Source organism: Magallana gigas, chromosome 6 (assembly GCF_963853765.1).
Source record: "Magallana gigas chromosome 6, xbMagGiga1.1, whole genome shotgun sequence".
NCBI lineage: Eukaryota > Metazoa > Mollusca > Bivalvia > Ostreida > Ostreidae > Magallana > Magallana gigas.
The window spans coordinates 5,889,778-6,178,135 of record NC_088858.1 but is presented as its reverse complement, the minus strand read 5'-3'; the positions used below and the strand labels follow the sequence as shown (position 1 = coordinate 6,178,135).

Genomic DNA, 288,358 nt, shown 5'->3' with positions numbered 1-288,358 from the left:
AAACAACAATAACAAAAAAAAACCCACAAAAAACATTGTATTAAAAACAGAACTATATTCATGATTTAATGATGATTCGATTTTTGGTCCCGTAGATTCGTTATGCAACGTTCGATAGTTTTTTTTTCGTATCAGAGTTGATATATGCTCACTCATTTGTCTCATATATAACAACTTTATTATATGATGCCATAATCATAACAGTTCTTTCATATTTTAGGATGTTTTTCGAAACGGAAGCCATGGCTTTAGACATTTTTCTTGACAACCAATGGTCTTGAATAGGTATATACATGTATTTGAATTAAACAATTAAACATAATGTTTATTCTCACTCTGTTTAAATGCTTTGTGGAAGAAAATTGCCTTAATAATAATTATAATAAGCTATTTTAAGATAGGTATACAGAGGACATCGTTGTTTTGCTTTTGCAACATGTAAGGAAAAAACTTTAATTTATTTTCAGTTTGAACAAACAGTAGATTACTGTTCATATTTTTCATGTGCTCATCTCCTGATACCTTGGTATAGCCGATATCTGTTGATGCATAGTGTCATTGTGCTATTTCTATCTAACCGCTAAATGAAGTTTCAAATTTCCACTGAAGTTGAAATGTTCTCGTAGAAATTTTTATGTGTATGGGTTTTATGAAGAAATTCTTTAATAATGAAATCAAAATGGAGGAAAAAGTTCAAGGTCATAGAGAAGGTCAAAAGATAGAACATGGTAACTTTTTATTACATGTTGTAATTATGCAGTTTGATGTAAATGTAATATCGTTTCTTTGAAACAAAGGTGAACGAAGTATCTTGGAGTCAATCAAAGCCTAGGTGTGAAAATTATGACCTTCATCTCCTGTTTCAGTATATGAAGATAAGTGAAACCATCAACAGTTTCTGTACAATAAAAGAAAAATGGGGTCAAGGTCAGATCATCGTCCAAGAATTCATAATCTTGATTGAATTCCTAATATTCAACTTATATTTTAGTATGAAGTTTTAAAGAAGTGTCTGAAAAATGTTTCTGGAACTAACACAAAGTGACAGACGGACAGACAGAAGGACAAAGAGACGCTAGAAAGACACGACAGTCACGTGACAGGGCAAAAGGCAGCAATTGATCATTTCCATAAAATATTGCTTCTCAATTACTTGGTTCTTTTAAGATTAAGTGAATTTTGTTTAAAGTTAACTAAATTACAAAGTAAAATCAATAAGGGCAATTTCGGAGAACAGGTGCAGTTCCCTTATAAATATATATTAATTGAATTAGATTTCACAAATTCTATAACCAAATTTGTTTTTTTTTTTCAATAATAAAATCCATTCCTTGAACTGTATGATCCTTTCTGACTTCGTTATCTGCATTCCAAGCCGCATCCCCGGGTTCATGACAAATTGCACGACATGCTACACTGCTTCTCAGAGCTGCATGGTTCTCTGTGGGACTTTTATGATATATTCCTTGTCCTGCTGTTAATCACGTCTTTTTATAAAGCAACCATTATTTGGGCGTTTTAATGTCCGCGGAAAAGGTTTCTCAGTTCCCCGCCATTGTGAGTCGATCCAGGCGATTTTTATCTTCCACCGCTACATACTGGGCGGCCATTTCTTGGTGCTTTTTGAAGAATATTTTTATAACTTGGAGTAAACAGGACATTTCTGAACGAAACTTGACACCGTGAAAATAGAAACATTCAATAAATAAATTAAACCTGATACAAGATAAATACATTTCGTTTAAGATGAAGGACAGGTTCAGAACCCCTACTTATCACCATACTTATAGTTGTCATAATATAGTTAAATAGGGAAGGCGGTCAGAGTTACAGTATTTCAGATTGTTCGATCAATATTTTATGAACCCTCTTCTCAACAGATATAAAACTTGATACATATTACCCCCCCCCCCTCCTACACACACATAAAGTAGACAAATTTAGTCGGTTATAATGTCACAGGGTCTAAGGTCAAGGTCAAACAACCTTTCACATTGACCGGTAGACTATGTGTTGTCCGCTCAATATGATAAAAACCTTTTGCTGGACATACACAAAACTTCTCAGGATCATGAGGATAAGATGAGAATACTGTTATCGATTTTGAGGATATGAGAAGGTCAAGGTAATCCCGACATGAATAAGTGGTAGTGCAACCTTGAATACCTTTAATTTACAGACATTAAACTTTGTACACCGGTTCTCCTTAGGAAGTAAATGACCCTTATTTCTGGAATTTTGTAAAATTGTCAATTAATAAATTTGAGGTCACAAGGTCAAAGGTCTAGTTATCTGGATGTAAGAAAATATTGACCGCTCTACACATTGCGAGCCCTTTGTTTGACAGACATCAAACGCTGTACTCTGGAATCACCGGATGTGTAAACGATTCCTCCTGGAGGTTTTAAATTTTTAGATCACAGTATCAAAGGCCATACAATTCCTGACTTTGTTATAGTAGATAACGTACACTATACAGTTTGTATACCTAAAAAACCCAATACTTTAATTGACAGACTAGCACCCTTTCGAGACCTTGATTTTGATTTCAATCAATAAGTCCGCTCAATATAGTTCAGTGTACCCTTTTCAACAATGTCACAGGAGGGGGGAGGGGACATACAACTTTGTTCCTAAACCATTTCTTATTTTCATTTTATATTTGAAATCTTAAAGGGGCATCGTCACGGTTTTGGTCAAGTTTTATTTTTATGTTTTTATTATTTACAATGCTTTAGAAATGCATTTCTAATGATCAAATTAAATTTGAGTCATTCGTAGAGTTATAAGCAAGATACAGGGCTCACAATTCTTTAAGGGGGCTGGGGGGGTGGCTGCCATTTTAGACAATATTGATCTCCTTTAAAAGAAGAGCTCCATATAAAAATAATGGAAAATTATAAAATTTCATATTAAAAAAAAATGAAATTTTTCTTTATCAAATAGTAGTTGATAGCTTCAGAAATCGCATATAAAATTTTCAAATAATTCTGATGGTTTTATATTATATTATATTTTGACCCCCCAGCCTCCTTAACATGTAAACAAGGCTCGTTCCCTGTTTTTGTTTACATAGGTTCAATAAACCAGTAAAAAAAATTCCAGCTTATTTGTCTATCTTTTTTATTTATTTTAAGCATAGATAAACAGTTCCTAACGTTTAACACATTCGTTTTAGGTTTAAAACTGAATTTTTTACTTCAACGTTCAAAATGTAAACAAACGCTTTGTTTATATAGCGAAGAATTTCAAGCTCTGTAACTCGCTTATAACTCAACAAATGACACTCAAATTTCAGTTGCCTGTTAAAAATGCCTTTCTGAAGCATTGTAAATATTAAAATCGGAAAAATAATTTTGACCAAAATCGTGACCATGCCCTTTTAAACGCTTTATCTACAAAGACTAAAAGAAGAAATGACAAAATATTAAAATTCAGAAATATGTAAATGCCAAAACCCCATATTCCCATGAAAGGAATAAGGTTACTCTCTACATCAAGACAAGGTAAATTGAGAAGACACCTTATAATGGCAATAACATCCTTTCACACTTTAAAATATTAGCAACAAAAATTGGCTATAGAAACGTCTCGCCCACATCAAATTTTCGTCAATATCTTTGAATGCGGTTAACCCAATTTGCCAACAAATATAAATGCATGAATTTATGTTGATCACTTGGCGAGTCAGTTCCGAAAAAAATTCCTGCAGACATTCAGCTATATAAGCATCCATCAAGGCTGCCGTTGTTAAGAACAGTCGATGAAAGAGAGACAAATCGTGTCTGTCCAATCTGATTTATTCCTCTCAAGTACAAGCGGCTCAACACCATCTTAGGAGAAAATTACGCGGATATGACGTTACAAACATCCCTTTCAAAAATAATAAGCTCTCGTTTCTATTGCGCTTTGAGGGACAGTCTATGTAGCATCAGACCTCGATGACCACCATGTTTATTGTTTAAAGGAAACAACAGGACACTGGTTGATATTAAGGAAAAAACTTTTATTTCATAAATGATTTCAACTTAAAATAAAACGATTTCATTATTCAAAATTTAACCAGATTGTTAACTGTTCATTGATAAGGACAATTAAAAAAAAATTAACAACAAAATCGTCATTCATGACCAAACATTGTTTTTAAAAAATCCTAAAATCCCACATAACTTTATTTCAAAAGCTTTAAGTAAAAAAAATACATAACATAATAAAAATGACCAAAATGCAAGTTGATTTTTAGAAGATACTCTGTAATTCAGAGGAAACTGGCTGTGACAGATTAAGGTCAGACGACATTTTCCTCAACTTTAGATAACTTTTCCCAGGAATTTGTTAATGGTTTACTACTACTTTGACAGGCTTTCTTGCAAAAAATTAGGGTACCTTACCAGGCATTTCTGCAAAATACTAGAGTATGCAATTTCCTAAGTAATCTTCTTGAAAATACACTTGCATTGCTGATATAAAAATAAACTCTACAGCACAGCGAAATTCACTAAATTAGAAATATATCTCCGCCGGGGCGGGGCTTTGAACTCACGACCTCTAGAACCTATACGCTTCTGTCAGTGAGCGGCCACGGTTCTAACCACTTGACCATGTACACATATGACCAAATTCAAGTAAATTTTAATCATTTTTAAAGTAATTATAAAATTAATATTTTTTTATTGGAACTCTTTAATACGAGGAGATACAAAAAAGATTCTCAAGGAACGTGTCGTCTGACCTTAAGAAAACAACAGACAAACCAGGGACAGGACCTTGATCTAAATAACAATATAGAGACCAAGCTTCACTGTAGAATAAAGTACAATCCAGGATAATAGAAGGATGCTACTATACCATCTTAATAAACTATAGATTATAATTGTAAGAGTACCAGTATACTTTTTATAAAACATAATTCTTAACATTTAAAAAGGTATAAAACATATACATTTTTTTTCTGTATGAGTGTTGCTTTAAAACATTATTTTGCCAACTTGTCACAACCTCAAAAGATTTTCTATCTGTATCATAAAATTCCCCTTATGACATTCCATTGTTCACAAACATTTCAATTGAACATTTTAACTCTGTATTTTTAAGAAGCTGAGATGTCTAAAACACATCCAATAACTGAACGTTTTTTCAGTTCTTCAAATACAAACATCAGAACTAACTGGTGTCAACAGTATGTGGCAAACAATAGAAAAATTCCAGAAATTGATGCACCATAACTGTTGAACATGTTGGTTTTTTTTTTCTTTTCAAACATTTAATGTTATTAACATTCCTTTAAAATTTATATTTTATGGGAAGAAAACATACCAACAAGCAAATTGGTAAACTCCAGACACAAAAAGACATTTTAAGATTGATTTTTTGTACAAGAAGAAATGTAGAAACCACAAAAAACTTAGTTAATGCTGCACTACAAGTACCAAAAGAAATAAACACACAATGACTGAAATGTTATAAGCTCTGTAACAAAGATACAAGAGTATATTACTGCTATATAGAGGGTAACTTCAAATGCAATTATAGTGCATTTAATACATGTACCAACCAATTCTTTAAATTTCTGACAAACCATCAAATATACAAAACATGTATTTATATTTCTAAATATTGAAAAAGATTGATGCTCCATTCACAAAGAATACTAATATTTTATAGGTTATGTTCAGGTTCTCAAACACTGCATATAACAGAACACAAAAAAGAAATAATTCATGAATAGAACTATGATCAGTTATACTAAATAGTCTATATGGTAAACATTCCTCTCTACAGAGATAATTACACAAGTTGATAAATTGCTATGATGGAACAAGTTGATAAAGACTTGTTTACAACCAGAGAATGCAAAGCAAAATAACATTGTTTAAAATGTAGACTTCATTTTTTTTTTCATTTCAAAATTAACCACCCCAAGAAAATGCTATAAGGATCAGGTACAGGTAAATCTAATTATGCTCAGATTTTGCAGTACATAAAACAGAGATACTGCATCACCAAGATAAAAAAGAATCACCAAGCTACTATCTGTAGCTCTGTCCTTCCTGGGACAAAGGTGACCTTGACCATTTCATTAATCTAAATTTCGAACATATTGAACTTGATTTAAATCTATAAATTTGTGTCATGTTTATACAACAGAGCCCAGAATAAATCTAAAGACAATCCAATAATACATATAAAATTACATCTTTCTTCTATCTGGAAGCAGAGAAATCATTTTCAAAAACTTAGAGCCTCGAAGATTTTTTTCATCCAATTTACACTTCACTATTTTTTTTATTTACCATGTCAGCTCTTCGTCATGTATTTGGAACTAATTTTCCTTTAAAATGGTCTATCTTTTATTTAAATGTTGCTTTCATAAATCAAACAAGCAAGAGTGAAAGTTTTTAAACATCTCTCAATTTTGATGTCATAACAGATGTTTGAATAATCTTCTTTATATTCATAATATAATAAGGGTTAGCATTTAAAGCTTACAGCCTGAATTAAACATTGTATAAGGTTTTTTTTTAAAATTATATAATGCCTTAAACATTTTTTTTCTACATACTTATATAAATACCGAATACTTAATATATAATTACAGTAGTGATAATTTTTGTTCAGATGCTATACTTATATAAATACCGAATACTTAATATATCATTACAGGTGTGATAATTTTTGTTCAGATGCTTGATGTGTACCTGTAGAGCCTGCATGAAACACTGTTCTGTTTAGATTTGTTAACTATGGAATACATACACAAGACATCAGACTACCAAAACAACTAATATGACTTTACATTCAGATTCCAAGGATTCTTAATGATTAAGATTTTTCTCAGGGTTCAAACATTTGTGACAGCAAATGTATCTGTAAGTTGTATCTCATGAAACTTCACTTAAAATACCAAACTTTGCCACCAAGGGTCAATTTAACTAATACTTTTAACAGTTCATTTAAAACTTGACCAAAACATTAAGAATCTGGATAATCATCAACAAATACTTGTAAAACAATGCATAAAATATTCCATTTTTTGTTTCCTTTTGTAAATAGAATCATTAATTATGAGGATTTTCTCCCATTGGTATGCCCTAGACGTTTTGTCAAACTAAGTTTCGAGAAGTCAAATGAGGATTTTCTTGTATCATTTACTGCAAGATGTCTTGAATAATCACTTCTGTCACATAGCCCTGAAAAAGAATTTAAGCAAAAAAAATCACATTACCTATGGCAGTTATTATAAACTTATTCAGCCATTTTGTCCTTCGTTTTTTTGTTGTTGCTTTTTTTGCAAAATTTTTTAAAATGAAATATATGTAGCTTTATTATTATCCTACATCATTATAATGATGGAAATCATTCGAACTAGAAGAGGGAGAATGGCAGCAGAAAAAAGTCAAGAGAATTGAGTCAACAACTGAAATTTTTAACTGGTTCCTTATATTACAAGAGTAAGTTGTGTATGCTTTGTAACTTACACTTTCGTCTGCACCATACTTGCAGACTGCAGCAGTCACTAGAGTGTTTTCCTGGATTTCAACTTTTGAGTCTCCTGTTTAAAGAGAGGTAATTAAGCTTCTTGCTTTCAAATACAAAAGCTTAACCATGATACATATATGACATAATAAATTAAAGAGTTACGTTCTAGGTTTTATCATCTGAACACCAATATGTACTTGTAGAAATTAATAAAATGTGGATACCCTCAAATAACAAGGTATCAGAATTTGCGTTGGGGTTTTTTTGGCTCCCTCTCAAAAAGTTTCTACAATATTTCTACCAATACATTCTGATGATTAAGGCAATATAATATTTCCATCAAAATTTATCCATTGGCATAGAACAGAACACAATTCAGCTGGAACTGAACTGGAATCCATTCCAGAAAGAAGATAGTAAAAGTAAATATAAATGCCTGACCTGACACAGCGAATGGCTGTAGGATGGGCTTGGTCTCCCAGATATAGGGCGTGGTCAGACTGGTCTGTCTCCTGTCCATGGTCGCTGTGTTCCCATAATCCACAAAGAAGACATTCACTGACCGGTGATCCGACTTCTCTCCCACAATCCAACCTCTGTGACAGGACAACAAAACATTTAAAACATAAGATTTCTGTGATTTGCTTTCAACAGAGATCGTTTTCTTAGTTTAGGCAAGAGAAGAGTTGCAGTTCTGGGCTGCATTTTACAAAAGAACAATCAAGTCATAGATATTTACAGTCTCATAATATGATTTTTAAAGAACAAAATTGACATAAAACCATTTTTTTTAACAAATATTTCAATTCCCGTAATTATAATTTCCAGCCAAAAGAATAAATCATTGATTAGTTGGTGTTTAATTAGCATTCATTAATTTGGTTGTAAGTTCTTTTGTAAAACGCAGCCCTGCATTATATATATATGAAAATTAATGATATCTATTTCAATAAATTGTTCTTGAACCCTAAATATACATTCTAATGCAAGTCACTGCAATGCATATGTAAATCAATGGATAAAATGAACATGTTACACGTACATGTTATGGTCATGTGTTCTTTGTGAATAACACTCATTCTTGAAACCACTTATTTTAGCCCCCCTCCCCAATATTTATTGGTATTTATTGGTACAGTGTCAATGTGAAAATTTTCAGTTGACCAGTAGAAATTTAACATAAAAGCCCATGTGACCATTGAAAAAGAATCCCCGGTAATCCAAGTGCTTCAGCTGTATCTTACCTATACCACTCCTTCTTGTACAGAGCGGCACATCGACCTAGACCCTTGGTCGGTCCAATTCTATTCTCTGAACTCTGCAGACCTGCCATAACATCTGACAAGGCATTCAAACTGCTCTCCTGAAAAAATTCGAAAAAAACAATTGCTACATTCTTTTTTATTCAATGAAAAAACTATTTTTCTATCAAATAAAACATGACACCAAGGACAGGCCTAGGTTTATGATTGTATAAAAATGCCATGTTTTCACTTACATCTTCAACAATCTGCCCCCAGAAGCACTTCTGGTCAAACACCGAGGTGACATAGATGACGATTTCTTTGGTCTGTGGCCGCTTCATGTGGGGTTTGATGTGAAGCGTGTTCATTATGATTTTGTAGGTCTGGACCAGGGAATGCCAGGTTTTGATTGGAGGTTCACCTTGTGACGAGGCGATGGAAGAATTACTGGAGTGATGCTCCAAGTTTTTACGCCCATCACCACCTACATTGATTAAAAAAATTCTGATTTTAAAGTGGGCATTTCTTATTGTTCTGATTTTTTCTTCTTCTAATGTGTTTTGATGGCAAATTACAAATGTTTGTGAACTATTTCTCAAAAAGCAGGTCTTAATCTTATTTACAATATAAAATGAAAAATAAATCAAATTAAACATATTACTCAACCGATCATAAAAACTTCAAGCAATACCGAAACAGCTTATACATAAATGATATCAAGGGTAAATCTTCACAATATCTAAATTATTCAGGTGTTTAATTAAAGATTCCCTGTTATTTTAGTTTTACTCTTAGATTTTTAATGATTTTCTCCAGATCCTTCGGTGTAGTTCTGAGGACATGTTCAGGTGAGACACTTACCTGGGCCAGTCCTACCTGGACTGGTTATACCTGGTCCGGTCTCCTGGGACTTCTCAACCATGGTAGTTCTTCCAGCTACAATACAACAACCATCACATTAACTTGGGGAAAAGTTTAACATCAACAAAGTATATGCATGAATCATTATTTGATGTGAATACATAATAAACTACATAGGCATATAAAGTAATGATTTTTGTGATTGAAATTCTTTCTTAATAATGGTGATTAAAAAAAAAGTTAATATATTATCTATCTACGGTATTTCTTTTTCCAAATCACTGACCAGTGATATTCTTGGAAAATGATATATGAGCAATTATTAAACAAGAGCCTATGTTTGAAAAAAAATTAGTCAAAGGCTTATTAACAGCATGCAGATTAACTATTGGTTTATGAGGTTAAGAAAAACTAATTAACTTGAGTTGAATAAATTGCTCTATAACATGTAACAAAAACAACTAATCAAGAATAAAAAGAAATTTGAAACAAGAAAAGTTTTCAGATAAACCAAATTACACCATACCAATTTCTTTGGCTAAACCTTAGAACATACATGTAGAACACATCATTGGCTACATAATACAATATTTGGGTTGTAAATCTTATGGATATACACTGCCAATGAAGTTATGAAAGAAAAGTGCATTACTTGTAGCCTTGATAAATCCCAAACGGGGTGACTTAGACGGGTGCATTACCCAATGAAGTATGGAGACAGTTATAGTATTAATAAGATAGAAGAATCACCAGGTGAATTTTATTAAGAGTTCAATGGAGGAAGAGTTGTTTACCTCTGGATGAAACAGTGCACTTGATATTGTCCATAGGATGATAAGACGACAGGAAGTTGACGGTCGTGTTGCCGAGGAATTTGTTGATGTTCACAAGGAGTCGTCTCCCTTTGTAGATCATTTGATTACACTCGAGCACTGCCCTTTCTGCTTCCTCGAAATTGGCAACATAAATCATGGCACGGGTGCTGCAGTTATTAAAAAATCAAATTTGTACAAGAAGGACTTACATGTACATCTCAAAGGAATCTTCCTTGGATAAATGCCATGATAATTCAACCTTACTTTAAATCAGGTACACGCATGACACCATTCAATTTGCATTTCATCACCATCAACAATAAAGCAATTATCATTTATTAACAAATGGCGCTCCTTGTCATGTGCAAACAGTGTACTAATTCTTTTGATTATTTAAGGAATGGGTTAGTTGCTGTTTTTAACGATCAATATGAATGATTTAGCTATCCTAGGAGTACAATAGTCACCTCGCCTTCAGCTCAGTGAATATTGTACTTCTCTTGTGACTAAATAATCATATCAACCTCAAAAACAGCAGTTCTTGTATAATGCAGAATGAATGGTCAGATAGACAGGACTCCTGTGTATCCTTTAACTCAATGTTTGTACTGTGTCTATTATGTGCATTCTCAATACAAATCACAACGTTGCAATGAAGCTGGTAATAAATTACAATCCACTACAATCCATACCATCCACAGCAATGCAATGCGGTGGAAGTATATTACCACATACCTTACTTTGGGATCATTTCTGTTCATCATCTGAATGTCATAGGCTCCATATTGTGCAAAGAAATCAATCAACTCTTCCTACAAAAAAATGATGTTAACAGATAATTTTCAATAAAAAGAACAATGATCTCATATGTCTTATTAAAGTTTTTAACACTTTGAACTGCTTACATCAAATTCCCCATATGGGAAGTTGGAGACAAAGAGTTGCGGCTGCTGTTCTGCCTGCTGTAGGGGTGGGGGGAACATCCCTGTCCCCACAGGTTCCAGACTGGGCATGTCATCCAGACCTTCCTCCAGATATGGATAACCCCCGGGATTCCGCTTTGTATTTGGCAGTTGTTGTGGATTAGTTCCTCGTAACACAGAGGTCTGAGTATTCTGTTGACCCCCTCCTCCTCTCTGACTAAGTGAGCTGATCACTGAGGCTGCAGGGCTGGGCCTTGGGCTGTGTTTCTGTCTCTTTCCCCCCTGACTTCTCTGGCTGTGAACAGAGCCGACCGGGCTACTGATCTCATTCCCGATCCTATAATTGGAGTTGCTGTGAAAGTTTGTATCAACGTGGAGCTCTTCCATGGCTCGTACTGGGGGACTGTGATGCCCTGTGGTTTGTTCACTCATTGTGTCTCCGTTAGTAGGTGGATCAAAGGATTCCTCAGGCTCATTTGACACAATTGTAGAATTTTCTTCAAATCTTGATCCATCTGTATCAGTCATTAATACATCAATATATGCTGTTTTAATATCATACATGTACATGTGAATTTTTGATTAATGCTTTCAAAAAAAGACAGAATACTTTGAGATCTAAATGACCGATGAAATACTTATACAGATCATACTATCCTTGTATTTGTATAAACTACTTTTAAGACTACATATTATATACACATTGTTAATATGTTTTGACATACTAATGTACATTTGCCCGGCTATTACAAGTTCATGTATGTGTATAGACATTTTTTTTATATGTAGAATCTCTCTTTTAGGCATTTCTATCTAATATCTGTAATCTTGTATGCCCTCTGGGCCCAAAATTGGAAATAAACATACTTTTTTTTTGTACTCATTATCACAAGAGGGATTAAATTATATTTAGTTTGCATTTTTTACATTGATTTAAAAACAATAGCAATGAAAATATCAGATTTTATCTATGTATTCACACATAGCAGTACAGGCCCCCTTCTTTAGGTTACCTACCTTGTTTGCCGTCTCTTTGGGGTGGTTCTGGTTTAGAAAGTCTCACGTTCAGTTTTCTGCCCTCATACATATATCCATCATATTTTGCAATAAAGGCATCAGCTTTAGATTGTTCATGGTCATAGAACTTAGCAAAGGCAAATCTGTAATACAGTAAGATTAGTGTGTTGTAATTGTTGTGTAATTGTGTTGTTATTGTAGAGAAACTGTTTTAATTGTAGTGAAACTGTTTTAATTGTAGTGTAACTGTGTTTTAATTGTAGTGTACAGTCTTCACAACAAATTTTTTTCAGCACATGCCCTTCGGGCATGTAGACCCATCATTCTAACCCAGCCCATTAAAATTTTTACATGCCCAACTCAAAATTCTTGTATTTACCGGTACGTGTACATCTTGTAATTTAGCAAACCTGTATACAATAGGTTTAACTAAACACTTCAATGATTATGATTGACGCTTATTTGACAAGTCGTACCGAGAATGTAGACTTCACAAAGCAAGTTACGCGAATAACTTTGGTACGATGGAAGAAATGGCAAGTAAACATATTGTACGTTGACAGAAAATTTACCTTATTTTACCTTAATAAGACAATGAGATCTAATAGAGAAATGAATAATTCTAAACTTGGATATGTTTATTTATAAATTATTGGTTTTTTAACTTTTTTGGCAACAAAGAAATCATTTGAGAAATTTTTTTCAATTAATTGTAAAATTATTGAAAAAATTACATCTAAAAAAGAGCAATTTCTTGCCAATGTCAAAATTCAACAGGGGTAACTATTCTAGTTTCAAATCACAAACTGGCAAGAAAATAATTTATAAACATTTCTTAATCAATGATCACTTCCATAATCACTCCAGGGTAAATAAATAATTTTTGTCCACCTCTTGTTATGTATTTCACAAAATTTTAAATGTTTGAAGTACATGATACTTATATACTGTAAATTCTTTTTTACACGAGTACTTAATTCTGCAATTCAACTATTTTCCATCAAATCACGAGAACAAAAAATTGCAAATGCCGAATTTTGATCATAGTTTCTTGTAATTAACATATATCCGAAAAATTAAAGCGAGATTTTAAAATCTGCAAGATGTGCTTCTCACAATTTTACGCGGATATTACATGTAATTCCTCACGTTTAATTAGGAATCTACAGCATTAAAAATTTCTTGATATTTTCATTATAACTATTGAAGTTTGTTTCACAGTTGTGCATCCATACTATTCAAAGTAGAAAGCAAAGTTTCAGTCAAAATACAATCCAAGCAAAATTGATCAAACTTACATCTTTTTGTTATTTCCTTTGGCTGTCTTTATTCGAACATCATGGGCACCTTGTGAGCAAATTTCTTCCTTAAACAGATCCTATAAAACACAACCAAGACAATCAACACATAAAAAACACTGATTCAAGGCTTCAGATTTCAGATATCAGTCTTTTCAAAAGAATCAGAATTGTCTGACATAGAAAGATGTTGTTTGATGATAATGGCCAATTGGTAAAGAGAGAGAATTTTTTCGCTGGTGTCACTTTATTTAACATTTTACCTGATCACATCCAAATGCAATGTTTCCAATAAAAACTTCAAAAACTTCAGAAGAGGAGTTTGGTAAGCCATTACCTGAATTCAAAAAGAAACAAATTCATTCAACATTTCATTCTAAAATGTTTCCAATAGTTTCATACACAGATAAAAGTAAATAAATGTTAAACTTCAGTTTCACAACTCGTGTGATTGCCTACATTGATAAGACAGCAATGGCTAACTAACATATACCCATTTTATGGACTATTGCTTCTACTGTTGACTTTTCCTCCACTTTATCTACGTTCTGGTAGCTACGATTTCTGGTTTTTTCAGCTGCAGGTCGAAGCTCCAATTCCATTTCATATTTATCAAGAGCAGCTTGGGCTGAGTCAATGTTCGAAAAACGGAGAAAGAAAAGTCTGCATAAAACATATTTCATATTATACATTCAGTTAATAATTCACATGTAAATGTACTAAATATATGGTCAATAACGTTGTCAAGAATTTACATCTTTTTTTCATCATTCAACTGAAATAAAACACTTACCCTGGAATTTTGTGAATTTCTGCTAAGTTTCCAAATTCCCCAAACTTTTCTTGCAAATCCTGGAACAAATGATGATCAAAACGAATTGAATAAGTATTTCCTGGATAATGGTGTCAGGAGAAGTGAATCTGGACCTGATATACAATGGCCACTAACCAATGTACAACCATCAAAACAGAACTTATCTAAGAGAGTTAACAGTGTGGAATTAAATTTGTGAGTTCTGTCGATATACCGGTATTTTCTCCCTTGATTAAATTTTTTTTAAAAAAATAAACACTGAATAAATGCTTTCAAGACATTTTATGCAAACTTATTCCATGAAATATACATGTAAATGATGCCACATTATACTGATTTACATTTTAAACACACATCATATTTTAATTTTAAACAGTTTAAAAAAACTGTATTTAATCTATATACATGTATTTGTAAAGGCATGAAGTGTGCTGTCCTACTTGTTCATCGAATGACTTGGGCTCCTTGTTTCTAGGGTAACACAGAGTGAACAGCCCTTTAGTATTTGGTAGAAGCTCAGGGTTGGTGTCATTTCTGGCTGAGCTTGGGGCCTTCCTGCCATTTGATGTGTTGTCTGTTCAAACAAATAATATGCTAGTTATGTAGCTCTTGTACTTTTGTTTAAAATTTAAAATGTTACTTTTCTATGTTAAACATTTAGTAACATAATCCATGTAGCAAAATTGACGGTGCTTAGTTTTATGAATTACTCATCATAATTTACACAAGTAAAGTTATTTTGATCCCGCAATTATTCTCTCTTCAAGAAAAATTTCAATAATCTAAAACTTAAATTTCTAAATATCAATGAAACAGAATACTTACTTTGTTTAGATTTCTCGGCTCTTTTCTGACTAAGAGACATGTATGTTGATTTATCGCCGACACCATATAGTTTATGTGCCATGATTCCATCATCATATTCCAATCTGATTTTAAAATAAAAAACAAACATCAAGCAGTAAACAACACTTTTCAGAAATAAGCTATCATAAACTGCCATTGCTCTGCAGTTTTTTGTATTACTTATCTAACACATATATATACACAATATTTCTAATCAGTAAAATGAAGTATTCTTTGGATTAAATATTGGGAAGGCAGTCTTCGAAATAACCCGGGAGTCCGATGCCCGGGGCCTGGTAAATTTGCAGGCGGGCATGTAAAAATTGCCAAATTACATGCCCGGAGGGCATGTGTAAATTTTCTGTCAACGTACAATATGTTTACTTGCCATTTCTTCCATCGTACCCAAGTTATTCGCGTAACTTGCTTTGTGCAGTCTACATTCTTGGTACGACTTGTCAAATAAGGGTCAATCGTAATCATTGAAGTGTTTAGTTAAACCTATTGTATATATGAGGCAAATGCAGAGACAGATTTAGAGGAAAGTGAAACAGAAAGTGAAGAAAGCGAAATGGAGATGACAGAGCTTGAAATTGAGAGGGAGCTGGAAAGAATTTGAAACATTGTCCCTAATACAATAAAATTTATATAAAACCTTTATTTATTTTGGTTGCACCATACATGTACTGGTAAATATACCGTAAGTATTTTGAGTTGGGCATGTAAAAATTTGAATAGGCAGGGTTAAAATAATGGGTCCACATGCCCGAAGGGCATGTGCTGAAAAAAAATTGTCGTGAAGACTGGGTAGGTCGAAAAAAGAAGAAGAAAAAAAACCCTTTGAAACATGATACCTGGGTTCTTTCACTTTCAAAAACTTCTGACACCGCTTGCCCCACAGTATGTGAGGGACAACATTGTTTCAAGGTCTTAAACGACAGTTTAATGTCATTTTTGCAATTGACAGATATGTGAAAGTATGCCATTTAAATGATAAAACACAAAACACCGTTAGACAACATGGCACGTGTGTGATAGAGAAGTCCGTATTCCAAACCCGATCAATTTTAAAACTGAAAGTGAAAAAGTTAAGGTATTTTTTTCGTGAATGAAACCAATTTATGTGGTTTTTATTGATATTTTTCACCAGTCATTTTATTTTATTTTTTGTACCGTATTTCTTTTAATTTATGTCGGTCAGTAAAAAAAATTTGGAAAAGTGCATTTTATTTTTTTTCTAAAAGTCAAAAAAATTTGGTCGGCGGATCCGTAATCCAACTAATAAAAAAACGTTTGCCTTAGCTTGGTTTCGATATGCTTGAATTGTTTATTTGTTGCAAGGATATTGGAAACTTGAGAAAATGTACTAAATAAAGAAAAAAACTACAGTTAATTGCAGGTAATACACGGAAGCGATGTCACATGACTAGAAACATCGTATATAGTATGCCTATGAAAATGATTGACTGTGTATATACGTTAATGGGGAAGGGGACTGGTGTCAAGATATCACAGAAACTTTCACATAAAACCCCAATTTAAACAAGAAATATTAACTGTCCAGATTAAGTTGAATCAAGTTTGCTGTAATTGTATGGACTTGTTCTGCCTATTTCTTGTTCACCTCCCCCCTAAAAAAATCTCTAGATAATATGAAGGAAAAATGAGACAGAAGCTGGTGTTGAACTGCCTTGTGAATCTATATTTCTTGTGAAAACTTGTGAAAGCCAGTCTCTTGAAAAAATTGATTTTGAAAAAAATGCTATTAGTTTTGCAAGAAAAAAAACCCCCAAAAATTATAGATATTAAAATATGATTATGAATTAAAATAATACTTGTTGATGTAGATTTCATGAAAATGCATCAATTATAGAACATATCATGTAGAGCATTTCATCAAATGGTTATATTATTATTACGTGCAGTGATTTCGCGCTGGCTTGGGCGCTTTTATGCCGCACCGCGCACCTACTCTGACAAACTTCCCCCCATGCATCAAAAATTGTCTGATAAAAGTTTATAGCGTAACAAATCATTTTAAAAACTTTAGGGTACATGTAATGGTTAATTCTGTTGACCAACCAGCCTCCTTTATTGAGTACTTGTACAAAAGGATGCATGTAAATTTTCAACTTTGAACTGATCTAAAAACCATTCATGAAACAATCACCCTTGAAAATGCTACTCTCTCAGGGCACTATGCAGTTAGAGTTCTGAAAGTGCTGAGGCTATGTATAACTGTTTATATATGACCAAAACAGCTACTTCTTAAATGAAATAGCAAAGAAGAACAGTTCTGGTAAACATGATGCCTGATCGGTAATAGTTCAGCACAATGTGAAGCAACATCACACTTATCCATGCTTGCTGCATACAAGGTGGTATACAATAAATCAAACAATGGAAATTCTAGTTTTGCTTAAAATTGCTAAAGTAAAATGCAGTAATGTTTGTCTATTTTAGCTTTGGGTTGCTATTTTAAAACTACACAGTACACACATAAGTTGACAGTTCCTTGTGAGTTTGTTTACATTAAAAACAAAATTGCATAAAAGTAGCTAAATAAACCTACGTCAGGTAGGTAAATAAAGCTATGTAGGTAATTCAAGCTACGTAGCTTATTCGATCTAGTGATTGCACTGGGTCTGCTTGATAGAAACTAACTCACCTGCAAACATCAGGCATTGCATCAACAAACTCTTTAATGGTGGAGAAACCATGGTCTTTGAACCTAAGAGGTTCTTTCAGGAGACTTTTGTAATCTTTGACTAGATCGCTAACCAGAACGCCGCCAACTTTGGACAGTAGAACGGCCCTAACATTTCTTTTCACGTTGTCTGGAACTTGCATGACTGAAAGAGGAAGATGGAAAACTAATCAGACATGCAAAAATAAGCAGTAGTTTGGAAGAAACAAGCGCATTCTATAATTGACAATACCTCAATACTTCAATTAAAACCCTCAAAAAGTCGCTCTAAAATGCATGGATTCTACTAGTAAACATTTAATGACAGAAAACGCGGGATATTTTCCACATGTGGGCGCCGCACTCGGAATAGTATTACTTGGATGTCTGGTGCACTGGACATAACGTAGTCAACCGAGGACTGTCGAATGTTCACGGCACCGGAAATCGAGATGCAGTCGTACAACGTTTGTGATTTATTCACCTATGTCTATGCATGTTGGTCCTAGATAATAGATACACATGCATCTAACTTCTGGATCAAGTGGAATGGTCAGTCAAAATAAGATATCAGTGTTTCTTTACGGTGCGTCAATCCATCCAAATTGAACATAAAAGGACCGAAAAGAACCCCAAATGGAAACAAATCAGCTATAGTGGACATGGTGGATCCAAGAAATCAAAGTACTGAGAGTACTGAAAGACGGGGTCTTGAAAGTTTGAATTTGTAATTGTCCATTGTCCTGGATTTCCTCGAATATGCTTCCAAATTTATGAGTTTGAATTAGTTGTTACAATCTATGTTAATTCGGCTTTTTTGCAATTGTCTGATACTTTGTCTAAATTTTACTCAATCCCTGCCTTCATAATTGTAGAAAATTGACACAACGGTATATTATGTAAAATAAGACCCCAAGGAAAAATTTTAAAAATTACTACTAACCGGGAAAATCAAACAACTATATCAATGTAGATAATTTTAATCATTAGATTTATTCAATTTTGTGATCCAAGGGAAAATCCACAAGTCGGACGGTATCCTTAATAAAAGTTTTATGAAAACCCCGAAAACTCTAAAACTGCTGAATTAACAAACAAAGTGAACATTTGTATACCGATAACAAACACAGGCACCTGACGTTAGAAATATTTTTTTTTACAATAAGATTCCAAGAACTTTGACAATAAAAAGGATTTGTCACGGTCGCCATTTTGATTTTTAAGACCGACTTATCTAACACGATTTTCTTCATTTGCGAGTCGTGCAAAATTAATAGGTAAAAATAAATCCGTTCGCCACTTACTACTTTTTTGTGTAAACTCGTGCATCACCCACACGAATTACGATACAACCGTTCCTTTCATTAAAAATCATACTCCGAAAATCATAGACATAAATAACAGAGATTGTCAACTCCGCCATTAGCGTGTAAATGTTACGGGACCAACCTTACTTTGAGAACTACAAGTGCAACAGCAATCTTGTATAAGTCATTAAATTTGAACCTGATAGTGAACATGAACATAAACCTGTAAATATTTTAAGCATGTTTTATTTATGAAATATTTACAAAACCTCTTTAGTTAGTTTTAAATTACTTTTAAGATAGCGGCTCATGTGGTACAGTGACGTCACATGCGACCTTCTTCGAACAGCTGATTGTAAACAAATTGTAGGATAAGCATTATCTTCTTTAAATTTTGACATTTATTCACCATGTACGTTGGGTTTTTTTTATGCTGACTAAATCAAAAGAATCTTATTATTCAGTCGTACATGTTTGAACCACCAGTACAGATAAAAAACGATGATATTACCGAAGAAGCGACGATGAAGTCGGCAATAACGATCAAATTGATCGACGTGTAAACATTGTAAACACAACTAAGTATAAAGGGTTATAGCTCAAATAAATCGGTTAAAGGTGTTTATTTATTTAAATCTATAAGAGTCTTGTTTTTTGGCGTTCCTAACGACTCAGAATGTTCATTATTGTAAAACTGTGGTACACAAGAAGTTTGTTTCTTCGGCCGTTACTGGTCACAACTTTCAAAGGTTGTTTACTCCATTTTACACTGGATTACAAAAGCAGGCAAGAACGTTTTCCTTAATTATTGTTTTTTCTGTAAGATTGCATCTCCGTATTGTTTATAGCTTTTTGGCACAAAGCACCACTAGGTGAAGGGGATTCAAGTTTGTTCAAATGAAGGGCCACACCCTCTTTAAAGGGGAGATAATTGAGAATTAGTGAAAATGTGTTGGTATTTTTAAAAAATCTTCTTCTCAAAAACTATTAGGCCTGAAAAGCTTAAACTTGTGTGGAGGCATCCTCGGGTAGTGTAGATTCAAGTTTGTTCAAATCATGGTCCCCAGGGGTAGGGAGGGGCCACAAGAGGGGGATCACATTTTACCTAGGAATATAAAGAGAAAATCTTTAAAAATCTTCTTCTCAAAAACTATCAGGCCAGAAAAGCTCAAATTAAAATGGGAGCATCATTTACAGATAGTGTAGATTCAAGTTTGTTCAAAACATGGTCCCCGGGGGGTAGGGAGGGGCCACAATTGGGGGATCGAGTTTTACATAGGAATATATAGAGAAAATCTTTAAAAATTCTCTTCTCAAAAACTATCAGGCCAGAAAAGCTCAAATTAAAATGGAAGCATCCTCAGGTAGTGTAGATTCAAGTTTGTTCAAATCATGGTCCCCGGGGGTAGGGTGGGGCCACAATTGGAAGATCAAGTTTTACATACAATGAAGGATTATATAGAGAACATCTTTAAAAATCTTCGGCTCAAAAACTATTAGAACAGGAAAGCTCAAATTAAAATGGAAGCATTCTCGGGTAGAGTGGATTTAATTTTGTTCAAATCATGGATCCTGTGGGTAGGGTGGGGCCACAATTGGGGGATCAAATTTTACATAGGAATATATAGAGAAAATCTTTAAAAATTCTCTTCTCAAAAACAATCAGGCCAGAAAAGCTCAAATTAAAATGGAAGCATCCTCAGGTAGTGTAGATTCAAGTTTGTTCAAATCATGGTCCCCGGGGGTAGGGTGGGGCCACAATTGGAAGATCAATATTTACATACAATGAAGGATTATATAGAGAAAATCTTTAAAAATCTTCTTCTCAAAAACTATTAGGCCAGGAAAGCTCAAATTAAAATGGAAGCATTCTCGGGTAGAGTGGATTTAATTTTGTTCAAATCATGGATCCTGTGGGTAGGGTGGGGCAACAATAGGGGGATCAAATTTTTACATAGGAATATATAGAGAAAATCTTTTAAAATCTTCTTCTCAAATACTATTAGGCCAGGAAAGCGCAAATTAAAATGGAAGCATCCTCAGGTAGTGTAGATTCAAGTTTGTTCAAATCATGGTCCCTGGGGGTATGGCGGGGCTACGATGGGGGATACATTTTTATATAGAGAGAAAATCTTTAAAAATCTTTTTCTCGAAATTATTAGACCAGGAAAGCCAAAATTTGAGTGGAAACACCCCCAGATCGTATAGATTCAAGTTTGTTTAAATAATAGTCAAGGAGTAGGGTGAGGCCACAATGGGGGATGAATTTTTACTTAGGAATATATAGAGAAAATCTTTTAAAATCTTCTTTTAAAGACTATTTGGCCAGAAAAGCTTAAACTTGTGAAGAGGCATCCTTTGGTAGTGTAAATTCAAGTTTGCAAAATCACAGTCCCTAGTGGTAGGGCGGGGCCATGATGGCGGTTTGAATTTTTACATAGGAATATACAATGTATAGAGAAAATCTTCAAAAATATTATGGGAAAGTTTTCGGTCCTTAACTCATTACTTGTGAAAGCACCAGTTATGCAGATTTAAGTTTGATGAAACAATGATTCCGTAGAGAAAAGTGGGGCCACGAAATGGTGGGGGGGGGGGGGTTATAGGAATAGAGAAAAATCTTCTTACAGGTACAACAACAAAAGGGCTTGGTATTTACACAAAAAAATAAAGAGGCGGATAAAAATTGGCAGATTTTCAATTTTTTGTTAGCAAAATCTACTGTACTTAGTTGTCAAGATATTTTGATACTGTAATGCTAACTTGATCAGAATTAATGCAATTGTTGCTCAGGTGAGCGATGTGGCCCCTGGGCCTCTTGTTTTATATATTTACGTATAGATGTATATCAACAAACTTTGTCTACTTCTCGCGTAAACATTCAATATCGTCAACTCGATCCTTGACTTCTCCCACAAAAAAATAAAACTCACAGAAATCTCACCTATACCGTACTTAGATTATGATTTCTGCAGAGGTGAGCTATGAATGAAGAAATCATTTATACAAAACCGACGCATACATGAACGTATAGTTTAACAATAACAATTAGAAAACGGCTAATGAAGCGAGGTGGTATCCAAAATGGCGTCCCCTCTTGTTATTTTTCTCCGATGAACTTGCGTTTTGTATACAGGCCCATGTGCAAAAACTTCTTTTTTTTCTCATTGAAAAAATAAATACGATTTATTCATGAAACTATAATTACAAACATATACCACATAATTAATAATATATGTATTGAATGTTTATTTATAAATCCTCTCGTCAACAGATAGACCCTTATTTGTCGCAAGATTTCCGCATACTTTCGTAAGGAAACTTAAAAAAACAACAGTCCAAATCCCCATTTTTGACGGCTAGAACACCCGCAGGAGGCACAAAACACCATCATGTCCCGTTATCGGCAATTGAATAGGTGATAATTAGTTTAATTGTCGTTTAAATCTAATCCAATTACAAAGATGGCTAATAACACCTTCTCGCTCGGGGTCGCATATGACGTCACACATCATGGCGGGTAGATCGAGAGAGAGAAAAACATGCATATCGCGACATTTGAATTTCATCGCTTTCAATCTCACGAATTAGGCAGAATATTTTATGAAAACGATAATAAACTTCATTTATAATGAGTATAGAATGATTTTATTTTAAAATGAATTCCGAAAATTGAAAAAAAAACATGCGATATGTCCTTTAAGTAATGGTAATGGTAATTTAATGCCCTAATTCATGAAGTAATGGTAATGTAATGCATTATTTTACAATGTAATTCACCCCAAGCCTGATTCCAACTAAGCTGAAAAACATGAACATTAACATTTAACTTGGTTCTTCAATCGATAAGATTGTATATATTATATGATGTATAAGTCTTCCAAAATGAACTATAAAAGAATAAATAATCCTAAGGCACAAGTAGAAGTTCATAAACTCATGGAGACTCTTGACTTAATTGATATTTTTAGAGAAAATACTCCCACATTAAGAAGATACACCTGGAGAAAGAGAAACCCAATTAAACAGGGAAGACTTGATTTTTTTTTGATCTCACAATCTTTTTTATCTCTGGCTCCACAAATAAAGTTTGAAAATAGTTATCGATCAGACCATTCACCAGTAGTATTAATTTTTAAAACAAATGAATTTAAGAGGGGTAAAGGTTTTTGGAAATTTAATAATTCACTACTAACAGACAAGGATTATGTTAAACTAATTAAGGAAAAGATTTGCGAGGTTAAGCTACAATATGCCTGTTTAGTCTATAATAGAGAATTAATCCCAGAGATAGACAATGACATAATATCTTTTACAATAAATGACCAAATATTTCTAGACATCTTGTTAATGGAAATAAGAGGAAAAACAATCTCATACTCTACTTTTAAGAAGAAAAATGCAAGTAAGCGAGAATCACAATTAGAAAAAGAAATACTAATTCTGGAACAAAACTTAGGAGAACAATCCTTGCCTGATATTACCAGTAAACAAAATGAACTTGAGAATATTAGAAAAGAAAGGCTTAAAGGACAGTGTTTACGGTCAAGAAGCAAATGGATAGAGGAAGGTGAAAAGCCTTCTAAGTACTTTACTTCTTTAGAATCTAAAAACTTTATCAATAAGCAAATACCAAAACTAGTGCAAGAAGACGAAACAATAATATATGATCAAGATGAAATTTTAAATGAAACAAAAAACTTCTATGAGAAGCTGTATAGTAAAAAAACACAGGAAGCTGGAGAAAATTTTGTTAAAGAAAAAATAAATCAGTTTGACTTTCCAAAATTAGATACTAAGGAATTGCAATGCATTGAAGGCCCATTAATTAAAACAGAAGTATTAAACTTTCTTAAAAAAATAAAGAATGATAAAAGTCCTGGACCGGATGGTTTCTCTAGCGAGTTTTTAAATTTTTTTTGGAAAGACTTGGGTTCCTTTATAACACGGGCAATAAATAACTCATATGAATTGTTAAACTTTTCAGAAACTAATAAATTAGGAATTATTACCTGTATTCCCAAAGAAGGAAAACCTAAGCAATATTTAAAAAATTGGCGCCCAATAAGTCTATTAAATGTTGTCTATAAATTAGCCTCTGGATGTATAGCTGAACGATTAAAAAAAGTCTTAGACAAACTAATCAGTAGTGACCAAACAGGATTTTTAAAGGGGAGATTCATAGGAGAAAATATTAGACTAGTGTATGATTTAATGAACTATACTGAACAAAACCAAATACCAGGATTATTAATGTTGATAGACTTTGAAAAAGCATTTGATTCCATATCTTGGAGATTTATTTACCAGACCCTTGATCTATTTAATTTTGGTGATTCAATTAAAGATTGTGTAAAAACTTTCTATAGTGGAATCAAGTCATGTGTTATTCAAAATGGGATAGAGCTAGCGTCAGATTATTTTTACCCTCAAAGGGGCTGTAGACAGGGTGACCCAATTTCACCATATCTTTTTCTTTTATGTGCAGAAGTTTTAGGGATTCTTATAAGAAATAACAAAGATATTAAAGGTATAATTATAGAAGGAGAAGAATATAAACTTTCACAGTATGCAGATGATACTACTCTGTTTTCAGATGGATCCCCAGAATCATTAGATGGAATTCTAAGAGAACTAGATTTTTTTGCTGACTTATCAGGACTAAAAATAAATTTTTCTAAAACAAAACTTGTTTGGATTGGGAGCAAAAAATTTTCTAAAGAGGTTTTTCATCATTCAAGATGGAAGTTAGAATGGGGAAATAACACTTTTGACTTGTTAGGAATTAAATTCTCCATAAATCTTACTGAAATGATTGATTTAAATTACAACCCAATATTTCAAAAAATTCAAAGTACTTTGAAACAATGGAAACGCAGAAAACTAACACCTTTTGGACGATTAGTGGTTTTGAAAAATTTAATTATTCCAAAATTTAACCACCTTATTCTTACCTTACCAAATCCCAACAATGAAATGTTAAAGGAAATTGATAAAGAACTATATTATTTCCTATGGGGTGGCAAAGTCCACAAAATAAAAAAAAATATTGTCATCCAAGATTATAGACTGGGGGGATTGAAAATGATTGATTACTCTGATTTTACACTTGCTTTGAAATCAAGTTGGATTCGTAGACTCCTCACATCAAAATCCAAGTGGGTTAATTTATTAGAAGCTCAAATGAAAATAAAAATAAATAACTTATGGATAAAGGGCTCGGATTATGTACTTAAACACAGTAAAAGTATAGGTAACAAATTTTGGTCAGAGGTGTTCCTAAGTTACATAAAAATAAGTGAGACAATCTCCCAAAACACCAATCCACTTTTTGAACACATATGGTATAACCCAAGGGTAAAGATAAACAAGGAAAGTATATTTTTGAGAAGTTTTTTTAATGCTGGTTTTGTTTGCATCATTGACCTTTTTGATATAGATGGTGACTTTAGAAGTTTTGAATCTTTAATTGAACTTGGTATTAAGACTAACTTTGTTGAATATAATGGTCTAAAAAAGAGTATATTAAAACGAATAGGTGAATGCAATATAAAAGAAATTAAACCAACAGTTGGACCATATATCCCAAACACATTATCCATATTCTACAAAAATAGAAAAGGATGTAAAGATATGTATAATATATTGATAAGGGAAAAGAGGGTCCAAAATAAAGCAATACTAAAATGGGAAGAGAATGACACAATATTTAATGAGAATGATTGGTATAAAATATTTGAACTTCCTTTTAAGACAACCCAAGAATCTAAATTCCATTGGTTACAATTCCAAATTTTACACAGGATATTACCAACAAATTATTACTTGCATAAGCTTAAACTTATTGAATCCCCTAAATGTTCTTTTTGTAAACAAGATTCTGAAACAATCGGCCATCTTTTTGTGGAATGCCCATTTGTAAAAGAACTATGGAGTGACATTGAAGATCGAGTTATTTTTAAGAAACTACAGGGTGTCCCTAATGTTTGATAAGCAAAGTATACTTTTTGGTAAATATAAAAACTACCATATGTATAGAATACAAAACCTTTTAAGTTATATTGTAAAACAGTATATTTTCACTTGTAGACTTAAAACTTACCCAACTTTAAATGTGTTGGAACTCAAAAGGAAAATTGAAAACAGGCTTCTTGTGGAAAAATATTTACTTTTAAAGAACTGTGAATTTGAAAAATTTGAGAGACACTTGGAGAATATTATTGAAAGAATTTAGCAAGTCTTTACTATATCCCCAACTATTTGTTAAAAGAATGTATGATGCTTTTTTAAAATATCTAAATAAATCTTTTTGATAAGCAAACCCTGATAGACAGCTATGCTGCAAAGCAACCATTGCCCCGTCAGCTTTTTTCTCTCCGCCTTCTTTTCTCTCATAAATAAATATATGTACATGTACGTGCTAAATATTATGTTCATGCTGGTGTTTGTGTATATTATAATCACATATTGGAAAATCCTTAAATTTAGAGCTGTCAATTTATAAGTTGGTGTGCATGTTATATTTTTTATTTGCTTTTCTTCTTTTGTTTCTTTTGTTTGTGTTTATATGCATATTATTTCACTCAATGTTTTCTGTCCTTTATCACCCCCACTAAAAACATAAAAAACAAACTTTCACACCATTGTGAACTATTATATATCTATTCTTGCATGTATATTGTATGTAAAAAAATGTTGAGATTCCAAAAGAAATGTATTATGTAAGAAAGCTGTGAAAGTCATGAATAAAAAACATAAATTAAAAAAAAAAAAAAAAAAAAAAAAAAAAGTCTTCCAAAATGTTTAATCTATTATAGATTTTGCTTACAATGCATTGTTTAAAATTTAAATTTAGTTTAATCAACTAAAGAGTCAACGTAAAAGAAGGCAAATTCAGACATGTTTTTATTTTCTTTGTACAATATTCCTTTCGAGACGAACAGCAGTCATACCGCAAGTAGACTGGAAGCCAATGAAACACCTATTTAATATGTAAAACATCTGTGTATAACCCGTCCCGATTTTAACTTTGGCTTGCGCATGAAGTTTGGTAGTATTAAGGTGAAAGATTGTCAAAATAAAATTCACAACTTTTCAAAAATAGCACATTGCGTTTGGGAACTTTAATTTCGATTCCACCATCAACCTCTTCTATTGATTAATAAGCTCGTACACCAACTGAATCGTGAACGGCGCTGTGCATTCAGTTACGTAACCCATTCCACATTTAAACATGAGCAAGAATATTTTGATCAATAAAACTATTTGTTTATTTTCTAAATAGAATTTTGTTTATACACAGAGGGCTTGAAAAGATTTAATGCGTGTTTTTATAATACATATTTACTGAAATAAATAAAAACTTTCTGCACTATTTCCTTACGCGTAGACTCAATTCATGTGTTCTACGCGTGCCTTCCGGTTTGAGACTTCGTCTCACAGTAAACCAATAGACGGGGTCACGTGACCCCGTCTAAAAATGAAAATAAATACTTCTGATGAAGATTTTATTTTTTAATCAGTTTTTATGAGTTTCTTTTTTTTAGATGAATGATCAATAAAAAAAAATTACTGTACTGTTTTTGACGCGCAATGAGGATCATCAGAAGATAAAAAAAAATCTTCGTATTATGAAGAATGTACATCTTGATAAAATGAAATGTCGTCAGTGACTATTTATCACGGTACGTCTAAAGACAGTGGGCAAAAGAATTTTTTTCTACAAACAGCACTGATTTCAAATTGACTGGATTTTAACGGTATTTGACGTGCATTTGCATCAACAGAAAACAGTTGCTACTAAACAGATTTTTAAAAATAATTTTTTTTTACAAAAGTTAGATTTAGTTTTAATGAATCGAATGATGATTGTGATGTGATCGGTTTGTTCCCGTGATGCATTTGAAACTTTTGAAATGTTGGGAAAGAGAAAATGTGAGCAAAACGGGAATGTGTCCAGGAATGATAATTACATACAATATAATTGTTTTTGTCTGTATCGTATTTATGCATAGATTATGGTTTATACTTTCTAAACAAAAAACACGGGATAAATTTGATAAAAATGCCATATAAGTTGTTTTCATTTCTTAAGTGTTCATTTTTTACTTGATTTAACATGCATTTCGAAAGGTAATTGTTTGTACATTGTACAATATATTCCCGTTATTTCCTGTACATTGCATCTTTTGTGCACACATGAGCCACATGGCTTTTGGAGGCATTAAAGAAAAAGAGTTCATCGTTTAAAACATGGATGACATGTGTTGCATGATATATATCTACCAATATAAAGTAAGTATAACATTAAAGTCCCGGGGTCTAGAAACTTAGGGTAGGGTGGGGTGGTTTGGTCCTGTCCTCGAGCACCTGTGCACTATTAAGGAATCATAACATCGCATATTTTACTATGGGGGTAATAATAACTTTGAATATGATAATAATTTTAAAACTGCCCCAAACCATTTTATATCGTATAAAACAAATAAATATTGAATGAAAAAACATATGGTGTATCGTATAGTGGTTTAACGAGGCCGAGTACAGAACGAGTACGCACGCTTTCGCGCAGCGTTTCATTTGGATTGTGACGTCATCTTTTTGCTTGGTTCACGCCATGGCGTGATAGTTTCAACTGAAGATATTCAGCGAAGTTTGTTGAAAATAGCTCGTTTGATGCGTAAAATTAATGTTATATTGTGGAATAAACATAAATGTCTCGAAGTATAAGTATGTTTGGGCTCGGGTCGAAAATGTGAAGAGGATTCAGCAAGCCTAGCCCTCTGTCACGTTTTCTTAACCCGCGTAAATATAGCTTAATTCATATATTTCAAGACAGTAACCATGTATTTTATATTACTGACCCTTAAAACTAATAAAAATTGAATTCATTCCTTATAATTTAATTTTTTTGCTATCAATTCTTGATAAAAACAGTCATTTGATCTATAAAATGACATCAAAGTGTACAAAATTCAAACGTAACGTCAGGCGGACTGATATGTTTTTGACGTTAGTCTTACTATGACGTAGGCAACATTCTTTATACGATATGAAATAAATTTTTTAACCAATCAGAAAGCGCGTTACAACCAGAATTAAATTATTCTCCAATATACCACGGACGTCATCAGTAAATTATCAGATCAGAAATAACTTGTCTTGCACTGATCCTGAAAGTACAACTTCAAACCGTAAAAAGTTTTTAAACCATGTCAATTTCACCTATTAGTTCCAGTTAAAACGATGTGGATTGCCTCTTTAGTTTATTTTAAAGAGATCAATGCGGCTGTTCCTAGGACCTCCCTAGCACATTTTCACTGCGTGTTTTTATATAAAATATATAACGTGTAGTAATTATCGTATTAAATTTCCCTTAAAATATTAGGAATACAACTCAAAGATATTTTATAAATAAGTGAAGAGTATTAAAAATCCAAAGAAAAATTCTGTCGTCTGCATGTGATTCCTTTGATCGATACACATGTAAATATTACTAACAAAACCGTTGGGGTTACACGGAACAGCCGTCAAAATGACATAGATCGTCTCTCTATAGGAGAAACGAACTGTAGAAATACTGGGCTGTTAGTAGAATAGAAATAAAGTTATTGTTTCCGTGAATATTGCAGGATAACCTCCTCGGTCTCGAAATGTTGTTTGAAATATAAAAGCCTCGGCTAACGCCTCGGCTTTTATATTTCAAACAACATTTCTTAACCTCGGAGGTTATTCTGCAACATTCACGATAACTCGTACTTTATTTCCTAAATATACCCGGTATATGTAAAACCACAAAGTCTCGTTAAAAGCACAATTTATTGTACAGACAAAACAGAAAACACATATATAACTTAACAAAGAAAAACCTATACAGTGTATAATAGTATTATGAATTAGATATATATTTTAAAATGAGAAATGTAATAGTTGATCTACATGTAGAGAGTGTTCCTTACTCATCATTTTCATCTTCAAACGAGTATTGTACATCTGTGAAAACAAAATTGTATACAAGTATAATTCACACATGTTCATATAAATTCGTCATATTTTGCCGCTTTAATTTTCAATATTTACATTCTACTGTGTTTTTCCATTAAATTCCGTGATGTTTAAATGCCTCTAAATGCAACACCTATTCACTGCGTATGAATTTACATGTAATTTACATAAGTAGTTCTCAAACAGTGATTTCTATGTAATCGGTTAAAAATTGTATTTCATAAATGTTGTCAAAACACCATGTTTTATAATTATTCAACAAAACAGTTTACTTTATTGTTAAAAGCAACATTTCAATAGTTATTTTTCATGGATTATATTTTCATGCTCGTCGATCTCATCTCAACGGTCTCTGTGAAAACCAGTTTAAACCGGTATTACAAATCAGCTGTTCTTGCTGTTACTAATTTACTCCCTCCGTGGTCTTCACTTTATATCGATTTATTTCAGTAAACAATTGATTTCTTCAGTAAGGGAATGTAAATATAAACATTAAATGATTTATTTTTGACGTCGTCGTGTCAATAACTGCCGTCAGGTGAGCAGACAAATAATCATAACGCGCTAACGCGCGTTATTCAATTTGTCTGCTCACCTGACGGCAGTTATTGACACGACGACGTCAAAAATAAATCATTCAATGCTATAATAACGGTTAATATTTAAAAAAGAGCAATTACTCACGTGCACAATGGCATATTCCTGCATGACCTTCGTGATGGATTTCACAGGTTATAATCCCATCCTGACCGTGACATGTAGTCGGTGAGCAATCAGTATCATTGTAACATTTGTCGTTTCTGACTGCGGGGTGGGGATGTGGTGTGTGGTGGTGGTGGTGCTCGCAATGGCAGACGCCGGTGTCTCCGTGGTGAATGGCACAGACGACATTTCCCTGCTGGTCATGGCAGGTGTCGTTAGAACAATCAGCAGCTGTGGTGCAAGTTTCAGCTCGGATGGCGGGGTGAGGATGTGGTGTATGGTGGTGATGCTCACAATGGCACACGCCGGTATCTCCGTGGTGAATGGCGCAGATTACATTTCCTGGGTGATCTTTGCAAGTGTCGTTAGCGCAATCGGCTGCTGTGGTGCAAGTTTCAGCTCGGATGGCGGGGTGGGGATGTGGTGTGTGGTGGTGATGCTCACAATGGCACACGCCGGTATCTCCGTGGTGAATGGCGCAGATTACATTTCCTGGGTGATCTTTGCAGGTGTCGTTAGCGCAATCGGCTGCTGTGGTGCAAGTTTCAGCTCGGATAGCGGGGTGGGGATGTGGTGTATGGTGGTGATGCTCACAATGGCACACGCCGGTATCTCCGTGGTGAATGGCGCAGATTACATTTCCTGGGTGATCTTTGCAAGTGTCGTTAGCGCAATCGGCTGCTGTGGTGCAAGTTTCAGCTCGGATGGCGGGGTGAGGATGTGGTGTGTGGTGGTGATGCTCACAATGGCACACGCCGGTATCTCCGTGGTGAATGGCGCAGATTACATTTCCTGGGTGATCTTTGCAGGTGTCGTTAGCGCAATCGGCTGCTGTGGTGCAAGTTTCAGCTCGGATGGCGGGGTGGGGATGTGGTGTGTGGTGGTGATGCTCACAATGGCAGACGCCGGTATCTCCGTGGTGAATGGCGCAGATTACATTTCCTGGGTGATCTTTGCAGGTGTCGTTAGCGCAATCGGCTGCTGTGGTGCAAGTTTCAGCTCGGATGGCGGGGTGAGGATGTGGTGTGTGGTGGTGATGCTCACAATGGCACACGCCGGTATCTCCGTGGTGAATGGCGCAGATTACATTTCCTGGGTGATCTTTGCAAGTGTCGTTAGCGCAATCGGCTGCTGTGGTGCAAGTTTCAGCTCGGATGGCGGGGTGGGGATGTGGTGTGTGGTGGTGATGCTCACAATGGCACACGCCGGTATCTCCGTGGTGAATGGCGCAGATTACATTTCCTGGGTGATCTTTGCAAGTGTCATTAGCGCAATCGGCTGCTGTGGTGCAAGTTTCAGCTCGGATGGCGGGGTGGGGATGTGGTGTGTGGTGGTGATGCTCACAATGGCACACGCCGGTATCTCCGTGGTGAATGGCGCAGACGACATTTCCTGGGTGATCTTTGCAAGTGTCATTAGCGCAATCGGCTGCTGTGGTGCAAGTTTCAGCTCGGATGGCGGGATGGGGATGTGGTGTGTGGTGGTGGTGATGCTCACAATGGCAGACTCCGGTATCTCCGTGGTGAATGGCGCAGACGACATTTCCCTGCTGGTCATGGCAGGTGTCGTTAGCACAATCGGCGGCTGTTGTGCATGATTCGGCTCTTTCTTGAAGATTTGGAAAGGCAGAAACAGTTACTGTTGAAGAAAGACGCTCAAATATGTTAGGCTACCTCAAACAAGATATGTTTCCATAACATTGGAATTTTTCAGCAAAGAAAATTGGACTTCCGTATCATTTTAAGCTAAATTGGTTAAGTATGCTATTAATTTTGAGATGTTTGTTTCTGAAGATTTGTCTTAAAAACAAAGATTAAAAAGGTTCTATGAACCCATATCTTCGAATATGAATAACCCCAATTTTTGTGATTTTATTTCATAGCTCGATAGGCGATTGTAAATAGGTGTAATCAATGTATTAAAAAAATTTTGAAACTATCATTTTTTAAGCTAATATACTTTTTGTGTTTCACCTTAATTGTACAAGATAATGAAGGTGTCATCGACAGCAAAGAAGCATAATGTTTCGATTAAATGATTGTTATATTGTACTTGAGAAAGATCTGTAACTTTTTTTACAAACCGATAATTACTATAATCATCCATATACTTACCAACAAAAAGAGCAATTCCGCATAAAGTCCGTAACATTGTGTTGGTCTTGAGCCTACTCGCCAAAATATACGATATTTGGCCTCCATCGTGCCTTTTATATTCTTCAACCTTATCATATTTCCATTGAAGACAAGGTTACGGAATTAGATAACTCAGATTTCATGACACCGGCGCTGAAAAATCTTCATAATTGTGTCATGAATACTATTAAGTAATTGGTTCAAGTCAATCATCTGCCAATTATCCATTTCAACTGGAAATAATTATTTTTTGTACGAATATATGAAGTAAATGCACTGGTTAATAAAAATTTGTTTTAAATCAAAGAACAAGGGACGTTATTAGCCGTATTTGGCCTCAAAATTTATCATATTTTTTACGTCTTAGTTTTGTTTTTTGATGTGGTGCATTGTACTAAGTTCGATGCTGGCTAAATTCTACAGGCACCAAAATGACGTCATTTTTCACTATGACGTCACTAGTGTACGCTAAACATGGAATGATCTCCAAAAATTGTTCTAATATATAGAAATATGAATAGTCTTTGCTGAAATTAAAACCTTTCACATGCATTAACCACTTTTATATTCAACATACTTATTTTCTGTATCATAACAAATTCATATACTGAAAATGGTGACGGTTAATAACTGTGAACAATGTGAATTTTAGCAAAAAGGATTAGAAAATTGCACATTTTAACAACGTAATTCAAACAACGCGATCCGACACGGACAGTTACTCGGCGTAACACGCGGTTTTTACCGGCAAAAGAGGTTTATCTTGTAAAAATCTAAAATAATTTTTTGTATACGTAAGAGAAGCCAAAAGGAAAAAAGAAATAGAAATTGCAACCGAAATAAATTGATAAATAAATAAATAGAAAATTAAAACACACACACTATTTAGATGTAAACGATTATATAAAATTTTTACAGTGGATTTTTGTTGAAATCATAACATAAAATAATCGCCGACATATTGAAAGGATTGATTAAAGCACTAATAATTTCCTCTTTAAGTAAACAGTTTATGTTTAAGTCCATGTGTATGCGTTATATGTGATTAAAGTGGTTAAATCAATCGTAAAACCAGAACAGACGTTAGACATATTGTCGTATTGTCTTCGTCTTCCGTGATCTTTTCTTACTTTCGACTATTACCGATGGTCGGCCGATTAGATAGACAAGTTCGCAATTGCTGAATATTCACCTGTAACTTCGTGGGCATTGCTTCAATTTATCGAGGAAAATGGTTCCGCGCCTGACCGCCGCTTATATATTAACCGATAGCCGGTAAATGTTAAACCTAATCCGTATACGGTTGATAGTCAATGCATCAGCCGATTTGTCAAAATCGCCCCAAAGACCAGTTGACCCTCGATCGTCAGTCGGCCGACATTTAAGAAAATCCAAATGCCAAAATGTCGATCGACCGAGCGACGACAGACATAAGAACTGTCTTCCGAAGGTCGGAAGATGGTCGAGAATTGTTCGATGGACTACTTGTATTAAACGACTGGTTTAACTGAAGAAATCGGCCACCGACGCAGAAAAAAAATGTAACTTGGCCCGATGGACACAAAATTGGTCGGCCGACGAAAAATGAATACGACATCGTCCAAGACAACGGCTGATGAACTGCCGACTGTCACCCGATTAATCCCATTTTTACCCCCCCCCCCCCCCCCCCCAAAAAAAGTCCGCCGTTGCTCGTTTTTGGGAATGTGTCTCTGGTTTTACTCTATTCAGCGATAACAAATCTAAAATATTAATGAAAACAATTATACCTTTTCGATAAGAACAATATATGCAGTTAAATTCAACTTATATTTTCTTTCGATAAAACATTTTTATATTTACAAGTATCTATTTTTTTCTTCTATAAAACATGCACATGTCTCATACACCGATATATTTAATTAAAGGAATACGGAATCATTCTTTGAGTATTATGAGGTGATAATTTAGGTCGGGGCGTGATCAAATCCAATAAAGCCCGACGGGCTTTATGATAGATTTGATCACGCCCTGACCGAAATTGTCACCTCATTATATTCAAAGAATGATATCTTATTACTTATATTCATATAATTTTCAGCAATTGTACGATTAATTATTTGAATAAAAATAAACAAACCCCACTTGCGCCCCAATTATACGTCATTTGAATTTATTGGACTGTACAGTACAAAATCGATACAGGCAAAGACACTGAAAAATGTAAATATTCATTTCTTTTTGCGCGCAGAATTAGTGAATCAGTAGATAAATGGTCTTTCGTGATCTTGTCTAAAATTTTAGACTTCATCTTTATTAAACCACTTAAAAACCTTTTGTTTATAGACTACATCACTTGTTCCAAGAAACGATAAAATAATGCACAATAGCATACTACATGTAGTATTATGATGAAATTCAACCAAGCAGTTTCAGAGTGCACGTGTTATATATATACTCAGCCCGTTTGCTGCATCACATGCTCCTTCCGCGAGTCGACAACAAAAACGTATCGTTCCTTTGTTTTTCAAGTCCGAAGATAATAGAAGTATGATCAGCAATAACTTAGTCTTACATTGTTTGTTATGTTTGATATGATTCTTACACTGCGAGCGTGAAGTTTAATTTGTATATTCTATACTAAAGTCTTATTTGAATAAATTTTATTTATTCTAGACTCACGGTTTAAACAACGATCTCCACACAATGACTAAAAGTTTGTAGACGATCTATGACCAGGTTTATAGGTTTTATCTATACAAAGCACACGTAATTAGATTGAAAAGAAAGTGCATTGACATGTGCTCGTTCTTAATACTCGCTAGAAGTGAAATTATATTATTCATCTCTTTAATTAATCAGTTTTCTTGTATATTATTGTACCGGTTGGTAAATGATTTTCTTTGTGAAATTCCTGCATTTATAAAATTGCTAAATTGTTCTATCCACGCGCGTCGATTGTCTTAAATTACATAGAGTTGTTTGTGTATTAGAAAAAATCAAGAAAATAACAAAGTATAAGTAAGATATTAAACAATGAAATGCTTTCTATGGTGATTCATGCGGTAAATGAAGGTGGCGAGATTGCAGAAAAAATTACATTACCCTTCTTTTTCTCTGCATTGATCGCTAATTTATTGTTTATATTTACATCTTCTTATCAACAAATTAATAAATTGGTTGAAAAAAGTCAGAAAAGTTAACAAAATTATTGTTACGTACATCAGTACGTTAAGTATAAGAAACAGCCAAATCGTCTCCTATTGGAATTTGATTCTGACATCACCATGATTATTTCGTGTAGTCCGGGATTTTCTTAGGTTGCTGAAGGTTATGACCGATCGATACACTAGTAAGAACTGGATCGATCGTTTATATTTCTGTTCTGTCAATTTCAACAGAGCTATGAATGTACAATCCATTTTCCTAATAAAATAGAGGGAATCATACTTGGTGGATGTGAATAATATATTCATTTACCTCTACTGGCTTTCGAGTATTTCTCTGCAGTACGGATTCCCTAACTATGTCGGGTTAGTTAATACGAAATTCTCATTCTAAACAAAGGGAATGGAAAGTTTGGAAATAAATACTAACACCCCAAAACAATTTAGAAAAAATAAGAGAAATATTTGGTTGTGTTAAAATCCAGTTAAGCCTGTCCGTCATGTTTATGACGCCGCGTTAAAGGCTTCGTAAAATGTCGACGTTTCGTTTTAAAAAGGCGCCGTGTTTAACGTAAAATGTATCATACTTACATTAAAGTTATATGAATAAATCATATACCATTGAGTTTTGTTTATTCTTGGCTTTTTAAAATGGTAGGTATCATTAGATTTTAAAACACGGCATTTTTTGGCCAATAACGTCCCTTGTTCTTTGGTTTGATTTTTTTTTTAAAAAGAAGCTGTGAGTTTGAATCGTGGGGTAGATGATAATTTTAATTTTAGCATTATTTCAAACGGATTTTAAAGAGGAAAATTTCATCAAATGAATTTTATAAAAGGTTTTTTTTAAGTTGATTTCATAGCTGAATGACCGATTTAACTATTCGTTATTATATATGTTTGTTTTACCCGAGGGAAATGGACAAATTGTTATCATGGAAACTTGCATGGATACTTTTTTAGAAATGCGTAAAATCAAAATTTTCGTGCAAATAAATCAAAACAAGCGGAACGTCTGCTCTAGACGAAATGTATGATCTGCCTACCGACACCCCCCCCCCATACACACACACACACACACACACAATTGTGCTTAACAGTTTGCACCTCCATCCTTCATCGTTTAAAATTAATGCAAGGGACCCAGGACCTGCTGGGTATATAATTGATAACGAACATTTATGTACGTAAAATTAGGAATTATAAAAAAAAACCACACACAAAACAAAGCTATCATCAGTAAGTTTAGTGTGCTCATCTTGTGCTTTTGCTGTATGGATACAATGAGCAGAAATTATGGCGGCGTTGGGTACTTTGTGAGCGGTATAAACCGAACCCCTTCCATATCAACCATCTGCAATTCACTGATGTTGTTCATCATTAAATATTGAGTTTTAGGAGAATATTTACATTCTTCCAGGGTCTTTGTGATAGAACTACAAATGATCAAATTTCGTTGTTCCATCATTCGGCGAGTTCAGCAGCATCACGTGGTTGCTTTGCGCCGTATTGTACGTGATCGAATCTATCATAAGCCCTTTGGTCTTTATTGAATTTGATCACGTGCTCGACTACAATGATCTTGGAATGGTTCCTCACTCATTAATTAAATTTGTAAGCTCTTCTGTTCAAATCAATGAATCTTGATCTGAATCTATTCTTCAATAGATGTGACTTGGAATCCACAATCCACCCCCCCCCCCCCTTTTTAAACTCGCCCCGTTGGTGCAGGTCTTAATTTATAAATCAAAACTTAATTTGAGGGGCTGGGGGCTGGGTCGTTCAGTTGCAGTATTCAAACCAGGGCGATTATTGTTGTGTAAAGTACATATATCGTCAAAAGACATGACAGTAAAATAAGAATGAAAAGGTCTCCAGAATTGTTCTCACATGGGAAGTTGCACTAAGTTAGCAGGTGCCCACGACAAACAAAGGATACTATTCTCATTATTGTCGGTCATTATCGTGGCTTGTGTAATTTGTGAGCACCTTACATATACAATGCTACACAACATTGGACAGAGTGTAGAACGGTCATGTTTGTCTATTTTTGTCCTTCACACAGCATGCTTAGAACATTCACGCATTATATATACGTACCAAAGCCTGGAAATTTACGGAAACCTTAAGACCGATTTATAGTTGCCTTTAACCCAAACAAAGTCTTATACTTTACCTATCTCGTACATTATAAATACGACATTTTCATTTGTAACCTTAGGGAGGTATGGGAAACCTCCATAATGCGACCTATACGTATTTCCTTCCGATATGAGAAAAAAAACGATAACCTTATACACTTTTTCTCACACGATCTTGATACCAAACTACAAAAGTCGCTTCTGCTCATTTTCGTAGCTATAAAAACGAGAAAATGCCGATATAACGCACAACTTTTGCAAAGAAAAAAAAAACAAACCAAAAAACAAACAAACGAGAATCTTTCGCGATAAAAAGCAAAACTCTCCACAATAGACGCGAAACTCTTTTACAGTTGTATCGACGGAGATCAGCACATGCACCAAAAATCAGGATATGTGCTTGGGGTCCTCCTTTGTGGTGCATGCTAAATATTGGAGAGTGGTGCATGTGACGGTGCCTGTGTGAAAGCAGTGCTACATGTATATCATATATTCCAGCATTTCCGACATGATCCAACTAATTTCCGTTCACTTACTTCTGATGGTTTCTTCCATGATCCAGTCAATGCAAAATGCGAAAATAGGAGAGAGAGCAGACATCCTTGTCCCACTCCTGTCCTCTATTTTAACTCATCTCTTAGGTTTGTTCCACAAATGAGTTTATCTGAGACTGGTCACAAAATGCATTACACTTTTTCAAGGGTGTCTCAGTTTAGTATAGATATCCGGAAGACAACCGGACAGAAGGAGAGTCGTGCATCACCAAAGATGTTGTACGGCTATTGTCTTTCATAATTTATTGTGGGGCCTCTGTTTGACTAGCTGATTGCAAAGTAAAAGAAACAAGAATATAGTTTTGTCGAGTTTCCATGACATTGCATTTGGATCAACAACGTAGCATAATAACACAAGAGGCCAATGGGCCGCATCGCTCACCTGAGCATCAATAGCCATAATAAAACCAGCGTATAGAGTCATATACAAAATATAACCTAAATTAACAAAAAAAAATTCAAATATTTCTCCAGATATTCATTTGTGAACACACAATAAGCCCCTTTGCAACAGGAGACTTTGATAGTCGTATCACATATTGCGCATTGTAGTTCTCAACAAGATCTCACACAACTGTTTTTATCTATGTAAATCTACATCAAACTTTGAACCTCTTGTGTGGCCTAATGATTGTCTAGGGCATAGGTCTAGAGAATTATGGATTAACAACATGTAAAACTGTTTGAATAAAAGTACAATTTTGAGAATACCTGTTAATTAAACAAGAGGCCAGGGTCACATCGCTCACATTAGCAGCAGTAGCCACAACCCTGATCACCATTAAATTATCAAAATCAAAATATCTTGACAATTAAGTACAGTAGATCTTGCAAGCCCATTTTTTTGGTTTTAGTAATTATGACAATACTTTTTCTATTCCTGTTTTACTCTCCAAGGTATCAAATGTTGCCAAAAAAAAAAAGAAAGATAAAATAATAATTAAAAAAAATACACAACTCGCTAAAAGCGAATATACAGTACCTGACGATGATTTCATGCAAGTTTCAGCAATTCTGGCCAATTGGGTTTTCAGAAAAAAAATATTTTTCTCTACCTATTCCTGTGTAACCCCCCTTCCCCCCCCCCCCCCCCCACTTAAAAGTGGCATAGGATGCTGCTGGTCACAGATGCAAAATCAAAGGTCTGATTCCTGAATCATCAACTCGTGTCAGTACTTTGATTCAACACGTTCTGTTGACATTTCAATGATAGACTGACAATGCCTGCCAGACTGGCAATGCATAAGATTGTTTAACCATTTCAAATTGGCAATCACGCAAACAAAAGAGGTTAATGCATGCATTATTTTCATTAGCGCATGAATAATGTAGTGCAAAATTTTCGCAGAAACGGCTATGATAACAATGACTCGCTCGATTCGCAAGCCGACTCAAAAAAGATCACATAAATCCATAACCTTCATAACATTTATTATTATTCTTCACATTATAAAATTCATGCAATAACAATAGAAACAATAACAGAGAAGCACTACCTCTCCAATGACCTTGAAATATTGCTTTGACCTTGACCTTTCAAAAGGTGGAAGTATCTATGCAGTAACATGTGTGATCAAATCAAATATATTTAATGAAAGATAATTTTCTGTCAACAGTACCAGGTTATGTGATTCTTAACACAATGTTATGTCTCTTTGTGATAAATCATTGCACCAGGTCAGTCTGACTGCTATTTCCTTGAACACTAATGTAATTTTCTTCATCTAAGTCCTTTTCTAGCAGCTTGTAATATATGGTTATCTAGTTTATCTGCCAAAAAAAACATACCCCAAACTGTCAGCACATGTTAAACATACAATTAAAGATTTAAATAAAGAAACAAGTTTTAATGCCATATTAATAGTTTTAATTCACTCTAATGTATGCGACGTTATCTTTATTGCTCTTCCATTCTAAGACATCAATTTACACATACAGATTGTTTGTACATACATGTAAACTCTCATATTTTGTAAGTAAATTTATAAGTATAAATACATACTGTAGATATTGATGTTATCATATATAATTTGAGTTGAATGTTAATTTAAAAAGTGCTTCTGTCATTTCATTATAAACTTAAAAATATTTTAAATATTAATATTGTATTCAACATAAAAAGGAGAGAAAAGAAAATAGAGTAACTCACAAATCTTGTGTTTTCCCTTGATGGGAAATTTCACAACCAGTTCTTGGGGGTTTTCACAAATAAACACAAAAGGAGACGCTGATTCACCCTCTGGAAACTACAATGAGAATGAAAGTCAAAATTATTACTTCTTTTAAAAAAATCTTCTGTCAATCAAAAACTTGCACATACATATTCCAAATAAAAGGAAAAAAGTGACATGTAAACAAAAAAAACTATGATAAAAATCTTGTGTTCAGGATTTCATATTCTTGCGATTTGACGCATAGCTGGAATAATATAACATAGCCGTTTAATCCCAGAAATCAGTACTCGCGAAAAATAAGGAATCTGCTGTAATTGGTAGTTACATCCAAAAAATTATCTATAGAAGCCTAAGCTGACATATTAAAACTGTCCATGCACACACTGCTGTCATGTGTTTTGAAGTTGTACCTTTTCTCTGTATTCATCCTGAGGGAGACAGTCAGTCAAGTCCACACAGCCTAACAGACAGCCAACTGGGTAGTGAGTGGGGCCCTGCAGGTGGGGGTCTGAAGCAAGGAGAACATACAGTCAAAGCATTTGGTGAATATTATGAACAATATACATGTATAAATAGTGTCTGTTTGGGAGGGTAACAGTTGAAATTGACACCACGAGAAAACCATTGTCAACCGAATTCAATTCAATAGGAATGACTTGAATTACGCGCATGTAACAATTCGTTATGTTACCCATTGCCAAGTGTGTTGCTAACGCTGAGGGTAATAGAACGGATTATCAACTGCGTCTAAACCAATCAGATTTCAGTATTTAACATGAAAGTATGATAAAACCAAAGAGTATAACATGTCAACTGACGAGTATTGTGCATTTTAGATACTGTAGATTTCACGAGGAATTATCATTCCAATAAAATTACAAAGAGTTCTCTTCGGGAATTTTAAAATCTTGGCCATAATTTTTCTATCAGTTGTGAACCAAATAAAATTATAATAATGTTTGGCACTTTCAATCGTATATCTCACAATTTGATACGGGGAATATTTGACTTGTGTAATAAAAGGAAACTAAGGTATTTCATAGTAAGGTGTACAAAGATTAGTCCATTGTGACAAAGGATAAGTTTTCTAGAGACTTCAAATATTTCTCTTTCTTGAACTAAATAATTTTACAGTAACTACACTTCATCCAGGTAACAAAGACAGGTTACACAAGCTATACAAGTAGGCTATACAAGATTTAGAGGTAGAAGCCCACCTTTGTACAGGTATCTGTAGAACTGCTCCACCTCTGCTACCTCCTCTGGGGCCGGTGGTTTGGCCGTGGCTGCTATCCAAAGTCTCCCACGGTGGGCAGTGTACCAGGTCCTACCCTCATGACTGAAATAATCAAAAGCATTTACCTTTATGGCCACTTCAAAGAATTATATTGCAATAAACATTTTTTTAATTTCTGAATACATGTATTAATCATACTAATATCTCTTACTTCATAGTCAACATGAACAATGCATGCACTTTCTATTTTTATTTTTTCTATTTCTATTATTTCTATTTTTTCTATTATGGAGTAAATATTAATAGATTTTTTTTTTATATTGGTATAGTTGTGAACACATATGAAGATGATTACCATTTGATGCCTTTGATAAGCAATGAGGCCCACGGTTGATGCATGCTCAAACACATGCCTTCATCAGACATTTCCTGTAATTCTCTGTCTTGAAGTCGTAGACCTTCCCTTCTTATCTCCCCCTCCTTTTTATGGGGTCTACCTACAGCAGGTGTCTCCATAGCACTTGCTACAAACTATTCAAACAAAAAAATTAAAATAAATACCAAACAGTAATTCCCATTAAATGTGTATATAGGAGGCTGGATAATCAACATATTGTCCATCAGATCTTCCTTAATATCTAGACATAAATTAATATCATTAATACAGAAATATTTCACAAATTTTTGATTTAAAATTAAAATATCCTATATCCTTATACAAAGCAGTTTATTTTTTAAAATAAATATGACAATATTTAAAATGGTTTTGACCCCCTTCTACTCCTCTCCCCCTACCTTTGGGCCTGGTACATTGATGCTGGGGTTGACTAAATCAGTGTGATTTCCTGGCTGTGTGGGAGGAGCTTTTGATTTTGCTCCATAGTGAATTTCCTGGATGACATCATCATTGACATCATACATGTTCATTCCTGCTGTATTGCTTTCTTCTATCACTTGGCGGCCCGCAAAGTCCAGCGTAATTTTCCTGTCTTTTCTTGATGCGTGACGCTGGGCTCGTAACTCTTCCTCTCGTTTCTTTAACTTTGCTTTCTCTGTTTTACTTAACCAGCGGTTGTCTGTTGAGAAGTAGTCTGATTCGTCATCTATAACCTGTGTTCTTCTGACACTGTAAGAAATATACAAAAACTTCAGATGAATCTTGGTAAAACCAAACATGTATCCTTCACAAAAATGTCACTCTTGGAAAAGTATCTGTCAATCAATACTTAATTAGATATACATTCACCACAGTCTAGGTACAATTAAAGCCTCTTAACAATTTTGGATATTTTCAAGCATTACAAAGACTACACAATCTGACCTGGTTTTGTCAAACTCCAACAGTTTGTTTTTGTGCTGTACGGCTTTCTCGTAGTCATCCTGTCCCCGATCCTTCATCAGTCGCTGTCGTAACTGCTCACTCTTCCGAGATCCACGATCAAGCACTTCCTGTTCCTCCTTGGTACACACCTGGTTAGTAAACAATAATATGACAAAAACCTGGTAAGTATACAATGTGTATGGTACAAACTTTGTTATTCAACAATGTATATACAAGAAGTATATATAGTAAACAATATTATGGTACAAATGTATGTATATAGTACAAACCTGGTTTTGATACTTAACAACGTTTATTGTACAAACCTGGTATACTGCAGATTGAACAAATAATATTTGAATAAAATTGCAAGAAGCAACCCTCAAGGTTTTAAAATCTCACTTTTATTTTTCAGACAGCTTTGAACTATATGAAATTATGACCAAAAATACCCGACTTGATACAAAATTTGCAGAATGAAATACTCAGAATTTACAGTTTCAACAAATGATAGCAAATGTCCATGAAATACGATCAATAACTGACTACGGTAGATTAAAATTTAACAGCCTCCATTATGCGGGAAAAAGCTAGGAAAAATTTCAATCTGAACAAGTTTTATCAAGTTACTGCAAAGAAATTTGCATGCCTTTCATTTTCTGATGTCAAATATCTTGACTGTAAAAATGAATGAAAATGATGTATGCTGTTTATTTTTAATCTTTTCAATTAATTTTCAGCTGCCCTATCACATGTTACAAGGCCAAGTAATAACTTTTGCATTAAAGCTATTTCACTGTCTGAGAGACAAGCTTGCGTTGCTCACCAGATTGCCACAGAAGAGGCACAGCCCTGACCCCTCCTGCTCACACACTATCCGCCCGCACCTCACACAATTGGAAATCAGCTTGTGTTTGGTGGCTTGACATTCACAAGAATGTCTGCCTGTTGGAAAAAAAAATATTTACATGTATGTATAATAAATCACATCTTCTTCACATAAAAATATGTGAAATATATTAATGAATAAACTGATTAATCTTTTAAAAATATGTTTTATTTTCTCCATTAGTTTATTATCATTGAAATCCAGTCACCATTTCCTTACCTGTTAATTTTATCACAGATTTAGCTTGTCCTTCCTGACTAAACAGTGGTATAAATTTCTTTTTCCTTGATTCTTGATTTGACTAAATGTAAAAAAAAAAAAAATTCTTGTATTTTATCTAAAATGTCTATTATTTATAATATAATAATAATGGAAAATGTTGTGAGCTATCAAACCAATTGATAATATCATATTCTATTTTCAAAGCATAATTGTGTCAATATCCAAAGTTCTTCAAAATTTCAAATCTGCACATTTGCAAACATTTATTAGATATACCTGATCTGCCTGTATTGTTTCAGTTTGACTGACAAGTGGTTGAGAAGCATTGTTGTTCTTTGAAGGCTTTGCTGATTTTTTACCACTGATGTACTCCCTGTCCTGATCAGATTTGCGGTAAACCTAAAATTTACATGCAAAGTTATACAGGTTATTCTAGATTACAGGTAATGATACCATAAAAAATATTTCATAAAAATAATCTCTTTCTTGTAAGTGCATTATTAGCTTACATATAATGAACTTTAATAATCTACATGTGTTGGTGGTACAATTAATCTATATTTTCATGCAGTTATTACACTGTAACACACAGGGTACTGAAAGATTAAATGATGAGATTTACTACAACGTCCCAAACCTTCAACGACGTGAATTTGCAACATCACAAGTGAAAATCAAAGCTCACAATTGTGGCTCTTACAATGACTTTTTCATGCATTTTATCTTACACTTATGATAATACAGTAATTTTGAGGCATAAATCACATTTGCAAACAGGACAAGAAGTTACACAAAATATAAATATAATTTTTTTTACATCATCTCCTTCAGTAATATTACACACAGATTATCATACCGCACTAATGCGCCATATTCAATTTGTCTGCAGGCCTGTTGTGTTATAAGACCAAAAATAAGCATTTAATGCTTAAATGACCCAATAAAATGAACTTACAGTGATATTATCAGGAGGTTTTTCTTGTGGTCTCCATTTCTGTATCAGCTGACTGATGAATGTTCTAACTCTAGGATCAGATCCATCTAACAGCTCCAACATATATTCCTGGATCTCTCCTGCATTTCCAATGCTTAAAATGTACCTGCATGAGATACAATTCAAAAATGATAATTATTGCAATTCATTAGTGTCTAATTTGACCATATCATTTGAATTTTCTTCAAAAATTAATTATCAAGAAAATAATTTTCAAAACAAAAGATTGAATAAAAGACATTCTAAAAGAAGGCACACAATTCTTGGTATCAATAAATTTTGATAGACTTTAGAAATATATTTGATAATTTTTCCTTCGATTGACGTTTCAATGGAAAATTTGGCCGGAAAACTTCATCAATATGCATAACGCATTGATGAAAAAGTTTTCTGGTCAATTTTTCCATTGATATGTCGATCAAAAGAAAAATTATTAAATTCATTTCTTATCATTTAAATAAAATATTTTCAAATCATAACACCTGAAGTGTCATTGATAAAAAATGTAAATAATGTAACTGAAGGACCATATAAATACACAACAATAACAGCAACAATATCAAAAATTAATATGCGCCTTCAGTTGATGCAGAGCTATTGACCTGAATTTAATAGATTAAACACATATAGAAAGTAGAAATCTAAACCAGCTGAATTAAAAACAAGAGGAAAATACGTGGAATGGCTTGTGATATTATTCATTGTGCAGCAAGATTCGTTAAAACTGGCTTTAATGTGAGTTAGATATCTGGAATATGCAACTGGGCATAACCATGCAAGGAGACGTGATTGTGGACGAAAAAAGTTGATACGTCAACAAAAATAGTATGTAATACAGTGAGTATGTATGACTTTGTAAATGCTGTGGTAACCAGAGAGGATTTTTCTCGGTATATCTTGAAGCACTACTCATAGCTTTGCTTCACGACGCTTTATTCTGAATATGTTTGTAATAATTATTCCAGGAACAGCCAGTCTCGCCATAAATGTTGATCGTCGCCTTAGGCAGACAAAGTTGTGATAATACACTTATTAATAATTTTCTATTTCGTAAATTAATTCATGTGTATTGTTGTATTGTTTACTTTCAAGGTTAACCTTTAATTTTTTACATTCAGAAAACTTTATTTTGTATGCTTACAATTAAACAGACACAACTTCACAGTTTGTTGACATATTCCTGTTCTATTTAAAATTGTTAAGCAGAAGAGTAGGACCAGCAAAAATCTTATTGATACAGGTATAAAAGAAATTTTTTGACCAAAGTGCCAATATCCGTCAAACTAATAAATAATACCCTAAACGGTTGGAAAAGTTATAAAGTGAAAACAGTGACTGAATCAAATTGACCCAGGGCTGACCCCAAGTGTATATATAGGCTCAGTACTGCTGCGGTCCTCTAGCACTAGCTAGTGGGTTAACCCTTTAGTACAGTTGGTAGAGCGTTAGTTTTTAAACTGAAGGGTCTCGAGTTCGAGCCTGGTGAAGCTAATTCCTCCTCTTCTATTACTTTGGTGCCCAACTAAATAACCCACATAGAATGGTTATGAGAGTATCGTGTTAGATTTCTAAGGGATAAAAATCTAAAAAGAAAAGGAAGAAGAGTGTAATAGTATGTATCAAAATGCTCAGTACTGCCGCACTCCTACTAGCATTAGCTAGCGGGTTATATAGAATATCACACTTTTGTTTTGATCTCGGCCCTGGTATCAGCCCAAGCGGTTGGTATCGGCCCAAGCCCGAAGGGCGCGGGCCGATACCATCCGTGGGCTGATACCAGGGACGAGATCAAAACAAAAGTGTGATGTTGTTTATATCATATATCTAAAATCAAAGACTTTAATTCAAATTTAAATTCCAAATTAGGAATATGATTTATCATGAAGAAGCTAAAGATTTTTTTCGGATTTGCAAAACTTGTTCGTTTTTATTTCTTTTTATATGTGTTAAAACTGTAAGAGTTGTCGGACTTTGTTGACAAACCATCGTCATTTGAAATACAGTAGAAGGGAGTCTGTCGTCTGAAATGAAGCACTATCTTCTAGAATTCAAAATTATCGAGAGAGAAACTTCCCTCCTACGCAGCTTCGTTATGAGTCAAATTCTTTCACTGGGATTTCGTAAGTTTCCAGTCAGATTCCATTCATAAAGATCCATACTGTTAGATTCTATAGCAACTAGAAAGTTGTTTGAGAACGTTCATAAGCGCGTCCATTACTTTAACACCTTAATTTTTACAGTCTAATCTCTGGTTTTCTAAGAATAAGTCTCGTTCCATCCTTCTCTATATCCTCCATAATTTAAACGTTGATTGATATTAAATAAAGCGTGCTATTGTTCTAAATACACAAGCGTTGTGTAGGTTACCTCCCCTTACTTGGATACACATCACTCTTTGGCGCTATTTTTGAATTATTATTTTTCAATTTTCGGTAATAAATAAAAATATTCAGACGTGTAAGGTGATAATTTGTATTATATATTCGTAATTCTATCGTTATTTTACAAACTAGTTTTAATTTAAAGCGGAGATATATGGAAATTATCGATTTCAAATTTGAGGGCAATACACCCCCTTGATGACGGGCTGAGACAGAGAAATATCAGCCCCAAGGGCGATACAGCCCAAGCTTCCGGTTGCTGTCTCACCTAGTCCAAAACATGTGTATCAAGGCTGATACACTACTAGGTATATGATATAACCCTTTAGCTCAGTTAGTAGAACGTTGGTTTTTGAATTGAAGGGTCCAGGTTTGCGCCTGCTGTAGCTCATTCCTCCTTTTCTATTACAGAAACATATAAACAATAAATTAAAGAAAAGGAAAGAAACGTTTGTCATAATACTAGTAGTTGTAATGCTATCTTTTCTAAATTTGGGCAACAGAAGGTCGAAATGGTTCATCATTAGTCCGAAAAATCGATTGAACTAAAAATAATGACTATAGATTGTCTTTTGTCTTTAGACACAAAACAAAAATATGGCACTCTATACAAAGGAACAAAATTTTACTACTGCAAAACCAATAAATAAACATTACATGTTACCACTTTAATACAATGTAAGCAACTTTAACTGACTATGTAAGATGCTGACTAAGCTCAATGAAAACAGCTGTGGGCCGTGAAGTATTGCACAACAGGACAGCAGGAAAAACGCTTAATACCCATTTTGATATTTTTGCGACACTTGATTACAATAAAGAACGTTCTTGCGTAATGAAATTAGATGACCATAAGTTTTCTCATACAACTTACTTTGCATTATCCTCTGAAGCCGGCAAACCGAGCTTCGAAAGCTCGTCACACATCCATCTCTCTACCGAAGTCGCCATGTTGTTCCTCCTAAATTTAAAACCAAATCCGCATTTAAGTCCGGATAATTAATGTAGACGTATGAACTGAATAACTGAACAGTTCGGCACCAACATTCAATGTAACTATTGTATGTTTCTCATTATTAAACACTGCTAAAATCCAAGTAATATTCACAAAGCACCGTACATTGATTTTTGAATTCGTTTTATTAAGATATTGAAAGTGAAACAAGCAATATACTTGGAATTTGCTGTTGAATAAATATTTAAACTTATTATAATATATCACCTTAGTACAAGACCACTTTTAACTTGCCTAAACAATGTTTCGACGTACTGACGAAAAAGTAGTCGATTTTATTAACTGTCTGATTTATTGTCTGTAGAACAATCGACCCACGCACCACATCGCTCACCTGGGTCCACCAGTAGGTTATAAATGAATTTTAACGGCTTGGGGTAAAATGCTGACGATGGACCTTCCACTTTGGAGGGTCCAATGTGGAAGGGGTGGAGCTTGGTGTGTCAATCTAAATTCAGAGTCCGTTTGATCTGTCATTCCAATTTCATCATGCACCTTATAGCTAAAACATATGGGTTGTTTATTAGAAATTAAAAAAGAGGGGGGGGGGGGAGGGGGGGGGTTGGGTCCTTACATTTAATGATTTTGGCAACTTTAAATGAACTTTATCAGGATACATAAATTAATCTATGTTTGTGTAACAATTATTCTGAGTCCAGTGAAACTGGGAACAGGAAGTTAACTCACCTCAATGTTGAGAGATTTATTTTTTTTCCCTGAGTAACAAATGTTAATAAATTAATAGATCTAAAAGTTTTCAAAGGAAAAACACAGCAACCATGATACAATAGATCTAAAAGAACATTATCCATTGACTGTCATTATTAATTTCAACAATTACACAGATATAAAATCTATTTTTTTTTCATGATATTCATTGTATATAATGAGCAAATTTGAATTGGGGGAGGGGAGTTTTATGTGCCTGTGTTTAAAAGTCATATAAATAAAACAATGTTGTGGCCATTCTGTTTCTGATAACATAATTGGAATGACAGATCAAACGGACTCTTAATTAAGATTGACACACCAAGCTCCACCCCCTCCACTATGGACCCTCCAAATGGAGGGTCCATCGTCAGCATTTTACCCCAAGCCAATTTTAACGCAACGAGAGTAAACACTTTAATTTTTGATAAAATTATAGGGCCTAAATCATATTTGTAAATAGAATGTTTTCATATTTGCTTATCAAAATTTCGTAACATAGCATATTCTGGGGAGATTTTTAAAGAGTTTTCTATGTAGTCAAAAATAAAAATCAAATTCGTCCATATAGTGATCGCGGTTTATTCTTTTCGTAGATTTATGATCGCGTATTACAATGCTGAATCTGGTCATTAGAGAAGGCTTGCATAAATGGTCCAACCAAGATCTTCTGCCCCTCCCACCGACCTGTTCACGTCGATTACAAGGAATATTCCCTTACACCTTCAGACTGTGGGTTGTTTGGGTTTTTTGTTTGTTATTTGTTTCTTTTTGGTTTGTTATTTGTTTATTTTTGGGTTTTTTTTTATTGTTGTTGTTGTTGATTTTTGTCGGTATATATCAATCACCACCACCACCCCTTAAATATAGTCATTGTACCATGTTTTTGTATATTCATTAAAATTCACTTTCATTATAAGAATTAATAACCAGGCTGAAGATAGCAGCCACTAACAGCAGCCACATAGACCGTAGAGGCTAGCAGCCAATAAGAAAATTCATCAAAGTACTGAGACGTACTCGAACAAAAAATTATATTTTACTTAATTATCGACATATTTTAATTAATATCAAAATGATTAATGCTCAATAATTTGTACGAGCATTGACGACTACCGAAGCAGTAAAGCTCGCCTGGATAAGAGTTATAAATGCGTCTTTGTTGGATAGAAATGAAATACGTTTATACGGGTCATAAGTTATAAAAATAATGTTATCCTAAAGGTAGTCTTATTGATACAAATAGAAAAACTATTTACATCTTATAAAGTGATATGCAAACGTATTATGATATAAAAGACATTATAAATTAAAGTAAATTAAAAGGCATAAAATGATACAAAAACCCAAAGCCAATCCAGTGTGGCAAGATAATTTGTTTACTTCAAAGTTTAACATGTGCGTGTTTAAAAATTTATTCTCGGGCCTTTTCACTCCCCGGAAACAACATTAATCGAAAATTAAAAAGACACCGTATTATTACGAATATGAGACAATAGTACACCCAGCATTGTGATTTTCTTCTCATAAAAAATCATCATGTCGCAGTCAAAAACAGCGAAAATCATCAGGTGAAATTGGGATTATTTTGTCTCAGTCATGTTTTGATCATTTTGATATTAATTAAAATATGTCAATAATTAAGTAAAATATAATTTTCTGTTCGAGTACTCTCAGCACTTTGATGAATTTCCTTATTGGCTGCTAGCTTCTACGGGCTTAGCGGCTGCTGTTAGTGGCTGCTAGCTTCAGCCTGGTGAATTAATACTTTAAAAGTAAAATCATAGGTATTGTACTTACTTTGCTACTTACGACTTGGCTTTTGAGCTAAGACTTCACAGTCGGTGCGCATTTCACTTGAAACCAACGTAATTTTTAACTTGTTTTGATAAAGAAATTGATAGGTACGTCCTACCGAAAGTTCAAAGTCTTGTTTAAATGGTTCTAACACACCATCTCAATCTGGTGTAAAGGATCAAACATTGTAAAGAAGTATCTTTTTTAAAAGTGGCAACTCCACAAAAAACTACAGCTTGAAATATTAGTAATTTTTATTTTTATTAAGTTAATGTAACAAATAACAAAACACAAGACAGAAAATAAAACAATGTTTTAGTAAAAAAAATATTTAGAATATGTCAGGCATATCAACAACATTATAAACGGAGAGAGATCCCGTGGCTTGTCCGATGACGTAGACGAATGGGGTACCAGATGGGCTGTCTCCCGCCCCGACAAAACTAGAAAAGTGAAAGGTAGACATCAAGTGATACCAAAAACCCTAGGGCTGGGACGATACTGTACTGAGCCGATTCAGTACATATCACGATACATGAGATGCGATACGATACATAGCACGATACATTGCAATTAAATGAAAACATGAATAAAAGTTTAAAATTTATTCAACCTGCCGATGTATTACCGCATGTCCAAAGTTATTTTGTTATATTCATAATGAGCGCTGCACAATTTACAAATTACTTTAGTCTCGTGTACACTAGTTTTTCATAAACAAGTACTCCAAAAGTTTTCCACACTCCATATTTAGTTTCCTAACAGTTTTGACAACTTTCCGAGGTTTTCCGCCATCTTTGTACTTTCATATTAGGCGCGCGGACTAAAAATAGCCGATATATGAAGCTCGGATATTTTTGAAAAATAAAAAAAGTTTGGTAAGGTATCGTTGTATTAATGGTAAATGTATCGATCCAAATATCGTCAAAATAAATACCGCGATGCACCGGTGCATCCATTGATCGTCCCATCCCAAAAAAACTCCGATATTTGGTCTCATAAAAAGTACCTACAGCTTGTTACAAGTTATGAATATTTTAGCTCGTAGCCTGTTGTGAAGGTTTAAAGTCGTAACAGTTATCAATGTTTAAATTTGTAACCAGTTATGAATAATTAAGTCGTAGCCAGTTATGAATGTTTTAAGTCGTAGCCAGTTATGAATATTTTTTCTTGTAACCAGTTATTAATGTTTTTTAGCTTGACGTAACAAGTTATTGATTTTTAATAGGTTATTATCCATCAATATTGTAGCTTGTATCTAGTTAATAAGAATAGCTCCAACAACATGCTGTTATATGATAATTCTTTTACCCTATGTCGGAGATCATCTGGTCGCCGGCAGCGTCGTTAGCGTACAGGTTGTTCCAGATATCGTTCGTAGAGCCCTCACGGTGGACGCTTTCAAAGTTGGCGCTGACCCCCCTCATGTTAAAGACGTAAATGAGGCCGTTTCTGGAGCCCACAATCAGAACGGGCGTGGTGCCCACAGTGCCCGTAGCCAAAGCCTGAGGCTCAGGACCCTGCATGTTAAGATGATGACAGAAACGTATGCCAGATTCTGATACATGTATTACCACACGTATCTGTTTGGGTCTCACTTTTTTATATGTATTCTTTTAAACAAATTATAACTTAAATGAAAATACTCATATAGGTTTAGAATTTCAACAAAGCCAGATCGTACCATATCATCGGACCTCTCGTCAACTTGCTGTGTTGGAGATTGGTTGCCGTTTGAACAATCTCCATTGAACGTGTTTGGATAGAATTGAGAGGCTCTTCTCTCTAAATCATCACCACTGTCAAACACGTGAGCCATTGTGGTGGAATCCCACAGAGAAATGCCACGCCCACCAAAGAGGAAAACGTCACCGATTCTGTTGAAAATGTTATAACCATCTACTCGGCTCATGTGTACTCTTCCTAGAAAATCAAAGTACTGTGAGTATTTAAAGAAGCGGACTCTTTTGGTGATGTAATCATGACATTTTTTGTTGAAGTTAAATTGATAAATATTTTTATTTTAGTTTTTTTTCGTTAATATCCTTTTATCTATTATTGAACCCAACGCACAAAGCGTAGCGATATCGTAAGAGAAATTTCCACTATTAAGAAATACGCTATTCTACATGAAAAGGTTAAGGCAATCTTCCTACTGACCCAGCTGTTGGTTATCTTGTATTTGAGACAGAAGAGTGGGGTCCATTGTAGTAATATCAAGTTCACCATCTACAATATGTATACAGAGGAATGAAACAGCGCGCATACAAGAAAATGTTAATAGCAATGCCCATGATTTCCAAATGCATACCATTATACGCAACTCTCGCCCTGGTGTTGTCAGAGAAAGCATAGCCATGTTGTGCCGTTGTCAGGGTCTTTGATTTTCCAGTATCGGCGGAAACAAGGTAACCTTTACCATCGACGACTCCATAAGCAAGTTTGCCAGGCTGGTAGAACGAGTAGACGGTGTGGAAACGCAGATTGGCAGCTACAGGAAATATTCATAAAAAGTAGAACTAGTATAATCAAAGGTATTAAAACTGTGGTTAACTCTAAACATATGACATGTGTTTTGTTATGGAATGTAATTTCCTTTTCTGACTAAAGTCAAACTGAGGAAGAGTAACAGAAGTAATGCAGTACACCGTACCGTCGTTCTGGTCGCTAGCATCAAGGTTATAACTTGTCCAGTTCTTGGCTCCCAAAGCGTAAAGCTCGATGATCCTTTGATTGAACAGGTCAATTTTCAAAACAGCATTGTTTTCCTGTGATAAAAGAATTTTCTAAAAATAATTCGATGTTACAATGTATTATAGGGCTTATCACTTATCACTTGTGATTGTGAAGAAAGGAGGGCAAGTGAAATTCTTGTACCTGACAAGAGACGAAAGCGAATCTGTCATCGTTACTGATGGTCACTGACTCGGGCTCGAGATCCTGTGAAAATGTGTTGACTATTCCAACGCCGTGGTCTCCACGGAAAACATACCGAACACCATTAGTTATGTAATCAACAACTCTGTAAGGCGAAATGTTATGAAGACAATTTTAATATCTTAACTTTAGCTTAATATTTACAAAAATTGTTTTATTTACATTGATTGGCTTTTTAAAAACTTTTACTTCATCTACATAAAGTATAGATACAAGCAGGGGTAAAAAGTACAGTTTTATGCCGAAAAAAAGATTAATTTCAGTGGCAAACAACATTTTACTTCAGGTTATCTAGTAGACAAGCTATGTTAAATAATTTTACATCCTCACAATGTCAGGGCCCCACGGCCATGAGTGGACTCAGGACCCCTGACATTGTGAGGATGATAATTTTAGTGCTCTCTAATTTGATAACATTTAGGATTATTATACTTTCATGTTAAATACTGAAATCTGATTGGTTTAGACGCAGTTTATAATCCGTTTTATTACCCTCAGCGTTAGCAACACACTTAGCAACGGGTAACACAACGAATTGTTATATGCGCGTAAATTATGCGCGTACGGTTTGCTGTGGAATTCACTTCATTTCTATATAAAGGTAGTAAAAAAAATCACTAAAATTAAGACATTCAGTATAATAAAATAAATAGTGCCTGTTTGGGAGGATAACAGTTAAAATTGACACCCCTCGAAAACCATTATCAACCTCCCCTTCGCGTCGGTTGACAATGGTTTCCTCGGGGTGTCAATTTCAACAGTTACCCTCCCAAACAGGCACTATTTATTTTATTATACTGAATGTCTTAATTTGATGGTAAGGTAAATGGTAAAGAGCAGGAATTAACATTTCTGAAACAGGTAATTTTGCAAGAACTACAAAATCATTAAAACATAGACTTAGGCAAGTCTACATGTCAAAGCCAATTTTAAGCATCCACGAACCTGTCGTTAAGCTGTTGGAAGCCCATGTTGATTTCTACTGGGAAGCCCTGATCGTTCCTAACTATGATCGTGACTGAGCCCTCGGGATCACTGAGGGTACCTGACACCGGGTTGATAGCAACTGGACCCTCATTAGCAACAACCAATCTCGTACAGTCGCTAGTAGCAGCCATATCCTTTGGGTGAACTCCCACTGAAAAACAGTGATAACTTCAAATATGTTCTGCAGCACATACATAAATTTTCATATCATGCGTAATGTTTAGGCTTACCAGCTATTCTTCCGACTCTGGTAAATACCCGGTCAGCCCTGTTGTACGGTGTGAAGAGCTCGATATGACCTTCAGCTACTGGATCAGCAGCGGTCAAGGTCACGGCGATGGTGTCTGTGCACGCCTTGACGGAGGTGATCATTCCGTCAACGGCGTTATCGAACACGTGCGTCATCAAGATGGAGGGACTAGCGGGATTGTTCATGTCGATAATGTGGAGGTATTTCTCTGTTGATCGCGCCGCTATATTTAATAGAAAGATACATACATTGCAAAAAAGAAATTTAACATAAAACTCGTTAGCGTTGCAGAACATTTGCAACTGAAAACAACTTACAAGCGACGTAAAGAATTTTATCTACGGTGTGGAAGGCTGCTTTGTGGGCGGCATTCTGGAAAAGACCGTACCGCGGGTTAGTCGGGTCCCCGTTGGTAAACTGGTAGGGTAATTTCATGTAGGACTGCCTGGAGAGCTGTAGTCTGGCCTCAGAGTGGGCCAGGAGGATCGCAAAAAGAACGAAGAGTGACCTCATTGTGGATTCTAAAAAAATATATAAATACTTTTAACATAACCTTTAACATACTATAATTTTGTTAAAAAGTTAAGAATTGTACATAAAACATTATCCAGTTACATCACTACTAGAGGATACTTCATTATTTGGCTACGAAGATTTGCAACATTTGAACTTCTTATAAACGCTTGACGAAAGAACATGCGATGCTTATTAAGGAGGCCGAATGGTCAACAAATTAACCATCAAATTTTAAAATTTTCATAAGATATGATTATTTTAGCTATAAGTTATTATTTAGTAAAGAAAAATATAACATAATTATATTTCACCGTTAGGTTTTGGTATTTTCTTACATTTTTATATATTTACATCACCCGAGTATGATTCCCTCTATTACTTACCGAAACTTATCGTTAATTTATTGCTCTATCCTGGCTATAGAAACAAACAGGACTGAAATCTACATACCCCTTTTATTGATTGGTCAAAACTTACAGCGGTTGCAAATGACAAGGAACTGACAGGACTAAAATCTAGACGCCCCTTTTAAAAACACGGACTGCACGAAATTATCATGATGATGTCAGATTCAAATTCCCATTGGAGAAGATTGTTACCTAACAGCTTGGCGCGATGAGTTAAAGCGTTAACTACGAATCTGTAAGTCGTGAGTTCAAATCCCTCTGGTGCTCATATAATTTTTACCTTTCCAAACATTTTTAAAAAAGATATTTTTTGGTCGAATATTATAAAATTTGACAATTCTAGACCAGTGAAAATGTTTTGATTAAAATGAACTTTTATCCACAAAAATATCGACGGATATTTCATACAACCTTAATTATCGACGTAAAAAATATCCCGAATTAACTCTTAATTTTCTTAACGTAAATACAATAGGGTGTTATTGACCTATATAAATGACCAAAGCATTATTTAGACATAATATGCATTGACTGAAATATTGATAACGTTGTTTCAATAAGTCAAAAAATGTCTTGTTTGTTGGCAACACTGTAAAATACGACTGATTCGGCATGGAATACTATACATTTATATTTGCATATGCATTGTTCTTTCCTACTGTAAGTCCATACGGAGGAACTGCAATTATTTTTCTATAATTGCAATTGCTCTGTCTGTATATTATGACGTCATAAAGGTGTGACGTCATATACTTTTCCATGACGTTATAGATGTAAACCACTATACGATACATCATGTGTTTTTCTCCAACTCCATAAGATTGATGTATTTTTAAAATATTAAAACATGTCTTATAATAACATTTTAAAGGAATTACTTTATAACATATCATTGATTCTGTTAACAAATCTATGTGAATTAAAAAGATACATTACAGTCTGAATGTTTCTTTTTGATGCAATAGCTAAAGTCTGTCCCAAGTTATTGCTTCCATCAATTTTTGATGATTTTTAAAAAAAATACACATACCTGTGAAAGAAATACAATTGAAGACGATGAAATAGAAAATATTCAAGATGTCTTCATTGAACAATTATCCCTTTTCACTCATAAAATTTCACAGGAACGAAAACAATTTTCTTACGGAGATTTGAAATGGGAAATGTTTACATCTTTTCTCCATTCGGAATACACTCGGAATACATCGCTCAATTTTTTAACATTATCATCCGGGCTTTTTAATGGCTGATCCAATGCAAATTCTCCGTAGACTTTCAATTTTTGGATGTGTTTTGAAACCTGAAGCGGTAGAGGGGGCGTTTCAAAACAGATAATACATTTTTCATATTTAAGTATTGAATCCTTATTTTTTTAAAGATATAGTCTCATAACTGCAACGGTGTGTGCATACAAATTGAATAATAGTTAGCGCGTTATGAAAATTTGTTTGCACACACCGTTGCAGTTATGAGATTATATCTTTCAAAAAATAAGGATTTAATGCTTATATTTAAATTTTTTTTTACCTTCTTGCCTTGTACAGAAATGCGAATTATACCTCAAAATTACTGTATTATCCTATGGGTAAGTTTAAATTAATGGAAGAGCCACTGTAACAGCCACAAGCGTGATCTTTGATTTTCGCTTGTGACGTTGTATTTATTAGCGTTCATCGTTTGTGACGTCACAATTAAAACTCGTCATTTAACCTTTGAGTACCCTGTCTGTGTTATGGTGCTATATCTCCAGTAGCTTTACATGCAAAATATTCGTGAAATGTAAATATTAGTGGATGAACGTAGTTTGAGCACAAAGGTATTACAATTATTGAAATATCAAGCAAAAAGTGGTGGAAGCAAAAACCCGGGACAGATTATAAATGTCAAGGTCTAGGCTAATACAGGGTATTTGCAAGTGGTAAAATGCAAATATAAGTAATAAACAACGATTATTTAGTGAACATGGCGTTATGAAAAGCAATTGCTCTGCTGGCATATTTTCCATGATGCGCTAGCGCGCATCATGGAATATGCCAACAGAGCAATTGCTATTCATAACGCCATGTTCACTAAATAACGTTGTTTATTTCTTAAATAGCCTTTTGATGAGGTCAATGCATGGTTTTATAGACCTGATGCGAGTATACTGACCGAGGACGAAGTCCGAGGTTGATATAATCTCATCAGGTCTAAAAAACCATAATACATGTACATGGTTTTATAGACCTGATGCGAGTATATTGACCGAGGACGAAGTCCGAGGTTGATATACTCTCATCAGGTCTATAAAACCATGTATTGACCTATTTCAAAAGGCTGTAATTTTTTTTAAAATAATATCAGTACGATATACTGTAAATACAAATAAAACAAAAAGTTAAATGAAAACTGGCATTCAAAATACTCAAAACAAAGCATAATATGAATTATTACAAAAATAAGCCTTCCAATCTTAATGGCCGAAGCAATTTTTAAACTAAATTAACCTCCTCGAGTAGAACAGTGCTGTATTACGATAAAAAAATCAAGTTTAAATATTTAAGTATAGCTTATAGACAAAAAAATCATATTCAAAATGTCAACAAAGATAAGATGTTCATTGGGCAATTTGTTGACCATCCAGTCTTCTTAAAGATATCTGAGAAAATTAAATACATGTTTATAATACTTTCATGTTAAATACTGAAATCTGATTGGTTTAGACGCAGTTGATAATCCGTTCTATTACCCTCAGCGTTAGCAACACACTTAGCAACGGGTAACACAACGAATTGTTACATGCGCGTAAACTATGCGCGTACGGTTCACCAAAGAATTCACGTCATTCATATATAAAAGCAGTAAAGTTTTCTTTAAAATTAAGACATTCAGTATCACCCCTGCGAATGTTATTGTCATTTAAATTTTAGACCACCTGATTTTATTTGACCCTTTCAGTTTCGCAGTAAAAATCATGCCTCTTGTTTATAGTCTATTTCATAGAATCTAGGTACATGTACTTGTAAGCAAATATAAAATCTAGAGGTTTATTCATTTAAAACTTTATCTTCATTATGTTGGATAAAATGTGTTCTAGAAATAAATGCGACAATACAAAAAAAAAGTTTTTGTCTGATGTTGCAACAATTAACATGCTTGTAGAGATCCCCCCTGAGGATTAATTTTCGATCCGCGCCTGATCTAGTAATAGCATCAATAGTGAAACAGACTATACTATTTTATGCAGAATGTCCCTTGAAAATGGCTCGATATACTAAGTTTTTATGCAAAACAGACACCCATTATTTTTCTAAAAACATGGTATTGCACACCATAAGCATCAAACATGGCTATGATTTTTTAAGCAACCCAATGTTTATATTGTCAACCACTTTACATGTGGCTGAACACGAACGATAACTCTGTTCTGAATGTTATCGTTTAATGTTAATAAGCGCTTGATGGTGAAATAAGATATACATCTTAAAAGGTTTTCACGTTTTGACATAAATCCATGTAGGATATGATATAAAAACGACCAGTACTTACGTATTTTGAGAATATTATCCGAACACTTATACTTCCGCTCAAAATTTCACAGGAACTGAACAAATCTCGGTGAAGTCTCTTGAACTTTTATTCGAGCACCTCTGGATTTATTACATACTTAGCAACGATAAAGAAAACATTCCGAACACATTCGCAGGGGTGATCTTGCTCGTTTTGAATAAATGAGTACTATGAATATATATTTCCTGGGAAACTAATTCAAATCAGATGTATAACGAACACAACGTGTTAAAAAATCACATATATTCATAAAGTTATGAAAATGAATGATTACAACATGTGCGGGTGTGCTGTATCAATGGGTTTTTGGAAGCTGTTATTGCATTTTCATCCATTGGAATGACATAATTAGATGAAAACTCATCTTTGGTTTCTAAGAATGGCTAGCTCTTTTATCTTTTATTCATTTTTAAACATATCTCATATATCTAACAAAGATCCTAACAAATCCCAGTTTTTATCTGAATGTAAAAAAACTGATGTTGCGTCAAAGTATAACCATTGACTTCGATATGAGTGGTAACAGTGCTATGTTACCCTTTCTAGAGCATCTAGCTGCATTTTTTTCAAACTTGTTAAATACGTGTACGACTTCAAATGGGGTTGTGGCTTTTGTTTATTATCTTAATTCATCGATGGTTTACTTTAATTAAAAAAAAATTTTTTTTATTGTTTTTATGTGATTGATGAATTGTTTGTTTGATCTGAACAGAAGCCAGAATGACCATTCTGTGAAGTCTATCATTTAGTGCGTTGCTAGTCCATGCTTCGTTTTAGATCTTGGGAGGCATTGTCACATATGGTCAATCCCACGGCCACCACGCAATCACGATTAAACTGGCCGACGTTATCACTAGATAGCTCCCTTATGGAATCCAAGACGAATCTCAGCTAGATAATGCATATGTAATGTATGAATTACATCGCAAGCTAAACCTCATATCAGTAACTTAACCTATATGCAATTCGATATCCATTTCAACTCGAGCATCTATTACAAATTAAATATAAATGCCTAAAAAAACAGTCACATGAAATACATAAATATATGCATAAAGTCAGACAGCATTGGTAGTACTTACTGTTCTTTGTGTTGGAAAAAAATCAAATAAAAGTAAATAAATCTAAATACAAAATAAAGACAAAGGTCAGCTCACCTTAGCTGTGTGTCCACTATTTATTGTATGCTCGACTTGGTTCAAGACGTGAGTATTTAAGCGCCGGGGTCAGGGGGTCAGCTGTACAGCTGTGTACTTTCAGGGGAGGTAACCGTGTCAGTAAGGTACACTATGGCGGTCAGTTTCGTAAGACTTGTGTAACAAAAGAGCATGAACTTTTGTACCATGAAGAATACAGCTAAAGAAATTGAAAAACTATTCACGCGCACGTTTTGTCATCTGTCTGGTTATTTAGTACTTTATTGCGACCAGAGGTGTTTATATGTCGTGGACAAGTTGTGTCCATTTTAATAGCCAAAGCACCGGAGGTGACCAACGAAACCTTTTCTGATTTAGATCGGATTTTCTTGATATAAGGTGAAAAAAACAATATTATACACAAATTTAATTATTTCTTTAAAGCTTATATAACGTATAACGGAAAGAAAAAAAACCTTTTGAATTTTTTTTCCAATTTAGATATTTTTAAATTTTTCAAAGATATTGAGTTTTGAAAACTTATTTCCTTTTAAGAGGTATGTGCGGCCATCATAAAAATTTAGACATTTCTTGAACTGGCTTATTTCTGTTAAAAAATGACTGAACTGTTGTCAAAAGATAAAAAAGCAGTTAATATGAAGTCCTACATGCCATTTTGTTTGAAAAGTATGCATACAAGAACATTACAATGCCTTTTTAATGACTCAGCACAGCTGTCGAACTGCTCGAAAATTCAAACTTTTTCTCAACAAATGGTTGTAGAGAGGACAACAATGAACCTCCTTCATATTTTTTCAGATTTTTAAATCTTCAAATTAAGTCTGTAGCTGCGCAGTTCGACAGCTGTTCTGAGTCATTAAAAAAGCATTGTCCTGTTTTTGTATGCATACTTTTCAAACAAAATGACATGTAGGACTTCATATTTATTGCTTTTATATCTTTTGGCAACATTTTTGGCCAGTTTAGGGCAGAAACAAGCCAGTTCAAGAAATGTTTACATTCTTATCCTCAAATGTACCAGATGGCCGCACATCCCCCTTAAAGGGGATGTAAAAAACATTGTTTTGTTTCTGTCCAAAACTTACTAGAACTGTTGTCAAAAGATGAAAAAGCAATAAATATGAGGCTTCGTGTTGTTTTAAAATTACGCATAAAAGAGCAAAACAATGCCTTTTTTAATCACTTAGAACTGCTCAGCTACAGACTTAAATTCAAAATTTAAAAACTGAAAAATGGTAAAGGAGTTCATTAGTGTCCAGTCTACAATCATTTGTTGAGAAAAAGGTCAAAGCTTGCTTATTTGAGGTTGTAACTCAAAAGAGAGTACCCTATTCTTTATATGTGTCTCAAAACCAATCGATTCACACGAGATCTTTTTGTCTGTGTCTATGGGGGTACATTGAAGCTATATTTTCCTTGAAAAATATATGCATATTTTTTATTTAAGAAAATCATCTTTTAAAAACCCCTACCCTTATTCTAAAAAGAATTAAGTTTCATTAATACTGGTATAAATTTTTTGGAACTGATATAGAGGTGTCTGTCATATTCAACACAGATTGTCTTAAAAAGGCTTTGTTTTGTTATTGTATGCGTAATTTGCATACAAAACAATATTGCTTTTTCAATTTTGAAAACAGTTTTGGGCAGAAACAAGAGAGTTCAAGAAATGTTTACATTATCATTATTATCAAATGTACAAGATGGGCGCACATCCCCTTAATTAAGGTGCGGTCACACAATGCAATTTTTCATCCGATTTTCAATCGACTTGCACAGGTATGCCGATTGGAGTCGATTGTTGAGGTAGTCACATAATACGATTTATACTTGATTTTCGATTTTTTTCTGTTTTTCGATTTTGTGATCTTTAAATGCCTCTAAATGCAACAACTAATCACTGCGTATGAATTTACATGTAATTTACAAAAGTAGTTCTCAAACAGTGATTTCTATGTTATAGGTTAAAAATATATTTCATACATGTTGTCAAAACACCTTGTTCTACAATTATTCAACAAAATGTTGACTTTATTGTTAAAAGCAAAATTTCATGAGTTATTTTTCATGGATAATATTTTCATGCTCAGCGATCTCAACTCAACAGTCTATGTGACAACCAGTTTAAACCGGTTTTATAAATCAGCTATCATTGTCGTTTTTAATTTACTCCCTCCATGATCTGCAATTTATATCAATTCATTTAAAGTTCGTTCCTCTGTTTTTGGGTAGCCATTTTGGATCACCTCTATTCTAGAAATTATGCATCATATATTGATACTATTCATAAATTCAAATTTTATAATGCCAATTTAACTATCTGGAATAAAATAGTAAAAGAAAAATTACATATTTACAGAGTTTTGTATGGGACTATATTTTGTGGCGGAAGGTTTTAAGAAGAAAATGTACATTTTTGTTTAGAGTACCGTCACTTTAGCTTCCTTATTTTCAGTGAAAACACAAAATTTCCAGATAGTTTGTGCATTAGGATATATTTATTTTGTTACGAAAAATATAATTTCACAATTTTTGAATATTTCTATCGACAAATTGGCAAATTTAACTTATACTTCATAAAAGTCAAGAAAAAATGAATCCCAATTTTTGCCTAAAATCAGCTTATAAATAGACCCATACTTTTTACATTGATTAAAGAAAAATGTGCGTCTTTATTTGAAACAAATCTATCTTGAATTAATACTGACTGTTGTTTAAGGAGACAGTACGGCACATCTTATAAAAAAACGACTTGAAAAAATTTCCGATTGGGTTCGGTATTTTTGTACTACTCATGAATGTATAAACTTTCAGAAAATTACAAAGTTCTTCATGAAATAAATCTAATTATTCATTCAAATTAATAATTACGTATAACCCATACATATTTACATCGCAACGTGTTACGGGCTTCAGCCGTCTATACTATTACGCATGCGTATTCACCGTTAACAAAACACATGCAGGGCACTCGGCACACCTCGATCGATTCGTATCTCAGGTTACAGAATCGGCCGAGGGTTGCCGAATGATATGCAGGGCTCGCGAAGATTCTCGTGGACATGTTTATTGATAAAAATATGTCTTTTCTACTTCTCCCAGGATAATAATTGTTCAAGGTTTTTAAAATAACCAAAATTATTATTTTAAGTATGTATTTTGCGTGTTTCATGGGAGTTGCTATAACCTATATATTCATTTTTGTAAGTGAGGCCCCCTGAGGGGTTATTAGACATATTTATGTCTGTTCATTTTAAAATGAAACGAAATTGGCAAACCATTAATAAATTATCGAGAAAATGATGATGTGTTCCGTTTAGAGAGCCCCTTTAACCTCGTTTACCATGAAAACCGTAGTCGGACGAAGATCTTGTAGTTTTCAGCACGTGCCAATTACTGTCAAAGTCCACGTGGTACAAATGAACGATTTAAGATTATTCCGGTTTGTACGACCCCTAAATTTTCGGATGCTTATAATTACGTTAATTAGGTATGTGAAAGGGATTTTTATGTATTTCAACTATTACAATCAACGTTATTTCTTATTTCTTAACGATACAATAGGTAAATCTGAAGTTATTCACACATGTGTTTTTACCTGTACTGTCTCTTTAAAGTCAGAACAACAAATACCTAATCCACTTTCTATCAGAATTGTACATACACGTATGTAGAAATTGATTTTGTTCACGTTAATGTTTTCATTTGTTGGTAATAGCTTTTCCTCTAGTATCAAGGTATCAAGAGATATAGAACAAAAGTTAATGGGTGAAAAAAGAATATATTTAGAATATGTCAGGTACATCAACAACATTATAAACGGAGAGAGATCCCGTGGCTTGTCCGATGACGTAGACGAATGGCGTACCGGATGGACTGTTTCCCGCCCCGACAAAACTGAAACAGAATGAAGATTCTAAATAAATGTGAGTCAAATTTAATCCTCTTCAATATTCAGTTAACGACCCCGATTCTTTATCTCGCATACACAAAGTTGTTTTCAAAATTATTTCATATTTCAAACTCGGGGTAGACATTTTTTCTGATATTTATATAAAACAATAATAGTCAGGGTTTGATACATACTGCAATCGCCTCCTGACTACTATTAGGGCATAGTACATGCACAACGCAACACTCTTTTTTATAAATAAGGCACTAGGGTGTCATCTTCGTCGGAATCCACGGGTTTTATCCGTTACACTGCTTTCAACAGTGTAATGGATAGAAAACCCGTGTGTTCTGACGACGGGGTATCATATATGTAACAGTTTAATTCTTATTATAATAGCAAACATAAAACAAAACGTTGTTCAGCAAACGTTTAAAAAAATTGTACAATTTTCATCATGATTATCTAGGTTATGGAACTCCCCAACCGTAGGAGACTGTTCGCAACCGTAAAACTCGGACAGTCTTTATGGTTAAACAAGTCTAAACTTTAATTTTTGGGAGTTGATTTAATCAACTCTCCTATGCAGTTACTCGGGCAAACCGAAAGTGAAACAGTTTTTGGACCTAATCACAAATCAACACACCGCTGACAACATATAGTTCTAATCGATAAATTCGATTTAATGAGTTCTTCGAAGAAACTTATTTATAGATACCCTCTAAAAAGTCAGATTTTATATAGTACGGATAATTTAGATATTTTTGAAGTCGTACGTTTTATGCACTCCTACGCCAGAGTTCAATATAGTCTCGGTCAGCCAGACGCTCGGTTGTCTCCGTAAATCCTTGTCGGAGATTAACGGAGACAGCCGAGAGTCTGGTTGAACGAGACTAGAGTTCAATTTTGCTTGGGTCCATACAATTTTTCATAACTATTTCGATTACTGATACGTAGTTTGATTGAATAATTCTTTGAATATTACACAACATGATTCATATTGGGTTTTCATGAAATTCCTGTGGGAGAATTCATATCATAAAAAATGTGCGCAATTCAAATACATATAGGAAACTACTTGGCATGCAAATAATATATCGTTGATTTTAAAATAAATAATAATCGATAAAATCAACCCCTTCAGTACTTTGATTAACCACAACATTCCAAATGACAATACAGATGGGGCAGTTCAAGGAAGAAATCAAGGTAATATTTTTTTCATCATAATAGTAAGAAGTATTATATTGCACGCACAGAGGTGCATGGATTTATAATAATAGGAATATCAACAGACTGTGATGCAAGAAATGTGGGGGACAAAATATTGCAGTACATTGTCTTTGCAAAAAGAGTCCAAAGTTCCATACACATACCCCATATCAGAGATGATTTGATCTCCAGCGGCATCGTTAGTATACAGATTGTTCCAAATGTCATTGGTGGACCCTTCGCGGTGGGCGCTCTCAAAATTGGCGCTAACACCCCTCATATTGAAGACATAGATTACTCCATTCCTGGCGCCCACGATGAGGACAGGAGTAGTTCCCACCACGCCCGAGGCCAGGGCGCCGGGCTCAGGGCCCTGCAGTGTTAGAAACATTTTTGTACGTTCTGAAGTCGCTACTTTGATAAAAGGTTAAGGGATTACTGACAAAAAGAGAGTTACAGATTTCCCTTTACGTGTGACAAAATGATGTCCTTAGTTAGTCTGAAATCTTAAAAAGTGAGAGGTTTTGTTATATTGGTATAGTTTACTGCAGTTAGCCAGGTCTTACCATATAAGGGGACCTCTCGTCAACTTGCTGTGTTGGAGATTGGTTGCCGTTTGAACAATCTCCATTGAACGTGTTTGGATAGAGCTGAGAGGATCTTCTCTCTAAATCATCCCCACTGTCAAACACGTGGGCCATTGTGGTGGAATCCCACAGAGAAATGCCACGTCCACCAAAGAGGAAAACGTCACCGATTTTGTTGAAAATGTTAAATCCATCTACTCGGCTCATGTATACTCTTCCTATGAAATGATGAAAAAATCAAAGCATTTCGGAAGTAAAATAAACCCCAATTTATTTTATCTTTTATGTTAGAACTCCGCCCCATTCCTAACTGTTGATATATTGACACAAATAATATAAGTAACCAAAAGAGCTCGGAAATCTCACCCCAATGATACATGTATAATTACATATATTGAACTCAAAGATCACAATCATTCTCCTTTAAATTGACGCACAGTGATTAAAAAAAGCTCGGATGAGCTATAAAGGAAATTTATATCTTCAAATGATATTACGAAGAATTAATGTCAAAGGTGATAACCATTATTCTCGTAACCTCCTACGTAATTTCAATGTCATACGGTTGGGGTCACTTACCTAGCTGCTGGTTGTCCTGGATTTGAGTGAGAAGCGTGGGGTTCATGGTGGTAGTATCTAGTTCACCGTCTACAAATTAGTGTTTACATTATATCATTTATTTTGATCGTTATAAACTGATAAATCAAACTCATTTTACCTAATATCTATAATAAGACACTGATACATGAAGAATCTCTCTCTCTCTCTCTCTCTCTCTCTCTCTCTCTCTCTCTCTCTCTCTCTCTCTCTACTGCTTTATATTACCGATGATAAAGTAAAGAAATGTGCAATTCTTGATCTATATCCTTCATTTTTCGGTTACATTGTAATCCCTAACACTTTTGATGGATATTTGGATATATGTAATATAAAAAAATATAGATATCCCACAGACAATTTTTATGAGCTTTATTTCTTTTTTTAAAGGTTTATCCTTAAATATATTTAATTCTCTTCATATACGCCATAGCAAGGGCTCTCTGCCATAACATGAATTCAATCAATAAATTAATTTATGTAAAATCCGTTGAATGATTTACCACTCCAGGCAACCCGAGCTCTCACGCCGTCGTTGAACGCATAGCCATGTTGCGCCTGCGTGTATGTCGTCATTTTACCGGTGTCGACGGAAACGACGTAACCTTTGCCGTCAATGACGCTGTAGGCGAGCTGTGCAGGCTGGTAGAAGGAATAGACCGTGTGATAGCGCAGGTTGGCAGCTGTAACATCGTAATGTTCTAGGCTTAAATTTTTAAAATAATCACATAATTCGAAAAAAAGCTGGGTAAAAACTAAAGGCAGAATGTTAAGTCGGTGCCGTGGATGCACATTTATGAAATTTAAGCAGATCTAAACTTTCACTGAAATATAACGTCAGCGTTTTAATTAGCGCCATTATTACGAATAAACGGCGCCAATGAAAAGCATGCACAATGACTGGGTCTATTGTTACCGTCATTCATGTCACTGGTGTCTATATTGAAGCTTGTCCAGTTCTTGGCCCCCAGGGAGTAGAGCTCTATGATCCTCTGGTTAAACATGTCGATCTTCAGAATGGCGTTGTTTCTCTACAAGTAGTATCTCAACAGTTGATTAAAATCAATCTTGAATTAACTGTATTTACTAACATTTGAAAGTAAAGAATAAGGGATACAGTCAGTTTACCTGACAAGAGACGAAAGCAAATCTATCATCGTTACTGATGGTCACTGACTCGGGCTCGAGATCCTGTGAGAATGTGTTGACAATTCCAGCGCCGTGGTCTCCACGGAAAACATATCGAACACCATTAGTTATGTAATCAACAACTCTGTAAAGCAAAGTTTTGTACAGAAAAATCAGCTACTTTGCTGACGTGTGTAGAGCTTTCAACATTACTTACTCCAAAGGTGCATAAAATTGAGTAGCTGCAGGTCTGTAGCTCCCGGTCTGAAAAAATTCGGATTGACGACCTGGGAGCTACAGTTCCTCCAATAGTAAAAACCTGCAATTTACGGCGCACAAAAAATTGCGCTATATTTGGACTGATTAACCTTATTTGCACACAAATTCTGTGAAAACAGTTAGTACCATTCATTTTTTCAGGAAATTTACTACTGATACCATCACTTTACTTGCCTCAGACTTTCTATTAAACATGCTAACCGACCTCGGAAAACGAAGTCGAGATCAAGAGTCGCCATTTTCACGTGTAAACAAACTGCTCCACTTCACTTTACGGGACTGGTGATGGTGTTTAAAAGAATATCAGAGGCAAGTGAAGTGACGATATCTGTAGTAAAATGTCCGAGGAATTTTTTGGAATCAAATATTTGTACAGAATGTGTTTGGAAATAAGGTTAATCAGTCCAAAGCTAGCGCACTTTTTTGTGCCCCGTAAATTGCAGATTTTTATTATGGGAGGCACAGTAGCTCCCAGGTCGTCCATCCGAATATTTTCAGACCGGGAGCTACAGACCTGCAGCTAAAAAATGAGATGCAAGAAAATTATAGTTTTTTTCTATATCAGAAGCATAGTTGACGATTGATTGTCGCGCATTTCTGTGAACCTTAAAAGGGACAAGAAAAGGAATAATCACGAGAATATTTCTCGATTTTGCGAACCATTTTTCTAAGGTTCTTCATAGTTCGTTAAATATCAAATAATAGGTGGTGTCTCGTAAATAAAACATCACTAATTAGTTTTTTTAAATTGTAAAAAAAAAAGTAAAGCGGTTATAGTGCCTGACAATGTTTGTGTTCACGTATATTTGAAAGGAATACTAAAGATGTAAGGTATATTGCCAGTAGTTTAGTATACAGTGTATATATAGAACATTGAATCAACTCTATATACATGTACATGTATGTAACATCAGGAAAATGTATTGTTTTACATGTCCTGTTACGTATCATTATAGGAGAGGAAGTTTAGTGTGCTTAATCTTATGTTCCAATATCCTGTCCAAGGATTTATTATTCACTAGAATGCCTTGGGAATAAAGTTTTGTAAGACGGTTGAATACGCATAACTTACCTGTCATTCAGCTGAGTAAAATCCATGTTGATTTCGATGGGAAATCCCTGGTCGTTTCTGATGATAATGGTCACCGATCCTTCAGGGTCAGTAAAAGTGTTAGATGAGGGGTTCAGAGTAGCAGCCCCGGAGTTAGCGACGACTAGTCTAGTGCAGTCTGAGGTGTGAGCTACGTCCTTTGGATTCACACCAACTGTGGGTGAAAAAAAAACCCAATATGATAGTAAAGCTCTACATAAATAACACATTTGAAGGGGTAGGGATACAATTGCTCTAGTTAATATATTTAGCAAAAGTTTTTAAAAGTTATGCTTTTTTATATAACACCAAGAATACACCGTTCTTCATTTTAGATCACTTTTGTTCTGTGAAGTTTTTGGTTTGGTTAATCTATTTTATTGTACAAAATAAATAAAAACCATTTTAAAAAACAACTGGGCTGCGTTCAAGATCGTCGCCGCTACGTAGGGCTTCGTAGTTGAACGGTAAGCTAGCCTAGCCGCTACATAGATATTCGTAGCCTAAATATTTCATGCTAAGCATCAAATTCAAGATGGACACCTTATTTACCACTTTATAACAAACATGAAATCTATATATTAAGTGATATTTTGTTCATCCTTTAAGTTATAATGAAATTTAACATGTATATTTCCGCTTGAAATTAACAAATTTTGTCGTTGTAATAAGCCTTTAGTTCAATATGTCCAACTTCAAATCTGAGACCTAGCGGTCCGTTTAATAGACCTAGATATCTACGACCTAGCGGCAAGGCTAGCTGCTACGATCTTGAACGTAGCCCCGGATATCTATGGCTAACTTCTACGATCTTGAACGCAGCCCTAATATACTTGGCGATTGAGTTTGATTTTTACCTGTGATTCTGTGCGTACGGGTAAATACTCGATCCGCTCTGTTGTACGGGGTGTAGAGTTCGATGTGACCCTCCCCAACGGGGTCCGCGGCGGAGAGAGCCACGGCGATGGTGTCTGAGCATGCGTCCAACGCTGTAATATGTCCATCAACCGTGTTTTCGAACACGTGTGTCATCAAGATGGTGGGGGCGGCGGGGTTGTTCATGTCAATGATGTGGAGGTATTTCTGTGCTGATCGCGCAGCTATACATGTATTTAGAATAAATACATGTCCATTGCAATATTAAATTCATCATATAAAAATCGCAATTTGCAAATGAAAACAACTTACAAGCGACGTAAAGAATTTTATCTACGGTGTGGAAGGCTGCTTTGTGGGCGGCATTCTGGAATAGACCGTATCGCGGGCTGGTCGGGTCCCCGTTGGTATACTGGTAGGGGAATTTCATGTACGACTGTCTGGAGAGCTGTAGTCGGGCATTGCAACACGTGAAGAGGATCGAAAGGAGGACAATGGCTAGCTTCATCGTCGATTCTATCAATGAAAAAGGAATCCAATAGGAACTTGATACATGAAGTTGTAATGTTATCATGTTGTTTTTGAAAATTTGGATTGATGTACCATTCAAATTAATTAACTTTTCTATCGTGCATAAGATTTTTTTTTCACAAAAATAAGCCTATTTTAAAATGATATAGCAAAATATTCAAACTCATTCATCGTCAAATCGGTATATAAAACCCATCTTAACCCCCACGCTTATAATCAATTATATCACAGTTCAGTATTTTCTATATTTAGAAATGCTCATTTTTAAAAACAAAGCACCTCCGGCGAAAATAAAAAAGACTGAAAAGTGAATTGGCGCCAAAGTTGTTTAAAAGGGTTAGTTGTTATTAAGACCAATCATAAAGCAAAACCAATTCATTTTAAAAGCCTTAGCCAATTGAATAAAGAAAACTTTTATCTTACCCATCCTATTTTCTAACTTATTTGTACTTGTTTTTGTTGGGTTTTTTTTATTTTATGTCGGTGCTTCAAATACTTTCTACTACTTCTAGTCGAAACATGTTGTTCACTAGTCAATAAAGTGCGCAAAGGTATACATATGTGACAGTTTGTTTACCGTGAGTTTTGAAATTAAGCATAGAAATTTATCATAATGTTGGCGTCATATTGCAAGACCAAAAATGAAACGAAAGTTTTGATCCTAGGATTAGAAATAGATTTGTTCTGAATTAAAGACAACTAATGACTACTTTGTTTCAGAGCCAAAAAACCCTTACAAATAACACATTCTTACATAGCTAGTTCATGAAATTGGGGAAATATAGATAATGACAATTTTAAAAAAAATCCGTTTTTATCAAATTTCCCTCTTAAAGTGTGGGAAATAAAATGATCGAATTGAAAATTTCAAAAAATTATTTCTTACCGTCCACAGATGAAAAATCTTTATAATATATCAATATTGACTTGTTGCGTACTTACTGTTCTTTATAATGAGGAATAATATATCACCGCCAGCTGCTATCTGCTGTTTTTACATCTAAGCGATAGTATTTAACCAAGGAGGTCATAGGTCACACAGTTGCGCACTTCTCAGTACATTTAAACTCAAATTGTGATTCGTGTGTTTTATGTTATGCAATCTGAATATTATTGTCGAATATAGCATCTCTTTGTGAGAGTTGAAATGTTTTTCTGCTTCTTTAGTTTTAACATATAGTTCAAATTTATTGATAAGTTCAATTGTAATCTACCAAAATATATATTTTAGTAACAACGGGGTCAATCAGTTTGCAGTACTGTACGTACCTGTATTTCATTCTATTTCTGAAAGTTTGTCAACGATGGTCTTATTTTTTCATTGTTATTTTAATTTTAAAAATTTTTGAATGCAGATGTCAAGACTCACTTAATCGACATACAAGAAGTTGTTTGCCAAGGTTGACTAACCACTTCAGTAGAGAGAAGATGGGTGGATCAGTGAATATGTGGAAGCGAGGTCTCAGTTCAGAATGTTTCTTATACAATATAACATCCAAACCAACCAAAGAACACACAAGTACTCTTACTAAATAGTAATGTTTTTTCGTTGATTGCTTGCAATTTTTATTAATGAGAAATGTTTAACGTACAATAAAATTAATCAGAAAAATATGACGCACAAAAGAAACATGGAAAGACAACCACATGAACCAGTAAATGGCTGCATGTTTTAAACTGTCTTAAATCTAGGTCGCCAATTTTCAAAGTCCAAAGCAGGCTTCATTTTGTGGTAATTTTGTACTTCTATTAAAATTTGTTTGGTATACATCCCTGCGAGACATTTACGAAAATGACTTTATACATAGCCAATTTATCATTCGCTTACAAAAATCTGTAAGCAAGAGTAGCCCTGGGTTTCCGATGGCCTTAATTGCCTCTTGTTTCTCTTTTCAAGACAACTTATTGAAATACAGATGAATATATATGCATGTATATAGACAAAATATGTGAATAGACAAAACAGTACTCCAGAGAGAGCACTTGATAACATGTAGTCATTAATACAGAAGTATGATCAAGTACAAAAGATAAGAAGAACAGGACTTATGTCTGGCACGTGTGTGGTCTCTAGAATGTCTTGTGAGAACCAATCAAAGCAATGAGCTGTACATTTCATTTTTATGTGAAAAATTTGTTCAATTAGTACTTTGTATGAATTTTTTATATTGGTATATACATTATAATATTACAATAAATCTATATATTATATGAAAAGAAAGATATGTTATGGTAGATATATTGTTAAAGCCAATGCAACATCGTAATAAAAGCCTTAAGACCAGAAAACAGTTACTGTATTCATATTAGACTTTATTATCAGGTAAGATGTTTTGTAATAATCATAGATTGTTATATCAGGATGACCACATTGATAAAATCGTGTAAAACTGATGTGTACAGTGTGACAAATAGTTCCTTATCTAATTTACAGGCATTACTTAAGAATACAGTCGAGTTGACACCAAAACTGATCATTCAACAAAAGTCAAATGTAACCATGGCATTGAACCTCAATGACTCTTGTATAACATCATTATACAAGCCACGATTTTAATAATTAGGTTAAACATGAATAAAACACAAACGAATTCTGATTTCACACACGACAAATTTCACATTCAATAGATTCCACAACGAAACATTGATATACAAGTATATTAAAATATATAGTGAGATTTTCTTAATATTTCCTCAAAAAGGGTGATAAGTAAGGTATGTGCATGTAGATTACACGAACTGTGTCAGTAAGAGAAAGAGTAGAAGTAAGTTACTGGGCCAGACAGTTTGATCATAGATCAATTCCTTACACAGTATTGTGTAATACAGATACCACCATCAGAATTACAATCAACTGTTCTTTTTCTTCGTTGACTCCCTGCTTCTTATTCAATCCTTTTCCATAAATATTGCCAGACATGAGTACGTTGTCAACAATGAACACGATGATTGGTGGTGGTTAAATGTGTTTTCATATCCGCACATGAAAGGTACTATGGGAAAAAACACAGTATTACTGTCTTGTAGGAGGAATAAATACATGTAACGTTATTTATAGGTTATGCTTACGTCATGAAATCCGGGGACCTGGAGATGACGTGTTCGAATTCGATGTAGGAGAGCTTTCCGTCATCATCAAGGTCCGTTTCTTCTAACACCTAACAGTGAAAAAGCAATGGTTGGTATTAAAACATTGACTGTATGCAGAAAAATATTCGCCACCGTTTTATTTCGCCCCTTTCGCCCTCGTTATCAGCGGGAGAATTAAAAACTGAGCGAATTCCAATGTCTCAAATTATCCCTCTTTAAGCACATCTTAGTCTGGGCGAATTTAAGACAGGGCGAAACCGTTTATACTGGTGAAAAAAGGCGAAAATAACAAGGGGCGAAAAAAGCCCTGTGTTCAATATGTAGACAAACCAGTAACATAGTGACAGTTACTTTTTCAACGACGAACTCCACTTCCTCCTCCGATAGCTCGTTCCTTGTCAGACAGCGCAGGGTGGAGCGCAGGTCTTCCTTCCCCAAATAGTTATCCCCGTCAAAATCTATCCAAGGGATAAATCAATAACAAAAAGTTTTTAAAACACATGTTGTAATTAAGCCCTTAACTGGATATTAATTTGACGACAAAAACTAGTCAACCTAAGGACCAATGAAATCTGTTTTAAAAAATAATACATGTTCGCAACCTAAAAGGGTTTCAGAGAGATGAAGTGGATTAAATGTCTTTGAAAGTAAAAATGGTTAAAATTCGGTCTTACTTAATTTCTCATTCCTATAACTATAGTCAAAATCAATTTTTGCAGAAAATATCAGCAGAAAAATATAAGAAACAATTTTATTTTAAAAATACAAAATTTACTTGCCATATATTTTAAAGGCGTAAACTGTCTTCAGTTCTCTTGGTGCTATCTCGCTTAGCACGGAGAACAAGTCCAGGAAATCCTCAAAAGACAGGGCGCCAGTGCCGTCCTCCGAGAAAACTTGGCAGATACGCTCACAGAACGGGTTCTCCTGATCAAAGGAAGTATTAGAAAATAAAAAAATATCACAAAGCTTTCTTAATTTATAAAAAGACTTCAACGTACATAGAATTGATTGGTAACTTAAAAAAAAACTCGTAGAAAAAAGTCTCTTTTAAACTAAAGCATTTTGTTATTGTTTTGAGTGTAGTATTCCAACCTGTTATATTGATAAGCGTTTTTGATTGAAAAGAATCTCTTATAACTAAGATAGTGAAAATGAATTTAAAAACCAACATTATTTGTTAATAGAACTACCTCCAAATTCTTATTCAAAAATTATATGTACATTGTACATATGGTTATAGGATGACAACATTAGACAGTCGCCTTCCATATTGTATTAATTCTCATAAAAATAACCACATGATTACATGTGTACATGGAGCAAAAACAAAAAAGGGTGATCATAGGTAACACGTTACAGTTAGCTGCAGGTCTGTAGCTCCCGATCTGAAAAATAAAATCGGATGGACGACCAGATCGTCCAGACCTGAAGCTAAGGTACCGAGTCTTTAATACCGAAGATCTCATACTTTGAGTTCCGTCATTGCCTTGACCTGCTGGTATGGTAACCGAATCCTGTTGGTATCCACACTGGACATCACTTTGGGGATAGCGTTTGGAGCAAGTTCTCTGAACCGTCTGAATATTCTATGGAAACAGATTGGACATCCACTTCTCATTAGTTCGTGAGTTTAATAACAAATATGTAACATGAATTCACATCATATGATATAATAGGAACTGTTGAACATGAGCTCAATTCCTTTATAAATACCTTAGTATTTCTTTCTTTGTGAAGAACGTACAGTCCTGTGAAGTAAAATTTATACAATATACTTAAAACTGTAACACCCCCATCCCACCCCCTTTGATAAAGAAAATGCGTTTTGATAAACGAATGTTTATATTATTGCACCCTTTTTCAAATACAGACCTATAATAAATTCCACTGTTCGGGTATAGTATTACTGGATTTTCCTTTTTCATTTTGTGTTGATGTATCAGTATAGTCTAACGTTATGGAGTGTTATTCAAGATTTTTTTTGTTTATTCAGATTTTGCCCTTACCTGGAAAGCTTCTATCTGTTCATCAGTAAACACTCCAACTTTGTTTCCCATGTTGGACACCTTGCAATTGTGATGTTTATTGGACTCTAGACCCTTTATCAAGAGTAAACATCTCTTCTGCTACTTTCGTTATTTATTTATTTATTATCGAGCCCGACATAAATTGTGATAATATCGTATTGTCAAAGCAGACAATAAAATATGCATGTGTTGTGAATAGTTTTTGTGACATATTTTTGCCATAACAAATTGTGGATGATTATTGAGGCTGCTACCAACTCATAGATCAGGGAAATCAATCTTCAGGCACTGGGGCATCTTATCCGTTCTGCTCTCTATGACATGTATTATTATCTTGCTGAAATTTTGACCTAAGTCGCTACACTATTATTTATAATTGTATATGTCATAGAGAGCAGAGCGGATAAGATGCCCCCGTGCTTCAGAACTGCTGCCTTAACATTACCAAACTTTATTTATTAAACTTTATTTAACAACGCCCAATGCTGTATGTTGTGATAAAAAAGATTTAGACCCAAGAAAAGCAGACTTTTGCATGGGCCATGGGAAGATAATTCATTGTACCCCCACTCCGAAGGACAGTATACAGTATAATGTTTACCCTTGTGTGTCTCTCTGACTTTGTGTGCATCGGTCTTTCGCATTTTTTCAGCAGCTAAAGTCTGTCCCAAGATATTTTTGCCGCATATTTTCTGAAATTATTCGATATTTATAAATACCTTTTGATTCAGACGATGTTCATTCAATAGTATGAAAAAAAATCCCATGATTTCCCTTTTGAAACGCTCCCTCTAGCTTGTTAGGTTTCAATATATATGGCTAAAATTAAAAAGTCTATGGGGATTTTGCATTGCATCAGCTATATAAGGCCCGGATGATAACGTTAAAAAATTGTGCGAGGTATTCCGAGTGACTTCCGAATGGAGAAAAATGTCAACATAACCCATTATGAATCTCCGTGGGAAATCTGTTTTCGTTCCTGTAAATTTTTCCGAAGGAAAAATGATAATGTGTGAATGAAGTTTTCTTGGAAATTTTCTCTTTCATTGATTTCAACTGTTCTTCTTTCACAGGTATGTGTATTTTTATTAAAAAATCGTCCAAATGTGTAGCATAAACATCTTGGGACAGACTATAGTGAAAGTTTTGTCATAAATGATATTCGACTGAGGTGTTTGAAATAGTTGAAAGTTCATTGACAGAAACAAATCTAACGAACGGCAACTTTTACTTAAATAAAGCAGACACTCCCCATCTTACCGTCAAAAGCCCATCTTAAAAACAACGTACACTTTTTATTTTACTATTAATTATTTTGTAGTAAAGAAGGTTACATTTGTCTTTAAAATTGAGATGAAGAGCTTCTAAATATGATACAGAGCTTATCATAAGCACTACTATTCAAAGAGAAAGGGAGAATGATAAAACATCATTATATACCTGTAGGATCCAGGCGGCTGAAGTTTGGTTGTGTTTCAAAGAAATGGACTTGACAGTTTTGTTATTTGACAAATTCAGTAGAGCTTTGCAGATCACAAAAGAAATGCATGATGGTTTCCAATATTTGTGCTACATGAACAAAATAAGACTGAATTATATAATAAATTAACAACAGGTATACGACAAGGATGCCTTTTATCACCCTTTATGTTCGTTGTGGGTCTGAATGAAAAAGGTGACTCCATATAAGAGGAGGGAAATTGGTCATTTCCTTAAACTGCACTGTCCAGATAGCATAACACTATTAATTTTGTATCCTGTTTCTGAAAAACGAAACATTTAGAACTATAAGGGTATAAGAAATGAACAGTTCTTCTGTCACTCCACATTTGTTCGTTTCAGGAGCAACATAACGAGCACACTTCGAGGGAATATTACATATGATCCGAACAAAAAAAATTAATAGTAATTGAAAGAGAGGACCAGAATAACAGATGTTAGTGGAGACGTATACAGTATAAAAATAGAATTTACTGAAAGGGTGATATATTGTTTATATCAGGAACGTTTGCTAATGATTGATCAAAGATAGACAAGGCTTGGACAACTTTTGATATTAGTCTCTTTTTTCCGCAATATACGTGTACAGGTATGTCATTTGTAAAACTAAGGGACCAAAAGTGTTTTGGGAGAGAAGAAGAGAAAACCTAAAGAAAGTAAAGGATTGTGGATGAGTACTTTATCGAGTCAAAAGAAGGGAAACGATTATAAGAGCAATGATAGGAGTGAGGGGGACATTAAAGCTGTGTTTTGTTTTGTTTGTTTGGAGCTGAAAACTCAAGTGAGATTTTCTGATCACTTTTTGTCGGGCGTCTGTCCGTCCGTCCGTCCGTCTGTCTGTAAACTTTTTACATTTTTTACTTCCTCTCCAGAACCACTGGGCCAATTTCAACCAAACCTGGTACAAAGCATCATTGGGTAAAGGGGATTCAAATTTCTTAAAATAAAGGGCAGCACTCTCTTTCAAGGGGAGATAAATACGATTTATTGAAAATTTGTTAATATTTCTAAAAAGTCTTTTCAAGAACCGTTAAGCCAGAGAAGCTGAAACTTGTGTAGAAGCATCCTCAGATAAAGTTGAATCAAGTTTCTTCAAATCATGGTTCCTGGGGGTGAAGTGGGCCACAGTGGGGGTCAATTTTTTTTACAAAAGAATATATAGAGTTAATCTTTAAAAATCTTCTACTAAAAAACCATTTGGCAGAAAGGCTGAAACTTGTGTGGAAGCTTCCTCAGATAGTGTAGAATCAAGTTTGTTCAAATCATGGTCCTCAGGGGTAAGGTGGGCCACACTGGGGGAAAAAATTATGGGGCACATTGGGGTGTCCAGTTTTAAAAAGAAAAACATTCATAAAAACTCAAATGTTATAATATATGGTTTTACTTATATGCAAGCATTTTGACATATTGTTGATTCCTTAACTTTGTTTAGACTTTGGCCCCTAGACAATTCTTGTGCTTCACAAGTTTGATGTAGGTTCCCATTTGATTTACATCTTCTTGAGAACTGTAATGCTCAATAAGTGAAATGACTATAGAATCATCCTATGATTAAATTGGCTCAATGATAAACATAATATCTAAGGAAAAAAATTGAGCTCAGGTGAGCAATGTGCCCATGGGCCTCTTGTTTTGGTGTACCGATCCACAGCATTAGTCAACTATATATTTCTTTCCTTCTTTATAACCCGATTGATCTACATGTACATGTATTTGTGACCCAAATATTAGCTTAATGAGTATTGTATATCAAGTTGTTTCGCGCAAAATGGTCCATGCTTGAACAAAATCTAGGTTATTTGAGAATATTCCATTCAAAGTTTATTTTTCTTTGCAGACTCCACAACGTTTTCAAAGTATCATTTAAATCAGGATTGGTTTTAAGTGAGATTTCAAACAGATTATCAGTAATGTTTCTTGAATTATTTTTATAAATTCCATTTCATTTAAAAAATATGATTCCGCAATCTCTCTTACGGTGGAATGAACGAATGAATTAAAGCTAATTTTTTTCTAAGACTTTAGAGCAAACAGTATTACGATAACATTGGTTCCTTGATTTAATCTATTTGATTTGATTTTTTTTTTTTTGGTTAAAAAACTATTTCATTATCTCAATTGTCAAATCACGCATTAATGTTTTTTTAGATCCATCCATAAAACGAATGTCGCCTCGAAGTACACTGAATAAAGTACTTACAATAATACGATCTTATTAGTTCATGGCGATGATTTTAGGAAACAGAACTAGGAGCTATAGCAAAAGGTGGAGTGATGTAGATAGTTTTGTTTCTTGGTTATCGTCTCATTAGTTTTGTGGTCATTCCCCAACTTGATAAGATTTCCTTGAACCGTAGTAATGATCTAGGGGTATATGTCCGTGGCAATTGCTGCCTCGTTCTATTTGAGGCATGTTGACTTCTCGCTCTTGCAGGCGGAACTTAATACTGAACTTATTTGTACAGGTAGAGGCAGTAAATAAGAGCGGGAAAATTCCCTGAATATCACATTTGACTCAAATGGTCCGTTAACAGGGCCATGACACACTGTAAGCTCATGAACATCCTTTGATACAACCATGAAGCAATGTTTTCATGACCAAAAAACGTGAATAAAACAGATAGGGTTTGTCCATCTCGAACAAAAACAACAGATAAATTCTGATGTCATATATCTATAACGATACTTTATTAACATTACTCACACAATAGTCCATTCAAACAATTCCAATTAAAACAGGTTCTCATAACAATTCAATTTCCACTTAATTTCTTCAACAAAAATTAAAATATGATAAAAAATACACTACATAACATGAAATTTAAAAAAAAAACCTGCAAAATTTACAAACAGTTCAGAAAAAATTTTTCTACATTATATTCTCATAGAGATTCTTATTGTGGAAAATTAAAATTCATAATTCTTTGTACATTTCATTGACCCTGAACAAATAAAATGGTTTCGTATCTAGTCAGTAATATGTGCAACACATATAAATACTTTTCATAACATGAATTCCTATCTATTAAAACAAACTATCATGGTGACAGAGATGCAAGCATATCACAGAAACACATTCTTTTTTTCAACCTTTGATAAAATATTATGACAAACAAAAATGGAATCATGCAGTATTAAGCTAGAATGAATGCTGGATCTAACTGATGAATCAAAGCCCCAAACAAGCAGTGAAATCTGTTGAATTCTGTTATTAAATTAAGCAAGACTTAGTTCCAGTAACCATTAAAAAACAACACAATTCACACACAATTCAACTTTTGAAAAAATTCTAGTTTCATTATGTGGTTAAAAATTTGATCAAACTTATTTTCGTCATGAGAATAAAAAGCCAACTGCCAGACTGCTCCTATTCTGACCAGCAGATATAAAGGAAGAAGGGTAGGTCAGGGACATCAATTAATGCAGGAGTAATGAAAATTTGCATATTTGGTCATCTCTTATATGGCGTAATATGGAAGTACAATTACATAAAGCTTGCTATCTAGCCAAAAAAAGGAGAGAGAAATGAGAAAACTTTTATCCCAGTTTCTAAAATGACAAGTGTTTTCAAAAGTATTATCTTTCAATGTTCATTGTATTCACAACAAGAGCTATACTGATAACTGTGGGCTTAAAGTTGTTGGTGAATTGTATATACCACACTTGTAAGTTTATTTGGTTCTAAGCTTTCCTCTGATGAGGTCAATGTAAGCATGGAGGTTACATGTTTCTTTGGTTAACATGGATCTTAACTAATCTTTAGTAATGAAATGTACATTCAATATGGTACATCAATCCAGCAGGTTCTAAACTTGAGCTCTCTCTAACAGCTGCCCACAGACTAAACTACAAAATCTGACCGATACCATGTATCCATAATAAAATCATAAATAAGAACTGATTATCTACATTGTCATGACTATGCAAATTAAATTTAAATGTGAATATATACAATATATATCTTTAATAACTGTATAGCAACACACATATTTATCAGATTTATTTGATTCACATACTGTATATAGTATATCAGAGTGCCAACAATTCAAGGTTTTGAAGAACAAGTACTTATTGTGAAGGTTTGTTTATACTAGTATATACCTACAGTGCAGATTGGTCTGGCAAGAGAAAAGATTAACGTGAGACATGAAAAAGTACACCACTGGTATTCCATCTCATATACATATACCATCTATATCATGTACGTCTAGGTCTAACAAGCACCAAAAATAAACAGGTCAAATTTTAAAAAGAATGGAAACAGGAGAAACAGATAATCTCATAAAGAAATACAGATACTCCAAGACTGTCAGATTCTACAAAAATAGTAACCATGTAAAAATGCCCTGAGTACTCTGAACAGAGTCTGTGTGGTACTCTGTTTCTTGACCGTACATCTCCCTGTGTTACACACAGACAGTGTGAAAGGCATTTATTAGTTTACAGAAATAGCAGCAAGCTAACAGTTGAACTACTTAGTACATACTAACAAGTCCCTTAGCTGTGGGGAGTTATCTGATGTCCCCACCCCCACAAGTCTGTCCCCCAGTCCTTCAATGAGGGAGATCTACCACAACCTCCACATAGTTCACAGGGAAGAATCCGGTCCGTCCGTTTAGCGAGCCCTCGTACCAGTTCTCATCGATCTGGGAGATGAGCTTGATCATATCTCCCTCATTGAAGCCAAGCTCTCCTTCATTCTCTGGCTCAAAATCATACAATGCCTTCGCACATGCCTCTTTCTTTGCTGGAAAAAAATTAAATTGAAAAATTAAAAACCAGTAGCTGTTAACAAATATTCTGGTTTTAATTCGTTTAAAGAAAAGATGACAAGAGGTTGACATTTTTAATTAAAAGCATTACGGTAACTAAATAATTGATGATGAAAATATTTTTTTCACAGAGCAATATTTATTAGGCATTTAATTCACCTGTTTTTGAAAAACCAAATAAAGAGAAAAACAGAAGAAATTATGGATCAAATTTTGTATTATTAGCTATGTAAATTAATAATGCAAAAACTGCAAACAAGTCCCTAAATATGAGTTTACCATCTGCATTATGCAACTTCCTTCCTAAAACGGACCAAATTCAATGCGACATGTTTTTAACATGTCAGAATCTAGCATATTTTTATAATAAGCATTACCGTAATATGTGTCACTATTACAGCTACAAGACACTTAGGAAGTATTCTGCATATCATGCTTAGTCTCCATACACACACACACACACACACACCAAAATCAGGAAGTTTCCATGTTCCATACTTAATCTTTGATTGTAGTTACAAGTACATGCATATTTGACACGTACTGGATAGTCTGTGTTGATGATTGCATAGTCCTCCTACTTACTGGTTGGTGGAGAATTGTTAAAGTTGTAGCTGTCAGCAGTGTCGTACATGTGATTGGAAGTGGCTGAAACTCGACTTGTAGATCTGGGTATGAACTCTTTCCGTGGCCTAGATACTGCTTCATTGCGCCTGGAGTAGACAGTGTCATTAAATACATTATTATACCTCAATATGATAATCCTATGTAAAGCGTCATCTAATTGGCCTAGAAAGTCAGGTGACATTGCGAACAAAATGCTGTGTCTCCTGGGGAATGAATATCATATTCCATCTCTTTTGAAACCTCAATATTTTTCATTCCATTTGTATGAAAAAGTGAGGATAAGCATTTGGCTTATCTAAAACTATATTAAATCTAAAATATTAAAAATTTTAAAGCCTTCTTATATCAGTTGAATCATGAACATAAAAAAACTGCATATCAAAGCAGCTTTTATTGTTCATAGCCCCTAAAATTTTCAACACTACTGCTTTTTTCATTGAACACCCAGGAAAGAAACTCGAAATGTTATATCAATTTGTTTTGCAAAATTTTATCCCAACTATTTCAGCTCTATTACTTTTAAATTAATGAATATGCTCTTAACCTGATATGGTATCCAGTCATGATTACATTATTTTGGGTATGGAATTTCTTCAGTAAATTGTTTCAACTAAAATATTGTAGGGTGTATTGGTTACCTACAATATCCCTTAAATAATAATGTGAAATACAGCCCAATGTAAACAGACAAAACTTTTTTTCCTCAGATATTCTGTTGAAATTACAGTACAAACACATTAAAACGAAAACTTAATGAAGAAATACAGCAAAGCCTCTTCTTTAATTATTACTTAAAAATCGACACTCAATGTCTCTTGTGAAATCTATCATTGTTGAACCTACTTTCGGTCGATGTTATCGAGCAGGTCATCCAAGAGGGAGGCGGCCTGCTGGTGGTATTCCTTCTGGGCCTCGATGAACGACTGAAGCTGGGCAATCTGCTCCACCTGAAATACAGTACAACTAACTGTAGAATAGAATGTTTAGGAAGCTCTGAATTATTGCCTTTTTTACCAGTATTGTAGCTTGAATAATCGTTCTAAGATCAATTCAATCTGATTAAAATCAGATCCTCGATGCTCCCGTTTTAAGGATGTGTAGCTACCGCTTCGTAGCAACACATCACTAAAACGGGAGCATCGAGGATCTGATTTTAATCAGATTGTAAGATCAATTTTACACTGCTTTGTTAAGAGTGTAAAATCCCTAGCAATCTAAAATCTCTGTTTATAGCACTGTGTAGAACTTTAACTATAAAAATAAAACCCCGGTATAATACCTTAATCTAAAAGTTATTGAGTGATTTATTACCAGTAGTAATGAATGGAAATGTGTACCTCATTTTCAAGCAAGTTGTGCATAGCATTTTCTGCAAGTTCCTTTGATTCTTCAAACTTTTCCTCTGCCGCTTTAATTTCCTCCTCAGTCACATTTGCCCCTGTAAAAATAATCGTACATCTCTATTGAACTGGACCTACCGCTCGTCCAGATTGATAGCAGGTTTAAGCAGCAATGTCACACAGAAGCAATCACACAAACTAATTCATTTGAAATCGCGCACTAAAAAAAAAATCATTGGCTACATTTCTATGCATGTAAAACAACTATTCATATCTTAACAAAAAGCAAAAAGTTCCCAAAATGTTTTATTTTTTAAGTTCCGTAACCTGCTCACTGAAATGTTAATCGTGGTTCGTTAGATACAAATGGCATGGTCTGTCTATATACTGACTTACATAGCAGGGTTAAAGAGATACCGTATAACAGGTAATTTTTACTGCTGTGATTTTTTACGAATTTGTCTCAGAATAGGGCGATTTGAATTTTTACGCGTAATTTTTTTATGAATTGGACATGTCCGTAAAAATTAAAATCATCTGTGGTAAAAGGGGGAAAATTTCTCCGTGACTTTGTTAATGTTAACACACATACAAATCAGAAAATCGTTTCTCTGTTAACGAGTTCTTAATTATTATGTTTGTATTTATTTGTAATGTAGTTATTGACTGAGTGATTGAAATCTAGCTACTAACGTGGCATTATACGTAGTTTTAAAAAATACTCAAGACTGAATAGAAAGATCTGAACTGTTATCACCACGTGACCAAAAACGCTAAAATATACCTACATGTACAGCCGTCATACGTACGATGTAGAAAATTTACGTGCGGTGTTTTTTTTACTTCTGTGAAAATTTACGTGTTTAATTTTTACAGATTTATGAAACTCGTAAAAATTAGTAAAAATTAGCAGCACGTAAAAAATACTCGTTATACGGTAAATGGTTAATGAAGCTGCTAGGAAAGCATATCACTTGTCATTAAAATTTAATCTCCAGCTATTTGGTCCACAATAATATATCAAAGCCTCCTGGTTCCATTTGATCCCATGTCTGACCTAACTTATGTGAGTTGAAACACCAGAAAAGAAATGTTAATTTTTCTGCCACATCACCATTGTCATGCAATCGACAAAACATGCATTACTTATTACAACTTGAAACTGACATTAACATGCATATCATATATAATACACTGTACTATCAAATTCTACTGTACAACACTTAAACACCACAACTTGGACACTTTTAAGAGTAAATCTTGTTCTGGCACGGAATACACACTAAATGAATATTGCAGGAATCATGCAAGGTTTTACAGTACGGATGTTGAAAACTCAAGAGCCACCCCCCTCCCCCCAAATGCCCGACAAATAGTCCACAGTTTTGACCTTACAAATCCTAAAAAAGGATAAAAAAAAATAGCTTGCGTTGGGTTGAAAAAAGCCTAAGTAGCAATGGTTATGTCTGCCATGAGCATGAGACATCATATAGCAGACATCATGTGACATAGAATTCCACATGCAAATCAGGAGATGAAATGTACATGAGATGTAGACAAGTTTAACACTGGACCAATGGTTCCCCATGCAGTACTAAAGCCAGAGCTAGCCCAGTGTACATAAATGTCATAGTATACCTGAGGATTTTCCACCAGCCTCTACAGTGCCAAATATAGCAAAATCAGGTCAAATGTTTCTGAATCGGGTCAGCATTGTGCAATTAGGTCACACAGGAAATATTCTACCATCACATCATTGATGTCATTATACTTAGTACATGCAATTATTCATTTACATTTGAATGACATATTTTGTGAAGGCTATGATTTAATGGCCATGAATTAACATCCTGGTAGTTTACATAAGAAGATCTCTTGATCATCACAAATCATGTTTACAATTCATGTAATGGTAGATACTTCTCACTACTTTCTTTATAACAAACAGTATCTGCCTTGCACCAGTTTTAACTTCCTTCCCAAGCCAACAAATGCAGTCTCCATAAATTATTTGTTTCCTCAAATAAAAGACTCCATTCTCTCTCTTAATTACCAAAATATGACAATAACAGCTGTACAAATGCCATATAGACAAAATAACAGTATAACATCCCGGCCATCTATAACAGCAGTACGAAATTAAGACCCAGCTGTAAACATTCACAATGATATTTTCAAAACATTTTAAAACTACTCAATGACCTTAAGATTTCTAATCACTCTGTGATTAAAACGAAGCAATTAGCCTGTGTATATAATCAAAAACATCAAAAAATACATGTAATATATATTACTGTTTAAAAATCAACATCAAGTAATTCAGAAAATAAACAATACACATAAGCTGTGCTCAATAAGACAACAGAAGCAAATACAGTTTAGATTCAACAACTTTTCAAAGTGCAAATATCTTTTCAATGGTAAATTCTTTTTTAGTTTTCAGTTACTGGTATTTTGCTTTGAATTTTGATGAGTTTTGCATTTTACTTCCATTATACTTAGCATTTTAAAAAATGAAGTGTAGAGTCACTGCAAATAGAAACAAAATGAATGAAAAGGTAAAAGAAAAAGTGGGCATCTTCTTATATTACAGGTAAAAAATCTACAATGCAAATTTGAGCTTTTTAATAACTTTTCTTACATCCTATTAAATGAAGTATTTGCTTCCTAAACTTCAAATTTTTACAAAAATTACCCAGAGAATGAAGTTTTTGTATACTTATTTCCTACATATCGCGGGTTCTAGGGTATCGCGGTACTTCTTTTTACATATAGTAGCACGCGCTGAAATTGACATTTGACGTCGGGATAATTTTAGACATAGTAAACATAGGCACGCTGAACATCACTGAGGTATATAATAGAGGAATCTCACAATAACATTAGTTTCTGGAAATATTTCCTTATTGATAGATTTTTTGACAAAATGATTTAACTACTGCGATATCATAGGACAGGCTCATATGGCATTTAGTAACCCATGAATGAGCTAGTTTTAGACAGCAATTATTCAAACATTGAACAAGGGTCTAAGGATTTTCAGATAATTCTTCCTAGTATAATTTTTAAATCAATTGTACATATACTTAGGGTTGATAATTGCAAATACATGTAAACAATTGCAAATAGGTCATCAAGAATATAAGTCATGATTCACATATATTACATATGTGCTGGTGGGTTCTACATTGACAATCTTGGATATATATTGTATAATACATTGGCATCCAAATAAGTATTGTGTTCATATCAAAACTCTCTCAGCATATATTGAGACTACCGTAAAATATTCTAGCCAGTCCCACTACAGTTTTAATGCTCTACGTTTTTTGGTTAAAAATCTCCAAGATTTACAGACTTGTATCTCTGCCTCAGCTTTACAGGAATATGGTTATAGTTTATAGTGTAAACCTGGGCTGTCAATTTTTGCTGTCCTGATTAAGTATTCCTCTATAGTCTACGTCAGACTAGCAATGTGAATGGGTTGATTCCTACAAGCCAAGCATGAGGCTGTCTACTGATACACATAATAAATAAAGAATACGTAAGCCATGGGCAACAACCAACACAAAATCAAATACTGTTACCATAAGGACATGCAGTATACGTGAAGGATAATATCTAATCTATGAAATGCCAATAGACCCCCGACATGCAGCACAGTACAAATCATACTTAAACAAATGTAGTCCTACCTCCTGTAAAGAAAAGAAAACACAGCATCATACACAGGCCAGCTGCAATAATGTAGCCCTCTCCGATTTTTTATATATCTGATGTTTACTGGATAGGGCTACAATTCCACAGGATCTCCGTAATGGTGCAAAATTAATTTTTTAATGCGGCTGACTTCGGTCTGAAAAGATCGATTTTATATTTGACTTCCTTTAGATAAAATGATTTTTTAATTCAGGTTGAACAAATTAACCGTATATAAATCAAAACCAGATAAAACACATCAGCATGTTTACCAGTCGTCTTTTTCAGCAGCCATGACAGTTCTCGCGTGATTTTATGGGATGTAACGCTTGGAGTTTTGATAGGCTTCATAACGTGAATGTCAGTGTAAATAATCGATCTTACCTCGTTATATCACTAAAATATCCTTTAAGGAAATGGTATATAATGGAAAATTCATATTTACCGCGTTAAATATGTTTAAAATAGGGGAATTCCTATATTCAGTTCAAGATCTGCTCCTGAATTCTCATTGGCTGTCCCAAAATAAAACCGGTCAAGGTCAGTAAACATGGCGGACAATACATGTTGACATACACGAAAAAAAACCGATATATGGACAATACTTGATATTCTTGGATTAATTTATGCCAAAGACATCTACAACGCTTGAGTTCAGGTAAGAAATGCAAATGTTATTGTCATTAAATGACAGTCATTTATAAACGATTTGAGACGAAATCGTTGCGGGAGTGAATCACTCCCGCACTTGCACCATTACGGAGATCCTATGGAGTTGTAGCCCTCTCTCCCCCCCCCCCCCAAAAAAAAAAAAATCGGGAGAGGGCTACATTATTGCAGCTATACACAGGCCAGTCACTATAACTCAGTCAAAAACTGTCACTATAACTCAGTCAAAATTGCTATCACAGAACACACTCAGCATTCAAATACTGTACAACATTCCAACTCCCACAATCTATAACACTAGGAAACTTTCACATTCTGACGCAGTCTTCAATTATTGTAATAGTGTAAGCCCTAAACCTTCATATGATATTGCTATGAGCAATTATAATCATAACAGTCATTGTTTTTGATTCCTGTAAATATGTAAATGTAATCCGAGGGACACCATACCTTTGTCTTTCTTTCTTTTCTTACAGTCAAAGTCCAGTCTTCTGCCAGACAACTTCTTTCTGTGGTGCTAATAATGAATATGAAAACAAAGAAATAAATTCTGCCAAAAGCTTGGTTAACTGACTTTCATTTTAAGTAAATCATAAAATTATTCTTTACAATTCTTTTCATTGTTCTCAAAACTGTTAACTGCATCATCAAACATGAATGAACAAAAAGTTTTCGCCAATGACGAATTTCAGATGCTGTGACCTTGACCTACATTGACCTCCTTGAGGTCCTTGGACTGGAGATCTGCCAGAGGTCCCAGGAAGTTCTGTTTGACATTGTCCTCCAAGGCATACTTGTGGTCGGCCAGCTGTTTGAAGACCTCCCCAGCCTCCTGTAGACACTCCCCTGTAACAGTTAATACAAAGTTACAACATGGAACTCTCTTATAACAGAACACACACACACAGAGTCAACGAATGACAGCACACACAGTCATAGACAGCATGCACACAGTCAATGACAGCTCATAGTCATTCACAGTCATAGACAGCACACACAGTCAACGAATGACAGCACACACAGTCATAGACAGCATGCACACAGTCAATGACAGCTCATAGTCATTTACAGCATGCACACAATCAATGACAGCACACAGTCATTTACAGCATGCACACAATCAATGACAGCACACAGTCATTTACAGCACACACACAAAGTCAATGACAGCACACAGTCATTTACAGCAAGCACATAGTCAATGAAAGCACACAGTCAACGACAGCACAAAGTCATTTACAACATCATGCACACAATCGATGACAGCACACAGTCATTTACAGCAAGCTGCTTAGCACACAATCATTCACAGAATGCACAGTCATTGACAGCACACACAAAGTCAATGACAGCACCCACACACAGTCACAACAGCATAGTTAATATCTAGTATACAACTCTGAATAGCTTCAAAACTAAACTTGACTTCAAAATGTGATAATCGGCATGTTCTAGAAACAATTAGTAAACAGTTCTGGTCGGGTCTTTTTTGACCTAATGACCTTGAATTTGATGTATTATTTGTCCTGTAATGCATGCATCATATGGTGTAATGATATATCAGTATACAGCAATTAACCAATACATGACAATGACATTCACATGAAAACAGGATAGATACCTACCCGGTAATACCTGGTAAACATAAACTTTATGCCAAACTACTTGAATAAAGTATTTTTTAAGTGTATCAATTTTTATCTCTATTAACCCAATTCATTAAGGGTACATAAATTTTTTTTCATTATGCAGTGAATAGGAACAGGATGATATTACACATCATTAGCTTCACCTCACAGGGGCAAGAATTTTACTGACCAGGTACCATCCAGTACCCAGCCACTACATGTCTACGCCACTAATAACATGACACGCTCCAGCTGTACCATTACACACCTACTCCTTGAGAAGACATGAACCTACCAAAAGGCACAGACACAATCACCATATGGACTGCTTTATATCTGATGAAAAGGAAAGATCCTTTCATGATAGTCTTTCATTTGCTTTTGATTAAAGAACAAAGAAATTATACAAGTGTACTTATTTACTACTGAATCATTGACACAGAAATGGATCTTTATAAGTAGCTGCATAAAACTGCATCTTCAGATTTTAGACATTTAAATCTCCCACTTGACAATAGTCAAATTCTTGAACCTATTCAGTATAATTCATCAAAACTACCAGTACTCCATGGTCATAATCAAACTGAAAATCTGGTCATTATCATGAAGGACTATGAAAAATAACCTCTTCACATAATAGCTCACTTTTTTTAACAGTACTTGATATTAATACAGAGCCTATGTAAATATGAGAGTGTTTCATATCAGTGTTATGTTTTATAAGTGTGTATTGAGGACCTGGATAATTAGGGCCACTCTGATCTTCCAATGGTTGATTAAAGACACTTGGCAGGAAGTCTCCACTACTTGAACGTATTTATAAAGGAGGTGGTTATACAGAGAAAGGAGACGGTTACTAGTACACGGAGAACTGTGCAAACCTACTCACTCCAACACTATTAACAATGACAAACAGGTCTCCTGCCCCAAAACCAGAAATCAATGAAAACTACCGACAGAACCCACAAACTACAGACACATGGGACATCAAGGATAATTCAATAACTGTGGATTGTTGGTGTCTATATAAAAGCATGTTAAAAAAATACCATAGACTCCGAAAACACACAAAATGGATGAGGTAGTGTTGATTAATATATCACCACCACACAGATCAATCCTATTACTTGTGTTATTCAGTCAGAGAGCCGCACTGAAATAATTGTCAAACATGTGGCAAACCAGTACAGGAAGTACATCTAACTATAGCAAGAGTCTGGGAAATGACTGCTTAATTTGAAACTTATCAGGAATTGTGCTATCCTAATTAATGCCTGTATTTTATACCTACATCTGTTGTATCTATTAAATACTTCCCTTTACATTCACTTTATTTTTAATAAAATCAACAAAATACTGCAATATATATGCATGAATAATAGTACAACGGTGTCTTTACATGCTTAAAACCGATCCTTCTGATAAGAGCGCAGTACATGTATGAGATGACCTTCTTTATGATCCTGCTTTATCAGTGAGCCAGAATTATTCCCAGCACAAGTTCTGTGAGAAGACAATGTAATGAAAGTCATAAATCATTTGTCAGACAAACACTTGTTTTTTATTTACCGTTTGGCTTAGTCTCCTTGTGCAATGTTACGTAAAGCTTTTAATCCTTACTAATGAAGAAGCTATCAAAACATACAGTAAATAAAAAAAAAATCTGTGATAAAGAATCACTTTCACATTTTTTCAACTTCAAAACAAAACTCAATGGATAGGGAAATCAAATGTCCTGTATAAACAACACTCTTGTTTTAACAAGAAGATGGCACATGAACCAGAAATGGTGATTAGTTCTTAGTAAAAAAACCCCATGTATTTAAGTTGTGTATTTTACTTCCAACTACCATCACCAACCACCGACCCATGCCTCCCTACCCAACTACAGTAAGTCAAGCAACCTTGGTTGTGATAATCTGATGTTACAAATCAGTACAACAATCTACATGTTTACTTTACAGTGACAAATAGACCAGCCACAAATCTATTTTGCTTTAATTGTAGGAGATAAGCCCCAGGGTTCAATTTTTTAAATTCCTGTATAAAGTACATTCATTGTCTCTAAACAAGTTTAAGTATGGTAGATTTTCCAGTCTTATCATTGGATTTTTTGTACAGAAGTGAAAGACTATGGAAAATTTCCACATGAAGAGAGCTGAATAGGACAAAGGTGTAGCATTACCTGAGATAATCCTACAGACGGTCAACATTTATATCACAATGTAACAACCACAATCACTAAATACCTAGATTTCACCTGCAATCTGATGATCTAACAATGAAGTCCATGTCTTAACATGATTGTGTTTGCATATCAAAATACCATCCGATTTTACAGTGCAATAGCATCTGATTTTATAGTCCAAAGGGGTTTACACAGCATTGATTTTCACAACATAAAATATGCTTATTATGTACCAGAGACTTATACATTCAAGGATATAAAATTTTGTAATCATTCTGCATGTTAATACAAGTACATCATGATCAAAAACATGAACTGATTTCAGAAATCACTCTGTTTAGTATTTCTGCCTTTATTTTAGTAAAAAGAAGGAGCTACAAAACCTGACAAACTAGCAGAGTGTAGGTAAACACTAAAAATTGTCATAACCATGATAACTCAACTACAGCAATGAGACAGATGGGTCTTGAACTCACTGATCAAATCACTGCCAGGTATTTTTCTCTTTTTACATAAATTAAGATTGTTGACATATCTTGAAGTTCATCATAACCAAAAGGAGGCATCCAACCAAATAAAACTGAGAGCCACTCACCAAACATCATTTCCTCGCCCAAGTCCTTGCCGTGTTTAATCATGTGTTCCCCCAGGGTGCCTTCAGGCTGGGGATAGGAAACATTTTTGGTGGTCCCTCGCACTTTGGAGAAGTTATTCACAACCATCATTTTGGTTCTGGAAGCTGAAGTTTCAACAACATTTTTTTTTTTCAATAAAATTTCATCAATTTGTAAGAAAGTACCAGGTAAATGTAATCCACACAAACTTGTGGATATGTCATACTGATGATTTTGAGTAAATGTGTAACTTCAGCTGTAACATACCTGGATTTGGTTGAAGAAACTCTTGTGTTTTGCCAATTAAGTCATCTATCAACTTTCCCATCACATCAATTTTCTAAATTTGAGTAAAACAAAAACTATTTGAAACCCAAATATAATCAGATATATCATCTTTAGAATACAGATGTGTTTATTTCACATGAGTTTGCTTCTAATTAATTATATCAAATCTTTAAAACTTTGGTGGTAAATAAGTAGTATAACATAGTATAAGTTAGGATATAAGCTGAGAGACCAGTAAAACAACTGACCCGTTCCATCTCCACAAACTCTTCATCCAGTTCTGTTCCTTTAGCTCCACCAATTTTTTCACTCATATACTAAAATAGGGTAAAACAAACATTTTCTAAAGATGTCTTAGTCTGTCTATTTGTTAGTACTGTTCATACATTAATGATAAATATAAATCTGGGTTTTTTTCACTACTCTAAAAAGCATTAGGAAAACTTACAGAGATATTATCTACATAAATTCCAGAAACATTTTCTGATGTTTAGAGTGGAATTCAGCAATGACATGAATAATCCTGACAAAAATTTTACAACATCAAATTTGAATTTCATAATGAAAGTCATATTTTGGAGCTAATGCAATTTCTAATCCAATAGACCAATACATTTTCATCCAAAAAAATACAATTGTAAAATCGTCTTTACTTGTAAACAGTGACATTACAACGTATTCATCATACTGTTTCAAACAAAACAGCACATTATAAATTTAAGTTTCCTTGATAAAATATCAGTGTAAGATTTCATCTCTTTATACAAAATATTTCAAGTGCTTTTCATGAACCCAACAGAATTACTTTCTCTTCCTGATATTATAAAATATTATATATGCTTTTGATTCATTAAACAAAGTAAAGGGGAAATAAATAACACATAATTAGACATTTTCACAGCCTAGTAAATGCAAAAATGCTTCTCCATTGAATAACTCTGCCTAGAATTCTATTGTAAAATATTTGCTGTTTTTTCCTCCAAATAGAGACAGTTGTGTTTAAAATGGCATGTCTAATTCAAATACAACAGAAATAACAAGAACCGTACAGATGCCATAAGTAATTATGGCACTGTACAATTTCTGGAGTTTACACCCAGTAAAAAGTTCGATTCCATTTTATATAAAACATGTGTAATTGTATATCATCTGCAAATTCATATCCTTATTAATAGCACTGACATGCTATATATGCCTTTAACGCTTAGGTAGTCCAAAATATCTGGCTTTTTTATAATGATTTGATATTTTACATTCCAGGAAAACGTCAAAACTGTCACCAAACTGGAAATTCACCACCTCCAATTGAAAGCAACATTCTTGGCACAATTTGAATAAATATAGTAAACTCACTGATAAAGCTTGAAATTTAATTTTACTGCACATTTTGTTAATCACACTAATAAACAATAGTGTTGTAGGCCTATTTTTTCAAGAGATTTTAAAAATACAAGAAATCAAAACAAATCAGAACAGTTCGATAGAATGTGTTTAACAGTCTTTTTATGGGATGTATGAACCCATAATTTGATAAAAGTGATAATAGTGATAAGTAGAACCATCGTTTTATTAATTAGTTGGAAGTAAAACATTCAAATTGCAAAGATTTAAAATCAAGCCGTAAATGCCACCTTCAGTTGGAGGCGGCAAATACTGTAACCAGTTTTGATAATTGCACCACTTCTGATAGTTTTCCTGGCATGTAAAGTATCAACATCGTGAGAAAAGCTAAGAAAATGTCAGATATTTTAGATTTTGCTTTGGGTAACAATATTTGTATAATCAGGGACGTATATACGTCCCTGGTAGAAAACAGCAATGGGCTTCAAAGTGAATAATGAAACTTGCATTTTGTTTTTCAACTTACATATATAGTGTCATTACACAAATGTTCAATATGAAAAAGAAGGTATGAACAATTATAAAGGTGCCTATATTTTTTCTGTTAGACATATCACGAAAGACTTAAATCTTTTGAGGTATTTCAAAGGACAGTTACTAAATGTCCATTAAAATTTCTCTGAAATAAGGATTAACATTCAGTCTCCGAAATACCTCAACAAAGAAAAATTCAACTAAACAACTACTTACAAATACTGCATAAAAATTACAAAATATATGTGCAATGAAATAATTTACCAGCATGTTGTTTTTAAGAATATACTTATTTCAATAAACCAGTCATATTATTCAAAACAATGTTTAGTTTCATATTTTGCAATATCACTGACCGGTTCAAAAAAGCAGATGGAATACAAATCTAAGTACTATCATGAGTTTAAAAGAGATGGAAATCAGTAAAGAGTACCTGGTTTGCTTTATTAAACTGCTTTTTAAATCCTTCCCACGACATTTTGGTGTATTTTGTAAACTTCAACCTGTCAAATTTATTCTTTAGAGACGTACTCCCACTATTGACGATTTACAACTATCAGTGCCGCAGTAACAATCTAAATTCTTTTAAAAAGTATGGATCGGATATAATTGGAATTTTATTGCGTAAAAACTGTTGTAGCAAAACTCTATATCTTTAAATCATATGTAAAATACATCAACTCTACTGTATAGTTTTAAGAAAATCTCCAATTTGGTTCTTTTAAAGGCCATCTCAAAATACAGTTATATTTACTACAGGAAAATATAGACAATTGTCATTTTCCACTTTTCGAAACAGATTTAAAAAAAATACTACGTACGATAGCGATTTCCCCCAAATTGTAATATTTGATTCATGAATAATTATTTTCTACCTTGGATTAAAAAAGAAAAACCCTTTAAACTTCTACATCTGGTTTTTTAATGGGGGTCATCTCAAAATATCAAAATGCATGAAATGTTGCTATATTTGGAGTATTCTACTGAAGATTGGTTCAATGATTCATTAAAAAAATGAGAATAATAACCCTGAGGATTGCATAAATCCGTGTGTAAGGTAACAGTTCCAAAGCGTAAACTTTTTACTTATTCTGGAATGTTATATTTCTTATAACGTACTCCTACAAAAAATAAAACCTTCTAAATAATTTATCTGTATTTTTTTTTTTACTGTGTTCATTTTCATAAATAGTACCGAAAATTTTTTTAAAAGGTAAAAATACACTTCATTTTACAAGATCGCGCAAAAAATGAGCAATGAAAACTAAAGTCGGGCACCTTAAGGTAGCATGGGACATCTGTCAATATTAATGTAGATTATAGTACATTATAATTGAAATACTTTCACAGGTTTAGAATTTTCTAATTTTACAAAATTTAACCAAATATAGCTATTAAAAATATTTGGAGAGGTAAAAATTGTCAAACCCTAACGGGTTTCGAACTCATGACTTACAGATTCGCAGTAAACCCTCTAACCCACTTCGCTACACTTTTAGGTGACAATATTGGGAAAGAAACTACTTATATAATGACACTTCAATTTATTGTTTATTTCGATAAACAATCCGTCACAACATGAGAGCGTCCCACACCACCTTAAAAAGGTAAAACAGCGCATCTTCGCTAGCCAAAAACAGCGCATCTTCGCTAACCAAAAACAGCGCAACTTCGCTAGCCAAAAACAAGCATCTTCGCTAGCCAAGAGGTTTTGGTCCACTGTAGATCGAACATCCTTGACTAGCGAAGATGAGACAGTGGGATTCGAACTCATGATTTACAGATTCTTAGTTTACCCTCTAACCCATTGCGCTATACGCTGTTTGTTGGCGAAAGAAAAATATTAAATAATATGCTTGATTTCTTGTTTATTCAGATAGGAATTTCGTCAGAATACATGTATAGAGTTGTGTTATACCACCTTAAACATATTCCTCTTGTTGAAAACAATCTTTGAATATCATAGATCATGTGCAGATCTAGAGGAGGGAAGGGGCGGGAGGGGGGGGGGGGGTACGGACCCCCTCAACCCCCCAAAATTATATTTGTTAAATTCATATTGTAAAATCTCCCCTCCCCCTCTTGCACAATTGGATCCGCACAGGATTATTTACAAACACATTCCCTAAGAAATATCATCTTCCCAAGCCAAGGGTTTCTCACGAAAGAAGCGGTGCGAATCAGAAACCCTTGACTTGGGAAGATGAAGAAATATCATTTTGAAAGCAGGTGATCTTAAGTGAAAATTATTGATCGCTTTTTAACACAATATTTGCCTATACATTTCGTTACTATATAATGTAATATTTACTAAATAATCATTCGTCATCTTCTGAAGAACTTGGCGATCATCTATATCGACTTCAATCATCATTATACACACAAAAATATTTCAAGATTCGTTTAGGAAATATGACAAATTTAAAATCCAACCAAACAAATGTTACATACAAATTTACACAGTTAAACATAAATTTGTTGGTAAACATACATTATGGGACAGTGAATTATCAGTGAGAAAGTAAATAATGAATGCATGAATTCGAAGATCAAATAAATGAAACAGAATTTAAAAAATCAATAAAATTATGTTCAAAGAAAAATACAGAGCCTGTTGTGAATAGTTTTCGGTTGGGGAAATTAATATCTACTGTTGTCTTGAGTCAGTTATTTTGTAAGTCTGAGTCTGACATTGTGGCTGTCAAGGAGGTCGGTGAGCCAGTCCGTGGACTTATCCCGGTGGACGGAAGCGTGCTCCATCATCCGCAGGAACTTCCGGTCCGTATCAGAGTTGGTCCCGTTGAGAACGATTTTCTTCATCATGCTGTAATTGTACTGCCTCATGTTTAACTCGTCCCTCCGAAGCTCCTCCACCGACAGGAAAGCCGTTCCTGGTAGTGCTAACATGTTAAAGATGGTCAAAACGGTGACTCGGTCCCAGTCCAGCGATTTAGGCTGTCTACCGGAGGTATGGAGTCTAAATGCCGCCATTTCCCACGCGAATAGACGAGCGTCCGGACTGAGACTCTCCCAATCCTTCGGGGGCCAATATAATGGCTGCGGTTCACTAAGAAGTACCAATGGACGCACGTTGGTCCATTCCCGCTTCGCCGGCGGGATGACTGGCATAACCCCGGTGCTCAGAAGTCGGAAAGCTTTTTTCCGGGAATCGGTCGATGGGTGGGAGGTGTCCAGCACAATTACTTCACAGTCACTGCTCTCAAATATCGCAGATGAATGATGGGGATGTTTATTTGTAGAGTGTACAACAACTTCTGAAACAGTCTTTTCATCTCCTATGTGGAAGCACCCGGAGATTCCAGAAGCTCCGAGACCGGAAAGAAAGTCTGGGTTGGTTGTTTCCGGACTTAATTCAGTTTTTATGTCATTGCCTTCTTTGTAATCTCTCTGATGGTCCACATTGTTTCCCTCGTGATCTTCTTCTAAATCCGAAAGAACGATTTCTTCTCCGCCAAGCAAGCCTAGGGCCGGGTACTCGGTGAGCGACGTTTGGGAGCGTGAGCTCATGGTGGCCGGGGAATGTACCTGGAACTGAGAGTCGGGAACTGTAGGGTCGTCCTCTTCCAGGGGATCATGAACAGGTTTGGGTTTTGTAGGAGGGTAGGTTCTATTTTGTTTGGTCGTTGGTTGGTGATACAATTTAATGCCGTAGGTGAGCTTTGTCACTAATCTTGCAGGGATCCCCAGAGTGTTGGCTATGGTGTCTCTTGTCCTCAAGTGCTTGGCACCCACCTCTTTCATACTGGTTGGAGGGTCTGTGTAATTCGGCTTCAAAGCAGCTTTTTTCTGAACAATGCTTACATAGGCCTTGGGGTCTGATGTGATTTCTTTGGCTAAAATACACCGATACCAGATCTGACATTGACTCTGTGTGTACAGGAGCACAGCTATGCCCTCCACGGTGTCTTGTATGGAGTGGATCACGAACTGCTCCTGGGTAATGGCGGGTCTCCGCGGAGAGTACGTGTCCGACTTATTAGTTTTGGTACAAGGTTCGGTGTCTTCAATGTGTCCCGATGCATCCTCTGTTTCCATAAGGAGAGACCTTTCTAAATTCCTCTTCCCTGGAGCCTTTGTCTTCATTTCCTCTGCCAGTTTCCAGCCTCGTTCCCAATCCAAAATGGAGCGAGAGGTTTCCCTGGATCTACCAAGCCAGTTTCGAATCAAATCTCGCGCTGCACTTGCACACGCACTTTTCGGGTCCGTGGGTTCAACGTGTTGTCGATATTCTCGAGGAACCAATGAAAACCAGAATCCATTGGACTCTGTAAACAGGTCGTGTTTGAGGGAGCCCAGCCTGTCGATTTCGCGTTTATGTTCCTGTAAGGCATGGTCCCGTAGATCTTTCGGTCGGCGGAATAGCTTCTCTTTCAGACAAAAAGGACAGAGAATCTGTAAACTGGAACTCATTCTGTCGACCACAGAGCTTACACACAGGGACTGAAAAAAGACAAGTAGAACTTTTTTGCGAACTTTTTAAAATTTTGGTGATAATAAAGTGAATCATAAGTAACCAATTTACCGTGTAAACGCTTCTTTGATTTATCTTATGTTTTAAGGCTGAATAAAAAAGTTAGTACAATACTAAGGTACACGTGTATTTCCTTTGTCAGTTTTTTTTCCGGCAAAGTTTCCGGTTACGGTTCAGTTAGAAAGGAAACGCTGTCCCAACGTTACTACAGATGTTTTTTTCCCTTTCCATATTTTAAATGTCGACCAAGAAAATGCTGATCCTTACTATATTTGTTTTTGATAATTATACTTTCAATATTTTAAACAGGTCTATTTCAAAAGTAAAATATGTGGAGTCTTAATTACTATAGTGTATGATATAGTGAATGATTATATATAATCTTTGATTCATATAGGATGCTAAACACGTGTTTCTCTTTCGATGAGTGAAGGCACAGTTTGACAACACAACAACTGACAGCACTGACTGCGTTCATAAGATATTCTCTGTGAATCTAAAAAGAAGAAGAGTAATTCCTACTACAGACAGAGACTTTACATGTCTAGACGCACTGTTAAATATCGTGTATACTTTTATCAATAAAAAAATCAAAATTAACAACGACCATAAAAACATTTAAGGTATCAGTTAGTCCGATTATATCTCCTTTTTAATTAATTAATTAAAATGTTCCGGCATTATTAAAAGTAAATTGGTTGACGAGGATCAAACACTGTCAGATTTCCCAACTATCAACATGATCAAGACCCAACCAATGAATTTATTCTTTTCTTAATTATTTAATAAGTGATGGGTGGCTTAATGTGGAATGGGACACCGTCGATTTTGATATTGATATAAATACATTTTTATAAAAACTTTCACCGGCTTAGAGTTGTTAAATTTTACAATATTTGCCCCAAAAATATGTTGAACAATTTTAGGAAAGGAAATCTTTATATTGTTTATTTTAATAATTTTATATTTATTTTACTGATTTTTAGCCTATATAAAGTATGAGAGTTTAAACATAACAACAATTTGAATAAAAAAAAAACCCCACTCATACAAGAGTTAAAATGCTAATAAAAAGAATGTGCAAGAGTAGTCGCGCTTTGACCAAGTTCGTTTTTATCCGATTTTTAAAATTTAAAATCAATGTGAATAAATATTAATTTTAGAAAATAATAATAATTTAAAACAACCACAATATAGTATTATATCATTTCATAAAAATAAATAAGAATTTTAAAAATGTTACATTATTAGGAAATATATTTTGTCCGTAACAGGCGCGCTACATCTCCCGCCAACTACGAAACCATTCTTCACACTTCCAGCTGACGACCGAGAACGCAGTATTTTGATATCAACGTACACAAGGCATAAAATGGCTCAGATCAACACAGAGCCAATCATACAAGATTGTAAGTGATCACAGACTTGACATTTTTCGCAATTACTGCATTATATTGTAATTAATTTGCTTTAGTATTATGTCTCTGGTAATATGAAGTTGCTTTTGTTTACAATAATTATACATCCACTTTTTAAGTTATGATTAAATGCATTTTCACGATGTAAATTAATCAAGTTGACGAATGTTATGTTTCAGATTTTATTGGCTGTATCGCCCGACATCTTAAATAAAATAAAGTTCTTTGTCATTTTCATAATTCATCAACTTGCTTAGGGGTGAGGGTGGGGTGGGGTAATCGACAGTTTATTGGCACTTAGAGCACCGTACTTGTATAGAAAGGGTTTCATTTAGAAATTCATAATATGTCTTACTTTATTTATAAATTTTTACACTAAGGTGACACACTGAAGGAATTGGAAGGCAGTCCACCACTTAAAAAATTGAAACAACTAGACCTTAAGCAGATGAAGCAAGGTAAGGTTGACAATAAAATTCCACAAACTGTACACAGGACTTTAACAATACTCAAAGCTACATCCAGTGGTAATTCATACAATGGAGATTTTATCTTTCAGGGCGACTTCCATTTAAACCTGTTGATGTTAAACCAAAGACAGGATTAGGCAACACACCCCCAAGTTCTAAGAAGCGAAAGCTGTCAGATGGAGAATCACCTAGTGCAAAGCCTCCAAAAACTCCAAAATCCCAGACTAAAGTGGTTCCAGAAATGAATGAATCTGAGGTCAGCTCTAGTTCTGAGGCAGATCACCAGACAAGAAAGGGCAAGATTCGTAACACTCTTGAGAGGTTTGTTTGTAAGACGTTTCAGGAGGAAATATCATCAACCAACGATGGTGTGGATTCTACTGAAACCAAACAAGCTCCATCTCCAATCTGCATAGAGAGTGATGAATCGGATACAGAGAAAGAGAACATTCCAAAGAACACACCCTCCAAGCCAACAATCAAAGTTTCCTCGACAGAGTCTGAAGATCAAAAGGAGGTTCCAGAAGAAGATGTTATGGAAGTTGATTCTGAGTCAGCAGAGGAGGCTGACAATGAAGAGGAAATCCAGGAAGAAGCCGAAAGTTCCTCTCCCAGCCCTGACTATGCTACACCATCAAAAGAGAAGGCACCCAGATCTCAACCTAAAACACCTTTATGTACCTCTAAAATGTCAGACTCTCTGTTGCAGACCCCTAAGTCTGCATCAGATCTTAGCTGTAGTGACAGTACTCCGGGTACAGCAAAACGAGCTCCTAGAAGAGTAAGAAGACATCTCAATCAATTATCAATCAAATATAGAACTGTTAATTATGATATTTTATGAATTTTAAATTTTAACACTGAATTATGTTTCAGTTGTCTGATGCAAAAAGGAAAGAAAGAGAGGCTTTGAGACAAAAAGTAAAAGAAGAAAAAGAAAAAATAATGGAAGAGAAACGCCAGAAAAAAGAACAGGAGAGATTGGAAAAAGAACGAGAAAAGGAAAAGCAAAGAAAGGAGCGAGAGGAGGCAAAAGCAGAAAAAGAAAAACAGAAACAAGAAGAAAAAGTATGATACCCTAAAAATATTAAAGTCTAAATTTATATGTATGAATATCAGTTTTGTTTATTGATTCCTTAATCATTTACTTATACCAAGTTAAAGCTTAGATCTAAAGACATATAAATCCCTTGCAAGTAGTGCAACTAAATATTTTGAATTTTTTTTTTTTATTTTATAGCTTAAGAAAGAGAAAGAAAGACAGGAAAAGTTGGCTCAAAAGGAGGAAGAGAAAAAGAAGAAACAGGAGATGTTAGAGTAAGAGCTGTCAGTAATGTTAATTTATCGGGTGTTCATTGATATCACATGTACATTGGTAAACTGCAACTATGTGATTGTATTAAAACTTATAAAAGCACTGTATATCTTGTTTTCAGATATAGGTCTTGTTCTCTGAAGTACATATATTGTAATTCATCATTATTCTATATATACAGAGCTAAACAAGAGGAAAAAAAGAAGAAGGAGGAAGAAAAGAGATTAAAAGAAGAAGAAAAGCAAAAAGAAGAAGAAGAGAAGGTAATTCTGTAAAGAAATCAGCACCTATGGTATACACAGATGTAATCAAAGTAACCTATTTCTTGCACACATTTTGTTTATTTCCTTGAAGTGCTTTATGTGAAAACTGCAGATTCCTAAGTAAATAATTCAGAAAAATTGCTACAACACTATTTTGAATTCTTGCTATTTGAAGGTAAACTGTGGTATGTGAAATGAATTACTTGCATTAAATTAGGAATCAACAGTATTTGATTAAGTTTTAAGGTTAAATCATGTCCATTCAATTGTTGTTAAAATGCCATGATTTGTACCTCTAAAACACATTTTGCAGTATTTTGGATACTGATGTTATGCTTTCATGTTTTTGTGTGGTTTTTTTTAGATATATTTTCTGATTTGTCTTCATAAAGGAAAATTTTGTTTCAGAAAAATAAAGAACAAAAGTTGAAGGCATCTTTCACAAGCTTTTTTATCAAACCAAAGACATCTCCAACATCAAAGGTAAACTTTTTAAATGTAGAATTCTGCTCAGAAGGAAAAAAGGGGTAGAGCAGTTTATTGTGGTCAAATATTTCATGGATCTAAGAGTTGGTAATATTGTACTTCAATTCCTCAGTTTAATTTGGTGAATTCGAAAATCTTTGTTACTTTCAATGTAGAATAATACATTTAATAATCTTGTTTGAGCAAGTGCTTGCAAATGTTTTATATTGTGTAAACTTGAAAAGTGATTACAAGTACTTGTAGTGTTATTTAGTACTGTGTATGTGTTGTCTACAGACCAGCAAGGAACCGGTCGGGATGTTCATGCCATTCGAAGTAAAGAAAGACATGTTACTGGCCCCTGCAACCAGAAGAAAAGAATTGAATTCTGAATCAAGGGAAAAATTAGATCAATGGCTTCAGAGTCAAGTAAGCTGTGTTTTTATACAGATCCTGTTTTCATTTTGCTGAAATAAAATGCAAGAATTTTCTGTATGTCAGTAAACTGTATGAATTCATCAGTAAAAAATTTACTAAACTTCAGAGCATTAAAAAATTCCATGTACATTCATTGTTACTAAATAATGAAAATATTTACGTTTTTAACAAAACTTTTTGTAGAACGCCAAAGATTTGTATATATCAGAGCTGAAAAGTGGAAAAGTCCAACCAAGGAAACAGAGAGGCACTCCTGACAGGTAATCACAATCTGCAAAACACAAAATTCTTTGCTTACAAGCAGCTTTAAGATTGAATTTAAACATCAGGTGCTTTTTATCATGACATTATGGGTTTTTTTTAAGATAAAAAATAATAAGTTAAAAACAACATTGAATACCATTTGATTAATTAATTGTATTTCCTTTCTCAGTCGTAAGAAGGAAGAGGAAGTGGTTCTGGTCCATGACTCGGAGACTGTGAAGAGCATCACGTACCACTGTAAACTATTACAGTTTCACATGAACTACCGACCCCCGTACTACGGAACCTGGAGAAAAAGAAGCCAAAAACTCTCCCCCAGAAATCCATTCAAAATGGATACTGTAAGTCTCGGATTGTAAATAAGCAACAAGATTTATAAGACATGTACAGATTTAGTCTACACATTTTAGGGTTCCTACACCACTGGTTGTTACAGGGGCCATAGACCCTAATGAAATTGGGAAATTTGCAACATATTTTTTTTCTTGTACAATGAAACTTAGTATGCTTGGGTTTCCGGTGTTTTGTTATTAACTTAGTTCTGTTTTTCAATACACAGGAACATGTGTACCAACTTATGTTAGTGTATATCAAAATACTAGATTATATATATATTATATAGAATAAAAAATTATGATGTAAATGGTGTTGTTTGACAGGATTTGTTTGACTATGAAGTGGACAGTGATGATGAGTGGGAGGAAGAAGAACCAGGAGAAAGCTTGTCAGCATCAGAGGTACAGAGTGATTGCTGTAAATTCCTAATTAAACGCGAGGAATTAATATCTGTGTAAAATCGCATCAGAGGTACTGAGTGATTATTACAGTTTTATATATTTGTGTTTTGTGGATTGGTATGATATGTGTTTGTGTCTTGTGCATTATAAGGGAGAGGAAGAAGAGAACAATGAAGATGACGAGGAAGAGGATGCCGGATGGATGGTTCCCCACGGTTACCTGTCTGAGGGGGAGGGATGTGAAGATGATGAAGAGGTATGTGGGTCAAGGAAAAACATGTGTGACATAGTACATCCCACAAAAATTAACTCAGAAAATGCCTCATACTTAAATGTGTGACAAATTTAAAGGCAAAGTATGTGCGGTGAAGGTGTTTTACTTATGGGTATTTCTGTAGGATGCCAGTGACCTGAAGATGCGGTGTAGGAAGAAGCTTGAGCAGTGGGAGATGGAGCTGAAGAGACAGACCCAGCCCGCTCTGGCGGTCATCATTGGCTGCTTCTGGGAGCACGCTGTCCAGGAACTGCAGAGGGACCTTCAGGAAAAACTGGCCATCTACAAGGTACATGTAGCTTTTTCTCTTTGTTAATGTATGGGGCCCTTACACAGAGTATAATTGTACATGGATTTCATTTGTTTAAAATCTTGCCTGAAAGACCCACAACTTTTTGACTGCTGGGTCCTTGAAAATGGAACTGTTGCTATTTATTTTTTATAGACTTAGATTTGTTGTTTCCATATATACTCTTATCAGAGGTAGTGCTACATAAGCTTTGCTTACACCTCTTTCAACGCCGGGAAAAGTCTGTCATAATCAAAGCAAGCATTGCGAGCACATTGCATCGTTGATTCGTTTTTCCTGTACAATCAGCTTGGAGGATATTAACAGGCAAAGACTTTGTGGGCAAATTTAAAATTATCATTGGGGATGACATTGGTGCTGATTTGTGTAAAACCATCAATGAATTGGGAGCTTGCAGAAACTGCAAAAACTTTCAGAAATCTGTCAAACTACATGTAGATCATGTGATATAAAGATTTTCATTTTTACATCCGCAAAATAGTTATCCCAGTAACTTTGAAATAAAAATGAATAAAAGTATTAAAGATTTGAATTGAGTTACATGTTAGTAATGTAATCATATTTTTAGATAAAAGAAGTAAATACAATGATTTTAAATAGATTTTGCTCATCATTCAAGTTTGTACAAGAATCTTGTACATCGGGCATAGACAGAGGTGTAAGCAAAGCTTGTGTAGCACGACCTGTGGTGAGAGAATGGTGTCCATGATTCAAACCATTGACCAGCCTATCATGAAGTGAGCACTGTACCACTAGGCTGGTATTTTTACATCTTCAGATTTCAGAATTGATGATGTACATTTCCGGTATAAAAAGGAATCTAAAGTACTCTAGCTACAGATTTTATGTCACTTGGTTGGGGGAGGGGGGGTGTTTACTTCTAGGCAATTTAAAAAAAAAGATATATAAATGTCCCAACTTGGTTTTGATGTTATGATTAATGTTTCAGATTGTTAATTTTCATAATACGTTGAACTGTTAAGCACGGAGATTAGATACATGGAGTTTGATTTCATAATTACAATAAAATGAAATTTTAAATTGCAGTAAATGCTATATTGTACAAAAATCACACATTATGAAGTACATTGAAGACAAACAATTTTTACCTGTTTATAAAAATTGCACGGCCAGTGTACATTACAATCATGTTTGAATTACAACATCTTGATCTTATTTTAGGCTGTTCCACTGGCAGATGAGCCCATAAATACTAGTTTTACTGGAGGAAAGTCCAAAAAAGGAGACAACACTCCATCAGATAAAAAGGAAGATGGAAAGAAAACCCTGTGTAAACCTGTTCCTGAGGAAGGTTAGTGTCCTAGCCACAGAAATATGATGGGTACCATGTGCGATAGTGAACCAAATTACATTGCTAAATTGAATAATTGTTCATATGATAAGGGAACTATAGTAAGAAATTATGTTATATTATTTTTTTTCAGTCCATGTCCAACTTAAGTTTTGCTTAACTCAATTTGCAATTAGCTTCTTTCCATTATATTAACTTGAAAATTTTACAAAACAGTAGAATAGAAAAATTCCTTTTCCCAAACTTTATGCTAGAAAAACATTGTATATGGGGAAATTATCTCTTTTGTACATGTAATTTTGAATTTAAAACTATCAAACTTTATAAATAAATTTCCTGATTTATTTTCAGCCATGCCAGATCTTATACGACTTGTTCATGGAAATTTGGCAGGCATAAAAAAACTAGTGAAAGAATTTAGACTCTATTGGAAGCACAAAACATCAGGCAAACAATCAGAAACTGATCAGGACTCTGAAGAAAAAATGGAAATTGATGAGCAAACAGCTAAAACAGATATTAAACCTATGAATGAAGGAGATTTGAAAGATGGCTCTGATGTGAAGCCAAGCTCTGCGACTGTAGCTGAAGTAGATTTCAGTATTTCAAAAAGGCAGCTGGAAATAAAAATTACCTCCATAGCCACCCGAGAGAAGAGAGACACCTATAAAAAAATCTGTTGGTATGTGAATGATTCTGTGCTGGAGCAATACAGCCTGAAGGAACTACCTGTACCAAGTGCTTGGGAATTCATCACTCAACCAAGGAAGACTCCAGTTAAACCTAAACCAGAGGAGCCAGTTAACAGTGGCCGCAAGACCCCCACTGTTTCCATCACGCAGTTTGCCAAGCCTATGTCCCCCTCCACCATACAGGCTCAGTTTGCTGCGGCTAATGCAACAGCGGTGGCTACCAAGCAGAAGCAAGCCGAGGAACTGGCTGCCAAAGCCACAGAATCCCCGCAACCAGTGGTAACAGTTCAGAAGGAGGAGCCAAAATCTGATCAAGCGAAACTGAACTTCTTCTCCCCCTCCAGGCCTCATCAGTGGAAGATGGTGTCGTCGGGATCTTCACAGAGGGAGGGAAAACGGTTAGTGTTGATGCCCAGTCAGCCATCATCAGAAACCAAGACAAACCAAAGTAAACAGGCGCTGAATGATGTCTCCAATACAACACCAAGGCGAATACAGCTCAATCCAGCAGAGGACCAAACTAAGGTGGTTGACCTAGAGAATAAGGGAGAGAACTCCAGAGACGCAATCATACTGGAATGAGACTTCTGTATTGTACAGTGTGACTGTTCAGACAAGAATACTAGTTCGCTAAATTTCTATTGTACTCAGTCCCTGTAATTAGATTTGTGTAGAGGATTTTGAATAGTATTTATTGATACATGTATATATATAAAGTGTAGGTACCCATATACAGTATGAAATTAAAAAAGTATTTATATGAACATGAAATTGGTTGTTTTTTTTTATTTTCAATGTCCCCTTTTTAAAAATGTTGCTTACCGGTAATCCAACTGGTATTATCTTTTTGTATTGGTGTTGCAAGAGGGATGTGTAGTTTGATTCAGTATTCATGGTATGTTTTCCTAAATTTTAAATGCAGCAATATTTGAGAAATGGTATTCATGGTATGTTTTCCTAAATTTTAAATACAGCAATATTTGAGAAATGGAATGTGTATTGGCATGCAAAGCCCTTTGTCTTGATAATGCAATTGTGCTCAAGCTAGCCTGAAGAGCACAAATGACAAAGGTAAACAGAGTATTGGCAAGCTACTCATGAGCCATGTATGCAAAGCTGTCTATTGTATAAATAACAATAAATTTTTGCCTAATTAATATAAAAATACTGGAGATTTACTTGGACTTTAAATCAAGTCTTGATATGCTGCAGTGTGATTGCTTTTGCTACTGGGTGAATTTTATGAAAAGATGTACTATTGAGCATTTTTAAACTGTCGTCTACATAACCATCTTAACCATTAACCTACACTTGCTCCAGATAAAGATAAATTATCCAGATACTTGCACAATTGTCAGGTTAAAGATATTAAAATAGCTGAAATTATGTTCAGGTCTTGGAACTGACTACAAATAGAAGAAAATTCTGTTCATACTTTGTCTCTCCTTGCTCAAACTGGTTGTTAATATACAATGTATATGATACATCATGACTCATATTCCTAGATATTGCATCGTATTGAATCATATGATAAACTTTCTTATAATATACTTGTTATAGAATACAGAGTTTTTGCACCCCTGATATGGACAGAGGCATGTGCCTTTAGCACATCCTCCGTATCATCACCCTTTATTACACCTTTCCGGAACACCTTTGCACTTTTTATTTGGATTACCTCGGATCTTATTCTCTTATTATCTGCATATCTGAAGTTGAAACTATGACATCATGATTTGAACATTTTAGTAGTTTTGAGATAAGGATAAAGTACTTGTAAGTTTTTCTTTGTCAAGTGAAAATGGAAATTAAATTTATAATACAAACAATACATGTCAAAATCTGTATCACATCCCATATCAACCCTCAACCAATATCAGCCTTTGGCCCTCTGGCTGAAATTGGAGTCTCCGGTTGATATGGGTTGTGATAAAGATTTTGCCATGTATTATTCTTAATGTATCAGTTGGGGCAATAGTGTATAATGATATTCTATGATATGATACAATATTGCACCATGCAATATGATCATATATATAAATCAACATTGTATCTATTATATATGTATCATAGGATGCAATTAGTGTTTTCATGTATGATTTGATATGATACAATATTATAAGATACAAAATTACATGATCATATACAATATCATATTAATACATGATTTAATATCATATGATGGAATATTTATTCATGTTGCATGAGACAAATATTTAACATTATTTAACGGTATGTCTCTGATTGTGTGTACCATATTAGGGTCATAAAAGATTTTCATATAATATAAATAAGATAAAGACAGTTGTCTAGTCTTGGTGAGCTCTATTATCCTTGATTTAATACTTATGAAGTTTTATTGTTTTTGTTTTTTTTAGAATGGAATGGGGTTATTCTGTTAAAACTCAGGATGTGTAAATGTGGTATCATAGATTTTTTTTTTATTTTAAAAAGAGAGAAAGAGACTTTGAATATCAATATAATAGTATATACAAACACCGATACGAGCATTTAACCCATTCAGAGAACAAGTTAATGAAACAAATAGTACGAAACTAAAGACACGTGACAAAGCTTACTTCCTTTTATTAACACGAGGTGGACAGAGAAGCAGGACATAACGCAGCTCTTGAAAATTTACAAACAAAATGCCACAGAAACAAGTAAAACCGAAAAAGGTATGTTAATTAAATGAAATACGCATTATTTTTTAAATTTTTATGCATATATAGTGGAAACGTCGCTTCAGTGTAATCGTTCTGATAATTTTTTGAGTGGTAAATTGGAGTCGTATTTTCAGATTTTTCTTGATACCGATTTTTAACTTCCTAATTTTTTTTTTTTATTTTAATTAAAATTATTACACAAAAGGTTTTTATAAATTTATTAAATCACACATTTAATTCAGGTGTACTCGTTTAAATCATGTGTGGTGTTTGGTGATGTATTGTATAATCCGTGAACCACGTGGTCGGTCTTTGTTCATGTAAAAGAACACGTGGTTCGTCTATGTTTGCATTAAACTTAATAAAGTTATTCTTTAAACCATAAATGAAAAGAATTCGTTGATCAGACACGAAGCATCTTTTTTTGTGAAAGGGGCAGACTTGTCTGATATTTGACAAGCAAGAAAAAAATCTTCAAAATCATAAATCGTGGTGGGTGGGGGTACCTTAAACTTTTATTTCAATGTTTAAATTTAATTGCAAGGTTTTATTTCCTAAGTGTGAATTTAATTTTTGTTGCAAGAAAAAATGCTGCGTGCCTGATAATTGCAAAACTAAATTGTTAATTAATTTATATATCTAGTACAAGACTTATACTTTTTATCCACTGATATTTCAGCAAGCCCAGTGGTCTGTCCAGAGGATGCCTGTTTGCCACTGGTCATTGCTTATTGTCTTATCGGTTACATGATATTCTGTCCCAAATTTGAATCTTTTTAAGTCCCTGCTGGAAAGGGAGAGTTACTCTGTGTGAAATCCCAGTCGGTACGGGACAAATTCGGAGAATCCCAATTGGCATGGGGTTACTCCCAAATTTAAAAAAAATGTATTCCCTTCATGGGTTGAACAAGGGAATCTGGTATGATTCCTATCGGTAAGAGAGTGGGAATACTATTTAATGCAGTGTAAATCCCTGTTGGTATGGGAAAATGTCCTTGTTAGCAAAGGACATACTGTCCCAGTTGGTATGGGATATGGGGCAGGCATAACTAAAATCCCTGTTGGCATGGGATTGGCTTAGCATCTCATATGGCAACCAGTTGGTTTAATCTCATATGCTGGTGAAAAAGCCTGTGGTTTCTGCCAAATAGTAAATCAGTAAGTCAAATTGTTTTATGAAGATGAAACTATGTTTGTCAATGTACAAGTGTTAATGCCTTTGATTAGACTCACCTCGGCAAAGTCTTAGAGATATCCCAGAACTGGGTGAAATCTGTGATATTAATTGTGACAGACCTGATTATATAATATTTAAATGATTCCTACACTTGTCTTGAACTGATTCTGTGGTAAAGAATAATGCACAGGGTCAAAGTTCTTGTTCAATGGACTTTAAAGGGGAAAAGGGGATTCCTTCAAGTCTTAGGAAGTATAATTTTTAATGTTATTTGAAAGTATGTTTTCAGGCCTGTCATATTATTTGATTGATTTCCTTTAAATGGTGGATAAAAACTAATGCAAAGTCATAAAGATTTTCAGTCTTGATATGCTTATTGTTCAGTTGATCAATTCTCAAGTGAGAAAAAAAGATTTCTTATAATCTATAGCAATTTTGGGCCTCTTTTCCTATCAAAGTTAAGGAATTCAAAGTCCAGATGACTTTGTTGGGGTGAGGTCTGGAATGTAAGATTACATTAATGATATGACTTTGATGAAAAGCTCATTAAATGAAGCAATTTTAAAACAGGTTTTAATTACGAAAAAAAAACCCCCAAACCTACTTTTTTCATTTATTTCTTCTTAAAGGGAAAGGCACCAGCTCAGAAATCGAAAAAGGCCCCCAAACCAGCACCAGTAGAAGAATCATCTGAGGAAGAGTCTGATGATGATGACGATGATGATGATGTGGAGGTAAGCTTTGATGGTAAAGAACAGTTCAACATGTTTTTATTAAAAAAAATATTATCTATGCACATTTGCTAAATTGGGTCTTCTTTGTAGATGGAACAGGTAAATGGAAAGGCCTCACCACAAAAGAGAAAGGCTGCAGAAGTTGAAGACAGTGATGAAGATGATGACGACGATGATGATGACGACGACGAAGAAGGTGAACCTCATTTGCCCTCCTAATTTTTTTAAACATGGTCTGGAAATAACAACTGTTCTATTCTTTAAATTGTTGATGCTTTTATGAGTACACAAACCCATTTGTAATCTTCAACTTCCATTTATATTCGACTTAACTGTTAATGCATGAAGACATTTGTATCCTTATGATAACAAACATGACTGGAATCAAACAGTAATCCAAATTTTTTTCAAAATTAAATAAGATACAGTGGGGCAGGCCATTTTCAGAGGGGCGGTCAGGGATGAAAATCTAAACATTAATTTTATGTGGCCTGATCCCTCTATTGTAAAAAAATTTGGGATCCTTTATAAGAACAAAAAATTTGGGTATACCTATTTCAAATAATAAAGGAAGTGTTTATTATGAGCAACTATAGGCCTTAGGTTTGTATTTAAAGAACATTTAAGTAAAAGTTTCTGTAAAATGAAATGTTTTTACTCTGTCCTGTTGTGAATGTAAATTTTTTATTGTTGATGAATTATAGAAGTTGCAAAACCAGCCCCAAGTAAAAAGGCAAAAGTCACAAAAGCAGCAGCAAAAGAGGAAAGTAGTGATGATGACGATGACGATGAAGAAGGTATTTAACCAAGCATACAGCCTTAAAAATAAAGAAATGCATCCAAATGCTTCAACTAGGCCATGAATCATTGATAATCAAGTTTAAGCAAATAAACAACCATCCTATTTTATTTCCTGTTTTATACTGTGCCAATTTTTTTAATAATCAGAAAATGGAAAATTTCGTTAATATTGTGTTTAGCATTTCATTATTATTTGGTGTAGCTTCACATTACTTGTGCCACAAGTGCTTGGGTCATTTGGAAGAGTGATACAATGTTAATGTTTGATATTAGAGTTGAGGAAAAAATATTTGCTTCAATTTAATCTTTGACAGTTGGATGAATATAAGTTTATATGTAAGTATATATATTTTTTACAGATGATGAAGATGAAGAGGAAGCTCCAGCCCCAAAAGCTAAAGCCAAGGCTGTGAAACAGGCCAAGAAAGAAGAATCAGATGATGAAGAGGATGATGAGGATGATGATGAAGAAAGTAGTGAAGGTATTTGGAGTTTATCTAAAATTACCTCTACCCAGTATATCTCTTTGTGTCCAGCTGAAGTCTTCAATTTTTAAAACTATTTTCTTTATGCTTAAAAATTAGAATTTGTAATAGAGTGAGTGTGGAAATAGCTGGGAAATATTGCCAAACAAATAAAATCGTTTGAGTTTCTCCTCGAGGAAAATTCTGCTCCATTTTCTCCATGCTCCAAATTAAAGCATCATTATGATTGTTGGTTATTTTCTTAAGTCTTGATGTTGTCTGGTTTGTTTTAAATTGCAAGATGTTCATGCTTCCTCAAAATGTATTTGTGTTGCTTCATTTAACTTTCTAGCTTTTGTGATATTATTTGTGTAGCAGGTGGTGTTAGGTTTTTTATAGCATCTCCAATGCTAAATTCAGAAGAGGAAGCTTAAATGGTATTTTTTGTGCAAAGTCATTAAAATGACTTCAAATGTAGCGAATGTATTTTTACAGAGGAGGAGGAAGAAGAAGAAGAGAAACCAGTCCAAAAACAAAAGGCGAAGAAAGGTAAAGGTGTAATAGTAGTTGACCTCGAGTAAGGTGAACAATTTAAGTGAATTCACAGTGTCGAGGTCCATGTACCTCAAAGGAAGGTAACTGTACACATTGTAGAAACTGTACATTATAGAACTGTATGAACAATAGCACAATTTAAAAGGTGTAAAACGATGTAGTGTTGATCTTAAGTAAGTGAATTAAGGAGATTTTTATCTTGCAGATAAAAAGGAAAAGGCGGAGAATGGAAGTGGAGATCAAGACGGCTCTACCTTGTTTGTCAAAAACATTGCGAGCAGTGTAGACAAAGATATGTTATCAGATATGTTTCCAGGATCCACGGAAATCCGCATGCCCACGAAGCATGATGGATCTCCTAAAGGGTACAGACTTTATCAATAATTAAATGATGTATTGAGAGTGTTTCAATTTATATCTCCCTTTCTACATCTTCAGTATATAAAACATACTTGTTCGCATTTTGTAACTCGTTTTGTATTAAATGCTTTAGAGAATTAAGAAGTCATTGTCTTTTATAGGGGGCATTATGATTTTAACATGCCAAGATTATCTATTGTTTATAACTAAAGGTTTGCATACCTGGAGTTTGATGATCCCAAGAAAGTCAAGAAATACCTGGAGACCAAACAGGGGGAGGAGCTTGAAGGACAGGAGTTGTTCCTTGACTTGGCCAACAAAAAGCCGGCTAATGACAGGAACCAGAGAGGAGGAAGAGGAGGCGGGGGCAGAGGAGGTGGAGGTGGAGGTGGAAGAGGAGGCAAAAGTGGTGAGGACTAGGACCGTTAACATCGTTCTCTATCATTACTGAATGTTGATACTTGTACTGTAACAGAAAGTATTGTTCTCTGATATTCCTCTACAAAAAAGGTATTCCTCTACAAGAAAGGTTTTTCCTTTGTAGACCCTTCAAAGATCCTTTTTGTGAAAAATCTTAGCTACAACACCACAAATGACAGTTTGGCTGATGCATTCGATGGCTGTTCATCTGCCCGAGTTGCCATGGAGAGGGACAATCCTGGAAGATCAAGAGGGTGAGCTACCAACAGACTGAAGATTGTATTGTCTATACTTGTGTTAAATATATAACAAATACGTGCTTTTTATGTGATTAAATATGTGCTGAATTGTATTTGTAGATTTGGATTTGTGGAATTTGACTCGGTGGAATCCGCCAAAGATGCTTTTAACTCCATGAAAGGACAGGAGGTTGATGGACGTCAGGTCTTCCTTGACTTTGCCGAGGAGAGATCAGGTATGGCATATAGACATTTTATAATCTCTAATTTTTAATTTTTCAAACGCAAATCTTTTTTCATTGTCACTCAACGGAAGAAAAGTAACGTTTGGTACATGTAAAATGATTCGTCATAGGTGGTGGCGGTGGTGGTCGAGGAGGCGGTGGTGGTCGAGGAGGTGGTTTCCGTGGCGGTAGAGGAGGTCGTGGAGGCGGGCGTGGATTTGGAGGAGGTCGAGGTGGAGGCAGGGGACGAGGAGGATTTGGAGGAGGACGAGGAGGCGGAGGATTCACCAAGAGCCCAGGTAAATAGCACCTCAATTCATGTACTAAATCCAAGGCTGCATTCAAGTTCTTGTCATTTAGGCTAGTTGCGCGGTTAAATATCAAGATCTTTTGAACGCACAGAATGAATAAATGCTTGTCGTTGATATTAAGCTGAAATATTGTTTAAGATCATTATATTATATATTATATATATATCATATATGATTCTTGTTCGTTTAATCCAATACACACCCTCTGCCAAAAACATAATCAGATGATTGTTTTCATTGAAAATCAATGTAAAAAAAACCTCCAGAATTTAATAGAGGGGTTTAATGTGATTTCTTCAATCAGCTGACTGCAGGGTTGTCTCTAAGACCCGGGAGACGGGGAATTTCCCCGCCTAAAGTGACGTAATTACCCAGCTATTATTGCATTTCAAACACAATCTAGCTATAAGCTAGACCCCCAGAACCCCTTCTACTTTTTTATTTCTCCCTTCTACTTCAATTTTTAGAGACAACCCTGTGACTGAAAAAATTAAATTTGGGCTGTAAGCTTGCATGTAGAAGACTATTCAAAGAGTTGACAATTCTGTAAATGTCATTTAAATTTTGTCATTCTTTGTAGCTGCAAAGGGAGCTGTACAAGATTTCAAAGGAAAAAAGAAGACCTTCAGTGAAGATGATTGAAACCAGATTATATGATGACACCAGAGTCTTGTAAACACAAGCCACCACAGTGCAATCCTGTTGAACGTTTTTCAGAAAAATGACTGTTGTTTGAGAAGAAATGATCTATTTTAAACACCATTTTCTCTTTTTTAAAACTGTAGACTTTTATACATGTACTTTCCATATCATAGATTCAATGGTCATTTGACTGACTTTATTCTAGTTCTTTGATGGTTTTATCTGGCTTGATTAGTTAAGTATGTTAAAGAAGGTTGTACATATAGAACTATGTATGTATACACATTGCTGTTCATGACTTCTCCAGAACTCTCATCATCATGGTCATTTTGTTGTTATGTATGTCCACATTGTTTATTCCTGCATCATTTTTTTTTAAATTGTGATGAATGTTGTTAAATATATAAAGATCAACAAAAAATAAAGAGCTGCTATAATATTTAAGTTTTCTCTTATTGAATATGGGTGAATGGAATGTAGCAGAGGCTTTTAGAGAGCATATACCGGTAGTTAACATTTTCAGGATCTAAGTACAAAGTAAATTGTTTGCTATCCTGTTATGTGATAGAGATGATGTCTCTGAATGACAGATTTGTAAAAATCCCTGGGATAAAGCCGACATAAATTCATTATTCCTCTTACAAATCTGATTACTGCCATATTATCAATTTTATTGTTGTTCTTGTTGATTGGTAATTTTGGTTATTTACAGCTTAACATCACTAGTAAAAAAGCACCATCAGACAGGTACACCTTCAATTTTGTTACACCTGAAATTTGTGGCCGACATGTACAATTTCTTTTGTGGTCTTTGGATTTTAAGTACTCTCCTGGCTTGAAAAAATGTCATAGGGATAAGAGACAAATGCATATTTGTACAAAAAGTGTTCAGCTTAAAGACTGAGAGCTTATTTCAAATGAGATTCAGAAGAGATGAAACTCAAAATTAAGGCACACAGAATTAAATGTTCTTCTGTGTATTTGAGCAAAAAATAGGAAATGGCTCATAATGCAAACACAGTACTTATTCAGAATTCAAAGTAGATGATGAACGATATAAAAAAATCATGAAGGCCATATAAAGAATGTGGGCGCTTAAGATGTAGATTCGGCAGGAATCTGGGCGCACAAGGAGAGTGAAAATTTCATCAATTAATTTTGAATATTTTTCGAATTATAACCGTTATTTGGTTTCTATTGGATGTGGAATGAGTGGAAAAATATTTGAAATGCAAAAGGTTTTATTATAATATGGGTCTAAATATAGCAACACGACGCAATTCATGCAAAATCCTACTTATTTACAACTGTTTTTAAATGATTTTGTTGTCTCTGGGTCTTCTCTCCACAAATTTGAAACGTGTAAAGGTAACATATTTCAACATTAAAAATGTCGCATTTTAAAAAAAGATGGAGAGATGACCCAGAGATGACTAATTATGTACTTTTCAAATTATTTTTTGAAGGATAAAAAACAAAGTCCATTGATATGACAGTGGTGTTTCAAACAGTACTTTATAGAGCATATATTGACAAGTCTCCGTGGCTCAGTGGTTTCGTCCTGGATTTAGTGAATACATACATTCAGTGTTTTGGGTTCAAATCCAACTGGTGGTCTTTTAAAAAAAAAATTAAACTTTTTTGTTTTAAATGTATGTTATTATAACATGATGTTGAATTATAATATACCGGTATATTTTAATTTGTTTTTATTGATTTCTAGATCTGCTGTATGAACACTATAAAAAAAATTCTTTTCTTATTACTAGTTTTTTAGGATAACACAATATAACTTCATTAAATAATGTTTTCATTAACATTTCCAACTAGTTATCGGTTTACCTCTCATTGCCATTTTTTGAAAGCTTTGTGAGTTTTTTAATAACCGGAATAGCCATGTACTTCCACTCTCAACATAATATATTTTTGTTGAAACCTGTACATAGCCTTTCGAGGTTATAGACATTTAAATCCCAATTGATTCGTGTCGAGGATTCCTGCAAACTTACAATCTTGTGCGCTCACTTTCTTCATGTTGGCTTTAAAAGAGCTATGTCCATTCAAAACATGTATAATGTGGTAATAATAATTACAAGTGCATACCTGTTAACCTTTCAAAGCTGCTATGTGGGAGAATCTCCCCCTTACCAACTTGGCTAAGGGGGAGATTTTGCGTAAACGACGTTTTTTTTCACGTGAAATGCAAATATATATTAAAAATACTGTTAGATACCTTATTTTACCATTGTTATTAATGCATTTGCAATCATTTAAAATTTTATTATTTCTATGACTACCAGTGTGCAATTACAACTTGTGTTGCTGTATATGTTCAGAAAACTATTATTTTGTTTGCATGGTACAATACAAGAAGTCAATAGTGCCACTTTTTATATTAAGTCTTCTTATTGTTCAGTATTGAACCATCACTGCATGCTGACATCTAGGGTAAACACAGAAAATTTATTTTGCGTATTTTGAATTTGCAGTGAAACCCAGTTAAGAAAATACCAGTAAATAATATTCATTAAAATTATTTTTTGCCTCATATATAGGATAGATTTTTAATTCACAAAACATGTATTTCTCCAGCATCTTCAAAAAATGATCTCTGTTGTAATACAGTATGGAGGGATGGGCTCTGGTACAAACTTCTTAAAAGTGGAATAAATGGTAAATGTTTTACATACATAAAAAACATGTACAAAGGTATAAAATCAAAAATATGTATTAATGGTTTTTCATCTGATCTTTTTACTTGTAATGTCGGTGTACGACAAGGAGAAAGTTTATCTCCATTCTTGTTTTCCTTGTATATAAATGATCTAGAAGATTATTTGTTAGATAAAAACATAACTGGACTGTCTACAATTACTGAGGGAATTGAAAAGGAACTGTTTTTATATTTAAAAATGTTTATCCTGTTTTATGCAGACGATACTGTTATTTTAGCTGAGTCTGCAAACGACTTACAGTTTGCCCTTAATGAATTCTATAGATACTGTGATACGTGGAAACTTACTGTTAATATTTGTAAAACAAAAATTGTTGTATTTTCTAAAGGTCGTCAACCCAAATATGTCTTTTCATATAATGGTTTACCTATTGAAATAGTTAAGGAATTTAATTATCTTGGTGTAATTTTCTCAAGAACAGGTTCATTTTTCAAAGCAAAAAAAACGGCTATGTGAGCAAGCACAGAAATCAATGTATGGAGTTATAAGGAAGATAAGAACTTTTAATTTACCTATTGAGTGTCAATTAGATTTATTTGATAAAATTGTTGTACCAGTTTTATTGTATGCATGCGAAGTTTGGGGTTATGAAAATATTGAGATTATTGAACGTGTCCATTTAAAATATTTGAAACATATACTTAACCTGAAAAGTTGTACACCTACAGAGGCGGATCCAGCAATTTGGAAAAGGGGGGGTTCCAATTAATGATAATCAATACGTGCAAAATTCATTATTTTTCAACAAACAAGGCCTTTTGAACGTTTTCCATGCGTAAATTTAATTAACAGTTATCTCGTCAATATCTACATGTATTTCATACCTATCTTAATATCAGAGTGCACTGCATTTTAAGCGTTATGGGTTAGGTAAGGAAGATTTGCACAATTTCTAGCCTTAGAAAAAAACACAAGTCTCCAGCAATGAGAAAGTGCGTCTATGCTTAATAGAAAGAAACCCTAAAAACAAAAAACAAATGATTCAGACTTATTACGACAAGCTATTATAAATATGAATTTTTTTGTAATTTTTTTTATGTCTTTGATGTTTAAATTCTGAACTATTTATCGATTTTGACTTCTATTGATTGCCTTCTTAAATAAAGGTCTAAATGATAGGATATGACAAAAACTGGGGATACTTTATCTGCTGAATAGATTGTACATGTGTAATACAATGGTACAAGCAATAGTCGTCCCAGGGAACTTGATGTGACCTCTGTAATGGGTGCGCAACATCACCCGGCACTAGTACAGATGCGATCATATTCAAGAAAGTTGTGAAAAGTTGTGCATTTACATAATGGTTTACATATACACCCCTTACACGGTATTTTAGTAACGTAATTTCCGATTCTTGGGGGGGGGGGGGGAGGCTTCGTTTGTGATTCAGGTATTAAGGTAGCTAGCATTCCAGAAAAATAGCATAACCCGCATAAGAAATTCTTTAAATGAGCGATTTTAAAAGCATTTATTTGAAATAATTAAAGTATTTATGGTATAAATGGGAAAAATTGCCTTTAAATAGGCATTCAAGTTTTCAAAAAAATTCATATGTCCCAGAGAAAGGGGGGGTTCCGACCCCCGGAACCCCCCCTCTGGATCCGCCAATGACCTAGTTACATGGTATATGGTGAAACTGGACGATTTCCTCTGTATATAACCATTTTTACTAGAATGATTTCATTCTGGGCCAACATAATCAATAGCAGTGAAAACAAGTTAAGCAAAATCATATATATGTATGTACGTATTCTTTTTGATAAGGGACAAATATTAAATCCATGGCTATGCTCTTTAAAAAATGTTTTAGATAAATGTGGGCTTTCAAATTTATGGTGTGATCATGAATCGTACCATTATAACTCCAGTTGGATTAAGACAACTATTAACCAAAGGTTAAGAGATCAATTTTTACAAAAATGGCATAACGATATTCAGGAATCGACTAAGGGTGTTATATATAGAATTTATAAAACAAATTTTGAATGTGAACGCTACTTACTCTTGTTACCCAGTAAATTAAGAAAAATATTAGTTAAGTTTAGAACTACAAATCATCATCTTCCGGTTGAAATAGGAAGGTGGGGTATTGTTGAAAGAAGTAAACGTTATTGTAATTTGTGTAATTGTAACAAAATTGGTGATGAATTTCATGTTATATTAGAATGCAAGGCATTAAGTAAATTACGAAGTCAGTTTTTAGATACATATTACTGTTCTTCTCCTAACACTAAAAAGTTTTATGAAATCATGTCTTCAGTCGATTATATCACATTAAGAAAACTGTGTTTCTTTATTTCAAAAATTAATCATATTGTTCGTTCACCCCACTTACTTTCTTGAACATTACAACTATATTGTATATATGTAAATATGTTTGTTCTTCTTATGTACCTCTTGTACCATTATATGGTGTTTAGTGAAAATAAACTGAAACTGAATGTCTATAGCATCCCTGTAATTCATAGTACAGGTACTATAAACTTTAAAAACTCTTGTGAAATGCTTTTACACTTTTTCCTCGAGCTTCACTTTTATCGGTAGCTTGTATAAACACTCAGTGTTCCAAACTCACTTTGATTTTTACCGACTGTGCTGGCCAGACTGAATTAGTCACGACTCACTGCACGTGGCTTGGGTGCTTTACCTGTGCACCTGTTAAGTGACACCACTGGCTGTGTATTGTTTTCTTTGGTGTTACAGAGTGAAATCAAGATGTTTTAAGCTTTTACTTATTTTTTATAAGGCCTATGCATAGCTAAATACGTAACTGATTTAAGTCAAAACCGGAAGTAATCGTAAAAAGTAAAGTGGACTATTACATGTCATACTATGATCACGGTAGACAGTACTTGGATGGATTTTGATATATTCAAGCTACACAGCAGCTTTTTGAGCTCAAAATCAGAGAAAACCCCGCAGTGGTTGTTGAAATTTGCATGTAAAGATTCAGAATTTGGGGGGGGGGGGGGTATGGGGGAGACAAATACGATTGCGGGAGAAATTTGTCTCCCGCGCGGGAGATAGGTTGGATGCGGGAGATCTTAGATTTTTAGGCCGTTTTGCGGGAGTCTCCCGCGCAATGCGGGAGGGTTAACAGGTATGCAAGTGGGTGGTAGAGTGTACAAAATTCTCCAGATCTACATGGTAAAATATCTGACAACACACTGCTTATATGTGTATCTGTAAATGGTTTTATTTGACCATCATCAATGAACAATTGTATCACTTTGATTGGTGCAAACATATTGTTAATAAAACACAGTTCCAGAAATCATTTACACAGTTGATAGGACCTTCTCGTCAACATATTTGCCACTGAAAATGACGTAGACAACTGATCTGCAGTTGTAAGCATGTTGAATCAACCTGCCTTCACAGAGATGACAATAGAGATGCACAGAGTTGTCTTGGATACACAATTTTCATATGACAGCACTTTTGTCAAAGTATCTGAATGCCTGAAAGTTCCCAATTTTATTTCCATGCTCGTCGTAGTGAAGAGCTCGAAAACACTGCTCACAGAAGAAGCTGGGATTCTCCGGGGAGTGTTCACTGTCGTAGGCCATCCATCTACAATTAAAACAAAGTTCATTTGAGCTTTCACCTTAGGTGGGCTAAAAGCACAAAATTAAAAAATACAGTAAATCACATTTTATTTGTAAATATATTGCACAGCAACTAGTCTTTATATGTCTTACTTTGTTCAAAGATTTTAAACTAAAAAATTGTCGTTTAAAACGATTGCATCACTAGTTAATTGCAAAAAAACCTTAAACAGCAGATATAATCTATTTCTATACTGGCTGTAGGTGTATTACCTTGAAGCATGCATCTGACAGACCCGACACTTTGTCTGATTCTTCAGGTGTTTGTGGGTTACAAGGGGATAATCACGAATGTCTTGTGGATCCTGATGACTCAAAACCCTATACAAAAAACAAAAATGAATAAGAGAAATGGACTTATATTTCTATGTTTACAGTGACTGTCAGTTTTTCTAAACATAAAGGATGAACCACTTCTTTTAACCCATTCATTTGAATTTCTTGCTAAATGCCACCATTTTCCTCTAATCCTCGTTTGTGTGACACCGAAAAAGTAGGGCAAGCCAAATTATCAAAAAAATGAGCTATACATAGTTTCAAGGAAAATATAGATATATACATGTATGAGAATACTGTACAGTACCTAAAACCTGAAAATATTGTACTGTACATTATATCTGAAAATAATGTACAGTACCTTATACCAGAAAATATTGCACAGTACCTTATACCTGAGAATACTGTACAGTACCTTATACCTGAGAACACTGTACTGTATCTTATACCTGAGAATACTGTACAGTACCTTATACCTGAGAATACTGTACTGTATCTTATACCTGAGAATACTGTACAGTACCTTATGCCTGAAAATATTGTACAGTACCTTATACCTGAGAATATTGTACCGTACCTTATACCTGAGAATATTGTACAGTACCTTATACCTAAGAATACTGTACTGTACCTTATACCTGAGAATATTGTACAGTACCTTATACCTGAGAATATTGTACAGAACCTTATATCTGAGAATACTGTACAGTACCTTTTACCTGAGAATATTGTACAGTACCTTATATCTGAGAATACTGTACTGTACCTTATATCTGAGAATACTGTATAGTACCTTATATCTGAGAATATTGTACAGTACCTTATATCTGAGAATGTTGTACTGTACCTTATATCTGAGAATACTGTACTGTACCTTATATCTGAGAATACTGTACAGTACCTTATATCTGAGAATACTGTACTGTACCTTATATCTGAGAATATTGTACTGTACCTTATATCTGAGAATACTGTACTGTACCTTATACTTGAAAATACTGTACAGTTCCTTTTACCTGAGAATACTGTACTGTACCTTATACTGTAAATTCCTAATTAAACGCGAGGAAATATCCGCGTAATATTGCGAGAAGCATCCTTCGCGGATTTTCAAATCTCGCCATTATTTTCTGAGAGTTGAAAGCTAAAAGAAATTAGGAGAAAAGTTCAGCGTTCGCGATTTTATATTCTCACGATTTGATACAAACCAGCGGGGTCGCGGAATTAAGAACTCACGTAATATAAGGAATTTACAGTACCTGAGAATACTGTACGGTACCTTATACCTGAGAATACTGTATTGTAACTTATACCTGAGAATACTGTACTGTACCTTATCCCTGAGAATATTGTACTGTACCTTATATCTGAGAATACTGTACAGTACCTTATCCCTGAGAATACTGTATTGTACCTTAAACCTGAGAATACTGTATAGTACCTTATACCTGAGAATACTGTACAGTACCTTATATCTGAGAATACTGTACTGTAGCTTATACCTGCGAATATTGTATAGTACCTTATATCTGAGAATACTGTACTGTACCTTATATCTGAGAATACTGTACTGTACCTTATATCTGAGAATACTGTACAGTACCTTATATCTGAGAATATTGTACAGTAACTTATATCTGAGAATACTGTACTGTACCTTATATCTGAGAATACTGTACTGTACCTTATATCTGAGAATACTGTACTGTACCTTATATCTGAGAATACTGTATAGTACCTTATATCTGAGAATATTGTACAGTACCTTATATCTGAGAATGTTGTACTGTACCTTATATCTGAGAATACTGTACTGTACCTTATATCTGAGAATATTGACTGTACCTTATATCTGAGAATACTGTACTGTACCTTATATCTGAGAATACTGTATAGTACCTTATATCTGAGAATACTGTACTGTACCTTATATCTGAGAATACTGTACAGTACCTTATATCTGAGAATATTATGTGTACCTTATATCTGAGAATACTGTACTGAACCTTATATCTGAGAATACTGTACTGTACCTTATATCTGAGAATACTGTACTGTACCTTATATCTAAAAATACTGTACTGTACCTTATATCTGAGAATACTGTACTGTACCTTATATCTGAGAATACTGTACTGTACCTTATATCTGAGAATACTGTACTGTACCTTATATCTGAGAATACTGTATAGTACCTTATATCTGAGAATACTGTACTGTACCTTATGTCTGAGAATACTCTATAGTACCTTATATCTGAGAATACTGTACAGTACCTTATGTCTGAGAATACTGTACTGTACCTTATATCTGAGAATACTGTACTGTACCTTATATCTGAGAATACTGTACTGTACCTTATATCTGAGAATACTGTACTGTACCTTATATCTGAGAATACTGTATAGTACCTTATATCTGAGAATACTGTACTGTACCTTATATCTGAGAATACTGTATAGTACCTTATATCTGAGAATACTGTAGAGTACCTTATGTCTGAGAATACTGTACTGTACCTTATATCTGAGAATACTGTACTGTACCTTATATCTGAGAATATTGTACAGTACCTTATATCTGAGAATACTGTACAGTACCTTATATCTGAGAATACTGTACAGTACTTTATATCTGAGAATACTGTACTGTACCTTATATCTGAGAATACTGTACAGTACCTTATATCTGAGAATACTGTACAGTACCTTATATCTGAGAATATTGTACTGTACCTTATATCTGAGAATATTGTACAGTACCTTATATCTGAGAATACTGTACTGTACCTTACATCTGAAAATACTGTACTGTACCTTATACCTGAGAATACTGTACAGTACCTTATATCTGAGAATATTATGTGTACCTTATATCTGAGAATACTGTACTGAGAATACTGTACTGTACCTTATATCTGAGAATACTGTACTGTACCTTATATCTGAGAATATTGTACTGTACCTTATATCTGAGAATATTATGTGTACCTTATATCTGAGAATACTGTACTGTACCTTATATCTGAGAATACTGTACAGTACCTTATATCTGAGAATACTGTACAGTACCTTATATCTGAGAATATTATGTGTACCTTATATCTGAGAATACTGTACTGTACCTTATATCTGAGAATACTGTACCTTATATCTGAGAATACTGTACAGTACCTTATATCTGAGAATATTATGTGTACCTTATATCTGAGAATACTGTAGTGTACCTTATATCTGAGATTACTGTACTGTACCTTATATCTGAGAATACTGTACTGTACCTTATATCTGAGAATACTGTACTGTACCTTATATCTGAGAATACTGTATAGTACCTTATATCTGAGAATATTATGTGTACCTTATATCTGAGAATACTGTAGTGTACCTTATATCTGAGAATACTGTACAGTACCTTATATCTGAGAATACTGTACTGTACCTTATATCTGAGAATATTGTACTGTACCTTATATCTGAGAATACTGTACTGTACCTTATATCTGAGAATACTGTACTGTACCTTATATCTGAGAATACTGTACAGTACCTTATATCTGAGAATATTGTACTGTACCTTATATCTGAGAATACTGTACAGTACCTTATATCTGAGAATACTGTACTGTACCTTATATCTGAGAATACTGTACTGTACCTTATATCTGAGAATACTGTACAGTACCTTATATCTGAGAATATTATGTGTACCTTATATCTTAGAATACTGTAGTGTACCTTATATCTGAGATTACTGTACTGTACCTTATATCTGAGAATACTGTACAGTACCTTATATCTGAGAATACTGTACTGTACCTTATATCTGAGAATATTGTACTGTACCTTATATCTGAGAATACTGTACTGTACCTTATATCTGAGAATACTGTACAGTACCTTATATCTGAGAATACTGTACTGACCTTATATCTGAGAATACTGTACAGTACCTTATATCTGATAATACTGTACTGTACCTTATATCTGAGAATACTGTACTGTACCTTATATCTGAGAATACTGTACTGTACCTTATATCTGAGAATACTGTACAGTACCTTATATCTGAGAATATTATGTGTACCTTATATCTGAGAATACTGTAGTGTACCTTATATCTGAGATTACTGTACTGTACCTTATATCTGAGAATACTGTACAGTACCTTATATCTGAGAATACTGTACTGTACCTTATATCTGACAATATTGTACTGTACCTTATATCTGAGAATACTGTACTGTACCTTATATCTGAGAATACTGTACAGTACCTTATATCTGAGAATACTGTACTGTACCTTATATCTGAGAATATTGTACTGTACCTTATATCTGAGAATATTGTACTGTACCTTATATCTGAGAATACTGTACTGTACCTTATATCTGAGAATACTGTACTGTACCTTATACCTGAGAATATTGTACTGTACCTTATATCTGAGAATACTGTACTGTACCTTATATCTGAGAATACTGTACTGTTCCTTATACCTGAGAATATTGTACTGTACCTTATATCTGAGAATACTGTACTGTACCTTATACCTGAGAATATTGTACTGTACCTTATATCTGAGAATACTGTAGTGTACCTTATATCTGATAATACTGTACAGTACCTTATACCTGAGAATACTGTACTGTACCTTATACCTGAGAATATTGTACTGTACCTTATATCTGAGAATACTGTACTGTACCTTATATCTGAGAATACTGTACTGTTCCTTATACCTGAGAATATTGTACTGTACCTTATATCTGAGAATACTGTACTGTACCTTATACCTGAGAATATTGTACTGTACCTTATATCTGAGAATACTGTAGTGTACCTTATATCTGATAATACTGTACAGTACCTTATACCTGAGAATACTGTACTGTACCTTATACCTGAGAATATTGTACTGTACCTTATATCTGAGAATATTGTACTGTACCTTATATCTGAGAATACAATGAGATGTTCACAGTCCCCCTGGTGGAGGTAGATGTAGGGCTGACCCAGTCTGATGTTTAGGTCCAAGAAGGACGTGTCTTCCATTGCTACTGACTGCATTGGCCCTATTCCTCTCCCTGGCTCCTTGGCCCAATCACGTATCACTCTGTAACAGGTTACATGACAAAATCATTGCATAATCCATACTTTCACTGAAAAAAGTGCAAATTAAATGAACTATTACAATATCAATGCAACAAGAGGCCCATGGGCCACATAGCTCACCTGAACAATAGTTCTTATGTCATTCCATCTTGGAATGTTTAAATATGAATCTTTTTAAAAGTAAAAAAACTCTCTTATATTCCAAGATTTGACAATACATTAAACAACATATAAAAGGAAGCCTACATTTTTGGAATCATATCCTAAGATCTAAGATGCATCAACTGGTAAATCTTATTATCCAAGGCCTCAAAGTATTAAAGAAAACAAAACTGTAAAATGAACTATATAATACATATTAATCATAAAAAGTGAAAGGTCACTGTGACCTTGAATGAGGACATGAAGATATGAGAATGCTAATATATAGTAAATAAACTACATGTAGTATCGGTCACTAAATGTATCATTATATTTGTTAAGAAAAAGATTTTGAAACAATTTTCCTATATACTTCTATGTTGAACTTTGAAAAGTTAACAGACAGATGGACAGACGGAGACGACAGTGAACAGGCAATCAGAAAAGCTCACTTGACCAGTTCAGGTGAGCATATAAAAAATTTGAATTACAAATTTTTCACAGAAAAATAGATTAGGATTAATTTAGAGTAGATAAACTCCATTTAAGATTTCTGATTTATTCAAATGCTTATGAATACACTACATTGAAGAAAAATTTAATTACTGGCTGTAATCCTGTGAACCACCATCACGGAAATCATTGTAAAAACAGCCCTCGATGTAGAAAAATCCTGATTTATAAATATCCTGCAAATAAACCAACACCAAATCATCACCTAAGATCTTGTGGAGTTGAAGGCACAAAGTACAAAATGTGCATATTTATATTAGCAAACATTTCTCCTTATATGAATTTATGAGCAAAAAACATTCCATTTCTTTATGAACTTTATAAAGGTCAAGAGGTCATATTTATGACATCACAATTATAAAAGCTTATGGCTTGAAGGTTGCATTTTTATAAACTGAATTATAATCTGAATTCTTCAAGCTTCACAGAATGTGATCATGAGAACAACCAATTTTTCCAGTGATATTTTTAAAAACATTGCTTTTTCTTCTTATGTGTATATCAGCATTTAATATGTTTTACGGTGCTACCGTTCTGGCGAGCGCAGCTAGAATTTCACATACCTTGCATCATTGTCAACTTATAGTTTTATTTAGGTATCAACGAACGTCAAAGAATTTTTGAGAGAGTATTGCTCTACAATAAGTATGCCAAAGGTACTAATTTTGATGATTATGATACATACAGCGCAACCCCCTACCCAGAGAGGGAGAGAGAGAGAGAGAGAGAGAGAGAGCCCGGTACCTGTTTGTAGGTGTGTAATTTCCCACTTTTAAATTTAATGGTCTGACTATATGCAATATCTACATAATTTTTTTACCTGTTTATTTTTTCATTCAATTCCTTTTTATTTAGTTCAAAATGTCCTATTGTTTATTTCCTCCCTACTCATATACTTACCTGCCTACTGTACATGCATGCACAATTAGCTTAAAATGGATCGATATGACAGTAAAGTATGGCTCTTGCTAGTATATATATATATAAAATCTCTATATTTAAAAAAGATTAAAAACAAAACATATGTCAATGAGGCAGGTATCGCAGTCTATACTGAAAGAGCCAGAACACTCATTACAGATGTTTGATCCACCTCTAAATTTTTCGCGGGTAATATAGCGCGAGTGCACTGTGACGTCATCCATGACTTTGTTCGTCTTTGTTTACGTTTCTCGACTCAATACGAAGGTATGGAAGCATGCAACAAATCTTTTGAGTCTCGCCAAAGCATATGCGGTACTCAAAACGTGTCTTCAAACTTAATGTCACCGTAAATTACGAGTTAAAAGTCGGCCATTTTTGGCATAGCACCACGGGTGAAAACATTAGAGAGCATTATGGGACGTAGACAAATAATTTTGTTTGATGAACTGTAGGTTTAGCTCGTTCTTTTTCCCGCGCACACTGGTTCTTAGAGCTCGCTTCGCTCGCCGGCGCTGCGCGCCGGCGAGCTGCGCTCGCTATAAAGTAAACAGAAATGCACCTTAGCGTAATGCTCGGGTGTGAAATCTGGGTTCTCACTCAGGTCCCCTGCTAACGCGAGATCATTCACACAGGTGATCTTGTCCCGGAGGTCTGTCAACCTCTCACAGCCCAAGACCAGCAGAGTCTGGTCCAGACCAATCTGAAATCATAACCATAATCATTGTAAAGTGGTTTCATTGCACCATCATAAAGCCATTTATAGTATAAACTAACTACACTAAAACACACTTGTAGCAAAGTGCCAGGAACAACCAATATTGATTCTTTATAAATGTACTTAGTTTAACCATAAAGTTACTGTATTCATAAGTTTTAAGGCTAGAGGGAGGGAAACTGACTTCACTGTAAGGATAAATTTGTTGAGTGTTTACAATAACCTTGTTTTTCTATACTGTAAATTCCTAATTAACCGCGAGGAATTAATATCCGCGTAAAATCGCGAGAAGCCCGTCTCACGAATTTTAAAATCTCGCTTTTAATTTTCAGAGATATGTAAACTACATGAAACTATGATAAAATTTCGGCATTAGCGATTTTATGTTCTCGTGATTTGATGGAAAACCGTTGAATCGCGGAATTAAGTACTCGCGTAAAATAAGGAATCTACAGTAGATTGTACTATACAGGTATGCTCGGGCTGCAATACTCTCAGAGTTAAATGTTATTTTACCAATATCTCTGATAACACATAGATGTCTGCTATAATCTTTATGCATCGTCCATCATATCGAAGCCTACATTTGTATTGAAACCAATCTGGTTACCAATCACTGTAAATTCCTTATTTAACGTGAGGTATTTTAACCGTGTAAAATCACGAGAGGCATCCCTCGCAGATTTTAAAACCTCGCTATTATTTTCTGAGAGTTGAGAACTATCAGAAATATGAATATATCTCCCGATTTCGCGATTTTATATTCTTGCGATTTGATACAAAACAGCAGGTTTGCGGAATTAAGTTCTCCCATAATATAAGGAATTAACAGTATCTATGCCACTGAGCCCTTTGATATTCAACACTTTACAATCAGAGAGAATCTGTTACCTTCATGTTGAAGCTTAGGTGGGTGTTGTTAGGTTGGTGAACGTGTGCTGTTATTATCACGTCTGGATGCTGGACACAGAATTCTTTAGGACAATCCTCCTTAACCTGAGCTGCATCTGGAGGAAAATTCTGAGGAGAATAGAGAAAATATGCACAAATTTCATTACAAAGACTGTATATTGAGTTTAAAATTTAATACAATTCAAATATAAGCATATATATATATAATTGCTAGGGATTTTTAAAGGTCATACAGTAATTTAGCAATTCAAATAGTACAGTATTCACTTCACCCCAAAGGAAAGATAAATACTGTACCTAATCAACTGTTACTGTAAAATATGTTATTGAATTGAATCTCATTTTCAGGCGTTGTGACATTTTCTGATTTTCAGCACTCTTCTAACATAAAAATATAAAATCTAAATAGGAAGTGAAACACAAACCATTAAGTAGTCACATTTTTTCATTCTCATTGCTTTTTTAATGAATGTTTTATAAGTTGGATTCTTTTGACGGCGTTCCAGTTCATCTCTCTGAACCCTAAAATATACAGCAACATCTTAAACATATATTTCCTTTACCTGGGGTCATAATATTGCAGATTTATCATGCATTCTATTTAATGAACAGAATATCATTTATCAATATATAAGGCTGTTATTAGGTACAAGCAAAAACACTAATATTACAATATAGATCTTTTTTCAATTTTTTTGTTTTTTTAAAAGATTTTTTAGTCAAATTAAGCCTACCTGAGTGTCATTAGGTTTACATCAGGTGGTATCTTTTCTAAAAACTCTGGTTGTTTTATTTCATCTGCACATTTTAATGTGGACTCCCTGCATGAGAGAAGTATCAATCACAGATATGTACAATTATTTGCCAAGAGTTCACATTGAAATAAATATATCGCTATAATTTCTATCCAAATAAAAGTGGCTTCTTGGACAACAATACCAGAATGTTGGTCCATCTATGATAGGAAAGTAAAGCCCTGGAGTAATATGTTTTACGGTGCTACCGCTGTGGCGAGCATAGCAAAATTTTCACATATCTTGCATCATTGTCAACTTAGTGTTATTTAGGTATCAACGAAAGTCAAAGAATTTTTGATAGAGTATTTCTCTACAATAAGTATGCCAAAGGTACTAATTTTAATGGTTATGATACATACAGTGCAACCCCTACAGAGAGAGAGAGAGAGAGAGAGAGAGAGAGAGAGAGAGAGAGAGAGAGAGAGAGAGAGAGAGGTCCCTGTTTGCAGGTGTGTAATTTCCCACTTTCAAATTTAAAGGTTTGACTATATCTGCATAAATTTATAACTGTTTATTTTTTTCTCTTTTATGGTGGCATATCTCTGCCCCTTGTGTGCAAGTTATTTTTCTATCAAATATATGGACATGCAGGATAAATATGTTGACATGCAAGATAATTATGTCAACTTGCAACATAACTCTGTTGACATGCAAGAAAATTGCAATTAGATTAGAATTATACAAAATCTCAAATATCGCCCACCTGTGACATCCAAGATGCTAGATGCTACCTTTTTATGTCGACATGCAACTTATTTATGTTAACATGCAAGATAAATATGCTGACATGCAACTCATTTATGTCAACATGCAACTTATTTATGTCAACATGCAACTTACGTATGTTGACATGCGAGATAAATATGTTGACATGCAACTTAGTTATGTTTACATGCGAGATAAATATGTTGATAAGTTGTATGTCAACGTAACTAAGTTGCATGTCGCATAAATATGTTGGATGTCAACATATTTATCTTGCATGTTAACATAACTAAGTTGCATGTCGTCATAAATAAGATGCATGTCAACATAAAGAAGTTGCATGTTAACATAAAAAAGTTGCATGTTGACATCAAAAGGAAGTGTATCTAGCACCTTGGATGTCACATGTTAGCAATATTTGAGATTTATTTTATAACTTTCATTTGATTGCAGTTTTCATGCATGTCAACATAGTTATGTTGCATGTTGACATAACTATCTTGCATGTCGACATCTTTATCTTGCATTTCAACATATTTGATAGAAAAATAACTTGCACACAAGGGGCAGAGATATGCCACCATACTCTTTATTCCTTTTTACTTAGTTCAAAATGTCCTATTGTTTATTTCCTCCCTACTCATATACTTACCTGCCTACTGAACATGCATGCACAATTAGCTCAAAAATGAATCAAAATGACAGTAAAGTATGACTCTTCCTAGTATCTATTTATATAATCTCTATATCAAAAAACAAAAATCATGTGTCAATGAGGCAGGTATCGCAGTCTATACTGAAATAGCTAGTACACGTATTACAGATGTTTGATCCACCTCTAAATTTATCACGGGAAATATAGCGCAAGAGCACTGTGACGTCATCCATGACCTTTTTTGTCTTTGTTTATGTATCTCGACTCAATTCAAAGGTATGGAAGTATATAACAAATCTCTTGGGTCTCGCCAAAGCTCGTGCGGTACTCAAAACGTGTCTTCAAACCTCAAGACACCATAAATTACGCGTTAAATGTCGGTCATTTTTGGCATAGCACCACGGGTGAAAACTTTAGAGAGCATTATGGGACATAGACAAAAAATTCAGTTTGATGAATCTGTGGGTTTAGCTCGTTCTTTTTCCAGCACACACTGGTTCTTAGAGCTCGCTTTGCTATTATGTTGCAAAAGGTCGAAAGCAATTGCCAGGGCAATTATTCTGATATGTCCCCCTCAAAGTAATGTGAAATACTAGGTATATACAATACTGAGAGGCACTTTAGAGCTTATTCCCACCATATTAATAAATTACTTCTGATTTTTTTATTTACAGTGACATGTTAATATGGATAATCCATTGGAATCCAAAATAAAATGACATCATAATAGGCAACCAGTCAGCACAATGAAAAGGAGCTGCTAAATATATTCAAAGGTTGTTTGATAAAGAGGATATTTAGGAAATGGACTGCTCAGAGCACAATTTTATCACAGAACTTAGTACTGAGCTGATAAAATTACAATGATGTTTTCAATTCCATTTTTGATTTTGTTTTTCATTTAGTAAAACTTGCATTAACAATGCTTTTTTAGGGCAACATTGCATGTTTATGTCAGCCTCATTGAGTTGCAAATACTGCAATCTGCTTTATGTTAGGCAATACTTCATCTCATAAAAAAAAGTAATGATATTTTCGAATACTGGTCTGTCAATTGTTCTTACATTTGGTGCCAGGACCAACCTACAGACACTTAATTGTCTCTGTAAAATTTACCCCATAGTACATGAATACTATACTATTGGGGTAAACCTATACATGTATTACCAAAACAAGCGTCTGCATATGGACCAATGTTTAGAACTGACAAGTTACCATGGTTACCTCCTGCCTAGAATTTATCTTCAAAGACAAAGATCATTCAAAGGGGTGGGGGGTAATAATGGTCAAACTGCTTCGATCAGAAGAGCACTTTCGCTCGCAGCACTCTGGTAGGATTATAGCCATTGATCAGTCAATTACATGTACAACAAACTGATAAAATTGCCGACTCCAATGTATAAATATACATAAGCCCGGGTTCAAATCCCCGTTTGGTCCGTCCAGAGACATAAATAACATTTGTTATATTCAGTAGTATATCACCAGTGACCGTTTGATGCTGAGGATATTTTGGAAATGAACTCTGTACAAAATTGAATTCTTGAATTCTTTGTTGAGCTGAGAAAATTACAGCGATCTGTTTTCAATTACTTCTTAAATTTTGGTTTGTTTCTTCATATAAAAAAACAAATGTTGACTGTGTTTTCGGGTAACATTCATTATATTAGTCCCCTTGGAACGAAAATATTGCCCTACGCTTCATGGGGAGGGGGGGGGAGGGATATCACCAGTGACCGTTTGATGCTGAGGATATTTTGGAAATGAACTCTGTACAAAATTGAATTCTTGAATTCTTTGTTGAGCTGAGAAAATTACGGCGATCTGTTTTCAATTACTTCTTAAATTTTGGTTTGTTTCTTCATATAAAAAAACAAATGTTGACTGTGTTTTCGGGCAACATTCATTATATTAGTCCCCTTGGAACGAAAATATTGCCCTACGCTTCATGGGGAGGGGGGGGGGGGGGGGGGGGAGGGAGGGATATCACCAGTGACCGTTTGATGCTGAGGATATTTTGGAACGTCAATTTGTTTTTATTGTTGATCAGCATGAACTCTGTACAAAATTAAATTCTTGAATTCTTGAATTCTTTGTTGAGCTGAGAAAATTAAGGCGATCTGTTTTCAAATACTTCTTAAATTTTGGTTTGTTTCTTCATATAAATATACAAATGTTGACTGTGTTTTCGGGCAACATTTATTATATTAGCCCCAGAGGAACGTAAATATTGCCCTCCGCTTCATGTCGGGCAATATTTCGTCCCTCTGGGGCTAACAAAATCAATGTTGCCCTCAACCCTAGTCAATATTTGTATATAATATAATATTGTTATTTTTGTCTCTGGTCCGTCCAAGTATAAACACATTGCATGAAAGTTTATCTTCTTATGCAGATTGATCTGATGAGTGTCTTATGGTTCTTCAATGTAAATGTTTTATTGTTGCAATAACAAACGCATGTCTTTAACAAATTGCCGATCACATACCCACACACAGTGCTAAGTTCCTGCAAAGTGTCTATAGGAGTGCCCATTTCTTTAGACAACGCTTTAAGCATTGCTGCGTCACTTTTGGTAGATATCATCTCCATACCCGGAATAACCGACGCATCCCAAGACGTCAAAAATTCACGCACTGATATAAGCTGACTAGCATCTCGATGAACTCCCAGTTTCTCCATTTTTTTTATCCCGAGGTAATTCGAACCACATAATAATTTATGGTATACCGTGCCCGACTTTCTTCTTAAAACTTATTTGTAAATCGATCAATTCAAATTTATTTAAATAATTCTAAATGCATTGAAATTTTCGAAAGTATGTCATTAGAATATGGAGAACATCACTTTTGTTTTATTAATTTAAAACCATTAACCGTTAGTCCTTGTAATGAAACATTTAATAGTCCTATAGATAGTTTAGCTCACCAGTGTCAGCCCCCCCCCCCCCCCCCCCCCAAAAAAAAACCCTGAGTGTACCCTATTCAGGTCAATTTAGTAGATCAACTCAACAACAAAATCTAGGAATTTGAATAATAAGGAAATCTTTATTGAGAACCACTTTGAGTAGTAAAATAAAGTGAGGTATGAGGGAGGAGTTAAACTTTATTATAGTCCAAAGGTTTGCTTCTCCTATGGTTCATTTATTCAGGCCGACTAGTCCGGAAGTTCATCATGCAGCTAACTAGTCCTAAGGTTAAGTATTCTGATGTGCTTTTGGCATCATATTTTAAGATGGTATGTTTCACCATTTTTTAGAGGTTTAAATGCCATATGACATTACCTTAAAATAACAGTTGTGAAATACATGTAACATTTACATGTATATAACTAAACATTGGAGGAAACTTTTACAAATTATTTGTAAAAGTTTCCTCCAATGTTTAGTTATATAATAATAATTTGAGTTAAAGAATGCAATAGACTTTCATGCCATTTTAGAAAGTCATTCAGGGATTTTTTTAAGTTATGCAATATGTAATAGAATACAAGAAATTTAACCCAAAATTTAAAAACTTCATATTAATAAAGCAAGCTACACTGCTTCTTTTAAAATCTTACTTTTATATCACAATACTGGATGAATAACAATTTCTCAATTATATATTTGTCTAAACCTGTATATAGTTATTTGCTTTACTTCTCATTACAATTTAAAGGAGCAGAATGGATCCTTGTTCTCTTGAAATATGTACAAAAGCGAGCATTTTACTGTTCATATTTACATCTCTTTCTAAATCTTCCATGTTTTTCTCATTGAATTTTTTTCACAGAAAAAGAGAAGTAGTAACGTGTCAATTTGTTTTTATTGTTGATCAGCATGTTACATAGCCGGAGCAGCTAATTCTTTCATGTGTTCAATTTTACATCCACAACTCTGAAGTCTGACATCAGTCTATGTAATTAAGTTCCTGCTCTCATTTATATAGCTGAAGTTCTGATTGATCTCCAATTAATCCACGTAAAATCAACCTCAAACGTATAAATCATCATGAAGAAAAAAATCAGTTTAATAATGAGTTTATTTATTAATTCAATATCAAAGTATTAGTTTAAAAGACACATCCTTATCATAAACAAATTCTTTAATTTGACATTTTCTTCATCGATGGACGGAATAATAAGTCAGCCATATATTATATTGTCCAGGAAAATGTAGTTAATCATCTAGATTACATTCATCTATACTTTAAACAAGTCCTGGTTCAAAAAGTTTAATACCACTACAAAACTAAACAACACAGAAAATAATACTATTCATTGTTTGGCAAGACCAATTTGTTTTAATATACATTATACTGATGTTTATTGGAACGTTGGTGTCAAAGCTGCACAGAGGGCATTACAGCTGATGTTCTATTCCTGGGTCCACTACTTTTTAATTTATTAAGTGATGACAATTAATTTTCACGCCTAAATGGTAAAACTGTCTTTTGACACATTCCCTGGGCAAATTCTAGGGGAGATCACTCACACACATGCAGTCTAATTATAACCACATTCTCAAAAGGACACCACAGAAAACCTGACTTTAAGAAAACATTACTATGTAAGAGTTTGGCACACATACATTTAGGTATAGATTAGGTTATTGGCAGACTTAAATAACATTTATATAAATATTGTATAATATATACACTGATGCAGAATAATTAACATTGTTTCTTTGTATAACGTATCACAAACACGAATGAACGTATCACAGATTCACACATTACAATGCATGTATTTCTAATGTATTTACAGTAAGAAAAGTGAGGTTTTAACAAATGTCACATTCACTCATAAATTAAACTTCTGACAATGTCCTGAAGGTAAAAAATGCAAAATAATGAAATCTGAGGAGCTCAGACTGTATATATAACATACCCTTTCACGTTGTGACATGAACTTCAATATCATCTAAAATGTGAATAAAAGCAATGAAAGGATGAGGATATCACAGCTCGTAAGGACAGATAACTGTCACAGGAGGGGTCGGAACATTCACATGACTTGAAGCCATAGGAGTGCATCAACTAACACATGGACACAAAATCTCTATCACAACCACCTGGGTCAGCCTCAGCTGAACACAATGGCGTGATTCTCTCTCATCTCTAGCTGTCTCAAGCGAAGGCTGTTGGACGCTCCCCGGATTCTCTGTGATTTTGTAGACCGTGTGCTAGTTCCCATCCCGAGTTGGGGTTCTAAAGGCATGGACTGTTGAGATCCCACCCTGCTCAGAGCAGAGGACGTTCCGGATGACTTGGTATCGGGTCGTCCTAGTTCCGGTCGCTGCATTACCGGGGCAGGGGCCGACACCACTGATAAACCCGCCGGACCGTGATTGGATGAGACGCGTGGCAGGTCTAAAATAACAACATCACGCAAATTAATACCATTATTTCACGATAACAGAACTCTCAATGAAAAATGTTGCTTCGATTATTTATAAATCTATGATATGATCCGAGAAAATTCTTAAATACTTGCAATAAATTTATTCACTGTGAATAGAATTATTGGATATCAAATAAATATGAATCTATTACAGATTATTAACACTACATTTTCTACATTTCTAGTGTTAGTTTAAGAAGAACAGTACAGATCCATCACCTGTTAATAATGCAACATGAAGTACTTTCAACATTTCCTCCACTAAAACAACCACCACAAATTAAGCCTTATTCATGATATTGACAAAAAAATTAATTCTGAAGGGATTTAATTTATTGGATTTTCTTTTAAGGTTTTTCATCCCCCATCAAAAGGCAACATACCACTGCGTGGGCTCACCTTAGCCATTGTTCACTTTTCAAAATTAAATATGATACTATGGCTGAATATTTAAAATTTAAAATTCAACCGAAAAAGTTAACCATTTTTGTAAAATTTCTTTAAATTCAAGAGAAAGCAATCAGAAAAATTAACAATAAATAATTTGGAGCTAATTTCAGACGTTGGCTTGGATGAGTTAAACAGACAACAAAAGCTTAGAATTGTACATTACATGTTAATAAACAATTTTATACAGGACTGGACCAAATATGCTACACGTACATTTAAAGCCAACTGTATAAGTCGGGGTGGATTGAATAATTATTCTCTTTAACAAATTGAGGTAGGTAATGGGAGGTAGGGGTTGAGGTAGAATTAATGCCCATTCCACACTAACAAAAACATGGCCGTGATAACTAATATACATGTACTAGGGAGGTGCACCGCTACTTACTTACTGGCGGGGGAAGCTCGACACAAGTTTTGCCACTATTTGAGTCGGTTTCAATGTGATCTGACAAGTGATTTTAATAAAAAAAAAAATAATCTCAAGTACAAAAAGAGATTGGTGAGAATTATGATAATTACATCTTTAAAAGATATTAAAATGTGACATGCTTGATAATGAACCAGAATCAGTTATACCAAAAACATTACATGTATCAACTGTAACAGTTGCACCCTCCCTTACTTGTAAAAACATCATCTAATTCATTGAACAAGCATCTCAAGTTAACACGTTGTACAAATATCAATGCCACTGATTGTGAAAGTATCTTCATGTATGAATGACCGTGTTCCTCTAGCTTTTAATTCTACACTTTTCAGCTCGATCTTTTCTAATCAGTGTAAATACTACATAGTTATAGATGCCCTACTGATCTTTGAACTAATGAGAAATAGTATGAACTAAAAGCATATGTATTGCAAAAGAACATAAAAAATAAAAATAATATACAGGGTGCATGTATAGAATACTAAAACAACGCCTTCCATCCCCATGGCAACACAAGGCATGCACAGGAATGTAAGGGTCGTCTCGTCTACCCGACCTTCATACCTAAATGATACTGCCACAATGTTTGGTTTGTTGGCTGTGAAGCTCGCCAACCTGTGCAAGTTCAACAACGACGTCATTAACGGTTAGAGAAAAATGTACAGTGTGAAATTAAGGGGAGACAACATATTTGAGAAGTATAATTACGTCGCAGTCAAAGGCGTGCTGTATTACACCCTCTAAGTCTGTACCTGATTTGCATTTGCGCGCCCTACGTATTTTATGTCCTGCAAGTAACCAGTGCCACCAATCATTGCCTAGGATATCAAAATCTCGCACATCAAACTTGTGTCATGTAGTGATATGTACATGCTAATCTGATTTTATGGCAAACTTTCATGACAATTAATGTTCATTATATTTGACTGACCAAAATAGAATTACGCCTACTTGCTCTCAGTAATGGAATGTGATTGTTCCTGTATTAGTGGCAGGACCACACCCTCCAAGGAGATCAAACATATCAGACAGTGACAAGTGATTTTGCCCAAAGATGTTGACTCCACATAAATGCGATACAGCTCACAACAGCTTTAAGACTGATATATCACTCAAGAATTTTGCTTCATTCAATCGTGATCACTATCATTTAATAAAACAAGTATTGCTTTTCACTTCCTATTTCATGATTAAGCATTATCCTTGCATAAAGAACACTTCGATCTTTGACTATGCTGAATATTGTACTTCTCCGGTAGCAAAATCCTCATGTAGACTTCAAAAACAGCAATTATTGTAGATTTTTTCTAAAAAGCCCTAGTTAAAAGTTTTCAACATTAAATTTTACAATTGATCCTTCCCTAAGGTGCTGATTAACTTATACTGGCACAAAACATCTTTAATTATCATTGTGGGAATGTCATATAGATGTGAACATAAAGTGTGTACCTGAGTACGGGTGTATATATATACATGTATATGGGTGTGCACATCTCTTTGATAGCTTCACATCTACACTAGAAAAATCTCGAAAAGGTTGGAAATGATAAAGAGAAGAAGGAGGTATTTTCTACAGTTCTAGGCAGAATGTCTGGGTACGTTGTGTAATAAGTACAGATGTGTGTGTGGGGTGTACATAGAAGCCAGGAACACCAAGCAGATCCTAGAGTCTCAAACAAACGCCATCTAGACTCCATGCAACAAACTTACTTTATCAACTGAGACATGCAAGAGTAAAGAGATAGCCATATATTTCACACAGCTTAGAAATTGTCATCAAAATCAATATGTGAAAAAATAAGTAATTGAAATAAAAATTGCATTCACTGTTTGCTTGCATGGAAGATCTATTCAAAACACTCTAGTGTGTCATAAATATATATACATATATATATGTTTAAATATACTAATCAACAACATTTCTTAACAAAAGAAGTTTAACTATCTGGAATACTTTAAATCATGTTCAATTGTTAGAAACAAAGACTAATCAGTGATGATTGGACACCTACCTTCCTTTCGTTGACCATGTGCACTGAGCGTGCGTTTCTGTAGACTGCTGGGAGTCGTGGAGTCGGATCTCCAGTCTGATCCGTATCCGTTCCGAGCCAGCAGCCGATTCCGCTCCGCTTCCGTATCCATTAAGTGTGCCATATTACTGCGGAACTCTGAGTCCTGAATAATTGTCGTAGATGTAGCACGATTGCTGCCACCTAGAGGTTTCCTCACAAACTTACTTCGCTGAAAAATATAAAAACAGCATCAAACATTGACTCAATGTAAATTAATGAAAAATGATGGCAAAAAAAAATTAACACACCAGAGAGGTTGCTTGATAAAAACTGATGCTTTGTCTTCTAATATATGATAATAATTTGTTGTCTCAAAAGAACAAGAACAGAATTTCCATATAATAATTAATATAAATCTTAGAGAGTGCAGATTTTCTATTAGGTGCAGTATTAATCAAATTTCATAAGCAAATCATGTAATTGAAATGATGTCCTTCATTTCAATTTCAATTAATTTTTTATCCAACCATTTAGCTTATTGGTATAATATCCTAGATATATCATAAGATTTTCCACAACCTCTATTGAGAATACCACCAAGATACAGCGATACTTAGACATGTGATCCAAATACCAGACTTACCCCCACCCTTCTGTCTTACCAACATATTCCTGTACTGGTAGTAACTATAATTCCTGAGCAACCATCTCTGTTGCAAGTCATAAAATCTACTTTAATCAGAGGCTGTATGTGTTTACTGTTTACCATGAAATTTTGTTTAAACAGCTTTATAATATTTTCAAATCATTTTCGAGTTTCATTATTAACAAACTCAAATGAAATATATTACGTTAAGTCAGGTGCACCGCAATAGTTGTGAATGTCATGCTTTAAGTTCTAAAATATTGAATGTTTAAAATTCAAAATATGAAGTATAATAATGATTCTTACGTAGAAGTATGCTTTTGCATTGAATATTTATTTGAATAAAAAAATTATTTAAAGGACTGAAGCCTCAATTCTTAACACTGAAAATTTTAAGTACCGGTATATCCTAAGATTTTTTAAAAAGAAATATGAAAATAACTTTTTTAAAATGTCATTATTTGGTACAAACAGTTTGTTATATGTTATCAGTCAATTTAAAATGATCACAAATGCAAAACATTTTTAATGGAAAAAGAAACACTTTGTTATATATATCAAAAATCAATACAGACACACAAGAAAAAACTCAGGTGCTATGTGCTCTGCCAAGAATGCAAAAAGCATTAGCCATGGATTTTACTGCCTTCTCTATTTGATTCATACTTTCATTAAAATATTTTGTGAAAGAATTGCCTTGCTAAAAAAAACAAAATATATTAGGTCTAGCTCTGAACAATATGTCAAAAGTTCCATGCAAATAAACAAAACAATGTAAATGCCTTTTTCCATCTTGGGGTTACAAGACGCCATATTTGAAGCCTGTGTACATCTGATGCCTAGAAAATAACCACTAGTGCTCTTAATTTTTCATCAGAAGTGAAGGACTTGAGGTAATCAAAGCATATACTGATATTGATTAAAGAAAGTGTTAATTTATGCAAAATTAACTGTAGTGCATTGAACATTGGCTGCTGGAATTGTTAGATAAATCTGGATTAAGATAAGTTTAATTCTTCTTTAACCTTAATCCCCAACGAAGAAATCATAAAAATAACCTCATAACACAATTAATGCTAAACTGTGCTCCTATCCCTAGTATTTTCTGCCACTGTCTGATATTTAAGTATACGTAAGCACTAGCAAGTATATATACATCCTCCCCCCTCACCAAGCGTTCCCTGTATGTGGAGATGATGATTACCTGGTACGAGGGCACCGTCTTCTCATTGAGGCTGCCCAGGCTGCCGGACTTGGCTTGCCATGAGGTGGTGCTACGTCCGGATCCATAGCTTGGCTGAGTGTACAAAGGAGCAGATGTTTGAGAGAAAGGTTCAAGGTGGGTGTAACTGAGGGAGTTTTTCAGAGGGGGGTTGGCCAGAGGATTAGGGGGGACAGGTTCCCTGTTAATGGGGAGGGGAAGTTTGGAAGTAGAAGCAGTGAGGTGTGTTATGGGGTGCAGTGCTGTGGCTTGACCTAATGCAGTGTGCAGGGAGGAGGTACTGTGGTAGCAGGGGTTAAGGAAGTGAAGACCTCTGTGTGTTAGTTCGTAGTCACGACCACTCTGAAAGAGTAAAAACACAGTCGACAGGCTAGTGGTGTTATACATGAGGGACGTGAAAGCTTTGATGTTAGAAGCCCTGAAAACGTGGAATAATTAAAAATTGATCAAATAAAATCAAAACTTTAAAAGAGAGTAAAAACATGCAATTTGGTATATTTAGTGTTGATAAATAGGAAAATATTACAGAATTATTAATTGTATTGAAGTGCAATTTATAGGTATTGATTAAATTTGATACTAATGAAGAAATACTTAAAAACAACTATAATTTTTAGAAACAAGTAAAGAAAGAGATTGTGGTATCTTTAAGGTTTCAAGATTGTGCATTTAGTTTTTCTACATAGATGGTTATGTGCAAATTAGTGCATACTCTAAGGTTGATACAATGTACTAGTAGGTTTTTTTTTTAAGCAGCGGGTACATATTTTATTCACACACGATAATCTGGCCAACACACACCCACAAAATTCAAAGACACAGCTTTACATATACAGTCTTCATGTGACATACAGTTAATATGCAAATATTCATTTGGTAAAAATGCATTAAACATTGCTTTTCAAAATGTATGTTATTTCACGATTCAAATATACATATTGAAATACACATAGAATTCCTTCACTACATATATAGATGAATGAGTTAATAGATTGTTCAAACCAATACATATTCTAGGTAGTAGAGAAATCACTACAGACATCTAGCATCATCCAAGCCCTTTAGACTGTATCACTTTTAAAGGATTACGAAGCAAAGCCACCCAGATTGTAATGAGTAATTCACTAGAGTAAAGAATAAGCTTTTTCCACTCAGTACATGAGTACCGCATCATGAAGCTGAAATTTAGATGAGGCAATCACACCAACCAACAAACACATAGGTAACAAACTCAAAAGGGGGAACAACAGAAAAATGGACAGAAAAAAAAACCATGTCAAAAATTAGCAACTCAAAAACACAATACAACAACTCAGCAGCAAGGCACGCTTTTACCAACCTCCAAATCAAAGAGTTCCTCTGCCTCGGAGTCATCGGGGCGCGATGTCTGGTGGCTGAGTACCACCTTCCTATCACTTGTACTATAGGACAACCTAACATGGGGGAACTGTCGGTCGTCTCGCAACGGACAGAACATGTTGCCCTGATACCCATTCATTTTCATTTGAGTCTGTGCCGTTTGTCTAAGCAATTTTTTTTCTGCTTTACCGAGACTTTCGTTAGCTAGGGCATGATTGTGCCCAAAATATCTATCCAAAAGTTTTTTGTAATACTGTCTGTCTTTAATTCTAATGGGGGCGGACCTTCCGGCGAGGCAGGATTCGGTTGGTCGGTTAGAACACAGCCATCTCTGATGATCCTGTGCAGTGCAGAGAGAGGACAGACGTGATCAAATCATGCAGGTGTGAAATCTCCCTTCCTCATCTGCTTTGTGCAGAGCGGCTCTTTGCATTCACTATTTTCATACTTCCTTTTTTTATTTGGAATTTAAAGCAAAAATCTAAAGAGCCAACTTGTTGCAGGTCAGCAAATGAGGAATATCATATTTTAAATATGAAGCTGAGAGAATATAATGGTGTCAGATATATTAAACAAATCTTGCACATAAAAAATGCATACACTACAAGGAAAAAATTTTCATGCAGTATGTTGGAAAAATTCTACATTGGTGTTAATTTTAAAAATGTTAATTTAGTTCAGACTCTTTAACTCTTAGACATAAATACAATTCAAGGTCAAAGAATACCTCCCCTAAAAAAACTCCTTCTTGCAACCATATATCATTTCACAACTATGTCCAGTTGGTGCTGTGATGCCAATGCTATTTTGACTAATGAGTAATCAAATTTAGATTAAATATCCACTATCACCAGCTAAATTTGGACATTCCCATAATGTACAATAGTAAATCATCATATTAAGATTTTGTTTAGTAATGTGTGAAACAAATTGAAAGCTAAACTGACAACATCGACCATATTGGTTGGGTTTGCTGTGCAATGCCAAAATGTTTTAAAACATGCAAAACGTGAACCAAGAAGTGGCAAGCAAATTTGTGATCAACTTGGCTGTTGCTAAGTAATATATAAATTTTATAAAGCTCATAAATATTTATATGCTCAAACATAGCTACATAATGCTGCAAGACTGCAAAGGCTTTGTCCATCCCCTTCCCTCAGTATATAGATATACAAATCAAATTGTAACTTAAAAGACCTTTCCAAGAGAAGCACACATTAGCAAGAATCAGCATGAAAGACAACCAAGCATATATGTCAATCATGCACTGTCAACAATTCACTATCACCAAATCTACAGAAAAGTATGATTGATACGTGTATAGCCTACTTTTACAAGCATTAGTTTATCTGGAAGAACCAGAGTCAACCGACTTAAGAACTGTTCGTACCGAAAACAAATTTCTGGTCAACTGAACTTCAGCTGAGAGACGAGTCATTGGAGCCTAAAAATGGATAACAGAGAAACCATGACAACGTGATCCAAATGCATTACCAACTAGTAACGTCCATTATTCTAAACCCTCCAACTTCTGATACCATTGCTTGTCCCAGCTTTACTCATATATTTTATGCAGCAAAGATCCACTAAAAAGCTAGCCTTTGTCTAATACATGAATGTCCAAAGCAACATCTGTTTAAATATTTTTCTTGACCATTTGATAAGTGTCATGAAATAAATCTGTGCATCATTGTCAAATACATTGAACTTTTCTAAAGCACAGAATAATGTAGCTCTCTAAACAACAACAAATATTAATGGGATAATACACCCATACTGGACAGTTATTGTTGGCAGGGAAACAGGCATGCATTTTACCTGGGAGCCGGGCCTAGTCACTATGGTATTCGTTTGTATGTGTACCTGTCGATGCAAAAGTTGTTTGTATACATAGCACAGCACAAAAAAATAAAACAGTGGAGTGAACTGAAACCTTGAGGAGAGCCAGAGGTTAATATATTAGGTTTTACTTACCAGGGGAGGGGGGAGAGACCTGGTGTCAGTTTTAAGGACCCCCATGGTTCCCGGGGTACAGTGCAGCAGACGATACACGTGCTCTACGATTCCCAGCCCACGGACAAGGTTGTCCCGCTGGAGAAGCCCAGAGATCCTTTCTAATTCCTCTTCCTCTAAAATGTCCAGAGGTTTGGACGTGTCGACTGGATCATCACACATCTGACTGCTTGATTCACTGCCCAGAATCTTAAAATAGACACCAAGAAATATCAGTACACAACACACATTACCAAACACAAAATTATTCTCTTTTGAATTCAGATTAAAAATCAGAATGTTTATATCGGAAAATTCCACTGGATAACTATTTCATATATTTCCCATTTTCCAAAAATATATTGACATATACACATGCACATACAAGCTCTGCATTTACATGTACTTGTAAATCCATTATTTGCTACTATACTGTGATCACTTGGCATTACTATAGCTATGATACTGTGCTTCACCTTGCCAGTGTTGCTCACATTACTTTATGAAATATTACTCTATTTTAACTAAAAGCTTAGCTACTGATTCTCAAATAATCTCCCAATGTGCAGGCTTCATGTACTTGTTATTCTAAGCTTTCTCATTTCACACAATCAGAAAACCCAAACATTTGGATAATCTGTAACAAATCTTGCAATCTTAGGACAACGTGGTGGTTAATCGGAACACAAATCACTCAGCCATGAAGAACTGACACGGTTAGTGATGACGTGAGCACTATACCTGGTCACGAGTATGCAGTGGAAAATTTAGAAACACCTGTTGAAGATTATACACCTACTTCTCAGTAAAACTAACCAGTGACACGTACAATTATTGGGAAAACATACAGAGGGCAACAGTTTAAACAAATGCATGTACAATATTCAGCTTTAAAGTTAATACCCAGAGAGAAATTCATTATGAATAAATTATATCAATTTTTTTTTTTAAATTTGTCAATGAACATAGTGGTTTTTTTTTTTTTATCTGTTCTGTGTAATTTTTCAGTTTACTTCTCTAATGAACAGTATAATACAAGTATAATGCTTAACAATTAACTTTTCAGCAATTGGCTTTTATTTTTCACAAAGCAACATTCAGTTGCGGCAAAAGGAAACACCCAGGATGTAAAACAGTTCAAATGGACCAAGGTTAATATCAGTGAGAGAAAACCAACAATAGCTACCTGTGAATCGGGCCGATTAACCAATGGAAATTTTAAACACACCTGTTAAAACCATTCATTAAAATTTATAACTATATTTACTTCTTAGTGAATTAAATCTGATTTTGTTTTTGCAAGTTATCCTAAACCCAAATCAAAGTAGGAAAACAATTCTACATTCTACTAATTTGACCGATATTTCAAGCTAAACTGTTAAAATCACATTAAAATTAGACTGTGTTGTTTGTAATGAGTATCTTTGAACAAAATTACCAAAGTGATTTTGTGTACATTATTGTTAAAAAGCCATGCATGAAAAAGTACCCACCTCCATGTTTCCCCGAGCGTTCGTCAATCTGCGTGTAGGCACGATAGCTCGCTTAATGGATCTCTTCCGCCTACTGCTCGGACTTTCAGGCCGTAGCCCTGTCGATGAATTCCTTTTCCCCTTTAACATTGACTCCATTTTCTCTTTCTTTCGAGCTATTTCATCTCTCTGTTGTCTACAAAATTGAAGAAAGACAGTGTGATGGAGATGACCATAAAAAATAACTGTAACCTTATAACCCAATGGACCTCGAACAATAATGAACTCAGTGCTTTCTTACCTAGCCATTTCACTCCTGGCTTTAAAGGCTGCCGTCTCCTGGAAGAGACTGCCACTGCTATGGAAGAACTTCTCATATTTCTCGTACCCTGGGTTGGGGTAGATCCGACGGAAGTTACCTAGATGATTGTTCTCATACCTCTCCAGAACTTCTAAGTACTGGGCCTGAGCAATTTCTAATTCCTCTCTACAATTTTCAAAATATCATTGAGTATTTGAGTAATATTACTATTACAGGTCTAATACTCAATTACCCTGTATTCAGAAAATAACAACATTCAAAAACTAACATTTAAATTGACAAACAAAATGGATTTCAATAAATTTCATCTTGACCAACCTCACCTATATGCACCTGCACACACTTTTCATCACTTATTTCTGCTTGTAAGTGGACTAACCTTGTTTCCTTTTTGACCCCCCTCCCAAGCAGTCGGTCTTTAATTCTCCGTTTTTCTTCTTCTATACACTTTCGTCTATCACAAGCACCAAAATTGACTAAGTTTAGAGAGTCCCACACAAGAGCACCTTTTATTTCTCGATCCAGCTCAGAGTCTGTATTAAAACTTGGGGAGTGATTCACCTGTAATATTCAAATAAAACCTCAACACATATTGAACAATCAAATCTCTGGATACATTTATCAAAATATTACATAAACAGTCAATATTTGAATTCTGCATAATTCCTGCAAACAGGCGCGCTCATTTTCTTAATATGTTCCAACTCAAACATGTTTGCCAATATCAGAAATTTCTTTTAAATGTCTAGTCAATACACAACAGTGGAAATACTGTTGTCTGCACAGTACAAAGAGAGAATAAGAGTGCATTATGGTTCTTCCTACCTCTAACACTTGAGGTCTGAGTTTGCGATCTAAGAGGACATCGAACCCTAAGATCTCAAAACATGCACTGCCTTTGACGTGGTTAGGGAAACATGTGCGGTAGTTGTGTTTTAGGATGGAGTGAGCTGAGATCAATGTCTTGATGATGACATCATCAATGTCTGCCCACATTTTGTCCACATCATAACCCTTGTCCCTGAGATATCTATTTATTGTACTAATTCTCCTGTAAAAATAAAGTTATCTTAATTCTCAAGTTTACAAGTATTGAAAGAATATGATAGAGATCATGGAAAATTCTGACACTCAAAAACACTTTTCTTGCACTGTACCTTTTACTTCCTGCTTCATCATCTCGAATAAAGTCTTCACTGTGTTTGTTAATGGCATAATTTGTTAAATGCATAAAAACATTATCCTGCAAAAAAAAAAAAAAATGAAAATCAACATGTGTACCAGAAATTAAAAAAGAAAACAATGGAATTTGTCAGCTGCTTATTACCGGTAGAATGTTTTTCAAATCATTAAATAGACTCATATTAATTCCACACATGGAGGTCTTTGCCCTTCCTCAGTAAATGTTACTTACCACATTGTTATGCGTGGGCTCAATGTATTTATTGGTGGCAAACCTGGCCAGTCCATCTTTGAAGAGGAATATTCTAAGTGGATCACAGGAGGTCACTAATGTGTAGATTCTCAAATCAAACTTAAAACCGTCAATCAGAAATGGCTGAAATAAAGAAATAGATAAATAAGACCCATCTGCATCTAAACCAATCCGTATTTCTATTTTTATTCTAGAATTGATTCATCTTATTTCTTTATATATATGAATTTTTATGAATGGTGTTTTTATTCACACATGATCAATCTAAGATGTGTGACAAAGAATTAACAAGACATCCAGTCTAAAAACACTCACTTTGGCCATGTACTGTTGACAGATCATGTGTTCGTGAGGTTTGATTTCTTTGGGGTTCCGTGTGACCCAGATTCCTCTCCCCTGACAGCCCGTCTCCGGCTTCAAGATATAGGTTTTGTTCTTCTTCTGTCTTGTATAGGCTAAGAAGTCACCATAGCTACAAAAGAAAGGTTTGAAAAATGAAAACATTTACCATGTACCAGATTCATTCATTGAACTATGAACAACACAATGAACAACACTATGAATAACAGTCTGTCTGCCAGAACTCACTCAGCAGGAAGGCACCAAGTTTTGGGGAAGATATTGTACTCCTTTGGGAACATTTTATTCATTCGATTCAAGTTTCTGGCCAGCAGATCCTTCCGACATATTTCACTCATTCCTGGGAAGTGGTTAATTTTCTGAAAATACACAAAATAATTAAATATATTCACAATGAGAACATTATCAAACTTAGCATCACTTTTTGGATTTTACAAAAGACAATTTGCAAGTCGTGTCTTGTTTGAATTATTATTTATTACATATTGCATACATTACATCTGTTGAAGAAGTTTATCAGAAAACATTCTTCTCTATGAACTTGCAAGAGATATGTAATGAATACTGAGTACTGTGGTGTAAGTACCTGGTACTTCTTCATCTCCATGACCCGCTCCAGGGCCACGGAGTAGTCGGTCCAGTACAGGGTCCAGTCCTCGTCATCAGACACCTCCTTAAACCCAAACTTACGGGAAACGCGCCTCACTGTACACAAATTAAAGACAAGCTTACAGTATCATGCCACTCGATTAAACAGATTGATATCTAAGTTATATATGTAACCAGACAAACAGAAACTATTAAAGGTCAAAATCAGAGAAAACTTGATAACTATACAATTGCATATTTTTATATATATTACAATTTCACTTTATTGAATGGTTGGTGTATAAATCAACTAGCAGAATGGAGATTATATCTATTTAATAGAATTATTGTATGTTCAGCATACTTACCAACGTCATATTTACAGTTTGTCAAACATATGTAGTATATCCTAAAGAGAAAAGAAAAGATACAGTTATACAGATATGTTAAATAAAGAATAATACTTCAATAAAAAAAAAATTAAATGCTATTAAAAAACTGTTTTCAATTTGGAGAGATAATCAAGTTAGAAGGGGATCAAAGCACTCTCTCTTTTTGTCTGTCTGTCTGTCTGTCTCTCACTCTCTAATCATGTTTTAAACAAAACAACCACACCTTTTTTTTACATTCTGTCCATTATAATCAATATCATACTTAAAAATTATATTTGCAGCACTTTATCAATCATTTATTCCCCGATAAAAATATTAATTGAATCGGTATATGAAAAAGTGTTATAACAAAAAAAAAAAGCTATCTACGTCATTTAAAATTATGCTTTAATAACCTTTTGAAGAAAAATCACTATTCAATTCTAGTATCAATCGTGACATAGAGATTCTATGACATATTACGTTACAATATAAATTATGTAGGTTACTAGCTCAGGTTTATCACTCATTTTTATTGATCTAATATCTTCTTTATACATTCTTTTGCTGCTAAACCTAAATATTTCATGTTTGGAAACTTTGGCAATGTGTTATAGTGGGGTGATAAAGGGTTGTTAAAATATTTGTGTGTCGCTACATTGGGTCTTTGACAAGCATTACTTATCAGCGGGCAAAGCATTATTCTTCAATAAGTCTCTCCAACAATAGCTTTTATCTGGTAAATACTAACACCTATATTTACCAAGCTGTAGAGGGGCCTTGTGGAAAATCAATACCTAATGATTTATTTCAGCAAGTCCTGAGTGTCAGTGACAAGCTCATATTGTCTATGTTTGTCCCTAATTCAGGTGCTTGCTACTATTTAATAAACAAATATTGTCTCTCCCTTAGAAAAATGAAAGTTTTTTTTCTGAATTTAAAGTTTTTCCTCTACAATTCTAAGACTGAATCTATATTGAATGTATCCATTTGTCTTGTGGCACACAGATTTGTTTGACAGACAACAGATATGTTATGTGTCAACACAGCACAGTGTGCACAACATCTGACACTCATTTATCGACTGCACTCTATTTGTTTTAGAGTGATATTGAATCTGACCAAATGACACATAAGTTACATAATTAATAACCTTCTTTACAAAATTGCGGTCAATTCTTCAGCTTGTATTTACATCCATAAATAAATCATTGCCTTGCTAGCTATAATTGTAAATCTATGAGTAAAATAAACATCATAGTAACAGTGCCAATCAAAAGGTGGAGGTCAAAACACAAGATCTATTCAATACAGTCAGGAATATGCTATCTCTTTTCAGGGTCTTATTCAGAACAATGCATCCTTTGTCTTGTGTTAAATTCTATAAGCCCATTCAAAGAAATTTGGTGCTTCTAATTGACATTTTAAATTCTTTGAAACAAAAACTTGAAAGGAGATCTTGTTTTGGAGTGTTTAAACTTTCTATGGCTAGGTTATATTATACACCTTTTTTATACTAGCTATGATCCCCTGTGACAAAAGTATTTGTCAACCGTACAGGCTTATTATGATTTTAAATATACCGTCACATTCAGAATCAAGCTAAAAAAGTTAAGATCAGAAAAGTGAGGGAATTGAACGATATTGAAGACCATGCATAAGCAAACAGCTCAGAAATTTTATTTCATACTGAATAGAATAAATGTTGCTTTATAGATGAATTTTCCATTTTTCTTTTAAAAGGTTCTTTTTTGTTAGCTAAAAAAAAAAATGCAGGGTTTTGATAAACTCATCTACTCATCATAAAAACATCTTAAAACACTCAACTATCACATTCTCAGTGGTCGAGAGTAGCCGATGATTATTTACCATCAACTTGACTTTTACATTAATTCTTAATTTTTACCAATAATGGAAACAATGAATTACTAAAATTACAAAATAACTATACTTTAGCTAAAACAAGTTTGTGTAACAAAGTCAATCAAATTAAACCAACTTGAATTTCACTGAAAGAAATTAATGGACTAAAGCTAGAAAACCTTAAAAAAACCGAATGATGCACTTCTGTAAAAAGGTTTCTTAGCTATTTCAAATGAGCTTGCTCTATTGTCTCCCAGAAACTGATCAATTTATGGCGTATCAATCTCTTTAATCTGTTCGTGGCCGGGGTAGAACTGTTTATGATCTATTTGGCTCGTCCTTACTACCAGCATTACAAAGCATTATTTTAGTGTCAACCAAGTACAGAGCCATTTATAACTAGATAACTGCATGTTCCATACGGTTAATGTGAATTCACAATGTTTTCAATGAAATTTAATTTTGCAATTCAACTTAAGGTTCTACCTGGTACTACTTTCAAATGCTTGCTACTTTATTTGGAAATTAAGCTTTGTACAGGGCACTGTAAAAATAATTTAGAGTTTGTACGATTCTATTTGATCATTTATGGTAAATAAAATGAACCAAAGGGTTTCACATACAGATCTTGTAATCTACAGATCCAATATTAGCACTTATTGAGAAATATGCAAATAAAAGTTGGGTTCAATGTTAAACATACACTTAATCGCCAATTTTATATTTGTACTTATAAATGGTACTCATTTTCAAAGATCTATCATGTGAGAAAACTCATAAACCCAATTTTCATTTTACATTTCACTCCTCTGAAATTGAAATCCCCCCTCATGGAATTGAGCACCTTTTATACATATAATGTTGTAAAAAAAAAAACAACTAAAGAACATTAGAGACAGACGCTTCATTGTGACATTGTATCGACACAGAAATCTTATGTAAGTAATGAAATTTAGAGTAGATAAGTTCATTCCAATACATGAATGTCGCTACTCCATAATCTTATAACTAATAATCTGGAATGCAAATATGGCAGCGAGTAATAGGCTTAGCCCAAATAAGTGGCCATTTCATAGGTTGAGTTTAACTAATCAATATTTTAAATTGTCACTTCAATTGACACTTATCCTCCATTTTTAAACATCAAAACCGTTTTGCAAAATTCATAAATTAGTGTAAAGGTTTAAAAACATTAACATACCATAGCATAAATATCTGAATAATACTTAAAAAGTTTTGTTTATAAAAAATGAAGCTTTAAATTAATTTTTGGTACATGTATTAACTGGAAAACTTCTGTTCATTGAAAATGGAGCTTTGATTAATTTTAGTATAAACTAACTTTTGCTTTCCATTCCACATTTAGGAAATTGTTTTTGTGCATCAAGAACTACTTCTTAATCCTTTGCAAACAAGAGATGAACAAAACTAACACTTTTGAATAAACCTTCTGTATTTAATGTAATTAATTCAAAACAAACCAATTTGAAATATATATTTTCAGTGACCCCTTTCAAAGAACAGTAGGCAATGTAGAAGTTAAAGAATCACTTTCATATAGTTTTTCCCCTAAGATTTTAAGTGTACTAGTATTTTAATCCTAGAATTATGAGACAGCATTTTTTTTAAATATATTCATTAAATGATATGGTGAAAAAGAGTATGGTAAATGGGTTTTTTCCTAAGTGCCATTTAAAAGGCAAAAATATATACATTTGAATGCAAGCAAAGGATAATTTTTTTCTTTAAGAAAAGATTGAGATTTGTGACCATAAATGTTCGTTACTGTTTATATTAAGTGCTTGGTAAACACAGCAATTTCTATGTACACCTCCTCTAGAAATACCATGAAAATATAGACGTCACAGTGCACAGGGGTGATTGGTGGTAACCCCCCCCCCCCCCCCAACTACATACAACAGATCTACTCATTACAGATGTACTAAAGTACTAATGATCAATAATGATTTTACCATCAAGAATGTGACATACATCACTGTACTGGCCAACAGACTACAGTGTATAATTCAAAGGACCACAAAAATTCCCTGTAAACAAGCTGACTCTTTCATATTAAATTTGAAAGGTGAAGATGACTGATGATCCAAGCATGGGCAGAGATTGGCATATACCCCCAAATAGTCCTATTGATGTAATTGTCTCTCAATGACATTAAACTTACTTTTTCTTTTTCTTCTTTTTCTTGACAATCTTTTTGTCCTGGTCCATTTTTTTCTCTGTGTCTGCAGGGGGTGGGCCACTCGGAGTGAGTCCCTCACCCTCGTACTCCGTCTCATCATCGGCCTGGGTGCTGATCCCTGTATCTGTAAAGTTTGTACAATTATTCTCTGTCTCTTAAAAATCATAAAATGAATCAATACATGCAATAATCTAAACAGTCTTCTTTGTTCTATAATAAACAAGGATTGTAAACATTTGTTTGATACCCCTACTCCATAAACCAAATGAATACTAAACAAACACACAAGTGTATTACATTCCAATTACCAAACACACATCATAAAATCATCATGTCTTCTTATTCCACACCAGTATAAATTTTTTAAGAAATTTACTCACTGAATAATTAAAATTTGTCCAGCGAGTTTTTAGCATTAAATATTGTTTTGTTTTTAAGATAAAGGTTTTGCTCACACAATAGTAGTAAGAATAAAAGATTAGAAGGACTTGCATGTTTCACATGTTATACTATAGCTATACTGAGCTACCAGTATTGCAATAGAGATCCTAACAAAAATTCATTCAGAGCAGCAGGTATATGATTATCATACAGAAGTTTAATGGAGAGATTTTTGGTATGGTGTAGATACCGGTACATGGAGAGAATGAGGATCGGAGATCTAAGGTATGAACACACACAGACAGACAGACCAGCTATAGGGGCACGCATTAACTTACCACATGTGACACTGATAGTACTGGCAGCACTCACAATACTTGACAGTTGACAGGACTTAGCTAAGTAAACAAGTCATTTTACATAAAGTCATTTTCACTTCTTGATCTATAGTGATAGACAATATACTCAACATATTAGAGTAACCGTAAAATATTTGGCATGTACCGGTACGATGTTAGTCCAAAACTGATTTTTCAAGAAGTTTTGAATTTTGAATTTAGATTTGAATAAAAGAACTTCTGGATGCACCTATTCTTATAAATATATGCATGGCATTTACCAAAAAACTTATTTTAGCGGAAGTACTTTACGTCAAAAACACTAAATAGAATACACAGCCAAATGAAAAACGTTTACAGTAATTTGCTCCTGGGTAACCTTACCATCATCATCACCCTCCTCCTCGTCCTCTCCCATGGGCGGCTGCTGAATGAGGATGGAGTCCCCATCCATCAGGGTCAGTAGCCCCTCCCCAGCATTGGCCTCGTACCCAGAGTCTTCCCCCTCACTCTCACCCTCGGAACTCTCACTGCTCTGTGCTGCCTCTTCCTCTTCCCCATCGCTATGTTCTGATTGGTCTTCATCGTGGGGCGGAGCCTCTGGGTCAGACATGGTCATCAACTAACTCTTCTAACCTGCTGAAGGACATTATAAATTGTTTCACTGAACTCTTGGCCTCATTAATGACTAAAATATTTGGAATTAATGACCAAAATTATTTGGTATGTACAAGTAGGCTCCTCTTTACTTTCAGCAACAACAAAAAGGTCTTTTCAAAAATCAAAGTCAAAATCAGCATCTTTATTCAACTCCTTCAAATGCCCACTAGCCTCTAGTCTTCAATCTATACTTTGAATCATGATGTTAAAATCTACATAGTTTAAAAAAACAAATCAAGTCATTCTTAGAAATTGAGGTAGAAAAGAAAACTTCATGGCAGGACTCTATTTTCATTCCATTGCACCCTTTCATTTAAAAAATATTGATGTTCTAAACTTCTAATTACCCTAAAATCTCCAATCAGCAATTACATAATGGTAGCCTCATACATTTGTACAAGATCGATTCCTATGAAACCCAAAGTATAAAGTTTCTATTCGACCGGGACCTTGACACATGAAATCATACCAGTAATTACGAGAGTATACCTGTATTAGATAATTACCAGTATGTACTTACATCTGGGAACCAAACTTTGAAAAAGAATTTAAGCTGAATTTGCAATCTTTCTTTGCAGAAAAGTAAATTCAATGCGAAAATATTGATTTAAAGCATGGATATCTCAAAGGTTATCTAACAAGTTGTCTGCAAAAATAATTACTGCTCAGTATGTCTGAAAATGAGGACAGCCAAGAGAAAAAAGAAAAGTAACTATATCTTGTTTGTAAGATCCTATATTACACATCTAAGCAACATTTAAAAAAAAAAAGGAAAATATAATTTTATTACATTATTAAAAGAAAAACTTGAATTTTAAAATTACTCTGGTTGCATTGCAATATTCTGTAATAAGAACTAGTCGTACCTGTATAGGAGACATTTGTCAAATTTACATAAAACACCAATTCAATGTGTAGAAAGCTCTTAAAATGTAAGGTATAGATTATCTCGCACATTCCTCCAAACAAGAACATCAAGTTTAAATGTATTCAATCACCATACCATTCAATTGTTCTTTCCACACAACACTAGCATGTATAAATGTTTTAATCCATATGAGCACTCCAACATGAAAAAAATCAATTTCCACAATATATTTTACGCACATCCAAAATTATGACACTTATTGACAGACGGAGGGAACTAGTGAAGGTAATATCCAGTATAGAATTAAGTAAATTCCAATAAATTCAGCTTGTTATAATAAAATTCCAAAGGAGTGATAAAAAACTTGCTATCAAAGAGGCACTGTTTCATCAAAAACACACTGGCATCAAAATAAATGGCACTAAAATTCTTTTGTCCATTTCTGCACTGTGTTCCAATATTTAGTGATAATATTGACAATGACTATATGGCATATGAATTGAATTCATGCCAAAAGGCAAACAAAGTGCTTGCCAGGTTAAGCTTTGCTTCATATATCTTTAATATTTGAACTTCAAAACTTCAATTGTAATAATTTTCATCAGATTTACAGACTTCATATTGAAACTACACTAAACCAACTTGTTCCTATTTAAGACACAATTATATTTAAATTCACACTCCTTTGGCTGTTGTTGAGAATTTCAGTACTGACTACAATACGGCACACATTCATTATGGATTGGCAGCAAATCAAGCCGGTTGAACACTGAATTTATTGAGCAGACCTTTTATACCTCAGGTAGTGATATTTAAATCACAATCAACCCTTGCTTTGGAACTAAATGGCTTGGTCACAAAGACAAATCAAGGAATCAATAATAACTTAATTTATGGGTAAACTAATTCAGGTGCTGGGTACATGAATTAATATGCAACATCATGATAATTGTAATCCATCAAAAGTAATTTACAGTCAGGATAAGAAAAAAACAGAACTCCAGAAAGAGAACAACTATATATCTTTTGTTGATCTTTACAGTTTAAACTAAAAAATGATGAATTATAGAAATAATTTTGTTGTAATATCAATCAAAGACTTGTTTGCAAGACACAGTAGCTATTTCTCATATTCCTACTTTGCCCCAAGGTGTTTTTGTTGAATTACTGGTATTCATTTTTAAAATACCCCTGGATCTGAAAAATATTCCTTACTAGAATGGAAAAGATTTTTTGTATGAAGTACCCCTTCTATTTTAATTGTAATGTCAAAGAGCAACTACACTGTTTATGACTCTAGTGGGATTTTTCACTGCATATGAAGTATATCTGTCCATACAGATGATTTATAAACCTCAATTTACTGACAGTGTAATATTACATTCATTAAAAGGACAGTTGTATACATAAGAGGATTCCTGAATTATAACACCAGGGCTCTACTAATTGCCTACTTGAGTGGACAAGTAACCCAGACACTTACTAGTCCTAACTTCAACTTCACTTGTTCAAAAACATTTCAATGAAGATTTAATTTATGGCCAACTTATTAAAAATAACAATACTGTCCAGTGTCCACACTTGCATATAATGCAATGTGGATTTCAAATGGGTTTGATCACATTGCAGTTGCTTATACCTGCAATGCATAAGACTCTTAATTAGTATGTGTGAGAAGATTTCATGTAATCCCTTGAAGTTAAATCAGTCCTGGTTTTCTAGATATATATCTTGAATAGGTAAGCTTTGTAGCTTAATTAGGCTATTTGTAATCAGTTTTTCACAAAAATGCTTTTTGTACGAAACAGACCAAAAAATCACAATTTGTAACTACTCATATTTGGTCCATGGACCATTCAAAAAGCAACCCTAATTCAAGGTCTTAAGATAGTTTTTACACTGAAGCTTTTGGAGACTTTTTACTTTGTTTGGGTAACTGTCCACCACCTTGTGTGCAATGAGGCATGAATAAGTATACGTATGATTTGTTCTCATTGTACTATATTATTACCAATCAATTATCTTGTTTACTAAATTACCATAGCTGACTTCTTTTATATTTCATCCAAGAAGTAACAGTGAGGTCCTGAATCAGTTGCCCCAAAACTTTTAGAATTTTAAGTACAAAGTTCCAGAAGGAGAAACAATTTGATGAGTTATTTTTACATGCATTGTTTACAGAACAGTTCAAAATAGCAACTATCACTGCAACAATTTTTTATACATGCTGTAAAAATTGAACATGCAGTTTAAAAAATGCATGTATGACAAAATAGCTATACCAAGCTACTCCTAATAGCATAAAAATATACCGGTATATGTATAATCTAACCTATATAGCTAAATCAAGTGATTAATTGTAGAGGACCTGCATGTTGAATGTGTGAGAAGATTTCATATTACGGTGTAATTCCTCCAATAACTTTTCTTAAGAAAAGTCCTTTAAGTTTGATTTAATCAAGCAAAGTTGAGTACATATTGTTTAATTTCTAAATAGTTATTTTGCAAAACATATCTTATCAGGTCAGTTAGGCCTAAAAAAAAAATTGCATGTTTAGGGAAACCCGACCTAACCTACAAAAATGCCCCCATCCTACCATTTTTAGATGTCTGTTTTTATCCGATTGTGAATTTTATTTTATTTCTATTAAAAAATCTGTTTTTAAATGTGACACAAACAAACATTCATAGGATTCACGCAGAAAAAGATATGATAAAATAAAAAAAAAATCCCTACCTACCTAACCTAATTTTTTCATCAGTTACCCTAAACACAGAATTTTTTTTATAGGCCTTAAATTAGCAGGTCCAGCACAATCTCTTGATTTAGCTTTAAAGCTTGAAAAAGCTACATAGCTTAATAATGCTATTCAGAATAGCTTTATTCTAACTATTTTGTCATACATTTTTTTAAATGTTTATTTTAATAGCATGTAAGCAAAATGGCACTTTAGTGCAGTGATAGTTTTCAATTTTAAACTGTTCTTTAAACAATGCACATAAAAATTACTCATCGGTTTTGGGCCAATTGATTCATGACCACAAAGATACTTCTTGAATAAAATATAAAAAAGGTCAGTTATGGTAAACAAGATAATTGATTGGTAATAATTCAGCACAATGTAAAGAAATCATACTTATCCAGGCCTCAGTGCACAAAAGGTGGTGCCATGGACAGTTACCCAAACAATGGAGATATATTTTTTGCTTACCGTAAAAGTGTTCAAAAGCAGCGTTGTTAAAACAAATTTTTAATGGGGTTGCTTTTTGAATGGTCCATGGTATAATTATGAGCGGTAAATAACTTGTGATTTTTTGTATATTTCTGAAAATTAACATTTTTGTAAAAAAAAAATGCATATAATTAACTTAACGAAATATTCTGAATAGCTTTATAAGCCATATAGCTAAATCAAGAGAATGTGCTGGACCTGGTTAGGTCATATTAAACTCTTCTTGTGATGAGTCATAGTGTATTTGCACAAGTTAATGTTATAAAGAAAAGAAATTAATTCACATGGAATTGAAGGCATGCCAAGTATACTATATTGCTCCAATGTTTAAATTTTTAGCAAAATATTTGTTTAACATTTATATTATTGCAATTAAAGGGGTAACTAGATTTACCGAAATACCCGTGATTTACCGAAATGCCCAGTGAAAACACCGAAATACCCTTCAAAAACACCAAAATGCCTCATTTGAGCACAAATATTTAACATCATAGTTTGAATCTAAGTGTTTAAATGTATTTCCCAAATTTTCAGTTTGATAATGTAAGTATTTTGACATAAATAGCGATTTTTAACATGTGTAGACATTGGGATAAGAACGATAACTCTTGCATGAATTGCTTTTCACTCGAATAGAGGTGTGAAATTTTCTTCCCAGAATAAAATAACTAAGAATTAAAAATAACATATTTTGTAATATCATATAATAATTTGACATGATAATACTATAAATATTCCTTTTTCTATCAGAATTGCTCCTTTCTCTTGCACACATATATAACATGTCAACGCCAAGCGAAATCTTTGATTTGCATTTTAGTCAATAACCACGAAAATCGGCTGATTTATTCAAAAAATTTACTTTATATACAATAACTATTTATATACAACACTAAACATACACTATTTTTGGCGTAATAATGGGCATTTTGGTGTTTTTGAAGGGTATTTCGGTGTTTTCACTGGGTATTTCGGTAAATCCCGGGTATTTCGGTAATTCTATGTACCGCAATTAAAGCAAATATATAGCCATAAAAGATAGTTAAGTAAGTTTTGCAGAATTTTGCAGAAACTAATATTACTTTGGCTTACACATATAACTATAAACCAAAATGATAAACAAAATGATAATAACGTCTTCAACTGTACAGCTGTACATAGTACATAACAGCTGCATAACGTTTCAGGTATTTACATGCAGTTCTGAATATCAATTATGATTTGATTTTAGAAAAATGGTGAATGAAAATAAACTGTTCTGCGTATGATTTGTAAATGAGACAACTGTTGAATATTCTTCCTGAATAACAATGCGTGCACAAAACACACAAGATACGTGTAGACACTACAGAACATCGACAGAGGAAAGTTGGAATACGAACAAAATTCTATAATCGCCATTTTTCAATCTGCAATATCAAACAACCGCACACATGTAGGTGCAATAGAAGAAAGAGTTATACATGAAAATTCAATAATGTTTTCTTACCTAGCGGCTTTCTAATTGTCATATTCACGTTATATCGGGTCGTCGATCATCCATATTGTTTAAACATGGCGAACTTACGGAGCCCTGTCACAACATTACAAGTAAACAATAATCCTCCGCAAAAGTTGTTCAGCGTAAAAGTAGTTTCTGTCGATTTTTTAAAGAAATCAATGACAAAGATTGATATTCATAAGAGATCGATATCTTCTTTTTCCCTAGAAAAATGAGAATTTGTGCTCAGAGCGTAGTAATTTTTGGTTGATAAGTCACAACTAAAATACACAATTTGATTGGCTATTTTTCCCCAGTAACGACTTACCCCTTCCGCACTTGAAATATGATTCAATTGTACTTAAAATGTGTCGGTTTTCCATTCCCAACATATTTTTGGTGCAGATACTATGCTCTTCCTTTGGTTGTTCACCTAAACTGAGAATCATAACTATAACTTGTAAAGGTATGCAAGAGACGCATTAATAGTTTTGTACACCTATAATGATTTCTGGGATATGAAAGAAAGACAGTGTTTTTTTTCTTAATTTCTATCCGTTCGTTTGGCGAGTATCTTTCTGCGGTACACATATATATTCAGACGATAGGGATAAGTAATTTAATCATTTTCCAACCCTGATCTCGTCAGAAATCGTTGGGAAAATTGGAGAACTTGTTTAAAACATAGCGTGAACGGAGGACCCCGTATTATATAATCCGCGATGGCGAGTGTCATCCCTTTAATTTTTTATTAACATACATTGAATACACCTTTTTAACACGATTGAAACAGGGGTTTTCAGTGAATATTTTTAATGCAATAGACAGAAATACACTTAAGATAACTAGTTTTAATCATTTTGGTCATTGGGAACAAAATGATAAAAAACTCCACTATCCGACAACCGAGCCCCTGTGAATAAAACTACATTTACACTTGTGAGGAATTTCCAATGAAAGACAAAACAAAACAGACTGAAATCCAGGCACACATATTTCAAAAACCCTCGATCACTGTACAGTGAGTTCATGGACTTTGAAAAACAGAGTGTTTTCTATGATTTATAGAAACTTATAAAAACGATGTTTCGTTTTTACTTTCTTTGATTTACTATTTCTTATCTACTGTGTTGGATGTAGTGCAGCTGGGGTGTACAATTAGATGCAGACGTTGTGCACTTTGTAAGAATGACACACGTGTTCGATGTGCACTTGAAGTAAGGCAGCACTATCTGTGCAAGATAATGCGGAAAGCTTGGAAATTATTTCAAAGAAAAACATTTTTATTGATTGTAGTTTCCTTTATTCTTTTTACAAACATATTTATAAAATGTAGTAGATCAATCATTTAGAAGTCCAATCAACCTGAATGCCTCGATCGGAAAGCAAACGACCGCATTTTTTTGGCTGGTATATATACTCAAGTGGCAGTTGAGGACCGATATCAAAACTAATATGGTGACCAAACGCTTTTATGAATTCATGTCAGCTTTAATAAATAGTTCAATTCGATGTTTGACTAGAAATAGATATAAATAAAGACAATGTCCAGCATTAAACGCATGAAAGTAGCCAATTATAGTTTCAAATGAATATTACACATGCACTTGTTTCTGCGATAAAATTCATACCATAGGATCAACTTTTATTGCAGAAACAGGCGCCTGTGGCTTTTCACAGAATTGTATGATTAAAGTGCGAATTTTTACACATTAAAGAGTGAATTTTGAAGAGTGGAGTGTGGATATTACAGATCAAAGAATAAATTGAAATATTAGAGTAGCGGCATCAAATTTTAATTAGATTGAGTACTTCCGTGTTTCCATACTCTACCCATTTCATTGACAAAGCGAGATAACTCTAATGTATCGACACGAATATGTTTTATTCGCCGACAACCAGACCAGGCAGTAGAAAGATTTTTACAGCGCGTTAGGTATACAATGTTGGTATAAGGATGTTACTGGAGGGTAAAGTTGCCCTGGTGACGGGAGGGGCGCAGGGTCTGGGCAAGGCTTTCTCCGAGGAACTTCTGAAGAACAAGGCGAAGGTAAGGATCCCTGACCAGGTCGAGGCCCGTGGACCACAATGACCGCCTGAGTATAGTCCAGGCCTGTGAAAGATTCATAGAATGTCATTTCAAAAACAGTAAATACAAAGCAAGATATCGTTAATAATGATGCGCTTATGTCAAAGGCAGATCATTCAAATCATTAAAAATGTTAGTTTCACTTTCCTACACATGCAGCTGACGTCGGCTATTTTATTCTTTAATAATGAAAAAATAAACCCGCTACCTCATAACAATTATACGCTTTATAAATTTGGGATACACCTTTGCATTAAACAATAAAAATAAATCATGCCAGGTGCTTTTGCTTTCCTTATGTATTACCTACATATTGTATGGCACACCATATTCACAAAAATGAGCTTAACAAAGTATCACTGTCGATAAACTAGGTTTAACGTCTGTAAACTATAGTTTACGGACAGGAAACAATAGTAAACGACGTTAATCTTTATTTTACATCTGTGAACACAGTTAACGCGATCACTTGTTTCAGAAGTGTAGACTAATTTACACAAAAACAACCATTTTCGATTACAAAGCATAGTTCATCTATTAGATATAGTTTCCCGATTGTGAAAGTATGATTAACATCACTTAAATATAGTTATATAACGAATATAAATTAAAGCTTATTGGCGTTAATCTATATTTATCATCAAAATCTATGGTAGACGATTATAAATAGACAGAAAACATAGATTAGCATTCGTAAACTATTGTTTACAACAGTTAAATGTGGTTTTACAGATAGTTAATGAACCATTAACTATTAATAGTTTTTGGTACGTAAACTATGGCTGACAGAAAAACTTAAATTGGCATTAGTAAACTATAGTTTAAACACCGTTAAATATGGTTTTTCATATGAAAACTATACTTAACAAATCGTTTACTATAGTTTAACAAACTTTTTTCCTAAAACAATGTGAGCTTATAAAGCAAGTTACGTGAATTTATCAGTATTTTTAACGAGAATGCTAAACCTTCTGGTTATTAATTCCTATGTATTTATATAAAAAATTACATTTATACTTCATATGTACTATGTACCGAACCATTATAAATGCTTATTTTCTTCCTCTACTCACCATAAAGTGTAAATTGTGTATATGTTTATAATATTCTCTATGTTGTAAACTACAAACAAAGAGATAAAATAAACTGTTAGACTGTTCAAGAAATGAATGAATGATTGTTACTATATGATCAATTAAACCTTACCTTAACACCAAAACCCCTAACCTTGGGGCGATGAGTTTCAATACTTTTGAAGAGAGACCTCCTAATATTCTAAACAGGCACACAGTTTGCCTGATACATGACCTGGCTTTGAAGAAAAAAAGAAATAGAAAATAAAAAAATAATGCATTTTAAAACTACATGTATATTATTCAAATTATCAATAAAAACCCACTCTAACATCAAAATACCCAACCCAGAAGTCATGAATTTTAAAAGTGTGGAACAGTCTCCTTTGCTTTTTTATTCACTCAGTTTTCCAGTTACTTTAAAATAGTAGATGTCATGAAGTAAAGAAAGTTCTTTTTATTCACTGAAGATATATTTTACCACGTTCACTCAAACTTAAAGCCCCTGCTCACACCGGGGACACAGGTCGTAAACATGCATTTCACAAGTCCGTTTCTGATACAAACGCCAGACACTAAATTGATTAAGAATTTCAACGGTAATATAAGAAAAAAAACGTGAAAATTTTCATAAGTTATCAACCGATAACGACAAACAGACAGATAGCATGCATTGTGTCACATGAATAACTCAGGTAATCTAAAATAAATCTGTGAAAATAAACTTTAAATATTTCATAACTCGAAGAACATGGCAGTGCATCGTGCGAATAAAGTTTTGACGCGCATAAAATAAAATGTGAAAATGATTGTTTTCAACAACAACCTAAATCGATTATAGGGGGATTCATTGTACTGTAAAGATTAATTTGCATTACGCAATATTCAAAATGCAAAATCAAGTGATATCATTTTTTAACCATTTACTAGGTCTGCATATGCGATTTAAATACAAAGACTGGAGAGGAAACTATCCGAGAATGGACCTCAAAATACGGAAGAAATGTCGCCATGTTTCTACGCTGTGACGTCACTAATCACGATCAGTTTGAAGGTAGACTTGTTTTGAAATTTTGAAATACAGTGTAAAAAATGTCCAAGCATTATTCATGATATAAGACTCATTTTATGTTCTTTAGATGTGTTTAAGATGACGATCGCTCGGTTTGGGCGTCAATAACGCGGGGGTGAATCTGGAAAATGAGTCCTGGAGAACGACCATCATGGTCAACGTGGTTAGTAACGTAATTAATCAGCAAAATTATCTAATCACAATTAAACACGATAATTGAAACTGCCTAATATTTGACTATCAATCGATTTTTAGCTAGTACGCATACATTTTGTTGTTTTTAGATTGGAGTTATAGAAGGGACCAAACTGGCAGACAAATACATGAGCAAAACTTCCGGTGGTCGAGGGGGCGTGATCGTAAATGTAGCTTCTACAGCAGGTCCGTAATATTCCTGTGGGTTGCCTTTCTTTAAGAATCAATACTGTTAAAGATAAATAATAGCATATTTTCCTGTAGGTTTGACCCCGGTGTCCTTTACGCCTGTGTATGTAGCCTCCAAGTACAGTGTGGTTGGATTCACAAGAAGTGTTGCTGTAAGATTATAGCAAACTTGCAGTAAAAAAACACCGACTTTGAAGACGTAGTAAGTTAAAAAAATAGTGTACAGCATTTTGATCATTGCTTCAGATGAACCCTGATGTCGGGAGGAGCGGCCTGAGGTTTGTCTGTCTGTGTCCGGGATTTACCGACACGTCCATGCTGTCATCGGTAATGAAGAGTGAAGGGATATCCGGAAATAAACTCACCGAAGAACTTTTAACAAGCACAGGCATAAATACGTGAGTGTAGTTATTTTATTTCATTAAAAAGTTGATGAAACGAAAAATAGATATTCAGTTGTTCGAGAAGTTTGAACGGAAATAATTTTTTGTAAAGTTGGTTCGAATTCCACCAAGCAACACGGAGAACGATCAATTATCAACCCAAGAAAAAAAGTTTTAAAAAACCCACATATTTTAATAAAAGTAATACGTAACTTTGGCTGACTACGTTAAATGTCAACTTAATTTCATATCAAAGACCTTGCACAAAAACAAAAGCCGAATCAATTACTTTCTGCACGATTTAGGGTCGAGTTTGTTGTGGAAGGTTTCATGCAATTACTCCTGACCGACGACAACAATGGCGGAGTTATGGCCGTCACCAAACAGCGCGGCATCCAGTACCACGGTCGGCAGCGTAAAGTCAACAAACTGTAGACCGTCACTGCCAACCACAGGTGCCCGCCGCCAAACACCAACAAGTGCCTGCCGCCAACCCAAGAGAAGGCATTTGTACTTTCCATGTACTGAATAATTGGCTTTTTGATATCAGAACAGCTGTGATATTAATCTAATTATCCGAAATAAACGTTATTGATGATGATGATGATGATGAAAATGATGAATAACAGCTTTGAACCAACATTCATGACCATCTGATACTTGAAAATACTATCCTCTCATATTAATCATGTTTTTTTTACGCAATCTAAAAGACAATTTTGCATAATATTAAATGTAGTTTTAGAATTCTGCAGCTACCTTGTAATGTTTATTTAAATATACGTATTCAAATATTCATGAAACTTCCACATACATGTAACTATTTTAATGAGATTGTTAAAGACAATACTGGTAAATGATGTTATTCTTTTTTTTAGGTTCTTAATTACATGAATTCAGATTTCTTGGTTTCTATTGTATTTTTCAGTCTTTTTTTTTTGTAAAAATATATATTTGATTATTCTACGGTATCTTTGATAAGCAATGAAAAAATCGGTTAAGCGCATTTTGATGCTTATGATTATACCCCATCATAGAGTTCTACGAAAATTATTGTCATGTGTATAATATTTACATATGTATCTAAAAATACAAACTATGATCAAACTTATTTTTTAGGCATATTGATTAACATTATTACAACTTACAACTGAAGGCAGCTAGGCTGGTACGCGATGTAGCCCACGAATCCTCTGGTTATTCATTTATCCCCACAAAAAACCGTGTGACTAATTGTTGGAATAACCATTTTGTGAGAATTCAAATATGATATCTAATGGACGGAAAGACTGTACTGTGGTTTGGATTTTAATGTATTTCTCAATATCATTCTCTTACACCTGGCCTTAACCGAACAAGAAAAAAATCTCAGTGTTCTTCAAAATTCTATGACACCTTGCTAGCCAATATTACAAACGTAGTAGTGGAAAGGTAAACCGCTGAACTGTCAGATTTATCAAGCGTCACATTTATTATGGATATAATTTTTGTCCAACTATGGATCCAATAATATACATCTCCACTGAATAATATTCTAATATCAATTGGCATCGATATAAATAACAAGAATGAATAAAGGATTTTATTTTGTTATACACAATGTAATTATTGAACCACGAAGTACGTATTAGTAGGTTGACCCAATAGACACGCAACGCTGTTTCAACACGGATCACCGTTAGTATTTGATGGTGACGTCGATATAAAACAAATAATTTTCAACAACGTTGATTTCTTATCTTGGATTTTACAAAGTTTCAACAACACTTTTGAAATTAGTCATTTAAATACTACTTTGTTCATGTATATTCATAATAACTTTATTTCAAGCAAAACTCTGGTCATTTTTATCAAATTTAACGCAATATATGGTCTGTATAGAATTTCTTAACTTTTTTTTATTTGAACATTTTTTAGTACGCAAATGTACATTTACATAAATGGATTAGGCAGCATGCAATGTCTATGTTTACAAGCCTTCTGCATAAGGTGAAAGGTAATACATATAAAGTGCAAGATATAAATGACAAATTAAATAATACTCTTATTTGTAGAATAGTATGATGAAGCATAAAAATATATGCATAAAAATATACATGATTGTATATTCAGATGGGCCAAAAAAAAGGGTTGGCAAAAACCGGTTTGTGGAAAAAGAAACAGAAAAACAATAAAAAACTTAAATAGTACAATTACAGCATAAGTGTACTACTTTTAATATGTACATGTTTTATATATATATATATATATATATATATATATATATATATATATATATATATATATATATATATATATTATTATGATAATTTTAGCTAAATCTCTTAGATTTTACAATGTAGTTATGAACTAATTTAAATAGTACAGTATTTTTATCATACCATATGTCATCATCTCCAAAAATAAATCTAAAGTTACTGGTTTTTGCAAGTCTAACATTGATATTTGATAAAAAAAAAAAAAAGACTGTTTCTTTCCTCATTATATCTAGGGCAGTCAAAGAAAAAATTGATATGCATTTTTAGTATGATATCCACAATTTTCACAGCTTGAATTTTCACTAATGAAATCATCAAAAAGGTTACCATTGTTTCTTAATTGACAATGTATAATATTTTCTGTGCGGTGACCAAACGCTTTTATGAATTCATTTCAGGTTTAATAAATAGTTCAACTCGATGTTTGACTTTAAATAGATATAAATAAAGACATTACCCAGAATCAAACGCATCAAAATAGCCAGTTATAGTTTAAAAATGAGTAGTACACTAGCACTCGTTTCTGCAATAAAATTCATACCAAAGGGTCAACTTTTATTACAGAAACAGGCGCCTGTGGATTAATTCACAGAATTGTAATTGTGTTAAAAGTAATGATTCAAGTGCGAATTTTACACATCAAAGAGTGAATTTTACAGATTGAATTGTGGAGATTACAGATCGAAGAATAAAATTGAAATATTAGAGAAGCGGCATCGGATTAAAAACATCAAATTTTAATTAGATTGAGTACTTCCGTGTTTCCATACTCTACCCATTTCATTGACAAAGCGAGATAACTCTAATATATCGACACGCATTTCGACCCAAAATGTTTTATTCGCCGACAACCAGACCAGGCAGTGGAAAGATTTTTACAGCGCGTTAGGTATACAATGTTGGTATAAGGATGTTACTGGAGGGTAAAGTTGCCCTGGTGACGGGAGGGGCGCAGGGTCTGGGCAAGGCTTTCTCCGAGGAACTACTGAAGAACAAAGCGAAGGTAAGGATCTCTGACCAGGTCGAGGTCCGTGGACCACAATGACCGCCTGAGTATAGTCCAGCCCTGTGAAAGATTCATAGAATGTCATTTCAAAAACAGTAAATACAAGCATGATATCGTTAATATTGATGCGCTTATGTAGAAGGCAGATCAATCAAATCATTTAAAGATTTCAGTTTCACTTTCCTACACATGCACCTGACGTTGTCTATTTTATTCTTTAATAATGAAAAAATAAACCCGCTTCCTCATAACAATTATACGCTTTAAAAATTTGGGATAATTATACCTTTGCATTAAACATGCCAAGTGTCTTTGCTTTTTTTATGTATTACCTACATAGTGTATGGAACACCAAATTCACAAAAATGAGCTAAACAGAGTTTCAATGTCAATAAAACTAGGTTTAACGGCTGTAAACTATAGTTTACGGACAAAAAACTATAGTCAACGACGTTAATCTTTATTTCACATCTGTAAACACAGTTAACGCGATCATTTTTTCAGAAGTATAGACTAATTTACACACAAAAAACCCAACCATTTTCGATTGCAAAACACATAGTTTATCTATTAGATATAGTTTCACGATTGTGAAAGTACCGGTATGATTAACATCACTCAAATATAGTTAACGTATATAAATTATACTTTACAGGCGTAAATCTATATTTATCAGCAAATTCTATGGTGGACGATTATAAATAGTCAGAAAACATAGATTAGCATTCGTAAACTATTGTTTACAACAGTTAAATATGGTTTTACAGATGCAAAATATAGCCAGTGAACCGTTAACTATTAATAGTTTTTGGTACGTGAACTATAGTTAATAGAAAAACTTGAATTGGCATTAGTAAACTATAGTTCAAACACCGTTAAATATAGTTTTTCATATGAAAACTATAGTTAACAAATCGTTTACTATAGTTTACGATTCGTAAAATTGTCAAATTTAACGAGCTTTTTTCCTCAAACAATGAGAGCTTATTGAAAAAGCAAGTTATGTCAATTTATCAGTATTGTTAGCGTGAAGGTCAAACTTCCTGGTTATTAATTCCTTCGTATTTATCTACATAAAAAATGTACATTTATACTTCTTATATTATGTACAGAACCATTAAAAATGCTTATTTTTTCCTCTACTCATGCATAAAGTGTAGACTGTATATGTTTGTAATATTCTCTATGTTGTAAACTACAACCAAAGAGATAAAAATAAACTGTTCAACTGTTCAAGAAATGAATGAATGCTGTTACTATATGATCAAGTAAACCTCACACAAAACTTAAACTCCTAACCTTGGGGGGAAGAGTTTCAATATTTTTGAACTGAGACCTCCTAGCTAATATTCTAAACAGGCACACGGGTTTTCTCATAAATGACCAGGCTTTGATGAAAAAGAAATAGAAAATAACGAGATATAATGCATTTTAACACTACATATATATTATTCAATTTATCAATAAAACCCCACTCTAACATCAAAATACCCAACCCAGAACTCACGAATTTTAAAAGTGTGGAACAGTCTCCTTTGTTTTTCTATTCATTAAGTGTGTCAGTTACTTTAAAACAGTAGATGTCAAGGAGTAAAGAAAGTTCTTTTTTATTCACTGAAGATATATTTTAACCACGTTCACTTTAACCTACACCCCCTGCACAAACAGGAGACACAGATCGTATATTTCAAATTAATGTCCATTTCTCCTACAAACGCCAGACACCAAGTTGATTAAGAATTTGAACTGTCGGGTATTTTCTTAAAAATTTTCTAAAGTTGACGACCGATAGACAACACATGATGACAAATAGACGGCTAGCATGCAATGTGTCACCTGAATAACTCAGGTAATCTAAAATAAATCTGTGAAAATAAACTTTAAATATTTCATAACTGAAAGAAAATGGCAGTGCATTGTGCGAATAAAGATATGAGGCGCATGAAATAAAAAAGGGAAAATGTGAAAATGATTGTTTTCAACACCAACCCAAAACGATTTTTGCGGCATTTCTTGTACTGTAAAAATTAATTTGCGTTATGCAATATTCAAAATTTAAAATCAAATGATATTTTTAACCATTTACTAGGTCTGCATATGCGATTTAAATACAAAGACTGGAGAGGAAACTATCCGAGAATGGAACTCTAAATATGGAAGCAACGTCGCCATGTTTCTACGCTGTGACGTCACTAATCATGATCAGTTTGAAGGTAGACTTGTTTTGAAATACAGTGTAAACATGTCCAAGCATTATTCATGATGTAAGTCTCATTTTACGTTCTTAAGATGTGTTTAAGCTGACGATCGCTCGGTTCGGGGGTTTGGACATTGTCGTCAATAACGCGGGGGTGAATCTGGAAAACGAGTCGTGGAGAACGACCATCATGGTCAACGTGGTTAGTTCGTCATTAACTAACAAAGTGATCTAATAATAAATAAAAACGATAATCGATACTAATTAATATCTGATAATTAACCGATTTGAGCTAGTACGCATCCATTTTTCGTTTTCAGATTGGAGTCATAGAAGGGACCAAACTGGCAGAAAAATACATGAGCAAGACTTCCGGCGGTCGAGGGGGCGTGGTCGTAAATGTAGCTTCTACAGCAGGTCTGTAAATTTCCAATAGGTTTTCTTTATTTGAGAATAAATGAAACAATGTTTAAGATAAATGTTAAAATATTTGCTGTATATGTTGATTTCCATGCACTGTCACCAATGGTATTCTGTAGGTTTGACCCCGGTGTTCTTCATGCCTGTGTATGTAGCCTCCAAATACAGTGTGGTTGGATTCACAAGAAGTGTTGCTGTAAGCTTATTACAAAATTGACAAGAAAATGACTCGCAATTAAGATGTGATAAATTAAATATAGTACACAGCATTTCGATCATTACTTCAGATGAATCCTGATGTCGGGAGGAGCGGCCTGAGGTTTGTCTGTCTGTGTCCGGGATTTACCGACACTTCATTGCTGTCCTCGGGACTGAAAAGTGAAGGAATTTCCGGGAATAAACTCGTGGAAGAACTTTTAACAAGCACGGGCATAAATACGTGAGCGTAGTAATTTTATTTCATTAAAGGTATATGTGCGCAAAATTTTGACATGGGTTTGAGTGAAAACATAATCATGCTTCTTAAAATAAGACGTTTCCTAAATTCTAGGCCCATAAAACATGTTCTGCCTTTAGTAATTTGACTCTAAACTTTGCTACACGTCTGATGAATATTAATGTAAACCGCCATTTATAACCCCACTGCGAATGAGTGCGGGAAAACCTAGCATTGAAAACAGGATGGACGAACAGTTTGTTTACAAATTACAATCACATTTTCATGTCTTAAATTAGATATTTCTTATATTAGATGATACTCGAAGCATTATTATTCTGATATTCATTAATGTAGAACGATATAAATTGTTAATTATGTGTAATAAAGAGAAAACAAGATTTGAGCTTTATCGACACGGTAAACGGAGGAAATACTCCCTCTCTTTGAGAGATGGATGCACTGAGAGTGTTTATTTATTCTTTATTCAAAAATTCCTCTAAACAAAAATCCCCTTCTGGTTTTTAACTTATAAAGTAAAGACACGGAACACATGGACCACAAACCTGACTAGCAAAACCCCAACACTTAAGTTTAATTCGGCTTTAATTCCTATTCCATCAATCTACATGGTATCCGATGACAATCTTCCCTTTGTTCCTATCCTTGTCAGTCTGTCTCTTTTTTCTTTCATTGCCAAATCTGTCAAACTTAACGGTATACCTATCTTTCTCGTTGTCGCCATTGTTGTTGATAGACCTTGATGGATGTCACGTGACCCGTTTTAGGCGGGGTTATTCAAATCTTTTGTATTTTTTACCGTGCCGGTAAAAAAAAAATTTTGATTTCTTGTATCTTTGTTATGAGATTGAATTATAAAACGTAATTTGTGTGAAAAACCTATCTTTAAGTAAAGAAATAAAGCAAATAATCAGATCTTATTATTGTTATTCACTAAAAATACGCCACATATACCTTTAAAAAGTGGATGAGACAAGAAATAAAGCTTTTTTCTAGAATTTCTGAAAGAAATGATCTTTTTGATGTTGATTCAAATTCCACCAAGCAACACGGAGAACGATCAACTATCAACACTAATAAAATATCCAAAAAGACATGTTACAAAAAAGGAATACACGTAACTTGGGTTTACTACGTTCAATATAAACCTAATGTCATATCAAATTAAAGACTTTGCACAATAACAAATCCGAATCAATTACTCAATCTTTTTTAGGGTCGAGTTTGTTGTCGAAGGTTTCATGCAGCTACTTTTGACCGACGACAACAATGGCGGAGTTATGGTCGTCACCAAACAGCGCGGCATCCGGTACCACGGCCGGCAGCGTAAGGTCAACAAACTGTAGACCACCGCCGCCAGCCACAGGAGGACATGTGCCCGCCGCCAACCACCGACAAGTGCATGCCGCAAATCACGAAAGGAAGGCTTTGTACTTTTTGCGTGCCGCATAATGGACTTAGAACAGCTGTGATATTAATCTAATTATAGAAATAAACGTTATTGATGATGATGATATTGATGATGATGATGATGATGATGATGATGATGATGAAAATGCAATGAATAACATTTCTTTTTATCAACATGACCATCTGGGATACTTCAAAAAAATATCTTTTCATATTTGTTGTACTCGCATTTAATTATCGTGGGGTTTTTTTTTTACGCAATTTGAAGGACAATTTTGCATAATATAAAATGGATTTTTAAAATTCTACTTTTTAATGTTTATTTTATATGTACTCAAATATTCATGAAACTTCCAAGCAACTAAAAAGACATAAGTTTTATTTATATTTTTCTGTTCTATTATCTTTCACCATCTTTATTGAGAGTGACGAAGTTGCTGGAATGATCATTTTGTGAGAATTCAAATATGATATCTAATGGAAAGAAAGACTGCTCTGTAATGTAGTTTTTGGGAGTTGATTTTAATCAACTCTCCTATGCACTTACTCGTGCAAGGCGAAAGTGAAACAGTGTTTGGACCTCAGCACAAATCAATACCGCTGACAACACTTAGTTCTTGAAAATAATAGATAAATTCGATGCTATATATTCTGAAACATTGTTTTTGAAGAAAACTTATGTATAAATACCATGAAAATAATAATATTTTAAATTGTACAAACAGTTTAGATATTTTTTAAAGTCGTATGTATTCCTACGCTAGAGTTCGATGTAGTCTCGTTCAACCAGACTCTTGGCTGTCTCCGTTAATATCCGACAAAACAGGGTCTCTATTGCTTGTCGGAGATAAACGGAGACAGCAAAGCGTTTGGTTGAACAAGACAAGAGTTCAATTTTGCCTGGATCCATACAATTTCTCAGAAATATTTCGATTACTGATACTATTTGCCATGTAAAATCACATATATCGTTCATTTTGAATCAATGATAATCGATAAAATCAACTCCCGTCAGTACTTCAGTACTTTGATTAATGTAATACTCATTAACCTTCTCTTACACCTGGCCGTAACCGAACAAGTAAAAAATCTCAGTGTTCTTCTAAGTTCTTTGACAGTTGACATCCCTAGCCAAGATTACATGTACCTGTGTACAAACGTAGCAGTGGAGGGATTACGTTTTTTCCGGGGTTCGGATTTTTTTTTACCTCTTTTCACACCATCTAGCGTTTATTCAGTGCATGTCTGTTGGTTTTGCATCGGTGATCGTTAGTTTTTGCATCGGTGTCTGTTGGCTTTGCAAAAGAGGGTGTTGGTTTTGTTTTAAGCTAGTCTATTTCGTATTTAAGTATGTTTTTAAAAATAAGTTGTTCGTTTTGCATAAACGTCTTTTTTTACCTTTTCCGCCGCCCATAATCAAGCATCACATTGATTATGGATTTATATTTTGTTTAACTATACGTATATCTAATTATAGACATCTGCAAGTTTCACTGAACACTGAATAATATTCTGATACTCCTGAACATCGATATAAAAACGAAAATGAATAAAAAGTCGAGTTTTAATAACATTTTTTTTATCTAAAAGTTCTGTAAACAAGTTTGAATTGCAAATTTTGATCGGTAACTATGTATTTAAGCGTGTATTTTATTATGATTATTGAACCACAAATTACGTATTAGTAGGTTGAGGCAATAGACAAGCAACTCTGTTTCAACGCGGATCAACGTTTGTATTTGATGGCGACGTCAATATAAAACAATTAATTTTCAACAACGTTGATTTCTTAGCATGGATTTTACAAAGTTTCAACAACACTTTTGAAATTAGTCATTTACATACTACTTTGTACACGTATTTTCAATATAATCTTATTTTAAGCAAAACTCTGATCAATTTTATTAATTATACGCAGTACTAGTATAAGTATATGGTCTGTATAGAATTTCTTAATGTTGGTCATTTACATGACATGTCTCTGACATTTTATCTGCTATGTGATTTGATTTGAAGATATATATATATATATATATATATATATATATATATATATATATATATTACACATACAATGGTAAGGACACAAGTTCTAACGACTAACGAGGTCTTCAACTTTAAAATTGATAAATTGTTTAAAATTTACCACTGGAGCGCAGTTTGCTATTCGCAACTGTAAAGTGAACTGCGTTCTAGAACGCAGTTAGCAATTCAAAATTTATAATTCATATTTGGGGCCTGACATTTTCAGGGTCATCTTCTGGTGGTATACCACCGTGAAAAAATGTTAATGTGGTCATCATTAGGTTTTTAGATTCGGGCCCCACTTATTCAACACTATTTGCAATTGAAACTAGAGATGACCACTTCACCATATATTCACAGTGGCAGTGGTGTACCACTATTAGAAGACCCAAAAAATCTCAGGCCGCATATATGAATTATAAATTTTGAATTGCGAACTGCGTTCTAGAACGCAGTTTACTTTTCAATTGCGAATAACGAACTGCAAACTGCGTTCCGAAACCCAGGAATACGGCAAGCCCATCCTTTGGTTTAACCTTACGACCCGCTTGAACCATAACCTTTGTATTTTTTAGTCCAATATTCTTTCACCCTGTTCATACTGCACACGACGGATGCAGTTCCAGACGAATTCCCGTGCACCCTACATGTACGTGTATACGCGGTCTAAAAGATATGTACTACAATATAGGCCAAACTTCAGATAAATTTTTTAAAAATTACAATTCCAAGACAAGTCCTAGTTTTCTTAAAGGATCGCGATATCATTCAATTCTTTAGGATTTGTGAGGGACATAAGTAAAAATAATGAGTTTTGAAAAAAAACTACATTTTAATACAGAGAAAAGCGGAATGATTTACATCAATACATGTATGAACTAATAGATATTCATTGTGCTTTACTTTTCCATATAATTTCTGTTGGAGTTGACGTACTCTATTTTTCTTTATAATTTGGTGTGTAAATTGGTTTTTGCACTGTGACGATTACACATTTGGAAAAAGAATTATATTAGATCAAAAATTTATGTTTACACAAAGGTGGGTTACATTTTCTTAAAATACGTGTAAACACGATTAGGAGTATCAATTGACCATAAAACAGTTTAGCCGTGTTTAGTGAGGAGAGATTATTTTGAGAAATAATTTAGATAGTAAATAGTGAAAAATGTAAATAGTTAAACATTGATATCAAGAATAAACATTGTATTTTAAATCTTTCAAAGAAATTATGATGATAATAATACCTGGGTTTTAGTCAGCTTGCGGGCTGATTTATTAAGTTAGAATGAAACTTCAAATTCGCTTGCGTAAATTAGAATTCTGGGAAGGAATGAAACAGTCCGTGTATGAGGTATTCGGAAAAGTTATGGAACTTGTCAGTTTCTAGGTTAAACTGCACATCGTCATATTAGTACGGATTCCGCATAATTATATACCGCGCACTTCCCAATTCTCTTAGTGAGATTGGAGAGGAAATATATTTGCTGTGGTTTGCGACAATGGACCATGAAATTCAGAGAGCAATCTCTGCAAAGTTACAATTGATGACAGCATGCACAGTTGCTGTAGATTATTTCAATAAAATACCGGTAAGTAGATTTGTAGCCATACATGTGTACACCTTAAATATAGTCATAAAAAATAAATGAGGAAACTAAATGTACACCCTCATATTATATGGGTTCTGGAAATTAAACTTTTCATCTTGTATTTTAATACATTGTGTATACTTCTTTATCTATAGTTAATATTCCGCTGTCTGGCTTTCTTTGCTTTTTATACAGCTAACCTTGTTTGCATTTAAACTTGTAATTAAAAATTTAAAATCCCGTTAATCACCTTCTTATTCCTAAACTTGAGAATTATATTCAATAACTTTGATTTATATTTGATTAAATGTACCTTGTCTTTCGTGTCTGATAATCTTGAAAATCCGACTTAAAATTATGTGCGTGATGGGTTTTCATACGTACTCGAATGGGGTTTCGGGTCACGTGGTCAGGTAATATAAATAGTAGGACCATGCGGTAGCGTGGCACTCTATGCTCGCTCTCGCTAGTAGTAGTAGTTAAAATGGCTGCAAATGATATGGAAAGTGTTGATTTTTGGCTGACAGAGGGTTGTTTAATATTTGTTTTTGTGTATAAATAAAACAACGCTAGCGAGCAGCGTACCTATGTAGTACTTGTTGGTTTTATTCATTTAGCACTTTATTGTTTTATATTCGGACGAACGTAGTGAGGGAGAATATAAGACAACTTTATAGATTTTTCTGAAATTTCCTTTTTAAAAATGCACGAACTTTGATATAAATCTAAGATCTTTCATGATCCTGGGCTCAGAGCTGGCTGTCGTCACACCGTTGTGGTCATTTGTGCGTATTCATTGGTGTTAATTTTTCACATCTGTTAATCTTCGGAACTGTTGGACCAATTGCAACTAAACTTAGTGCATGGTACAAAACATCCTTGATGGAGTGATGTCCAGCTGTATCAGCTAAAGAGCCCCGCACACTATAAATTAAAGGAAACATAACCATTAAAAAAGACATTTAATAAGGCAAACGTGTTAATTTCATTAGACCAACTGCACCACCATGTTAGTTTTATCTACTCGTGAACCATTGTTTGTGACTCGTGTAACATTATTTCATAAATGTTATAGATGCTGCCTTGTCCTCATTTTGCTCTTCCTTCGGATATCCAAGAAAACAGTTCACAGGTTTAATTTACACATACATATACATATTAAGCTTCTCATTTGCAGCAAGGACTTCAGAGTTTTAGAAATAATCTTGTCAAAATTTATCATCTGTACGCCCAGAAGACTCTTAGAAACTCTTTTTCAAGAATTTTAAGACAATGGATTGCATTCATACGTCAATCGTTTTTTTAATCATACATTGTAGCGGTTAAGCTGAAGTGTTTTATCTATTTTTCTAAATATTTAACAAGTTTTAATACACGTTTTTTTCTACATTGAATTCAAATTTTCAAAGAAAAAACGTTCGTTCTAAACTTGGTTTTCATAAAAAAAAAATTCCTATTGTTTATTTATTTCAATAGGATGCCCAACAATCGATAAATCTCTATCTTACTACCTTTCTTCTACGCTTGTTTTCTACCGATCAAGACATTTTATTTAGAGAAATCAATATTAAAATATAAGTGTCAAAATCTTCACTAATTTATTCGGTATCGATTCAAGGTAATGATGTATAAAAATAAGCCTAACTGTGCATTTGAGCTATATTTCTACAAAATGTCCTTCAACGCCAGTACCTCGGTGGTAGATCCTCGATATGATATCCCTGTTGCGGGTCTGGGTACCCCTGCGTTTTACGTTATCCATTCTCTAGCAATAACGTGTATCCTCAGTAGCCTGTTTTCGGCGGTTTCTGTGATTTTTGTGTCCTTTCGAACAAAGTCGGCGAAAACTTTCTTTAAATCGTGGTCAAAGTGCGAGCGTTTTGTGGTATACCTTGCTTTGTGTGACGGCCTGTTCAACATGGCGCACTTCATAGATCATTTTCACATGGCGGTTGTCAAAGACCATATTCATCCGATAGAATTATGTGAATACTATGGTTTTATGGTCTTCATGTTTATTTCTGCCCAGATGTTGCTTGTATCACTGATTGCTATCAATGCATTTGTGTTGATGAAATTTGGTAAAAACTTCGACCTCGGCAAGTATGATTGGAAACTGCTACTGCTAACATTTGGATTTCCCTTTATTGAGTGCCTCATCGTCACTGTTGTAGACACAATTGGACCGACGGGAGCATAGTAAGATGAAAAAAATAATCTAATAAAGCTGCTTGGTCTGAGTTCCTGGTCATAAGAAAATCGACTAAGTTTTTATACAAAAAATTAATCCAAAATTAAGTTGTATCATTAAAAAAAAACCATAAACTGTTTCAAGTATTATACATTTTTTTCATAGCGGCGGAGTAACAGGCAGAATGCCGACGCTCTTTCTGTTGACAGTTCCGGTGTTAACCGTCATCACTCTGAACTCCGTCATCTACACTCTCACTTGGTCGAAGATACGGGCCGAAACAAAAAGACTGGAAGGTACTAAAGACGTTTTTCTTATAAACCAAATCAACACTTTTTAATTGTTTTATACGTCTAATCTGTTTATTTTTTTTCTTTCCTTCATATAGGCACTATTGGAGAAAAGGCAAACTCGGATAGAAAATCCACACAGGCTGCTAAAAATATGTCTTTGTTTGTATTGGTGTTTTTCATCCAGTGGTGGGCTGCCGCGGTAAACGGGATCTGGGGCATGATCGCTGAGAATGTACCTTTGGAAATGTTTCTGCTTGTGACTTCATTTTCAAACATCGGTGGAATTTTGAATGGAATTGTCTTCTTGATCATGCGCAGAAACAAGGCTCGTAAATCTGCACCCAAGCCGACTGCCGTTTGTGTTTCGAAGTCAAACACCGAGGCTACTGAAGTAAAGTAACTAATTGTTCTTAGTATACCGTCTGCAATGCCAAGAGGGTTGTTAGATATGTAATGTGCTTTGTACGGTATCTTTAAACCATTTGACCTAAATAGTGAAATTAACATTACTTCCCGTCAAAGTATTCTCCGCGGTTTGAAATACTTTTTTTCAATTTTTAAATCCATTGCGTTACTGTACGCTGATTTAAGTAGACCCACAAGCACTGACTGATGGCGAGGCAAGGGCTTGTCAAGGACTTGTAACGACGACCAGATAAGAAATTTTTAAGTTTGAAAAAGGAAAATCGGATGGGACTAAATCTGGAGAGTATGGTGGGTGTGGCAAGGCGGTGACCTTCTCCGACTTCAAAAATTGTTTTAAAAGCTCAGATGAATGTGATGGAGCATTATCATGATGTAGACGGACATGCCTAAATTATGACACAGGGCGTCGTTTATACATGTTAAATTTTTTATATAACATCTCAGTATTACCGACCTGTAACACTTTTGTCCTTCGGTAGCAGAATTTATACGGCTAAACTACATGTATCACATGAGAAGAATATGCAATAAAGAACCTTTTATGTGCTTTTGGTTATTTTGGCAGCTACATACCTTCTACCATGTACATTGTACATTTTGAATATTTAACTTCGATATTTTCCCTTAAACGCACATTTCCTCTTTAATTTTAGACTTCACCACATGTAAAAGCAATCATTAGTGTAAGCACGCTTCGTTTGAGGACAAGAATCGTTCTCTCTGTGTTACTCGACACAGGTGGCATGTAATAAAAAAAGTCATGCTGAGCAAAAACTCTTGCGTTGCAATGGCTATTGGTACTTTGCGGAACGGAACGGAACCAGTTAAGAGGCACCCAACGGGGTGCAATTTAGAAAAAAAAAACGCCATTATTTCAATTATTGTAAATGGAAAATTGTTTTTTAAATGTTGATGTTTAAATGCACTGTGTATTACATGTATATGAAATACGCTACTCATTTCTCTATAAGTCATTACACGCTTCTTTTCCGAGAAAACCTAGTCACTAGTCACTTGTTGTTTTAAGATGTCAAATTGAGACTGTACATATAAAATTGAGATTTAAACCAAACGCGAAATCAGTATGTGTAACATCGATGAAAATTACTTAAGCATTTTCTCTTCTGAATAATTTTCTTTTGATTCCGTTCCGTTCCGCAAAATACCATTATCTGTGTGGATATTGGTATTAACGGAACGGAACGGAATCTTTCAAACTTTTTAGATAATGAAAAATATAACAATTCACAGGAACGAAAACAGATTCCTTACGGAGATTTATAAAGGGGAATGTTTACATCTTTTCTCCATTCGGAATACACTCGGAATATATCGCGCAATTTTTTAACGTTATCATCCGGGCTTATTAATGGCTGTTGCAATGCAAAATCTCCGTAGACTTTCAATTTCGGGATGTGTATTGAAACCTGAAGCGGTAGAGGGGGCGTTTCAAAACAGATAATCTGGACATTTTTTATATTAGTGGATGAACGTAGTTAGAGCACAAAGGTATTTACTATTATTGAAATATCATGCAAAAAGTGGTGGAAGCAAAAACTCGGGACAGAGTATAGTTGGTTAATCAAGCTAGCAAAAACACAATGCTTATATCAAGTAAAATTTATATTATACCAAGTGCATTTGCAGCGCAGGGATAACATTGATAATTAAAATACTTGATAACCTTATTTTAAATAAATTAGAATAAAAGATGATATAACAAATGTCGGTAACATAGTTATAAATAATTTTCTTCTGATTCCGTTCCGTTCCGCAAAATACCAATACCCGTGTGGATATTGGTATTTAACGGAACGGAACGGAATCTTTTAAAATAAAATTTTTAAAAAATGAAATATACTTGCCCTTTCTTTATTCTTTTGGGATAAACGAAGCAAACTAACAAACCATTTCATCCATTCAAACATCTTGCGTATGCATGTGCATATCATTCCAGCGCTTGTGTGCTTACGTCAACTGTTATTTCATTTATAATCGATTATATGTTATTTACACGAGTGATCTTAATAGTTTGTTAATCAAGCTAGCAAAAACACAATTGATTTACAGTTATTCAGTAGAATTCCAAAATTTACTGAGCACATTCGCAAGCTTAAGGAAAAAGTTAAATATTCATTACCTACCTTACTTCTTGTACCTTAAATATGTTGGGAATCTCACATGTTGGCGGGAAGAGGGTAACAAAAAAATGTAAAAGAGTCTGTTGATTTCTAGAAACAATTAAAAAGCCAACAAAATGTCTGATAATTCAGCTTGGGGTAACGATTTGGATCGGTAGATAGTTCATTATTACAGGGAGTGATTATCAGATTTATATCGGTGGGTCCTTAATCAAAAAGGTGGATTAATTTAAAAAAAAAGTCTATTTGTTCCATTAACTATCGGGAGGGGGGGGGGGGGGGGCAACTACATTTCTACAACATAGCCATTTCATACAGTAAAGGAATAAGAAAAGCAAATATAAATCATTGAAGACAGAACTCTCTCGATCATATAAGGTTTTGAGAGAAATAGAGCAAGCTACATAGATAGTTGCTTATAGTTATGATCATCATCCATTACTTGCGTTTAAAAATGTAATTTTCTGATACATTTAATAATAACACTCTAATATGTTGTATGATTCTTCTGAAATGCATAGATGCTAATCAATTTGAAGCTTTTGAAGATGAAAAAGCTTTAAGAGTTTTGAATTATTCAGAACAAAGTACATCGATTGCTACCATATCTATCATTATTGCTGCTTTTCCGCAGCTTTATTTTTTTTGTCAAGTAAGTTATAATGCATTATGATGGTAAAGTTGATTCGTCATTAGGAAAACAGGAATAGTGTTCAATATCACGCCCATTCAAACATTACACCTTGAAGTTCATGTGATTATTTTTTTTTTAACAGGGTTAACTGATCATGAAGTAAAAAGTTTATTTAAAATTTCGGCGTTTATACCGGTATATGGTAGCGTTTCAAAGTAATCCTTCGTAAAGGGAGATCCTCACGTTTTTATCAAATAATGTCCTTCCACGCCAGTACCTCGGTTGTAGATCCATGTTGCTGGTCTCGGTGCCACAGCGTTTTACGTGATACATTCTATAGAATGGAACGCCATGGCTGCCTTATAGCATTAGACTATAGGTACATTATGTCAAATTACCATTACATTATGTCAAAGTCCATTACGTTATTAATAACGTGATGTGAATAAGTCTTTGCTGTAGGCCAGTTCTCTATTTCATGATGTACATGCTCCATTACTTTAAGGTGAAACATCATTTCGTTACGCGAACACGGATACATCGGCCTTTCTATATACAAGGAAACGGTAAGCTTACCCAAATGTATCCAGGGGTTATTGAAACTTTGTGGAACAGAACGGAACCAGTAAAGGGTCATCCAATGGGAAAATAGAAATTTAAAAATAATGATTTATTTTGTTTTTATTCATTTCATTTCAAAATAAGATTGATCTTTAATTTTATTGTTTAAATTCGTTGTTTAAAGAAAAATATACATAATTATATTACTAACTACTCTAATATTAACATATTACAGTATTTTCACGGCAGAACTTACTAACTAGTTTAAGCTAGCAAAAAATATTCTCTATTAGTTAGAGATTTAAAACAAACGAAACGCATTCCAAAGCATACCATCTTTAAAATTACAATGTCAGCAGTACTTGACTTATTTGTAAGATTCTGGTTCCGTTACGTTCCGCAATATATTATTACCCCTGTGGATATTGGTATTCAACGGAACAGAACGGAATGAGCGTAAATTTCCTTCTCAACCTATTTTCACTTTAGTTTAAATCGCCTTTAATTCCTATTCCATCAATCTACTTGGTATCTTCCCTTTGTTACTATCCTTATCAGTCTGCATCTACTTTTTTTTTTAATGCCAAATCTGTCAAACGTAACGGTATACCTATCTTTCTCATCGTCGCCATTGTTGTTGATAGACCGGAGATGGATGTCACGTGACCAGTTTTCGGCGGGGTTATTCAAATCTTTGGTATTTTTTTACAAATAAAAAAATTAATTTTTGATTTCTTGTATCTTTGTTATGCGATTGACTTATAAAGCGTAATTTGTGTGAAAGTCCTATCTTTAAGTAAAGAAATGAAGCAAATAATCAGATCTTATTATTGTTATTCACTAAAAATACGCCACCTTTAAAAAGTTGATAAGACAAGAAATAGATGTTGAGCTTTTCTAGACGTTTTGAAAGAAATGATCTTTTTTGATGTTGATTCAAATTCCACCAAGCAACACGGAGAACGATCAACTATCAACACTAGTAAAATATCCAAAAAGACATGTTACAAAAAAGGAATACACGTAACTTAGGGTTTACTACGTTCAATATTAACCTAATGTCTAATATCAAATTAAAGACTTTGCACAATAACAAAAGCTCAATCTTTTTGCACGATTTAGGGTTGAGTTTGTTGATGAAGGCGATGAATAACATTTTTTTAATCAACATGACCATCTGGGATACTTGAAAAACCTCTTTTCATATTTGTTGTACTCGCATTAAATTATCATGTTTTTTCGCAATTTAAAAGATTATTTTGCATAATTTCAAATGGATTTAAAAAAAAAAATCTACTTTTTAATATATATATATATATATATATATATATATATATATATATATATATATATATATATATATATATATATATATATATTTTTTTTTTTTTTCATGAAACTTCCAAGCAACTAAATAGACAATATAAGTTTTATTATATATTTTTCTGTGTTATTATCTTTCACTATCTTTATTGAGAGTGACTAAGTTGTTGAAATGACCATTTTGTGAGAATTCAAATATGATATCTAATGGAAAGAAAGACTGTTCTGTCATGTAGTTTTAATGTAATACTCATTAACCTTCTCTTACACCTGGCCTTAACCGAACAAGAAAAAATTCTCAATGTTCTTCTAAAGTCTTTGACAGTTGGCATCCCTAGCCAAGATTACATGTATTTGTGTACAAACGTAGCAGTGGAAGGATTACGTTTTTTCCAGGGTTCGATTTTTTACCTCTTTTTTACGCCATTTAGCGTTTATTTAGTGCATAACTGTTGGTTTTGCATCGGCGATCGCTTGTTTTGCATTGGTGTCTGTTGACTTTCCAAACGAGGATGTTGGTTTTGTTTTAAGCTGGTCTATTTCGTATCTAAGTATGTTTTTAAAAACTAGTTGTTCGTTATGCATAAACGTCTTTTTTACCTTTTCCGCCGCCAATAATCAAGCATTTCATTAATTATGGATATAATTTTTGTTCAACTATATATAATTATAGACATCTGAACACCGAATAATATTCTGATACTCCCGAACATCGATATAAAAAAACTAAATTGAATAAAAAGTCGAGTTTTAAAAACACTTTTTTTTTTAATTTTAAAGGTCTGTAAACAAGTTTGAATTGCAAAATTTGATTTGTAAAAATTTATTTAAGCGTGTATTTTAATATAATTTTTAAACCCACAGATTACGTATTAGTAGGTTGACCTAGACAAGCAACTCTGTTTCAACACGGATGAACGTTTGCATATGATAATGATGTCATGTTGTAAATTTTGAATTGACTGGACTACAAAATTGACTGGGTGGGTGTTAATACAAATTTTACAACATGACAGTGACGTCGATGTAAAACAATTACAGTAATTTTCAACAACGTTGATTTCTTAACATGGATTTTACAAAGTTTCAACAACACTTTTGGAATTGGTCATCATTTACATGCTACTTTGTATATGTACATTCAATATAACTTTATTTGAAGCAAACAAGAAAAACTCTGATCACTTTTTCAAATTTAACGCAGTATATGGTCTGTATAGAATTTCTTAACGTTGTTCATTTCCATCATATGCCTCTGACATTTTATCTGCTATGTGATTTGATTCGAACATATTTAATTGTATATATATAACACATACATACACAAATGGTAAGGATACAAGTTCTAACAACTTACGAGGTCTTCACCATTAAAATTGAAAAAAAAATTGCTCAAAACTTACAACTATTAAGACGCCATATGAATTTGTAATAATTTATTACAAAATAGTGAAATACGCGATAAATCTGCTGTGTGATGGTATTGAAAGATTTTGATAATTGAGGAAAATGTACGTCACATTGTAACATTCATGTATATTTAATACTATACCAAATTAACCTTTTTCAGAATTTTTAAGCACAAGAAAGACGGATAAATTTTTTTTAGCAAAAATTGAGCGATTTTAACAAAATATATGAGTTTATGTAGTTTGTGTTAAACGGCAATTTGATACACAGGGGTTGTTCGATATGTGATTTCATGCGCGGATCTAGAGGGGATCTGGATCAGCGCATGAATTTGTTAAGCTAAGATACAGTAAACATGCCCCCCCCCCCCGGTCCCCCCCCCCCCCGACGTGCCTGAGAACACCTGAAGGCTCACGTCCATTTAAACCGTTTGAAAGATAATAAGCACATGCGTGGATCTGGGGGGGGGGGGGGTCAGCCGGATTAGAGTAGCGGTAGCAGATTATGAACATCAAATTTTAATTTGATTAATAATTTTCCGTGTTTCCATACATGGTTTCATTGACAAAGAGAGATAACTCTAATATATCGACCTGAATCTCGACCCACACAAGTGGAGATTTTTACAGCGCGTTAGGTATACAGTGTGTGTATAAGGATGTTACTGGAGGGTAAGGTTGCCCTGGTGACGGGAGGGGCGCAGGGTCTGGGCAAGGCTTTCTCCGAGGAACTGCTGAAGAACAAGGCGAAGGTAAGGACGAGGCCCGTGGACCGTGATGACCACCTGATAATAGTCCAGGCTGGTGAAAGATTCATAGAATAGACGCCATTTTAGTTTATAAAAACTTGTCTTGAGTAAGGTGTTGCTTATAATGATGCCAATAGCTTACTAAAAGGATATATGCGTTTTGTAGAATGATAGATAACCCAAGACAGACAGTTTTTAAATGTTAGTTAGTTAGTTAGTTAGTTAAATGTTAGTTTCACTTTCCGACACAGTCACCTGCTTTATAAATTTGTTGATCTATTTTTTCATTAAACCTAAAGAATAAATAATGTCAGATGCGTTTGCTTTCTTTCCGGCTTGCCTTCTAATGAATGAATGAATGGTTGTTACTATATGACCAATAAAACCTTACACTAACACCAAAACTCCTAACCCTGGGGCGATGAGTTTCAATATCTTTGAAGAGAGACCTCCTAGCCAACATTCTAAACATGCACACGGTTTGCCTGATAAATGACCTGGCTTGAAGAAAAAAAGAGGTAAAAAATAATGAATTAATGCTTTTCCCTATATTATTTACATTATTAACAAACCCCACCCTAATAACATCAAAATACCAAGAAATTATTTTTATATACTGAATCTTTATTTTACAGTGCATTGGATGCTTATTTTTGGTGCGTTACAGGATCGACATCTAAAAAATAAGCATTTAATGCTTACATTTTTATTCATATTGATGTTTATTTGTATGAAAAATACGTCTCGTCGCTTTAACGCCTTTATATGCGTTAAATTCTTAGTCAAGGATATGGAACATACATTGAATTTAACATGTTATTTAGTTCGCTACTGCAACTAAAGATATAGTGCCAGAAACATTATAGAGAGAAATCTTTTTTTTAAATTAACGAGTAGATGTATGATTTACTTTTTTTATACATGTTTTTTGGTTATATAATGCAGTAATTACATATCAAATTGGCTAAGTAATTTTGAAATTGTATTCTCAGGAAATTGAACGTGTCGCAGATTTCCAATGCAAACATAAGGGGAAATATACACTAAATGTAAATATTCAAACGTATACCCACTGCATGGAAATACAGATAGTATGTTTTACAAGTTATATCCTCTTCTCCTACAAATGCAAGACCTCAAATTGACCAAGAACTTTAAAACGGTCGAGATCTAAGAAGAAAGTAAAAATGTTCAAAAGTTGACGAACGATGGACGACACATGACGACAAAGAGACAAATACATGAAGTCTGCATTGTGAAACAGATTATCTTTTTTTATCATTTTTTTTTTATTATTCTCACCGACGTATAACGCTTTTAGGCGCGGCAGTGTTATGAAATTCTTAAAGTTGGACTTTCAACTTTAATCTTAAAAATTTCAACTTTAATCTTGGATTTCTCAATTTTAAAGTTGGAATTTTTAAATTTGGACTTTAAACTTTAATCTTGAAAATTTCAACTTTAATCTTGGATTTTCAACTTTAAAGTTAACCTATAATATCCAATTTTTATCTTGGAATTTCCATCTTTGATCTTGAAATTTTTAACATTAAAGTTGGACATTCGAATTTTGCTCTGGGAATTTCAAGTTTAAAAGTTTATTCTTTTTGACTTTTATGTTGGATTTTCCAACTTCAATATTTGATTTTTTAATTCTTATTTTGGAATTCCCTCTTCTTATTTTTTTATGATACATTGTTACAAATGTTTTCTCAATTTCAGGAAAATGTCTATTTCAACGCCATGTAGATAATGACACAATTAAAATATACAAATTGCACAGCTTTGATTTGAACTTTATTGTCTCTTCGTGTGCTTTTTTTTATTCTGCTTTAAATTTTTTATACTGCATTAAAACAATGACACCCACTTATTTTATTTACTAGGATAACGTTGATTTGATTTTAAAAATTTCGATATTTGACATTTGATACTGTATACGCTTAAATCTTATTCATATGAAAACTTCTAGTTCAGACAGATATGACTATAAGTTTATAGCACTGTTTACCTATTATATAATGTATATTGTTATATTTACAAGTTTACACCTCGATATTCATCATGCAAAATCAAGTGATATTAATTTCTTAACTATTTACTAGGTCTGCATATGCGATTTAAACACAAGGACTGGCGAGAAAACTGTCCGAGAATGGACCTCAAAATACGGAGACAACGTCGTCATGTTTCTACGCTGTGACGTCACTAATCATGATCAATTTGAAGGTAAACTTGTTTTGAAATTCCCATACACACTGTAAGAAAACGTTAAAGCATTGTTCATGGTGTAAAGCTCCTGTAATGTTTTTCAGACGTGTTTAAGCTGACGATCGCTCAGTTCGGGGGATTGGACATTGTCGTCAATAACGCGGGGGTAGCGCTGGAAAACGAGTCCTGGAGAACGACCATAATGGTCAACGTGGTTAGTTCGTCATTAATTAGTCAAGTAGCCCAATTATAGTTAAATTAGATAACTGATGATTTTTTATTATTAACCGATTTAGAGAGAGCAAACACACACATTTTTCATTTTAGATTGGAGTTATAGAAGGGACCAAACTGGCAGACAAATACATGGGCAAGTCTTCCGGCGGTCGAGGGGGCGTGGTCGTAAATGTAGCTTCTACAGCAGGTATCTTAATTTCCAGTGGATTACCTTTCTTTGAGAATAAAAAATGTTAAACATAAATGTTAAAATATTTACGAGACGTTCATTTTCATGCACGGTCACCAATATTTTCTATAGGTTTGACCCCGGTGTTTTTCATGCCTGTGTATGTAGCCTCCAAATACAGTGTGGTCGGGTTTACAAGAAGTGTTGCTGTAAGCTAATACTAGTTATAGCGAATTTGGAGTAAGAAACATCCACTTTAAAGAGGTAGTATGTTAAAAAAAAGTATAAAAAATTTGAATCATTGCTTCAGATGAACCCTGATATCGGGAGGAGCGGCCTGAGGTTTGTCTGTCTGTGTCCGGGATTTACCGACACTTCCATGCTGTCCTCGGGACAGGACAGTGACGGAATTTCCGGAAATAAACTCGCCGAAGAAATTGTAACAACGGGTGTGAATACGTGAGTGAAGTTATTTTATTTGATCTAAAAGTAAAACTAGAAATAGATATTGAACTTTATTGAATTTTGTAAGAAAGAAGTGGTCTTTTTGATGTTCGTTTTGATTTCTTTGAGTGACACATAGAACGATAAACATGTAAGTTGTTCTAATCCTCTTTATATGTTATATACAATTAAATATGTTCAATTCACATAGAACGATGAATTGCCAAGACAAGTAAGAAATATCCAAAATGATAAATTATATAACAAAATCAGCATATCTTCTTTATTATACATAAACTGATTTTAATATAAAAGACCTTGTATATTAACAAATTAAAGCGTTTTGAGATCATTCGTGGGTTTGATTTAGGGTCGAGTTTGTTGTGGAAGGTTTCATGCAATTACTCCTGACCGACGACAACAATGGCGGAGTTATGGCCGTCACCAAACAGCGCGGCATCCGGTACCACGGCCGGCAGCGTAAAGTCAACAAACTGTAGACCGCTACCGCCAGCCACAGGAAGACAGGTGCCCGCCGCCAACCACCGACAGGTGCCCGCCGACTACCAAGGAAGGAAGGCATTTGTACTCTCCACGTACTGAACATAATGGACTTGTGTTGATATAAGAACTGTGATATAAATTTAATTATACATGTAAGAAATAAGCCTTATTGATAATGCTGATGATGTTCATCATCATCATCATCATCATCATCATCAAAAGGCGATGAATAACATATTTTGAATCAACATGAATCATCTGAGATACTTGAGATAAATATTTTTCTCATATTTGTTGTTCTTATTAAAAGATCATGATTTTTTACGCAATTTAAAAGACAATTTTGCATAATATCAAATGAATAAAATTCTGCAGCTTCTTTGTAATATTTATTTTATATGTATTTGAATTAATATTCATGAAACTTCAAAACAACTAAAAGACCTCTTAACAAAACAGGTACCGATATCGGCTTTCAATTATTTTAAGTGATTTTTTTTGGGGGGGGGGGGGGATTTTGTTTTGAACTTCAAATAGGGTATTTTAGAGACTAAAATTTTGTCTCAGTTGATATGGTATATAATTATGAATAAATACATACCAAAGACAGTCTGGTCAATCATTTAAAATTTTAATTTAAAAAAATAGTTCCGAAAATTAAAATGATTATTTTTTTTTAATCTATGGAGAAAATCTAAAGAATAACAAATATGTACTCACATAAGGCACCTATCAAACAATTATATTTTACAAAAATATTGAAATACACAAAACTTTTGGTATTCATTTATAACCCACCCCCCCCCCCCCCCAAAAAAAAAACAACAAACAAACAAACAAAAAACCAAAAAAACAAAAACAAAACAAAACAAAAACAAAAGCAAAAAAAAAAAGCCCTGTGACAAAGTTGTTGGAATAACCATTTTGTGAGAATTCAAACATGATATCTAATGGATGGAGAGACTGTACCGTCACATAGTTTTTAATGTATTTCTCAATATCATTCTCTTACACCTGGCCTTAACCGTACAAGAAAAAAGTCGCCAGTATGTTCTGAATTCTTTGAATCCCCTTCCATCCTCTTGCCTGTGTACAAACGAAGCATTGGAAAGGTAAACCTCTGACCTAGCAGTGCAGACATATCAAACATCACACACAATTTCCCCACTGTAACTCAAGGCTAAGGTTTATTATTTTCTCTAATTTGTTCGTTAATGAAGGGAATCAAGTTTACAACCAGATATTGGCGGTACAGACATTGTTTGGATTGATGTATCGATCTAATTACTTCCATGTGTAAGGCAAGCCATGATGGACAATCTGGAATTGAAGAAAGAGTTTGACCCGAGTAGTGTGATGTACTCACTACTAACCTTAGTTCCTCGCTGTACTAACAATCTATCATGTCTGCTTGCTTCCTGGGACCCGGGGGATGCAGAACAATCAAAATAACGCCAGAAATCCAATCGATGGCCAAATAAAAAGTGATCCGAAAACAGCTCCATGAAATGTCATGTTTGCAGAAGACGTAGTGCTGCTCTGTCGTGCATTAATTATACGCAATAAACTAAATGTCTGGGGACTTACCATAAAACTCTAAAAATGTATTATTCATATAAACAAAAAGCTTCCGTTGAGTACAGTGAGCATTAAGATGGATCATACACAAAAGCGTGCAATATTCATTCTAATGATCGCCGAAATTACCAGTGATATCTTTGCATTAAGAGTCTGAGGGTGGTAAATTCTGCCCCTATTTCTCTATTTCTTATTTCTCCCTATCTTCTTTTTTTTTTGCTTGTTGAAAGTATTTTGAATTGCACATGTACCCTCCCTCCCCAAGTTTAAGATAAATAAGTTTTTCGAACCTGTTTAAATACTACGTTGAACATTTTTGGGGTCGCTTTCGATCAAATTAATTATGTGTAAGTCCATATAATTTTATTTTCAACCATAGATCTAATTATATACATCTTCAGGTTTCACTGAATAATATTCTAACATTCCCAAGCATCGATATAAAAACGAAAATGAATAAAAGTTCGGGTTTTTAAAAACATCTTTCATCTGAAAACGGATCAACGTTTGTATTTGGTTGTGACGTCGATAAACAATTAGTTTTCAGCAATGTTGATTTCTTAACATGGAATTTACAATTTAAAGTTGCAACAACACTTTTGAAAATAGTCATTTACATACTACAATGTATATTCAATAAGACTTAATTTCAAGCAAAACTCTGATCAACAATTACATATGTACTTTTTCAAATTTAACGCAGTATTTGATATGTATAAAACATTTCCATGAATGAGTTACTAGTATTTGGGAATATCTGCCGTATGATGTAATGCAAGATTTTGATTATATGATATATTTTTACATATAATGCAATGGGAAGAAGGATGAAATCGTTCGCAAATGTTCGGATAGTTTGTGTCAAACGGCAATTTGATAAAGGCTAGTTTACTTTGTTGTTGTCCATCCAGTCATTGGCTAATAGAAAACAACGACATCATGATATTTGTGATATTTGTAAGTTTTACTACAGGGATATCATGTTGAATCACATCCTTCGGTTTTGTTGAAAAAATCTAATTATAATATATAAATAATGGCTGTTTGGGAGGGCAATAGTTGAAAATGACACCCCGAGAGAACCATTGTCAACCGACGCGAGGCGGAGGTTGACAATGGTTTTCGAGGGAAGTCAATTTTCAAATGTTGCCCTCTCAAATAGGCACTATTTATTTTATTATGAATGCCTTATTTAAAAACCTTTACTGCTTTTAATTGTGAAAATACGCGCTATTTCCTAATAAATGAAATCAGTTCTTTAAATATTCTTGTTTAAATCCGGCACGTGTATGAATTTTTTCTTGAAAGTACGTGCTACTATCTAATAAATGGAAAAAACAAAACTGCGTACAGTTACCTTAAACCATGATAACGGATATATTGTCAGACACGAACGCGAGTATTAGAACAAAATATAATTCACACTACCAAACTAACAGTACTTAATTCACATTTTTTTTGCATCTGGCCACAATGATATATGTATAATAACCGGTGTTTTGACATATTTTCAATCATGATTTTTTAAGGTATATATATTTATGTAAAAAAAGGATGAGACTATAAATAAAACAATAAATCATAGGATGGGATTAATGAACCTAGCTGAAAAGAAAAGAGGATAAACTCTTTTTATATCGCATCTTGTACGCTCTTGCAAGTGAGAAAACTAGATAAAAGATACAAAAAATTGATAAAGAAAGTATTGATTCTATCGATTTACTACAAAAATCATACAAAAACACATCGAGGGCATCTTTCCTTCACACGGATTTACAATGGATCTTCTCAGTGGAAACAGAAAAGACAATTTGTCTTCCTGACGAGGACCTTAATAGGATTATTGATGGCTACTGTCAAAGATTACAATTTCACCTCCTCGCAGTCATTTTTTGGATTGTGTGCGGAATCCTATTAGCCTTTCACCATTTTATTAGCATAGACCCGACACATTTCCGAACCCTCAATTTCTCCCCTAAGAAATTTAATGTGTGCGAGAACGAATTGTCTCGATTATACCAACTTTTCCATCTAATCTTCTTATGGTTTTCAACGGACATTACTGCTCCAGCTAAAAGTCCAGATCTTCATTGTATTTGTTTTCGGACAACTTTTTAGGGAAAATAATTTGCAGTGCAATTTGTTGTCAGGCGATAGCAATGAGATAAAAGTCCGAGACTATTCCCTTCGGTTTACATTACTTAATTGAAAGCGACAACGTATTCACTCTTCCATAATGGAAGAAAACTAATCTGCGCAAAAGATCGGTCCATAATGATTATTAATCTACTAAGACCGAAAAACAGTTCGCTAACATGCAAACCACGAATTGTCTACCGACCAATGAGAGTGCAGGGGATTACGTCATAGATAAATTCGTTATGGACAGTCTTAACTGGGTTCATTCATATCACCGCTAAACTCTACCCTTTCCTGTGGAAATCTAAGTTTTGAATTTTATAGATACAGCTAAATTCGTCATTATAATAAGCATGTAAAATGAGAAATTCAACAAACTTCTTAAATGTAATTAAGGTGTTCAACAATTCTAAATATTTACATTTTCAACAGTCTTTGTCTGTGATACATTAATTTTGAAGCCTATAGCCCAATAATTTCGTAAAGGACGAGCGACACAAAATCAGCGTGTCTTATAGCATAACCGAAAAACGGTTTTGGCTGCATCTCGTAATAATACACAGCATGTGCTACATGAAACAACAGTGGTTTTAAAATTTGTTTTAAAGTGTGCAAATTGGAAACAATATAAATATAAGTAAAAAGGAATCATTCTTCTAGTAATATGAAGTGATAATTTCGGTCGGAACGTGGTCAAATCTTTCATAAAGCCCTTTGGGCTTTTTTGGATTTGACCACGCCCCGACCAATATTATCACCTCGCAATACTCAAAGAAAATTCCTTAAATAATTCCAGTGTATTGTTTGCAAATACTTAACATGTCTTATGAACACATTTTCTGACATAGGTACACATTTGCTCAATCTAATAAGAGCCATTCTGATTACTAACTTGAGCGTAAATATTTCGTCAGTTATTGCTAAACGATAGTTACGTATTTGGGTTGCAAATGTGTGTTTTCCTATATTATAGATACGGATAATGTGAGAGTGTTTGAATCTAAAAACAATTTTATCAGAATTTTTGAAGCGTTGACATTTATTATTATTATACAAATCCAACTTTATGGCTATTCTATCATTATACATGCACAGCCTAACACCAGTGTTCAATCATTTATTGATGTATTTCTTCATTAACCAATTCATATTTAGGGCTTTAAAAAGAACCATTATCAAGCAACAAAAATACATATGAACAATACAAAACAGTTAGCAAAATAGAGCAATCTGGTAAGTCCTATGTATCCATAGGAATGTCACCTTCGTGTGACTGCAAATATTATGGCCATGACAGAGAAACCAACGAAAACACACGACAGCTTTTTGACCTCTTTGTTTCCGTTCAGTTCCTTGTAGAGAATATCAAAAAAGATTATATAAAACAGTGTTCCTGTAGCCAAGCTTTGTAAGATGGCGTCAGGAAGTAGAACGTCTTCGTAAAGCTGTGCACCTGTTGAAATAGCGATCCCGATTATAATTCCCACAGCAGCCAGAAGAGAAAATGAAGAAACACTGAAAATCATTGTACGGTGTTTTACCTCATTCCTCATGTGTTCTAGCCCCATTCCGAAAGCCAATATCCCCCGATGCATTGTGATGGCGAAACATAGGACCCAGACGTTACTCTCCATACTCTGTAGTCCTAGAGTCATTCCTTCGAACACACCGTGGAAGGATAAGGCCGTAATAAAAATGGCTGACCTCATCTGTCCTTTTCTGGAATCATCTCCCCTGCTAAGTTCTGACACAACTGATTTGACCGGAAGATCCTGGAGGGGCGCTGGTTCGATGTCAGTCTCCGGGGCTTCCTTTGTTTCTTCCTGTTCCGTCGATTTAATGAATGTGTTGTGTTCAGCTTGCAGTGTATCCTGCATGCTTATAGAGTTTACACTATGTTCGTCTAAATCACTTTCACTTCCTCCAAATCTGCAACTGCTGAACGCAAACATATTTCCACCATCATAATCTCGTTCTCTGTCCGTCAAACGCTGGAGTTTCTTGTACAGAGACCTAATGGCGTGCTCCATGAACAAAACTCCGAAGAAACCTACAACAGTGAGCAACTCGGCCACAGGGTATTGTGAGTAGGACCGTGACTGGGTCATCACAGCCTCGATCTTTTTACGAGTTTCTGGAATCAGGTGAAGGAAACATGTTCCAAGAAATATGCCCCCGGAAAAGCACTTCATGGATGAGATGGAATAATCTACTGCTTTCTGTATTCGTGCGATGTTTTCGGCAAAGTGCTGGTAGAGTTTACACGGGAAGAGCCCTAGGAGGACGGATATCACGGTGGATATTATCAGCGAGATTATTTTTGCCACCACGACATCCATGTCCACTTCCGGTGGGGACATTGGTAGGATTATTCTTTGACTTCAGTTCCAAAGCCGCCTTGTTTCTGGAGCCTAACATTTATGGGTTTGAAGTCGTCTCACGTGACGTGAACTTGACGAGATTTTCTACCGTCGCACTGGAGACATTGTCATTCATTTTACTAGTAACGAAGAAGAGAAACTGGCTAAGTATTCGCGGGGTAATTCGTGTCCGCAGAGAATCAAATATTGATGCTTCACATATGAGGGCTGCAATCCGCTGTACTTCAATGCTAATAACTAACGCCGGAATATCTTAACTTCCATCGGCACCTCCTTAATTTCGTCCCATTGCAAGGTCCTAAAAATAAAAACACAACATTACCAACAATCCTCGGATTGATGCACAAAAATGGACCAACACTGAACAGAAAAACACGGACCTTTGGCAATCAATGGGCGGCTATCGCTTTTTGTGTCGTTCCATTTGTGTGATTACCTACCGGCATCAGATTTCTGACAATGCCTTTTCGATCTGATTTTCATGTCATGAAGCTAATTTGCCCTTCTCATCCTCGATAAAAACTTGGGTGCTTTTAGTGGCGAGTCGAATGCGGAAGAGCCACTCTTCCTGATTTCACTGCGTGATGTGTTTGGGTATTTGTAAAATTCTAAAGGGTTGGGAAGACCTTCTTTAAGTAATTTCATGAAATTATCGCTTGTCTGTTTTAAGTGAAAGGCGAGTGTTGATTTTCTTGATATATAATGGGTTAGCAGCGTGTTCAGTAAACGCGACTCACTGTGTTAGAATTGATTGGGATGCCGAGTTTGGCCTGAGTGATTTAAAAGCAAATATATGTTGAGATATCAGAATTCTTCTATACCACAGCAAGACAGTATGCTTTATTATAATAAAGACCCCAGTCATAGCCGAGATTTGTCCAAATGATACAAAGATGCGATCAGATTTAATGATAAACGTAAACATTCAGCGCCACCCCGTGGTTAAACGTTTTCAAATATTAAAGAAAGTTAATTAATCCTCATTAATATCGATCCTTGGTGAACGCTGAATTTAGATGTCAACACACTTTAACACGACACAACTATTTGAGAAATAACGACATTATTTCAATAATTCTGTGAGGCGGGCAATATGGCAGATTTCCTGTTGACCCTTCGTCTCCAGGTATTTACAGTTGGAATGGCCGACAATAGTGATATTTGCCTGCTGGAGACTCCCGATTCCCCTCTCTGACTTTTCATCGAGCTTTTAATCTATATTCATTGAGTGTAATTAAACGCAATGACAAATATTTCGTTAGGCTGTTTGACCTTCCTTCCATGCTTATAATCACTAAAAGCCCTGAATTACCCAACAAAAACAGAGATTGTAGCACTTTTGCCCACTGAATTCATCATAGCTTTGAGTAATTCTACAGTTTTACCGATATCACGGCACACAATAGTTTTATAGTATTGTTGTTTTATTATAGCATGTACCATACTCGGTAATGAATTTTGATTAATTAAAGAGGAACCTTACTTGGCATTATTTCGGTTAAAGTGATTTTTTTTCTCTTGAAATATATACCGGTATGTTTGACATTATGTGTAATTAAAAGCCACCAAAATTCATACTTCATCAGGTTATATTTCTGAATCTCATCAATATGTATACCCCTTTTTATAACACGTTGAAAGAGGCCGATTTGGGTTTTTTTGCGGAAAAACAACAATAGCAAAACTCTTTATTTTTTAACCATATGTAAACCAACTTAAGTTTATTTGCGAAGTTTCACGAAAATCGACCGTCTGGTTCTTTTTAGGGACCATCTCAAAATAGAGGTACATTCACTACAGGAATATATAGGAAACTGTCATTTCCCACATCAAAGCAGATTAAAAAAAATACTACACTACAATAGCTTTTTACCTTATATGTAAAAAATACTATATTCTACCCTCTGGGTTTTAGTGGCGGCCATCTCAAATAATTAATAGCAACAAATTTTGCTATATATTTGTATCATTACGAATGAAGATTAGAAAAATGGATTCATTCAAAAAATAAGGAAAATGTTCTCGAGGATAGCATCATTCTGTATATAATATTTCAACGGCGTACAATTTTTACTTTTTCTTTAATGTTATTTTTTCTTATAACGTTCTCCTGTAATGCTTCATTTTATCATAACGTCATAAAAGCGCAATGGCAACGCTCCCCTACCCCACAACGGAAAAATCGTTAAAAAATAAAAATTTCCTTAAAAAATATAAATATTTTTATCTGTATTTTATTTATTGTGTTCAATTTTATAAATGATATCGAAAAAATCTCATAAGAAGTATAAATCAACTGTATTATACTAGAATGCGCAAAAACATGCGCATTGAAAACTAAAGTTGGCCTCCTTAAAATCGTTTGCATTTCAAGTTGATAATTTCAAATTTTCAATGCAGTGTTTACAAAACTTCTTGTTCAATAATAATCTCATTTGAGTGGGGACTCACTTTATCCCCATAGCCCAGCTGGGCAACTCAGACCCCAAGTTTCTTTTATGTCTGCAAATATCATTAATATTTTTCCCCAACATATTATAGGGAAGAGAACTGGCCAAGTCTATATAATACCCGGCATTGCATGCCATTTTGTTTAGAACAGAGGATCATGGCTTGCATGGATCTTTGTTATTAGTTTTAGCTAGCAGACACAGTAATTCGGTCTTATTAATAAATCTATAGCCCCACTGCAAGATGGCTCGGTATTTTTGAAGATCACACGAAGAAGAACTGTTTTTTGCCTGGAAGCGGACCCAATACTGGTCGTCCCTCGGGAACAACTTAATCCTTAAATATTCACCAACACGTCATTTCTTCCTTTATGGCTGTAACGTTAAGACTGTCGAGACCGCGATTAATTAACCCCAAGGAATAGTCCCCGTGCATCTCTATCCAAGGCCCTAACCAAGTTTAGACAATAGACGCATTTAGACAGCCTCCAGAAATTTATTATTCTTACAGCTAAATGCAGTCCACTTGAGAATTAACGGCAAAGTTATGTGTATGTCTGAAAGCCCTGTGCATGGTCCATTATCAATTTTGTCTGAACATTAGGAAGAAACGACTTCAGTTCTAAAAGCTTTGGAATGTAGAGCGGCCGCATCTGTTTTTTCTGGCTTTACTTGAGTAATTTGACAGCACTGCGCCAAACAGATCTCAAATTTAGTCCAGTTCACGGGAAGTAAATCGGTTAGAACGTATACATTACAATCATTTACTATATAGTATCCTTTTTCTGATAACTATCAGTTGCTCAAATATCAGTTTTATGACTTTTCTCCTTTCTTTTATTCATTTTTTTTTCTTTTCTAAGACATTTGAAACCAAAATGGAAGTGAGTCTTGAATCAATCAATGGTAGATGTGCAATCTTGGGGGTAAAACTTTGTATTAACGATCCGGACCACGCCAGGCTACTTGGAACTTCAGGAAGAGATCGTAAATATTTCACAGACTTGGAGAAAGCTCTGTCAAACCATATTTATCATTGTTTTAAAACAAAGATGCCCGTTGATCGATTTAGTTTCTGTAAGTGTCAAGTCTTCAGGAGCAGCAGTTACCCTTTGCCAAATCAACAGTCACGACAAGCCATGCCGACAGTTGGCATGCATGCACGTGTATCGCATGTACTCAACACTGGCTCATCGAAATACAGGAAATTTTCTTTTTAAAATGATCTACCTCCAGCATGTGTTTATGTTAGGATTCGTATTTTAATGATATTTTTAATCAGATTTTACAAAAACTGGTCCTTGTTGTCCTCTTATTCATTAATAAAGCTGATGACGAATTGTTGCATCAGTTGATTTAGAGTTTAGAATGAAAATAAAATTTAAAAATTTTGAAATTATGTTTTTGCACCAGTTATCTGCAATTTCTTTCACGTCCTTGTCGATCTGTTGTCATTTTTTTTTTTGTCATTTTTTTTTCTCTTTTCTTTTCGGTTTACATCTTTGTTCAACGACAAAGTTTATATTCGATTCCTATGTCTAATGAACACGTGTATTTGGTTACACCCACCATATTTTTCCGTGTATTGGAATAGATGTGCTCGACTGTAAGCCGATCTCTGAGACAAATGAAAGATCTTTAGTCAGTCTTAATCAGGTTTAGTCATGTACGCGTCCTTTAAGTAGGTATCTTCAGCGATTTGTTTATGAAGATTTCTAGCGAAAGTTCCGTTTATGGTTTTTTTTTAATTATTGATGATTTCTGACTTAAGTTTCTTTCTAGATGTTGAACTTTTCGGCAGTGTGAAACCTCCTTTATTTCCGGCACTGAGGACATTAATTTCTGAAAGGATGTTCTTGCACTTTGCAAAAAAAAAAAACCCACCCCCTCCAAAAAATTACCACAAACTCGAACTAAATGAGCCGATTGTGTGTTTCCAAAATATCACTCCGAGTAAGTTACCATTGTCACCTCATCCCAAAAAAAATTCAGAGTTTAGAATATCAAGTTTTATATTTTTCACATCTGTGGGGTGTGAATTGTACTGTAGAAATCCCAATACTACAATAGGGCAAAATTTCGATGATTGATTGATATTTATTGTCCCAAACGAGCATCATTATTTACAGTCATCGCGCAGGAGCCAAGAACCACTTTAAATACTCAGTTTAATATGCGTTCCTTTAAATTATTGATCAATCCAAAATTATGACAAGAAAATCTGATACAAGTTAAATGTTTTATATCTACGAGAGATCGAAGCTATTACCGTATATATTTCATATAGTATTTCTTACTTTCCTTTTTTTTTCTTATATTGCTATTTCGAAAAAGATTATTTATCAAATTATAATTCTTTGATGGGATAAAGGCTTAATTTGTCTTCGAATTCTATAATGTACTTGTTTGATTTATGGATGAATGCATGAATTGAAAAACTATCGAAATTTGAGTTTTAAAATCATTTCAAGGACCAATAAAAGTGGACTTAAAAACAAAATATTTGGTTGTTCAAACTATCTCCTTCGATTTTAAGTCATGTCGAATTTGTTAAATAATTTACATGCGAGAGAGTGGATAAGATGCACTGGTTTTATCTACATGGGCTCTCTGTCTGTATATCACCTCACCGTCAAAATGGACCCTATTATGCAATCAGCCTATTTTAGTGAAATCGATACCCTCTCTACATCTGATCCATGGCTCGCGCTGATAGGCGGCATTAGACCGTCTTTCTGATCTCTATCAATCGTATCTCTATATTACATTTACAAATTGCTCCATAAATAAAAGTCAAGAAATTACCAAGCACACTTTGAGCCCTATACTCGTGTTTTTCCTCGTTGTTTTCTCCCAATCAATAACAAAAAAGTGGCATCTTGTGAGACATCAATTTATCACGACAACAATGGACCAATTTAAACAATCAAAATCGTTATGTTGGTCTGAGAATCGATGAACGTTTTTAAAATAATTCTATCAAAACGAAATTTGTGCCCTGCCAAAATATTTAAATCGAACAATGTTAATGAATGGGCTGGGTCAAGATCAAACACCTCTATTGAAATTGTATTTAATTACTACGGTAAAAATCAAATTTTTGTTGTAAGCATTTTTTTGTTTGAACTTCGACAAATTTTTATGAATTTACTAATCAGGAAACGATCGGTCTCAAAATACATATTTTTGTTACCGCTGTTTAAATACACTTGAATGGGTGGCAAAAAGATTTTCCTTGTCCGTGATACATCGAAGGCTCACAGATTGATTAATGCTCATATATGCTCAGAAACTTAACAAGACATTTCATGAGATAAAGCACATCTCTTCACGCAAGGAAACTATTGTATTTCTGCTGTAAAACCACTAATTATCCATATTCAGCGCTGTCTCCGAGATTCTAATGAACGACGGGAAAGGAAAAGAGGACCCCAGCCTCCGAAAAAGCACCAAATCACGCATGGCGGACGATCCAACCTGATCAAAGATCTATCGATTGATAAGTTGAAAGTGAACACGAAACTTGATCAGAGTCATTAGACGCAACAATCTATGTAATATCATTGTAGTCAGTGCGATCTTCATTAAAAATTCATACTGACAAAAAATACATCGCCATAGTTTATTGTTTTATAAATACAAAACCAAGCCGGAGTTCGACTCCGGGTATACCTTTAAATCATTCATTACATACATAACTGTTAGTTTTCCCAATGAATAATATATAATCATCTCAAAGAAAATGTTGCATATAAACCGCTTTAAAATATTATCAGATCGTTAAAATAAACAACTTCCCATCTGTCAATTTTTCACGTACATATAATATATTATAGAACAATTTTACCGTTAATCTTGAACGGGATTTTTCAATTTTTATCAATTATCACGCAAAAAGAAAATCATTTGGATGAAAGGACCTAACACTAAAATCTTCCCAGTCTGATATTATTCACAAGGTTAACACAATCGTTTGATTTACCTGTAGGGTGCCCGGTTCTGTCCAGGTATCTCCAGGTATCGTCAGGTATCTCCCTCAGCAGCTAGCGTGTCCGAGAATTCTCCGTTCCACGTTCAGCTTCGGTTGTTCCGGTGACCACGAGTGTTGTCTACACAATTGTCCATGCTGAATCAGTTATTGATCTACGGATACCTGGCTCTCCCGCCCTCCCAGTAATTCACCGGCTCTAACGTTTACTTCATTAATCTCCGATAAGTTACCTATGATGTATAATGAATGGTCCCCATGCCACCTGCGCTGTGTGCTTGATCTGCCCTAGACCTCGTAATCACGCGCATTGAGTTGCAGTCATTGCATCACAAACAAACCGGAGGAGATCTCTTCTTTCGCCAAATATTGATAATTTGTGTACTCAGAGCCTATTTATGAATATGAACGTTGGCTTTGGGCTATTCTGTTCTGGCTTCCTTGTATAAGGTTTAAATATAAAGAACGGATAATCAGAATCTAATAAAAATACCGTACACATACGTACATGTAATCTCGCGAATCACAAAAAATGGGAAGCAGTTGCCATAATTATTTATATTAATAGACATTCTCCTATATTACAGCAAAAAAGGAAGAATTCTAACGACGAATTCCGCAATATTACATACAAAAGGCAGTTCAAAATACAAGTAGAAAGGTCTCTGTACAGTAGATTTAATGATAATGTCTTCCACACAATAAGAATTAAAATTATATATATTTACTAAGTTCCTTCACTTACAAAAATTGACGATGTTTACTCAGAGCAACAATACTTAAGGGATCTCATTTAAGCTTTGATAATCAATTTATGAACAGGGCACTTCGACTCCTTTAATTTTTTTTTAAAGAAGTGAAGTTGAGAAATGTTAATAAATCAATTAGAATATCAAAATTTGTTAATGAGACCATTTGTTTATCCTCAAATAATCATTAATCATGTAATCCTGATTTTTTTTATTAATTAAAATTTCCAAACGTATATTATTTTCAATTCTGAAAAATAAGTTAGTGTTTGTATCTATTTTTTATCACTCTTTATCGACAATCAAGTACAATTTACATCAGTCTGATTGAATGTAAATAAAAAGTCATTTAAAGCAATCAAACATGGCGTCTCTTTGGAAACCGGAAGTTAATCAGTACGTTCTTGGATCCGTCAAAATTCTGTCTATTTTCCGTCTTTCGCAAATAGCCTGTAGATGATCTCAAATCGCGATTACAACCCGACCGAATAACCGTTGGATCTAAAGACATGCAATTTTCTATAGAAGTCTTGAAAGTCTTTGTCAGCCACATATTCCTAGAAAATTAAACTTCAATAGACGGCATGTCTTTGGTCTTTTCAGAAGAAATGATGATATTCCAAACCTCATCGGGATTTCAATTAAAGTAAATGATGTATCGATTTATTGTTCCTGGAATTTTATGACATCAATTACAAGTACAAAGACTAGAGGATAAACGTATCAGGTTTTCCTCTCCCAATATTTTGGTTCACTTCTTCCTTCAGACGGATAGCCCGATATCTGATTGCCTGTAATCCTTTGATCTACCTCAATTATTCCGGGCTTGACATTTCAATATTGCAAGCATTCAAAGCTTTCGGCTTTTTTTTTAACAACACACGATAGTCTACATTAATCATATTACGCTGTAACGAATAGGGTAACGCCTCTCAACCCCTGTTTTTTCTGATTCTTTTTTTTTCTTTGGAGTTTAAGTAGTGGGCCGTCAAGTTATGTCCAAGCTGTCCATACGAATCAGACTGAGGGCTGCAGATCTTCAGCAAATTATGTCACTTCTTTGTGTTAAACATAAATATGACGTTTGTATTATAAATTATAATAAAATTACCACCATTTCTCATTTCCTACGTATTTGTAAATTATCGCCCTTAAACCCCCGTAGAAATAAATGATTAATCATTATCAATACTAACTATGGGGATTCTTAAAAACTTAGACACTTATTTGTTTTGTTTTGAATAAATTGAGACATCCAATAAATAAGATATCTTGTATGTGTTTAAATAATCTTCGTGTGGTTTAGCAATCATTTAATAAAGTTTATGTGAAACAATATGACTAAAATTGTAAGGGTATGTTTTTGAAACATATTTTACAAAGAATAAGAACCATTTTAACAAGAGCTTGGACATTGGATAGTTGTGTTAAGCAGCAATGTGACGTAGGCCTGTCTATTTCATTGCTGGTCACTCATATGGCCTTTTGAAATCAACAAGATTGGTCTGTCTTTTGAGCTATGACTACGCAAACGGTTTACATTTCGCTTGAACCAGCGTCATTTTAACTTGTTTTGATGCAAGAATAGATAATTACGTCCTACTGAAAGTCCAAGGTCTTGTTAAAATGGTTATAGGTTTTGTGTCCGGAACAAAATTTACGTGAAAAAAGGAATTTTAAGAAACATATTGTGTGTCTGTTGGGTTCTACTTTTTGTAAACAGTTCTGATCTCATGTTACCTATGCAATACTATAACATTTTGATTTGCTACAGAGGTGTAGGTTTCCGGGCCACTTGGACTGACATTGGCCACCTTTTTTTCTTTCGAGTACTATAATACAGTGACATGTATGCAGAAATCATTTGATTTGTTTAAGGTTATAGTGGCTACATTAGATTACGAAAGCTATTAATATATACGATTTTTTGGTCTTAGGTGGCACGGGACAGGTTTTTTTGATACAATTCATTGTAGCCAAGGGGTGCATGTCTTCGGAACTCTGTAACTAGAATTTCATCAGTTCCCATTCAGCACACCTTTAACTCACCCTTTATATGGCCAATCACCAATTTCTGAAGAAAATTACTAGTCAAAACCTGTAAAATTCTCTACATACTGGTTTTTATGAGATTTTGACCCTTTCATATTTTGCTAATTTTTCATGATTTTTCAGCTTTTTTAGACCTCACCCAGCTAATTCCCTGCAGAGAGTTGACCTTCCGTACCGCGTGCATGTTGCACTATTACATGCCAGAAACTTGGATGTATAGTTTACAATGCCCCATCCATCTACTTTTCGTGTTATTTTACCTCCCGTCTGTAACTTGCACTTTCACTGTGTAAAGTCAACACAACAGTCATAGCCGCAAGTTTCGCATTTTACTTCTGATTCTCATGTACCTAACATATGGGGCCTACATGTTGCATATCAATTTCAACAAGAGACACCCCTCTTACTAATGATAATCATTAAAAATCATTTCATGAATTTTAGCAACACTCATAAGCCTTCAAGTACAGCAGCTCTCAAATTTACAAAAATATTGACGGTTACTTTATTCGAAACTGTCCCTTGCTACCTTATAATGGAGAAAGTGGAAAATCTTACTGACTAACTCTACAAAAGAAAGGAGTCATGACAACACACCAGTGTTGCTATCTTGTATAAGAGCGCTGCAAATAATGTGTTCCAATCCTTCTATCTTCTATTTCATAAAAACACTTTGATGTAAAACTGAGACAAATAAAAGAATTAACAATATTTTATAATGTTCATTGCGCGACACTTGTTTCGTTCCCTCATTTAATCACTAATTCAGAATCAGTCTTTTCAATAGCACTTTTGAATTTCCTTTGCAATAATATCATAAAATACATAAAATAAAAGAGAAAACAGCATTTGAAAGAACACCACCTTGCATCAGACCTCGTCAAAATCGAAACCATCAGCTACTAGTCCATATGTTCTTTTGGGTCTCTATACATTTAAAAAATTAATTTTAATAACAAAAGAAATTCGCCGCCACCTGAGATTGGCTTTTTTTTAGTAGTATAAGCTATAAAATAAATGTTCAGTTTTACAGTAAAGATAAACAAATTATTTGCATAAAAGATTTCTTCGAAAGCTCACCCATCATTAATGCATGACAACAGAAAATGTTGCTATAATTGTGATCACACTCCCTTTTTCGTTTCATACAAAAATTTCATGAAATTGTATATTTTGTCTAGGAAGTAATAATGATCATATATTTTAATGAGCTGTCATTTAAAATGGCCCTTTATTAAAGCTATGAATCCGCCCATGGAGTTGTATTGGTGGATTATAGTAATCAAAACAGGACAATTTTTAATGTTCAAAATTTACCCTTCTTATTTAATACTAGTATCTTCACTTATTAAGTGTCATTAGAGTGTCTTATAAAATGGTTATAAAATCAGGGTATCACACATTAATGGCTGCGCTCTGAAGTGTTTAATCTCGGTCTTACACAAGCTTGTTTCGATGGTGGCGATAAAGTCTTGCATTATAAATATAATCCATTTAGATAGAGACGGAATTAAAATGATTAAATATTAATCGATATTGATTCCATTGGGACTAGGTCGCTTTACTGAAGTAACCGTTATATAAGAGCTAGGATCAATATGTGCATTAATTTTAAAACCATGAAAGTCGGATTTTTCTTTCTGATGACCCCCCCCCCCCCCCCAGACCACGCCCCATCCCAACTCCTAACTTCTTGATTGTTATTGGATATTGAAATTAAAAGATATTAAAAACAAAGAGAATTAATAATTGTAATATCTTTGTGGTCTTATTTTGCTATTTTGCAGTTGTTGTTAATTCGTTCAATTGAATCGACTTAACTTCTACTTTGCTTTTTGCCAATATATTTTCTATATAAAAATGTAGTTTTTTTTCCATTGAAATAAGATTCTCATTTAACAAGAAAAAGAAAAAAAATACCATCTATTTAACAGCACATGAAAAAATGCATACATTCAAAAGATAAAAATTCAACATCCAATCATTATCAATATAACAACTTTGGTAAACAAAAATTTGCATAAAAGTGTTAACAAGTGACGATCAATGTCCAAACTAAAACACACGGGGATTCTTTTAATCACGTTTCTTTGGCAGCAATCACAATCGGATTAAATAGAAAACATCAAGCGCAGGATACGAACCTTCAATGGGATGCTTAAGAACTAAAAGCATTAATGGATATAGAATAATTCCATTTGTACCACTGTCGGTGGAATTTTTATCGCTTCCTTTGGAAACAAAAACACACAATTCAAAACAATTACAAATTACTGGTGCAGCCTCGGACACAGCTAGATTGGATATCCTTCTATGGTAATACATAAAAGATCTTTTACATTTATTGCATCCGGTAATCCATGGGCTCGCAAACACGTTAAGACAACAAGGTGATATCTGTTCAATCAGACACAGATTTGGAATAACCGTATTTCCTTCAAATGAACTTGCTTTGTTTGTTAATGGTAGTAAAACACTGATTCGGAGTGTCGTATCAGACATATCAATTAATTTAACATGTATGACCGGTGACCCCCAGGTACAAAACAGAAGAATGGTATACGTATAGGCTAGAAAATGTATTTTATAAAAGGGGTTCACCAATATCTCCTCGTCAGTAATTTAACATGAAAATTAAGATAAAGGTGTCGATGTGCCAAACAAGTGATAGAACACCATCGTTTAAAGTCAGATCTCCCGAGTGTTAGAGCGACGCGTATTTACATTGAATAAGATATGAAGAAAATATAAAAAAAAATGTGTATTGAAACATAATAAAAATAGCTTTCAAATAAAAAACAAACATACACCCATGCTCCTTTTCTCCTTTATTTTTACCACATGCAATCTCGGTACATTACATAATATAAACATACTGAATATTTGGTCGTTACTAGGATTTGTAAGATTTTAAATTAGTGTTTTCCAATATAAACCCATTATCATAAAACTGAATATTTTACCGAAAAGGAAGCACAAGTGCAAATTTTTTTAAGAAAATAAGATTTGAGCCTCCTGTGAGCCGAAAATCTACGATTTATCAATATAAATTATTAAGAATTTATGAATTTATTGCGATGTTGCTAAATTTTTTAATTCTATGTCTGTCATATTCGCACTTTTCACTGACACGAATTTGCACTTTTTGTACACGTATTTGCATAATGACATTTTATCATATTTACAATGATCTTTGTATTAAAAAAAACAACACTTTATTACTCCGGGTGAGGCATTTTTAACACCTTTCGTTTTTGTTTAATATATTACTAAGATATAAATTTTATTCATATTTCAAACATATACACTAAAAAACATTCTGTTTTCATAAGTTAGTAATTCTTTGAAGAACAAAAAACTATTTTCAAATAAACTTTTACCACTATTTATATAACCTTTATATAATATTTAACATGGAACGAGTCCAGCTTACATTAAAATAAAAAAAAGAATTGTGAGTCAAATGTCTCGCTTGTAACTGAACAACTCCATTACATTTAATTATCAATGAAGTAAATTCAATTAAAATAAAATGAATTAAATTATTGATTTTGTATTCTCAATTCTCAACAGAGAGAGAGAGAGAGAGAGAGAGAGAGAGAGAGAGAGAGAGAGAGAGAGAGAGAGAGAGAGAGAGAGAGAGAGAGAGAGAGAGAAAGAGAGAGAAAATAGTCGAATAAGTTCAAGCGCAACTTATTATTTACTTTCATTTTCGCGACACTATGTATAGGGGTATGTATTTGTTGATATTTTTTGTGATATTATGAGAGATGTACAAATATCTTTACGCATATTTACTGAGGTAGGAAACTCTTTAATTTAGATACACATGCACAATGACATTAACATGACACTTTTCAAGAATTGAAGTCTAAAATCACTGACGGACTTATTTTGGGACGGGAAAGAAAGACAACTCCATTGTAGAACAGATTTTTTGAAAATTGTTATTATTTTAATCTATGGATATAATCTAAAGAATAACAAATAGTCACAAAAGCTACTTATCAAACAAATGATTTTTTTTACAAAGAAATTGAAACGAAAAAGCGAAATTTCAGACAAATTTGAACCGATTCCGATTTAAAATAATCTGATCCTGAGCAGAATTATTTTAAGATTGAATTATAAAAACACTACCATTTTTTCTGAATAATTGATATGCATAATAAAATCAGTAAATGAAACCAGCTGAACAACCCGGAATTTTCCAAAACTGCGATAATTCTGTCGTGTTGTAACTTTATGTGATTAAATGTTTTTACAATTTATACTTAATTCCACTATTTTATTTCAATTTCTTGTTGAACTATGTTTGTATAGCAATTGTTTAATGGGAGTTGCAGTTTATTTGTAGTTTTGGTCCATAGGTTTAAAAATATCTTCAGTTCTTGATTGTCATTATCATATAATTTTTTTTTTTCAAAAATATTCTAAGGTATATATGGCCGTCTTTGGAATGTATTTAAGGAATAAGGAACCATTATTTGAGTATTATGAGGTAATAATTTCGGTCGGGGCGTGGTCAAATCCAATAAAGCCCGAAGGGCTTTTTCAGTGATAGATTTGACCACGCTCCGACCGAAATTATTACCTCATAATATTCAAAGAATGATTCCTTACTAACCACTATTTTTTATGTAGCACGTGCTTTGTATTACTACGCGGCACAACCACTACCGTTTTTCGGTAATGCTGATAAGACACTCCCATTTTGTGTCATTCAAGTTTTATGAAGTTACTAGTATTGGGTTTTAGGGTTCAAAATTGATTCGTAATATTATCACAGACAAAGACAGTTAAAAATGTAAATATTTACACTATTTATAGATAATTGTATTATGGATTAATGGTACCAAAGTTTTAGCTATAAAATATCCTCTTCGCAGCTAAAACGATGTTTCTGGTTTCTATTATAATATACAGAAAAAACCATAAAACAATTTGAAGACAATATCATGTCATTTTTGTATGAACATTTTTTTTAAAAATGATTCTTTATCGATCCATCAAATAATGCTTTGATATATCGAACCACCTTAACCATTCCCTGTGTTCATATATAAGTCGTAGATTGATGTTTTGCGGTATCCAAAAGATTTTTATATTTCGCGCTAATTAGGTGCCAAATATGACGCCTTTCTGTATGATAATGCGTTGCCAGAACTTCTATTATCACATAAACATGAGCCAATATAATTATGTTTTGGAGCCCATTTCGATGTCTTGCAGATGTGCTTTAAGGATAAGAAATATTTGATTCCTACCCTGGGTGCCAAGTGGAGGCAGGGGAATGACCTTTTCCATACTCCTGTGATAATAGATAAACTGAATGTTTCATCATATAATATTCCTTTGGAATATGATTTATTTTGTCTTTTAGGCGTGAAGTATAAGCTAAGATTTGTGATATCTCCCACATTTGCATTGAAATACATGTACATGCACTTATTTTTTGTTAATGAATTTCTACATAAATGTGTACATGTATATTGTATTATTAGAGTGTACCAAAACTTTATGCAACAGACCATGATTTGATTACAACTGAACCGAGACCTTCCACACCAAAATGGGTCTCCTTTTCAGAGGAGCGATGTCACGTGTTTCACGGATTCCCGGCTGTGCTTATCTTTCGAGCACCACCAAAGCCACACCGGAAGTTAAAGTTCACAAAAATCGTCTCAGCAAACAGCTGACCTTACGGTCTGTGGCCCAATACCCGGAGAAGAAACCACGTGACCTTGTTTTGTTCTATGAATGGTTATATCCAAATGGTAAGGCTGTTGACAAGTACTGTATGCTTTACCATGAACTTGGATTTGATGTTCTGACAATAAAGGGGCAGATGGCGTCCTTTGTTTGGCCGCCAGTGTCTGTAAAGCTATCGCAAGAGATTCTTGCTTTTCTGAAAAACAAACGGAATCCAAAGGAAGACAAATATATTGTCCATGCCTTCTCCATTGGTGCTTACAATTTTACGACGTGTTCCATGATCTCTAGTAGCCAAAGCAGCGAGTTTGGCTTCTTTCGGGAGAACATCCGGGGTCAGGTCTTTGACAGTGTAGTGGCGGGGAGCTACGACCACATGGTCACTGGAATCTGTGAAAGCTTATCTGTTCCACGACCCCTCAGGAAACCGTTACACGTACTCATGGACTCGTTCTTCAAGCTCACAAAGAAAAAAACCACAGACGTATACGACCAAATGGTGAACCATTTCTGGGGGAGTGTGGTAAAGGTCCCTACACTGGTTTTCTTTTCTGAGAACGACCCTATGTGTGATGCCTCCTACGTCACGAAAGAGATAACCAAGTGGAAAGAGAAAGAGCTGGACGTGACGTCCGTCTCCTGGAAGAAATCTATACACGCGGCACATCTAAAAGAGCACCCTCAGGATTATATGAGAGAATGGAATGCACTGATGAATAAACTTGGAAGGTGAAGAAGTTCCGAGTACAAAGTTGTAATGATGAGAGCGCGTGAAAAACAACCAAGACATTAGTACTTATAGTAAGACATAAGTACTTATAGTAAGACATTAGTACTTATAGTAAGACATTAGTACTTATAGTAAGACATTAGTACTTATAGTAAGACATTAGTACTTATAGTAAGCACTAAAAGATGTTCTTACTAGAGAATTTACTATCGTAATTATTGACAATACACAATTTCTCAAGAAGGAAAACAATGTAGTACTGAATGCAAACTTATATTGTATGTAGCTTTGTAAATACTTTGAAATGATATCTGTTTGATGAAAAAATTAAATTAACATGCACAATTAGACAAATATTTAATCATATACCCTCCTATCGAATTTGACAAGGATTTCAAAAATGTAACAACACTAGTTTATTACAAATATATTGATCTCAGTGACAATAAAACATGTAACAATTTAATGTGTGAACATATATTGCAAATTCTTAGAATTGCCAAGGTACCTAAATATCTTTGATACATATGTACTCTTGGAAATGGTATCATTACAAAATATATAAACAATGTATATGTAAGTATACCTATATCCATTCTGCAGCATTTGCTTATACCATCTGGCAGATAAATAAATACCATACTAATCAAAGAAAGTTAAAACAATAACAATCAATTAAAGATTTTAAAGCTTTTGTTAAATAATTTGAAACTGGAACTATTTTTCTTGCTTCCGGTTTTATCGTCCTTCCGGTCTGCAGGAGACCGAGGAGACTTCGGCCGTCCGCCTCTCTGAGCACTCTGAAACTTTTCCTCCGTTATAAAAAGAGGCTGAAAGTGAATGTGTTTCTCGCCTCGTTCTCGCTGAATCTCGTGCACAAGACCGTGAAAGATGTCCTCAACATACTCAAATTCCTCTGCTGCCGTTGTCTCAAAGAACAGACATTCAAACTCTGTTGCTAATGCTGCTCCCTCTTCTTTACTGATTTGCCTGTAAACAAAACACATTTGGAGCTGGTAAACAAAACACATTTAGGGCTCGTAAACAAAACAAATTTGAAGATGAATGAATCGCTTGTTTGATGTCTGTAAACAAGACGGACGACCATGAGTTTGATATTTTCAGTTTCTGAATTTGAAATTTTTCAAACCCTACCTGTATCTCTCTAAGTCAATTTTATTGCCAACAATGGCGACAGGGAGCTCTTTTCCAACTGCCTTTATATACTGAGTAATGTTCTCCAGGTATTTCCGGACAGTCTGGAAACTCTCTCGGTTCGTGATACTATATACCACCATGAAGGCGTCGGCCCAGCGCAAATACCGCTGGGGGTCGCTGTCCTCCTGCAAGTGTGCATGCTCAGTTAATAATTCCTCAAAGACGTTTAATAGTTCAAATAAAGTTTACCATTCAAGTAAAAAAGTGCACCTGACTAGCTCCAGAAATAAAGAAACAGGTCTTTGACAACAGAGATTTCAATTATTGTTTTTTACTGCTGCAGGGGGGAGATTTAGGTACAAATCGTAACAACACACAAGGAGTTCATTAATTTCATTTGAAAAGTTTTTGATGCAAAATAATCTCCGACATCAAAGTGAGTACAGTACATTTTTGCGGTCGCTCAGTGCGCTTTACATTTTACATGACTTAATCGTGATAACGTTTCTGACAAAAAATAGGAATCACACTGCTTTAGAAATAGATTTATATATTCTGTATACACAATAGGTAATTTGCGCACCTTGTCACTGGTGTCCATGACGTGAATGGACAGTTCCTGCCCGTCAATATCCTCATGTTTTGTGTATGTGTCCTCTGTAAAAAGATTATAGAGAAATAACTGTAATTATTGTAGTTCTATATCTAGGAAGATGCTACCTGCGATGTGATGAGTGCAGTCATTATAATTATACCTATGCAAGGATCATATTCCATGATAAATCTTCTTGTAATGTATTTCACTGTCAGTGCTGCAAACAGAAATAACCGGATTATTGATATAAGACATGGAGAAAAATGACTCGAATATCTTAATGAACGATATGAATAGATTTATAATCAAAATGAGAACTTAGAGCTCAGACGCTGCTTAAGTTCAGAAAGATTCGTCATTGTAAAGTTCAGACTAGCGACGGGGTACCTTTCTCAAGGTAATTTCGGGAGTAGTCTCGTAGATAAGACATTTTTTAGATCCATGTACATAAAATACACAAGAGATGCACCGATAATTTTGACGTTTATTAACCTGATTGTATTGTGTTCCATGTTGCTTCAACGGGAAATTCAACCGAATGTTGCCGCGCACTAATGGCGGATACCAGCTCGTCAGATTGCATCTAAAGATTACCATCTACAACTGCCCGAGTCGAAAAATGTTTTCTTGTAGATTTTATTGAGTAAGTTAACACAGAGGAGACAAAATTACGAGCATAAAACAATTTATTCTGAATAGGAATACAGATGGTGCCCAGAAAACTCTTGTGTAGCAACTTTTTTATGGTAAAGTGCTATTCTGCCTTTGCGTTAATATTCGATCATTAAATTGATAACGCTCTGTATTTCGAGGGCATTGAACTTTCTTGCATTAAATGGTTACATGCTGAATTTATTTGCCTACAAATACACTTGTCAAAAGAATTTGATTTCATTAAACCTATACCCTGGGTTTTGCTATAAAAGTTGCCGTTATTATTGCAGATATATTTTTTATGTAGAATTTGTAAATTTGGTTACAGCAAATGTTTTAGTAGAATTTGTAAAACTGGGTAAAAAGATGAATAATTGAAGATATTAATAAATATGGCGATGTGCTGACAATAAATAATGGAAGGTAAAAGCTCGTTTTTATAAAAAAAAAAAAAAACCCATCGAATAACATCGTTTTATATATATTCCAGGGTATTTTTAAAACAAACTCTTGGTTAATTCCTTTAGTGAAAAAATACAAAGAACTGTTGGAAAACAGCCAAAGCAAGATATGACCAAATAGTTAAGAGATATGATATGTACAAATGCACTAACGATTTAATCTTTGTAACATATTGAATAATAATAATTTGTTTAAAAGCACTTTTGCTCACTTTATATGTATATGGAAATACAAGATATAGATATAAAAAGAGCCGATAAAATGCTGAAAATTTTACTTAACATGCATGAACAGCTTTCTGAACTATCAAAGAAAGCATTTGGTTTTGTTTAAACAACAAGCAATGAATAAAACATTTTACAAGAGAATATCTGTCACTTCATCTATATTAAAAACAATTCGCGTAAAATACCTTCAGTTTGAAGGAGAAGAAATGAACTATCAAAACCTCGCATATCTAACATGTTTCAAAAATGTATTTTCAAATACGTATAATCGATTATATATTTATTTTTGGCAATATCTGATTTTATTCTTGAACATTCAAGACACACTGACACGTACTGTTTTTGCAAAAAAAAAAATGTGTTTTGTCATTCTTTTATGAACTTTATTGCAATATTTATGAGATAGATTTCTATTTATGTGATGGTATGTTGCAAGCATGGTTTGAAAAATGACATGATCAGCTGAATACTAGTATTGGAAATATGACTGATGATCAACTTTATACTCAGTACATGTATTGAAAATATTGTTAAGTAACATGTTTGTATAAAAGCAGATTCTGAAAAAAAAATGACTTATTGAGACCAAAATGTGGGAGACAAGTTTGGGAAGAATATTTCATATTTTTATGTTTGGCATCTGATCCCAATTTTTTCTTGATTTTTTTTATTTGTCTATCTATCTATTTTTGGAATTATTTTACCACCACAATCTTCTACAAAAGTATTGTACAACTTAGAGTTCCAACGAGAATCAGTGCAATGGTTTAAGATAATTCAATGAGTTTTTGTGAATTCACGGCCGTCTTGAGCTTGATAACTTTGGCCCAGAAGACCTTGGGTTACCTAACACCACCAAATGTTTTTGATATCATGCACTCAATATTCTAGTGATGTCAGCTAAGAGACATTCAAACAATATCAGGGTATTGTATTCACCATACTTCAAACCTTATCGACCTTGAGCTGTACTGTATCCCATGTCAAGGGCGCTAACATTCCAGACTTTTATTCCGCGTAAAAAAGTATAAATTTGTCAGGTCGTAAACGTAAATCAAAGAATCCTCCCTCTTTATTTCTAGATATAGCTTATAAACCTCAGAGGGATTAATTTGATATAGTGGTATACCGCGGTTATAACGACACAAACCATCCATCCATCAGTCTAACCAGATCGCACTTGGAAGTCATCCATTCTCGGTATCTCAAGCCCCGATATCAACGTTGGATGAAGGTCTTCTTCATTAACGCAATTAAGCGATGTAATATGTCTAAGAAAAGAGATTTGTTATCAAGATTTCCCGATTTATTCAATCTGGTGGGGATATCATGCACGGGGAATGTTGTATATTGGAGTCCAGATCACAGGGAAGTATATGTGGAATTATTACTTTGGGATCGTAAAGCTCTCGTAGAATTATCTTTGAAGACCAAAGAACAGACAGTAATGGTAGGCGCACGTGAAAGATTACATAAGCCACACGCTCACTGAAATACACTTTTCAGGGAAAACACCCCTTTTAATTGTTTTGTTAAAAGATACAAGGCTGCGAGGTAGTGTTTCTTCTTTATCAGAGAACTTTTAATATTTTTCAACTCTTTGGTATTATAAATCAGGCACTGGTGTCTAAAGAGTTAAGAAAATTTAATTGTTGTTGTTGTGCAACATCGCCATGGTATCGATTCATCGTAGAAATACCAGTATCATTTTCTCGCTCATACACTAAAGCAAGGTGTTCTCGCCAAAAAAGCAAATTGCATGAATAAACAACGTAATACAACAAAAACTAAAAGGGTAGTAAAAAGAAAGTCGAGCAGGACGACAAAGCGAGGCGCTAATCGAAAATGATATTTAGTGGAAGGAAGCGCCAAAAATCGTCTGTTCTTTGTACATTGCTACAAATTGCACATCGTCATAAATCCTTTAGCACCGTTATGAGAATTGAATGAAGTGGTATATCAATTGTGTATTGTTAGGGGGCTAAGAGGCCTGACTTTTGCTTTCACGTTACATAAAGCCTACTTACGGGCTCTTGACGCCTGTAATAAATAAATATTTCATTTTCCATAACGTTATCATAAACATTAGCAAAAACAACCATCTTGTTAATTAAACATCATTAAGCGCCGCAGTGTTAAAGACATCGTATGGTAGAAACCATTAAGAACGGATATTTCCGTTTCGATAATATGTCATTGCCAAATATCAATTCTTAAACAATGTTGTGACGCACTTAAAGCTTTCAATGTGTATAATATACCTTTAATATATTGCTCAAAAGTATTTTGTGAATGTTTCAATATAATGAAAATAAAAAGGTAAACAACTTTTTCTGTAAACTTTGCGTCACAAGCGGCAGTTGCTCTTTTGGAATATCTAGTTAATGATTGTTCCAATGAGAAGTTAAAAAAAAGAAGATATTAATGAAGGGAAGGACCTTTCACAAATGGTTTGACTGTAGTGTGTAGCTTATAAATACCCAAACTTCCGAATTAAACGATGGGTTTTTTTTTAAAAAAATTTATATTCTCTACTAATTAAAAGAAATTAGGAAACGAATGTGTCAAATTATAATTCTCTTTTGAGATAAGTATTTTCTGTCCTCCACAGTTTTGCAAAAATGGTTAACAAAGATTATGATGTGATTCTTAAAACTAGAATTGTTATCTACTATTGGATACAAAAAGTTGGTAAATCTTACAAATTTTATATTATTCAGATAATGTCATTTTACTGTACATGTACATTATAAATATGACACAAACAAAGCTACGGGTTGAAACTCTGGACTTTAAATCTATTTTAGGGGACACACTTTGTGTATCGAAAGTATATTAAAAATATTCTTTGGGTGTTATAATGATCGTATATTGTAATATATTTAGAATTAAACTTGTACTGAGTAAACACTACAAAATGTATCATTTAATAATTGTTCGTTAATTTATTCGTTAATTTATCAACACTTTATTCATTCTATGAAAATTCAACAAGGGTTAATTCATTGTCAAGTATCTCTTGAGGTCTTTCAACCAGCAATATAAAATGATTTCTCAGTGGGAAAAAAACTTTCTAGAATAATTCGTTAAAATCAGAACCCTCTATTCGTTAACAAAAAATGATAATTTTAATTATCGAGAAAATTATATCGTAATAATTATTTCTCGTTGTAACGCGCTATTGATTGGCTGAAAAAAAACCCGTTAATGTTGCTCACGTCAAAGACTTGCGTAAAACGCAACAATCTGTTGGAACGTTACCTTTTTATTTTGTACGATTTGTTGTCATTTTAAAGTCAATTGGCCTTACTTTCTTCACAAATAGCGGATAGTTTAAGTATTAAGGAATGAATCTGAGCTGATATAGGCTGGGTTGGAACACTAAGCTTTTTGATGAACCAGGAAACAAACTTTCCAAACATAGTTTAAACTCATATGATTATTCCTTTATCAAGTATTTACATTTTATGGTTTACTTATGTCTAGTTTCAACCTAAGGTACGTCATGCGTACCAATATAATCCCGAAAAATTATTGATGATAAATAAAAAATCGCTTTTACTTAGTTAAGTGCTGAGAATGCATGGAAATAAAGTTTTCGATTTCTTTATCTTGGCCTAAACTAAAAAAAATTCTAATGTACAGAATACTTGAACTGGTTTTAAATAATGCAATTTTTCCCTATTTCAGATCAAATGGCAGATTACTCTAAAATCAGTGTTCGGTGTGAAGTGGGTCCTTAAACACCAATAGATGCAAGGTTTATGAATGCAATTCTTCTAGACCTCACACTATCGTAAAAAGCAGGAAATTGAATGAAGTACGGAGATAGAACCTCACTCCGACAGAACACCCCCCCCCTTCTTCCCCCGCCAACAACAAACATTAAACCTGGTCCGACCACAGTGACAAGCTGAACATTGCACAGGTGGTAAATTGGTACCAGCAATGCGCTAATTGCTGCTACGCTGCTAAAACAACCCTATCTTCTTCTCTTGCACCGGCTTAAGATATCCTTGCGCGAGACATCGGGCAACAATTACAGTCGAAAACGGACAACATTGTAACGCCAAAATCTGTATCCAACTTGAAGAATTCAGTCAAAAATTTAGGTTTCACCATTAAAATTACGCGATTTACCAAATTTTTGCTTTGCTTAAATAGTAGGTGTTTTTAAATGAGAAAGCTATTTCACAGATCTGATTTACTGGCGCGATAGCAAGTTTGCGCGCAATTTCATTGATGAGAATTCATGGAAATAGCGCAATCTCTTTGATAGCAATGAAGGAAAAACCTATCAAACAGTTGCTAATGCAGATCACTTGTGCTTTTACAAGTCCCACTTCTGGTAAGCCAATTATTTCTACATCATTTACGAAAATATATTGTAAACAAAAATCTGCACGTCGAAGAAAAGTACCAAAAACCCATACGACACCTATGGCAAGGTGAAACATCTCACCTGATTTCCCGACCCCTAGGTCTCCCAACAGTGCGATGTTGTATTCCGGGGAGGGCTTCCCCCCGACTCGCCGACCACTCATAATTTCTTAATTATATCACAGAGATTCTCAGAAGTTTTTGTAAGATAAATTTACACGTCCGGTCCATTTTGAAGAGATCAAGTGAGTTCATAAAGAATCCCCCGGAATCAGATTAGGGTATCGCCAACGATCGCCATGTGCCCAGATGTCGGAGTCATTGAACAGTGTGGTCAGTGGGTGCTTGGCATCTGTAACAGAGAGGAAGGAACGGGGTTAACGTGCGAAATACTCCGTAACAACTGTTGAACGACCGTCAATTACTTCATTAAATATTATATACCCTCACGTCAGATTCTAATCAATCTCTCACTGCTTCATAAATGAAAACACTTTCTTTATCATTTTTGAATATAAGAAATCATAAATGTTTTTATTCAAGTTCGTGAATCGTCAGAGACAAACCCAATAAACTTTCCAAAAAATTCTGAAAGATGATAGGATATGAGAGAATTTTCACCGATTAAAAATGACCCTCATGTAAGTGTACAAAGAGAATTTCATGACTGTTTAATTAAACACGCTTTTGCTGATAAAACTAGCTAAAACCACACGTAAACTGAAATATATCACTGTCGGTTTTAGCAATTAAAAAACAATATCTGAATTCTTCAACATCATCCCTTTATGCTTACAAATAACACTTCACTGTAATTGAAATACAGATAAGAGGAATCCAACGTTTACTTCAAAATTTAATCTATCACGAAACTTCAAGCTAAAAGATTATTTTTTCTGTTCTCAAAACAAAGGCAATGTTAAATCGCGAGATGAATTCGATAAAATCGAGAACAGAACATGCCACCTGTCAATTTAGGTCTTGCATCACAGATCTGGTTATTAACCAGAAAATCAAACTCGGGTTCCCATGCACCAAGAGAGAAAACAGCTATCGATATTTTATTCCCAACAACAGCATAATTCAGACTTTCTATAAATTCAAGAAATAATTCCTATTATTGAATTTTTTGAAGAAAAAAATTTTCTTTTCATATAAAAAACGATATATTAAAACAAATAAGAAAAAAACACATATTTTGAAGATTATGACCCCGAAAATCCTGAATTTTCTCAATAAATCTCAATGTTATATGACAGAATAAGATTAATGAGCGTACCTGTCCGAGGATAAAGAAGTACCTGCTCTAATGACAACTACTCACCCTCCTCCTAGCCCTGTTTACATCCAACATAGCAGCCTCAGTTCGCAACAGTCATGATCACGTGCGAGACTCTGCGAGATTCACGTATCAGGCCGCAAAATACATTATACATACACATGAGCTTGCTCTCGAGTTAGTTTTGGTGTTTTCTAAGAATATTACAGTGATTGGCGAACCGTTCTGGATACACTGGGTGTTTACTTTATGCTAAGATCGCAGACGTCTGCCCGCCAGTTTCCAGGAAGTATACATTACTTTAATTTCACATTTGGTTCCTATTCCTCTTTGGATGTATCCAAACCACGTGTAATGTATATTTCTTGGGTCTCAATCGCAGTGTTCAAATAGAATAACTGTTTGTTGAACACTTAAGAGATCATATTGATTTCCCAATCTATTTCAAAATACATCCACACGCAGCATCGGTTTAAGAAATACCTGTGATGTAACCAGGACTCATCAAAGACCCAGCGTGGTTTAGATTTCATAAAAATGGTGCATGAAGTGCATACAGGGGCGGCCCTCACTAGATTCGCATCAATATTTTTAAAAAGTTTAAAATTAGATTAAAGATTAACATGGAATCGAATTCCATTTCATAAGATCAAAATCCATCATATACTCGTAGTGTATGCAATCAAAGGATGAACGCTAAGCGGTGTGGCTACATAAAATTCTGAGAAAAGGGGGATGAATCATGCTATTCATTTCTTACAACTTCTAAAATAATGCTACATTCATAATTATTTATCAAAATATTAAAGTTATCGTTATTTCTCTATACATGTGTAGATTAACAAAAAAAAATATGATATTCATTTTCCCAGATGGCATGCTGAATATGGTAGATATATCCCATACACCATTTTAATCGGTTATATTGAATGAGAGTAATTTAAGATAAGTATCAATCAAACTGTCACGACAACTCATATAATGATTACAGTGAAGAAACATTCCCATTTACAGGTGTATCGAGATGTGTCCGAGTCTCCTGGTCTTGTATATCACATTCAAGGGAAATGTGTCATATGTTGATTCAGACTTCATGGAAGAAGCTATTATTGACACGCATTCAAAAGGCAAAGTTTAAAAAATCTGGTATATTTTACCATGCTAAAAAGGTAAAATAAAAAGCACAACAAAACCATTTTTTGGACGATATAAATATAAATTGATCTGTACAATACAAATATATACAGGAAGCAATAAGAGTTACATATATTTACAATATAGTAAACTACTGATCCATCTACTAAATTTCATCATATCTACACGCTATTCCGGAACACTAGCTGAAGAATCCCCACAGAAATATTCCGAATGTCATCAAAATCAAAGCATTAGCATTCACGAACCACTTCCATTTGCCCTTTTCGGTAATACTCGTTAAAAGTCGTTTTTGTTCGGCTATTTCCGCCTCCGTTGCCGTCACGGGTCTCGGTGGTTCGTATCCACACACAATATACAGAGCACGGCGCCACTTCGTCATTTTGACTGTAATGAAGAAGATAACAATTCTTTATCGTATTCCAAGCCTTTTTTAAACTACAAACTACATTTCTTTTGTTATTGTTTAACGTCTTTGCATTTATAAGCGCTGCATCTTCGCAAGCCAAAGGTGTCGGTTTATGGGCACCTAAGTGGACCGAAAACTCTTGGCTAGTGAAGATGTAAGCGGTGTTGTGATTGGTTTACTTGAATCCTCACCTTCTTTCCTCTCTTCCATTCTCTTGTTTTGAATGGACGTTGATAAGTTATTAAATTCAAGTTCCTCTTTAAACGGTTCTCTCTCTTCCATACTATGTCTCGACCACCAAGTCATTCGTATAAGCTGTAAAATTAATTTGGGCCTCAAGTATGTGTAAAGGTTTCAGAACCACAACTCTTAAAAAGGACGGAATGAGGTTTCTGAATTGTATTTTATATTATGTTCTATTCAAAATAGTTAAATAGTTCGTTAAATTCAGATGGTTTGTTTTGAAGAACAGGATGATATCAAACTTCGCATGTAAACACTCACATGTTTTTCTGGGATTGGGTCGGTGAGGAGAGAGATGACGACCATGGCGATCAGGCTGAGGACGAAGAGGATGATGGTGAAGTGGAGGAAGTGGACTTTAGCGATGATGGCGGGTCTGAACTCCTCCTCACCACACTTTGGACTTCCGTACCCAAAGTCCAACCCCATCCTAGTAGCTCCAACCAGCATCCCGATGATTAGTCCCCAGAAAGCGCCCTGTACGGCCAAAATAAAACTATATGTAGTTTAACTACTTATAATTTGAAAGTACATAATGATTCAGTGTTCTTGAAATCAACCTCAGGGTATAAAACTTGGACGATCTCACTTTCGATCTCAATCTTACTTTTCCACAATATACTCGAAAGTGATTCTGGAATCAAACGTGAGCGTTTTATTATCCCAAGACCAGTGCTTGGATCAGAAGTTGAATAAGTCAGGTACCTTTTCATTGGTCCTCTTCCAGAATATTGCTAACAGAAACAAGGACAGGATGGGAGGGACCAGGTAACCGGTGACTGCCTGGATGTAGTTGAAGAGTTGTCCCCCCTGTGAGGCCTGCAGTACGGGCATCCAGATGACGCTGATCACTACTAGGATCAGGATGAACACTCTGAAAAAGGGCAACTGTTGTTTTTGTTAGAGTGAATTTTACAGGGTCATTATAAATATAGAATATATAAGTATATCTATAGATTTTATGGGTATACTATTTCTATCAACTGATAATTTTTTCCTTCTTTTCACTAAAGAAACAAGTAGGGTGTTATGGTGCAGGAGGTATAAATTTTTGGGTAGTTTGTATAAATATTCACCTGTGTATACACGCCAGGGGATAGTGGCTTTGATTCGTTTTTTAAGTATTTCTTATCACATTATGTTAGAATATGTTTTCAATATATGAGGAATGAAAGGGCAAATGACTACGCTTTAAGCATGGACTCGTTAGAAGTATGTTCGCTTTAACTGTGTTTTACTGTATCATTTTAAGAGGAAATGTATGATAAATTTACGGACACGTTATCAACATGTTGTACAAAAGAGCTACCAGAAAGAGAGAGAGAGAGAGAGAGAGAGAGAGAGAGAGAGAGAGAGAGAGAGAGAGAGAGAGAGAGAATTAGTTATTCAAGGCTGACATATGGCCTGAATTCGTAAGGGTGTACCTTCTCGCCCTAATAACTCCTTGAGAAGTTAATCAAACCTCGGTATCATTAACGTAAAATTTCTAATTAACTCCGTCCTTGAATGAAGTAGTATTCGGAGAATTATACACGATGAATGAATACCCCGCTATTCTTTTATAGAGACGTTTTATCTCTGAAGAGTAATAAAAGGAGTAAGAACGTCTTGAAATCTATGGGCACTTGTTATAATTATAGAATCAACACTCAAGGCAATTCCAGTTTTATTTCATGTACAGTTAAAGTTTAATGATACACCCTCAAATCATTTGACTTCCTTACACTCACCTGCCCACAACCAAAAGTTCTCCCTCGGTGGATCCAGGGCGCACGCGCTTCCAGATATCCATGGTGAAGAGCGTGCTCGCGCTGTTGAACACTGACGTCAGAGAACTCATCAGCGCCGCCATCATGGCCGCTAACATCAGACCCTTTAAACCTGTTGTTATGGATACCGAACTATGATTGACCAAATTAAACTGTGCTTGAACATTTAAAAAACAATGGTAGATACATGTATATTCTTTTGACAGTGGCAGATACATTCTTATGAAAATGGTAGGTGTATTCGTTTGACTAAAAGACAATGGAGTTAGTATTGCAATGTTGATACATTGAGGAGTTGATACTTGCGTCATTTAAACCGTGTTACGTCTCTTGACAACGGCAGTATCTATCTTTAAATTTTATGGTAAAAATTTAGTGCACGTTAAAATGCTAAGGAAATTGTGCTGATATCGATACACATCCATGGGTCTATAGAGGCAGATCATTTTCTGGATCCGCGCTTGGTACATGTACTCGTAAGACACCAGTTTATCTTTAGAAAATATCCAAATACTTCGAACCATTTCAACAAAGCCTTGGACTTTAAGTAGGACGTAACTATCTATTTTTTTATTAAATGATTAAGCAGTGCGTGTTAACCTTTAAAAAGACGCTGGTTTCATGCGATATATAGACCAATTGCGTAGTCTTAGCCCAAATCCAAACAAATCTAAAGCCATGGCTGAATGGCCAGCAATGAAATAGACAGGCCTACCTCACAGTGTTGTTTGACACCGCTATCCAAAGTCCAAGCTCTAGTAAAAATGGTTCTAAATTGTTAGCAGGAATAGGTGGTATGTCTTTATACGTATAAGGAGTTTTTCAGTTTTTCATAAAATCCACACCAAATTCTTACGAAGAACTGTTACAGTACATGTAACATCATGGATTTTATAAAGCATCTGTAAAGTGTTGCTTATATTTGATGTTGATATCATTGGAATTAATAAGCTCATATCCCTATACAGGATAAAACTTATTCCGATTTGTTTGCGACTTTTACTAGCTTTGGTTGTCTTTGTAAACAAGGTCGGCAACCACTGTTTATCACGTGACTCTGAATCATTCCATTACACTTTGACATGCATCTATATTTTTCCTGCATGCCTGCATAATATCTATCCCCGCATATTTTGCTGTGAGAATTGTGGCTTCCAATGATGCATAATGCCGTGTATTTGACGGGAATGTTGTTTGTCGCTACGTTAAGTCTTTATCATGCTTGTAATATCCATTATCTTGTTGACAGAAAACATAGCATAGGCGATAGTATGTGTTCTTTTATGCGTATTACTATATAATGCTATGCATGTCTTTTGTTAACATGTTTATTATATATAATTATTCCAAAGCTTTTAATATTGTTTTACTTGTTAACACAAGTATGAAATAAACATTTTAGAAAAATACCAAGCTTTCTGCCATTCCTCGTTTTCTATATGTGACAGTATGTCAACACCAGAGTGATCCTTGTGAGAACAAATATAATTTTGAACGATTTAAATTTTAAGATTTTTAGATTATTTGTTCCATTGAAAAAATATAAGGAAACTATGACAAGATATGACAAGGGTGTCGTGAATTTACTGCAAGATTACCATTTCAGGTTGTTCCTGAAAGACGCGACAAAGCCTTTTATTTTTCTTGACTTAAAACGAAAAGGGTCTCAACTGTAATTAAAAAGTTCAAAATTTTATATCAATATATTCTTGTAGAAAATCAGTACCTTCGGGCATAAGCTCAACGACTAGTTTGGGGTATGCGATGTTTGTACATCCAGCCTCGTTGTCGCAGACAGCTTTACATACTTCCGGGTCAACACAGCCCACCTGATCTGCAAAAGAGGTCAGTCAATGTGCACCATTAGAACGCATACAACGTTTATGGTTCTACAGATAGGAAATCAAGATATTCGAAAAGTTGCCCCTGAAAAGATCAGAGAGGGTACTTTGAAGTAGTTTTCTTACGCCATTGCAACAGAGTCTGCATGCACTCTGCAGACCGCTTACCTGTGAATAGAATCCTGCTGATCATCCCTGGAAACACCGTGGTGAACAGCGGTAGGATCTTCAGGTAGGCCGCCAGAATGGACCCTCCCTTCACGTGATGCATGTTCTTGGCGGCCAACGACCGCTGGACCAGCACCTTCAACGTACACAAACATGCACGAATAATGAGATAGACATGGAACAAAAGACTGTAATAATCTATTCTAAAACTCTCTAAAAGACTCTCGTTTTCATATTGATAAATGATACAACAGTGTTCCTTCTTTGTTTTTTACATTCTAAACGTATATATTTTTGTAAGGTAAGTCGTATCTGCGTAGCGTAACGACTGTGACGTAAATTGTTTTGTCGCTTTACCTGGTCGGAGCAGAAATACCAGCAGCTGAGGATGGTGATGCCCACCACGTTCCCGGGCCACGGGATGGAGCCAGTGACCGGGTCACGCAGGAGATGGAAGGCATCGGCGGGAGGGAGGCCGCAGTCCGAGCCGTTCAGCAGGTGCGTGGGCACCGACTGGGGGTACAGGGTGTACACCTTCTCTATCCCCCCAACTTTGTTAAAGCCTGGCGATTGGAATATAAAGGTGAATAGAGGTAGATTTGAGTTTTCTTAGAGATTGTGAAGGCGTAAATGTCTGACAACTTACTTAATATCATGAGAACAATAGCACCGGCGACCATGATGACTGTTTGTAGGGTGTCTGTGTAGATGACGGCCTTAAGTCCACCTGTCAAAAATACCCAATGTAAAATGTAAGTATAACCAACAAGGGAAGTGAACCATGTATGTACATGTCTGCATTCAATGGTTCATCAATTTCGGAAGAAAGACAACTAAATCTTCGACGTTGTAACAAATCAGACGACAGAAGCCAAGATGTAGAAGCAAAGCAATGAAAAAAACCCAGTAATGCTAAGATTATATCGGCACAGATTCCAGACCGGAATCTTGGATATGGATGTCTTGTGAGGGGGTCGTGGTACCTGATACAGTGTAGACGGCTGAGATCGCCAGCAAAATGACCACGCCCACATAAATATCAAGGCCGATCGCTTGTTGAATGAAGATGGTTCCAGCGTACATGTCCACCTGTCAACATACATGGTACATCCAATTACAGTATAAAGACCACCTCAACAAACACACCAGGTCACATTTTAATGAATAAGTAAATAATTCAAGGTTTAATGTATATTTGGAAAAACGTTCAGTATGTAATTTGCATGTTTTGAGTTTCTTGTGTGTTTAACTTAACCTTATCAGTGTCAATCACAGATCTTCTACATGTCAAATTCTATCCGTATCGAAATCTTCGGTAGCAATGGTAATGCCAATTATTCGTACCGTTAGTTGAACAGTAAACAAACCTTAACTTTCTCTATTGTTTTATTCCCTTACTGATATTTTGGTGAATATGTAGATCAGCAGAGCCAGTACGGACATGTACACCTGAAGCCGCTGACCCCCGAACCTCTTCTTCAGGTACTCAGGTAGGGTGTACACCTGTAAGGAATTGTGTACTGAGAACAAAAATACACCTGTAAGGAGTTAAGTACTGAGAATATTTATAAACCTGCATGGAACAGTGTACTGAGATTTGAGGGGGCTGGGTGGTCAACAAACTACCGATCAGATATCGATCAATTTTAAATTTAGATATGGATTGTTTGGCTATAAACTATTATTTATTTAAGAAATTTTTTTATACAGAGCTCTTTTTTCTAAAGAGATAAATACAGTCTAAAAATGGTCAGGCCATCCAGCCCTCTTAATATATACATCTGTAATGTGTCCTGTGTGACGAAACTTGTTTTATTGTAAATCACAACATTTTAGACTGATTTTATAAGGAATGATGTATTGAAACAGACTTTGTGGAGAAATATTGTATAAAGAAATTGATTTTACGCAAGAGATATGTAAGATCACACCGCGACAAAGCACTGGAATTAGTCATTTTCAAGATATAACATAAAATATAGATATAGCTAGTAAATCAGTAAGGTAGGTTACCCCGCTAGCGATGTAGACAGGAACAAAGAGCCATCCAAGCATCAGCAGACAGAACAGACCCTGTAGGAGAGAACAAGGGGGATAACTCAGTAACTTATACTGCAGGGGCGCGTCTTACAAAACATCCCAATTATAAAAAATACATGCAATCAAAGATATATTATGAAACTTTTTTCATTAGTATATTTAAGAAAATGTTTTATTTTCTAATCTGCGACCGATTAGTTTGTTCAGGAGGATGAGTGTCAAACAACAGGTATGTACGTACTATCGTCTTTTTATCGAGAAACTTACTCAAGCACCCGTCTCTAATGTAATCACAATTGACATCTTGCTTTGTTTAATCTATGGGTGTCGGAACCCTTATGTTGCAAAGTTTTATTTATTTACATCTACCAAGTATTATTTCCTCTATTTCTTACGGAAACTTGTAGTTAATTCATAGCTCTATAGAAACAGACAGACAGAAATCTACACCCCCTTTTATTGATTGGTCGAAATCTACAACGGCTGAAACTGACAAGAAATTGACAGGGCTAAAATTGACACGCCCTGTTTATCGATTGGTCAAAGCCAACAGTGACCTACTGTAAGAAAAATCACGGACTGAACGAAATAATCATGATGATGTCAGACTCAAAGTCTCTCAAAAGACAATTTGGTTGTTTCTTTTAGTTAACGTACTTATGTACATATACAGTAATTTAGTGAATCTAACTAACTTTTCATGATCAATTTATTAATTAGTTAAAAGAAAGATGTTAATATAAATAATAAAATGCTTTCTTTGATGATTCATGCGGGTTATGAAGGTAGCGATCATTGCAGAAAAAAAAATCACATGTATTTTTTCTGCAATGTCGCTACCTTCATATCCCAAATGAATACTCAAAGAAAGCATTTTATTGTTATAACCATAACCAAATACATTTTTTTGGGGGGGGGGGGGGGCAAACCTTCTGATAAGTCTAGCCCCCCCCCCCCCACTTTCAATTTGTTTCCGACGCTAATGTAATCGGGTACATGTATTAAAAGAAAGGTACTATTGAAGGAATGGGGCCCATAGAATATGCCGGATAACGTGCAATTTAATTTATTAAATTAAATGTGTGTACAAATAGAAATTGATATTGACAATGCGTTTGGAATCAAAATAAAATTAGTTGTAGTGTAGTATATAATATGTAAATCCATATTCAGAAGTGCATAAACTTCCTGTTACGTTCGCTACCTTTCCTCCTTAAACATTCTAATGGGTATCAAAGTTCAACACTTGAACACACAAAAAGATTACACAGCTGTAAATCAAAATCAATTTATATATGTAGTCAAGAAAAATGATAATGCCTTACAGTGACAGGGATAAAAGAAAATTAATTTAAAGCAATAGCTATAGGTTACCACAGAAGTTCTACAAAATTGTACAAAGACACAAATTATTTTAGACGTCCCTGTTCTGCTTTTAAGCAATATGATTCTGTTGCATAGCATAAGGTAAACAGCCTTGCCTATTGTCAACAATCACCCTTTTTTAAGATTACCTATGTTGGGTAAGTAAATAAATGTTATCTAGGCCTCGTTTTTCCTGCCGTTCTCAATACAATTTAAGTCAGAAAGCCACCATTCACCCAGTCCGCCCTGCACTGAGCTGACGCTGTTAAAGTTCTAAGTAAACGCTTCAGATGGATGACCCATATTTTAGAATTTCTTATTATGCAAATTTTGTAGATAATAACATGCTAGTTTTCATCAATATTCACGCAATTCACTTAATATACATGAAGATCGTTTCCTGAAACGCGTTAAACGATTTGGCCATTCATGAAATTTACGAAAGAGCCCCTGCGGTAGATGGACATCAAAAACAAAAAACAAAATCACAACGCTTAGCGCTCTACGTTAATGACGTCACATTACTTCAGTTGCAATCCTTTTGACGTGAAGTACGATTAATTAAAAAATCACAAATCCTCAAATATAAAAGAAACATTTCATTTATATTGCATAGGGTAACATTTGCTGCCTGAGATATTATAGAACTTACGTTGAGCTCGTAGCTGGCCACGGCGATCCCCGAGGCCGCTCCTGTCCCCGCCAAACCCACGAAACTCCCGCTCCCAATGTTGCTCGAGAACAGCGAGGCTCCGATCTTAAAGACAACAGCAATTAGCCAATTATTCATTAAATGATAAAATGTTAACATATTGACTCTTATTTATGTAGAATATTTGGCTTTTGAATAAATCTGACACTTACGGTAAACCAGACCATTTCTCTTCCCGCCAGAAAATAGCCACTGATGCTGCCTCTGTTCGTCCTCCATGTTGCCTGAAAGAAGCTACTACATGTATACTAGAAGACACGGGTCACTACAATATTATCATAAAGTTAAAGCAAGATGGCAGGATAATTTCGCCTGTGCATTAATTTCAATACATTTGAAAAAATAATTTTTGCAAAGGATTTGGTAAATGAATGAGAGAGAAAGAGAGAGAGTTACGTTACCCATATTCCTGTGGCCAGACAGAAGGCCAGGTAGATCACTATGACCACTACGTCCACGGTCCCCACCCCTTGGGAGCTGAAGGCCGCGGTCCCGTTCTTCGCCATTCTGGTTACAGGACAGTCACTACCCCGGTACTGAGTGGTAGAGGTGTACAACGGCCGCGATCATGTCGCTGTGTACCCAGTCTTGTTAGCTGATAATACATCAAAAACTGTTAGCAGACACACTACACAGGCTTACCTGAGAAATTCAAATACTTGATCACCTTTCTCAATCGAACGTGCCCAACCATCTTTTAAATAAAATTTATATCTGGGTCATTTGATATCAGTTTTTTGTAGGCTAGGGGTGGAGAGATGGGGGTGTGATAACCTTATCAAACAGTAATTGTGTTAAAAATTAGCATAGAAATGATTCCAGGGTTATAACGGTCTACAACACCATAAATCTAAATGTGCACGTGTAAATGTTACTCGTATATTAATGGTGTTTCATGCAAGACGGCGGTATGTATATAATTCATGTAGTTCTTTTTCACGCTGTCAGTGTTTAGTGAATTTCTAATTCGAAGTCACAATCTCTTTTCGAGAATATATGTATATATCTTGAATTTCGATCAAGCAATTAATAGTGCAATGTAAGAAGGTGACCAAGTGGTAAGAGTACTCGAAGTCAGCTGTGTTAGGAGCTAATCGACGAATCAAGAGTCTGTGAACGGACACTTGATATATAGACTAGTACATGTACATGTATATATAGATGTGTATGTACACTCACTGTGTTCAGTGAGACCAGGAAGGAGGTGGAGATCTATTGCCTGATATACAGATAGGAAACAAAGTTTGAGGACCATAAAACTAGCAACTGAATATCGTAAAGATTCTCAAATAACGTTTGGCGATCTACAAATGAAAGTATAGAATACGAAACACATTGGTATATGGTGCATCTATTTTGATATTGTTATGTTTTAAATTCCGTATGATATATTGGTTTATTCCAACTTAAATCTCAACATTATTCTTATATCTTTTGAAGGATGTAGGGACATGCGGGTCGTAATTTGCTTTTGTTAAAAAAAATCCGTAAGAGTGCAATAACGTGTTAACAGAGAGAGAGAGAGAGAGAGAGAGAGAGAGAGAGAGAGAGAGAGAGAGAGAGAGAGAGTTTAGTTTAAACAATATTTTATTATGTAAAAAAATATCACAGAGAGAGAGAGAGAGAGAGAGAGAGAGAGAGAGAGAGAGATGAACTGTCTTACCACAAACTTTGGATTTCCACTTTACAAAAAACATATATTACCAACTGCATGCGATGAAACTGAAATTCTACACGCCACAATCTAAGCCTCAGACTGGAGAAGTGCATCTCGTCAATCTTAAAATCTCTACACAGGTGCACATCTTAAATCAAAGTACTGAAGTACTGACGGGAGTTGATTTTATCGATTATTATTTATTTTTAAATCAACTTATCTTGCGTGGCAATTAGTTTGTAGTCTGTATTTAAATTACGCACTTTTTTATAATATGAAATTTTATTAGACTTTTCCGACAAGAAATTAGAGAAACCCCATATGAATCATTTTGTGTAATATTTAAAGATAGATTTCAAACTATTTATTAGTAATCAAAACAATTCTTAAAATTGTATGGATCTGAGCACTATTGATATCGAACTCTAGTCTCGTTCAACCAGACGCTCAGCTGTCTCCGTTAATCTCCGCCAACCAGCAGAGCCTCTCTGTTTGTCGGAGATTTACGGAGACAGCCGAGCGTTTGGTTGAACGAGACTATATTAAACTCTGGCGTAGGAATACATGAGACTACAAAAATAGCTAAATAGTTCGTATTATATAAAATCTGACTATTTTCAAAGTGTTTATAGATAAGTTTCCTTGAAAAACAATGCTTCAGCATACATTACATCGAATTTTTGTATTATTTTTAAGAACTAAGATTTGTCAGCGGTGATGATTTGTGCTTAGGTCCAAACACTGTTTCACTTTCGGATTGCCACAGTAACTGCATAGGAGAGTTGATTAAAATCAACTCCCAAAAATCAGAAAACCGATTGTGGTCATAAAGCTGCTGACAGAAATGGATCAAGATTTAATCAGACGTGTCTATTTTTTCAACAGTATTTCGTAGGTGTTTTTTCTTCTTAAAAAAAATATAATAAAAAATGGTTATCTTTGTTAAAAGGTGTCTCATTGTAAAGTTTTGTGATTGACTAAGCCAAATGAATGTGAACTATGAGCGATTATTCATTACTTCCTGACCCATCTTGGTTTTTTTTTAGCTAGATTAAATAGAATAATTTGTCTTTCCTGACATAAAACGTTCTGATTAACAACGAATCAAGTTATTCTGATCATTTCATAAATTATTTTTTGAGAAATTCAGAAAGAAATGGAACTCAAACAGTAGAATGCTTTCCACGGTTGTTCATTTTTTTGTTGTTGCAACGCACGTCACCTTCATGCTCCCATGAATACCAAAGTAAGGGCTAGTAGATTCACTAGGGATGTGAACACCCTTAGAGAGATATTAATGTAACAAGAGACCCATGGGCCACATCGGTCACCTGAGCAACAATAGCCATAATAAAAATCAGCTTTATGAAGTCATATACAAAATATGTGTACAATGCAGTAGAATAGATCCTGTATAAAAAGATTTTAAATTTTTTCTCCGAATATTCTAATGTTAAACATAAAGCCCCTTTTGTAATCCCTTGTTAAGCGAGAGAATTGTCCAGACCCACAGTTTAAATAATTCAGAACCAACAAAGTCAAGATGCTTGCATATAAGAAACACCATGAACATTTGAGTTTTTAAAAATAATTTTTAAAAATGTCCTTTATAAAACTGGACCTCTTAATGTGGCCCAACCCTACCTCAGAAGATCTTGATTTTGAAAAACTTGAATCTACACTATATCAGGTTTCTTTTACTAAAGTACAGCTTTAGAAAATGTTTAAAGATTTATTCTATATATTCCTATTTAAAAATTTTATCCTCATTGTGGCCCACTCTACCCTCTTGGATCTTGATTTGGATAACTTGAATCTACACTACCTGAGGATGCTTCCACACATGTTACAGCTTTTCTAGCCAAATGGTTTTAAAGATTATAAAAGTTTTCTCTACATATTCCTATGTAAAGATTCCATTGTCCATTGTATGTTTCAGCTTTTCAGCCTGAATGGTTTTTTAGAGGATTGAAAAAGGGTGAAAAAATTCATTATTTCCTTATTATCTCCCCTTGAAAGAAGATATGGCCCTTTATTTTAACAAACATAAATCTCCTTCACCCAATGATGCTTTGTGCCAAATTTAATTGAAATTGGCCTAGTGGTTCTGGAGAAAAGGTAAAATATGTAAAACATTTATAGATGGACAGACAGACAGAGTCTGGACAAAAAGTTACCAAAAAAGCTCACTTGCGCTTTCAGCTAAGGTGAGTTTAAAAAGCAGAGTTTATAAAATAGGATTATTTTCAATACAACTGATCTTAACTGATGATTCATCAATCCTTATTGCAATTATTTTAATGCACTAAATACCCTTCAAAGAAAGCTGAATACTGTCTATGAAAGATCAGCTGCGACAGCATCCGCTAAATGAAGGAACACATCTTTTATTATATAGTATTTATGATGATATACTAATCTCGTTAGATCTGATAATAAAAAACAATCAACATCAGTTCAATAAAATATATACCAATAATATCTATTTCACTATACCAAGATCACAATTTTATCATTGATAGTATTATGGCTTTGTTCTCTATTTTAATGCGCTATTAATTATTTTGATTATCTTCCTGAGGAACTACAATAATGAAAAACAAAGATCAAGGGAATTTTTTTTCATCAGAAAAAAACAATTTAATGAAAAAATATAAAAGAACCATTATGATAAAATTCTCCAATTTACGTCTCACAACACTGCTCGGCTACAAGACTTCTCATTCCTTTGCATCACTTAGAAACAATGAGTCTGAAACAGCCATTGTTTGTCACATTTTCTAATGATGAACTGAAGAAAAACAAAACTGGCTTTTTTCCTAGAGTTCGCTGAGTTCCTGTATTGTTTTCATTGCACCGATCATTTCCCAACATGTTTGCCTCCCTACAAAACCAAAAGCGGTTTGTTTCTGATAATATATTATACTCAACAATTTGCAATTATATTCTGTACCTGAAACAGATGAATTTCTAGTTTAAATCTTTTTTGACAGACAAAATCTGATTACCTTAAATTTATCAACTTCTGACTTGAGACTGTGAACTTTTGACCTTTCTTTTTCTAACTCAGCTGTCAACTCAGCTACCTGCAAATCAAACAAAAGATTGTATCCAATTAAGGAAGTTCTGGTGTATTTGCTTCTTCTCAAATTGGATACAATATTTAAAACCAACAGTTGCCATGGTGATTTTACCTGTTCTGTGAGTTCATCCTTGACCTGAGTTAGTTGATCCACCTGCATCAGAACTTCTGCCTTATCCTTCACTGTAATAATAATATTGTATGGTTTTATATGTTGTCATTTTTGTTTTAAAATAATTCATAAAAATAATGGTTGTAACATGCTGTTTGATTGGCTGAAAATTGTTAACATTGCATGTATATAGAATGTTACCTAGGTCACAATGAAATAGTTGACTAATTTATTCTCATAACTCATAACTTATAAGGGGAAAAACTGTAAATTTAAAAATACAACAATTTAATTTTTGAACTCAGTTTGTTATCATTTCTCTCTCTCTCTCTCTCTCTCTCTCTCTCTCTGTTAGGCATTCTTTATCGAGAACATCATAAAATATCAAAACTATCTCTTTCCCTTAGTCAAGCTTTTCATATGATTTTCCTGAGCCCTGTGTGTTACAAAACGATGACTTACTTTCTCCCTGAGCCAGTATCACACATAGCTGCTTGTTCCTCTTCTTGACTTGTTTGTATTCCTCCTACATCATGACATTATCAATAATAAAAGCATGAAAATGTATGTAATCTGATACAAAACAAAAGTACTATTTAGATTAAGAAACATCACAGGTAAATTATGCATAGATAAATCACCTCTAACTTCTTCATAGATGTTCTTAGAAACTCTATTTCTTTGTCTTTTTTCTCCATTTCCTTTTTATGTTTTGCTGAGACAACACTTTCAACTGCAAAATGCTGTTAAAATACAAATCATACATGTTCAAGAGCTTTTTAAAACCAACAAGGTTTGGTCTGATAGTTCTGTGTTAGAATTCACAGTGTCAGATTGAGTTCAGGTAAATATCAACATTATTGGTGTCAAATGATAGAAACTGTGTATTTTCAAAATGGGATTCTGGTTAATAGTTAACATTTACTGATAGGTAGGTAGAGAGAAAGCTCTAATATCATAACAATTCGAACACAGGTTTGATAAAAATATTTCTTTATATTTGTAGATTATAAACTTATACATGTACTATGTAATCCCTTCATAAAACCCAATGATATTGCAAAATTGACCATGCATGGTTTTAAAATAATTGTGCAAATAAAATACTCAGAAATCTGCATTTTCAAAATCGGTTTGAAAAGTACTGGTAATTCAATTCATTTTTTTAATAAATACATGATATGTCTATCAGGTATAATAACAATCACATGTAAATTATCTAATATCTTTAGAACATGACAAGTATTTCCTTTGAATACTTCTATGTATCCAACCTTTTGATATTCCTCCTGTATTTTTTCTTTCTGTATAATCTTTTGAACGCTGTCGTCAAGGTGGGAGAAGAATTTGGGATCGATCTCTGCACCGTTTGTGTGGGGAGGTACAGGACTGGGGATCTCGTCTAACTCTAACAATGTCAGAGAACAAAATTAAATCTAACACCACTTCGTCAATTTAAATTGAAATAAATTTTTACATAGACAATGTTTTGATAAATTAGAAACATTTTAAAACTGTTGTAATTTTTCCAATTCTTTTATGAACATGTACTCAATTTCTTAGTTTATCTTAGAATCATAACCTCCAAAGTTAGATACAGAAGGACCAATTAAAGAAGGTCTTTAAATACATTTAAAACACTAAAAAAACTTCCTTTATATCATCATGTTCAGTACATGTACTAGTATATGAAACAAACCATCAGGGAAGCCACTGGGTTTCTCTGCATTCATCTGGTTGAATTCGTCGAGACTCATCGTGGCTGGCTTATCTTTGTGCTTTCTCTTCTTTTTGTCCTCCTTTCCCTGTGTCGGGATTTCAGGAGGTCCTGTCTCAGGCACCATCTTCTTGGCCTAATGGTGCAAGAAAAATAACTCTGATATTGCTGCTTAAAACTGTATTTGTCTTTTCTCACATACAGACTCTCAATGTATCTACAGAGTGAATTTCAACTTTCATCTATTAATTCAATATACACTACCTGTTCTTTTTTCTCAAATTCCAATTTGCTTTGCAATAGTGCTTCTTCTAGGTCTTTTTCATATGCATCGGCAGTTACCTGGAAGAAAAAAAATCATTATTTCTTTAGACATAAACTCCAAACAGCAGTACAATGGTTATGGAGATTACACATAGAGTATAAAGATCTGAACTGTTGGTCATTTTCATTTTTCTATGTCAACCTGTTTGTCAGCTAGTTTGTCAACCTTTACTTGACCATGTATTTCTGTACATGTCCACTTGCTGCAAGTTAGTGCAGTGATTAATCTAGGTTTTGGGGGAAAGTACCCTCTCTAAAGAAATGAGAAAATCAGCCTGGGGCTTCAGCCTACTGGGGGCACCAGAGGACCGAAGCCCTCAAAGTGAATTTCAGCATTTGTATGACTATTAAGAGTACATAAAATGCTTACACAATTCAAATGCTTACATAATTAACACACTTAACCCATTTGGAGTACTGTAGCTATAAGCACAATAAAAAGAAAAGGATAATAATTTCAGCATTTTATCATAGTAAAGAGGGAAAGTTTACTTATCAAAAGGGGAAAAGAGGAGATTATGAAAAAAATTTCTCTTGGGGAAATATACCAAATATTGCTGGTAATTATGCCCTAGATAAATCACTGTATTGTGAACCTGAGTACACCTTCTGTACCTATACCTGTTCTCACCTGTTTATCAGTTTCCTGCCATTTTTCCCACTCCTCCTCTGAGGGAGCTGCTGTCTTTTTCTTGTTTGACCTTTGCTGGCCTGATGTTGGTCGACCAAACGCCAAACTCCGCAACTGTTAATGATAATCCATTATTAAAAATTTTAAAATACATGTTACTTTCTAACACCACATCACTAAAAAGTACACACCGGCATTTAAAAATCAAAGTACCAAAGAACTGACGGGAGTTGATTTTATCGATGGTTTTCTATTTTAAAATCAATGATATGTTATATTGCATGACAAGTACAGGTAGTTTCTAATCTGTATTTGAATTACGCACATTTTTAGAATATGAATTTTCGGATGAATCATGTTATTATAAGTAATATTTAAAGATAGAATAAATTCATGCAAACAAACTATGTATCAGTGATAGAAATATTTCTAGAAAATTTATGGACCCAAGCAATATTATCAACCAAACGCTTGGCTGTCGCCGTTAATCTCCGACAAGCAAGAGAGACCCTCTGCTTGTCAGAGATTCACGGAGACAGCCGAGCGTCGAGTTGAACGAGACTATATTGAACTCTGGTGTAAGAATACATACAACTACAAAAAATATCTAAATTGTTTGTACCATTTAAAATCTAACTATTTTCAAGGTATTCATAAATATGTTTCCTTGAAAAACAATGCTTTAGCATTCATTATTTCGGATTTATCAAGTATTCTCAGGAACTAATTCTTGTCAGCGGCGATGATTTATGCTTTGATCCAAACACTGTTTCACTTTCGGTTTGTCAGAGTAACTGCATAGGAGAGTTGATTAAAATCAACTCCCAAAAATGAAAATTATATAAATACGAACATTATTTATTATTTGTCTAATAACTTTGCTGCAGTGTTTCGCACTATACGACAAACTTGTTTAGTAAATTATTTCACTCATAGTTCCAGTGGCATCTGCTGAATCCAGTCTGATTTCTGAGACTTGCTTCGATGCGCACAAGGAATGGGATTCAGAAAGTTACCTCTTCATCTTGTTGGCCGCCTTTCTTCTTTTTGTTCTTTTTCTTGTTGGTCTGTGCATTGGTAGCTTTTTGGGCAGCTTTCTTTTCCTTGTCGTCATCATCTCCTTCAACTTTTAACAGAGCAAATCTAGATGCCACAACTTTTGCCATTTTCCAGATGTTTTTATGTTTTTTTTTTATTCATCAATCTCACGTTGTTTGCAAAATTTTGTGCAATAATGTATCCCGAGCCCGATTTTAATTCAGATGCTAGAGAGGCTTTTGAGCCTTTTTGTGGACTGTCTTAATTTTGATTAAAAATAACATACTAAGGCATCTGACGTTAAATGTTCTTCTTATAATAAAAAGATATTATTGTTTTTTATCAAGGCTCTAGGGTGGGGCCAATATGGCCATATAGTAAAAATGTATTAAATCTTAGAAAATCCCTTCTCTACTCTCATATACATTTGTTAAAAACTAAATGCCTGGTTATGATGTCCATGAAGCCCTCTACTTAAATTGTGAAATTCATGACCCCTGGGTCAGGGGTTCGGGCTCTAGGGTGGGGCCAATATGGCCTTATAGTAAAAATGTATTAAATCTTAGAAAATCTTCTTCTCTACTCTCATATATATTTGTTAAAAACTAAATGCCTGGTTATGATGTCCATGAGGCCCTCTACCAAAATTGTGAAATTCATGATCCCTGGGTCAGGGGTTCAGGCTGTAGGGTGGGGCCAATATGGCCATGTAGTAAAAATGTATTAAATCTTAGAAAACCTTCTTCTCTACTCCCATTTTCATTTGTTAAAAATTAAATGCATGATTATGATGTCCATGAGAGCGTCTTCTAAAATTGTGAAATTCATGACCCGTTTGTTAGGTGTTCAGGCTTTAGGGTGGGGCCAATATGGCCATATAGTAAAAATGTTTTAAATTTTAAAAAATCTTCTTCTCTACTCCCACACATGTGAGCAAAAACTGAATACATGTACATAGTTATAATGTCCACTAACTCCTTTACCTAAATTTTGAAATTCATGGGGCCTGGGTCAGGGGTTCAGGACATGGGGGGGGGGGGGCAATATGGCAATATAGTGTTAATGCATATAATGTTTAAAAATCTTCTTCTCTATTCTCACACATCTGTATAAAAACTGACAAATAATTATGTTTACCAGGAAGTCCTCTACTGAAATTTAAATTTTCATGTCCCCTCATGGATGGGTTTTGACTCTAGGGCAGGGCCAAAATGGATATATAGATGTTAATGCACATAATGTTAAAAAATTATCATCTTTACTCCCGCACACCTGAAAGGAAAACTGAAATCATGATTTTGTAGACCAGATCTTTCAGTTTTCGCCAAAATTATAGGTTTCACAGTTCTTTTTGAAAGATTTCAGGCAGGGAGGTGGTCGTCATTACAAATTTATAATTTTTCTACTCCAGTATGAAACCTAATTAATTAGATGCATATATGAGACTCCTTGACAAGTTTGTGTATGGGTTATATGCTACTCAGGTGACCGTTAAGGCCAATTGGCCTCTTGTTGAAACATGATTTCACAAGACAGAGACCATTATCGGCTTTAAATTTTTTTTTTTTTTTTGGTATTTTTTAACAGAGACCTGAAAACTCGTTTTGGCTGCGAGCATGATATTTCAGAGCAAAACAATGCACCATACAATTACTTAGTATTCATAAATACATGCCAAATAAGGCGAAATAAACCTTATAATTTTTTTATGAAAAAATATATATCATTTTTAACCTATCTGGTCAATGTTAAAGCAAATCGTTAGGTTAACTAAAAAGAGTGATTAAGAATACACAACAAATCACTTCTGTGTATGTAGGGCGAAAATCGAGTAATTTTGCTGAAATGAGAGTTTTTAAACCATTTTAACAAGAGCTTGGACTTTAGGTAGTTGTGTCAAACGGCAATGTGACGTAGGCCTGTCTATTTCATTGTAGACAACGTAGCCATGGCTATTTGAAATCAACAGGATTTGTCTGGTTATTGAACAAAGACTACGCAATCGGTGTATATTTCGCTTGAAACCAGCGTCATATTAACTTGTTTTGACGCAAGAAATAGATTGTTACATCCTACTGAAAGTCCAAGGTCTTATTAAAATGGTTCTAAATAGTTACCCCGCTTAAAAATAGTATCGTATGGGACAAAAACATGTTACAAAAAAATCTTTGAAAATCTTTACATTTGAGAAAGTTGTGGTCCACTACTGATAATAGATGAAACACAATGATTGTCTCTGTTTCTGTTTGAGCTACATATACATGTTGAAAGAGATTGAAACTCTATGCAGATATTTTCAGAACAAATTCATCTGGTTTCCCTTGTATTTATTGTCTTCGGGAACCGTTCAACATCATCAAAAATATCTAAAACATCTTGTACAAAAAACCATACATAAATCTCATGCTAAAATATGCAGATGGGTTGAAATCTTGAGAATTTCATTTGATCACAGATCTATAATACAAGTATGTCGCTTTAATCAAAGTAGATGTAGAAACTCTTGCGTTGGTTTTGTACCACCGGGGTGAACAGAATGTTAAAACAATCGTTAAAATAATATTTTAACGGACCCCGTTTAGAGCCCGTTCCGAGACACAGTAAGGTTATTTTTTTTACTCCCACTGAGGTAGAATATCACGGCAATTCAAACGAATTTGTATACAGCACACATCTGTATTTTTTAAAATTCACATTGTAGTCCAACATTCAGCCCCTACTTTTTCATTTCGTTGCGAAATACCGGGGTCTTGCTTTAGGTTGACTGTGATACATCGTATCAGGGACGCAATGGTTAATTATATCCACTACAAGCTCTATTATACAGGGTCCATTCCTATAAGGTGACGGAGCTCCTCAAATATAAAGAATGTGATGATTGTGTGAGGTCCTATACGCATCCAGTTTGGAATGAAGCCCTTATACAGCCCAAAAGGTCCCTCTGACCTCAAAGTCTTTAAGAAACAGTCAAAGGCGTTCTTGTACACACGCTCATGATGAGCTACACCTGAAACAGAAAAAAACCACACTCCCATGTATTATTTTTATTTTAGCTCTTATGAAAGTATAAGTTCGGTCGTAGTTTTTTTTTAGATGTCTAGTCATGTATTGGATGTGCATCTCTTTCTCTTCACAACCGTGTTTCCAGAGGAACAGTAGAAATGTATTAACTATGCTAAACCGGTGTATGAATCCAACAACCCCTACAGAAGTATTAATTTTCTTATGATCCAAGGGGCACCCTTGGATCATTTATAGTATACACATGTTGTTTAAAAGATGTATCCGAATTCAATTATGTTTATTTCATAAAATTTTCTAAAGATAACCAAGTAACGTTTAGTACAACACAATAAAACACACGCCCTACATAACTTTACCATGTGACTTTTGGTTCATGATTCGTGTTTTGATGACGTCAACTGGTGATGTGGTCAGTGCTGTCATGAACCCTGCTATCATGGAAGATATCACGTGAAGAGCGGGACCTTCCTTCATAAGTTCAGCGTTCAAAATGGTGTGTTTTGCGTGATCATAGCTTGGAATCTGTCGAGAAATTGCCATATCTTTAAAATTTTGGTAGAATTTGATAAAGGGAGCATTTGTAGTTATTAAGGAAATAATAACGGAATTTGTTCACTTCACTTTCAACAATTAATTTACACGTGAATGGACATGAGTTTGGAAGTCAAACGTCACTGCTACTATATACCAACATTCCCATTATTTACATTTACAATGATTAACTACGTATTGAAAGAACAGATCCACTCACTTGGGTAGCCGTCAATATGGCTGCTCGTTTTACGGTGGGTCCCACGCCAGTATACAGCCCCCGGAGGCCCTGGGTCTGGATTATCTCTTTGAAAGCCGAAAATGTACTCTTGTATCTGGGCACTTCTCCATCAAAGAGCTTGCCCTGGGCTTGCATCCTGACTTTGACCAGATCTGTCGGCGTCGCAATGGCGCTCCCGATGGTCCCTGTTAAGGAAACGTTTCACCATCAATTAGAAACACTGTACATATATTGTTGGGGGTATTTTTGCTGTTAATTCCAAGAACAACAAAGCAATACTACAGAGCACCAAAAAAAATAAAAAATATGTAACAAAATTTTGGAATGTATACTGTAACCAAAAATGTTTAATCTTTAAAGATAATAATCATCGAACAAGGGAAATTTTGATGAAAATACCCTCCCTTCTTTTAAAAAGGTAACTGAATAGAATTTTTTTTCCATTCCTCCATAGCTTGCGATACGAAAAACATTTGACTTGAATTCCCTCTCTATGTCAGTCTATGACCAACCTGATATAGCACCGGCACAAATCTTCTTCCACAGCGGGGTATGAGCAGGGTCGGTGGCGCCAAAGTACACCTTCAGCGGTTCGTAGGCACCCAGTCTGATTGTACTGTAGGACCCCTCCCGCATCAAAGACGGTAGAAGGCTGACCAAAACAAGGAACGGGGTCAGTGCGAACAAAGTTACAAATACCATTATTATTGGCGTTCAATGACCAAAAAGATTTGCTTAAATGCGTACATTCATCTTCTGTTCGATTTGATTTTACTAGACGCTTCAACTTAATTTTAAAAATGGAATATAAAAGTTAACCCCCAAAATATACAACTTTTAACATTTTAATTAATATAGCAAAATTGAAATTATGTAGCAAAGCCTGGCTTTATTCATACCCCTTGTAGAGGCCCCCTATCCCCTCGTCCCGTACGATCCTCGACCCTCCCTTCACAAATCCGTCATAGTAGCGGTTCTTGATGGCGCTCAGACCCTCGTGTACGACCAGCTCGTTCTCCAGCTGCATCCGGATCTTTATGACATCAATCGGGTTCGTTACTACAAGTAAACATTAAGGACTCCATCAAATTACGCTAACAATTTATTGTGTTTCATTTGTAACAAGCTTTGTGAGTATTTGTATTGTAATGCGAGCAGAAACCGTGTTCATTTATTAAAAGTTCAGCCTTTCCAAAATAATGGTATACAAATGAATTACAAGTGCCTTTGAGGACAGTTCGTTTTGTATTGTAATGCCCCAAAATAATTCAGACTCATGTCCCAAACATACTTGATTCGTTGCTTCATAAAGAAGTCTTGGTTTTCAGGACTATATGTGTTCAATCAAAATCCCTCGGATTAGGGGCATATGAATTGAAAAAATAATAAAAATACGTGTAAATTCATGAACATGACAAGCAATGGTACCATAATATTCATCAACTAAAGCAATCAAGTTGGGGTGAAATCGAAAGCACACGTCCAAACTCTCTGTGATCCTCAATCCCCACCCCTACACACATGGTAAGACAAGCATGCAGTGCTTTAATACACTAAGCCTTGTTACTTTATGTTGACTTATGTAACCCCATTATGCAATAGTCTAGCACTAAATCCCCGCCTTTGCCACTCTCTCTCTCTCTCTCGGATCCGCCATCCATGGTTGGTTGATCATAAAGTCAGTGCCCTCAGCGATCAACAAATATATAAACATGGTTGAAATCAACAACAATAAATGATGAAGAGATTCTTTAGTAGTCTGACCTGATGCCCCACACATGTTCGATATCCCAGCCAGCAGAAACCGCCATTGCTGCTCGTTCTCCAGCCGCCCCATAACCCCACCGCTAGAAGTAGGGTACTATAGTGTCCATTAATATACAAGTCATGCTTCCGTGCGTCTGGTCAGTTGAAGTTTCGGTCTGGTCAGTGTTTGTGATATTGCAGAGGCGCGGATTCAGATTTTTGCCGAAGGTTTGAAGATAATCATAGGTCTATTTACAGTATCTGCATATTTCCCAGGATGTAAACATGTATATATACATAAACATATCCGCGTGTTAGTATTGACCTTAATCAAGTAACCAACACAGTCGTACATGTGTTGGTTAGCTGTGTGGTACTTGGTCATCGATTGATTGCCGCGTTCATTGGGGTTTTTCTCTTTAAGGAAAACAACATAATTATAACGTTACAAGAAACATGAGGGCAACAGACTTGATTATCAGCGTGACAACAACCCCAAGGAGTTTCATAAAATATTTGAAGTATACTAGTGGGGGCCAACTAACTACGGTACATACGATTTTTTCTATTATTTTAGATGTGTAACAATACAAATTAACCTAATCCAGCGATTGTGGAGAAAAGGGGAGGGCTTTAATCAATCGTAAATACTCGGCGATTTCCGCTGGCGAAAAATAATTTTTTTTTTCGCCAGCGGAAATGGCAGAGTAGTTACGATTGGGCTTTAATCAGACTGTAATCGCTCTTCTTATCATGTAATGTTGCTTTTTATGTGGAAAAGAATAACATTTCGAAAGAAGATACACTCACATTCAAACGAATTTACGTGAAGCAATTTGTATATTTAACCTTAAAATAAATAAAAACGAATTTTAATACAAAGCGACTTTAAAATGTAGCAAATTAATGTCTAGTTACTTAATATATATAGTATCTAAATTCACTGTTAGATTATGTCTATTTGGTATCAGGCACGTAGCATCGTTTTTGAAAGTGGGGGGGGGGGGGGCAGACCCATCCAAAAAATCTTGACAAGCAAAAAAAAACCCAAAAAAACCCGGAAATTTAAAGTTTCCAAAAATCTTCAAAATCCCAATCCGTGGGGGGGGTAGACTCAACTATACTTCCAAAAAAAATTCTTCCCTACCAAAATTTTCCCCCCTCCTAATCCGGGGGGGGGGGGGGTATTCAATTTGACTACTCATTTCCTTATTTTCATATCAATTTTTTACTTACTTCCAAAAAAGTGGGGGGGGGGCCAACTCCATTATAATTCATTTTTTTATATGTAAATTTTAAAAAATTTGTTGCTGCGAGAAAAAGTGGGAGGGCCAGGCCCCCCCTGCCCCCCCTGATGCTACGTGCCTGGGTATATTTCAACTTTATCCCAATGTTTGCTAAAACAACTTGTAGAACTAAATCAAACAATATGGGGGTAAACATGTTCAAGAGACTATCAAACAAAAACTAGCCGATCAATTTAGATAAACTATGTATTTTGTTAACAGAATATATAACTCTTAATAAATCGATAATAAAAATAGCATGTACACTGTAGAATGTTTTAGAAATTTCCAAAAATATGAAATTTTGTGAATTCTTTTTAAATTTGTGTGGAGAATAATTGTAATATTATTTGTATATATTTTTTGTAGAAAATCGATAAGACATTTTCATTTAACAACTATCATTAGAATTTCTTAAATTGTAATCTAATTTAATGTATTTTGGTGCATGATTTAAGTTATGAGATCACGCTTCATTGTGTTAAAATTTGGCTGTTGAATTTTTGGACCTTTTGAGCTGAAGCTCATTGTAGGAAAATATATTGCAAAGGTATGAATATTAAAACCTTTTTAGTAAGTTTATAAGTTGTTTTGTTGTTTTAACTGTACACATGAAAAAAGTTTGGTTTGACACAAAGAAAGTGAGCGCACAAGATTGTAAGTTTGCAGGAATCCTCGACACGAATCAATTGAGATTTAAATGTCTATAACCTCGAAAGGCTATGTACAGGTTTCAATAAAAATATATTGTGTTGAGAGTCGAAGTACATGGCTATTCCGGTTATCAAAAAACTCACAAGCTTTCAAAAAATGGCAATGAGAGGTAAACCGATAACTAGTTGAAAATGTTAATGCAAACATATTTTAATGAAGTTATATTGTGTATATCCTAAAAAAGCTAGTAATAAGAAAAGAAAATAGTGTTCATTAAGCAGATCTAGAAATCAATAACAAATTAAAATATACCGGCATATTATAATTCAAAGTTTAATTTTTTTTTTTTAAAAGACCACCAGTTGGATTTGAACCCAAAAGACTGAATGTTTGTATTCACTAATCCAGAACGAAACCACTGAGCCATTCGAGACTTGTCAATATGCTCTATAAAGTACTGTTTGAAACAACATTGTCATATCAATGGACTTTGTTTTTTATCCTTCAAAAAATAATTTGAAAAAGTACATAATTAGTCATCTCTGGGTCATCCCTCCATCTTTTTTTAAAAAGCGACATTTTTAATGTTGAAATATGTTATCTTTACACGTTTCAAATATGTGGAGAGAAGACCCAGAGACAACAAAATCATTTAAAAACAGTTGTAAATAAGTAGGATTTTGCACGAATTGCATCGTGTTGCTATATTTAGACCCATGTTATGATAAAACCTTTAGCATTTCAAATATTTTTCCACTCATTCCACATCCAACAGAAACCAAATAACGGTTATAATTCGAAAAATATTCAAAATTAATTGATGAAATTTTCACTCTCCTTGTGCGCCCAGATTCCTGCCGAATGTACATCTTAAGCACCCACTTTCTTTCTAAAACACTTGGTCTACCTTAAAGAAATGCATACCGCTAACCTCTTTCAGTAATTGTAGAATTGGTCCAATATAAATACTAAGGTTGCCACGCAATGCTATTTGAAACCCTTTTAATTAAAACATGCCTGACAACAGAAAGAAAACAACTTATTCCAGACGTTGTAGATTCATCCTTGTTTTCTTCTCTTAAAACACAAACAAACATCGTTTGATTGTTCCAGTGTCACTTGATGTACCAACACATTCAGGCACCCAAAACTCAACAGTAACTATATGACGTCACCAGGGAACCAAGGACATTGGCATCTTTTATTTTGTCTGTCTTTCTGGTCGAAGTTGCGATTGTAGCTCAACGAACCGTGGGCCCAAATTTAACCACACATGTCTGCAGCTATGAACGGAAATGAAACTATATATTTTTCTGCAGAGCAAATGAACGAATTTTTCCCCTTTAGATTTTAAAATGGTTAAAAAATACACAGAGATCAAACGCCTTAAATCTCGTTTTTAAATAATAACATTGTTCTGACATTGATGATTCTAAAGGAAAATTAAACGATGCAAAGTATTACACTGATTAATTTTACATCCATTGTTAGAAACAAATGTCGTTTCATTTTCTACACAATTTTGGAAAAATTTGATATGAGAAACTCCTGTTTAATTTCTTCATCTATTGTCGACGTTTTTGAGTCCCTTTGATTACATACTTCCGGTGTTACACATTCTAGTTCATACAGCCAATCTCTGACATATTCCGTCCGACAAGCACAACTGCCATGTGGTTGGTCGACGGATACACGCAAACCTGGTTGTGTACATATTTCCTCTGAATGGTCAGAGCTAGCGGAACTAGCCTCCGAGATGTCATATAAAAAATGAGATCCTGGTGGTTCCATTGTGTTAAGTATAGTCACTGATTGGTCAGAATGCAGTGGACAAGATCCTGATTGGTTATACATAAGTGGTAAAGGCAATGATTGGCCAGAACACAATAGGTCAAATCCTGATTGGTCAGAGATGTATTGAATAGGATCCGACTGTTCAAATGTAGATATGATAGAGATTTGTTCTGATACACAAGTTGATAGATTGGATTCTGACTGGTGGGGACTATCTCTTGATTGACTTGGTGTAGAGGGGCAAAATTCTGTTTGGCCAGAAAGTGGCTGATAAATTTCTGATTGGCCAGAATTGTACTGATCGGATTCTGATGGAATAGAAACTCTGGTCGACAGTTTTCGTTTCGCCAGTGAGAGAGAATGATGACACTAGTATGTAATGTAACGATTACAGCTGAAGGGGTAATTATTGCAACGGCATACCAATCTTTGTCCTCTTTATAGGATATTCCTGGAAAAAATAGGTTGATAAAATGTCGAATTATCTACTGAATGTGATGTATTTGATCTCCACAAAATCAATTAACGACAGACCATTTGCAGGAGGATTCATATTCACAGCGGTTATTCCCAATGACATCTCGGCGGTGCTGGAAATAGATGGAGGATAGTCGAGGGTTAATTTACAAGCATCATCCAGATAATTCAGATCAGAAGGAGATGGCAGACTGGATACATAGACGTAGAGGGGCCGTGTTAACGGTTCATTATACTCACACTTCATCTGGAAAGTCTCAATCTAAAATGAAAAATAAACACAACAGATAATTCATGGCGAAAATGATTTCATACATACACATTATGGTAACCTACCGTTAATAAGGAGAACAAGGATCTATTGCTGAAGAGGTGGCCATTATCACTGAGATCTATGATGTAACTTCCAGCTGGAAAGGCGTTGGAGGATAGAGCTATTTCCAGGTAAAATCCTCGAAGGAATACAAAGGATCCTTTTTTAAAATACTGTAAATTATAATTAATCTTAGATATTGGTACCCTTACCCGTCGGGAGTCATTTCCAACTTGAAATAGTTGGTTACGACAGGCAGTGGACTTCCTGTAGTTCTTCTTTATTTTCCCACACATGCCTTGGTTGTTAACGTTACGGCCATTTTCTTATTCATCTTTCTTGGAATTACCCATAGTTCCGTATTCTATTTTTATAACGAAGTACCTTTTGGCGGATAAATTTAATTTACTTGTTTATATATATTAATTATAAAATACTTGTAAGTTATTAATTTTTGTGTTTAATTATTAACTTTAAATTGTTTTACTTATTTACTGTACTGTAATATTTTCACGTTAAATGATACGAGACCGACATTCTTTTACGGGATGGGGATTAACTATGATTGGATAATCTTTTTAACGGAATGAGATTAACGTATCTTATTGGTTATAATTTATCGTCTGCTTTTGGCATTCTATAAATATCCAAACACTGAGAAACGGGTGCCCTCTCCTTTATGTTGTGTGCTGGGTAAGCGCACACATATTTTTGCAGCATATTATAAGGTGTGTACTGTTTCAGTATCTAAGTGACTGAAGTACATTTATAGTCATAGGGTTTAATTAATTATTATTATTCGTTATAGCGCTAGTTTAATTCATATTTACTATTTCAGTACTAGTTACTTCGATTTATAGAGAGTTAGAGAATATTTTCGCTGTATACTAGTAGTTGTAACTAGTAGCGGAGATACTTATTCATATTTTATCGACAGTCTTTAAGTTTTATTTTGGTCGGGGGATTTTACGTATAGGATATAATTTTTTGTCGGTAATTGTACCGATTTTGCCATCGTCCCAAGGGTTGAGACTTGTCTGATTTTCTTTTTGAACGGCGTTGTTATTTGGGTCATGTTATTTATGGTTGAATAAATTATAAAGTTCTCAACACAAGGCAAGCGTTCCAAGTGTTACAATACCAATAAAATCATAATGGAACCAAAACTTGAAACCATTTTTAACTAGAACACACGTGAAGAACACCATGCATAGCGAAAATGAAAATATTTTGATCGAATTGATGAATGGATAGACAAATAGATGGATAATATGATTCTGCTTTTCTCACCATCAGCAGGTCCTGCCCACGTGATCACCAGCTGAAGCCCCGCCCTGTTTAGTAGAGGACTCGCCGTGATGTTGTGACATCTAGGGGCGTCAGGGAATGGCCCAGACGTCATATGAACTGAAATCACCAATTGATAAATTGATAGAAGTTCAAATTCATGGAATAAATAAAACATGGATCGAAATACATTTCACGATCGACACATTATTTAATTTACTGAAAGCTTACGGATCACATTGCTCACATGAGCTAAGATTTTTATTTCTAGAAAGGATGCATTTACATTAAGGTAGTCCATCCATAACTAAGGTGAATTTAACAATTTTGATTGATCTATACTACATCAAATACATATTTTGAAGCTATTATGAGGCTGACATAAACCAAACTTGGGTTTATGTATGTAGTCAATTTAATGAACTTTTTTCACTTAAAACTTTTTTTAAGAGTTGTCTGCCCTTTAGGAAAATTAAAAAAATTATTTTCTGAAAAAATGTATGGTAAACTATAAATTATTTTAGCATATTCGAAGACGGAGAAAGCTTTTGCAACTTTTTACCAAGAAAAATGTGAAAAAATTACTTGTACTAAAGAAATATATTTAAAAATGCATTTTTCCCATAGACTTCCATGTTCACTTCAACATATGATAAATTTATCAAAATTAATTTCTTTTTTAAATTTCAAAGGTGAAACTTTATTATTTAATAAACTCCTTAAAATCACATTAAGATTTTAGTGATCAAACTTGCAATCTATTAGATATGAAATATGATAGTTATGGATGGACTACCTTAATACTGTGCATGCAAGAGCATGAACTTCGTTCCTTTTTATCTTTAATGTTCCCATTATAATTTTTGCTACTACTAGTATTCTATATCTATACCATCTTTACTCGAAAGAGGGCGTGACCTCCATTTAAGCAATCTTTTATCCCCTTTACCCGAGTATGCCCTGTGCCAAGTTATTTAAAAAAATAAACTTTGTGGTTCTATAAAAGAAATTATGAAAAGTTTACGACAAAGACAATGACCAAGACCACGACAGACCACGAACTTGGAATAAAAAAAGCTTATTTAAGCGTTTGGCTCAGGTGAGCTAAAATTGTATCCGAGACTCGTTCGACATTTATGCCTGAATTTTATAAGGAACTTTATGGGTTATGTTATGTTATTGATATGTCCTGTAACGTATGTTATTTTAAAAATACTAGTGCATAAACAGTTTCATGTTAGTATATGAGATGTTCTGGATTATCAAACTGTAAAAAAATAATTAAAAATAACTAAACAAACAAACTACCAGTTGCAAAAGGTCCTGCATCAATGAAGCGGCATGTCACGTTTCTCTAGGAAGAAGAAGAAGAATCTGCAATTAGTTACCCCAGTTACTGAGACAAAACACAGCAGATTCTAACGCTTATGTCGTGCAGTATGTACAAATGTGTACATCTATACCGAAGAGTGAGGAACATCTGATGTTAGCCCGACATGAAAGAACATCAAGAAAGACGGCATTGACAATCCACAGGTGTACACACAGAATCTAAATATAGTGAGACCGAGCAACAATTGACATTCTGGACGCGTTCCATTTTATTGATGTCGACCAACATAAGTCTGAGGGGATAAACCCCGTATTTCCGACTGTAACTGTTATCTAATTTGTCAAACAACAAAGGTCAACGGGACGGTTAACTTTTGTATATATTAGGTATCGGTGACCCAATATTACCTGTATACGGTCTACCTGTTTTATGTTGTGCATACATGCAATGTGTACATATTTACGTATGGTAAAGTCCATTGACCGAACGAGAACAGACAAATGCAGGTGGTTTTAGTCTCTCAGAATCAAAAGCATTTTAAAATCTTTACCTTGATTTTAAAATCGACAGATGCAGGCATATCGAACAATTAAGGCCAAACAAATGAATAGTGTGCCCCGAGGCGGATCACATCTAGGTTTTGTAAGCCGATCCTAATAAGTTTATTGTTATATGATACTGAAGGTTATAATTTTTTTAGATTCCCTTTTTTAACCTGGTCTGTTTCGCTCGAAAAAATGTTATGTTCTCTGTCATATTATGCAAAATATAACAGCAGCAGAGTATTACGTTACTATACAAAACTAAATTACAACGTTCACGTCCCCGACCTAAACCTACACAAACTGAGTGTTGCGTAATTGTACAAAACTGTATTACCAAGTTAACGCCTCGTGACTAATGATAACAGCAACTGAGAAATATGTTACGGAACAAAACTATAATTACAACGTACACGTCCCTACGCCAATGCCAACAGTAACTGAGTGTTACACGTACGTTACAGTACAACGTCAACGACCCTCGTCCAATGCTTACAGTAACTGAGTATTACATTACATTAAAACATCAACGACCCTCGTCCAATGCTAACAGTAACTGAGTGTTACGTCATAGTACAATGTTTACGTCAGTTGATGTAACATACAATTACTTATTATTCATAAATACATGCCAAATACGGCGAAATAAACCACACACACACACACACACATATTAAATACCTTTTTAAACATTTGTTTGTGGTGAATGTTAAAACAAAATGTTATGCTTAGATGAAGGAATAATAATACACGACAAGTCACTTCTGTGTTTGTAGGACGAAATCATGTAATTTTGCTGAAATGAGAATTTCTAAATATTTTTTCCCGCATAAAATGGTATCGTATGTGACAAAAACAAGTTACAACTAGATTCGATCTCGTTGCGAGCAACGAGTGGGTCTTCCGTCCAATTTTTGAATAGATAAGATTAAACTTATCAATTCAAAGATAAAATCGTAGATCTAAGCGAAAAAAAGAGAAAAAATTTTTGCGGCACTCGAGGCTTGAACCCGGGTCGCCTGGGCCATGTCCACGACTATAACGACTGAGCTACTCAGACTCTCGCTTCAGAACTTTGACGCTTAATTTCTCGAGAATGCCTTGATCGATTTTAAAACAAATTACATATTCTGAATCGGTAAAAGGGTCACTATCATCTTATTGGAAAAAATATATAAAAACAAAAAGTTGAAAATTTTCATTTTTTAAATTTGCTTCCTGTGACGACCGGAAGTGACGACCAACATTCTCTTGACCGAGGTGCACGAGGATATTGCTAGATCTATCATCTCTGAAATTTTCAGTTCTCTATCTTTACTCGTTTTTGAGAAACATCGCCAACAAAATCGACTTTTAAAAATCGTAAAACGACGATAACTTCCGACCGGAAGTGAATTTTGAAAAATTGTTCCGGCGGTATAAAATTCATATGACTAGGCATCAGCCCTGAACATTTGAAGGAAATCGAACGAGTCATCTCCGAGAAATCGCCTGCACAAAATTTGTAAGACAAAAAAAGAATAATAACTAGATTCGATCTCGTTGCGAGCAACGAGTGGGTCTTCCGTCCAATTTTTGAATAGATAAGATTAAACCTATCAATTCAAAGATAAAGTCGTAGATCTTAGCGAAAAAAAGAGAAAAAAAATTTGCGGCACTCGAGGCTTGAACCCGGGTCGCCTGGGCCATGTCCACGACTATAACGACTGAGCTATTCGGACTCTCGCTTCAGGACTTTGACGCTTAATTTCTCGAGAATGCCTTGGTCGATTTAAAAACAAATTACATATTATGAATCAGTAAAAGAGTCACTATAAGATGTATAAGTTTCAAAAAAAAATATTAAAAAATAAAAAAGTCGAAAAATTCAATTTTTCAAATTTCCTTCCAATGACGACCGGAAGTGACGGCGGAAATTTTCTTGAGTGTGTTGCACCAGAAAAACGGTAGATCTATCGTCTCTGAAAATGTCAGCCCTATATCTTTACTCATTTTTGAGAAACGTCACAGACAAAATTCGCTTTTTAAAATCGTTTATCGATGATAACTTCCGAACGGAAGTGAATTTTCAAATATTGAAAAAAACCTATAAACTTCAGATACAAACGCGTTAGTGTTAAAAATTTGGATGAAATCGATGGAGCCATCTCCAAGAAATCGTCTGCACAAAATCAGCTTGAAAAAAAAGAATAATAACAATAAGAAAAGTGAAAAAGAAACAATAGAATAATAGAAGGGTCTTCCGCTGAAGACGGAAGACCCTAATAAGAAAAGTGAAAAAGAAACAATAGAATAATAGAAGGGTCTTCCGCTGAAGACGGAAGACCCTAATAATAAGAAAAGTGAAAAAGAAACAATAGAATAATAGAAGGGTCTTCCGCTGAAGACGGAAGACCCTAATAATTTTAGGCTGTTTTTGTCAAAATCGTAATGAAAGAGTGTTTTCAACTTGTACTAAAGTCAAACAACCCCTTTAAATTGAATATTTCGGTTAGAAAATCAAAAAAAAAAAAAAATGGAGAGAAAGAAAGAGAGGGAAAGAAGAAATCTTGGCTCCGGCGAGGCCTTTGCAGGTATCATAACAGTATTTCAGCAAAGGTTCACGTCAAAACATGGCTGACACGAAATAATTCCCGAATTTCTCTTTGAATTTTTTGGGCGTTTCCGCCCGGGAGAGGAGCTGAATTTTTGTATGAGATGAAAAACGATGTGTGAGATGTCTGACTACACAGGTTTGGTAACAGTGCGATGTCTTTTGAAATTTTGATGCGTGTTTTTGTCTGGAGGGGGGTGAAAAGACCCGAGCTTGATTTTCGTCGTAAATAAATCGAAAGTAGAATTTTGAGGTGTGGATCTCGGATTCGGTTAACGACAATTAGGGGAAGTAAAGTCCTAAAACAATGACTGATGCATTTTACACATGTATTTCAGTGTTGAGATTTTTTTTCGTGTCGTTTATTATTGTGTTTGACTGTTTTATTTCAACAGGATTGATAAAATCATTATAAATGTAGAAATAACGAAATCAGTAACACGTAATTTTATTCCGTAAAAAATTGATGACAGTAACTTCCACAGTTCTAACATTCATAAGTAGTTCACACGCTATCGTAGATACAGACTAAACGGAAAACAAGAACTATACATGCAACAGAAATATTACGCGGCTGCTTACATCCCTTGTACTGTGTAAATTTTAAGTCCTCGTACAGGCTATACTTGCCGCTTGATCTCAGGAATTTTTAGTGAGTTGATCAATCCGCTGCATATTTGGCAGATAATAAGAATGGGGTCCGAGGTACATTTAAACAAAATTTCATTAGGATTGAGTGAAGGGCTCGGGAGTTAGAATTTTTTTCTACAGTACATGTCAAGCACGCCAAACGAAACTCAAATCTCAAAAAATTCATAACTCTCTTAAAAGTGAACGAATCGGTCTGGTAATTAGTACAGTAATCTAGAATGGTACTAGGTTGAAAATAAAGGTTCAAGATGAAAGATTCAGTAAAATCAGTCCAGAAAAACTTAATGATTTTGTGAAATGGGGTGTGGGGGGGGGGGGCTGTCGGTGCGTGTAGTGTGTAAATTTTATTTCCGCGTATAGGCTATAAGCGCCGTTTGATTCTTTTTAATTGTTCAATCCGCTGCATATTTGACAGACAATAAGAATGGGGTCCGAGGTACATTTACACAAAATTTCATTAGAATTGAGTGAAGGGCTCGGGAGTTAGAATTTTTTTGTACAGTACACGTCAAACACGACGATTGAAACTCAAATGCCAAAAAGTTCATAACTCTGTTAATAATGAACGAATTGTTCTGGTATTTAGTACAGTAATCTAGAATGGTACTAAGTTGAAATTAAAGGTCCAAGATCAAAGATCAAGTAAAATCGGGTCAGAAAAACTAAATGATTTTATGAATGGGGGGGGGGGGGGGTCGGTCAGTGACTTCTATATGAAACGGAGAATATTAAATTCTAAATATCACATATTATGCAATTTCTATATAAAATACATATGTAAGAACAATGTATAAGCGTTGTTTTAAAGATGTAACTATTGATTTTTTTCAACATGTTAACTTTATTTCAGTATGAATACATAGCTATGGATCTCAATACACAAATACGGGGAAAAGCGCTATTATTGTGATTTCTTTACAAAATCAAAACGGAAAAGAACAGAATCCATCATTTTAAAGATAAAAAAATCAAATCTAAGCAAAAAGAAGTTAAAAAAAATTTGCGGCACTCGGGGCTTGAACCCGGGTCGCCTGGGCCATGTCCACGACTCTATCGACTGAGCTACTCAGACTCTCGCTTCAGAACTTTGATGCTTAGTTTCTCGAGAATGCCTTGATCGATTTTAAAACAAATTACATATTCTGAATCAGTGAAAGGGTCACTATCACCTAATTGGAAAAAATATATTAAAACAAAAAGTTGAAAATTTTCATTTTTTAAATTTGCTTCCGGTGACGACCGGAAGCGACGGTCACCATTCTCTTGACCGAGGTGCACGAGGATATTGCTAGATCTATCATCTCTGAAAATTTCAGTTCTCTATCTTAACTCGTTTTTGAGAAACATCGCCGACAAAATCGATTTTTTAAAATCGTAAAACGACGATAACTTCCGACCGGAAGTGAATTTTTAAAAATTGTTCCGGCGGTATAAAATTCATATGACTAGGCATCAGCCCTGATAATTTAAAGGAAATCGAACGTGTCATCTCGGAGAAATCGCCTGCACAAAATTTGTAAGACAAAAAATGAATAATAATAATAAGAAAAGTGAAAAAGAAACAATAGAATAATAGAAGGGTCTTCCGCTGAAGACGGAAGACCCTAATAACTAGATTCGATCTCGTTGCGAGCAACGAGTGGGTCTTCCGTCCAATTTTTGAATAGATAAGATTAAACTTATCAATTCAAAGATAAAATCATAGATCTAAGCGAAAAAAAGAGAAAAAAATTTTGCGGCACTCGAGGCTTGAACCCGGGTCGCCTGGGCCATGTCCACGACTATAACGACTGAGCTACTCGGACTCCGCTTCAGAACTTTGACGCTTAATTTCTCGAGAATGCCTTCATCGATTTCAAAACTAATTACATATTCTTAATCAGTAAAAGGGTCACTATAAGGTGTAAAAATTTCAAAAAAAAATATTAAAAAAAAAAAAAGTCGAAAAATTCAATTTTTGAAATATCCTTTCGGTGATGACCGGAAGTGACGGCGGACATTCTCTATACCGAGGTGCACCAGAAAAACGGTAGATCTATCATCTCTGAAAATTTCAGTTTTCTATCTTTACTCGTTTTTGAGAAACCCGACCAACAAAATTGACTTTTTAAAATCGTAAACGGACGATAACTTCTGACCGGAAGTGTTTTTTCAAAAATGAAAAAAAATGTATCAGCTTAAGATAAAAACACGTTTATATTGAAAATTTGAGCGAAATCGACCCAGCCATCTCCGAGAAATCGTCTGCACAAAATCGGTAAGAAAAAAAAAGAATAATAATAATAACTAGATTCGATCTCGTTGCGAGCAACGAGTGGGTCTTCCGTCCAATTTTTGAATAGATAAGATTAAACTTATCAATTCAAAGATAAAATCGTAGATCTAAGCGAAAAAAGAGAAAAAAATTCTGCGGCACTCGAGGCTTGAACCCGGGTCGCCTGGGCCATGTCCACGACTATAACGACTGAGCTACTCGGACTCCGCTTCAGAACTTTGACGCTTAATTTCTCGAGAATGCCTTGATCGATTTTAAAACTAATTACATATTCTTAATCAGTAAAAGGGTCACTATAAGGTGTTAAAATTTCAAAGAAAAATATTAAAAAATAAAAAAGTCGAAAAATTAAAATTTTCAAATTTCCTTCCGGTGACGACCGGAAGTAACGGCGGACATTCTCTTGACCGAGGTGCACCAGAAAAACGATAGATCTATCATCTCTGAAAATTTCAGCCCTATATCTTTACTCGTTTTTGAGAAACACGACCAACAAAATTGACTTTTTAAAATCGTAAACGGACGATAACTTCTGACCGGAAGTGTTTTTTCAAAAATGAAAAAAAATGTATCAGCTTTAGATAAAAACACGTTTATATTGAAAATTTGAGCGAAATCGACCCAGCCATCTCCGAGAAATCCTCTGCACAAAATCGGTAAGAAAAAAAAAGAATAATAATAATAACTAGATTCGATCTCGTTGCGAGCAACGAGTGGGTCTTCCGTCCAATTTTTGAATAGATAAGATTAAACTTATCAATTCAAAGATAAAATCGTAGATCTAAGCGAAAAAAGAGAAAAAAATTCTGCGGCACTCGAGGCTTGAACCCGGGTCGCCTGGGCCATGTCCACGACTATAACGACTGAGCTACTCGGACTCCGCTTCAGAACTTTGACGCTTAATTTCTCGAGAATGCCTTGATCGATTTTAAAACTAATTACATATTCTTAATCAGTAAAAGGGTCACTATAAGGTGTTAAAATTTCAAAGAAAAATATTAAAAAATAAAAAAGTCGAAAAATTAAAATTTTCAAATTTCCTTCCGGTGACGACCGGAAGTAACGGCGGACATTCTCTTGACCGAGGTGCACCAGAAAAACGATAGATCTATCATCTCTGAAAATTTCAGCCCTATATCTTTACTCGTTTTTGAGAAACACGACCAACAAAATTGACTTTTTAAAATCGTAAACGGACGATAACTTCTGACCGGAAGTGTTTTTTCAAAAATGAAAAAAAATGTATCAGCTTTAGATAAAAACACGTTTATATTGAAAATTTGAGCGAAATCGACCCAGCCATCTCCGAGAAATCCTCTGCACAAAATCGGTAAGAAAAAAAAAGAATAATAATAATAACTAGATACGATCTCGTTACGAGTAACGAGTAGGTCTTCCTTGCGATTTCTGTTTTAAATCATACCATGAATAATCGATACAATTCTAGAATTATCCCCCCCCCCCTCCCACTTTCAGATAATGTATACAAATCCATTATTACGTAATAAATGGGTGTGGCAATGAGTTTTCCAGATAGATATTGCTACAATTAACAACTTTGCTTTTATAATACATTACGAAATCTTAATCGTTTTTATGTAATTTGTAATAGACTTTACGAGTTTCTTGCCCCCCCCCCCCCCCCAAAAAAAAGGGACCAGCCCCTTTTTCTTGATTTCTTTGAAAAGGTCTTAAGAATATTAACAATTTTTGTTTTACACCCATCTAAAATTGTTGATCATTTTTGAGATACAAATGTATGAATATTTTAGAGGCCAGCCCTCTAGATCCTTAATGGGGACAGAAATTTGTGCTTTGATAAGTGGAATCGATTTAAATCATAAATTCAAACATTTTCTCTTCTATGATGTCTAACAAAATATGTCTACTTCTCTAGTTATATTGAGTCAAAGTTTAAGTACTCTGGCCCCTAAAAATCCCTAATTACGTAATAAATGGGCGTGGCAATATTTTTTTCTAATAGATATTGGTACGATCAACAACTTTGCTTCTATAATGCATTACAAAATCTTTATCGTTTTTAAGTTATTTGTAATAGGGTTAACGAGTGCCTTGGCCCCTAATTTAAGGGGCCAGCCCCTTTTTCTTGATTTGTTTGAAAAGGTCTTGAGAATACAAATATTTTTTGTTCTTACACCCATGTAATATTGTTGATCATTTCTGAGATACAAATGTTTGAATATTTTAGGGGCCAGCCCTCTAGATCCTTAATGGGGACGTAAATTCGTGTTTTGATAAGTGGAATCGATTTAAATCATAAATTCAAACATTTTCTCTTCTATGATGTCTAACAAAATATTTCTACTTTTCTAGTTATTTTTCGTCAAAGTTTAAGTACTTTGGCCCCTAAAAATCCCTAATTACGTAATAAATGGGCGTGGCAATGATTTTTCCTAATAGATATTGGTACGATCAACAACTTTGCTTCTATAATGCATTACAAAATCTTTATCGTTTTTAAGTTAATTGTAATAGAGTTTAAGAGTGCCTTGGCCCCTAAAAAAAGGGGCCAGCCCCTTTTTCTTGATTTTATACGAAAGGTCTCATGAATACTAACATTTTTTGTTCTTACATCCATCTAAAATTGTTGATCACTTTTGAGATACAAATGATTGAATATTTTAGGGGCCAGCCCTCTAGATCCTTAATGGGGACAGAAATGCGTGTTTTGATAAGTGGAATCAATTTAAATCATTTATTCAAACATTTTCTCTTCTATGATGTCTAACAAAATATGTATACTTCTCTAGTTATTTTTCGTCAAAGTTTAAGTACTTTGGCCCCTAAAAATCCCTAATTACGTAAAAAATGGGCGTGGCAATAATTTTTTCTAATAGATATTGGTACGATCAACAACTTTGCTTCTATAATGCATTACAAAATTTTTATCGTTTTTAAGTTATTTGTAATAGAGTTAATGACTGCCTTGGCCCCTAATTTAAGGGGCCAGTCCCTTTTTCTTGATTTCTTTGAAAAGGTCTTAAGAATACTAACATTTTTTGTTCTTACACCCATTCAAAATTGTTGATCATTTTTGAGATACAAATGTATGAATATTTTAGGGGCCAGCCCTCTAGATTCTTAATGGGGACGGAAATTCGTGTTTTGATAAGTGGAATCGATTTAAATCATAAATTCAAACATTTTCTCTTCTATGATGTCTAACAAAATATTTCTACTTTTTTAGTTATATTGCGTCAAAATCTAAGTACTCTGGCCCCTAAAAATCCCTAATTACGTAATAAATGGGCGTGGCAGTAATTTTTTCTAATAGATATTGGTACGATCAACAACTTTGCTTCTATAATGCATTACAAAATTTTTATCGTTTTTAAGTAATTTGTAATAGAGTTTAAGAGTGCCTTGGCCCCTAATTTTTGGGGCCAGCCCCTTTTTCTTGATTTCGTTGGAAAGAACTTATGATTATCTACCACTTTTGTTATATATGTGTTTACAAAATATCAACTGATAAAAAGATATAGTTCAAAACGTATGAAAAGTTTGGATAAAAATTCGTACCCAATTTTCGTGCCTAGGCGAGCTCCAAGAAATGGCGCCACTGGCGTAAAACAAAATAATAGTGCACAACTTCAGACTTTAGACTATCTATCCTGAAAATTTCATAGTCATATCTCTGATACTTTCTGAGATCAGCTCTGCACAAAATAGGTCCTAAAAAAACTACAAAATGGCCGATAAATCGATACCGGAAGTAACGACAACAAAAATTTCAAAAACATATTAAATTCAGATCATGACTCATAATCTGTGAAAAAATTGCTGAAATCGGCTGAATAGTTTTCGAGAAATCGCGTGCACAAAATTTGGAAAAAATAATAATAATAATAAGAAACAGTACGAAAACTATAAGGTCTTCCGTTGGAAACGGAAGACCTTAATAACAATAAGAAAAGTGAAAAAGAAACAATAGAATAATAGAAGGGTCTTCCGCTGAAGACGGAAGACCCTAATAACAATAAGAAAAGTGAAAAAGAAACAATAGAATAATAGAAGGGTCTTCCGCTGAAGACGGAAGACCCTAATAACAATAAGAAAAGTGAAAAAGAAACAATAGAATAATAGAAGGGTCTTCCGCTGAAGACGGAAGACCCTAATAATAATAAGAAAAGTGAAAAAGAAACATTACAATAATAGAAGGGTCTTCCGCTGAAGACGGAAGACCCTAAAAAAATCTTTGAAAATATTTACATTTGAGAAAATTGTGGTTCAGGACTGATAATAGATGAAACACATTGATTGTCTCTGTTTCCTTTTGAGCTACATATAAATGTTGAAAGAGATTGAAGGTATGCAGATCTTTTCAGAACAAATTAATTTGGGTTTGGCTGGTATTTATTGTCTCCGGGAACCGTCCAACATCATAAAAAATATCTAAAACATTTTGTACAAAAGAACATGCATAAATCTCATGCTAGAATATGTAGATGGGTTGAAATCTTGAGAATTTCATTTGATCACATATCTATTATACGTCGCTTTAAACACAAAAGATGTAGAAACTCTTGCGTTAGTTTTGTACCATTGGGGTAAATATAATATTTAATATTATAATATTAAAATAATCGTTAAGATAATATTGTCCTAACGACACCGTTTGGAGCTTGTTCCGAGGCACAGTAAAGTTATATTCTTACTACCACCGGGTAAGAATATCACGGCAATTCAAACGAGTTTGTAGAGAGCACACATCAAATCACACACACATTGTAGTCTTACTAAAGTCTTTCAGCTCCTTTTTCACTTCGTTGCGGAATACTGGGGTCTTGCTTTAGATTCACTGTGATACATCGTATCAGGGACGCATTGGTTAATTATCCACTACAAGCTCTATTATACAGGGTCCATTCCTATGAGGTGACGGAGCTCCTCAAATATAAAGAATGTGATGATTGTGTGAGGTCCTATACGCATCCAGTTTGGAATGAAGCCCTTATACAGCCCAAGAGGTCCCTCTGACCTCAAAGTCTTTAAGAAACAGTCAAAGGCATTCTTGTACACACGCTCATGATGAGCTACACCTGAAACAGAAAAAAGACAGTCCCAGGTATTATATTTATAAGTATTTACATTTTCCAGTGTCTTTGCCTGTGATAACACTACGTATCGATTTTGTACTATATAACCCATAACTACAAAGGCGCCAGCGGGGTATGCTTATTTATATTTAAATATTTAATCGCACGATGGCTTAAATTTATATAAATATAAGTAATAAGGAATATTATGAGGTGATAATTTCGGTCGGGACGTGATCAAATCTATCATAAAGCCCTTCGGGCTTTATTGGATTTGATCACGCCCCGACCGAAATTATCACCTCATAGTACTCAAAGAATGATTCCTTATTCATTAACTAATCATTTACGGGAGTATATTTGGTCCCAGGAATTTTTTAGAGGTCTACCCATGCATCCTCTTTTAATAATAAAGCCCACAGCCTACATAAATAATTAAAAGAAATATATTATGCCACTTTACTGTACCATGTGACTTTTGGTTCATGATTCGTGTTTTGATGACGTCAACTGGTGATGTGGTCAGTGCTGTCATGAACCCTGCTATCATGGAAGATATCACGTGAAGGGCAGGGCCTTCCTTCATAAGTTCGGCGTTCAAAATGGTGTGTTTTGCGTGATCATAACTTGGAATCTGTCGAAAAATTGCTATATCTTTTATAATACTTTTTTGTAAAGAGATGATAAAAGCAGCATCTGTAGTTAAGGAAATAACCACGAAAATTTGTTTACTATACTTTCAACAAGATATTATTAAATGGATGGGCATGTGTTTGTAAGTCCATGCTACTATATACCAATGATCCCATTATTTACATTTACAATAAAAAATCAAAGTACTGAAGTACTGTCGGGAGTTGATTTTATTGATTTTTATCAATTTTAAAATCAACGATATGTTATTTCGTCTGGCAAGTAGTTTCTAATCTGTATTTGAATTACGCACATTTTTAAAATATGAATTTTCGAACTTTTCCGACAAGAATTTTGAGAAAACCCCATATGAATCATGTTGTGTAATATTTCAATTAATTCCACCAAATTGTTAATCAGTAATCGAAATATGTCTAAAAATTGAACACGTCTGGATCCAAGCAATATTGAACTCTAGTCTCGTTCAACCAGACGCTCGGCTGTCCCCGTTAATCTCCGACTACCAAGAAAGACTCTCTGCTTGTCGGAGATTTACGGAGACAGCCGAGCGGCGTCTGGTTGAACTCTGGCGTAGGAATACATACACCTACAAAAAAAACAATTAAATTGTTCGTACTTATAAAATATGACTGTTTTCAAGGTATTTATAAGTACGTTTCTTTTGAAAAACAATGGTACAGCATACAGTACACCGAATTTATCTATTATTTTCAAGATCTACGTCCTGTCAGCGGTGATGATTTCTGCTTAGGTCCAAACACTGTTTCATTTTCGGTTTGCCAGAGTAACTGCATAGAAGAGTTGATTAAAATAAACTCCCAAAAAACCTGAAACACCAGATTCACTTACTTGGGTAGCCGTCAATATGGCTGCTCGTTTTACGGTGGGTCCCACGCCAGTATACAGCCCCCGGAGGCCCTGGGTCTGGATTATCTCTTTGAAAGCCGAAAATGTACTCTTGTATCTGGGCACTTCTCCATCAAAGAGCTTGCCCTGGGCTTGCATCCTGACTTTGACCAGATCTGTCGGCGTCGCAATGGCGCTCCCGATGGTCCCTGTTGAGGAGACGTTTCACCATCCATTATTTGGGTGGTACAAAGACATTGTACATATACTGTTGTTTTTTAATGTTAATTCAAAAACAACAAAGCAATACTACAAAGCACCAAAAAATAAACATTGTGTGATAAAATTTCAAAGGATACATACACTTCAACCAAAGATATTTAATGTTTAAAAATAATTATAACCATCGACTAAAAGAATTGATGACATTAAATCAAAATATAAAAACATTTATTTACATTGAGGAATAACATCCTCCCTTATTTCAAACGGTTAATAATTTAACAGTTTTTGTTTCCATTCCTCCCTGGCTCGCGATAGGAAAGACATCTAACTTGACGATTTAAGTTTGACGAAGAAGGGGTTCCCTCCCTATGACCAACCTGATACAGCCCCGGCACAGATCTTCTTCCACAGCGGGGTATGAGCAGGGTCGGTGGCGCCAAAGTACACCTTCAGCGGTTCGTAGGCGCCCAGTCTGATTGTACTGTAGGACCCCTCCCGCATCAAAGACGGCAGCAGACTGACCAAAACAAAGAACGGGGTCAGTGCGAACAAAATTAAAACTACCATTATTATTATCATCATTCAATGACCAAAAAGAATTGCTTAAATATGTTTCATTTTTTGTTTTCTTTGATTTTACTAGATGCTTTAATTTACTTTAAACATAGGTAATCATAGATTACTAAGCTCACCGAGACGGAGCATCACCCTTATGAGACATCACCTTCATAAGACCACCTTTATCATTTTATATGAAAATCATACTTTATGATCTTGGTTATTCATGGATTCTGTTTTGACAAAATATTGTATATCATCTGATAATTTTTTTTATGATAATCATATGTTCACATGTTTATCAATTCAATGATATAAAATTAAATATTGCATCATGTCATATATATAATATATATCATATAATACAATAAAATACCGTAATAAACAATAATGAGATATGATATTGTAACGTATGATATGACAATGTATTGTGTTATACCTTATTGTATTTGATCACATAATACAATATCATAAAATATAATACAATATAGTATTATATTACAATATCATATTACATAATACATCATAACATTGAAACATGATATTATATTGTATAATATAGTATGATATTGTATTGAATGACACTGAAACATATTTGATACATTATATGATATTATATCATATAATACAATATAATTTGATTCCAACATTGTATCTTATCAAATGATCCAATATTATGTGATAAAGTAAAATATTATAAAATACATTATTATATGATACATATTGTATCATATGACACAATAATATATATTACAATATCATATAATACAATTTCATGTGATATGATAATATATCATATAAACCAATATCATATCATACAATATCGTATGATACAATATAATATAATATTACAATATCATATAATACAATTTCATGTGATATAATTCTATATTACTAAAACCAATATCATATTATAAATATTGTATGATACAATATTATAGAATATACAATATTGTATCATAGGATACAATATAATGTTTTGCAATATCTTATGTAATTGTATCATTTGATAAAATAATAAATTAAAAATACAATATAATATTATACAATATTGTATCATAATATACAATACTATACATAACAATATCATGATACAATATCATATCATAAAATATCAAAAAAATTGATACAATATCATATCGTGTCGTATAACTTTTTATAATATAACATATGATATCATATTGTATCATATCAAACAATATTGTTTCATATCATACAATACTATATCATAGGAATCATGTTATATCATTTATCAACAAACACATCTATCTATCGATCTGGTTTGAGTGAGGTAGGAGATTTCTTTAGCATCCTTGATAATGGAGATCAGGCTCTGCATCTGAAGCAACCTCTGCGTTTAATTTATAATAAAGTTAAATCAACTATGCAAGCTTTCATCTATAAAACATGTGACCTGTTCCAAAAAACTAAACCTCATCCAGCATCCGAAACCTATGACTCAGATTCAGCATTCAAGCCCATCAGGTGCATTGGCATCTGAAGCTACCTCTGCGATTCATTCATATTACAGTTAAATCAACTATGCAAGTTTGAAATAGTATACTATCATCTATTAAACATGTGACCTGTTCAAAAAAACTTAACTTTATCCAGCATCCGAAACCTATGGCTCACACTCAGCATTCAAGCCTGTCAGGTGCATCAGTATCATAAGACACACCATCCATGGAAGTCTGGTGAAGTAAGGACAAGTAATAACTAAGATATCATCATCAGAGGGCACCTGTTTCAAAAACTTTATTTAACCAGCTCTTAAAACCTTAACCTCCTCCAGCATCCGAATCCTATTGCTCAGATTCAGCATTCAAGCTTATCAGGTGCATCAGTATCATAAGACGCACCATCCATACAAGTTTGGTGAAGTTAGGACCAGTAGTAACTAAGATATAATATCAGAGGGCACCGGCAACAAAAACTTTAACCAGCTCTAAAAACCTTAACCTCTTCCAGCATCCGAAACCTATTGCTCATATTCAGCAATCATTTAATATTTATTCGTTTGATGAGATATCGGCGCCTCTGATTGGTCGAAAAATTTCTTTGATACCTGCATCAATAAAATTTTTGCCGGATCTACTTTTCTCAGCTGTTCTGATCTAACACTATTTATAGAATGGGAATTTTCCAAAATAAACACTGTCAACAAAGTGTAAAGTTGTGTCTGTTTTATTGTCAGCAAACAAAATACAACTTTATAAACATAAAAACTTCAAAGTCTAACCTTCAAAAATAAACAAAACACAATATCTTATTCACGAAATAGAAAATTAAGCGTCTTCTCACGATTTCGTCTGCTTGAGATCAATCAACATTACTGCAAGGCTGGCTGTTCCTTTTCCAGAATAATTAAAACGAACATATAGGCCCATACTCTTTCACGGTAACACTGCTGTTCAAATTTGGTAACGATGATTTTTAAATTTACACAGTACCCTACATGATCGGTCATCAGAAATTCAGAATAAGCATCGTTATGAGTACAATGCATCAACTCCTTCGGCGCATTCCAAGCGGCAGATACTAGTATACCATTTAATTAAGTACATCACTGGCTATAAAGTTACCACAACGTTTACAAAAGTCGCTTATACATACTATTCTTTGTCGACATATCAACTATTTTTGTCCACGATCGCCTCCCCTTGGGTGGTTATGTCCGGTTGCATTTTCCACCGATCTCACATGAAAACTAGTTTTATTACGAATTTTTCTGCACTGTGAATAATATCACAAGCTATCGCATGTATTCTCCTTTCGTTTTCAATTCAGCCGGTTCAGATTTTAATTCACTATTTGTGTTTAATCCATTAAATTCAGTTCAACAGCTCTGCATCAGCTGAAGGCGCATCCATTTTGAATTTTGTTGCTGTTGTTGTTTTGTATTCATACGCGCCGCTTCATTTACATTATTTACATTTTTGATCAATGACACTTCACATTTTTTGATTTGAAAATGTTATATTAAATGATAAGAAATGAAGATAATAATTTTTCTATTGATCGACGTATCAAAGAAAAAATTGACCGGAAAACTTTTTCATCAATGCGCTACGCGCATTGATGAAGTTTTCCGGTCAATTTTTTCTTTGATACGTCGATCAATAGAAAAATTATTATCTTCATTTCTTAATTCAAGCTTGTCAGGTGCATCAGTATCATAAGACGCATCATCCATACAAGTTTGGTGAAGTTAGGACCAGTAGTAACTTAGATATTGCTATCAATGGGCACCTGCAACAAAAACTTTAACCTGCTCCAAAAACCTTAACCTCCTCCAGCATCCGAAACCTATAGCTCAGATTCAGCACTCAAACCTGTCTGGTGCATCAGTATCATAAGACACACCATCCATGCAAGTTTGGTGAAGTACGGACCAGCAGTAACTAAGATATTGCTATCAAAGGGCACCTGCAACAAAAACTTTAACCTGGTCCAACAACCTTAACCTCCTCCAGCATCTGAAATTTAGGACCCAGATTCAGCATCCAAGTCTTTCAAGTCCATAAGTAGGTCCAGATGCATCATCCATGCAAGTTTGGTGAAGACAGGACAAGTAATAGCTTAGATACAGGACCTGCAACAAAAACTTTAACCAGGTCCGGACGCCGACGCCGACGCCACCGCCGACGCCGACGCCGAGGGTATAGCATAAGCTCTCCTTGACTTCGTCTCGGTGAGCTAAAAAGTGGAATAAAAGTTAACCCCAAAAATATACAATGTTTAACATTTCATTAGAAATAGCAAAATTGAAATTGACTGCCGTCATGGGAAAAGGGCCCTTATCTTTTGACGTCACAATGCTCAGAAAACGACGTCAAAGTAGCGTCATTGTAAACGCGTCTTTTTATTTTCTGTTTCTATTTATTTTTCTGTGTCTGTGTTGTGTTTTCTGAATAACTAAAGTCTGGCCTTGTGTTCATACCGCGATTAATATTTTTACAGTCAAATATTACATGTTGATTTAAAAAATAAATATTCCATTAATGAAATATACTCATATAACGTCAATATCTACATTTCGAACGCGTAATATTCCACACAAGTTGATGCTGAGATATAAAAAAAAATGCTGCTTTTGCATCCGCTATGAAACTTAAACACCAAGTTTTCCATTCTAGTGTGAGATGAAAATATGCTCTTGTTGGAAAATACCTTCTTTTTTTATATAAATCATCGTTGAAAACCAAAGGCCCGTGTCGCATACACTTACTCATTGCGTATAATTGAATGCGAGACTGGTCGTGGATTTCCGATGATGATTAATACAAATCAAATATTTCAAATCATAAGTTTGAAAGTTTACCTCACGGGAGACGATTCTACACCTTTAAAATAAGTCGGAAGGAACACGAGAGAAGCGGATATGTCTCAATTATAGTGCTACATGTACTGCCAACATACAAAATAATTCTCGCATAATTCTATTAATACTAAAGAATTTGCGATGAAATTTTGAAATTTTGAAACGCAATTAACTAACGGATTCGAAGAGTTCGAGAAATATTTTGACAGCGTGAAAATCTACTCTGATATTTCGCATTTGATTTCATGAAAAAATCAATATAAAAGTATATACCCGTACAATTTTTTTTGAAATTATTTGAGCGCAACATATTCTATTTTCTTGTGCAATTTAACAACCCAAATCCACCTGTTGTGTGTACTTGTTTAGCTATTTTACGTGAAAAACACCCAGTTATAACATGTCTAAAACTCATGGTTTTATAGCATTTTGTATGATTATATTCATCTCAAATCAGTTACGTATATGATTCAATATTAATTCCTTTATCTAAAAAAGGTTTGTAAATGCAGTCATTATACTACTATACTTTTGATATCAGCTCGATGAAATTGCCGTTTTATAAATAAATAAGAATTCATGTTTATCGATAAATATTTACATTTTCCAGTGTCTTTGCCTGTGATAACACTAAGTATCGATTTTGTAGTATATAACCTATAACTTCAAACGACGCCAAAGTGAGGCGCCAGTGGGGTTTGCTTATTTATATTTAAAAATCTAATCGTTCGATGGCTTAAAATTATATAAATATAAGTAATAAGGAATCATTCTTTGAATATCATGAGGTGATAATTTCGGTCGGGGCGTGATCAAATCTATCATAAAGCCCTTCTGGCTTTATTGGATTTGATCAAACCCATACCGAAATTATCACCTCATAATACTCAAAGAATGATTCCTTATTCCTTAAATATAAACACTACATGTGCGATGTTTACAATTAATAACATGCATGGACGTACAATTCATCTTCATGTTTCTCATCTTTTCTTTTTTATACAAGAAACAAATTTCAACGATACTGAAGTCAATGTTTACTCTACAAACGACTATTGTTTAATATTTTCATTTTTTAAAATTGATAATCACTTGGCCGATATTTGTATTTAATGAGAGAGAGAGAGAGAGAGAGAGAGAGAGAGAGAGATTTTTATTCATTCATCGTGTAACATCGATAATAAGAAAATTAAATTTAGTCAACATGTAAAAATTAACGTAACCCACGTTCTGTAATGTGGCTATCTTTATAGCTCGCGTGTATCACCGAAGAAAGCATTTTATTGTTTATATTTACATCTTTTTTTGACAAATTAATGAGTTGAATTGATCGTTAAAAGTAAGTAAAAGCACTAAATTATTGCTAATGTACACCAGTACGTTAGATGAAAGCTGTAGCCAAAGCGTCAGTCTTATACGGGAATTTGAGTTTGTCATCATCATAATTAGTTTGTGCAATCCTTGATTTTTCTTAGGTTGCTGAAGATTTTTACCGATCGATAAACTGCATGGTTAGAACTGGACCGAGTAGATTTCAGTCCTGTCTGTTTCTATACAGCTGTGAATTACAATCAATTTTCGTAAGAATAGAGGGAATCATGCTACGTGGATGTAAATTTAATATTAAAAAATTAATTTAATATTAAAAAATAAAGATGCCATTTTTTGTCAAAATCGCTCAAATCAACTGTCTACATTTTTGTTGTAACTTTTCATTGAGGCAGTCAAAGCCTATTTTTTTTTCACCGGTAATTTAGTTTTAGAATTAAGTGCCGATAACGTATAAAAGAGAAGACAAATCAGGAAAATAATTTAACACCATGTAACTTCCGAGTTTCAAAAACAGCTACTGATTTTAATCTTGCGTCAGAACTATAAAGATACTTAAGAAGAAATATCAGTAAATATGCGATAAAACTTCCGTGCAAAAGGTTCATCAAAAATAATAAATATTTCTATTTTTGAAAATAAACTTATGTATATTATTTAACAATGCTCCAAAATTGTAGGAACATCGGCATCGAATTTGACCATCTTTATCTATGTTTGTTACATGTTTGCTTAATTGCTTCTCGGCAGCTTCAATAACTTTGATATATTTAAAGTTTGGAGAGATGTTTGATATTTGTTTTCTTTAAATATCCTCTATCTTATGTTCGGGTGAAGAAAGGGGGGGGGGGGTATTGCATGTGGATTCATCGGAAGTGTATCTGGATTAGCTGCAGAACTTTAACAATATCTGGACATTCAAAATGTTTTGTTCTCTTTTGTTAAAATTGTAAGAAATCTAGAATTGTAGAAAATCATTTATTAATTCTATTTCAAACAAAGATGATGAAAGGAAGTATAGAAAAAAAATAATACAAAGCAAAATTTGACGTCCGTGACGTCGTGACGTTTTCGACGAGCTACGTCAAAGTCGTGTTAACATGTCTTACTAAAATTGTCATAAAATGCTTAAAACACACAAGATCTTGGATATCCTTGTATATTTGTATTCAGAAAGAGTTGACTAATCGGAATTGACAAAAAAGTGAGTTTGTGAAATTTTGACGTTAAGGGCCCTTTTCTCGTGACGGCAGTCAATTATGTAGCAAAGCCTGGCTTTATTCATACCCCTTGTAGAGGCCCCCTATCCCCTCGTCCCGTACGATCCTCGCCCCTCCCTTCACAAATCCGTCATAGTAGCGGTTCTTGATGGCGCTCAGACCCTCGTGTACGGCCAGCTCGTTCTCCAGCTGCATCCGGATCTTTATGACATCAATCGGGTTCGTCACTACAAGTAAACATTCAGGATTTCACCAAATTATACTAACAATGCATTGGGCCTCATACGTAACAAGTTTTCAAAAAAGTTCTAATAAATCGAGTGAGGATCTTTATTGTAATGCGTACAGATCGAAATGTGTTCCTGTACTAAAAGTTCAGCCTTTCCAAAATAATGATGTACAAATGAATTACAAGTGCTTTTGAGGACAGTTCATTTTGTATTCTAATGCACCAAAATGGTTTACTCATATCTCAAACAGATTTGATTCGTTGCTTATGGTACCACCTATACTTTTTAAGACACTACGTCACAAGATGGCGATTTAAATGTTTTGTTAAACTATTTATGTCGTCTAACGTCTTAGCTCAGTGGTTAAAGTATTGGGCTTCTGAATCGCAGATCATGAGTTCGAATCCACCTGGAGCTTTTGTTCATGTTAACTGAATTCAATTTTTGAAAATGTATTTTTTCATCCAAAATTGCACATTTTCCCCCTATTAGACTTAAATACTTCTTATCCATTATGATATCTATCATAATCAAGAAATTTTCTGCTGATTTGAGAAAATATTTCACGGAGTAGTGAGCCACCTTAACAAAGAAGTCCTGCGGTTTCAAGGACTGTATGTGTTAAATTGCATAAATAATACATGTAAATTCATGACCATCCAACAAGCAATGGTAGCATAATATTCACCATCTAAATGAATCATCATAAGGTGAAATCGAAAGCTCACGCCCGAACTATCAATGTCAAATCTTTGTGACAACCCCCCCCCCCCCCCCCCCCCCCACACAGGGTAAGGCATGCAGTGTTTTAATTATACTCAAAGCCTTGTTACTTTAAGGTTGACTAAATCCCCGCATTTGTCACTTTCTAGGATCCGCCATCCATGGTTGGTTTATCACAAAGTCAGTGCTCTCAGCGATCAACAAATAATTATAAACATGGTTAAAATCAACGACAAGAAATGATGAGGAGATTCCGTAGTAGTCTGACCTGATGTTCCACACATGTTCGATATTCCCGCCAGCAGAAACCGCCATTGGTGCTCGTTCTCCAGCCGCCCCATTACCCCACCGCTAGAAGAAGGGTGGGTACTGTGGTATCCATTAATATACAAGTCATGCCTCCGTGCGTCTGATCAGTTGAAGTTTCAGTCGTTTAAATACAGCGGCCTGTGTCTGTGATTATGAAGGGGCGCGGATTCAGATTTTTGCGGAAGGTTTGAAGATAATCATAGGTCTATTTACAGTATCTGCATATTTCACAGGATGTAAACATGTATATATACATAAACATTTCTGAGTGTTAGTATTGACGTTAATCACGTGACCAACACAGTCGTACATGTGTTGGTTAGCTGTGTGGTACTTGGTCATCGATTGATTGCCGCGTTCATTGCGGTTTTTCTCTTTAAAGAAAACAACATAATTATAACGTTACAAGGAACATGAGGGCAACAGACTTGAACAACCCCAAGGAGTTTCATAAAATATTTGAAGTATACTAGTGGGGGCCAACTAACTACATACGATTTCTTCTATTATTTTAAAGATGAGTGTCACGATACATGTTAACAATACAAATTAACCTAATCCGGCGATTGTAGAGAGAAGTGGGGGGGGGGGGGGGGGGTAATCACACTGTAATCGCTCTTCTTACCATATAATGTTGCTTTTTATGTGGAAAAGAATAACATTTCGAAAAAAAGATACACTCACATTCAAACGAATTTACGTGAAGCAATTTGTATATTTAACCTTAAAACAAATAAAACGAATTTTAATACAAAGCGACTTTAAATGAAGCAAATTATTATTAATGTCTAGTTACTTAATTTAGTATCTAAATTCACTGTTAGATTATGTCTATTTGGTACCCAATGGCTATCCCAATGTTTGCTAAAAACAACTTATAAAACTATATAAATCAAACAATATGTGGGGTATACATGTTCAAGAGACTATCAAACAAAAACTAGCCGATCAATTTAGATAAACTATGTTTTTTGTTAACAAAATATATAACTCTTAATAAATCTTTAATAAAAATAGCATGTACACTGTAGAATGTTTTAGAAATTTCCAAATATATGAAATTTTGTAAATTCTTTTTAAATTTGTGTGGAGAATAATTGTAATATTATTTGTATATATTTTCTGTAGAAAATCGAAAAGACATTTTCATTTAACAGCTATCATTAGATTTTCTTAAATTGTAATCTAATTTAATGTATTTTGGTGCATGATTTAAGTTATGAGATCACGCTTCATCGTGGTAAAATTTGGCTGTTGAATTTTTTGACCTTTTGAGCTGAAGCTCACTTTAGGAAAATAAATTGCAAAGGTATAAATATTTAAACCTTTTTGGTAAGTTTATAAGTTGTTTTGTTGTTTTAACTGTACACATGAAAAAAGTTTGGTTTGACACAAATTTCTAAAACACTTAGTCTACCTTAAAGAAATGCATACCGCTAACCTCTTTCAGTAATTGCAGAATTGGTCCAATATAAATACTAAGGTTGCCACGCAATGCTATTTGAAACCCTTTTAATTAAAACATGCCTGACAACAGAAAGAAAATAGCTTATTCCAGACGTTGTAGATTCATCCTTGTTTTCTTCTCTTAAAACACAAACAAACATCGTTTGATTGTTCCAGTGTCACTTAATGTACCAACTCATTCAGGCACCCAAAACTCAACAGTAACTATATGACGTCACCAGGGAACCAAAGACATTGGCATCTTTTATTTTGTCTGTCTTTCTGGTCGAAGTTGCGATTGTAGCTCAACGAACTGTGAGCCCGAAGATAACCGCATATGTCTGCAGCTTTGACCGGAACTGAAACGATATATTTTTTTTTTCTCCAGAGCAAATGAACGAATTTTTCCCCTTCAAGATTTTAAAATGGTTAAAAATACACATCAATTGATCAAACGCCTTAAATCAAATTTTTAAATAATAACATTGTTCTGACATTCTAAGGCAAAATTAAACGATGCAAAGTATTAAATTGATGAATTTTACATCCATTGTTAGAAACCAATTTTAATTTTTTTTTACACATTTTTCGTTTTGGAAAAATTTAACATGAGAAACTCCTGTTTGATTTCTTCATCTATTGTCGACGTTTTTGAGTCCCTTTGATTACACACTTCCGGTGTTACACATTCTAGTTCATACAGCCAATCTCTGACATATTCAGTCCGACAAACATGACTGCCACGTAGTTGGTCGACGGATACACGCAAACCTAGTTGTGTACATATATCCTCTGTATGTTCAGAGCTAGCGGAACTAGCCTCCGAGATGTCATATAAAAATGAGATCCTGGTGGTTCCATTGTGTTAAGTATAGTCACTGATTGGTTAGAATGCAGTGGACAAGACCCTGATTGGTTATACATAAGTGGTAAAGGCAATAATTGGCCAGAACCCGATCGGTCATATCCTGATTGGTCAGAGATGTATTGAATAGGATCCGACTGTTCAAATGTAGATATGATAGAGATTTGTTCTGATACACAAGTTGATAGATTGGATTCTGACTGGTTGGGACTATCTCTTGATTGACTTGGTGTAGAGGGGCAAAATTCTGATTGGTCAGAAATTGGCTGATAAAATTCTGATTGGTCAGAAAGTGCCTGATAAAATTCTGATTGGCCAGAATTGTGCTGATCGGATTCTGATGGAATAGAAACTCTGGTCGACAGTTTTCGTTTTCGCCAGAGAGAAAGAATGATGACACTAGTAAGTAATGTAACGATTACAGGTGAAGGAGTTATTATTGCGACGGCATACCAATCTTTGTCCTCTTTATAGGATATTCCTGGAAAAAAATAGGTTTGATAAAATGTTGAACAATTATTTACTAAATGCAATATATTTACTTTCCACAAAATCAATTAACGACAGACCATTTGTAGGAGGATTCATATTCACAGCGGTTATTCCCAATGACATCTCGGCGGTGTTGGAAATAGATGGAGGATAGTCGAGGGTTAATTTACAAGCATCATCCAGATAATTCAGATCAGAAGGAGATGGCAGACTGGATACATAGACGTAGAGGGGCTGTGTTAACGGTTCATTATACTCACACCTCATCTGGAAAGTCTCATTCTAAAATGAAAAATGAATAATCACAACAGATTATTCATGGAGAAAATGATTTTATACATACACATTATGGCAACCTACCGTTAATAAGGAGAACAAGGAACTATTGCTGAAGAGGTGGCCATTATCACTGAGATCTATGATGTAACTTTCAGGATAGGCGTTGGAGGATAGAGCTATTTCCAGGTAAAATCCTCGAAGGAATACAAAGGATCCTATTTTAAAATAGCAATGAAATCATAATGGAACCAAAACTTGAAACCATTTTTAACTAGAACACACGTGAAGAACACCATGCATAGCGAAAATGAATATATTTTGATCGAGTTGAGGAATGGATATACAAATAGATGGATAATATGATTCTGCTTTTCTCACCATCAGCAGGTCCTGCCCACGTGATCACCAGCTGTAGTCCCGCCCTGTTTAGTAGAGGACTCGCCGTGATGCTGAGACATCTAGGGGCGGCAGGGAATGGCCCAGGCGTCATATTAACTGAAATCATCAATTGATAAATTGATAGTTCAAATTCATGGAATAAATAAAACATGGGTCGAAATACATTTGACGATCGACACATTATCTAATTTACTTGAAGCTTACGGATCACATTTCTCACATGAGCTAAGATTTTTACTTCTAAGAAGAATGCATTTACATTATTACTGTGCATTCAAGAGCATGAACTTCGTTCCTTTTTATCTTTAATGTTGGGATTATAATTTTTGCTACTATTCTATATCTATACCATCTTTACTCGAAAGAGGGCGTGGCCTCCATTTAAGCAATCTTTTATCCCCTTTATCCGAGTATGCCCTCTGCCAAGTTAGTTCAAAATAAACTTATTGGTTCTATAAAAGAAATAAGGAAAAGCATACGACGAAGACAATGACCACGACCACGACAGACCACGAACTTGGAATAAAAAAAAGCTTATTTAAGCGTTTGGCTTAGGTGAGCTAAAATTGTATCCGAGACTTATGCCTGAATTTTATGAGGAACCTTTATGGGTTATGTTATGTTTTTGATATGTCCTGTAACGGATATTAGTGCATTAAAAGTTTATATGTTAGAATATGAGATGTTCCGGATTATCAAAATTGTAAAAAAAAAAAAATAAACAAACAAACTACCAGTTGCAAAAGGTCGTGCATCAATGAAGCGGCATGTCACGTTTCTCTAGGAAGAAGAAGAAGAATCTACAATTAGTTACCCCAGTTACTGAGACAAAACACAACAGATTCTAACGCTTATGTCGTGCAGTATATACAAATGTTTAAATCTATACCGACCAGTGAGGAGCATCTGATGTTAGCCCGACATGAAAGAAGATCACAAAAGACGGCATTGACAATCCACAGGTGTAAACACAGAATCCAAATGTAAGGAGATCGAGCAACAATGGACATTCTGAACGCGTTCCATTTTATTGATGTCGACCAACAAAAGTCTGAGGGGACAAACCCCGTATTTCCGATTGTAACTGTTATCTAATTTGTCAAACAACAAAGGTCAACGGGACAGTTAACTGATGTATATATTAGGTATCGGTGACCCAATATTACCTGTATACGTACAATGTACCTGTTTTATGTTGTGCATACGTATGGTAAAGTCCAGTGACCGAACAGATAAATACAGGTGGATTTAGTCTCTCAGAATCAAAAGCATTTTAAAATCTTTACCTTAATTTTAAAATCAACAAATGCAGGCATATCGAACAATTAAGGCCAAACAAATGAATAGAGTGTACCCCGACGCGGATCACATCTAGGTTTTGTAAGCCGATCCTAATAAGTTTATTGTTATATAATATTGAAGTTTATAATTTGTTTAGATTCCCCTTTTTAACCTTGTCTGTTTCGCACGAAAAAATGTTATGTTCTCTGTCATATTATGCAAAATATAACAGCGGCAGAGTATTACGTTACTATACAAAACTAAATTACAAAGTTCACGTCCCCGACCTAAACCTACACCAACTGAGTGTTGCGTAATTGTACAAAACTGTATTACCAAGTTAACGCCTCGTGACTAATGATAACAGCAACCGAGTAGTACGTTACGGAACAAAACTATAATTACAACGTACACGTCCCTACACCAATGCCAACAGTAACTAAATGTTACACGTACGTTACAGTACAACGTCAACGACCCTCGTCCAATGCATACAGTAACTGATTGTAACGTTATAGTACAACGTCAACGACCCTCGTCCAAAGCTTACAGTAGCTGATTGTTATGTTATAGTACAACGTCAACGACCCTCGTCCAGTGCTAACATTAACTGATTGTAACGTTACAGTACAACGTCTACGACCCTCGTCCAATGCTTACATTAACTGATTGTAACGTTACAGTACAACGTCAACGACCCTCGTATAATGCTTACATTAACTGATTGTAACGTTACAGTACAACGTCAACGACCCTCGTCCAGTGCTAACATTAACTGATTGTAACGTTACAGTACAACGTCTACGACCCTCGTATAATGCTTACAGTAACTGATTGTAACGTTATAGTACAACGTCAACGACCCTCGTCCAAAGCTTACAGTAACTGATTGTTATGCTATAGCACAACGTCAACGACCCTCGTCCAGTGCTAACATTAACTGATTGTAACGTTACAGTACAACGTCTACGACCCTCGTCCAATGCTTATATAAACTGATTGTTATGTTACAGCATTACGTCAAAGACCCTCGTCCAATGCTTACATTAACTGGGTGTTGCGTTACTGTACAACGTCAACGACCCCCCTCCAATGGTTACAGTAACTGATTGTTACGTTATAGAACAAGGTCCGCGACCTTTGACCAATGCTAACAGTAACTAAGTGTTACGTATCAGTACAAAGCTGTTTTACAACGGTGCTGCTCTCTATCAATGCTAATTACTACTGAGAGGTATATTAATTTACTATATGTTGTTCTTGAACATACTAGTACTCGTCATAACTGTTCCTCATATAGTCCACATATTAGTTTTAAAAAATGATCACGCATTGCTAAAATACTGCTGCAAGTTGTTTACATATGTAGAATCATTGTGCGTTCTAACTGCACAATGATGCGTCTCAACTACTCATGTGTAAAAAGAAAAAAAATTAATTTACTAATCAAAGATATCAATTATTTGTTGATAAGAATACACTGTATTCGGTTATTTTCGCGATTATCCAATAAATTTTTTTTGGGGGGGGGGGGGGGGGGGTTGCAACAATCACTTTTAATTTACAAAAATACACAAAACGCAGAAATGATATGATCCGGTATATTTTGTCTTTAGAAATGACATACTTGTATTTATCTCCATTTTTGCCATTTTTGAGACACGCAAAAAATCTCAGATTTTATATACGGTAATCAACACAAGGTGCCTATACAAAGATAAAATTTATTTATTTGAACTTCATGTCATTTTCGAGGCCACGCCTTTCACAAAGGTAAAGCACCCGGGTTTTTGGCACCATAGACAGAGGATGACAAAGACGGCATACAAAAGGGGCATCACAGAAACTGTGGTGGGTGTACAAACTTTGATAAAACTTAAAACTTCAGGAAAAGCGTGGATGTAACACCGCGCAGCTTCCGCTTATTTCATAACAGTTCTTTTAAGAATGTCAGTAATTTATGTTACCTCTGAATTAAAAAGACTATTTCTTGTTTTTAAACTTATTACCTACCGGTACTTCTTCCTGATGCCAAAAATGGTTTGTTAGAGGTAATTCCCCTAATTGCCCTTTTAGAAGATAGCATACCAATGATTTCTTGAGAGATCACTACAAGTATAAACATACAAATTATTATCAATATCAAGCATGTTTAAGATATCTGATAAAAAAGATAAAGGCTTATACTAAACAATTATACCGGACCAAAAACTAAAAAAAAAAATAAATAGGCCATTTGTTAAAAAAAAAAAGTAAAATGAAAATAAAAAAATCTAATCTTTATTTTCAAATAAATAAGGTGAAAGTTACACAATCTATCATTTGAAATTATTATTTGAATTTAGATAAATTTACGTAAAAAAAATATAAATATTATTTAAAACCCATACTTTTTGTAGTGATAAGAGTATTTGTAAATGGGCATTAGATTTATAATTTGATGTTATTCGTAAAAAAAAAAACCGATACATGAACCACTTATTTTTCTATTTCAAGATGCAGAGGTGGTTGGGGAACACAGTAGTCCATTTTGATGTTTTGATGATTTGCCCCGCGTTCATTAATGGATATCCCGGTTATTCAAATAGTATTAGTAGTATAAAGTAATATTTTAAGTCCAAAATAGGTGTCATGAAAAAGCTACATGTCAATTTCTTCAAACGGCGGAATTACAATTGTACTAAAATATGTTGCTAACTAAAGAATTTAAAGACATTCGTAAGAGATGTCCACTTTTTGTTCTATTGATCTTATTCTTGCGTTTCAATCTTGATAAAAGGAAAACGAAGTATTTGCATTAAAAAAAAATCAGAATGAGTAATTCCCTAAAATTGCCCGATCACCATCAGTTCCTAGGAACATGAACATGGCGAAAGTCGACGTGGGGCCAACGAAAGGAAACCGGACAAATTATACTCAAAGTTAATTTCAAAATTGCCAACGAATCAAATGAAAACATTAAAAATTCCAAAAGACAAATAATGTGTTTGCACAAAGTTATGTCTGGTCAGATTTATAACCTGTATACTTATCATAAAGAGAAGTGTGACCCCCATGGTAAACCCGATCAAAGCCCAAGAAGGAAGACATATTCCTTTATAAAAGGGTCTCGATTTCAATTCTTTTTCACATTACCCCCATCATGGCTGCCCAGTGCTACTACCGCTTCTTGACAATTTGGGTGATGGCTGCAACTATCCCTACTAGTTGGAGCCAGCAGCAATGCCGCTACGAGTTTATCGTTCCCGAAGGAAACGGGGTGTCTTGTGGCACCCCCGATGTTGGAAGGATTGATTCGGAATTAAGCGTTGCCCGGGAGAGAGCGAACTCAGTGGCTGCCACTCTTGGGGCCGAAATAACAAAAATGCAAAACGCTTCGGCAGCAGTCCAGGAAGAGATGAAAGCCATCTCACAAGATCTGGGGCAGATCAAAACCGAACTTGGTAAAATAGACACCGAGAATCAGAACTTTGCCGACATGGAGGAAGCGCTTCATCGAATGAACGAGACAGTTTATAGTGACTATAAGTTTCTAAGCAGAAAAGTAATGGATACAAGCGTTTCTCTACAAATGCAGCTGACGCGTCAGATGGACATCGTTGCTGCGCTGGCGTCGGAACAGTCGTCACAAAGACAGCTACTAAACAAGCAGACGATAACCCTGAGCGATCTCCAGCGTCTGCCCCAGTCAGTTCAGGGAGTTCAAAACGAGGTGAATTCGCTAAAAACTACCGTAGAAAAGAATGGTCAAGGAATTACCAACTTTGAACGGGAACTTCAAGCTGTTAGAGAGAGTGTCCAAAGATCAGAGGAAAAGGTCGAAGGACAAATATCCATAGTGAACTCTAAGATCGATGGATTGCAGTCAACTTTGTTGGGAGTAGATTTAAAGACTATTCAAAGGGACGTTGTGTCACTCGTACAAAAAACAAAATTGCTCGGCAATACACTAGAAACTCACTCTAAACTCTTGGAGGGGTTTGATCCAGGTCGACTGCACAACACCTTGTCTGCATTCGAAGAAGATCTAAACGCGCAACGAGAGACTGTCAATAACCTTCGGAACAAGACATTGAGCTCTAGCCCTGCCCTCATTTCACAGAAGCTTTCGGAACTTTCGGACACCGTAAACAGAGACCGGGAGGCTACGAAGGATATGTGGAATGGTCTCTGGGAGCGCCTCAACAGCGCCACTAAAATCATTGAGGCACTATCACGTGACGTGGCCAAGATAAAAACAAGTGACCAAAACAACGAAAACCCCGGTAACGCATAAAGTATCCAAATTTGCTTTCATGTGTAGAAATTTATGTCACTTCTGAAGTGGTTGACAATGCCATAATGACTGTTATGTAGAATACACAAATCTAATAAAACATAAATTGTCATTCGAAATAAATGTTATGCACATTTTTAATTTACATATATTCATTATAATGATTTTTCCAATGATTATATGAATGCCAAATCTCTGTTGACAAGGCTTATTTCTTTGTTATAATTTATAAACTTAACTGGCAATTAGTATAGAATAACTTCAGTACAAAAGCAGCTATTCATTAAACTGTAATAAAACCACTTATGCATAAAAATTAATTTTAATTTGTGCATGTGTATGTTATTTTACAAATAATTGTTAAAATCAATTAATGCATGTTTTTACGTTAAATATAACCGAATATCCTTATCCAATCATACTTCATTTCATAATGGTCCTTAAAATTTCACTTGAGGGGACTGGAAGGTCAACAATCTACCCATCTGATCTACCTTATAATTAAGGTCAGACGACACGTTCCTCAATTTCATATAACTTTTTCCAGGAATTTGTTATTGATTTACTTATACTTTGACAAGCTTTCTTACAAAAAATTAGAGTACCTTACCAGGCATTTGTGCAAAATACTAGAATAGGCAATTTCAAATATAATCGTATTCAAAATACAAAAATAAATGTATATTGTACACTTGAATTGCTGATATAAAAAAAATTGGCATAAATACTTATATATCTTTTTAAAAATTTAATTATTTTAAAACTGATAATAGACAAGAACAATTTTATTTAGTGTATTATCATGGCGTTGAAAATTTGAAAAATAACCATCGTTTTTCGAGGAACGTGTCTTCTGACCTTAAGGTGGTATGGGACATATGTCGATATTTATGTGGATGAAAGTACATCATAATTAGAATACTTTCACTTGTTTAGAATTTTCAAAGTTCACAATATCAAACCAAAAATAATTTTTTTTAATTTTGGAAACATAAAAACTTTAAAATCCCTAGCGGTATTCGAACTCATTACTTACAGTCTCGTAGAGAAACCTTTGACCCACTGCGCTATATCTATAAAATTACATTTGATTTTATTGTTTATTTCGATAAATAGTACGTCACAACACGGAGGTGTCCATGCCACCTTAAATATATGATATTTTTAGCCGCAAACTATATTATAGAGAAGAAAACTCAAAATAATTTACAATTCGAATAGAACATGTACCGAACTCTCCATCACAAGAATATTATTTTATAGTCTAAAAATAGAATGACCATCCATCCCTCCTAACTCGTAGACGGTAATCCAGGTCATTTTAATAATCAAATTCGATTAATGTTTTGCTTGTAGTATATTTGTAAAATAAGCATTTAAAATTATAAAGCTCGACAAAAAAATTCACTACAAAAGACTTGGGCTACATCGCTAACCTGATATAGCGGCCAGGGGTTACATCGCTCTCTCAATCTACAGGCCCGTGGGCAACGTTGATAACCTGAGTAGCTGGCTTAATTATTGTGTCTCCGAACTCGCATTATGGCATTAATCTAAGAAATAAGATTTTAATTACATAAATCTATTAAGAAAAAATATATGTATTTATTCTTTCGTAAAACGGTTTTCAAGATGAATGAAAACAAAAATTTGTATAATTTTTCAATGCAAGCATTCTGATATAACGCATATTAAAGTTCGAGTTTTAAAAATAATCCTATGCTTGAAATTTAGAATGTTTTTGTACACAATTCTGTGCTTTTAGCACAACTCATCGATTGATTCAAATGATCTCAGTGTGAATAACTCAGTCTTGAATACAATAGTTCGGGGATGGGGGGGGGGGGGTGGATTTAATGTTAAAACGGGTGTATCAATAATTGCAGAATTAAACATATACTCTAAGGTCCTGTGCTAAACTACAATTACATTAGACTACAGATTATGATTTAAAAAAATTAAAAGAACATCGGTAAAAATGCACTGCAATAGTACACATTTTACCGATGAAGTTCTTGGTAAGAATATTTTTAAAGATTCTCGATGTAGGCTTACATTGCATGTTGAACAAAGCACTGTCATTATTGGTCATCGGGTCATAAAGTCAACAAACATGGCCATATGTATACGTTTATACTGATCACAAATTGAGGCAATGTTAACATACAGTTCTTATAAAAATATTTAAGAGATGTTTACTGACATACAGTTGTTATTCTTGGGCATCAATTCTCGAGAGTTTGTAAATCATCGACAATATATTCCTGCAGTACTCTTTTGTTGAATTTGACCCCCCCCCCCCCCCGGGTCATCATCATTGGTGATTTTAGACTATATTTAAAAGGATGCGTTTATTTAAACAATAAAATGCTTTCTTTGGTGATTCATGCGGGTTATAAAGGTTGCGACATTGCAGAAAAATACGCCTTAGCGGGTTATGTAATTTTTTCTACAATAATCGCTACCTTCATAACCCGCATGAATCAATAAAGAAAGCATTTTATTGTTTATATTTACATCTTATTTTTAACAAATTAATAAATTGATTGTAAAAATGAAGTAAAATTAACGAAATTATTGTTTATGTACATCAGTATGTTAGCTAAAAGAAACAGCCAAATCATCTTCTATGGGAGTTTGAGTCTGGCGTCATCATGATTATTTTGTGTAGTCCGTGATTTTTCTTAGGTCGCTTTAGGTTTCAACCATTCGATAAACAGGGCGTGTAGCTATCAGTCCTGGTACTGTAGTAGTTTCTACAATATAATGAATAGTAATTTCACACATCCAATTAGCAAAATCGGTAACAAAAAATAAAACAAAAACAAAAAAACAGGAAAAAGTAAGATATTTCCGAATATTACATGTACACTTTTTCAGGATGATTTCCACAGCATTGTTGTATTGTAATTCCACATAAGGCTTCCTTTTAAGTAATGAAGTTTCTGTTGGACTAGTTTTTAAGAACATCAAATTTAATTTCAGTTTATAAAATTGTTAATATGACATCAAAATGTAATGGTCCTTTGAATACAGACGCCGGACGAAGGATAACTTGAGCTCGGGTAAGCTAAAAGGCGAGATAAAACTGCGAACTTTTGTAATCTGAAATGATACATAATTTACCTGAATTTTAGATTAGGTGTTTTAATATAGATCACGGCAATTAAACACAATGCGTAAAAAAGTATCAAGAAAAAGTGAGATGTCTTGTACAAAAAATGAATTGACTTGTCTGGAGACGCCGGGGCCGACAAACAACAGATTAAAACAGTAACATACACGTACCGTCCCTAAAGAAAGTCAACATCTCTTATCGGCTGTGAAATGCGAAAGTGAACATCCGACACCAAAAATCCTCAATTACGAAAGAATTAACCAACCACCAACCAATGCAAATATACTTTATCTTTTCC

At 34.4% G+C, this 288,358-nt stretch overlaps 21 protein-coding genes, 3 long non-coding RNA genes and 1 pseudogene across 73 annotated transcripts; 9 read left to right on the top strand and 16 right to left on the bottom strand.

Annotated features, from left to right (window-relative positions):
• Positions 1 to 3,793: 3,793 nt before the first annotated feature.
• On the top strand, positions 3,794 to 5,194 carry LOC136276191 (uncharacterized). The gene is made up of 2 exons (XR_010714619.1): positions 3,794 to 4,287; positions 4,739 to 5,194. It is a non-coding gene; the product is annotated as an uncharacterized lncRNA (long non-coding RNA).
• A 621-nt stretch (positions 5,195 to 5,815) lies between these two features.
• LOC105343329 (uncharacterized) lies at positions 5,816 to 18,417 on the bottom strand. The gene is made up of 18 exons (XM_011450647.4): positions 18,237 to 18,417; positions 17,966 to 18,149; positions 15,277 to 15,380; positions 14,892 to 15,025; positions 14,431 to 14,489; positions 14,131 to 14,300; positions 13,901 to 13,974; positions 13,638 to 13,717; positions 12,340 to 12,482; positions 11,305 to 11,837; positions 11,135 to 11,211; positions 10,379 to 10,566; positions 9,585 to 9,659; positions 8,978 to 9,207; positions 8,724 to 8,842; positions 7,921 to 8,075; positions 7,479 to 7,552; positions 5,816 to 7,190 (listed from the first exon to the last, which is right to left on the bottom strand). The coding sequence occupies exons 2-18, from the start codon at positions 18,145 to 18,147 to the stop codon at positions 7,149 to 7,151; spliced, it is 2,439 nt and encodes an 812-aa protein (XP_011448949.3). The 5' UTR covers positions 18,148 to 18,149; positions 18,237 to 18,417; the 3' UTR covers positions 5,816 to 7,148.
• Positions 18,418 to 30,089: 11,672 nt separating this feature from the next.
• Positions 30,090 to 33,232, bottom strand: LOC109620592 (protein eyes shut homolog). The gene is made up of 3 exons (XM_034469561.2): positions 33,111 to 33,232; positions 30,979 to 32,634; positions 30,090 to 30,282 (listed from the first exon to the last, which is right to left on the bottom strand). Exons 1-3 carry the CDS (start codon positions 33,145 to 33,147, stop codon positions 30,245 to 30,247), a joined length of 1,731 nt encoding a protein of 576 aa, XP_034325452.2. The 5' UTR covers positions 33,148 to 33,232; the 3' UTR covers positions 30,090 to 30,244.
• Positions 33,233 to 40,386: 7,154 nt separating this feature from the next.
• LOC105343332 (activating signal cointegrator 1) lies at positions 40,387 to 49,278 on the bottom strand. The gene is made up of 12 exons (XM_011450651.4): positions 49,065 to 49,278; positions 45,771 to 45,915; positions 45,092 to 45,214; positions 44,813 to 44,894; positions 44,531 to 44,649; positions 43,705 to 43,853; positions 43,179 to 43,509; positions 42,739 to 42,914; positions 42,364 to 42,485; positions 41,557 to 41,654; positions 41,122 to 41,218; positions 40,387 to 40,742 (listed from the first exon to the last, which is right to left on the bottom strand). Exons 1-12 carry the CDS (start codon positions 49,139 to 49,141, stop codon positions 40,693 to 40,695), a joined length of 1,569 nt encoding a protein of 522 aa, XP_011448953.3. The 5' UTR covers positions 49,142 to 49,278; the 3' UTR covers positions 40,387 to 40,692.
• Positions 49,279 to 51,946: 2,668 nt separating this feature from the next.
• LOC105344089 (mesenchyme-specific cell surface glycoprotein) lies at positions 51,947 to 61,643 on the bottom strand. Of its 2 annotated transcripts, none has more exons than XM_066089282.1 (11): positions 61,514 to 61,643; positions 56,202 to 56,405; positions 55,865 to 56,107; positions 55,593 to 55,785; positions 54,588 to 54,732; positions 54,364 to 54,478; positions 54,022 to 54,201; positions 53,871 to 53,939; positions 53,395 to 53,633; positions 53,022 to 53,230; positions 51,947 to 52,153 (listed from the first exon to the last, which is right to left on the bottom strand). In XM_066089282.1, the coding sequence occupies exons 2-11, from the start codon at positions 56,395 to 56,397 to the stop codon at positions 52,042 to 52,044; spliced, it is 1,701 nt and encodes a 566-aa protein (XP_065945354.1). In that variant the 5' UTR covers positions 56,398 to 56,405; positions 61,514 to 61,643; the 3' UTR covers positions 51,947 to 52,041. The 2 variants fall into 2 exon arrangements, with proteins under 2 accessions (XP_065945354.1, XP_011450014.4); XM_011451712.4 differs by lacking the exon at positions 61,514 to 61,643 and adding an exon at positions 61,439 to 61,502.
• A 3,635-nt stretch (positions 61,644 to 65,278) lies between these two features.
• LOC105344090 (mesenchyme-specific cell surface glycoprotein) lies at positions 65,279 to 72,778 on the bottom strand. 2 transcript variants are annotated; one of them, XM_011451713.4, is made up of 11 exons: positions 72,648 to 72,778; positions 71,487 to 71,690; positions 71,156 to 71,398; positions 70,281 to 70,473; positions 68,930 to 69,074; positions 68,718 to 68,832; positions 68,305 to 68,484; positions 67,784 to 67,852; positions 67,184 to 67,422; positions 66,782 to 66,990; positions 65,279 to 65,410 (listed from the first exon to the last, which is right to left on the bottom strand). In XM_011451713.4, exons 2-11 carry the CDS (start codon positions 71,680 to 71,682, stop codon positions 65,299 to 65,301), a joined length of 1,701 nt encoding a protein of 566 aa, XP_011450015.3. In that variant the 5' UTR covers positions 71,683 to 71,690; positions 72,648 to 72,778; the 3' UTR covers positions 65,279 to 65,298. The 2 variants fall into 2 exon arrangements, with proteins under 2 accessions (XP_011450015.3, XP_034325455.2); XM_034469564.2 differs by lacking the exon at positions 72,648 to 72,778 and adding an exon at positions 72,592 to 72,644.
• Positions 72,779 to 73,244: 466 nt separating this feature from the next.
• On the bottom strand, positions 73,245 to 76,942 carry LOC105344088 (calcium and integrin-binding family member 2). Of its 2 annotated transcripts, none has more exons than XM_066089281.1 (7): positions 76,805 to 76,942; positions 76,512 to 76,546; positions 76,291 to 76,384; positions 75,575 to 75,722; positions 75,147 to 75,253; positions 74,775 to 74,863; positions 73,245 to 74,698 (listed from the first exon to the last, which is right to left on the bottom strand). In XM_066089281.1, the coding sequence occupies exons 1-7, from the start codon at positions 76,853 to 76,855 to the stop codon at positions 74,677 to 74,679; spliced, it is 546 nt and encodes a 181-aa protein (XP_065945353.1). In that variant the 5' UTR covers positions 76,856 to 76,942; the 3' UTR covers positions 73,245 to 74,676. The 2 variants fall into 2 exon arrangements, with proteins under 2 accessions (XP_065945353.1, XP_011450012.1); XM_011451710.4 differs by having other exon boundaries at positions 73,247 to 74,698; positions 76,267 to 76,384.
• A 4,047-nt stretch (positions 76,943 to 80,989) lies between these two features.
• On the bottom strand, positions 80,990 to 96,596 carry LOC105344087 (endophilin-A3). Of its 2 annotated transcripts, XM_011451708.4 has the most exons (11): positions 96,459 to 96,596; positions 94,399 to 94,467; positions 94,130 to 94,202; positions 93,844 to 93,987; positions 90,145 to 90,278; positions 89,883 to 89,949; positions 86,703 to 86,723; positions 85,062 to 85,162; positions 84,568 to 84,671; positions 83,683 to 83,810; positions 80,990 to 83,072 (listed from the first exon to the last, which is right to left on the bottom strand). In XM_011451708.4, the coding sequence occupies exons 1-11, from the start codon at positions 96,501 to 96,503 to the stop codon at positions 82,879 to 82,881; spliced, it is 1,080 nt and encodes a 359-aa protein (XP_011450010.1). In that variant the 5' UTR covers positions 96,504 to 96,596; the 3' UTR covers positions 80,990 to 82,878. The 2 variants fall into 2 exon arrangements, with proteins under 2 accessions (XP_011450010.1, XP_011450011.1); XM_011451709.4 differs by lacking the exon at positions 86,703 to 86,723.
• A 5,182-nt stretch (positions 96,597 to 101,778) lies between these two features.
• LOC105344093 (chromatin assembly factor 1 subunit A) lies at positions 101,779 to 109,246 on the top strand. Its single transcript, XM_020073623.3, has 15 exons — positions 101,779 to 101,926; positions 102,316 to 102,393; positions 102,495 to 103,186; positions 103,282 to 103,473; positions 103,646 to 103,722; positions 103,902 to 103,983; positions 104,392 to 104,466; positions 104,746 to 104,877; positions 105,070 to 105,146; positions 105,320 to 105,491; positions 105,810 to 105,887; positions 106,039 to 106,143; positions 106,286 to 106,450; positions 107,654 to 107,783; positions 108,135 to 109,246. The coding sequence occupies exons 1-15, from the start codon at positions 101,890 to 101,892 to the stop codon at positions 109,055 to 109,057; spliced, it is 3,015 nt and encodes a 1,004-aa protein (XP_019929182.3). The 5' UTR covers positions 101,779 to 101,889; the 3' UTR covers positions 109,058 to 109,246.
• Positions 109,247 to 111,008: 1,762 nt separating this feature from the next.
• On the top strand, positions 111,009 to 117,507 carry LOC105344085 (nucleolin). 4 transcript variants are annotated; one of them, XM_020073630.3, is made up of 13 exons: positions 111,048 to 111,153; positions 111,821 to 112,299; positions 112,948 to 113,052; positions 113,143 to 113,248; positions 113,757 to 113,849; positions 114,213 to 114,335; positions 114,813 to 114,866; positions 115,078 to 115,237; positions 115,445 to 115,641; positions 115,777 to 115,906; positions 116,012 to 116,127; positions 116,247 to 116,414; positions 117,007 to 117,507. In XM_020073630.3, the coding sequence occupies exons 4-13, from the start codon at positions 113,143 to 113,145 to the stop codon at positions 117,066 to 117,068; spliced, it is 1,209 nt and encodes a 402-aa protein (XP_019929189.3). In that variant the 5' UTR covers positions 111,048 to 111,153; positions 111,821 to 112,299; positions 112,948 to 113,052; the 3' UTR covers positions 117,069 to 117,507. The 4 variants fall into 4 exon arrangements, with proteins under 4 accessions (XP_065942720.1, XP_019929186.3, XP_019929188.3 ...); XM_066086648.1 differs by lacking the exon at positions 111,821 to 112,299 and having other exon boundaries at positions 111,009 to 111,153; positions 113,760 to 113,849; XM_020073627.3 differs by lacking the exon at positions 111,821 to 112,299 and having other exon boundaries at positions 111,009 to 111,153.
• A 5,470-nt stretch (positions 117,508 to 122,977) lies between these two features.
• LOC105344084 (snRNA-activating protein complex subunit 3) lies at positions 122,978 to 136,881 on the bottom strand. Its single transcript, XM_011451699.4, has 9 exons — positions 136,655 to 136,881; positions 132,744 to 132,830; positions 132,435 to 132,531; positions 131,989 to 132,117; positions 130,942 to 131,082; positions 129,552 to 129,634; positions 128,641 to 128,805; positions 123,628 to 123,735; positions 122,978 to 123,379 (listed from the first exon to the last, which is right to left on the bottom strand). The coding sequence occupies exons 1-9, from the start codon at positions 136,846 to 136,848 to the stop codon at positions 123,232 to 123,234; spliced, it is 1,152 nt and encodes a 383-aa protein (XP_011450001.3). The 5' UTR covers positions 136,849 to 136,881; the 3' UTR covers positions 122,978 to 123,231.
• A 1,289-nt stretch (positions 136,882 to 138,170) lies between these two features.
• Positions 138,171 to 163,520, bottom strand: LOC105344081 (tubulin polyglutamylase ttll6). Of its 33 annotated transcripts, none has more exons than XM_066086483.1 (24): positions 163,237 to 163,519; positions 157,371 to 157,625; positions 156,987 to 157,046; positions 156,250 to 156,391; positions 152,202 to 152,242; positions 151,832 to 151,950; positions 151,474 to 151,604; positions 151,201 to 151,357; positions 150,865 to 151,008; positions 150,608 to 150,693; positions 150,276 to 150,501; positions 149,830 to 150,011; positions 149,430 to 149,615; positions 149,150 to 149,324; positions 148,843 to 148,884; positions 147,639 to 147,866; positions 147,483 to 147,527; positions 145,645 to 146,004; positions 144,288 to 144,380; positions 143,866 to 143,922; positions 142,438 to 142,666; positions 140,990 to 141,040; positions 140,384 to 140,443; positions 138,171 to 139,517 (listed from the first exon to the last, which is right to left on the bottom strand). In XM_066086483.1, the coding sequence occupies exons 2-24, from the start codon at positions 157,603 to 157,605 to the stop codon at positions 139,231 to 139,233; spliced, it is 3,336 nt and encodes a 1,111-aa protein (XP_065942555.1). In that variant the 5' UTR covers positions 157,606 to 157,625; positions 163,237 to 163,519; the 3' UTR covers positions 138,171 to 139,230. The 33 variants fall into 33 exon arrangements, with proteins under 33 accessions (XP_065942555.1, XP_065942554.1, XP_065942560.1 ...); XM_066086482.1 differs by having other exon boundaries at positions 157,371 to 157,622; XM_066086488.1 differs by lacking the exon at positions 143,866 to 143,922 and adding an exon at positions 143,100 to 143,147 and having other exon boundaries at positions 157,371 to 157,622.
• A 1,555-nt stretch (positions 163,521 to 165,075) lies between these two features.
• Positions 165,076 to 169,144, top strand: LOC136269446 (15-hydroxyprostaglandin dehydrogenase [NAD(+)]-like; annotated as a pseudogene).
• A 2,127-nt stretch (positions 169,145 to 171,271) lies between these two features.
• Positions 171,272 to 176,357, top strand: LOC105347911 (15-hydroxyprostaglandin dehydrogenase [NAD(+)]). Its single transcript, XM_011457164.4, has 7 exons — positions 171,272 to 171,489; positions 173,582 to 173,705; positions 173,782 to 173,891; positions 174,010 to 174,106; positions 174,229 to 174,305; positions 174,397 to 174,548; positions 175,783 to 176,357. Exons 1-7 carry the CDS (start codon positions 171,397 to 171,399, stop codon positions 175,910 to 175,912), a joined length of 783 nt encoding a protein of 260 aa, XP_011455466.2. The 5' UTR covers positions 171,272 to 171,396; the 3' UTR covers positions 175,913 to 176,357.
• A 4,862-nt stretch (positions 176,358 to 181,219) lies between these two features.
• Positions 181,220 to 183,049, top strand: LOC105347913 (uncharacterized). The gene is made up of 2 exons (XR_002201736.3): positions 181,220 to 182,080; positions 182,173 to 183,049. It is a non-coding gene; the product is annotated as an uncharacterized lncRNA (long non-coding RNA).
• Positions 183,050 to 189,164: 6,115 nt separating this feature from the next.
• LOC105347914 (15-hydroxyprostaglandin dehydrogenase [NAD(+)]) lies at positions 189,165 to 193,262 on the top strand. The gene is made up of 7 exons (XM_034469618.2): positions 189,165 to 189,323; positions 191,426 to 191,549; positions 191,636 to 191,745; positions 191,859 to 191,955; positions 192,070 to 192,146; positions 192,248 to 192,396; positions 192,752 to 193,262. Exons 1-7 carry the CDS (start codon positions 189,231 to 189,233, stop codon positions 192,879 to 192,881), a joined length of 780 nt encoding a protein of 259 aa, XP_034325509.2. The 5' UTR covers positions 189,165 to 189,230; the 3' UTR covers positions 192,882 to 193,262.
• A 4,441-nt stretch (positions 193,263 to 197,703) lies between these two features.
• Positions 197,704 to 205,815, bottom strand: LOC105347910 (zinc transporter ZIP3). 2 transcript variants are annotated; one of them, XM_011457159.4, is made up of 2 exons: positions 205,416 to 205,815; positions 197,704 to 199,281 (listed from the first exon to the last, which is right to left on the bottom strand). In XM_011457159.4, exon 2 carries the CDS (start codon positions 198,960 to 198,962, stop codon positions 197,862 to 197,864), a length of 1,101 nt encoding a protein of 366 aa, XP_011455461.2. In that variant the 5' UTR covers positions 198,963 to 199,281; positions 205,416 to 205,815; the 3' UTR covers positions 197,704 to 197,861. The 2 variants fall into 2 exon arrangements, with proteins under 2 accessions (XP_011455461.2, XP_065943950.1); XM_066087878.1 differs by lacking the exon at positions 205,416 to 205,815 and adding an exon at positions 199,364 to 199,570.
• A 6,095-nt stretch (positions 205,816 to 211,910) lies between these two features.
• On the top strand, positions 211,911 to 214,701 carry LOC105347909 (uncharacterized). Of its 2 annotated transcripts, none has more exons than XM_011457158.4 (2): positions 211,911 to 211,954; positions 213,727 to 214,701. In XM_011457158.4, exon 2 carries the CDS (start codon positions 213,795 to 213,797, stop codon positions 214,665 to 214,667), a length of 873 nt encoding a protein of 290 aa, XP_011455460.3. In that variant the 5' UTR covers positions 211,911 to 211,954; positions 213,727 to 213,794; the 3' UTR covers positions 214,668 to 214,701. The 2 variants fall into 2 exon arrangements, with proteins under 2 accessions (XP_011455460.3, XP_019930746.3); XM_020075187.3 differs by lacking the exon at positions 211,911 to 211,954 and adding an exon at positions 211,963 to 212,024.
• Positions 214,702 to 215,065: 364 nt separating this feature from the next.
• Positions 215,066 to 223,607, bottom strand: LOC105347908 (ras-like protein family member 12). 2 transcript variants are annotated; one of them, XM_011457157.4, is made up of 6 exons: positions 223,465 to 223,607; positions 222,223 to 222,492; positions 216,578 to 216,634; positions 216,406 to 216,479; positions 215,820 to 216,007; positions 215,066 to 215,654 (listed from the first exon to the last, which is right to left on the bottom strand). In XM_011457157.4, exons 2-6 carry the CDS (start codon positions 222,302 to 222,304, stop codon positions 215,336 to 215,338), a joined length of 720 nt encoding a protein of 239 aa, XP_011455459.1. In that variant the 5' UTR covers positions 222,305 to 222,492; positions 223,465 to 223,607; the 3' UTR covers positions 215,066 to 215,335. The 2 variants fall into 2 exon arrangements, with proteins under 2 accessions (XP_011455459.1, XP_011455458.1); XM_011457156.4 differs by having other exon boundaries at positions 223,420 to 223,559.
• A 1,004-nt stretch (positions 223,608 to 224,611) lies between these two features.
• Positions 224,612 to 234,927, bottom strand: LOC105347906 (sodium/glucose cotransporter 4). Its single transcript, XM_066087718.1, has 16 exons — positions 234,785 to 234,927; positions 233,523 to 233,716; positions 233,274 to 233,345; positions 233,062 to 233,166; positions 231,018 to 231,077; positions 230,403 to 230,507; positions 229,988 to 230,093; positions 229,651 to 229,731; positions 229,362 to 229,567; positions 229,005 to 229,140; positions 228,722 to 228,829; positions 226,957 to 227,107; positions 225,932 to 226,100; positions 225,488 to 225,703; positions 225,175 to 225,298; positions 224,612 to 224,961 (listed from the first exon to the last, which is right to left on the bottom strand). Exons 2-16 carry the CDS (start codon positions 233,625 to 233,627, stop codon positions 224,756 to 224,758), a joined length of 1,950 nt encoding a protein of 649 aa, XP_065943790.1. The 5' UTR covers positions 233,628 to 233,716; positions 234,785 to 234,927; the 3' UTR covers positions 224,612 to 224,755.
• A 2,463-nt stretch (positions 234,928 to 237,390) lies between these two features.
• On the bottom strand, positions 237,391 to 241,884 carry LOC105347905 (G kinase-anchoring protein 1). The gene is made up of 10 exons (XM_011457153.3): positions 241,661 to 241,884; positions 240,645 to 240,758; positions 239,954 to 240,031; positions 239,672 to 239,825; positions 239,247 to 239,380; positions 238,614 to 238,715; positions 238,435 to 238,498; positions 237,973 to 238,043; positions 237,787 to 237,864; positions 237,391 to 237,662 (listed from the first exon to the last, which is right to left on the bottom strand). The coding sequence occupies exons 1-10, from the start codon at positions 241,808 to 241,810 to the stop codon at positions 237,639 to 237,641; spliced, it is 969 nt and encodes a 322-aa protein (XP_011455455.3). The 5' UTR covers positions 241,811 to 241,884; the 3' UTR covers positions 237,391 to 237,638.
• A 2,110-nt stretch (positions 241,885 to 243,994) lies between these two features.
• LOC105347903 (mitochondrial substrate carrier family protein ucpB) lies at positions 243,995 to 276,161 on the bottom strand. Of its 4 annotated transcripts, none has more exons than XM_066087716.1 (6): positions 275,864 to 276,161; positions 246,378 to 246,537; positions 245,991 to 246,130; positions 245,458 to 245,663; positions 245,063 to 245,228; positions 243,995 to 244,689 (listed from the first exon to the last, which is right to left on the bottom strand). In XM_066087716.1, the coding sequence occupies exons 1-6, from the start codon at positions 275,934 to 275,936 to the stop codon at positions 244,502 to 244,504; spliced, it is 933 nt and encodes a 310-aa protein (XP_065943788.1). In that variant the 5' UTR covers positions 275,937 to 276,161; the 3' UTR covers positions 243,995 to 244,501. The 4 variants fall into 4 exon arrangements, with proteins under 4 accessions (XP_065943788.1, XP_065943786.1, XP_065943789.1 ...); XM_066087714.1 differs by lacking the exon at positions 275,864 to 276,161 and adding an exon at positions 247,243 to 247,564; XM_066087717.1 differs by lacking the exons at positions 243,995 to 244,689; positions 245,063 to 245,228; positions 245,458 to 245,663; ... (1 more) ...; positions 246,378 to 246,537; positions 275,864 to 276,161 and adding exons at positions 264,703 to 265,489; positions 265,955 to 266,120; positions 266,990 to 267,195; ... (1 more) ...; positions 274,710 to 274,869; positions 275,706 to 275,792.
• On the bottom strand, positions 249,556 to 255,570 carry LOC105347901 (uncharacterized). Of its 5 annotated transcripts, XR_010714696.1 has the most exons (7): positions 254,504 to 255,570; positions 254,344 to 254,390; positions 253,039 to 253,155; positions 251,772 to 251,908; positions 251,676 to 251,697; positions 251,493 to 251,548; positions 251,123 to 251,409 (listed from the first exon to the last, which is right to left on the bottom strand). It is a non-coding gene; the product is annotated as an uncharacterized lncRNA (long non-coding RNA). The 5 variants fall into 5 exon arrangements; XR_010714695.1 differs by lacking the exon at positions 254,504 to 255,570 and having other exon boundaries at positions 249,556 to 251,409; positions 251,493 to 251,697; positions 254,344 to 254,495; XR_010714698.1 differs by lacking the exons at positions 251,772 to 251,908; positions 254,504 to 255,570 and having other exon boundaries at positions 251,493 to 251,697; positions 254,344 to 254,495.
• Positions 276,162 to 277,446: 1,285 nt separating the features above from the next.
• On the bottom strand, positions 277,447 to 280,488 carry LOC105347904 (uncharacterized). Its single transcript, XM_034469622.2, has 6 exons — positions 280,279 to 280,488; positions 280,120 to 280,165; positions 279,365 to 279,481; positions 279,068 to 279,201; positions 278,785 to 278,989; positions 277,447 to 278,696 (listed from the first exon to the last, which is right to left on the bottom strand). The coding sequence occupies exons 1-6, from the start codon at positions 280,393 to 280,395 to the stop codon at positions 278,122 to 278,124; spliced, it is 1,194 nt and encodes a 397-aa protein (XP_034325513.2). The 5' UTR covers positions 280,396 to 280,488; the 3' UTR covers positions 277,447 to 278,121.
• Positions 280,489 to 283,808: 3,320 nt separating this feature from the next.
• Positions 283,809 to 284,942, top strand: LOC136276122 (keratin, type II cytoskeletal 1-like). The gene has a single exon (XM_066087145.1). The coding sequence runs from the start codon at positions 283,809 to 283,811 to the stop codon at positions 284,940 to 284,942; it is 1,134 nt and encodes a 377-aa protein (XP_065943217.1).
• The last annotated feature ends 3,416 nt before the right edge of the window (positions 284,943 to 288,358 follow it).

Excerpts from the sequence above, each read along its gene's own strand:
- LOC105344087 (XM_011451708.4), bottom strand. The coding sequence starts at position 96,503 with ATGTCGTGGGAAGGATTTAAAAAGCAGTTTAATAAAGCAAACCAG. Across the intron at positions 90,279-93,843 it reads GGGCGAGGAAATGATGTTTG|GGGAGTGTCTACAGGAGGCT; the intron begins GTGAGTGGCTCT and ends TAACTGTTACAG. Across the intron at positions 85,163-86,702 it reads GGCTGGTGGAAAATCCTCAG|GGGCAAATGTGACTGAGGAG; the intron begins GTATACTATGAC and ends TTATTTTTACAG.
- LOC105347914 (XM_034469618.2), top strand. The coding sequence starts at position 189,231 with ATGTTACTGGAGGGTAAGGTTGCCCTGGTGACGGGAGGGGCGCAGGGT. Across the intron at positions 189,324-191,425 it reads TGCTGAAGAACAAGGCGAAG|GTCTGCATATGCGATTTAAA; the intron begins GTAAGGACGAGG and ends ACTATTTACTAG. Across the intron at positions 192,397-192,751 it reads GTAACAACGGGTGTGAATAC|GGTCGAGTTTGTTGTGGAAG; the intron begins GTGAGTGAAGTT and ends GGTTTGATTTAG.
- LOC105347910 (XM_011457159.4), bottom strand. The coding sequence starts at position 198,962 with ATGTCCCCACCGGAAGTGGACATGGATGTCGTGGTGGCAAAAATAATC.
- LOC105344090 (XM_011451713.4), bottom strand. The coding sequence starts at position 71,682 with ATGAAGCTAGCCATTGTCCTCCTTTCGATCCTCTTCACGTGTTGCAAT. Across the intron at positions 71,399-71,486 it reads TAAAATTCTTTACGTCGCTT|CTGCGCGATCAGCACAGAAA; the intron begins GTAAGTTGTTTT and ends ATACATGTATAG. Across the intron at positions 66,991-67,183 it reads ACGAGAGGTCCCCTTATATG|GGCCCTGAGCCCGGCGCCCT; the intron begins GTAAGACCTGGC and ends CTAACACTGCAG.
- LOC105344093 (XM_020073623.3), top strand. The coding sequence starts at position 101,890 with ATGGCTCAGATCAACACAGAGCCAATCATACAAGATT. Across the intron at positions 102,394-102,494 it reads CCTTAAGCAGATGAAGCAAG|GGCGACTTCCATTTAAACCT; the intron begins GTAAGGTTGACA and ends TTTATCTTTCAG. Across the intron at positions 104,467-104,745 it reads AGACATCTCCAACATCAAAG|ACCAGCAAGGAACCGGTCGG; the intron begins GTAAACTTTTTA and ends TGTTGTCTACAG.
- LOC105344081 (XM_066086483.1), bottom strand. The coding sequence starts at position 157,605 with ATGACCATGTCTGACCCAGAGGCTCCGCCCCACGATGAAGACCAATCA. Across the intron at positions 157,047-157,370 it reads GGAGGAGGGTGATGATGATG|CTAAGTCCTGTCAACTGTCA; the intron begins GTAAGGTTACCC and ends TTGTTTACTTAG. Across the intron at positions 156,392-156,986 it reads TACTATCAGTGTCACATGTG|ATACAGGGATCAGCACCCAG; the intron begins GTAAGTTAATGC and ends CAAACTTTACAG.
- LOC105347911 (XM_011457164.4), top strand. The coding sequence starts at position 171,397 with ATGTTACTGGAGGGTAAAGTTGCCCTGGTGACGGGAGGGGCGCAGGGT. Across the intron at positions 174,107-174,228 it reads AAATGTAGCTTCTACAGCAG|GTTTGACCCCGGTGTTCTTC; the intron begins GTCTGTAAATTT and ends GGTATTCTGTAG. Across the intron at positions 174,306-174,396 it reads GATTCACAAGAAGTGTTGCT|ATGAATCCTGATGTCGGGAG; the intron begins GTAAGCTTATTA and ends TCATTACTTCAG.
- LOC109620592 (XM_034469561.2), bottom strand. The coding sequence starts at position 33,147 with ATGTTACGGACTTTATGCGGAATTGCTCTTTTTGTTG. Across the intron at positions 32,635-33,110 it reads CGGAATTGCTCTTTTTGTTG|TAACTGTTTCTGCCTTTCCA; the intron begins GTAAGTATATGG and ends TTTCTTCAACAG. Across the intron at positions 30,283-30,978 it reads AGGAATATGCCATTGTGCAC|ATGTACAATACTCGTTTGAA; the intron begins GTGAGTAATTGC and ends TTGTTTTCACAG.
- LOC105347906 (XM_066087718.1), bottom strand. The coding sequence starts at position 233,627 with ATGGCGAAGAACGGGACCGCGGCCTTCAGCTCCCAAGGGGTGGGGACC. Across the intron at positions 233,346-233,522 it reads GTCTGGCCACAGGAATATGG|GCAACATGGAGGACGAACAG; the intron begins GTAACGTAACTC and ends AGCTTCTTTCAG. Across the intron at positions 225,299-225,487 it reads ACCCAATCCCAGAAAAACAT|CTTATACGAATGACTTGGTG; the intron begins GTGAGTGTTTAC and ends TTAATTTTACAG.
- LOC105347908 (XM_011457157.4), bottom strand. The coding sequence starts at position 222,304 with ATGAGTGGTCGGCGAGTCGGGGGGAAGCCCTCCCCGGAATACAACATC. Across the intron at positions 216,480-216,577 it reads GGAATATGATCCTTGCATAG|AGGACACATACACAAAACAT; the intron begins GTATAATTATAA and ends ATCTTTTTACAG. Across the intron at positions 216,008-216,405 it reads TCATGGACACCAGTGACAAG|GAGGACAGCGACCCCCAGCG; the intron begins GTGCGCAAATTA and ends GCACACTTGCAG.
- LOC105343332 (XM_011450651.4), bottom strand. The coding sequence starts at position 49,141 with ATGGCGACTTCGGTAGAGAGATGGATGTGTGACGAGCTTTCGAAGCTC. Across the intron at positions 43,510-43,704 it reads TTGGAGTTTGACAAAACCAG|TGTCAGAAGAACACAGGTTA; the intron begins GTCAGATTGTGT and ends TATTTCTTACAG. Across the intron at positions 41,219-41,556 it reads AGGATGAATACAGAGAAAAG|TTTCCAGAGGGTGAATCAGC; the intron begins GTACAACTTCAA and ends TTCTCATTGTAG.
- LOC105347909 (XM_011457158.4), top strand. The coding sequence starts at position 213,795 with ATGGGTCTCCTTTTCAGAGGAGCGATGTCACGTGTTTCACGGATTCCC.
- LOC105344084 (XM_011451699.4), bottom strand. The coding sequence starts at position 136,848 with ATGGAGAAACTGGGAGTTCATCGAGATGCTAGTCAGCTTATATCAGTG. Across the intron at positions 132,831-136,654 it reads GAACTTAGCACTGTGTGTGG|GGAGTCCACATTAAAATGTG; the intron begins GTATGTGATCGG and ends TCTCTCATGCAG. Across the intron at positions 131,083-131,988 it reads ACCTAAGCTTCAACATGAAG|ATTGGTCTGGACCAGACTCT; the intron begins GTAACAGATTCT and ends TTATGATTTCAG.
- LOC105344088 (XM_011451710.4), bottom strand. The coding sequence starts at position 76,855 with ATGGGAAACAAAGTTGGAGTGTTTACTGATGAACAGATAGAAGCTTTC. Across the intron at positions 76,385-76,511 it reads ACAAAGAAAGAAATACTAAG|AATATTCAGACGGTTCAGAG; the intron begins GTATTTATAAAG and ends CTGTTTCCATAG. Across the intron at positions 74,864-75,146 it reads TGGAGTTCGTCGTTGAAAAA|GTGTTAGAAGAAACGGACCT; the intron begins GTAACTGTCACT and ends TTTCACTGTTAG.
- LOC105347904 (XM_034469622.2), bottom strand. The coding sequence starts at position 280,395 with ATGTCCATTGTTGCTCGATCTCCTTACATTTGGATTCTGTGTTTACAC. Across the intron at positions 278,990-279,067 it reads CCTTGTTCTCCTTATTAACG|AATGAGACTTTCCAGATGAG; the intron begins GTAGGTTGCCAT and ends TTTTCATTTTAG. Across the intron at positions 278,697-278,784 it reads TATGAATCCTCCTACAAATG|GAATATCCTATAAAGAGGAC; the intron begins GTCTGTCGTTAA and ends ATTTTTTTCCAG.
- LOC105344085 (XM_020073627.3), top strand. The coding sequence starts at position 111,124 with ATGCCACAGAAACAAGTAAAACCGAAAAAG. Across the intron at positions 113,053-113,142 it reads ACGATGATGATGATGTGGAG|ATGGAACAGGTAAATGGAAA; the intron begins GTAAGCTTTGAT and ends TCTTCTTTGTAG. Across the intron at positions 115,642-115,776 it reads TGGAAGAGGAGGCAAAAGTG|ACCCTTCAAAGATCCTTTTT; the intron begins GTGAGGACTAGG and ends TTTCCTTTGTAG.
- LOC105347903 (XM_066087716.1), bottom strand. The coding sequence starts at position 275,936 with ATGGGGCGGCTGGAGAACGAGCACCAATGGCGGTTTCTGCTGGCGGGA. Across the intron at positions 246,538-275,863 it reads GAACATGTGTGGAACATCAG|TAACGAACCCGATTGATGTC; the intron begins GTCAGACTACTA and ends GTTTACTTGTAG. Across the intron at positions 245,229-245,457 it reads CCATATTGACGGCTACCCAA|ATTCCAAGCTATGATCACGC; the intron begins GTGAGTGGATCT and ends ATTTCTCGACAG.
- LOC136276122 (XM_066087145.1), top strand. The coding sequence starts at position 283,809 with ATGGCTGCCCAGTGCTACTACCGCTTCTTGACAATTTGGGTGATGGCT.
- LOC105344089 (XM_066089282.1), bottom strand. The coding sequence starts at position 56,397 with ATGAGGTCACTCTTCGTTCTTTTTGCGATCCTCCTGGCCCACTCTGAG. Across the intron at positions 54,733-55,592 it reads TTCCAACAGCTTAACGACAG|AGTTGTTGATTACATAACTA; the intron begins GTTCGTGGATGC and ends TTCGCCTTACAG. Across the intron at positions 54,479-54,587 it reads TCGCTTTCGTCTCTTGTCAG|GAAAACAATGCTGTTTTGAA; the intron begins GTACAAGAATTT and ends CTTTTATCACAG.
- LOC105347905 (XM_011457153.3), bottom strand. The coding sequence starts at position 241,810 with ATGGCAAAAGTTGTGGCATCTAGATTTGCTCTGTTAAAAGTTGAAGGA. Across the intron at positions 240,759-241,660 it reads GCGGCCAACAAGATGAAGAG|TTGCGGAGTTTGGCGTTTGG; the intron begins GTAACTTTCTGA and ends TATCATTAACAG. Across the intron at positions 238,044-238,434 it reads GATACTGGCTCAGGGAGAAA|TGAAGGATAAGGCAGAAGTT; the intron begins GTAAGTCATCGT and ends TTATTATTACAG.
- LOC105343329 (XM_011450647.4), bottom strand. The coding sequence starts at position 18,147 with ATGCAAGTTCCAGACAACGTGAAAAGAAATGTTAGGGCCGTTCTACTG. Across the intron at positions 12,483-13,637 it reads AAAGGAAATAACAAAAAGAT|ATTTGCCTTTGCTAAGTTCT; the intron begins GTAAGTTTGATC and ends ACTGTATTACAG. Across the intron at positions 8,076-8,723 it reads TACAAGAAGGAGTGGTATAG|AGGTTGGATTGTGGGAGAGA; the intron begins GTAAGATACAGC and ends GTCCTGTCACAG.